This window comes from Camelus ferus, chromosome 12 (assembly GCF_009834535.1).
Source record: "Camelus ferus isolate YT-003-E chromosome 12, BCGSAC_Cfer_1.0, whole genome shotgun sequence".
NCBI classification, from domain to species: domain Eukaryota; kingdom Metazoa; phylum Chordata; class Mammalia; order Artiodactyla; family Camelidae; genus Camelus; species Camelus ferus.
In genome coordinates this window covers 35,278,008-35,511,120 of record NC_045707.1, presented here as the reverse complement: position 1 = coordinate 35,511,120, position 233,113 = coordinate 35,278,008, and the positions used below count along the sequence as shown (strand labels likewise).

At 38.7% G+C, this 233,113-nt stretch overlaps 1 protein-coding gene and 2 long non-coding RNA genes across 8 annotated transcripts; 2 read left to right on the top strand and 1 right to left on the bottom strand.

Annotated features, from left to right (window-relative positions):
• Window positions 1-8,955: 8,955 nt before the first annotated feature.
• Window positions 8,956-200,632, bottom strand: LOC116667670. Of its 5 annotated transcripts, XR_004324633.1 has the most exons (14): window positions 200,500-200,632; window positions 196,537-196,611; window positions 161,733-161,787; window positions 156,441-156,624; window positions 152,783-152,914; window positions 146,597-146,736; window positions 70,935-71,067; window positions 50,500-50,599; window positions 36,620-36,693; window positions 22,291-22,348; window positions 13,996-14,070; window positions 13,760-13,908; window positions 12,221-12,344; window positions 8,956-9,132 (listed from the first exon to the last, which is right to left on the bottom strand). It is a non-coding gene; the product is annotated as an uncharacterized LOC116667670 (long non-coding RNA). The 5 variants fall into 5 exon arrangements; XR_004324631.1 differs by lacking the exon at window positions 156,441-156,624; XR_004324632.1 differs by lacking the exons at window positions 22,291-22,348; window positions 156,441-156,624.
• LOC116667671 lies at window positions 47,386-83,467 on the top strand. Its single transcript, XR_004324636.1, has 3 exons — window positions 47,386-47,576; window positions 48,491-48,562; window positions 83,127-83,467. It is a non-coding gene; the product is annotated as an uncharacterized LOC116667671 (long non-coding RNA).
• A 225-nt stretch (window positions 200,633-200,857) lies between the features above and the next one.
• On the top strand, window positions 200,858-228,633 carry MDM1 (Mdm1 nuclear protein). Of its 2 annotated transcripts, XM_006189685.3 has the most exons (15): window positions 200,858-201,002; window positions 201,989-202,103; window positions 205,427-205,797; window positions 206,861-206,995; window positions 210,845-211,012; window positions 212,266-212,369; window positions 212,451-212,550; window positions 217,006-217,035; window positions 217,361-217,536; window positions 218,593-218,886; window positions 219,674-219,783; window positions 219,878-219,987; window positions 224,578-224,830; window positions 226,401-226,460; window positions 227,779-228,633. In XM_006189685.3, exons 1-15 carry the CDS (start codon window positions 200,985-200,987, stop codon window positions 227,889-227,891), a joined length of 2,157 nt encoding a protein of 718 aa, XP_006189747.1. In that variant the 5' UTR covers window positions 200,858-200,984; the 3' UTR covers window positions 227,892-228,633. The 2 variants fall into 2 exon arrangements, with proteins under 2 accessions (XP_006189747.1, XP_032349253.1); XM_032493362.1 differs by lacking the exon at window positions 217,006-217,035.
• The last annotated feature ends 4,480 nt before the right edge of the window (window positions 228,634-233,113 follow it).

The window sequence follows — 233,113 nt, the reverse complement described above, 5'->3', positions numbered from 1 at the left end:
GCTTCTAGTCCTAGTCACCCTGTATATAAATCACATACATCAATAAGAATGACCAAACTCCAAGAGGTTGTTTTGAATGATCCATTATACAGATGAGAAGACTAAAGCTTAGAAAAGCTGAGTGACCATAAATATGTGGGCAGAGAAATGTATATCTTAGTCTGCTGCCTTCTTTTGGCACCACACTGTCCTATTATTCCTTTATTAATGCTGTTCTTTCAGCTGGAAAATCTCTCCTGTCTCTTGTATTTATCTTAGTCATCGTTCAAGACCTAGTGGTTTCTTGCTTCTCTGAATTTGCCTAATAATTATTGTCTGTACCACTCATTTGGTGCTTATTAGATATTGCTGTACTTAAATTGCTTTTGTCTTCTCTCCATCCTGATATCCTTGAGAACCAAAAGCGTATCTTAAACTTCTTTGCACCTACCATACTGCCTAGCATCTCATAGTATAATAATATGTAGTTTAGGGGAGGTCTTGCTGATCTTAGTTAGATTCTCCAAGCTGATCATAGTGCATTTGTGACCTCTGGCAGTTATTTAACCTTTCCAAGTTTCTTTGTAGTAATCTTTAAAATGTACATAACGGTATCACATGTAGGGTTTTAGTTTTTTTTTTTTTAAATAAGGGACCAGATATAAAAATGGAAGTAATAAGAGTAGCAATTAAATGGATTGGCTCTAGAATCAGACAGTAAGTTCCAACGGAGGCTCCATTCATCTTAGGCCATTTACTTCTGGCGCCTTGGTTTTCTCATTTGTAAAATAAGTACAATAATAGAACCTACATTATGGGATTATTGTGAGGATTGAAAGAGTTAACAACGCAAATAGAAGAGTGCCCACCACGAAGTAAGCAACCCATAAATGTTAGCTACGTCATCATGAAAAGATTCTCAGTAAATGTTGGTTCCTACTATATCGTCTGGCACAATAAAACTTTTTGCAAATATAGTAAGAGTGCAATAAATGCTTGTTAAACTTCCCTTTGCTTATGACAGTCCTCAGTGAAGGGTTGGTGATGTTCTAAAGTTTCTTTGTGTCAGTAGTTTGTAATGGGAAAATAATTATGCAATGGAAACAATGCTATGAAGTTTATAATGTGAGTACCTTAAAATAAAACTTGATTATTAGGAAGGCTGAAAAAAAAAAAAAGCCTGTTTTAATCCATAGATACTAAAAACACAGTTCTGAAAGTACTATTTCAGCTGCTACTAGTCAGCACTTGTAACAATGTTCCCTTAGTTTTCATGGCACATTATTCTATTGGTTTTGTTTTTTTCTCTCTAGCAGTTTCATGTCACTCTCTTTACACTACCCCTTCTTCCTCCTGATCTTTAAGGGTTGGAGTCCCTCAGAGCTTGATCCTGGGCCCTTTTCTCCTTGGATATTTTCTTCTAGGCAATTCTTATCTTTCCCATGGCTTTATAGGCCACCTAAATGCCAGCGGCTCTTAGATCTACAGCTGCAGTTAGACTTCTTTGCCAAGCTCCAGATGCATAGAGCCAGTTGCCTCCTGAAAAGTTTTCCTTGGTTGACCCACAAACCTGCTCGTCCTCCAGGAATCCTCCTCTCAATAAATGGTACCAGCTCCCTAAAACAGAGAAATAACACTTCCCTCTGCCTTACTTCATGTATTAAATTCTTCACTCTGTCCTGTTGATTCTACATTTGACCCTTGAACAATGTGTGGGTTAGGGCCACAGACCCTCCACCCAGTGGAAAATCCAAGTACAGTTTACAGTTGGCCCTCCTTATGCCAGGGTCCTCCAGAGCCTCCGTTCCACCAAGGGGAAGATTCAAACAACTTTGGATAGTGTAGAACTGCAGTATTTACTATTGAAAAAAAATGCTCATGTAAGTGGCTCCGTGAAGTTCAAACCCATGTTGTTCAAGGGTCAGTTGTGCTTCCAAAATCACTAACATATGACCACTTTTCTCCATTTGCATTGTCTGGTTAGTTCATGTACTTTTGTCCTTCCTCCTATTGAGTCCTTAAAAGTGGTCTTAATTTTTTAAAAATATTTTTATTATGGAAAATTTCAATTACACATAGAAGAATTTAGTGAGCCCCCATGTATACATCCCTCACTTTCAACATTTTTCCTAATTTTTGCTACTCTTGTTTCATCTGTCCCCTTCTTTTTAAAAATTTTTCCTGAATTTGATATTTGGAGTAGTTTAAGGAAATAATACAATATGCATTTGCCACAGACAAGAACATTTTAAAAATATAACCACAATGCCATTATCACACCTAACAAAATTTTTAAAAATTCCTTAACAAATATAATATCCTGTCTATATTTACAATTTCCTGATTGTATCAGAATCTCTTTACTATTGTTTTGTTCAGTTTGTTATCCAAACAAGTCCAAACATGACATTTAATTGTCATGCCTCTTAAATCTCTTTCAATCTCTAATATAGTCGCTCCTCCTTTTATTGAGTGGATGAACACTTGTATTTTTCTTTTGTGATATGCCTTTCCTTATCTTTCAGCTTCTGTATCAGTGATGTCACTTTTGCTCGATACTTGTGGCAAAAATCCTATAGCTTTGACATTACACATCTATATCTATAAATGCAAGACTGAGAAGCTAAGGACCTCCCTTTCACGTATTTACATTATGTGAAGAAAATATGGAAAGTTGGATTGAAAACTATTCATCTCAAAATCCAGACAGGAAGCACAGATATTAAGCATATACCATGTACTAGGAACTTATTTGATCCTTTAAAAAAATCCTTTGAGTTGGGTATTTTTATCTATGCCTTTCAGGTTAAGAAATAGACTGAGGGAGGCTAAGTAAAAAGTATGGGCTACAGTGTTGGTCTGAGGCAGGGCTGGAATTGAAGCCCAGGACTCTTTCCAAGGGACCCTCAGTTTCTCCTTCCGGCTGTGCTGCTGTAGTAACAAAAAAAGTAATGGAAGTAATGAAGCATGGTTTAAATAGGAGAAAAACTCCCTGAAGACAATTCTGGTAGATGCTTTACCCAGATAAAAAGGGCAAAAAAAAAAAAAAAAAAAAAGAGTCCTACCTGGGTATATGTCAGAGGGAATAGATTATTCTGGTGTAAGGTGAATATATTTGAGAAAATAATTACTCAGTGGCATTCTGATAAACATTGGTAAAAATCTGATAAAAGTTTAGAAGTGGCAGGAGCAGCCTTCTAAGGGCATTTATCTCTCAGTGACCTGCTCTAGCTGATTCTTTTTTTCTTTTTCAATTACATCTTTTTGCCTTTTTAAGACGGACTTTAATATCACTAATGTGCTTATACATTTCCTTCCTGCTTCTCTGTGGACCTCAGAACCACAACTTCATTTTACTAGGATCCCTCGCCCCTCCTGTCTCTATCTAAATTCTTCAGTGGCTTGTCATGTCCTTAATGCTTAAAAAAACATGTCAAAAGGCCATGCTAACCAAGGCAGAGAAATTACATTTAAAATATATTTGGCCTGAAAAATTCTGTCTACCTGCATGTGTTGCTTTTACCCCAGTGGTGAACTAGTCCAGATCCTCCTACTGTTCTCTATGCTACTAGCTTAAGATGACACAAGAATCTCCCTAGATAACATGTTGATAATTGCTTCATAAAGAGAGACATCCACAAACAAAAACCAAACAAACAAACAAACAAAAAACAAAAAGCAAAGGATAACTGACTGATACAAAGAGAAGAAAAGTATTTAAAATATCTTGATTAATGGGTATATTCCCCAAAGAATTGAAAGCAGGGACTAGAACAGATCATTGTTCACAGCAGCATTACTCAGAATAGCCAAAGGGCAGAAGCAACCCAACTGTCCATTGATGGATAAATGGATAAACAAAATGTGGTACATACATACAGTATGTATTCAGCCTTAAAAAGGAAAGAAATTCCGACACATGTTACTACATGGATGAACCCTGAAGATATTATGCTAAGTGAAATAAACCAGCCACCGAAGGAAAAACATTGCATGATTCCACTTACATGAGGGACCTAGAGTAGTCAAATCATAGAGACAGAAAGTAGAATGGTGGTTGCCAGGGGCTGGGGAGTAATGGGGAGTTAGTATGTAATGGGTACAGGGTTTGAGTCTGGGAAGATAAAAGTATTCTGGAGATGGTGGTGATGGTTGCAGAACAATGTAAATGTACCTAATACCATAAAACCGTACATGGAAAGATGGTTAAGTTGGTAGATTTTAGGTTACATATATTTCACCACAATTAAAAATTTTGGTTAAGAACTTGGGCTATGGGTCAGAAAGCCTGGGTGCAAACTATGGCTCCATCACTTATTAGCTATGAGAATCCACGATATTTCCACATCCTGAGTTTGAGTTTCTTCACTTACAAAATTGGAATAAGAATAATAGGTACCTAAATACACAACAGGGAGAGCAACAGTTGCTAATCAAACCTGTTCCCACCCTAAACAAACAAACAAAAGGACAGTATGGACCTTATAGGCTTGTGAGGATTAAATAAAACAACCCATCTAAAATCCTTTGCATGTTGCCTTGCACATGGTCAGCACTCAATAAATATTAGCCATGATAATTTAATGATCATTTATTTACATTCAACTCACTTTTAAAGATGAGATTGGTAGATTTTCCTACGGGTTTTGGAAATTTACTCCAGATTTAGATCTCTTAATTACGTGGTTTCAGGAGGGGGATTTCAGTATCTAGATCAGCTACAAAGGTAGCTGATTCAGGGATACTGATGAATGGCACAAAGTTCTGATGAGTTTGCAAAGTTTGGTGGAAAAAACAAAGGTATTAGTGTAACTCTAAGAGTATCCCTTTATGTTTGGGAAATGAAATATTTTCAGCTACTTTCAACCCTCCGAAAATGAGTAGCAAGGAAAATAATACTGATTTTTCGAATATTCTGAAACTTGAGATAGTTTCTCAAGTGTTTGGTAACATTTGCTCCATAATCCAAGAGACACTCTCCAAGTTGCAAGCACACGAAAATTTCCTCCTGCCTAGATCACGGCTTTCTAGAAAGCTGGCGCTGAGTATGTATCTGCTGACTTGAATAATTATAGAACCATAATTATGAAATGTCTCAATTTCACACTCAGAGTTATGATCCTCTTGTGAATCATTTTGCATCTGTGTGTCTGTGTGTGTGTGAAGGAGAAACAATGGAAAGACCTGTGGAGTTGCTGCTTTGTGAAAAGGGTAAATCTGAATGTGCTTTTGTGTGCCAGGCTTTTTGCAAACAAATCATCAACCCTTCAACGTTGCACTCTCCTCACTGCATTTTAAAGATGAGAAAATAGGCCTGGAACCTGCCTGTGTGAGCAGGGAACTGGAATTTGAATGTAGGTTGATTTGGCTCCAATACCTGTGCTCTTTCTCTCAAACACACTCCCCAAAGCAGAACTTCTTGCCACTTGTTACTGTTGCTGGAACTAGTGTCCCTTTTGGAGCTGCTCAGGGTCTGAACTCACTTTCTGGAGACTACTCACTCTCCCTGAAGCATTGTGAGAGTGGCTCTTTGCTTGCCAATCCACCCTCTGCTAAGGGGGAGAAGCTGCCGCCCAGAGGAGGTGAATCAGAGGGGCACAATAAAACCCCTATTGCCCAGAAATATTTCTTCTCCTCTTTTCTGATCTGAAATTGGCACTATTAAAGCCACTCAGTTTGGAAAACAAAAGTGCCGTCGTCTTCAGAAAGCCCATGTTATGGTATACCCATGCTACCTGGAATTGAGAAGCGGGGGCACTACATTTCTTCCAGCTCTCTCTCTCTCATTAGCACAGTTTAGTTTATCAGATAAACTAGTTGTCTCCTGTTAAGCCTAGAAAGACTATCTCAGGGAAGACACACTTGACAAGCAAGTGTCACCAGTGCTCCATGAGGGCTCTGTGAGGCCAGCAGGGGCCTGAAACCCACATAGTGATGAGGCAGCCTGTGGACTCTGGGACAGAGTGGGCCTCAATCACGGCTGCCTGTGGTAGTGACGGTCTGTTGGTTCTAAATAGCAGATACCTACTTGAGCTACCTTAAGCAGAAAGAGGATATATTAGAATACAGAGGTATCTCAGGAACCTGTGGAATTATGGGACAGCCAGGTCTCAGGAAGGAAGGAGCCAGGGAAAGTCTTGGGACTGCGGTAGCAGTTGGGAGAGGTCCCAGCCTATAGCAATTCAGTGACTTGACTTGGCTCCCGATTCCAGTATTTCTTAAGCCTCAAGAGAGAGTGAGAACATGATCTGTTCAGCTTAGATGATTATTCACAGTTGGCTTAATCAGCTATGGCTGTGCGTGTGCGTGCGTGCGTGGTGGGCAGGGTGGGAGGAGTGTGGTGGAGCACAGGGGATTGGTGCAGTGAGAAGTTCATACAACAGAAACAGGAACACTCCCTGAGGGCAGATGAGGCCATTTCGAGAGAAGACAGGCTGGCTGACACTGTGTTAGACACCCAGCACATACTCCTACAGAAACAGATTTTATTTTGGGAATCATCCTGGAGGGGATATTGCTTAGAGGCAGTAAAGAGTGGTGGTCAAGAGTGCTGGCTTTGAGGCTAGATTGCCTGAGCTTGAACACCAGCTCTGCCACTTACTAGGCAGCTTACTTAATTATTCTGTGTGTCTGTTTGCTCAGCTCTAGAGGGGTGGTAATAGTAGTACTTACTACATGAGAGCATTAGAACTAAATGAGTTAATACCAGCAAAGAGCTTAAGACAGTGCCTGGCACACAGTAAGCCCTGGATAAATCACTGTTATTATCTGGCTTTTGAGACATCATAATAATACTTATTGAAATTGTCAAACAGGTTCACCTCACTTTAAAAATACCCAGTGGAGCTCTTTTAACATATAATTTTATGAAAGAAAGAGGAACGCAATCAGATAAATACTTTGTTCTGAAGTAACTAGTTGACCTTGGGCACAAATAGAGATGCAACAAATATAAAATATTAAGAAGAGAAGTAAAACAAAGAAAATAAAAACAATAAAAGAAAAAATATGGATGCAGCATCAAAAGCACAGTCCATAAAAGAAAAAAAAATGGATAAATTGGACTTCATCAAAATTAAAAACTTTTGCTCTTTAAAAGGTGCCATTAAAAGAATGAATAGACAAATCAAATATTTCTAGGAAAAAGTATTTCTAAATCATATATCTGATGAAGGACTTGTGTCCAGAAGAAAGGGCACTTACAATTCAATAATAATAAGATAAGCCACCTCATTAAAAAATGAGCAGAAGATGTGAAAGATATTTCACCAAGAAGCTAGCTGAATGGCTTACAATAAATGCATGAAAAGATGCTTGACATCCTTGGTTTGGGAAATGCAGATTAAAAATCACAATGAGATACCACCATAAATTCCTTGGAATGATTGATTCAAAAGACTGATTTCATCGTACAGGAGGTGTGGGGAAACGAATGCACACGCACTATTGATGAGAATGTAAAATGATGCATCTACTTTGGCAAATAGTTTGGCAATGTTTTAAACAGTAAAACATATATTTAGCATATGACCCAGCAATTCCTTCTCTGGGTATATACCCAGGAGAAATAAATAACATATGTTCACAAAAAGACCTGTATAAAAATGTTCATAGAATTATTATTCATTATAACTAAAAAATGTACACAATCCAAATGTCCATTGACTGGTTAAACTGAATATGGTATTATACAATACTATTCAGCAATGAACAGAAACAAATCATTGATCTATGAATAACATATGTGAATCTCAAAAACATCATGCAAAATGAAGGAAGAAAGACACAAAAGATTATATCTTACAGGATCCTATTCATATGAGATAGCTGGAAATGGTAAATCTACAGAGACACAAACAGAACAGTAATGGCCTGGGCTAGGCATGGGAGTGAGGATTAACTACAAACAGGAATGACAGACATTTTGAAGGTGATAGAAATCTTTTAAAACTAGATTGCAGTGATGGTTGTATAACTGAATGAATTTACTAAAATCATTGAAATATATACTTGTTAACAGGTGAACTTTACAGTATGTAAGTTATATCTCAATAAAGCTAACTTTGTTCTATATACAGTCATTTTGACTAGAGTTACCAGTCAAAAACTATAGCCAAAAATAATCAAGAGAGAAGAAATCTATATCTTAGTACAACACTGTTTGCTGAACTCCTTTTTGGTTTCATAATGTTTTGTGCCCAGTCCTGCCCCAGCTTCCCATTGATCCACCTTAGAGTAATGACTTTCTGTTATCAGAGCTGATAAATCGTGTATAGACAATGGAATCTAAGCTTACTCTGCATCAAAACTTTAAGAAGGGAGTCTTTTAAGAACTGTATTTCTATAGCTCTAGCTATGCCCATTCCTCTTCCCTACTGTACAGATTGAAGCATTCTAAGAGTATAAGAAACCATTCTCCAAGGAAAATTCTTCAGTACCATTTTCTACAGCTGCCTGTGAAAACCCAGGAATTTCTTTTCTCTCTCTTCAATGTGTCATACTGCCCTAACAGTGACAGGAAGAAAACAACTTTTAGGTTGAGTGCAACATCAAAAGAGGCTTCTCCTGTTACTAAAAAAAAAAAAAAAAAAAAAAAAAAAAAAAATCATTTGCTTGATAGTTATTTCCTGTGTCAAACTATCAAAGGTTTCCCCTGACTGCAGCCATCTGGGGAGTTTGTTGTTTGTTACATGCCAATATGTTAACATAAAGAATCTGAAGGGAAAAACATTCATTCATGTATCCATCCATCCATCCATCCATCCATCCATCACTAACACATTCAACAATGATTTCTTAAGTACTAGCTATATTCCATACACTGTGCTATTAAGGATGCAAAAATGAGTAAGAAAGGCATGGTGACCATATGGTACCTCTGATAGTGGCAGCAAGGAGCTCCCTGCTACTGGTAATGTTTTATTTATCCATTGGCAATGGTCACTTTGGGAAGACAGACTTTGAAGTAGCCTCCTCTTTAATGGCGAGTGTAAAAGTCTTAGGGGGCCACAAGAGGTTTTGGGTGGTGGCTGTGGCTCTTCGATTGTCAGAGGTGCCTCCAGCACCTCTGCAAATTACATAGAAGTTGAACGCAAGTTATGAATTTTTGAAAATGAAAATGTGCTTCTGTGCTTGCTTGGCAGCATATCAGATCTGAAAGTAGAGATGAGAATTCATTTGTTTCTCAAATATTTCATATTTCTGTGAATATGTAGTCAATCAAGGTTGTGCTACAACTCTTGCAGTATTTTCAGTTCAGTGGTATGTAGTAGCTACACAATGACATTATATAACATTGTTTTCAGAAAGGGGAATTAAAAATGATGTGATTCAACATAGTCTTGGAAGTCCACAGCAATCAGGCAAGAGAGAGAAATAAAAGGGATCCAAATTGGAAAAGAAGAAGTAGAAGTGTCACTATATGCAGATGACATAATACTATATATAGAAAACCCTAAAAATGATGTGGTCGGTTGAGACTCCACAGAGAAAAAAAGCCAATTTATAACTTGGACCAAAAGATAGAGTTCCAACCTTTACTTTTGAACAAAACAATAAGAAAAAATATAAAAATGGAACACTGCTTTAGATAGTACGTTAATTAAAAGAACATCGTGTTTGCTGGATACCATTTCTGGCCTAAACTGACACTGCATATGGTGGAGTCTGAAGCCTCTTGGGTTAAATAATTTGCAGAATGTCATAGAGTCTGATCTACATAAATATATCAGTCACCTGGAACCGCTATGGTGGTTCCTCTTCTCCTGCCTCTTGGAGATGCCTACCATTTAAAGTACTTTCTGTGACATCAGGGATGACAAACACAAGGCAGACACGCCCATGCTGAGAGCACTAACTCTATCACAGGTCTCTTCACTGCTGAGCCCAGGTATGGTCTTAGCATCCCTATGAGCTCAGCATCCCAGGCCCCACTACCAACCAGGTGGAATGAACTCATGAAATGAAACGTACTTATCATCCTTGGATTAGAGAATGAAAACAGTGGCATTAATTTTAAAAGGCTACAGTGGAATGAAAACATGTTTCCTGGCAAGGAAGAGATTGCCTTGACCAAGGATAAGAGCTTCTTTTCCATGAAAGCAATACCTCTGAAGAATCAGGAGGGAAGGTTTGAGTAAGAGGAAGATAAGAATGATAGTGACCATATCTGGCTGCCTGAGGGGTAAGCACGGACAGGGAGGCAGCACAGGGAAGAAGAGTGGGAGATGAGAGAAAAGCCAAAAAGGGCTTATTTCACAATTCCCTGGGGTCAGGATGCTCCAGCTCTGTCTTTTCTTAGCACTGTCCTGAGGAGTTCAGTGGAGAAGACTCAAAACGAGGGCTACTAATAGTGAGTAACCTGCCACTTCCTGCATTACCTGAACTTTTTGGGAAACCTTTCACCAAATACGGTTAGAAAGCCCAGCCTCATCCACCTTGGGACAACTGACAACACTGTGCTTTGAGGCAAGTCTGAGTAAACAGTCGAACATCCCTGTGTTGACTATTCCAATGAAAACAGAAGAAAAAAGCTTTTTTAAAAAACTGAAATATAGTCTGTTTACAATGTGTCAATTTCTGTTGTACAGCATAATGTTTCAGTTATGCATATACATACATATATTCTTTTTCATTATAGGTTACTGTAAGATATTGAATATAGTTCCCTGTGCTATACAGAAGAAACTTGTTATCTATTTTATATATAGTAGTTAATATTTACAAATCTCGAAATCCCAATTTATCCCTGCCCACCCCCTTACCCCCTGGCAACCGTAAGTTTGTTTACTATGTCTGAGTCTGTTTCTGTTGAAAAAAAAAAAAAAGAAAGCTTTTAGTGACCTCAGAAGCTGTGAGGTTTGTGGCTTTACAATGAATGGCCTGAAGTCTTGTGAGCCTAGCCGGCCAAATCTGGGAACTTCCATTTAAAGTTCTCTGATAAAGTAACTTAATGATGGGGATAATTTTATTGGCCCATTTAGTAGAATGATAAAGACCATAAAGCAGTTTTGGAAATTGCTACTTTCTTTTTTACTAAACGTGTGGCCCTGGACAAGTAGTTTTATGTCTTCATTTCCTTATCTATAATGATGATTCCTTTCATAAAAAGAAAAGTGATAGGAAAATGTATTGAATATATACTGTCTGTAGGACACTTAGATTGGTCCTGGGGAGTAATCAAAGATGGGATAAGCATAGATGTGCTCTCAAGGAATTTAAGACTTAACAACGAAAAATAAAGACAAGTAAAACAGTAACAACATAAGACAGACAAGGAGATGGGTCTCAAGAGAAATGCAAGAATTGAAGTGTTGGAGGACAAATCACTGACCACTTCCCCATCATCTGACTTATTCTGGTTGGAAAGGTGTTCAGCAAGAGCTGGTACAGGTGGTTTTTCATGTTTTTGTTTTTGCTGGTGGAGAAATAAATGGCTAATTCTACTTATTTTATTCGCTTAGTTTTTTTTTTTTTATTCTCTTAGGTATTTTTAATGGACAAAAAAAAACAGTGAGCTGGTAAAGCGTTTGAAATTAATATACATGAGGCTGTGATATCTGTTTTAAAATTATAAAGAGCTTAACCACAACACATTAACGCTGGGAAAGAGAAAACTTCCTCCAGGAGTTGGGAGCTAGTTTTGGTGTAGAACAAGGAACAGAACATAGGTCTGATATGTCAAATCAAACTCTCTGCTCATTAGAACCAAGCTGCCAATGTGAAAGACACTTTCACTTTTGTCACTTTAAAAAACATTTATTATTCTGACTCCAAGCTGAAAGAAGCACTGAAGAATTTTTACAGCAATGAGCTAAGAAAACCCCTAATCTCCTATAGTCTTCCTTTCAACAGTAGGATTCTGACCCAGTTAACAAACTGATTTCAATGAAAGTAAAATTGTGATCAGTTTGGTTGGTTTTTCCTTCTCTCTGCAGTTGAATTCCACTGTAACTAGCTTTTTAAAAATATCTAACTTTTACTAACTATATAGCAGAGGGAACTATATTCAATATCTTATTGTAACCTATAATGAAAAAGAATATGAAAAGGAATGTATATATGTAAATGCATGACTGAAACAATATGCTGTACACCAGAAATTGACACAACATTGTAAACTGACTGTAATTCAATGAAAAATAATAAAATTAAAAAAATCTAACTTTAGTCAAGAAAACAAAATTGGGGATGTAAGCTGTGTAATTTGCAAGAACTTTAATTTTGTTCTTAATTAACATACCTCTCCATCCAATGTGCTTCATATTTCCACAGTTTTACACACATTTTTTCCTAGGGCATGAAGAGTAACCCCAAGATAAGAGACCCATTAGCAAGAATTCTCAATTTACATCTCTTCTTTTCACCTGAAACATGGAGATTACCATATTTGAAATAGACAGGTTTAGCCTCAACTCACCTGAAATACACTGAAAACAAAGTCAAACAGAAATGGAAAGAAATCAAGTCATTCAAACAGCTTTTCTAAATTAAGAGCTCCAAATGTACTCTACAGATTAATTGTGGTTGTATTATCATTTCTAACGCATTGAAAGAGTTTAAATAATTAACTGTAAACCATGTAGTGACTTAAATAGGAGAGCTGAAACAGAGCCCAGAACTGATGATTTCTAACAAGAAAGGGTGCCTCTGCCCTGCTACGTAAGATGTCATGTCACCTTGCTTGTCCAATTGTCCACATTCATAAGCCTGCAGACTTCCTTCCCAATTCCCACCAAGAAACGCATTTTATTGCCAATGAAAAGAAACCCTTACTTCCTGATCTCATTTGCTGAACTAGACTGGTTATTTTGTCATCCGTGTTACAGAATATATACCTGAATTTTAATATATGCAATAAATACATGAACAGCATGTTTGTCGCAGTAAGGTGTTTCATTTATTTTTGTTTTTAAAGTATTTGATGGACATCTTTATTTATCTTTTAAATTAATTTTTGAAGTATTTTTCCTATTGTGATTGTACCTTTTTGCCTTAGCTTGAAGCTCTCTCCCTTCCTTCTTTCCTTCCTCCCCACCCTCCCTCCTCTCTCCCTCCTCCCTCCCTCCCCCTTCCTCCCTTCCTTTCTTTTTTCCTTTTTCTTTCTTTCTTTCTTTCTTTCTTTCTTTCTTTCTTTCTTTCTTTCTTTCTTTCTTTCTTTCCTTTCTTCCTTCCTTCCTTCCTTCCTTCCTTCCTTCCTTCCTTCCTTCCTTCCCTCCTTCCTTCCTTCCTTCCCTTTGTGGGATTTGTATCATATGATAAATATCAAATAACAAAAAATTAGAAATCTAATAAGGGTCTCAGCAGATGCCTAAATATTTTCCCCTAAGATGTGACTAACCTTGATTTATATTGTGTTCAAGCTCAAGGGTCAAGTTCAGACTAAATAATTTGGTGTTAAAGACAAAAGCAATAGAGAAAATCTATTTACCAAATGTCAAAAGGACAAATCAGTGGGTGAGATCCCCCCACCGCCGTATGCAGTGCATGTACAGACACAGACACACAAACACACACACACACACACCCAGGTAGCTCACTTGATAAATGGCTCGCAATTTTTGTAGTGAATACTCTAGGGTGTGCTATTTAAAACAGACCTTATTTAAAGCTTCTTTGCTTGAAGTAGGTCATTCTATACTTCCCAATATTCAGATACAATATTCTCCACAAAATCTAGGACTTTAAAAGCTAGAAATTAAATTCACTTCATCAGATAATGCGTTGACCAGTTTCTTATTTTAAATCTCTTTACATATTTATAGGTGTAAAAGAAATGTACCTTTATCAAGTTTCTCTTCTATGTCAGGCATTTTACTCTGAGTCCAGGAGCTGAAGATAGCTTTCCTAGATTGAAATCCGAGCCCTGCCACTCTCCAGCCACATGACTTGAGCAAATTACTTAATCTTGTTGTATCTTAGTTTTGCCATCTGTAAAATGGGGATAATAACAAGTCTCAGTTCATTTGTAGTTGTGAGCACTAATTAGATAATACAATACAATATTTAGCACAGTACCTGGTCCTTAATCAGCATTCATTCTTACCGTTGCAGTTTTCACTTACATTAGCTCTCTCAGTCCTTATTGTTTTCCTGTGAAAGCAAGCATTATTGCATCTATTTAACAGATAAGTAAACTCATAACCAGTGAAGTTTAGTAACTGATCCCCAGTCACAGAGCTTTTTACTGGTATTTTCACTTCACCAATCTAGTTCCAAAGCCTATGAACCTCACTGCACTGAGTTCTCTCTCTCCATACAGATTATGAATCATTATGGGACATTTTCTATATAATTTTTGACTTTTAGGATAAATAAATAAATTTGAATTCATCAGAGATTCCAACAACCAGTTAATTTCAGTAACAAGAATATTTGTAGCCATTAAAATTTTTTATTTTATGAGAAAGAAACAGATGATAAAAAGTCAGTTTATAGGGAAATATTGCTGAAGAAGAAGGAGGAAAAAAGGGAGGAGAAGGAGGAAGAAACACATACATGAATTCCAAGGTGTATTTCAAATTTGGGACAGATTCAAACCAATCTCTTGCCTCTTTTATGTTTTGCAAAGTTATTTTGGGTGTATCACAATGTGGCTTGAAGAACACAGACTTTGGAACCAGGTAGAGTCCAGTTATCTGAATTCCAGCTCTGCTGACTTTGGGAGCCTGAGCCTCTGTTTTATTATATCTAAAATCAGGGAAATAGTATATACTTCATAGGTTTGTTAAGATTATGTGAGACCATGCTTGTGAAATGCCTGATATAGTGCCTAGGATAGATATGATGCCCAGTGAATGTCAGACTAGAATAAGATATGTAGCTTTCATAATAATTTTTGAGGTTGTATATGGTTCTCAAAAGTCTCCCTAATAATGTTAAAGGATGTTCAATATTAGTGTAATCACAACATTGCAGAATTTTAGAGACGGATGGTAACTTAGAGATCTGTATAGTTCAATTACTTCATTTTATGTTTGAGGAGATTGAGACCCAAAGAGACTAAGGGAATTGCCCCCAAATCACATAGCTAATTATAATCAGAGCTGGGACTAGAACCTGGCTTCTTAATTAATGGATCCCCTAATATTTTTAAAGTTCTGAATGAATGATCATACCACCTGAGCAATAAATTATGAAATAAGAGTTATCTGTCAACAGAGCTTAGCATTTCAATCAAATAACACTTATAATAAAGTTAGACATATATTTAATGATAACCATAATTATTATTGTGCTACACAATAACACAGCATAAATGGTAAGTAGTTCATATTAATGTATACTAATTATTTTGTACAACCAAACCAAGAGAAAGAAAAATAAAATGAAGGAGAACAGGAAACTGCACTGAAGGCTTCTTTGAAGGCTCTTGAAACTGCGGCCTTGGGAGCTGTGGTTTTCTGGCACAAGGTAGGGGCTGAGAAGTGGTTTCGAAAGGAGGAGGGACAGGAAGTTCTCTTCAGCACTTCTTCTCTTGGGAGGAGGGACAAAAGCTCTTTTCTTTCCCTACTGATGGAAGAATCAACCAGTGTTCTTCTTTTTCCATCAGCTTCTTGCTGGGATCTAGAAGTTTCAGCAATCAGAAGCCAATCCTGAGTCAACAATGCAGAGTCAACACCCAGTGTGGAATGATGAAACAGCTTAGCTTTAGCGAAACTGTCTGTTTCTATTATCATTGTGTCCTGATTCCCAGCACTTTGCAGTCATCACATTGATACTCTGAGGGTCTCCAAGAGCAGCTGGGGCATGGAGTACCACCACCTCTGCCAACTGGGGAGACTTGGCTGCATAATAACCCCTGTGGCCCTTAGAGAAAACCCTCAGTTTTCCAGTTTCTTTTTCTCTTACTCCCAACAGGAGTGGGTGAGACCTCCCTTTCTCCACCCTCCATCAGGACTCGCTCAAAGATGTGCTTGAGGGAAAGGCCCTCGACTCAAAGCTATTTTCTCCACAGTGCTCACCTGGTTCATTTCTGTTAGACATGCATCTGGAGGGGTCCCTGAAGTAGGACAGCTTTCATTTATACTTGGGATAAATGGGTTTAATCAGAATGCTTTTCTAGTACTTAAATGCAGTGAAAGGGACTTCTGAGGAGGATGGGGAAGCAAGAAGGAAGAAGCAAGAGGTCCATTTTGAGTGGTGGGAGTTTTAGGGGAAAAGAAGCCTTTACTGGGGGCCTTCATGGGGAACTTTGGGCAGTTGGATAGCAAGGATGAAAAAGAAAATGTGCCAAGGGATAGGGAGTGCCGATGTGCAGAGAAGGAGATGAGAGTCCAAAGACCAACTTCATGTGCACCCCAGAATCTTTCTAGGACCTGCCTTCCCCTCCCTCTGTCTCTTTTCCTACTCTAACTCAAAAAAAAAAAAAACACACACACACACACACAAAACCCTGATATTTCAATCTGGTCAAGTCCCTGATGTACCCCATTCCTGAGGGGTGAGACCACACAAATTGCTCACTCAGGGAAGATCTTTGCAGAAACAGACCCCGGATGGCTTTTGGGCAGTGGGTGAGGATATGTCTTACAAAGTGTGTGGGGAGATCCTCTGTCTGGGCCTGGGTTTAGCTGATTCTGTCACTGGTGACACCTCCCTTGCACCTTGCCACTGGGGCTGAACTGGTGCTTAATGCTCATTGATAGGTCTGCCTTCTTGATTCAGGTCACCCAGTCAGCGTGTAGGTATCTAAGTGGGACATGGGGAAGCCTGAGGTGGGCATTCATTATAAGCTCTGCACTCTGGGTCTCCTCTGAGCTGCATTACTTGGGCCTGGTGGCAACTGTAGCTTTCCCACAGCTACTGTTGCTGTCCTGGCCACCTTCTTCTTGTTCTTGTCACTCAGGCTGCCATTTTTACTGTTCCTGCTCTTTCCCCTCTTTCCCGGCACCACTAGCAATGTCACCAGTTGCCCCTGCTCAGCTGACCCTGGAGGTAGAAGAAAGCTTTGCCTCTAGAAGCTGATGGTTCTTCCCATCAACCTGGGCTAGTCTAACTTTTAAGTAGGGGATAGACCTGTGTTTCAATCTTAGTTCTGTGTAATTCTGTGACCTTGAGCAAATTATTCATTATTTGGGACTTTGACTCTTTACTCATAAATTAGAGATAATAATGCCCCTTCCCAGGACTGTTATGAGAAATAGGGTTATTTTATGAAAGATACCTGGATCTCACAGGCACTTAGTTAAATGTGACTGAGATCATTATTTAAATGGGTGCAGTTCTCTTGGCCAACTCTGAGATAGATAGCTCAGAGTTCCTGAGGTGGGCATGGAAACTAGATACTTCTCATGACCTTGTTTTAGTTGATTGGTGATTTTTGGATGATGTCTAGGGTCATCTCTGATCCCAGAAAATGTAGCTAACTTTAAGATCTTATTTCTAAGGCATTCTGGATAATGGGATTCTATGGAAAAAGTTTTTCATCACTAAAAATTAATAAACCATCACACTTGAATTTTTCTCAATGAACCCAGCTTAAGCACAGAAATAGCTGGTCTTTTCAGAGCTGGCCTGATGGCTATAGGGACCAAAGGCAGTGTGACTGTCTCAGGTATAGTTAGATCCTTGCCTGTAGGATAGACTGAGAGAGCTGTAATAGTATTGTATGAATCTATTGCCTGAACCCAAAGACTGGCACTGAGTCTGTGGTCATGGCTGTATGTAGCCATGGAATTGTTGGCTTGGAATCCATGTCTAAGCTATGCCCAAGAAAGATGGTGGGTCCCAGCCTTCATCTTCTTTGAGGCAAGGCAGGAAAGGAGTTCCTCAGAGCAATAGCATCTTAAGGAGGGGCTCCTCACTCTGGTATGCATTTCAGGGTAACATCATATACACTAATACCGATACTGATATCCAAACCAATAACAATGCTGTTACTAATAGTAATATTCTATTACTGCTGATACCAACATCAATTCCAATATTATTAGATGCCAATACTAATACTTCTACCATGTCTGCTACAGAGCATCACGTATATGCCAGACACTATGCCAAGAACTTTGGAGGTAATACCACATTTAATTCTCACAAGACTTTTTTGATGATACAATATATAGTGCTTAGTATATAGCAGTTATTTACGTACTTAATTCTCCTAACAACTCCAAAAGACAGAATTGTTATTCCTGTGGATCAGGAAATTGAGGATCAGAATGGCTAAGAAACTTGCCCAAGCTCTCACAGTCAAATGTGTGGCAGAGCAAAGATTTATACTAGGTTTCTCTGATGTTAAATCTGGTATAATGTGGTACATTTGTGTGTTTAGAATTGCCATGACACATTTATACATCTACTGCTTGATTTTTGCATCTCTTAATGAAATTTCTGATAATAAATTATCTCAACAGAATACATCTTTTCTGCTAAAAAATAATTTTACCCTCAAGTTTTGCTCCACTTAAAAGTATCTTTTAAATTAGAAATATTTTCTCTCGGTTTTAATTTCACTGAACTTATTTAAATTTAGGCTTCAAAAATTACCCTAAGGCTGGGTTATAGTCCATTTTTACAAACAACACTGAGGCTGTCTTTTCAGATGTCCTATGGTCTTGAAAAAATTTCAAACATATTCTCTGTGATGAGCACTTCACTCCATTTTACTTGGGTCTGTCTCTTTAATAGTGGACAAAAACACCAGAACTATTTTCTTCAACTATTTTTGTCAAGCACCATTTTATTGTAGAAATTTCTTTCACTAAATTGGATTTTGGGGAGCTCTTAGAGCTTAATGTTTATGGGGAATCTTCAAAAGACTTCAATTTTTATTGTTTTTCTTAGTTTCATATTTGATTTTAATGTTAAGAAGGATGTCTTAAATAAGGCCTTTGAGACTCAGGTCTTTTATCTGCAGATTGGCAAAACATAATCTGTACAGAGTAAATGCACAGCCATTTTTCCTGGCTCTCAATCTGCCACTAAAGAGGTTCTCAAGGGGCTAGCTGGTAGTTCATTTTTCCTTTAATCCAAGCACTGGCCTATAACTGCAATCTGATGTCATTTGCCATTTGCAGTGGAATTAACATTTTACAACACAGCCCTCTCTAGATGACAGTGACTGGAATCAGACATCCATATATTACAACTTTCATGAGCTTCTTGAACTGTATAAGGTGCTAAAATCCAGGACCAATCCTGTCAGGCATTAATTGCATCACAAACCAGAACTCCTACGTGGTCTCTGATAGAATGCACAAATCACGAGGATTCTTTCATGATTTAAAGTAAGGTTCTTAATCTGGGAGTTATAGACTCCCAAGGCATCTGTGTTTAGAATTGAGGGGTCCATGAACCTATAGGAAAAAAAAAAACCCCATATATTTATTTTCACTAATCTCTAACTGAAATTTAGCATTTCCTTCCCTTATGAAAGTAGGCCATAAAACCACAATAGAATTACCTATTGATAATATCTGTGACTCTGTCTCTAATAGAAATCCTAGGTATTTCCCCTTTATATTACAGTTGTTACCAATGTCACAAAATATCATTTACCCTCCTCTCTACTTTAAAGTCATGGTAGTTATTAGACATTACTGTGACTTCTTAAAATTTAATACTTTAATTAAGAAGCACATATATTACAACATCAAATTCAAAAAATATGTTGGGGAAGGGTGTAGCTCAAGTGGTAGAGCACATGGTTAGCATGCACAAGGTCCTGGGTTCAATCCTTAGTATCTCCCCTTAAAATAAATAAATAAACCTAATTACCTTCCCACCCCACAAAAATTTTTAAAAATGTTGATAACTGTATTTTGATATAACTGGCTTGCAATCCTATTTGTTTAATTTCATAGATTTAAAAACATTTTCTAAAAGGGCTCCACCAGAGAAAAGGGAACCTTTGTATAACATTGGTAAGAATACTAAATTGGTGCAACCACTATGGAAAACAGAATGGAATTTCCTTAAAAAACTAAAAATATAACTACCATATAATCCAGCAATCCCTTTCTTGGGTATATATCCAGAAAAAGTGAAAACTAATTTGAAACATGTACCCCAATGTTCACAGCAGCACTATTTACAATAGCCAAAACATGGAAGCAACCTAAATGCTCATCAATAGATGACTGACTTAAGAAGATGTAGTATATATACACAATGGAATATTATTCAGCCATAAGTAAAGAATGAAATATTGCTATTTGCATCAACATGAATGGGCCTAGAGAATATTATGCTTAGTGAAATAAATCAGCAGAGAAAGACAAATATTATATGACATAATTTATATGTGGAATCTAAAAAAGTAATACAAATAAATCTGTATACAAAAAAAAAAAAGACTCACAGAGATAGAAAACAAATTTATGGTTTCCAAAGGGGAGAGGGAGGGTGGGGAGGAACAAATTAGGAGTATGAGATTAGCAGATATAAACTGCTATACATAAAATAGAAAAGCAACAAAGATTTACTGTATAGCACAAGAAATTATACCTAATTTTCTTGTAATAACCTACAGCGGAAAATAATCTGCATACACACACACACAAAAACCAAATCACTATGCTGTAAACCTGAAACTAACACAATATTGTAAATCAACTATACTTCAATAAAAAAAAAATCATTAAATGTCACAAAAGAAAAAAAGGGCTCCATCAGACTATCAAGAGGTATATGGCACCAATAGGTTAAGAACCTCTAGAGACTTGGTACAAAGCTATGTGGACTGAGGGCACTCTTGTCAAATGTAGCTTCCAAGCCACGCTCTCTGTGTGGTGTTCAGAGCATCTTAAGAAAGAAGAAGAGAGCCTAATTTACATTTTCAGCTTTCAGCAAAAATGACTGATCCTCAGTCTAACAAGTCTGAGTCAGAACTCTTGAACATAGAGAACACTAGCCAGCCCATGGCCAGGGATGTGAGTAGGTCCCAGGGGTCAATAGCTTAGGTGCTTCTATCCACGATACACAAGGTATGAATCCAGGTGGACTGTAGTTTTCTACATAAGTCCTCCTGTACCAAGATTGAGGGGAATACATAATATATATAATATATGGACTCAATTTAAGTCCTTATTCTCAAAGATGCATACAGGAGAATCTAGCTTTTACTCTTCCAAATTTAATTTGACTCTAACAATATATCCAGAGGTTGACTCTGTAACTTGGGACAGCTATTGTCTTGAGATAATCACTCCATTCTCTGATTACTCATTGGTGAAAGCATTTATTTAAAATAACATAACCTTAAAATAGAAATAATTTGGGAAAATTATGTGTATCAGTTAGGATTAAGATCTGCTGCATATAATTGGAAACCTCAAATCACAGTAGCTTGAACAAGATAGATATTTATTTTCTCTCGTGTAGAAACAAAAAGTCCAGAGGTAAGAAGTCTACGAGTAGCACATCTCTGTAAGGTCACTGACCCAGGATCCCCCTGTCTTTTTGCTACTCCATCCTTAACAAGTGACATCTAGTCTTATGATTCAATATGGCTGACTGATTTCTTGCATCACATCTGTACTCAAGTAGCAGGAAGGATTTGAGAAGAAAGATTTTCAGTTGGGGATGTCCTGGATTGAGGTGCCTGAAGACATCCAGGAGAAAGTGCCAGGGAAATTATTGGAAATGCTGGCTGAAATCTCAGTTACTGCCTGATAGGAGGTACAGGACCAGGAGTCGACTGTGTATAAAATGATGGATACAAAAACTAGGGGTGTGTGAGATGGCCCAAACAGAGTGAATACTATTAAAGGAGGGCCAAGGAGAGAATCTTGGAAACATTAACAAAATTTAAGGTTTTTTTTAAGTTGAAATATAAAAGAGTTCTTCCCTTAGCTGACTTAGCTTGTTTTTAGCAGCCTTCCCAGTAAGTAAGCTATTCAACACTTCTGTGTATATTTCATTGATCAGAACTAGTCACACGTCCCCACCTAGGCTGAAGAGAGATTGGGAAATGTAATCTCATAATTAGGTGTCTTGTTGCCCCAAATAAAATGAGGGGTTTATTTCTAGAGAAAAGGGAATGGATATTAGGTGGCAGCTATGGTTCCTGCGACAGTGGGACTTGGGTATGCACATGCTTCAGGGAAGTACTCAAGTAAGAGCATTGGTCTGGCAGATAGATGCTCTGGGTCCTCGTCCTGCATCAACCTTTTATTTACAACACCTAACCAAGTTACTGAGCTTCCTTGAAAGTTTAGTTCCTTCATTTTAATGTGGATGTGATCATTCTTTTCATTTGTGTTTTCCATTTGTCGTGAACTTTAACTGCAGCAACGTATGTGAAAGCACTTGTACAACTAACTCAACTAACTATAAAAGCATTGCATACATACCAGGTATATTGTTTCTTACCTAAAGCTGTAATCAGAGAAGAGTAGGTTCAGCCAATCTCCCAGTGAACCAGTCACACCTGAAATCCGGAGCCAAGAATCAATCCCATCTCTATATTGACCAGTCAACTTCTGATAGTGCATTTTCTAAGTCAAGGTGGAAATTAAACTATTGTGTCATCAGACGGTTAAATGATGCCAGCTACCTGTACTATAATTGTGATGTGGGTAGAGAAAGTAGTTTTCAGTGATAGTACCATGTCTGATAAACAATGCCTTAAATGCAAGACGTGGGCACTGTTGAGAGGACAGAATCAACTCCAACCAACAGAAGCAGGATTTTAAATAGCTCACAGAATCATTGGGGACAGGAAGCTGAAGCAATAGCCCCTAGGCTGAGCTTCCACAGACAACTTCCAAAGCCTCCAAAGAATTTCACAGCTGCTCCTGCCATGATCAAGAAACCATCTATTAAATCAAGTCTTGCCTGAGGTCCTAGCTTCAGCATCACATGGCTGCAGCCTTGATCAGATCCAGCCTTATCCTCACCTAAATGGTGCCCCTTGCCCTTTCTCACCTCACTTAACTCCATTCTAAAACCAGTTCCCACATGGTTGGATCTGATTGATGGACCCTCAATTAATGCAGAACCCTAGCTTCAAGAATCTAGTAAATAGAGCATTTGCCTTTACAACCTATGCTAGAAGGTGTTGGAATATATGCTATATGGGCCAACTGTCAATCCACAGTGTCTGTCAGAATGAATTCTATGTGTATCTGTGAAATGGAAATTGCTATTTGAAGTCCCAAAACACTGACTGCATGTCTTAGAAATGAACTGATCTCAATGCAACATAATAGAATTAAGGCAGAGGAAATTCATTTTACTCAAATATGGATTCAAGGAAGAGGAAAAGTCATAGGAAACATTCATGTATACATATTTTTAGCATGTTATTCTTAAGTTAAAATGTTTGTACCAGCATTAAATGAAAGTTAAGTATGTGGCTGTTTCGTTAAGGATATTATTTGCTCATAAGTATAAATTTGTCTTTGCTTTCATTGATTAGGACCAGAACAACTTACTCATTTTTAATGTATTTACACATATGGAAAAATGACAATAATTAAAGTTCAACATGTGCATGGAGATGATGTAATGAAATGTTATCAGCTAGGAGACTTCCCAATAATTATCTGTCTGCTTGAACAGCTTAGCTAATAAAATGTAAGACATTCAGAAGTAAGAATGGGCTAGAGTCATAGAAAAATAGCCACAGTTCTTAATGATTCTAAAAATACTGTGAAAAAAAATGTACTCATTAGAGTGAGAAGATGGTTTTGTTGTGGCAAGTCAGAGCAGCTTCTGAGAAGGGCAGGTTCTCAATTTGATAATGCAGAACTTCCTCTGTAATAATGCCATGACCTGCCATTGAATGGTGTATTGGAGAAGTAGACAAATGTAGCCAGTGAATGGAAGAATTATATTGACATTTCTAGATTGCTTAGGCAGGGCTTATGAAGAAGGTAGGAGAGAAGAAAAGACTGAAGGGCAATGAGGCAGTGAGAAGATCCTTCTTTCTAAAACCGATTTTGTTTGTCCCTAAGAGAATAGTTCTCAAACTGTTTAGTCTCAAGGACCTTTAAAATTCTTAAAAACTGTTGAAACCTCCAGAGAGCTTTTGTTTATTGGAGCTATATCTATCAATATTTACTATATTCAAAATTAAAACAGAAATTTTTAACCATTTGAAATAACAATAATAAACCTATTACATGTTAACATAAAGTTCAGCTGCAATCTGAATCCATAGCAGTAAGCTTTGTGTACCCTGTTACATTAAAATCCATTGGTTTGCCTTATACTTTGAATGACTCTTTTATATATTTTGATTTTGTAGAATTAGTCTTTGGTCATTTGGAAAATATTAGTTCACTGAGTCATGCAAATATCCCACAGATTGACACAACATATTTTACAACATTAAAGAAAATTATACTTGTTAATGTCACCACTGAAGTCATCAGAAAAGTCTTTAAGCATTGGGAAACTGTCAAGCTTAATGTAGCAGATAAAAATTTTCCATAACTCTAATTTTCACTTTAACCTTGAAATTCTATTACTGGCAACAAATACCATTAGTTATTTTCCTTGAAGTGACAGGTTCACGTCATTCATTTTTTGAGAAAATGTCTCCAGGTACCCAGGTCTGAATCATGATGGTTTTTCTGTTAGTTGTTCTTTTAATAAAAATGGTAGTCCATGAAAAAAGTGGCTTGTGCAGCCTCTCAACTCAAACAACTGTACAAGTGCTTCTTCTAGAGTCAGTCATTGTACTTTGGTATTCTGAAATGCTTTATGTGTATTTCCCATTTCATCACACAAAATGTACCCGAGATTGAATATACGAAATTAATGCTTTTTACCACTTCGCCAAGGTTCTTAAGTGAAAGCAGCACTATTATTATTATTACTTTTTGCTGTGAATGCATGGAGGTGATGAATGCCACGACTCCTATTACAGTTACTGTCACTTCCTTGATTCATACTGAAGTGCCAGCAATTTTGTCTGATGTCATTGCAAATACCAATGAAGTGAAAAAGGCAGATAATGCCTTAGTTTTGCCTTAAAAATAAATTTGATCTCATGAATTTCCTGAAATACTTCTCCAGTAGTATTTGACTTGATGTTTCCTAGGTGGGTCCCATACTGGGATCTTTCTAAGGTAATTGACATTGGCAGGGACATTTGGGTTTGCATCAAGGAAGCCACTCTCTTGTGCTAGCCCCAATGCATGAAATATTGGAGGAATCTTAGATTATTATTTGTATATCATTAATATTAATCATGAATTGTTACCTGAGAAACACTTCCAAACAAAACTCAAGAGCTTGAAAAAAATTTTGTTAGTGATTCTGAGGTTCTCTCATTGGCCCTCTTCTAATGGTATACTTTCTTTCTGGGCCATCTCACCCACACCCCTGGCCTTCATTTTGTACAGTTGACTTCTAGTCAGGTACCTCCCTCCAGGCAGCTCCTCTGAGCTCTGAACTGGCATTTCCAACCATTTCCCTGGCACCTTCCCTTGGGTGTCTTCAGGTGCCTCAAATCCAACGTATCCTGAAGTGAACATCTTTCTTCTCAAATCTACTTCCTCTTCTCTAAATCCTCTCTAAGGTGCCGAAACCAGAAGTAAATCCTAGATTCTCTTTTCTCTCAACTTTGTTACTAACTCATCTTTAGATCTTGTTGATTCTATTTTCTGGCTTCTGAATGGCCCTGCTGACCTGCAGCCCCACTGTGAGTCCCTGGAGAAGTGACTGCCTCTGGTACCCTAACTGATCTCTCTGCTTTGGATTTGCCCTACTACAATTCATCCCTTTTTATAGATACTAATATTTCTTTTTCCTAAAGCCAAAAAGACTATTTGACTCCTCTGCTGAAGATCCTTCAATGGCACTTCAGGACCAAAGGAAAACTCCCCAGCATGGCACAGAGCAACCTTTAGTGTCTACTCTTCTCTCTTTGCAGCCTTATTTTCTTGTATGTCCTCTGTGTTCCCAGCCACAACATTCTTCTTACAGTTCCTTCAAAGTACCATGCTCTTTTCCACCTTGATGATTTTGCTCATGCAGTTCCCTCTGCGTAGAAATTCTTTCCCTTTCATTTGCTTAGCTGTATTACACTTATTTCAGTATTCAGCTTAAGTACTCCTGACCCTTCAATCCATACCCTCCAGTATATTCCCATAACTTCTTAAATTCAAAATTTTTTATTTCTTTTTTTTCCTCCCTTAATGGAGGCACTGGGGATTGAAACCCAGACCCTGTGCATGCCAAGCAAGTGCTCCACTACTGAGCTATATCCCCAACCCCTGTCCCACAACTTCTTGTACAAATCTTTAGTGTATTGCTTGCTACCGTATTTGGTTATCATTGATTTTCTTGCTTGTCTCCTCTAGGACACAATCTTTTAGTACAGAATTTGTCATGTAATTATCTCTTTCCCTAGTGCTTATCATGGTGTTGGGCACATAGAAAAATTTTTTAAAAAATTGAACTAGTTAAATTGGGTAAAATAATTAAAAAAAAGAATTAAAATTTTATGTCTACTTTTTTTAGAAGGTAGGTCTCTGTATTATTCTGTATTAGTATAATCTAAAAATTATGGTGGAATAATGCTACATTTTAATACAATATAATTTCACAGTTCTTTTCTAGATTTGATTGGGTTTTAATTGCTTTCATCTACCTACCTCTTTGCTGTGGAAGCAGCATCATGCAATGGATAATAAAGGGTCCTTGAATTGGATGAGGTCAGCTAGAAAACCTCTTATCTTTACATAAATGTTTCCCTTTCAACAAGGATGGGCCAAAGAACTCTTATGTAGTAGTTTCCAGCTGCTTGAGGTAGTGCAGGGTTTGGGTTGGACAAATCTTATCATTAAGCTTAATTCTAGAGAGAGGAGAATCCAGGATGTGAGGGTCCTTTTCCCTTGCATGTCTGGGAAGGCTTGTTAATAGCGCTCCCCTGGAAATCAAGGTGCTCAGGATTGCTTCAGGTTATTGAAGTGGCTTCAGGTTATTTTCATCCTAGCTGTTCTCAATTACGGCTGAATATTGAGGTGAAGAGGCAGAATTAGGAATTCCGCCAGGGATTGACTGGTGCTGTGGGAGACGTATTTGGGAAAGCTTCTTGGAGATTCATGAAATAAAGTAGCATGTATGTCCTGAAGAAGTGTTATTAGAAGAATCTCATAGTCTTATGTTTTCTCCTGTGAATTCTTGGAAACACACAGAAATTACTTCTGAATGTGAAGAGTCTTCAACACTTCACAGATCGACAGTTAGAATTTATTTTAGCTAGTTTGATTTAGTCACTGCAGACTCCTACTCAAAATGTAAAGGCCTCTCATGTGAAACAGAGGAGACTTTGGTTTCACAAACACTGTTTCTAACTTATCACTTGGAGGGCCCTGATGGGGTTGACTATGGAAATCCTGATATTTCAGAAAACTTCTTATCTCACTCTTTTCTCTGGCCTATTTTTCTTCTCTCTTCAACCTTAAAAAAAAAAAAAAAGTCCTCAGATTGGTCCCTCCTTCTTTATGCTTATGTCAAAAGATGAAACTATGTTTTGCCTATATCATCATTTAGTTGAATATACTATCTTAGGCAAAGCTGCATCTTTTTCACAGTAAACTCTGAATTTTATTCTAGGATTTTTGAAAACAAGGTTTCTCTCATTTTCAACAATGATCAAATTTACTTTTTAACCACTTGGTTTTCTATGCAATAATATATGTTCATTTTTTCTAGGTCTGGATGTGGTTATATGTATATTCTCTTACTCTTCTTTTTGGGAATCTTGAATGAATCTTCATTTTATCAAATATGTTTCTTACAGTATTTTAAAAAATTTTTTGAGAGGGTGGTAATCAGGTTTATTTATTTATTTATTTATCTATTTATTAATGGAGGAACTGGGGATTGAACCCAGGACCTTATGCATGCTAAGCATGCAATCTACCACTAAGCTATACCCTACTCCCACCCCTTCTTATGGTATTTTTGGTTTTGGTCTAATCACTAAATGTGGAATAATTTCTTATCTGCCAGTACCTCTGTTAAATCATGTTTCAGCATTATTTTTGTAATTTTACCAAAATTTTTCTTTAATACCTAAATATAAATGACTCCCCAACACATTTGGTTTTCTATGCTTATGTATCTCAATTTATATAGTTTCTATATATTGTGTGGCTTATGTAACCATTTGAAACATTGTGCTCATAGAATGTCAAACAATGCCATAAGAGGGAAATGCATAGAACTAGAGTCCCCGTGCATTTCATTGTGTTATTGACAGTAATCTCATTAACTGTGCAACTTTCCAAAGTGACCACAAACATTACTTCATATTGCTAAGCAGAGAAACTGTCCTTTGGAAACGAATACAGATAATTTTCAGAAAGGACACAGTCATTGTAAAGTATGTTTTAGCTAGAAGCTAAAGCAAATAAAAGCTGCAAATGAACCAATAAAAGAGAAAAAGAAAAGGATTTGCAAAATAAATCCTCTGATGCACTTAGGGAAGAGCTGTACGACATTTCCTTTTGCTGTAATAACAGTATTCTATTTGGTTGACCAGCTGGCCAGCCAGCCCCTAAAGCCTTCATATCCTGTTTTCCAATTATAGGACTACAAATTAATGCATCTCCAGTGTTGAGTGATGACATTTTGGGTCATTTAACTAGCTCAGTTGTACAGGTTACCTTCCTTTATCAGCACCATAAAAATGAGACTGACGGCAGCATTTATAGTCACTGCAAAGAGTAGCCTAATAAGCTGGTTGAGTCATGAACTCATTCTTTTCTGTTGCCCAGCATTTCCAGCGGAGCTGAAAGGTTGAAGGAAAATGAACCGTACATTTTGTAAACAGACAAAGAAACGTGGTGATAGGTTAACATTGACCATATTAAAGATAGTATGAAAAAGCATTTGTTCACCATATTTTAAAATTAAGGAAACCACTGCATAATAATGAGGCTCAAATTTACAAAATCAGGTAGAATCATGATATGCATCAACGGGCAAATATACTGAAAATCAGCTGGAGTCATAAACATCCGTAGAATTTTTTCATCTTAGAAAAATGCCTCATTGGCAGTTTAAACCATCTTTCTATAGTATTTTAATATTTTAAGAAAGATGATGTTAGGTTATTAAATTTTTTGTGTTCCTACTATTGTCAAGTTTGATAAATGAATAATCTGAATATGCTTGTGCTCTGCCATTGACATGACTGGAATGGTAAAGGCTTCTTTGTTTTCAGGGCTTAAATTGTTGGGTTGGACAGTATGGGAAAAATAACTGCATTCATAATAAATTCTTCTTGATGGGATGATACTTTCAAAGGAACTCAGACTCAAGGTCCCTTTTTCTGAGATTTGAATGGTCAAATTGGAAATCCGAAAATCAAATCTACCTCTTTCTAGAAGAAAGCACATCATCAAATACTACCCCCTGCCTCCCAGGGAATAAGGTCTTATCATGGCTGGTAACAGCCACATTCACAAATGACATTAAATTTGGATTTTTGATGTGTCACCTCCAAATGTGTTCATATGTAGAGTCTCAGTGACAGATGTATTCTACAATTTTAAATGTGTATCTTATCACTGGATTACATCCCCATAAATTACTGTTTTAGAATAAATCTTGCAATTATCTTGTGACTATCACATTGTTTTTTGGGGGGGGGTGAGGTGGGAAGGGTTAAAACTATTACTTTGCCAAATGTTAACATTTATGTAATTTTTATAACCCTGTTCATGTATTTCTTCCTTTTTAATGAGAAAAGAGGGTCCCCACTCCCACCAAAGAAAGAAAGAAAAAAATGAAAAAGAAAAGAAAAAGAAGGTGGCTCGCTCTTGACCTTTGAGAGACTTCAAGAATAAACACATAGAAAAGATTGATGACTTAAACGGTTTTTCCCTAGAAATAATTGTATGTTTTTGTACAAGAGTGAAGTAAGATTCAAGGAAAGGAAATTAGGGAGGAGAAGTTGGAACTAAAAAAATATAGAAAATAAGAGAGAAAAAGAGGGCTAAAGATATCAAAATATAAACATTAGCTAGCCATGATATCAGAAGCATCGTCCACCTTTTGATTATCCAAGCATTGACTAGAACACACCTACACATTTCACTCTCCCCTGTTTAAGCTGGGAATGTCCTCTTTCAGCAAAGCACAAATGTAATTAATGTGTGGACCCTAAATAGTGTTACTATTCTCAAGTTTTTCTCAAGTTTAACACCAGAGAAGCTGTTTTCTTTCTTGTAAACTGCTTCATCAAGCATCCAAATTGTAAATCGATAAGTGGTGATATTTTTCTCACAAGTACCTTCTCCTATTATGCCGTCAGTGTTTCTTGTTCTTTTTCTGATGCTGCTTCTTAGTTTCTTTTATATCTGCCCTGTCTATGATGTTTTGCTACTCAGAGCCCTGTGTATAGCCTGACACGTCCTAGCAGTCCCAGGCTAGTCTCTTATTTTCCCCTGATGAACCCAGCTATGGTATCTCCCCAGATATGTAGAACTGACATAGACGAAGTTCTCAAAGCTGCTTTCTTGACAAAGAGCATCAGCATCACCAGGGGACTTGTTAGAAATGCAAAATTTGGGGCCCTACCCTAAAGAATGAGAAACTCTGGGCATGGGGCCCAGAAATCTGTCTTTTAAGAGACCAAAGCCCTCCAGGTGATTCCAATGCAGGATAAAATGTGAGAATTTATGTTTTAATAGGAGGTAATAGCTTCATCCAAAGAAACGTATTTTTCTCATAGAAGAATTCCACAATTCAGGTTATCAAGGACAAAGGGAAGTTATTCTACCATCTTCAGATTATAGCATTAAATCCACCTGTGCATAAAATGGAGGTGTCCTTTGGATGCAAATGCTAAAATAAATCATTTAACACTGCAACAATTCAGATGGTAGGCAGGTAAGAGTGGATATAGTTGCTTAAAAGGAAAAGGCTTGGTTTTAGTTTGTTGAGGTAGGGAAAAGATTGAAAGGAAATTTGCTACTTTTTTTTTTCTTTTGCAAACATGGGCAAGCTTTGTTCCTTTTTGCTCTTTTTGCTTTTGACCTTGAATGATTACAAGAATGGCTACAAAGTCTCTAAAAATTAAAGCTCATTTTACTCAAAGAATGTTTATGCAGTGGCTTTAATGTTGAACTTGAACTAGATCCCAGACTGCATACTGTTATTAACTTTCTTGGTAGTTTTATGTAAATGAATTAATTTGGTCCCTCAATTTCTCTTTCAACTGTAGATATTTTCAAACTATGGTTATAGGATGAGAATAGAGATGCTAATTAAAATTATCAGAAAATGTTTTTTATAATACTTTGCTCTTTCGAAGACATGATCATCAATGTTAGTGGGCATATTATATTGACGCAACTAAAGCATGTTTTCTCTTTCATATTTTCACACAGATACCACTTGTTAACTGAAGTTAGATTACACAGACAACCCTGAGGGATTTATCTGAATTATATACTAGTCAAACTATCACTGTAGTCAAGAATTTAGGCACTATCTTCAGCCCTGGTTGTGTATTGCAATGATGTGTAAATGAAAAGTACATAAATGCACTGTCTTGTTAATAAGAACAAAATGCAAAAGCAACTCCAAAGGCCTATTGTTTTGTGGGAACCAGTTCCCTCTCCCCTTCTTTTTTTGTGGCAACCTATAGCTGACACACTGTAGTAGGCTTATGAATTGAATACTCGAATACCTTAGTAAAATAAAAGCAAATTAAACAGAAAGGACTTAGCTCATCTTTAGTTAAGAATGTGAGTGACATTAGCTCTGGAAACATATGTTGGGCCTGACAGAAAACAGTGATCACCTAAGTGATCAAGTGTGTGTAGGTCCCTGAGGTTTTCGCATAGACCCTGCAGGATCCAATTGTATAGTTATGTGTTTGCAATTTTTTTTTAACTGGCTTCTGAAATGGTACGGAGAATTAAAGTGCAGTTTGAGGAGCAGGAAAGAATGAGAGGAACACCAAGTTTCCCAGATGCTGGCAAGGTGGTGTCTACAACTGGGACTGCCTTTAATATCTCATAGGGAGATCTAAGCCCGCGGCTTCATGTCAGGGGCTAAAGCTACTGACATGTGGGTGACAGAGCAGTCAAACCGGTCCAGTTTACGTCTGCTCTTATCTTGTGGCATATATATATATTTTAATCTAGCATTTTTCTTCTAATTCTCTCAAAGCACCATACAAATGATTATTGATCTTCCCAACATCTGACAAAGAGGATAGCAAAACGATGCATTCTATAAATTGCTGGTGGGTGGATGCATCTGCTGGAAAGGAATTTACTCATCTCTTGGACTTCATGTCCTCAGGTCTAACTACCCTATGGTGCTACCTATGTGAACACAGAGGCAGTGGGTGACAGGAGAAAGAGTGACTCTTCAGTCAGAGAGATCTGGGTCTGCTTCCCAGATCCACTGCTTAATTAACCTTGTGACATTGGACACGTTACTTTAACTTTCTGAACTTCAGTTTCTTCATTACTAAAACAAGAATAGTAATGCTAGCTTACTATAAATATTAAAAATGCTGTATGTGAAATGCCTGGTGGCCAGCAAGGTCTCAACACTTAGTAAAAGCTATAATAGTCCTTTTATCTTTAATTTTCTCTATTATGTCACATGAAGAGAAAATGCCCACAAATTCTGACCCAAGGCATCTGCCATTTGCTGTTTTCAATAGAATTTCTCAGTTGTGCTAGATCATTGTCCTGAGTCAACTTTTAAACTCCCATAACAAGGCATCATAATGAAAAAAATTCTTATTTTACGTAGAATGTATTTGTTAATCTGTGGTCAAGTTTTAGCCAGATCTTCTGCAAGATTTCCTTTGAAAATCCTCAAAGAAAGAATTCATCTGGTATTTACACTTGACTGCTTACATTTTATGTATTTTAGGAGTAAGCAACATCTGGAATTAACGTACAAATTATTTATTTTTTTAAAGCTGCCAGATGACTCCTGCTGGCACTCTCCTGAGGTGACTTGGTCCAAGCTTGCAGGGTGATATCCGAGGGACCAGCCACTGCCCTCTCACAGCCTCCTCTGGTGCAGCAGACCCAGTTGAACTCTGCTGGGCTCCCTGGGTTGGGCCACTGTCTGGCCTTCGCTTGCTCTCTTGGGCAGTCTGCTCAGGCCAGGGCTGGGTCCACTCCAGCTGCTTCCCATTCATTTCCTGGCTTCGTAGCTTGCAGAGGGCTTGGGAATACTTCCCAAGCTAGGCAGGGATCAGCAATCTTCACAACTGGCAGCTTTCCTGCCAAACGGGAATCTTCCTTCTGCAGCCTCTCCCACCTGTGTGTAGCTGAGGGCTTCTGGGTGCCTGCAAGGCAGGCAGATCTCAGAGCACCTGACACACCCTGAGCAATTCCCGCCCTCGGCTGGGCTGTGGGGGAGGCCACCCAATGCACACTTCATGCCAGACACTGGAAATCCCCCTGCCCTGCCTTCCACCCCCGACCAGAGGGGAAGCACCATCTAAGCAGATTTCCATACGTTCCTGTTCTGCCTTGTTGCCATTTCCCCAAATGGGAGCCCCGAGGAAGGTCGGCGGGGCTTGGAATCTGATAACCAGGGTTAAATCATGGAAAACACCAGAGGTCCGGGCAGGAAATAGGGGCCAAGAGTAATTTCAGATAGCTGACATAAAACAGGATCGGCTAAACAGTCATCCCTGTGGATAAACGGAGCCGGCCACTGCCTGATGCGATCTCTGGGCCTCTGGGGGTGAACTCTGAAGGCTTCACACGATGCCTTAAGTTCTAGTTCCTAGCCCGACTTCCTCTTTCCAGTAAAAGCAGGGTGTGGTGCAGCATTTTCCAGAGTGTTCTGTGGAACAATAATCCCCTGAGATGCTCCTTGAGGGAAGGTTTCCATGGTTGAACAACATTGTGCAACGCTGCGCGCGGTCACTCGCTCAAGGTTTACAGAGCGCATTCCTCCGCTAGAGACTCTTGGAAGTCCTGCTTTACCCGAAGGTTCCGAAAGTTACTGGACCACAGAATGCTCTTCTCAAGTAACACCTAATAACCACCAGTGAAGTTCGTGTTCGATGAACACGCTGTTCCTTAAACCCGCCAAGCACACACCCACCTCAGGGCCTTTGTCCTCACTGTTCCCTCTGCCTGGAATGCTGTTTCTATGGATATTCACATAACTAACTCTCTCACTTTATTTAGGTCTCTGCTCAAGAGATGTCTTCTGTGACTATCCATCTAATAAAGTCTCCTTTTTCACCCCTATCCAGTCACTTTCTATTTATCCTTTTACCCTGCTTTATTTTTTTTTTATAGCACTTATGCCACTCTTGGTATTGCAAGTCACTTAGTTGTCATTATGTAAGAATTAACTTAGTTTTGGTAAGTCTACTGTAATTTAAATGGAAGCTCCAAGAAGGCAGAGACGTCGCTTTGCTCTGATGCAGCTTCAGCTCAGGAATGGAGCTTAGTGCAAAGCTGACATCACGACAAATAGTTGTTGAATGAATCCATGATCTATCTCAAGCAAAAGACCAGGCATTAAACCTTAATTCTGCTTCTTTTTCTCTTGATGTGACCTTGAGCAAATCCCTTCATTGCTTGGACCCTTGACTTCTTTATATAAAAGGAGGAGAAAAAATAACACCCATCCTGCTTATCTTACATGAACAGGAGACGGATCAAATGAGGGCTTGGCTATGATGGTGCTTTGTAAATTGTCAGGGGCTGTCTTAGTCCACTCAGGCTGATGTAACAAAAATACCACCAACTGAGTGGCTTATATAAAGAACCTAATTTCTCACGGTTCTGGAGGCTGAGAATTCCAAGACAGGGTGCCTCATATCTTTCTGGTGAGAGCTTGCTTCCTGGTTCATAAATGGCCATTTTCTTGCTGTGTCTTCACATAGCAGACGTGTGAGGGAGCTTTCTTGGGGTCTCTTTCTTGACAGTACTAATCCCATTCCTGAGGTCCCCACCCTCCTGACCTAATCACCTTCCAAATACAATTGCATTGGGGATTAGGTTTCAACATACGAATTTGGGGGGATGGATACAAACACTCAGATCATCCAGGTTAAGTACATATAGACTATTGCTATCAAAGATAAAATGCAGAAAAGAAAAGGAGGTAACCCCCATGGTGGAGATGAGATTCTCTGGGAGTGTGAGGATAGGTCATTTTGACAGAAGGGAACGACAGAGCAGGAACAACCCAGAAGACATAGTATGATCTAGAGAGGAAAGATGCTTGATATTGTCCTCAATTGCAGGGAGCTGGGAGTACTTTGGGAGTGGGGTTGGGGGAGAAAGATACACAAACAGAGGCAGGGGAATGCTGCTGTGTCTCTGATACTTTGCTTTCAAACACAATTTATGTAATCCATGTGAAAGCCCTGATGGGGTAAGTGTTGTCTAGGTTTTATTTATAAGGCAACTGAGGCAGAGGGGGTTTTCAGGACTACTCAGGGCCATATAGGAAGTGTGAGTCCAGACCTATATGCTAATAGGAAGCTGTGTGACAGTGCAGTCTTGGCTCCCACAGAGCCTAATGGGGTCTGCTCCTCGTCCTTTTTGGAGGTGGCCCTGTAAGAGGAAAGGCAGGGTCCACCAGAGAACATCTGTTAGCCTCTTCCTCAGCTTTTCTAGAAACAGCATCAGAACCACAAATCTACAAACACTGCAGAGACCTAGGACCGCCCACTGGGGTTGCTCTCTGGTGGAGGGAGCAGGGGAAGGAAAGAGGAAGGTAGGAAGTTGTTAAAATGTAGCACTGGTTTCAGCTTTGTTTTTAGCGGAAATGTGCGTACGTTCAGAAAGCTCAGAAAGCGGAAATCGTTGAGGCTGGGGTGCATGGAGATTGCAGCTCACATTTTACTTATATTACTTTCTGTTGCTAGGGCTAATTTCTTCTCTTTCTTTTTTTTAATCCTGTGGGGTTATTATTGTTTGCGTTAACTCGTTATCTGTGTGTCTCCATCTGAGTCAACCTAAAAACCATAAATGACTTCAGTAACAAATCTGGAAATTAAATCCATTGAATGAGATCTAATATTCTTCTCTGTGTTACCAAGGTTTACCTAATCAGGATTTAAATCAACTTTGAAAAACCATAATTTATTTGGGTATTACATTCAGTAAAGGCTTCCGATAAATCCAGCTTTAGACCTGATGTGTGAAACTTGTCCCCACTAAACATGCTGGAAACTTTGCCCATAAAATAGGGGACCATGGTTGGAAGTCAACTCTTGACAATTTTACCATAGGGGATAAAATGAGCATGATCAATGACATTTCTACTTCACGGAGCTCACTTTCCCTATAAAAATTGTCTAAGAGAGAGAGTCTGGAGGGCAGCTTTGATTACATGTGTCAAATGGCAAGTCTAAGCAATGATCAGGGTAATTCAGACCCTCAAACCTTAAATCACTTAAATAAACAAGTAACTGATATTTAAAGGTGAGAATGGGCATAGGGAAATTTTTTCCCTTCACTTTTTGTTTTTTGTTTTTCTTTTCTTTGAATAATGCTTTTAGTTTTCTCAGTTCAAGTGAATGGACATTCTGCACATATGTGTATGTGTGTATGTGAGAGAAAGAGAGAGAGAGGAAGCATTCCAAGCTTTTCAAAATTTTTCTCCTAGCTCTCTAAATTCATGGGCTCCCCAACCCTGGGCAGGTCCCCGCCATTCCTGTTTCTGCATCGTGGTAATGGGTGCTGTAGAGTAGGACTAGGGATGGAAACACTGGCAGCAAACTCACAATCTGAATCAAGGCTTCAGCACTTCCTCCTGGCCTTGGTGCAGCATTTAGCCTCTTGGTCTCAGTCTTCTCATCTGCAAACAGAGATAATAACAGCCCTTATATCTCTGGGTTGTGTTGAAATAAATTACTAGGCCCAAGATGAAGCTGCTCCTGCATGGGGTGCCATGTCAGCAAACAGAAACTGAGCTTACATTTGTGTTCCCATGAATGTTCCACTGGACCAGAAATGCTTGCTATCTAGTCAGCCAACCCCCAAATGCCAAGCCAACTCTGGGCCTTCTCACTCCAAACAAGGGTGACTCTGTGGCCCCAGCCAATCAGATATTTTCTATTTGCTTTTCCTTGTTCTGTATTCTTTTTCCTGTAAAAGCTTCCTGCCTTCTGCCCCACTTTGCAGTTCTTGGAATGGAGACTGTCCATTTTATCAAGTGTTAAATGACGTTTGTTTGCGTCACCTAAATTATCTTCTTTAATCATCTTTTAAATAGTTGTCATGATGATTACATGAGATAATGCAGGTGGGGCACCTGGCACATGGTAAACACTCAGTAAATATTCAAGATTATTCTTATTACTAACACCCTCTCCATTTGCTGTAAGGATATCCCTTTCTTAAGGGAAGGAACTATTTTACTCATTTTGTCACCGTCACCATACCTATATGTGGTAGGTATTTAACAATTGTCTATTTAATGGAATGGAATCCACATTTTAACAAGACAGTGTGTTGCAATTGGCCCTCCAGCTTCTTGAAAATGTGCTGGTTAGAATCTTGCAAAACCTTGCAGGTATTGTCAGGTGTCAGGAGAAGTATTTGAATGCTCCACTGTCCTAAACATCACTTCATAGTATATTTCCCAAAAGCTTTTCCTACACATCTAAGTGTCATTTTATTTTTTGAACATGCATTTAGGTAGATTGGATCCTGTTGTTCTGTGGTCTTCCCTGGGAGCCTGATTTTTATGGAACTGGTAGCAGCCCTGGATGCATGAAGAGATTCACAGTTGTGGAAGTCACACAATTGAACTTCTAAACAGTTTTGTTGAGAAAACAGTCGTTTCTGTTTCTTCTGGGCTACATTCTTGTCACCTGCTTTTCCATGAGATGGACAAACAGCGGCATAGGGAAAACTGATTAGGAGAGTCACTGGTCTTATTACTAGTACCTTTGAAAGGCTTGGAAAATTGGGCATTTGCAAAGGAGGGCTACTATAGAAATGGTACAATCTGTCACTGTCAATCTTGGACAAATAACCCTGTGCTGACAGCAGAAATCATTTAGGTTGTGCAGATCAAGCCTCATGAATAGCATTTCACTGCAGAGAGATAGCAAGAATTGACTGTCTTATTAAGAAGCAATGTGATGGTAAAATGTGATTAAAGTGAGTCAAAGGAAATTACTAAGCTGGGGCCAAGAAAGAAGAGAGGGAGGTTTGACTATGGATATAGAGGCCTAGATAAGTTAATTTTATGGGTGTTTGTTTATATTAAGTATACATAAATATTTGAAGAATAATCACACCCCCAGACTAAGTAAAAATTATACTTCTTTCAGTCACATGAAGCAGTTTACATGCTCATTATCAACTGAGGCAAGAAACATGTAATGATGTGAAAACTAAGATCTGCATGAAATGCTTCCATAAAAATGAGTTTTTCCATTACTTACATTTACTTGTCAATTTGAAAGGAATCAGATTTCATTGTATCATATAAATAAAGTATCCTGAAGACACTAGCTCCTACTGTTTCCGAAAGCTATCCTATATTTACAAATTTTCTGTGGCTTTCAGATAAATATATTTCTTTTAGAAAAGTGATTCTCACAACCTAACCTAAGTGGACTGAATAGAAGCTGTTTCTAATGAAACTAAGGAATTCGTGATGTCATCTTTTGTGTGGCAATCCCTCAATTAAGAGGGGAGGATCAGAAAATGTAAAACCCTATGATTACACTTAAAAGAAATGTATCAAAATCTTATTATGCATGGTCACAGTTGCAGCAAAATACAATTCTATAGCAAGTGAAAAAGTCTGCTCTTTCGTGTAACTTCACTTTGGAACTCAGTGGTGACAAATCTCACAAATCGACAGCCTCCCCTTTGAGCAAATGTAGAAAACCACTTGTTAGTTCCTCCCTTCTAAGCACCTCTCCCTGTGGCTCCACTTTGTTTTTAAACTATTTTTGGTAAAAATCAAGCTTACCAAACTCTAAAATACGAGGAATCTCCTGCTATCCATTCCAACACTGCCAGCGGCCCCAATATGAAAATTGGACCATCACTTGTAACAAGGCAGAGGAATGTTATTTTATTAATAGTTGGCACCAGAATTCCTCCCAGAAAGGGAAATGTATTTACTTTGAAAAATACCTTGATAAGAGCTGGGGGAGTAGAAGAGAGCCCCGGAGGGGCTAGGGTGTGAGCAGATTGTTTCTGAGACAAAGGGAACAATTTGGCAGAAACTTCCCAGCACAGCCGTCAGGAGAGACAGGAGGAGGGGTTGCAGCCACTGAGAGGGCGGAAGGCAGCTTGCATCTGCTCCACGTGACTCTTCCTCTCCTCCCTCCCGCACACATCTCCACTGGAATTACTGAACTGATTAAACATTTGGTACGAGTTTTTGTTTATTCGTTGTTTTTTTGATAGAAACTTGTGTAAGGGATGGGCTTATGTCTAAATCAATCGAGTAAAGTAAGAGATAACTTGTGTAGACCTAAGCATGGAGGCAGAGAAAAGCCTCAGAATAAGTGTTAGAAATTTTTTAGAAATTGGGGGAGGCCTCGACCTCACAGCTCTAGATGGGTTTACTGAACTCTTTGAAGGGATGAGAGAGTCTCTTATGGCATCTTTGTTAAACCAGCTACTTTATGGGCAGAACCACTACTTTGTGATACTGTGGTCATTTGTGAGAAGCTACTGTGTGTCTTAAGCTACTTTGTGGACAGGTATGTGGAAAGGTGATGCAGTAAACACCAAGCATCATAGTTGATTTTGCAGTCTTTGAACTGGCTAGACTTCAAAATAATGTTAATTTAAGAGGCTGGCTGATAGAAAATAATCATGCTTTTAGTAGAATATCAAAGAACTTTAAGATCTCAGCCTTAGCATTTCATAAACATCCAACACCACCAGTTTTTTCCAAATTAATTCAAAATCCTGGAGAATGAGGGATGAATTCAGAACCAGACAAAATGGATATCCAATATTCCCAAGGGATTCTTCATTACTCAGGTTGCTAAGGTGAAGATGGACCAACAAATTGGTCCCTTTGCACATGATCATCATATCTGTTCTAGGATCAAATCTAGAAGACCACAGTGTAAACCAATGGACAAAAATATATTTGACCACGGTTCACAGTGTGTCTTAAGGTTTGGGAGGTACAAAAATAATAATGGTATATCACCCAAAGAAATGATCCAGTGTCCTTAGATATTTCTTCCAACTGGAACGATTGGACCCAAAGTTTCAGAGTGCATCATCTCCTGAGAGATGCCTTCTCTTATCATCCCTTATAGAGTTTTCCCCTGTGCATCATGCTTTGGATTTTCTTCACAACACTTTTTACCACCTGAACTGATCCTGTTCATTTACTTTTTTTTTTAACCTGTTTTTGGTCTGTCTGCCAACCACTGCAATATGAAGATCATGGAAGCAGGGAACTGACGCTCTTTGTTCATTTCTGCTTTTCAAGCTCTAGGATAATGCCTGGCACATAATCAGAGCTCGATAAATATTTGTTGAATCATTTAATGAATTTCACTCAGTGTTTAATATGTAGAGTTTATCAAAATCCTTATAGGCTCTACAAATAAAGTAGGGTTATTATTATAAAGAGAAGACATACTGAAGGACTCAGTGGCCAGTATTTTGATCTAATTCCTTTTGACTATCATCCTAATCTTGGATCATGTAAATGATGATCACATTATACCCATCAGGATACTTTGCAAGAAAAAAATATTCAGAATTATAGCTGCTCTGCACTCAAAGTGAATCTAGAGGTACAATTAAATGATATAACAGTAGAGTTCAGTTTTCACGTAGACAAATGTTTTGATGTTCAATTTTAGCTTTAGGTTAATAGCAGTATTAGATTACATTCTTGGGTCATTAGAAGGATGGGTTCATTTTTTTTTTTAATTTAAAAAAATGTTCAGTCATGGATGCTAGACAGTAATACCTATTTATAAGGCTTAGCAAGATTTAATATTACTTTTGACATAAAATTTATTTGAAAATGTAATTATGAACAGAAAATGTATAAATGTCTTCAAAATGAGAATAACAATAATGTTCTTTAGTTCCATATTGTGGATAATTAAAAGAATGGACAGTGGTCCCTTGGTGTCTGTAGGAGATTGTTTTCAGGACCACCAACCTCTTTGGATACCAAAATCTGCAGAGGCTCGAGTTCTCGAAGTCCTTGGATACAGAGGGCCAACTGTGTTTCAGAATACAAATGCATTGTTTTGAGAGAGTGGAAAAATTTTTTTTTGATGATCTTATTTGTGATATGCTGTCATAGGGGTCTTGTTTTACAACAACTAGACTTGTTAGACAAGAAAGTTATTAATTTATTCTATGTATACTATTTTTTCCATCCTCATATGAGAAGAATAACAGAAGTACTGCTGAATTAAACTGACTGCACAAAAGAAAGTTCCAGGAATTTTTCAAAATTTCCTTTCTGGAATTGGTGAGTACCTATTTATTACTGGTGGAGTAAAGAAAGAACTGTTTTCAGGTGTTTATCTATGTATATATTGTTTTGGTTTTGTCTCCAGAGGAAAGGGGGAAAAGATCATGAGGCAGGGAGAGAAAGTTGGTTTTTTTTTTTTTTGTAAAAAAAAGGAAAATAGAGATTAGCTTTCTCATTCCTTCCCCCTAGCAGAGCCATTTCCACCTTGGAACAAGGCCAGGGACTTGTAGCCTCTTTCTTGGTTTTCTCACTGTGTTTTTCCTGGCTTCTCTGGAGTTCCCTTTAAGGCCTAGTTCCCTTTAAGGCCTGGTTCCCTTTAATGCTTGGTTTTTAGCTTGTTGCTCAGACTGGGTTGGCTAAGGGTTTCTGAAGAGGAGAGTGTAATGATCATTTTATTTAATATCAAACTTGTTCTTCTTAAGGACATGCTATCTTGTTAGATAATATTTTCTTAAAAGTATGAAAAATATATCAGAAAGGAAAAAAACAGGCACAAGCAAATGATTTTCTGAAAGAATTTTGATTCTGAAAAAAATTATTACCATATTTGGCTTTGGTTCCCTTTATGTTTCTTCAGATTAGTGCAGTTCATTTTGGGTTTTTGATTCAGGGTTCATTTTAGTTCAGGTTCCTGATTCAATTTATGTTTCTGTGATTGAACCAAAATTCCAGTTAAAATAGTACTCAGTGGGCTAGATTCCTTAGCCAATACTTTTTTAAAAATTACATAATGTGTGCTTCAATAACGTTTAACTTCTAAATTAAGCATTTTTCATATACTAAAATTTCCAATGAGTAAATTGATAGCTATTTTTTTCATATGTTTTCAGTGTACTTTCTGATGTACAAGTTAACTCACAAAGGTAAATTTAAACAAAGTAGCTCATATAATATGCAACCTTCTTTTTAGACTGTCTCTTGCCCCTCTCTTCCCAAATTGGTTTACTTTTCAAAAAGCTATTTAAATTTAAAAAAAGATTCAAATATGTAATACATTCATAAAATTCAAAATTTATCCCTCTTGGAATTCATTGGGATTCTTGAATTTGTGGTTAGGCTCCTTGACTTGGGAAAATTCTTAGCTACTATCTCTTCAGATATTGTCTCATTCTCACTCTTTTTTTCTTTTGGAATTCTGATTAGAAGCATGTTACTTTCTCAATCTGTTTCCCATGTCTTTTAACCTTTCTTTCATGTGTTACATCTCTTTGCCTCTTTCTGCTTCTTTCTAGACAAGTTATTCTGGTCTATCCTTCACTGAAACAATTCTTTCTTTAGGTATACCTAATATACTGTTAAAACCATCCATTTGGTTTTAATTACAGTTATTACAGTTGTCAGTTTTTGAGGTTCTGTTTGATTGTTTTAAAAAATCTGCTTGGTTGTTCTATATAGTTTCTTGTTATCTGGATTTATTTTCAAGTTTGACTTTTGTTTAATAGAGTAATCATAGTCATTCTGTAGTCTGTGTCTGATAATTCCAGTATCAAATGTTTTGCAGCTCTATTTCTGTTTTCTGTTATTTCTGCTGGTTTTTGCTTTAGTGTTTTGTCTTTTTAATGACTGTGAGCTGCTCATTTTCTTTAGAAAATTAATTGTGAGCATTCTTTGAGGTCCTGGATGATGGTGGCTCTTCCAGTGGGGCTTTATGTTTGCTTTGGCTGTGTGCCTGGGAACACTACCAGTTCTTGACTTTTTCTTGGATCATCCAGGTTGTGTGAATTTGTAAATCCTCATGAGGGCTAGCTTGTCATTATATCAGGGGACTTTCTCTCCTTTATTCTTGCCTTCCATGGGGCAGGAGTTGTGGAATTTACTTTTGATTTATTCTTACACAAAAGATTCATCCTTTTATCTGTCCTCTGGGATATGAGTATCCTTTTTGTTCCCCAAGCAGTATCTGGGCTTTGTCTTCTGTTCTTCCACATCTCCTGAGGCAATGGAAACCAAGGCTGAGTGGTCAGGTTTGGCAAAGGCTCTCAGCATTCTATTCACTTCAGGGTTCCCATATTCACTAAAAGTTAGGCTTAATAATTTATTCTTAACATTCTTTTGATGCTTTAAAGGTTTTACCATTTTTGTGAGAGGGAAGATTGACTATTATAATGATGTCATTTTTCTTCAAATCAATCTACAAATTCAGTGTTTTGTGTGGAACTTGTCAAGCTGATAATAAAATTCATTAGAAAGAATAAAAGCTAAGCAAATTTTGAAGAATAAATTGGGGGACTTGTGCTACCAGACAGCAATGCTTATTATAAACGTAAGGCAATTAAAGTAATGTCATATTTGTGCAAGGATGTACAAGTACAGTCATCCCTCAGTATCCATGGAAGATTGGTTCCAGGACACCACTTCCACCTGCCACCATACCAAAATTCACAGATGCTCAGGTCCCTTATATAAAATGGCATAGTATTTGCATAAAACTTATGCACATCCTCCAGTATACTTTAAATCATCTCTAGATTACTTATAATACCTAATACAATGTAAATGCTATATAAGTAGTTGCTGGTGCATAGCAAATTCAAATTTTGTTTTGGGGAACATTCTGAAAATTTTTTTCCTGAATGTTTTTGATCTGTGGTTGGTTTAATCCCTGAATTTGGAACTCATGGATAGAGGGCCAACTTTACATATATGTAACAGAATACAAAGCCTAGAAAAGATCCATATATGAGAGAGATATAGCACATGACATTACAAACAACTGGGAATAGGGCAAATGATTAAAAATATTATTATGGAACAGATGGCTATCCACACAGAAAAGAAAATTCTCACACTATACACTAAAGTGTTCATTCCAGGGGGATTAAAAACCTAAATATGAAAAGCCTTTAACATTTAAGGAGAAAATGTAAGAGATATTTTTGATCTTGGGATAGGGAAGGATTTGTTGAATAAGACAATCAAAAGCATACACCATAAAGGCAAAGACTGACAAAATAAAAAACCTCAGCTTAACAAAAGACACCATAATCAAAGTTGAAAGAAAAGTTCAGAATGGGAGAAAATACTTATATCACATATTACTAATATAAGATTTGTATTCTAAACATATAAAATACTCCTACAAGTATAAAAGAAAAAGACAAGCAAATCTAATAGAAAAATGGGCAAAGACGTGAACAAGCTATTTAGAGAAGTGGCTAATGTACTGGGTAGTGCAGCTCTCAAGAAAATCTACATGCACAAGAGTTTTCATCATAGCACCGTGTATAGTAGGAAAACATTGAAAATGTCCTAAATGTCTATCGGCAGAAGAATGAATGAAAGTGTAACATATTCATAAATGAGAATACCATACCTCTGTCAAAATAAATAAACTAGAACTACAGGCATCAATAATTATAAATATAAAATTTTTTTGAGTCCAAAAAAAAAAAAAACCATCCCAAGCTGCAGAACAATAATATAGCATTATGCAGTTTATAAACAGGTTGAAAAATACCACATAGTACTGCATGTTATTTGAGTTCTTCATATGTGTTAATATGATAAACATATCCATGGTAATGATAAACCTTTAATTCAGGATAATGGTTATATCTGAATAGGGAGAAAGGGGAATAGAATTTGGGAGAGATATGTAAGGAACTTTGGCTATATTGATGAATTTCCATCCCCCCTCCAATTACATAAATGTAGCAAAATATTCAGATTTGATAAAAATCAATGGTGAATAAATATACAGGTGTTTAATTTATGCTATATTAACTACCAAATATAAGGCATAAGTATAATATAAATTAAATATATGTAATACTTTTTGTATGTTTGACATATTTCATAAGAAATCACTGAATGGAATCCTATAATCAATTAGGATGATTCAACATTGGGAAATATATTATTGTAATTTGCACATTAGTAAACTCAACTGGTAAATTAAAGAAGTGCTTCAGAATTAATGAGCAAGAAATGGGTAAGGTTTATATAAAGGAAAACCACAAAACTTTAACTGAGGACACAAGGCAAGACCAGAATAAATACAGACACTGCCATGAAAAAAAAAGAGACACTGCCATGTCCTAAAGTAGGACAACTCATATTGTAAAATTACCAATCCTCTTCAAGGTGATATGGAAACAACAGAATTCCAATTGGAGTGTCAATGTTATGAGTATTTCAAATTAATGAGTAAAAGGAGGAGTGGGATAATTGGCTATCCATCTGGAAAAGAATGAAGTTTATCTTATCCAACTTATAAATAAATTTCAAAAAGATCAGAAAGCCAAATGTCAAAAAACAGAACTATAAAATCATTGAAAGGATATGTGGAAGAAGACTTAAAATCCTGGAGTGAGAATTATCTTTCTGAGCATGATATTAGAGTCTTTTTCTATAAAGAAAAGATTGACAGATTTAACTATATTAAGATGAAAAACTTTAGTATGCTGTAACACAGGTTAAAACAAAACAAAACAAAACCATACATTAAAGAGCAGAGTGTAAGAAAATAATCAGTGCTGATAAAGGATTCCTCTCCATCCTATTCAATGAGCTCCTATAAACTGCTAACATTTATCAGGTTTTTTTTCTTTGTGCCTGGCACTGATCCAAGTGCTTTTTAAATTTTAAGCCATTTGGAATCCCACAACAGGCCTACAAAGTAGGTTCTAGTATTATTGTCATTTTGTAAGTGAGGAAACAAGTACAGAGAGGTTAATAAACTTCTACAAAGTCATGTATCTACTAAGTGGTAGAGATGGGATTTGAATCCAGCTGGGTTGGCTCCAGCTTCTGTTTCCTTAACTATTCTCCTGCTTATAAAGCAAAAGAAAAACAACAAATAAACAAACAAAAAACAACTCAAATGAAGACTAGACAAAAGGAAGAGTAGAAATTTCACAGAGGAAGAAATACAGTGGTTTACAAATGTGTGAAAATATGCTGAAGCTTATGAGTCATCCAAGAAACGAAAATTAAAAGAACATGAAATATCACCTTTGCCCTCTAGAGGGTTAAAAAAAAAAGAATTAGAAAGAAGCTAATAAATACATAACATTAAAACTAAAAAAATTTTGCAGTATAATAATTGGTAAGGATATGTAGTTACACTTTTATTCTTTGGTAATGGGAAATAGGTGGCTTTGACGTTTTAAGGAGGGCAATTTGGCAGTATTAACCTAAATGAAATTCACTTACCTTTAGATTAGCAATTTACTTTTTGGAATTTAGTTAAATATTCTGTCAGCAATATACACAGATGTAATACAGCTAAACAACAATGTGACTGAACAGTAGAAATAATGCAGTAGATCAGTATGTTCTGATAAGGGAAAATATCAAAGCAGAATAATGGGTATAGTGTGATAAACTTGGGTTAAAAAAAATGTGTCAAGAGCAAGCCCCTCTGTACTCTGGGACTGGTGCTTTTCTCAGAGTCTCTGTGGTGGCTTTCCAGAATGCCCTTGACTTTATGAGTCTAGTTTCCCATCTTAGTCCCTCCATGTGAGGGATCAGTATTGAGAGTTGGCTGGGGCCTCCTATACTTATGTCACCTTTGGGGACAGATTAGTCTGTCCCACGTCTAGCAGACTGTCTTCGGTGTTGCTAGTAAATGCTTGTCCCTTTGCCCTAGTTCCCACTGTTGATGTAGGTTTGCTCACATAGATGTGTTTTTATTTCCTGGGTCGTTTCAATGAAATTATAGGAGAGGGGCAGTTGGGAACACGTGCTGCAGCCACCATATTACCTTTAATGATTTTCATACCTTCTTTCCCCCTCCATTTCCTCTAACTTCTTAGGGATATTTTGGGAGTTCTAGTGCCAAATAATTAAACATTTGGAGGCGTGCATATTTGGGAATCTTGCCAAAACCAATTCAAAAAGCGCAGTTTTGATAGAGGAACTGATAGAGTGTGGTATAAACGAATAAAAACTTGTTTAAGGAACATAGTATTTTGCATAGTTAGAATGGACTTCATCTATGCACTTAAGATTGTGCAAGGATTTTAAGTGAATACAGCTCTTTTACTGTACCTGAGGGGACAGTCTGCACCAGAGGAACAAAAGGATCAGACTGTGATAGCAGTGACTAAAATAGGTCTGTTTCTTACAGAGCATGTGATCTGTGGTGATTATCATAAAGCCAGCAGGAAGCAAGAGATGGAAACGGTCTCAATGAAGACAAGAAAGTGTCCTCACTCATTATTGGGGGACATATCCATCAGCCTCGCAAATAATTAGAGATAATAAAAATCATAACTGAAAGAGCATATGGTGAGCTCCACATTAAAAAAGTAAGTTCATATTTGTATATTTCATCAGAGTATATAATGTGCTTTCACATACATCGTCTCATAAGATCCTTACAACCATCTGGGTAAGGTGAAGAGCGTATTATTATCCCTATTGCATAGATGAAGAAACTGCTAGTCGAGTGGTTAAATGATTTAAGTAAGGTCACACATTTAGTTAGTAGCAATCCTTATGCATAAAAACTTTTAGATCAGATTAGTTTTTTTTAAAATATGAAGCTGTAAGGGCAAATTAATATGTGATGATATTTTTGAACATTACTAAGTTTTTTTTCACATAAAGGACCAAGCTAATGTAATTTGAACTTTCATATTATTTCCATTGAGATTCAATCACAATGGCCAACCCTGATATTGGCCATCAATCCTGAAATTCCTAAAATAGCTGAGACATACCAAACTTCTTTTTCCTTTATCCCTGAGAGAAACTAGTAAAGCGAAAGAGAGAATAGTCTTATATGCTCATTCAAAGTGTGGTGTCTTCTCCTTTGCCTTTTCATTTTCCATTTCACTGATTTTCTTGGGAATCTGTGTTTGTAGTTGAATAGGTGTAAACTGTGTGAATAGGTGTAAGCTGAGGACAGTTAATTAACAAGCATCTATTGGACACCCATTATGTACATAATAAAGAAATGTACATAACATTTAACAAAGCATGTGGCGTGATGAAAGAGAGGAAAAGACATGGTCATGATTCCTGAGAAACATATAATGTAAATAAGTAGAAACAAAGTGAATGAGAACAAACACAAAGTGATATATGAAGAAAAGTGTAAAATAATTTAAGACATACACATCACTAATAGGATAATACAGAGTAAATGATCAAAGCAGAGCTGGGCCAGTCTTAGAAAACTGTTGGTGAATACTGAACTAAAATTTGAAATTGGTTTTAGTCTAGGAATAATGGAGATGAGAGAGATTGATTTCTTTGGTGTGGCAGGAAGCCTGGAGACCACGGAGGAATGGTAAGTACAAAGGGATTGCCAGGAAAGATAAAGATATATCTGTAGTGACTTGGGAAGTGATTTAAAGAAGTGAATCTGGAAGGAGAAATTTAAATACACACTCAAGTGTTTTTTTTTTTTCTTTTAACAAATCCTTTAAACATGTTAGGGAAGGTATTTGTTTTATATTAAACAGTTTGAAACTTATTTTTGGTGTTGATCATAATGGATAGCAGGGCTTAAACAAATGACGAGTAACAAATATATACATAAATATATATAAATAATCATATACTTAACAAATTAGTGCAGAATGCAAATGTGTCACTTCTCTAAGCTGATAAGCAATTGAAATAACATGGATATTTTCTCGACTGTATGTATATTTCAGATGTGCAGATGTACATAAAGGGGGTAGTGGTGATAAGCTCCTGACTTGGAGTCGATGGACTAGATTTCAGATCTCAGCTCTAATACTTAGTATTTCTATAAATTTGGGTAAGTTGCTTAAGTGCATTTAAAGTCAATGTTACAGGTTTCTGTGAGGATTAAATAAGATTCTGTATGTGAAATTACCTGGCATATGGCAGATACTCAATGTGTTTTTCTTTATTGTTTTCCCTAAGAAGTGATGGGTCTTTATAGAGAATGTTGTAAGGCCTGGGTGGGAACATAGATGAATATGGAACATCTTTTAGGTAAAGTGTGAAGCCTATCTTTTACATCTTTTCCATAGAAGCATTCAGAATGCTCCATACCTCTAAACATCACCTGTTTTCTGGAAATGGTCTGGGTGGAAATAGGCCTCCTCAAAGCCAATCACAAGAATTGGCCTTTTACTGCACAGAGCAAAACATTTACAAAAAAATAGCTCCCTCGCTCCAATTGAACTTAGTTAATTGTAGAAATTTTGGAAAACCCAGAATGTGAAGACCATCTGTAATCACACTAGCCAAAGAAAACTATTTTGGTGTATTTTCTTCCAATCTCTTTTATGTAACATATATCTAAACTGGAATTAACTGTACATAACTTTTGTGATCTAATTTTCTTCATCTTGCACTATACAGGAAGCATATTCTTATTTCATTGTACATAAAAATTTTTTGAAAATATAATTTTGAGTGGTTATGTAGTATCCTGTAGCATGGCTCTACCAATAATTCATCTAATTATTTCCGTTTTTGAGGCTGTTTAGAATATTTGCCATAATACATATCACTGCAATCATAATACATATCACTGTAAATCTCTAATTTCTTTACAATAGATTTCAAGAAATGGAGTTAATACTTCAAAAATTAAAATACCTTTAAGCCTCTTAACTCATATTGAAAAATTATCCTATGGAAAGGTTGTACTCCTATTAGCAGTGTATGAAACTCAACATTTCCTAGAACCCTCAGAGTAAAGCATTTCTATGAAGACTTCCTTCACAAATGATTGTCACATCTATTTGTGCTGATTAATTTCTGAAAACCTTTAGTAATGGTCATTTACCAAAAATCACTGCCATTGTATTTAAGGCTTTTTATTTCTTGTTTATCTTCATTATAACTTTTTTTTTCTTTTAAAAACAGCAAACCAGTAAATGGACTAATAAAACTAAAATTGAGATTTAATTTCTTAGATAAAATTGAGACAGTCTGACAAATTCAGACTTGTGGGAAGACTGGATGGATGGTTGCCTGGGAATTATTCTATGAGTCATTGTTTTTAAAAGCTCCAGAGCCAGGAAGAAGGGGCTGATTAGCTGGGAGGATCTATCATTTTCCCATTTCATATATTTCTAGAAATAGCACAGTTTTGTGCATATGTTAAATAGCCCAAAATTAATTAATGATGATAAAACCAGGAGATGAGCTGCTTTAGGCAAATCTGGTTCCCTGACCTAGTCATGAACTTCTGTTAAACAGGATGAACAGTCCTTCACCAGTCTCTCATGAGCTTATATTTACCTGTGTGTATGTCTGTCTCCTTCACAGGCTAGTAGAGTTCCTTGAGACAGAGAATAAGTGTTTTCATCTTTGTTTTACAGGTAGGACTGGAGAACAATATCTGTAACAGAATCATGTAGATGGATGATTACCTGCTAGCTTGCTAGAAAAGGATTTTTTGAGCATAATAGCAATGGAAGAAATCCCAAGGGAAATTATTAAAAGATTTTAATATATAAAAAATTTATATGTCTTTATACCACCCCCTCCTCCATAAACAAAATTAAATGACAAAACAAATAGGGAAAAATAGTTTCAATAAATTTGACAGCAAGAGATTGAATGTCTTTAATATATAAAGAGCTCATAAAAATCAATAAGAAAACTATTGACCCCAATAGTTAAATGGACAAAGGATATGAACATATAATTCACTGAAGAAAAAATAGCAATGACTAATACATTTTAAAAATGTCCAACTTTACTTCTTTTCAAAATTTGTTATTGTGGTAAAATACACGTAACATTTATTATCTTAATCATTTTTAAGTGTATAGTTCAGTGGCCAACTTTAGTTTTAATCAAAGAAATGTGGAACAAAACATACTATTTTTGATCATTAAATGAAAAAATCTCTTTTAAAACAAGTGGTAATAAACCTAGCAAAAGCAGAGTGAATAGGAATGTGTTTTGGTACCTTTCTGGAAAGCAATTTGGAAATATGTATTAAAATTTTTAAAGATGTTTATACTCTTTGACACAAGAGCCCCACTTTTAGAAATTTATTCTAAGGAAACAATCTGAAATATGAGTAAAGATGTTTATATATACAATGCTATTCATCTTAACGAAATATTTAACAGTGAGAGATAATATATTTAAACCAGACATAGCTTGTTTATAATAATTATAAGGGAAATATTTTTTAATAAAATGGCAAAATACTTAGAATTTGAAGTGAAAAGTATTTATAAAGTAGATATTTATATATACTCATATATATGCATAGAAAAATCACTAGAAAGAAATATACCAGTCTATTAGCAAGAACTATTTCCAGATAGTAGAATTACAAATAATTTGTCCTTCATATTCTATGTATTTTTGAGCTTTTAACAGTGATAATGCACTGCAAATATAACTTGAAATTAACAGTAGATATTTATCTGAAAGCAAGGAGTAAGCAAGAGGTGGAAGGGGATATGAGACATTTGAAAGCTATGTGCTGCAGAAAAGAGCTAGTGGAGAGGGAGAGGTTAAAAGCCTGAGAAGAGGCTCTCACTGAAGCTGAGGTGCTAGGGCACAGGGTTTGGGTGAAACCTGAGGGGGCACCTCTTCCACTGAAGTGTGAAGGAGGAAGATACAGATTAGTTAGTCAGTGGGAATAAGGAAATGGACAGATTCTTGATTGATGACTTCTATTTTCCCGAAGGAGAAACAAGTGAGTGTCTCTTCTGGGCATCTTTGGTGAAGCTTGAGAAAGGTGTGAAGCTTTGAAATTGCCACTGAATAGAAAGGAAGGAATGCATGTGTTATTTCTCTCTAAAATCCACTCCTTATCTTATTCCTTTGCTTAATCGTTGGCACCAATGAACCAAGACAAAAATATGAAAATTATCATTCCCATTCCTATTGCTCAACAAAATTCTTATGGCTCAACCTCCTAAATATCTCTCAAGCCATCTTCTCTCCATCTCTTCTCCATCTTCTTGCCAGGGTTGCTGCAATAGATTCCGAACTGGTCTCTCTAGGCTCATTTGTCTCTTCGCATTTCCAATCTGTCCATCATACTTTTGCCAGACCCAGCTTTAAAAAACCCAATAAAGGTTTAATTATTTCACTACATTTTCCTATTACCTGTGCTTTTCAGGTCATTTACATCTATTATAACTGTCTGGTGTATGTAACAGCTTAACATTTATATGGTGCTCATTACTATGTGTCAGGCTTTGCGTATGTTAACTCATTGTATCCCCACTTTACAGTGGAGAATATGAGGCATGGATAGGATGAGAAAATCATCAAAGATCACATAGGTAAGTGGCAGAGTCTAGATATAAACCAAGGCAGCATGGCTTCAGAATGTTTTTTATGCGGTGTTTCTTCTTTCTACCAAATGGAACACTGACTGAGAGATACTTTGCAGTATTGCTCATTATTCTGGTTATTACTTCTGAATTCAGAGGAAACTGATGAGCTAGGGCCCTTTAAAGGCCCAAGCCAACATGCAGTTGGAAACTAATAGCAAAATGCACCATAGAGCAAAAACATTCTTTCCTTTGGAATATCAACTACTGACTATGTTATAAAGGGGAAAAATACTAAACATATCACACTTTAGTGTCTCATGACTGGCATTCATTTTGGACTCAAAAGATTTTTAACTATGCTGCTAAGCTTATATGCTGAGGCCACATGTTCATCCTTGGATATTTATACTATACTTCTTTCACAGAATTGGAGATTTGGCTCATACTTGCTGGATATGTTAAATGATCTTGTAAAGCCATTTTCAAATTAAAGAGTCTTCCCTTGATTTTATTTTTTAAAATCATTGTAGGCACAAGAGTATGTTGGTTGAAAGGACAGACTCTAGCGTTCTATATCTAATTTTCTCGCCCTAAAATTTGCTTCTGTAATAAGGATAATAAAAATAGACACCCACATGGCTGCTATGAGACTAGGAAGTAGCTACACTTCCTAGAACATAGTTAACACTCAGTATATATGAATAATTGATTTATAAAAACTGGTATAGAACAGTGCAATTACATTTTAGAGATATAAATTCTCAGAGCCTCAGTTCATTCAGCATAAAATAAAGTTAATAACACCCATCTCACAGGGTGTTATAGGATTAAATAAGAAAATATATATATGTAAGTGCTTAGCACAGGGGCTGGCATATAGTAAGTTCTTACTAAATGGCAACTTTTATTATTATTCTATTTGAATTTTTTTGTCTATAATTGAGGTCTAGATAATTTCACAGTAGAATTTGGGACCCAGTATAAAACCATTTAATTTTTAATATTTTTCATCTTTTGCTTCTTCATAGGTCACATTCTGTTAGGGGAGTGAGGTAAATATTGGTTTTTACTCTGCAGTGATACTTTTCTGTAGTAATTATGCATTAAAAAATACCTTTTGGAAAGGTATGTTGGTCTTTTTCCAACGGTCCGCTTATAAAGGGCTATTAAGATAGTGCATAAAAGAAATAATGTTCATTCATTATTAATACCTTGTAGTGGTGATTACATAAGCTCAGTCTGCCAATCGATCAGTCCTTAGAGCCCTCACTGCAGCTGGAGCTCAGACAGCAGACAACAGAGGAAGGCAAAGAGCATTTCTCCCGTGTGCTCCAGATCTGTCTCCAGCAGTGAGGCCCTCCTTCTCCTGTACCTTTAGCTCTTCTCCTCCATTGGCCCCTTTCTCTCTGTCCACCAATATGCAGGGGTCTTTTCCACCTTACAAACCAGAGGCAAAACTGTTTTCCCCTCAAACTTGTTCCACTGAGGTACTGTTTTCATTTTCCCTTTTCTTTGACTGCTGAACTTCTGCTAAAAGTGGGCTTCATGTCCCTAACATTTCTTGCTCTTTCCTCCCTTCTTCCACCTCAGGACTTCCCTGAAATTGTTGCCTTGAAAGCATTAAGAACCTCCTAATCATCAAGGATTTGACCTTCTGATCTTTTCTTAGTCTTCATTCTTCTCAACCTGTCTGATTTATGGTACTGTTGATATCCTGACATTCTCTTAGAGTCTAGGACATTGTTCGTCCCCAATTTTTTGACATTTATGTCTTGGTTTGTGCATAGAAAATGGCAATGATGCCAACCAACCCTGCAGAATGCTGTGAGGATAAAATGAGGTGTTATTGTTAGTTTTTGTAGTCATTAAGAAGATTCATTCGGCAATCTCATTTACCCCAAGACTGTAAGTCTCACATTACACAGATGACACCTATATCTGTATTTTTGTTTTGACTGTTCTCTAAGATGTCCATTCTTCTTTTTTTAACATCTGTTGCTACCTGTAATAATAAAGTCGTGATGGATAGAGCTGGAAGAATTCTTAGAAACGCCACTCTCAAATTACCGGAAAGGAATTGGTAGTGTGGAGAGTAAGTTGAGCTGCTAGGTCAGTAAGAAAGCCTTCAGTTTCAAATACCAGAAATCCCAGTGTAACTAGCTGAAATGCATGATCTTCCATGACAACAAGTACAAGTCTGTGGCATGCTAGGGCTGGTTAATGGCGAGTTCAGTGTTGGTCCAGTGTCTTTCTCTCTAGTGGCTTTGCCATCCTTAGCACATTATTCTGTCCACAGGTCAGCCCTGGTGTTAGATAGCTATAGCAGTTCCTAGTGTCCCATTCAGATCGGACAATGTCCATTAAAAGGAGAGAACATCTCTTCTGATGTGGCTCTTCCTAAGAGTGAGTGTTTACTACCCTGAAGCACGCAGCCGACTTTCCTTCATGTCTCATTGGCTAGACTTGTGACATGTCCTGGGAACAGGACACATGATTGGCTGAGACCAATCAGAATTCATGAGGCACATGGCACTACCAAGTAGGGTAGATGTGGAAACTAAATCTGGTTTCTTTTGGATTAGAAGGGAAGAAGGTGCAGTGGAAATGAATGTCAGGCAGGCTCAACAGTTTCTTTCGCTGTCTCACAGTGAGTTAGTAGCAGTGCCACAAACAGAACTCAGGCTTCCTGATCACTACCCAACTCTCATTCAATAATTATTACTGACTTTCAACATTCCACCCAGACTCAACATGTCCACCACCTAACTGATCACCTTTCTACTCAGACTCGTCCCTTATCGTACATATTTTTCTATGTGCTGACCATTCTCTTCTAAAGACGTGCTACCACTTTCTCCACTATTTAGCCATCTTAGACTTCTTTCCATCCCTTGTTCTTCACAATTCACTTCATAAATGTTATTTAATCTCTCTATACAAAATCTCATACATTCATCATTTTCTCTCCATTACTATTGTCTCTAGGTCACATCTTTATTATACATAAATTGGATTATGACAATGGTTCAGTAACTAATTTTCCTGACTCCACTCTCTCCCCAACTCTCACTTACTTTTCAAGTCACTGGTATATTCATCTTCCTAAAACCTTCCTCTTACCTTTGGAAAAACTACTTTAGCGGGGTGCCTAGTGAGACTAAGCTGTAATTGTTTTTTTTTAAAACCAGGATAATCTGTTGTTTCACAGTTGTCAGTAGCTTCTATTTCTAGTGTTAGAATTTACAAATTTCCTTGGGGCAGGTATCCTTTTATCTGAGAAAAAAAAATATACACACACACACACACACACACACACATACATACATAAGGTGCAGGGAACCTTCTAGGAATTAGTGGATAAACTTTTTAAAATTTTTTGAGGAGGAAATATTTGCAAATTATGTAGCCAATGATGCATAAATTCCCAAAATATATAAACAACTCATACAACTCAATATCAAAAAAACAAACAAACAAACAAACAACCCAATCAAAAAACGGGCAGAAGACTTGAATAGACATTTCTCCAAAGAAGACATACATATGGCCAACAGGCACATGAAAAAATGCTCAACATCGCTAATTATTAGAGAAATGCAAATCAAAACCACAATGAGGTATCACCTCACACCAGTCAGAACAGCCATTATCAAAAAATATACAGATAATAAATGCTGGAGAGGGTGTGGAGAAAAAGGAACCTTCCCAGACTGTTGGTGGGAATGTAAATTGGCCCAGCCACTATGGAGTATCCTTAAAAAACTAAAAATAGAACTACCATGTGATCCAGCAGTCCCACTCCTGGATGTATGTCCAGAAAAGATGAAAACTCTAATTTGAAAAGATACATGCACCCCAGTGTTCATAGCAGCAATATGTACAATAGTCAAGACATGAAAGAACCTAAGTGTCCATGGACAGCTGACAGCTGTGTATGTATGTATAAATATATATAATATATATATACACACACACACATACACACACACACAAGAATATTACTTAGCCATAAAAAAGAATGAAATAATGCAATTTGCAGCAACATGGATGGACCTAGATATTATCATACTGAGTGAAGTAAGTCATACAGAGAAAGACCAATATATGATATCACTTGCATGTGGAATCGAAAAATAATGCAAATAAATTTATTTACAAAACAGAAATAAAGTCACAGACAATAGAAAACAAACTTATGGTTACCAAAGGGGAAAGAGGCAGGGATAAATTAGGAGTATGGGATTAACAGATACACATCACTATATATAAAATAGATAAACAACAAGATTTACTGTATAGCACAAGGAACTATATTCAATATCTTATAATAACCTATAATGGAAAAGAATCTGAAAAAAATATGTATAACTGATCACTTTTCTGTATACCTGAAACTAACACAATATTGTAAATATTGTAAATCAGCCATACTTCAATTAAAAAAAAAACCTTTTTGAAGTTAAATATTATTGGAAAGTATCAGATGGGTTAAAATTGATCCAACTGAGGTAATTTGGCAAAGACATCAAATGCTTTTGAGGAGAAACTCACCATAAGAGAAAGGAGAATCTAGAGTGGTGACCAAGGCTGTGTACCTATGGTGATTAGAATGGAATGGAGGAATGGAATGGTTCCTAGATGGGCTATATGTACTTAATAAGGAGGCTTTAAGATAACACTATGTGCACATGTATGTGGAAGCATATATATTCTGGAGACTAAAGTCATGGAAGGGCTAATTTAAGAGTCCAGTCCTGAAGTGATTTGGGGTTTCCACAGCTGCCCTAGTAGTGAAAGAGAGCCATCTCCCCTTGCACTCGAGGAATTCTTGCATGGTGGGCAGCAATGAATCAGGTACCTCACGCTCTTCAGAGGGAGTTTGGAGTCACAATTTTCTTGCAATAAGGCAAGGAAGAAGACATAAAAGGCATCCAGATTGGAAAGAAGGAAGTAAACTGAATTCACAGATAACATGATCATTTATATAGAAAATCATATGCAACACACAAAAGGGCTCCTAGAATTAACAAGTGACTTTGTAGCAAGATTGTAGGATACAAGATCATATACAAAATCAATTGTTTTTGATATACTAGCAACGAACAATCAGACAATGAAATAAAATCCTTTACAATAACATAAAAATATGAAATATTTGAGGATTAATTTGAGAAAAGATGTAAAAGGCCAGTACATGGAAAATTACAAAACATTGCTGACAGAAATTAAAGAGGTATCAAAATAGAATTATGATGTTTACAGATTGGAAGATTTAATATAATTAAGATAGCAGTTTTCCCTAAATTAAAATATAAATTCAACACAATCCCAATAAAAACTTTAGCAGGTTTTTTTGGGTGGAAATTGATAAGCAGATTTTAAAATTTATATAGAAATGCAAGGGACCTGGAATAGCTTAAAAGATTTGAAATAAGAAAGCAAATGCGGAGGACTTAACACTACCTGACTTCAAGGCTTATTATAACCCTATAGCACTCAAGACAGTGTGGTATTGGCATCAAAGTAGACAAATAGATCAATGGAACAGAAAAGACAGTTCAGAAATAGACCTATACATATATGGTCAATTGATCTTTGACAAGGGTATAAAGACAATTCAGTTAAAAAAGGATTATTTTTTCAACGAATGATGCTGAAACAATTAGAAATTCATCTGCAAAATAAAACAAAAACAACTCTAAAAACAAAAACCTTCAATCCATTCCTTGATCTCTCTATAAAAAAAAAAATTAACTCAAAATAGATCATAGACCTAAAAGTAAAACTATGAAACAGGGAGAGGGCATAGGAGAAGATCTTTGTGACCCTGAATTAGGCAAAGATTTCTTAGATCAATATCAAAAGCATAATCCACAAAAAAACTGATATATTAAGCTTCATCAAAATTAAAAACTTCTACTGTTTGAAAGACAAACCAAAGACTTGGAGAAAATATTTGCAAATCATTTATCTGATAAAGGGCTCATGTCCAAAATGTATAAACAATGCTAAAATTTCAACAGTAATAGTAATTGAAAAATGGGCAAAAAATTTGTATGGACACTTCATCAAAGAGGCTGTAAAAGTCATAACTGAAAACATGAAAAGTCGTTAGTTATTGGGAAAATGCAAATTAAAACCACAGTAAGATTATCAGTACACATCTACTGAATGTCTAAAATTAAAAAGCAGTGACCATGCCAAGTGCTCGCAAGGATGTGGAACAACTGGAATTCTCATATGCTGCTGGTGGGAATGTAAACTGGGAAGCCACTTTGGCAAATAGCTTGGCAGTTATTTAAAAAGTGTAACATAATCTACTATACGACCCAGCCCCTTCACAGCTAGGTATTAACCCAAGAGAAATGAAGGCATATGACCATGAATATTCATAGCAGTTATTTATAATAGCCCCAAACTAGAAACAATGCAAATATCCAACAAAAAGGTGAATGAATAAACAAATCGTAGGATAGGCAGATAATGGAATACCATTTATTAGTAATAAGGAACAAACTGTTGATATACCCAACAATATGGATGCATCTCGAAAAACTGTGCTGAGTGAAAGAAGTTAAATAGCATGGTTTCATTTACACAAAATTCTTGAAAGCGCTAATTAATCTATAGTGGCAGAAAGCAGGATGGTATTTGCCTAGGGATGGGGCAGGAGGGAGAGGTTACAAAGGGGCACAAGGAAGTTTTTTGGGATGATTGATATGTTCATTATCTTGATTGTGGTGATGGTTTCATGGGTGTATATGGATGTCAAGACAAATTTTACAATTTAAACATGTGCAGTTAATTGTATGTTAATTATACTTCAGTGAAGCTGTTTAAAAAAGAGATACTGTAAATAGGTAAAAATAAGGAAAGTGTGAAATATTGGATACACCTAGTAAATCTGTATTTCTCCAACTGAATAATCTCTAAACTCTTGGGCCTGGCATTTGTTCTCCATGATCCTATCTTAGGCTAACAGTCCTACTGTATCTCCCACTGACATCTTGAATTCCAAAAGGGACTCTTTGCTGAACAGGTGTTGTCTTTTCTTGAACGTTTCATTAGCCTGGAATGGTCTGCCCACCATCTTCTGGTTTTTTTTTTTTATCAGTTGAAGTATAATTGACAGACAGCATTATATGAGTACAACAAAATGATTCTATATTAGTGTATGTTGCAAAATGATCACCACACTGAATCTAGTCAACACCTGCCATCTGCATCATTACAGAATTTTTTTTCTCATGGTGGGAACTTTTACAGTTTACTCTCTTAGCAACTTTCAGATGTGCACTACAATCATATTAACTGTAGTTGCCTTGCTGTACATTACATCCCATGCCTTACTTATTCTTATAACTAGAATTTTGCATCTTTTGACTCCCTTCACCTGTTTTCCCCACCCCCATTACCTGCCTCTGGCAACCACCAATCTGTTCTCTGTGTCTGTGAGCTTAATTTTGTTTATGTTTTTTTTCTGGCTGTTTATTTTTGTTTTTTTAGATTCCACATGTAAGTGAGATCACAAGGTATTTGTCTTTCTCTGTCTGACTTCTTTCACTTAGCTTAATGCCCTCCAAGTCCATCCATGCTGCTGCAAATGGCACAATTTCGTTTTTTTAAAATGGCTGAGTAGTATTCCATTGTATATTTATATACCACATCTTCTTTACCCATTTATTCAGTGATGAACAACACTTAGGTTGCTTCCGCATCTTGGCTATTGTAAGTAATGTTTCTATGAAGACACAGATGCATGGCCACCATCTTCTGATCCCCTCACATAGAGATGATGCCTCCTTCCTTTGAACTCCCATAACGCTTTGCACTTTTCTTTATGATACTCATCACATAATTCTTTATATTATTGCTGCAAACACATCTATTACCACCTCTACAAGACTGAAAGATTCTTGAAGGTAGTGACTCATGTATTTATTACTTATTCCAGTATCCCAGTGATGTCTTAGAGAATGTCTTATAAGTAGTAACTGTATACATACAGAATAAACACGTTTAACTGAGGATCTTTTTTTTATAACTGAGGATGGTTCAAGGGTTGAAAACATTTCATTGTATTTAAAAAAAAATTATGAAACTTTTCCTAGTTGCAGTATATGCAATCTTCATTCACATAAGATTGGGGAATTATTTCCCTTAACCTGTCATAAATATCCTTTGTTTATGATCTTTAGACACATTTCTCATTATCTAAGTACCAGAAGCTACTGTTTGTAGTAGATTTGTAATTGTTTAATGATCACTTTTATAATGTGTACACTCATACCTTGAGGAAAAATAGCATAAAGATTTAATGATTACATTATAGAGAAAATAACAAAAGCCTGTATTTGGAATATTTCTTCATGCTTTTTGACATCTTTTTGAAATAATGAAACCCAAGCCCTATCTAAGAAATAGGCTGATGATAAAACCTAAGAATAATTTTGTTGCAGAGTTAAAGTGAATTAGAAACTGGGCCAAGAGGAGAGCTTTATTTCAGTTTCAAATATCTGACAAAATTGGGAAATTGGATAAAAGGAGTTTAGGAAATTGTACTGGATGAAAATGTACTGATGTTTTGTATTTGTTCCAGTGAAAAGCATCTATTTCCCTCACAGAGAGATGGAGATGTAATGGTCTCAAATCTAATGGAAGTGCTCATTTCCATGGGTATTGTAGTTGTGAAATGGGTTTGTTTGAGGATTCTGGGTCTAATTTCATATTATTAAACTCTGAAATTACAGAAGCCTTTCCGAAGCAATCCTTGAGCCTCAAATTAGCCTCCCGGTGCACCATGAGCTTGTTGTGTACAAAGTTTGAAGGGCTTGTTTGCAATACAATCCTTTCTGTAACAGCCGGTGCTGTATCTTAGTTCTTGCCTTTCCCATGGGCTGGGTTTCTTCCTCTGTTCAGCATCAGAGCTCAGCCTGGGTGATGGAGTGGCAGCCCCTGAAGGCTTCTAAAGCAGACAATAGGGCAGAGGTGACAAGGTCAGGCTTTGGAGGTAGACCTGGGTTTGAATCCTAATTCCATCACATTGGACCATCAGCTGTCTAGTTTCCCAAGTTTCAATTTCCGCATCTGCCACAAGGGTAGCATGAGTGGCAAGAGCTTAGCGAGGTGCCTGGCACAGAGAGAACACACTCAAAATGTATGCTAGTGTTATTATTAGCAACCAGAAATTATCTTAGTTTTACTTCAAAATAGCCTTAGTTTTGTGTTGAGGATAATTTTTTAAATGATAGTATGAATGTGGACATTTTTCTTACAAACATTTCTGGAGGAAATTTAGTGGTTGTGTATTGAAAAGCCCTGCCCAACCTTGCCCAAAAGATACACAGTATCAGTGCCTCCAAACAGATATACCAATGGTATTATGGAACCCCAGATATTGTCCCCTCAAGTCACTGTGGGCAGGAAGAGGATCTATTTTTAAGAGGAGGGAAGAGGACTATAACTCATTAAAAATAGGATTCTCCTCCATCTTCTCTCTGCCACTTTCCACCCTCCATTTTTCCATCCACCCCCATTTTTCCTGAAGTCCTTTTATCACCTCTGTTCACTTCCCCCTCCTCTTTCTCTGCTTTTGAAATGGTACATATTATGAAAGAGAAAATACTTGACACCATCCCCAGAAAGTCCGCAGTGGGGTAATGCATTTTTAATCCTGAACACCTGGCCTCCTTTTATTTGGCTGCCAGAATGGGAAGGTTTTTTGATTATTCAAAAAAGTCCTCTTGCTGGTGCTCACAAATGACTAAAAGGTTAATAAATTGCAGACTCTGCTTGGTAATCCAGGGAGATAGTACTCCGCAAACACAGACTTTTCTTTTTAAGTTGAATCTGACATTATGAAAAGCTACCCCTCTCTTCCCACACTCAAAGTATTTATCTAGGCTTTAAACACTGGGGAGCAGACATGCGGTGAGGGAGCTAACGTTAATTGTGGGTCTTTGCAGAGGGAATCTCACTCACATGATCTCATTTAGTGTTCACGACAGTACCATGGGGAAGGCATCTCAGTTCCCGTATTTCATAGGTGAGGGCATGAGGGGGCTTCAACATGCCCCATCAGGGAGGGACTCACTCCAGTGCAGTTTCCTTAAACACCGGTGACCCCACTGCAAGATTTACCCATCTTACTGCAGTGCCTCTCTGTCCATAATGCAGTGCCAATTATGGCAAGATGTAGCTCCCAATTCCAACCACCTGCTGTGGTCAACCAACTCTTGGGACCACGGTCAAGTGCAGAATCCATCTTTCCAGGAAAGGGTGTTGGGAAACTGATAATCCCTCCCCCAGCAGTATAACCACAACATTTATCTCCCCAAACCTCTTTCCTTTGCTCTTATTACATAGGGGCAGGTCTGCAAGTTCCTTAATATTGTGGTGGTGGAGGTAATGGAGGGCATGAAAGTGCGAGGAAAGCCCAGTGTTTGGAACTGGTATGTCTCAGTACACCCTGCAGGGCAGTGGCAGGGTACTTGGTTGTTTTGCTCTTCAGTTACAGTTCTGAGACAAGAGCATCATTTACACATAGATCATGAAATTTAATTCTTGTAGCAACTCTATGAGGAAGGTTCTGTTATGATTCCCGTGTAGCGTAGTGGTTATAAACAAACGTGGGCTTGGGTTTGAATCACAGCTCTTTTACTTACGTATTAATGTGAAGTTCAAAGAACTTGTTATCTGTGTGACTTTCACCTTTCTGTACCTCAGTTTCCTCTCTGTGTGATAGGAAGAATAATAGTACTGATCTTACACTGTTTTGAAAAGCAAATGAGACAGTCTACACGGCAGTAGTGCTCTCTACTACTTCCACTTTCCTGATGGGGAGACTAACACTCAGATGGGTTAGATAACTGCCCAAGGTCACATAGCTAAGTAGTCTTTCAAGCCCATGCTCTTAGCCATTCCTCTACGGTGGGGCTTCTTAGCCTTTTGCATATCCTGGCACCCATGGAAAATGATATTACTCACACGGCACTGGGAAGAATGAATGGGACAGCGCAAGGCTTGAGGTGATGAGTCTGCGGGGCTCTAACCACCCAGGCTCCTTCTGGTCAACTGGTACTCTGCGGTACTGGAACAGAGAATTGGAGCTGCCTGTCCAGGCCAAGGATGTCAGTAAGTATTCCTGGAGAAAATGCTGTCTTAACTGGAAAGGTTAGTAAAATCTAGCAGTGAAGGGAGGGGGTGATAATGAGTGAGAGGGACTGCTTAATTTTCTCTTCTGAAATAATGGAGACCACAATAATATCTGTTTCACAGGGGACTTAAAAACTAAATGATAGCATGTACATGGAAAAGCCTTTGTAAAAGGTGATATAATTTTAGCTCAAGAATAAGGAACAAAATATTTGAAATCATAAGAGTGATCTAGTTATAGTTGTTACAGACACAGAACATTTCTACTAGCCATTTACTTGGGGAAAATTACAGTTTAGTAGGACAGACCTTTGTCCCTCCCTCCCACCTTCTCTCTTCCTTTTTTGCTTCCTTTCTTCCTTCCTTCCTTCATCTTAAATCAAATAAAAATGAACATTAGCTTCCTCCAAGTTTTCTTATGAGGCTGAACCTATTTTCATCAAGTAACTAGAGCAAGTAGGAATAAAATCAAGAATCCTAAAATCTCAAGCAGGTATGTTTCTGAAGTTCAGACTAGTTCGGCCTTATCTGAGGAAATGGCATGCCAGGCTCTCTCTGTAACATGGGCATCTTTGGTAAGGAGTTGTTCTGACAGGCAAGGCAGCCAGGCACAAGCTGGACCCAGAAGCAAAGCTTTGGTCACTATAGGGGAGGGATTTGGGACTGTCAGCCAGGTTGTCTCTTCCCAGGGCCTGAGTCCTGTGGAGAGCAGATAGGAAGGTAGTGAGTAACTTGAAAGGGCCACTGCATTGACGGGATTGTCCATCTCTGGGGCTCAAGGATGTGTGCCTTGGTCCTGTCTTTCTAAGAGAGGGTAAAGCCAAGAAGGGAAGAGAGACACTCTTCCCAACTGTGCATTGTGACACCAGCAGCCTTGTCATCCTGACATCAGCTCCATGGCATCACCTATGGCAGGAGATGGCCATGCCTGCTGGACATGGCAAGCAATGAAAGGACAGAGGCAATGAATGGCAACTAGACTTAATCTGTTAGCATACTGAGAGATGTTCGTAGGAAGCATGATTAGAAGCAAAAAGTAGGAAACATGGGTTATACGTAGAAGGTGGCAAAAATAATTAAATCTTGAAATATTTCATCTTTAAGTCTTCATTGCCATTTTGTTTCTGCATCCCTTGAACTATTTTATTTTGAAGTTCAGGATGAGCTCTGTATGACTAATTCATCTTAAAACATTACATATTTTATTTTATTTTTGAATCAAATGAAAAATTTATTTGATTATAATTAACATTCACTATTTGTTTTAGGTGTGTGATAGTGATTCAGTATTTTTATACATTATGAAATGATCACCACTATAAGTTGAGTTACCATTTGTTACCACACAAGTTACTACAATATTATTGACTGTATTCCCTATCTCCATGACTTATTTATTTTATAGCTGAAAGTTTTTATCTATTAAGCCCCTTTAGCTATTTCATCCATCCCCCCAACCCTCTTCCCTCTAGCAACTACTAGTTTGTTCCCTATATCTATGGATCTGTTTCTATTTTGCTTTGTTTGTTTGTTTATATTCCACATATAAGTGAAATCATATAGTATTTATTTTGCTCTGATTTATTTCACCTAGCATAATGACCTCCAGGTCCATCCATGTTGCTGCAAATGGCAAGATTTCACTCTTTTTTATGGCTGAGTAATATTCCATTTATGTGTAAATGCCACATCTTCTTTATTCATTCATCTGTTGATGGACACTTAGGTTGCTAACATATCTTGGCTATTGTAAATAATGCTGCTATGAAGATTGGGGTGCATGTATCTTTTCAAAGTTTTTGTTTTCTTTGGATAAACACCCAGAAGTGGAATTAGTGGATCATATGGTAGTTCTATTTTTAATTTTTTGAGGGATTTCCATACTATTTTTCACAGTGGCTGCACCAGTTTAAATTCCCACCAATAGTGCATGCAGGTTCCCCTTTCTCCACATCCTTGCCCATACTTGTTGTTAATTGTCTTTTTAATGACAGCCATTCTGTTGTGAGGTGTGAGGTGATATCTCATTGTGGTTTTGATTTGCATTTCTCTGATGATTAGTAATGTTGAGCATCTTTTCACTTGCCTCTTGGCTATCTTTATGTCTTCTTTGGGAAAAATGTATATTCAGGTTCTCAGCCCATTTTTAAGTTGGGTTGTTTGTTTCTTTGCTATTGAGTTGTGTGAGTTTTTATATTTTGGATTTTAACCTCTTATTGGATATAGAGTTTGTAATTCTCATTCTTCTCCCATTCAGTACTTTGCCTTTCTGTTTTGTTAGTGGTTTCCTTTGCTGTGCAAAAGTTTTTAGTTTGAGGTAGTCCCTTGTTATTTATGTTGCCCTGGCCCGAGGAAACATCCCCCCAAAATTGCTAAGATGAATGTTAAAGAGCTTACTGCTGATATTTTCTTCTAAGAGTTTTATGATTTCAGGTCTTATATTTAAGTCTTTAATCCATTTTGAGTTTATTTTTATATAGGGTGTAAAAAAATGGTCCAGTTTTACTGTTTTGTATGTATCTGTCCAGTTTTCCCAACCATTTATTGAAGAGATGTCTTTTCCTCATTGTATATTCTTACATTAATTGACCATTTGAGTGTGAGTTTATTTCTGGACTCTCTATTCTGTTCCATTGACCTATTTGTTTTTGTGACAGTACCACATTGTTTTGATTATTATACCTTTTCAGTGTAGTTTGAAATCAGAATGCATGATACCTTCAGCTTTGTTCTTCTTTCTCAAGATTTCTTTGACTATTTGGGTCTTTTGCAGTTTCACACAGATCTTAGGATTATTTGTCCTAGTTCTGCGAAAAGTGCTGTTGGTTTTTTGATAGGGCTTGCACTGGGTCTGTAGATTGCTTTGGGTAGTATGGTCCTTTTAATAATTGATTCTTTGAATCCACGAGCACTGCAATAGCTTTCCATTTATTTGTGTTGTCTTCCATTTCCTTCCTCAATGTCTTATTGTTTTCAGAATACATATCTTTCACCTCCTTAGTTAAATTTATTCCTAGGTATTTCACTCTTTTTTATTGTAATTGTAAATGCAATCAAATGCAAATTGTAGAGGATGTTGCTTTTTCTTCATTTCTTATAGCTCATTATCAGTGTGCAGAAATGCAACAGATTTCTGTATACTAATTTTGTGTAAAATATTACCTATTTTAAGAAGCTTTTTGAAAAAAAGAAGTCATTTAAAATTTGTCCAACTTTGACATTTTCTCTCTTAAATTTACTGTATAGTAACTCAAGTCAAGTAACTTGCACAAGTACATCAATATTTTAAAAGCTACCAATCTCACACAATGGAAATGAAGGCTTACAATCTTCAATGATCTTGAATGTATACATTTGTTATATATGAGTATATATGAGCTTTCAAAGAAGAAACTCATGTTGTCTAGAATCCTAAGTGCTACCCAATGGTGGCTTTGGAACAGTTAAATACAACACCTTTGCTTTGTAAAATCATCACTGAATGTTTTTAGCAGATTAACCCTGAAAGTCATCACAACTTTTTGTCTTTAATAATCTGGGCCAAGTAAAAGGAGAGAATTTTCTTGTGGTCATAGTTTTAACCAGATACCCTCTTGAAATCTGACTCTGATGTTGGAAAGCTCATTAATTCTTGGAGAAGCTGACTCATTCTTTGTGGCTGAGCTCAAATGTCACCTCCTCTGTGAACTAGTCCCCAACAACTTGAGCAGGTTTAATTGTTCCCATGGAACTTGTACATGCCTCTGTTATGGCACCATTACCACACGGTGTCTTAGCTATTCTTGTGTTTGTTTACCCAATAAACTACGCACTCCTTTGGGGTAGGGATGATTCCTGACATACAAGGCACTTAATTGATGACTGTGGAATTAAAGAGTATATCTATCATCATAGATATTATGTTTAAAGTATAGGTCAGTTTGTGCACTTGTACAACAAACTCAGAGAAAAATGTTCAAGAGACTGTTGCCATCCAGATATAGAACAACGGCAACAAAACCTCCCCAAATTTTAGGAAGTTGTCATCTTAAAATCCCATTAACTGAGAGATTCAAGAAAGGTCAGTAATATTTGGAGGTGAATACATGCGTTAATGAATGAGTGAAGATTTTTGTGTCACCTAGTGTGTGTTTTACTTATACTTATATTTAAAGCTAGAAGTCAGAGGCAGGGAAAGAGATGGGTTTGATATTTATGGTTTCTATGGGTTCCATGACATGATTTCACTCTGGGTGCAAACACCCTATTAGTTAGGTTCTATTAACTTCTTTTGTCAAATGGGAAAACTGAGTTTTGGAGATTCAGTAATGTGAACAAAGTGGTTCCATCTAGTAAGTGGTGAAGCCAGAATCTGAACCCAAGTCTGAAAAAGGTTCTTAATGTATGTCTGTATGTGTTATTAAAAGGGGAGCACTCAGCAATTATTAAGATAATTCCGGACAGCCCTCACCTTGTAGCCTACACTTTCCCCCTTAAATATCTAAGGAAGATGATTATGTGGGTTTGGCTTCAAGTGGGCCACACGTGTGGTGCTTCAGCAAGTGGACTTTGAGTCAGAAACCGGGGTAAAGAGCCTGGCTCTGTCACTTTCTAGTGGTATGAACTTAGGCGAATTATTTAACCTCCTTGAGCGTCAGTTTCTCTAACTATAGAATATTAAAAGTAGGTGGATGGGACTAGTCATCATTTGCATCTCACAAAATGTTGTGAGAATGAAATGAGAGAATGCACCCAGCACTTAGCTGAGGAGGGCTTGGCACACATGCATGCTCAATGTGTTCTTATCATAATTACTCAAATGCTGTTTCTTGCCCAAAGTCAACAGATAATTGCTCATCTTCCTACTTTCTTAATGTTTAGTAGCTACAATCTTAAAGTAAGTGGAAGAGAAGTCCACCGAATGACCTTTGCCCCATGACCTGCAACCAGAGTATGGAGTTTGGAATCATTTTAAAGGAGTTTGGTTCCCGGGTCTGCTTTGTGATCTTGATGAGACATATCACTCAGTTTCTCTGGACTCAGTTTTCTTATCTGAAAGTGGCAATCAAAACTACACCTATTTTACAGAGTTCTTGCCAGGCTTACTTGACAAGTGCTAAGATAAGAAACATAAAAGGGCACCTAACCCAGTCTAAGAAGAGTGACTAAGAGTCTCCTTGCAGGGAGTGGAGTCCAAGTGGGTCCAAGTCCAAAAAGAAAGGAGCCTTGTAAACTAGGACACAAACTTATGCCAATAATAATTACGCTATCATTTTAATAACATAAGTATATATAACTGACATTTAAATTTACTTCAGACAACATTTCCTATTCTACTGGTTTCACTTTCTGACATAACCTTTGAATTTTCATTAAGTTCTTAAGGGGAGGAACACTGTGATTTTTTTTTTTTTTTTTTGGTGATGGTGTTGGACTGTAATTATCTCCACAATTTGGTCCACCATTTTCGTGCATGCATTTCTAGTGGAACTTCATTATCCTGCAGTGTCTTCAATTATCAGCTGTGTAATGAGAGAACCCAAATAAATATAGACTGTATAATTCTTTCTGGCTTTCATATTGAATGAGATAAGTGTGTGTGTGCGTGTGTGTGTGTGTGTGTGAGAAAACATACGTATACATCTTGGATTTGATCCTGAGTAATTCCTAGGGTGTAAATAAGACACTGAAAGGCACATTAACTTTTCCAGGTCACTAGGGTTTTCATTAGAATGCTGGACTATAAATAGTTCCTTAGTGGTGGGACAGAAATGATGCACCATTCCTTCTCCCCACCAAGGGGGCTTTGCTACCAGAGAGCAATATTCACTTGCAAGTGTCTGGCTCGTTGTGTGCTGGTATTGTGTACAAGGTCGAATTTTGGATTAACCTTTTGTGATGGAAAAAAAAATCAACAAGCATGTATCCATGAACATTTTGTTTCTTAGGGAAAAACTATTTTTACGTGGAATTTACCTAGTGCACCACATAAAAATTTTAGCATAGAATATCTAGCATAGTGTACAAATTTATTTCCCTTGAGTTGCTTAAATGTCATCACATTTGGTACAAAATAGGAAATTCCTCACTTTGCAAATATTCCTGCCAGAGCTTCTCTGCTATGGTCTCATATATAATGGTGCCCTCTACATAGAAAAGGATAATTGAGTAACCAACTGCTAAATATGAACACAGGGCTAGCCATAAGAGAAAATTCAGAAAGCCTTTACTCTGTTTCATTATCTTTCAAAGCAAGATTACCTGTCCAAAGAAGCTAGAAAATTATCTCTACTGTTTGCAACTGATTTTGTCTGAACTGTTTCTGTGAGATCCACTGAACAGGCCACGCTGGGATGAAGTGTCTCTGTTGGAACAGTAAGATCTGCCACTTGGTTGATTGTATCAAGTTTTTACTAGACTATAAGCTGCTTGATGGCACAGACTGTATTGCACTTACCTTTGAATCTCTCCTGTATTAGGAATGTAGTTGGCATCCTCTAAATAGTTATTGAATTGATTTAAATTCAAATAATAATAATAATAATAATAATAATAATAATAATAAAAATCATTTCTGAGCCTCCTCAAAATCAAACAGTGTTTGAATTTTTTAAAAAATTACATCTGTTTTTAATTTCCCATGGGGATCCATGTATATTGTGGAAGCATGGGTATATATTTGTGATAGAAAATTACGGACTGTGACAAGGAAAGCAGCAGCAAAAAATTGTTTAACATTTGGTAAATATGGGTAAAACGAATGTACCTGTTTGGCCTAACAATTCACACAGATTAAGAGTTTTTGAGAACTACTTTCATGGCTTTGGTATATCACACAGTTTGTCTTATTTTTCTCTTTTGACAGTTTTATTAAGTAAGCCTACAAAGTCAGGTGAGAAGATGCTTGTGTATGTGTGTAAATAAGAGATCAATGAAATTTCACCCCAATAAGATGAGTTCTGCTTAGAATGATGACAGTAGCTATTGAGAGCCTAATATATGTCAGACAATCTTTAAATACAATAACACATTCATTGTGTACAAAAACCCTATGGCTTAACTGTTATTTCCATTTTTTAAGATTAATTAGCCGACATTCAGAGATGTCTAAAAACTTGCTTAAGTACACATTGTAAGTGGCAGAGCTAAGATTCAAACCCCAAACTCTCTGACTAGTAAATTGGTATCCTTCCCACGTATCATGCTCGACGCAAGAGGCACCTACGCGTGGTGATTCTTAACAGTGTCAAAACATCTTTTTCTTTGGGGATGCCACTTGCCTGTAATTATTACCTGTAGAGTCTTCCTTTGAGCCTTAAGGCCAGATGAAGGCTTTGTTTGCGTAGAGCAATAAAATAGTACAATCTCAGCTTCCAGATTGGGCACCATTTCCTGGGAAGTCAGTAACTGGACAGAAGTGAGTCACCTTGAATAAAAAAGGAAAAGAGCGAAACAAATGAGAGGGTGTTTAATGCTTTTTCTTTCTTTCTTTTTTTAAATGCAACTAATGAAGCAGTTTGAATTCTGAGAAGAAAGGAACAAATAAAAATGTTACTTCACTTTGCAAACTGTGTTGAATTAATAACACAAATTTTTATCTTCGGGCAGTAATGAATGAGCACTATGGAAGAGCTGCAGGTGGAAGAGGTTGAGAAGGAGCCTGTGTTTTGATATGGGAGCCAAGGTGGTTGACTGGGGAGAACAGAGGCCATGTAAGAGAAACATTAGTTTCTAGCCACTCCCTTTTCTATGCACACTGGATAATTATAAAGTCAAATGCCAAAACAGAAAAGTCATTTAACTATCTGGCTTTTTGGTTCAAGTGCTGTTATACTCAAACGCAGGCAAAATAGCAAACACCAGGTCTGCTGAGAAGAGCATCTAACATCTACATTTTTTTGTTGTACGATGTGCTAGGTATAGTGGTGAACCAAAGCATCATGGCTCCCACCTTCATGGAGCTTATAGTCTAGATGTAAAAAGACTTAATAATTTCATATGACAGTAGGTGAGGTCTTTTAAAGAGACATCACAGTCGAAGAAAATTCAGCAGCTCAGTGGGAGAAAAATTGCAGGGAGTGTTCACAGGAACTGTGGGAAGACAAGATAATGGAGAGGAAAAATAAGGGCTCCCATCAAAGTTTTCAACTAGTTAAAGGTAATGACATCAGTAGGAGACCACACTGCTCCAACTGGGGCTATTCGTGTTATTAAACAATAAGGAATGCCTGGGCATTAAATGCTCTGACTAGAATGGACACTGCAGGGGTTTAATGCAAACTACCTTTTATTCACTGGTGACTTGAGACTACAGAACTCTAGCAGCCACTCACATCCACTTTCTGAGAGAGACTTTCATTACAATTAAAAAATACTTTATTTATGTATCTTATTGAAGTTAAATTAACATAACATAAAATAAACCATTTTAAAGAGAACATTTCAGTGGCATTTAGTATATACAGAATGTTGTGCAACTACCACCTCTAGTTCCATAATATTCTCATCACTCTAAAAGGGAACCCCAGACATTTTAAGTAATTGTTCTTCATTCTTCCTTCCCACTGCCTCTGGTAACTACCAATCTTTGTCCTGTCTCTAGGATTTATCTGTTCTGGATATTGATTATAAATGGAATCATACAATATATATAATCTTTTGTGTCTGGCTTTTTTTCACTTAGCACAATGTTTTTGAGGTTCATCCATGTTGTAGCATAAATCAATACTTCATTTCTTTTTATGGCTGAGTAATAGTCCATTTAATGTATATGCCGCATATTAATAGATTTATCCATTAATAGACATTTGGGTTATTTCTGCCTTTCAGGTACTATAACAGTGCTTCTATGAACATGGGTCCATTTGGGCTGCTGTAACAAAATACCACAGACTGGGTAGCTTTCAAACAACAGAAATTTATTGCTCTCATTTCTGGAGGCTGGAAGGCTGGGCTCAGGGTGCCAGCATGGTTTGGGTGAGGGCCCCTTCTGGGTCAGAGAAGTAGAAGGGGCCAGGGATCTCTGTGGAATCTCTTTTATAATAATCCTAATCTCATTCATGAGGGTTCCACCCTCATGTCCTAATCACCTCTTAAAAGTCCCACCTTCTAACATCATCACATTGGGTGTGAGGATTCCAACTTGTGATTACAGGAGGACACAAACATTCAGATCATACCGTGTGTGTACCTGTACTTATTTGAATACCTATTTTCAATTCTTTTGAGTATATACCTAGGAGTAGAATTACTGGGTCATTTGATAATTCTATGTTTAACTTTTTGAGGAGCCACCAAACTGTTTTCTATAGTGGCTGAACCATGTTACATTCTCACCAAAAATGTATAAGGGTTCCAGTTTCTTCACTTACTTGCCAATGTTTGTTATTTTTTGTTTTTTTAAAAAAATCTTATAGCCACCCTAATGGATATGAAGTGGTACTTTGTTTTCTATTTTCATTTTCCTAATAATAAGTATCTTTTTGTGTGATTGTTGACCATCTGTATATCTTCTTAGGAGAAATGAGAAATGTCTATTCAAGTTCTTTGCCCACTTTTTAATTGGGTTGTTTTATTGTTGTTGTTGTTGTTGAGTTGGCATACTAATTTTTGAGCCATGTAATTCAGCTGTTCCAGGATGCAAATCCAATACCCACAGCAGTCTTAGAGGTGGAGTGTGGGCAGGGAGAAGAGAAGGCAAAGCACACAGGAGAGGTGGAACTTGGGGTGCAGCTGAAAGGGTGCTAATACACAGCTTTATCTTCCTCAATAACTCAGAGGTCTGATAACTCAGAAGAGGAAGTGACAGCTTTGGGATGGTACTTTGATGGAGATGCATTTCTAGAATGTGTGACCTCAGCTTTATTCTCAATGCCATTGTCTAGCTCAATAATAAAGAGCTACCATTTTTTAGTGTACTTCACACACATTATCTTTTTTTAAATTGAAGTATAGTTGGTTTATAATGTTGTGTTAATTTCTGGTGTACAGCATAGTGATTCAGTTATACATATATATATGTGTGTGTGTGTGTGTGTGTGTGTGTGTGTATTCCTTTTCATATTCTTTTTCATTATAGGCTATTACAAGGTATAGAATATAGTTCCCTGTGCTATGCCGTAGGATCTTGTTGTTTATCTACACACGCATTATCTTACTTAAACTTTGTAGCCATGCTTGGTTGGTTCTATTATCCTAATTTTACAGATCTGAAGAACTGAGGCTTGGGGAGATTGAGTAACTGGTTCAAGATCACAACTTGAAGGAGGCTGAATGAGTAGGGATTCCGTTCTCACAGATTTATGCCCTTTTCCCGCTTCTCCATGGATGGTTTTCACTCGTGTGTCTCATTGCTCTAGTCTCCTAACCTTTCTCCATTTCTTCAGTATTACCTTCCTTAATCAGTCTCCACAATGCTGACATTGAGGGTTTTTCTAAAATGGAAATCTTATGATGTCACATCCTTGCTTAAAGTTTTTTTAATAGCTTGTCATCCTTCAAGATCCGCTGGTTTTCCTTTCAGGTTATCATCTCTTGCTTTCCTTGTCTGTACCCTACCTTAAAATCATGACACATTACCCTCAATTTCTGGAACCTATCAAGCTGTTTTTATAACCATAGAGTTCTTTCTTCCTGGAATGCACTAAAGACTCCCCTCCCCACTAGTACTACCGTATGAACTTTCCCCTAGGCCATAAAATGCACAAACATTGGCAAATGAGGTAATCAGGGGAAGGAAAGAGAGGAAGCTGTCATTATTTACATACCCCACCTTAACTACCTGGAATATCTAAGAGAATCAACTGGAAAACTAACAAGATGGCTTAGTAATCAGATAGAAGATTTAAAAAAAAAATCAATATACCTCGCAATCACCAGCAGTAACCAATTAGAAAATGTTATGACAAAAAGGATCTGATACACAGTAGCACCAAAAATGATAAAACACCTAGAAACAAACTAATAAAAATATGTAAATCCATATTTTAAAAAAGTGCTAAGCTGTTATTGAAGGATAGAAATATTACACCTGAATTCATGAAAATAGACTCCATATTTCTAAACAGAAAGTTTAACTGGGCAGTTCTGAGCCCAGGGTTGAGTGCATGAGTCTGAATGTCATCTCTACCAATTCCTCCCTGGGTCATCTCAGGAAAGTTACTTCATTCCTCTAAGGCTTAGCTTCCTTGTTTGTAAAAGGAGAGTAATATTAGTTAGTTCATGTATCAAGTAGGATAATTAAATAAAACGATCGGACTAAATAAAATGATTTGTTCAGAGCACTCAGTACAGTGCCAGGCACATATTAAATACTTAATAGGTTATCCAGTATACTAAAGATGCCAATTATCCTTAAGATCATCTGTGCATTTAATGCAATTCCAATTTGGCATTTGTTTCTGTGTGTGATTTGTAATTTTATTGAGAGCTCATCTTTAGAGGGCATTTTGGTTGATTTTATATGTCTGGATTCGTGTCTTTTGAGTTGTGGCTATTTCCCAGTACAGGTGTTCTGCTTTTCTTTTTGCCTTTTCCATCCCCATATATGTATGTCTCTCTCTCTCTCCCCCCCAATTTTTTCCTTCTCTCTTTCTTTTGTTCTTTACTTTCTTTTTCTTTCTTCCTTCTTTATTGCCTCAGGTTCACCAAGATATTCTCCTATATGTGAAATCGTAGAGGTTTTATTGTTTTATCTTTCACACTTAGATTTCTAATTCATCTGGAAATAATTTTGGGTTATGATGGGATTTGGGTCAAGTTTTATTTGTTTTTTCCATATAGATGTCCAGTTGACTCAGAACTTTTTCTTGGAAAGACTGTTCTCTCTTCACTGCTCTACATTGCTGTCGATCATATATCCATAAATTTATTTCTGGACTCTCCATTCTGTTCCATTGGTCAATTTGCTATTTTTATGCCAATACTGTATTATCTTAAAGCTAAATCTTGATATCTGATAGATTGTCTTCCCATCTTGTTCTTCTTCAAGACTATTTTGGCTATTTCTGGCCTTTTTCTTTTCCATATAATTTTAGAATTGGCTTGTTAGTTTCCATACAAAAAAGCCTGCTGGGATTTTGGAATGGAATTGCACAGTCTCTAGATTAATGTGAAAAAAACTGACATCTTTACAACATTAAATTTTCTGATCCTTGAACTTGGTACACTCCTCCACTTATTTAGATCTACTTTACATTCCTTCAGCAATGTTTTACAGTTTCCTGTGTGGAGATTTTTATGCTGATTTCTTGCCCTGGGGTTCCTGCACACCTACATTTGGTGCAGGCTTGACATCTCAACTTTACAAGGTGATATTTTTTCTTCCAAGAGTGTCCCTGGGCTGTGGTGAGTTTACTCATGATGGCTCTGGAGTGGTGGACTCTGTGTTTCTAATACTTTTTCATTGGTGACCAATTGACAATTTCAGCTTCTTACAGGAGCTCAGTTCTTGTAGGACTCAGGTCTCACCTCCTGCTCCTGCCTGCATGAAAACCTCAGGCCTCAGATGCTGGGTGTCTACTTCTAACCAAGACTAATACCCCATTCTGGTTTTGCAATTCTTGTGTCTCTCACACCTGTGAGTTTCCTTTCCCTTCCAGCTTATCTATGTATCTGAAACATTATTTGAGAAATTCTACTGTTTCGAGTGGGAGAAGAAGGATTCAATCAGGCTTAGAATGCCATGTTTCTGGAAGGCTCCTGCAGTACTACTTGTAACCTTGAACAAGGGTCCACTAATGTAGTAGTTAAATAAGTGAATGAGGGAGAGCTAACTATAGAAAGTATGGAAAGGTTTCTAAGTCATATTATTAAATGAAAAGGAAAATTTCACAATAATATACACTGTTTAAAGTAATTATAAATATATGCAAAGCAACTCCCCCTTTAAAATATTTACAGCAATAGATTTGGAAATCAACACACAAAACTGTTCAGTGGTTACCTCTAACATGAGACTGGGGGGGTAGATGAAGAACGGAGTCTCTTGTGGAGTTTTCCATCTTCTTATGTTATTATGTGATTTATTTGATTCATTATTTGATTACAAGCAATATAGCTTCTATTGTATAATTTAGCAGTCAATCATTTCCCCTCCCCCAGCTCAGGCCCCAGACCCTTGACAGCCTTCACAGCCTTGCCCTCTGCTCCCCTCTCACCAATCATCTGTGCTCCAGTCCCCTGGCTCTCTGTCCCCTGAGAGTGCCACTCTCCTCACCTGAGGGCCTTTGCATTTCCTGTTCTCTCTGCACTGTTCTTCCCTCACTTCTTTGCCTAGGTCACCATGACTCATCCTTTGGTGGCTCTTAATTTCTACAGCATGTCCTCAGTGCAGCCTTCCCTGAACTTCAGACCAAGTAATGTTTCCTATCATACACTCTTCTAATATCTTATATTTCTCTTTTGCAACATTTACCACCATTTAATTAAATAATTAATTAGGAAAGTCACTGTATTAACGCCAGACAACGTGAGGAGAACATGAGCTTTGTTCTGTCAGGAACTAAGGCTGTCTCCTTTGCTGACTGATTCCCAGCAGAACACCTTGGACGTAACAGGTCCTTGATACACACTCATTAAAGGAATCAATGAGTAAGTGAATGAGATTTTGGGGACTCAAGCATAGTTTCTGATTCCTCTGAGTCTCTTCATGGAAACTTATGGATCTGAGGCTCCCACATTGGGAAGTATTAATTCCTTTTCTGTTGCTGTTTGGGACCGATTTGTGCACTGCAGGCACTGTCGCTCTTCAGTCCTTTACACTCAGAGTGTAAAGGTGCCTCCTCTACAATTTCCAGAGCCTGTAACTCTGTGATGGTCCTCGGCCATGAACAAAGGAGGCACCTAATAGACCTCTAAGGATTTCATTAGGAAAGGTAATTACTTCCTGAGCTGAGTACTGCCTCGGAGACTCTCCCTTTATCCCCAGGAACCACTTTCTCTATGCTTGTCTCCAGGCTCCCACCATCCGACATCTTTTTCAGATACAAGCTGGTCTCTTGCCGTCTCACTGGAGTTTCTCCTTTGGACAATTTCCTGTCCATGAAGCCTCATGAGATTATGCTGAAATTTTATTCCCAGTGTTAGCAGTAGTGAAACTAACTAAATTGAACTCTAGAGAATGTGCTTTAATACATAAGAACACAGCTAAGTAATTGCTATGTTGAGCAGAGGAGGGAATCAGTCACTATAAAACTCACGCTGTAGGACAACTCATTTCCAAGCAAGATCATAATGAGAGTCATCTAAACAGAATTAAACTTTTATGACTTTTTAAAAGGATCCATTCATCCATCAGACTAAGAGAAACATTTTATTTCACTTAACTGAAAGGTCAGAACTTTCTGATGTCCCTGTTATAGGAGCAATATGTTATGCACATGCTCATCAGAACTTAATGGAAGACTTCCGTTATAAAGAAGTTCAGCCATGTTGAAACTCCTGCTGGATGATCCCCAGTGGAAAACTTTTCTTGCTACTCACTCTATAATAGGATATTATGGCTATTCACACAATTCGTTCCAATGATTTCTAAAAAGGAGAGGCCGCTAGTTTGGATGTTCCATTTACTGCCCATCAAAGGGCAATTTTCAAATGAACGTCACCCTCAAGGAAGCAGGACTCTTCCATTCTCACAGAAATGTGATGGTTATTGGACTTTACATATGTTTCCCTTTTTGAGATACAGACCACAGAATTTGCTTATGACTATCTTTAGCACAAACAGGAAACTTACGATGACACTCAAATGGAGGGGAATAGAGTTAAAATGTTATAAAACTCATGGGAAATCTGTTCCAAATGATCTAGGGGCTTTAAAAAGTCCATTTTAAAACATGAGAATGATGCAGCATAGTTGTTTTTTTCAGAAGCAGGGAGGTGCACTGCCAAACACACTTTCTGGCCCTGTGATCAGCTGCTCATTTCTTGTCAGAAAAATAGCTGGGTGGGACCACGGCTACAGTTTCTGGCTGTGGAAAAAATGTTTCTCTGTGAGAACTTACAAGTCTGTCTGTCTTAAAGGTCAAACCAGGAATGCTGGCTCCTTAGCAGCACTCTAACCCTAACCTTAACCTCAATGCTAACTTAGATTTTTAAACAAGACCATTTATATGAGTAATTCAAGGAGACAGTGTTCAAGGGTATTCAGATCACCCCTTAAGAGGGCACCAAACATACTTCACCACTCTTAGTTCCTCTATGGGTCATGTGTGCACCATAGGGTATGCCCATTAGTCAGAATAGTCTAGGTTACACTGAGGCAACAAAAAAGCCTAAAATTAGCTGGCATTGGTTTAGGGATTGCTGCTGGATGGTTTTATGAGGCAGGAAAAATGTTTCTCTTTCTCTCTGACCTGGAGACAGACAATGGCGGATGATGGCTCCATCCATCACCGGGTTCCTGGAGTGAAGAGATGAGCAGCTTGGCTCCAGTAGACGTGCAATGCAGATAAGCTTCTGTGATTACCCACCCCCAAGATTTAGCAGCATAACTGACTAATACCACATGTATCGCAGCTTTACAGATGAACAAATGCATGCTTATGCAGGTTAAATAGATGGCCTGGGACTCTGGTCAAGGGCCAGGGAAACCATGTCTAAGCTCTATTAACATAGCAGGCTGACTCACTTATGTCTGGCAGAGCCATGAAAGACCATTACTTTTTCCATCAACTACTGAGTCTTCAGTCTGATGAGGCCATTCAGATCCCATGTGACCCTGAGAATGAACTTGGTCTTTTGCAAAGAGAGCAATGTAACATTTTTTTGGTTTAGCACTGCAGGTAGGGTGACCAACCATCCCTGTTTGCCCGGGACTGGGAGATTTCCCAGGACATAGGAGTCTCAGTGGTAAAACCAGGAAAGTCCCAGGTAACTGGGATGAGTTGGTCACCCTAATTGCTGAGGTCATATCTCCTAGCAACACTTAAGAATTATGTAGCGTAAACTCCCACTGCACCTTTTAATTCTTTCCACCATAGTATTCATTATGTTGTGTTGTACATGACTCAGACTGTGCAGTGTTTATCTGCCCACCAAACCCTGGGCTCCTGAGACCAAGGACTGTTTCTTTTCCGCTTTATAATCGTAATACCTTCTATGGTGCCTGCCACTTCAAAAGAGTACAATAAATATTTACTGAATGGATGAATGAATGCTGTTTCTCTGTTGTTTTCATTCCAAAAACTGGTGTCGTGCAACTGACTTTTTCTCTTTGGGGATCAATTTTGCCTAGATATTAGTTTAACTACAAAGAAAGGTAGGACTCTTTCCTGACTGTAGCTCTAAGCTTGCATAAAGCTTTCAGTGTGACCTGTAGTGTAAAATTACATAAACCCAGCACTGAGCTTCAGAATAAACTGATTCCTTATTAGACTGACTGAATAATTGAATCTCCTTGTTTGGCATTTGTTTAAAGACAGAAGGTCATGGGACAAATGGTGGGTATTTGAGGCTGTGGAAACAGATGTTATAAATTTGGTTTAGCTGTTTCTGGTAACTGGGCCTATTGTGACTGAAGACCCAAGCTTCCCAAGTCTGCCCTCCACCCTTGGGAATGCAGAGCAACATGCCCTCCAAGCCAGAGGCAGGAGGAAAATCTCTGCGGGAATGCCTCACTGACGGATTGCATTCATGCCCAGTTAAGGACAGCAAACAGTGGACTGAGAAAATCACTGTGGAGAACTAGATCCAGGTCTCATTCAGTTGAATTATTTTCATAACAGGTCCAAGAAGTGTACTGAGAAAGAGTTTGGTAGCTCTTGACTCCACTTATAGACTAAATCCTCAGACATCTTTGTTTTCATTAATCACTGATAGTGAGTCTCTCCTAAGTGACTAAGCTCTTCTGAGAAGTGACAAATTCCAGAAAGAAGCCATGTGGAGTACTGGGAAGATCACTGAACTTGTATTGAGAGGACTTAAAAAAAAACCTCACCCTCAGTTTCCTCATCTGTAAAATGGGTTTAATAACATCTACTTTTTTTACCTTATAAGATAGCTTATGGTGGGTCAAAGGAGATGAAGTCAGTGAAAAAAGTCTAAAGATTATAAAATACAGAATGAATAAAAGATATATATTTTCTACCTCTATGATTCACCTGATCCTTTCCATCCTATAATAAAACTTACTTAAGTTTGCCTTTTGCTTTAAGACTTGCTTTTGTAAGTTAATTAGACTTCAATTAAAAAAATAAGAAAACCTTCCTTTATTTATCCCAATATTTTCCTCATCAGGAAGAAAATACTCTGGCCTTGTATGTGCATTCTCTTCATAACAGAGGCAGACACAGCTACCATGATCTTAATTTTCCATATAAGTACTAGTTCATAGTAGTTCATGTCCAAGATCATGCAGCTAACCTTCAGTTTAAACTCAAGGGTGCCTATCTCTTTGCCCATGAAATTTCCATAACACTGTTCTACTTTCCAAGTTTTAAAGGGTTTCCCTCCATTTAAAAAAATATCTTGGATTTGGTGTACAAGTTCACCTTGGGCTGTATCACAACATTATTTTCTAGATTTTGATCATATTTCCTCATCTTTTGTCACTCCTGAACTGAAATGTCCTCCTCTTTATTGTGTCCTCCTCCTTATCCTCTCCAATTCCTGAATCTTTGTGCTTGCTTTTATTTGGACTTTTCTTGAGATATAATAGCTAAAGCTGCATGTAATATTCCAGGTGCAGGCCCCCCTGAGTTGGGTACCAGGACAGGATAATGTTTCCAGATGTATTGCCCATACTCATGAAACCCAGATTATCATTAGCTGTTTGGGCTGAAGTAGGGCAGTTCCAGTGGAACATCCTCCAGCAATAGCCAGCAACCACATGGCCAGGCGTCAAGGAACACAATGTCTTGAGGTCTCTAAAATCCTTTCATCTATTTATTCAACAAGTTTTTTTTTTTTTAAAAAGCACTGAACCTGTGCCAAATTCTGATCTATTCACTGTGGATAGGATAGAGACTGAAATGCCCCAAGTCTTTGTCTTGATGGACCATATCGAGTAGTGCGGAGAGATGGCTGAAAAATACAAAAATGTATAATACAATAGGTGGTAAGTGCTATGTAGAAAAATGAAGTTGGGTGGGGGGACTAAGGGAAGACTGGGCAGAGGCCATGGCTTTTTACACAGAATGGTCAGTGACATCACTGATAATATGACATCTGAGCAGAAACTTGAAGGCAGTAAAGGTTACCTCAGGGAAGAACATTCCAGCCAGAGAGAACAGCAAGTACAAAGGTCATGGAGAAGCAAAGTGCCATGTTTGAGGTATGTCAGTGTAGTTGGAGCTAAGTGAGAGTGGAAGGCACTGGGGAGATGAGATAAGGTCAGAGCTTCAAGGTCAAGGAAGGGCAGATCATGCATGGTCGGTCTTATAAATTATGCTGAAGGACTTGGGATTTTATTTTGAGAAAAGAACTGGCCTGATTAGACATGTTAAGAAACTCACTCTGTCTACTCTGAGGAGAATAGACTATGGGAAATGAATGGTGGAGGTGAGGAGGCCAGTTAACCAGCTATTGTAATCATCCAGGCAGGGGATGATGATGGCTTGGATCAGGATGATGGTGGATATCATTGAATCCTGGGTAGAAATTGGATATGAAAGAGGAATCAATGATGATTCCAAGGTTTTCAGCTTGAGAAATTGTAAAAACTGCTTGAATGGAGTTGCCTTTTAATGAGATGAGAAATACCATGGGAGGCATGTTTCGTGTGTGTACATGTTTATAGCTGGTGGTAGGGAATGAGGAGTTCTATTTTGTATATTTTAAGTTTGAGATACTTTCAAGTAAAGATTTCAAGGAGCCAGCTAGACATGAGAATGAAGTGTTCAGAGGAGAGGTTGGGGCTTGAGTTAGAAGTTTGAGGCTAACTGAGATCACCTAGATAGATAAATAAATCAATAAGAAAGAGGTCCGAGCACTCAACTTTGAAGGATTTCAACATACCATTTAGAGCTTAGAGAGATAGATGGACTCAGGAGAAGGGAGCAGTCACTTTAAAGCTGTTTTGGTGACTGTGTGGCAGCAGTCACTATAAGCACTGGGTTTATTATATATTGGAGATCTGCTCCCAAAGTGGGAGGCCACCAGGGAATATTTATGCTTGTGCATGTGGCTGCTACACAGGATCATTGTGATAAAGCACACACAAAAAAGACTCTTTTCTTATCATTAAAAAATCTGAGGGACATTGGCCAAAAATTAGGTCGAATTTCTTTAGAAGTAGGGAAGTTTGCTTAACTAAGAGGAATCAAAGAGATCATATATTACTGATAATATAAGCATATACATAATATGACAGAAACAAGGAACTATTGATATGATGGATATACAAACCACTAGCACATGCATTTATAAATTCCCAATACCAGATATACTAGAAGGCATATTAATAGAATCATCTATACACTACATATAAATAAAGTTTGGGCTTTGGAATCCTTTTTTTCTGATTGCAACTGGTGTTCTGTCTTCCAGGTCACCCCATAAAAAGCTTGTTGAACCCATGATGTATCTCAGGTGTGGATCTACTTGTTCAATTTTCAGTTTTCAACCATGTTAAGAGTTTTCTTCAACTGCAATTCTGGACAGTGGCAACTACCTCATCTGATAGATAATCAAAGCCATCTGTGCAAGAGGGGTGAAATATTAATAGATTAAAAAAATTCTGCATTTATCTTGTGGATCTCTGCACCCTTGCCCCCAACCCTGTCACCATCCCATCTCTAATTTGGCCAGCTAGAGGTAGGTCTCGCTCCCTAGGGGAGGTGGAGCCAGAAAACAAAGGTATCCAATTTTTGGTTAAGCTAGAAACGTCTTGATCTTTGTATTCAAATGGAAAGATTTAAAAGAACAATAGTAGAAATAAGGCTTCTTTGGGCAGGGTCATAGAAAGGAGAATGAGAAAAGAAATGGGTGGCTGGGACACTGATGAGATGCTGAGAAGCAGCCCTAACCTGCATCCTACCTCATTATTTCCAAAGATATGAGGGGGGTAAAATGTTGCAACTTCTCCAAACATCACATGTATTTAAGCCCCATCCTCTAAGTCCTAGAAAAAGCCCACTGTTTCCTCTGACTTAGTTTCAGAGGAGGGACTCTGGGACAGGTCTGCCACCAATGGGACCACTAGGGATGTTCAGTGCTAGGTGCTAGGGAGGGGGTGGGGGCCTTAGTGGAAAAAGCACCGAGACTTTGAGCCTTCTCTGTGGAGCAGTGTCTTTAGATGAATGCTCCTCTCACCATGTGGCAGGGGAGAATGCTTCTCTCTCCATGAGGCTGGCCCTGTTTGGGAGAGGTTGCTGCCCTTGGCAGGCCTAGCAAGGCCTCTTTGTGAATGTCTTCATCTTTATCCTTTCATACTTTTTCTTGAAGAGCCTTCTTTGTGCCCACAAATGTAGATTTAATATCCATTTCTTTGTCTTCCAATGCTATCTCTGTTATAGCATTTACCTTACTGCACTATAATTACTTATCTGTCTCCTCTATGAGACTGCAAGCCTTTTGAGAACAAAGACCAAGTTATAATCGTCTTTATATTTCTCAACACCCAGGATGGTGCCTGGGTCATGGTAGGCAATCAATAATGATTTGTTACATTATAAAGGAAACAAATACAGTCACTCTCTATGCCATGAGTATTCTGTTCCCTGGTGTGAGTAACTGCAGTAGGTAGAGGAGAGTGACTTAGCCTAAGAAATAAAACACTTTCTGCTCAGCAGATGTTAAATAACAATAACTGTAACCACCTATAGCATATCTTCTCATCCTTATTTTTTTTTCCTTCAAGTAACAGATTGAGGCCCATTTTCTCTGGAATGCCTTTGCTGATTATCCTTACAATCTGCTAGCCAGTCTCTTCCTCCCTAATACACTTCCGTTATCACTTTGAGTGTAGCCATAAATACATATTCCTAGCTTTTACAGTCAGCCCCCCCTTTTTTGCCACAGTGTATTCTTAGAAATCATGTCTTTCATAAAATGGAACATTTTTCCTCTAAAGACAATGCTGTAGTTAAAGGCTGACCAAGGGCTCAGTATCAAATAAAATACAGTCATGATCAATAACATGTCAAAAAGGCAAAGCTACAACTATACTCCTTAAAATAATTTAACAGAGTAAAATCATGCCCTAAATCCTTTCAATAAATACAGATTGATTATCCAAGGATACATGGATTATGTAAAATCATAAAACTAAACCCACCTCTATCATAAATTTCCCCCTAAACTAATATACACATTAAAATAAATATTTTCAACACATAGAGGAACAACCATTTGTTCTGCTCTTAAATTATAAATGGAATATTGGAGGATTATTTAGATAGTTTTAGATCTCTTTTAATACAAGTCAGCAAGTTAGAAGTTATGCCCCTTTGCACTTCATAGATTGTCCTCTCCAAGGCAGAGCTTTCCAAGCCATTTGATTGATCCTGTAGTTGCACCCAAGGTAGTCGGCTCAAGAAATGTTTCTTGCAGTTTATGCCAATGGTAATGCTTCTTTCCTCCTTGGAAAAGCTGACCCAATAATTCTAATCTTCCTCCTCTCCTTTTCTCTTTCTTTATATAGAGCTAAAGACATAGTTGCTCAGTAGAAGACCCAAACAGAGCCAGGGAGAGATATGGAATGGCCTTAAATCACTTGAGTGCCTCTTCCTTCTGTGAGTGATTCTTCCTTGATTTAATTTTTATTATAAAGGCAATTACAATTGCTGATCATGAGCAAATTTAGAAGAAAAAAAAAAGAGCTTCGAAACATTTATGACATGATTTCTAAGAGGTTTGGTTATCTTCTATCAAAGTTCAATAAACCAATCAACATTTATTAAAGGCCTACTGTGTGCCAGGCCTGATGTAGGGCTCAGGGGGAGGCTGAGATGAAGGCGACACAGCTTGGCCTTCAAGGAATCCAGGTGAAATTGGGTGTTAAGAAAGCAGCACTGAAGCCTAGTCATAGGAACTTCTATTAGATGATAGCAGAGTTGGGGGACGCTCCCTGGGGTATTTTGGTCATGTGACCAATGGGTTGTGATTGATGCTGATCACGTTTGGTAAGAGGAAGAACATTTAGGAACTGTTTAACAAGAAACCTGTGTGTTTTCTAGTGAGATTTGAGGATTGAAATTAGCTTCATGTTTAATTAAGAAAAATCTCATAATCCCACTGAAAACATAAATATGATTAGTATAATGTTTGGCAAAGACTGATATTACAGGCAGTAGGGAATTCAATTAAGAAAATACAAGGGTGAGATAATAATGTTGAGAAAATGATCCCTGTAGCCTTGTAGTATGAAACATATTGAGTAATTGTTCAAAGAGAAACCAAATTGCATGACCTAGCCTGGATTTATGTCGTTTAGCTGTTATTTGTCTCAAAATTTTTATGTCTTTTCAGGAGACAACAAGTGCCACACTTCAATGAAAGTAATATGTCCATGTGCGTGGTAGTGCTTGGGAAAAATGAGTAGCATGAGAGATAAGAGTATTTCCAAATAATCTATCTAAAAACAAGACATGCAAGCAAAATATTAGGCAATGCAATTCAGATGTTGGCAATTATATCTATTTTGTTTGTCTGGAAGGCTGTTGCTATGAGGCAGACTTATCCACCTTTTTTGACTTATAAAATAATTCTTGAGTGACTTTTCATAAGTATGATCCACTTAGGAAAAAAAACCCCAAGGTTTTCTTTTTTCTCAGGGGCTACACAATCCTGTTTTAGGAACCATTACTCTGAACTTCTTTTATATATATTTTGCATAAAATGCATTTCTAAAAATAAAGTATGACCTCAGTGGAAAATTAAGCAAAACCATAAGTTGTCTCCACAAGTATAATGCTCTAGAAGTCAAAATAATAATAAGTACAAACAACCAAGAAGGAGGCCTGAGAGCTAGCACCCCTCATGTCTCCATTGTAATCCCTTCCTCCCTGCTCCACTGTCCTGTATCTCCTCCTTTCATCAGCCTCCATGAGGTCTCCCTGGTTATTTGGACTGGTCAGACCTCTCCCTTACCATACCCCCTTTAGTAGCTCCCTTTTGTACTCAGAAGAAGGCCAAATGCTCTAGCATAGCACAGAGACCTCTATAATCTGGCTTTTGAAATTCATCTTCCACCATTACCCAGCATGTACCCTATGTTCTCACCTCATTGTACTCTCACAGAGCACACTTTACTTCTATCTTCACACTTTGCATATAACATAACTTATACCTGGAAAGCAGTTCAAATATCACCTCTTCTGTGAGATGCTTTCCAATTACTCCAGGAAAAGGAGTGGTTCTTCTCAGTGTAAGGGATTTCTATTATAGCACTTGTCAAAATGCATCATTGTTATTTGTAAAAATGGAACTCTTTTTATGCCTCAATTGCTAACAGTAACCCAAAGTTTGAGTTGGAAAAAGTAGATGCCAAGTACTAGCATATTTCAAAGTGGGATGCTAGACCACATAGGCTGGGCTTGCAAAAAAGATGCTTTAAAGCTGATTTTGTGAACTCATTATCTACTTCAAGATATCAGAGAGTAGCAGAGCCAGAGGGAGAGAGGTGATTTCTTCCAAGAGCATTGACAACGTGTGCTGTGTGGTTTCTCCACCAGCCAACAGGAAGGGAATGGAGGACTCCCTTGCTATGAAAGTCAAACAAGAAGGCTTCAACAGTACCCAGGACATATTTCACAGAACTAGAAAAAATCATAATAAAATTCATATGGAACCATCAAAGACCTAGAATTGCCAAAGCATTACTGAAGAGAAAGAAAGAGGCTGGAGGAATAACTCTCCCAGACTTCAGACAATACTATAGAGCTACAGTCATCAAGACAGCATGGTATTGGTACCAAAACAGACATATAGACCAATGGAACAGAATAGAGAGCCCAGAAATGAACTCACAAACTTTTGGTCAACTCATCTTTGACAAAGGAGGCAAGAATATACATTGGAATAAAGACAGTCTCTTCAGCAAATGGTGTTGGGAAAACTGGACAGCGGCATGTAAAACAATGAAGCTAGAACACTCCCTTACACCATATACAAAAATCAACTCAAAATGGATTAAAGACTTAAACATAAGACAAGATACAATAAACCTCCTAGAGGAAAACATAGGCAAAACATTATCTGACATACATTTAAAAAATTTTCTCCTAGAAGAAATAAAAGCAAGAATAAACAAATGGGACCTAATGAAACTTACAAGCTTCTGCACAGCAAAGGAAACCAGAAATAAAACAAGAAGAAAACCTACGGAATGGGAGAAAATTTTTGCAAGTGAAACCGACAAAGGCTTGATCTCCAGAATATATAAGCAGCTCATACGACTCAATAAGAAAAAAATAAACAACCCAATCCAAAAATGGGCAGAAGACCTAAACAAGCAATTCTCCAAGGAAGACATACAAATGATCAAAAAGCACATGAAAAAATGCTCAATATCACTAATTATCAGATAAATGCAAATCAAAACTACAATGAGGTATCACCTCATACCAGTCAGAATGGACGTCATTCAAAAATCCACAAATGACAAATGCTGGAGAGGCTGTGGAGAAAGGGGAACCCTCCTACACTGCTGGTGGGAATGCAGTTTGGTGCAGCCACTATGGAAAACAGTGTGGAGATTCCTCAAAAGACTAGGAATAGACTTACCATATGACCCAGGAATCCCACTCCTGGGCTTGTATCCAGAAGGAAATCTACTTCAGGATGACACCTGCACCCCAATGTTCATAGCAGCATTATTTACAATAGCCAAAACATGGAAACAGCCTAAATGTCCATCAACAGGTGACTGGATAAAGAAGGTGTGGTATATTTATACAATGGAATACTACTCAGCCATAAAAACCGACAACATAATGCCATTTGCAGCAACATGGATGCTCCTGGAGAATGTCATTCTAAGTGAAGTAAGCCAGAAAGAGAAAGAAAAATACCATATGAGATTGCTCATATGTGGAATCTAAAAAAACAAAAACAAAAACAAAGCGTAAATAAAGGACAGAAATAGACTCACAGACAGAGAATACAGACTTGTGGTTACCAGGGGGGTGGAGGGTGGGAAGGGATAGACTGGGATTTCAAAATTGTAGAATAGACTACACTGTATAGCACAGGGAAATATACACAAAATGTTATGATAACTCACAGAGAAAAAATGTGACAATGAGTGTGTATATGTCCATGAATAACTGAAAAATTGTGCTGAACACTGGAATTTGACACAACATTGTAAAATGATTATAAATCAATAAAAAATGTTAAGAAAAAAAAGAAGGCTTCAACAGAACCGTTCAAGAGAAAAACAGAAATCCCATGGGATTTGAGAGCAAAGGGATAGTCACTGGTTCTGTGCTGAGAATACTGAGGACAAGAGCCTGGGGCTGGAGCTATCTGCCTGCTGTCAGAGCAGCAAGAGACAGGTCTTCATGGGGAATAAGCTATACATTCATCCACGATGACTGGCAAGAGCAGGTGTTTCTCATTGACCAGACATGGGACTCATAGGAGCAAAACAGCCTGGAGCTATTTTTGAATCATGCCTGAGAAGGTGGCCAGATGAGAGCTGGGACTCTGGTAGAGGAGGTGTGACTCTGGATGGTCAGAGGCCAAGGAGAGGAATCAGAGGTCAGAAGAGAGGCATTGCACATGTCTAGGGGATTATTCAGAAGGTTCCAATGGGGGTACCTCTGAGGATCCCACAAAAGCACTCTATCATAGGAACAGTCAACACAGAACCCTCCAAGGCCAGAGAGCACCACCTCAGATGACAGGAGTCCTGAAGTGGTAAGAAACCTCCCACTTGTTTTTCTGCTAGGTTGGGGAAGTGCAGTTGCCCTGCTCCTCTGGATAAAGTTCTGGCTGGGGGACAAAGTGCTTTTATATTGACATTCAACCAAATCTTCTGTTTTCAGGCCCCCTGAACTTCCACTTTCAGACTGGAACCTCTCATTACTAAGTCTTTCTGGGGTTCTATGGCACTGACCAGCTTACTTCTGGGCTTGTCCCAGAGCTTTTTCAGTTTCTTGGATTTGCTAAGTCAATTATCACCAACTTTCCAGCTTCCATTATTTTGTTACTTTTGCATCCTCTTTGTCCTTGTGTATTTATGCCTTAAATAAAAATCGCTTTACCATCACTTGGGCAGAGAGCAGGGGAGACTGGGAGAAATCTACCATAAATATGAATGTTCAATTTGCCATATGTAACTTGAAGTATTTGTAACTTTTATAATAAGAACAAAGAATTGTGATTGTAAAAAAGAATTGTGTTGGAGGTATAAAATGTACATGTCCATATGTTTATACATATAAGGTTAATAATGCAAAGCAACGCATGCTATTTTGCAAAATAAACCATAGAGACAATGTATACTTCAGAGTTTTGATAAAGTAGCAATCACTAGGGGTTGAGGTTATCAGAGAGGGCTTCATGGCAGAGGTGGACATTTTCCTGGACTCTGAATAATGGGTAGAATTTGCATTTCTTAAGGGAGTAGGCCTCAATTTAATTCATTTCTTATTAACAATCATGTGTAAATCAGTATATTATCTACTGTAGTAGCCATTGCTTTGGGCTTCTCAACATGTTTTTTCCTTTTTACCCCTCATTTTGATAAGAGATGGATTTTCACTTAGAGAGAATGAAGCCAGTGCAACAGACAGAAGCAGAGCCTGGAGAGAGAACTGTTGATGAGACTTGAGCCTGATCCAGCTACACCTAAAGCCAAAATGCTCTTGACTTCCAAGTTGCAAGAGCCAATAAATCCCCACCCCCAACCTCGACCCCTGCATCATTTTTTTCTAAGTTAGTTTTAGCTGGGTTTCAGTCACTTGCATCAGAAAGAGTCCCAACTAATACGACAGGCTTAGGAGATGGTATTTAATTGAATTTTAGAAGCACACTATGTGGGTAGAATTAGACCTCAATTTATAGTCTAACATGAGATTATAATTTGCAGGTTGTTTCTCATTAAGCTTATTGGTGGTAAATAATTCTTATCCTTTGGCTCAAGGCAGTACGGAACAGACTGGTGTCTGCATTTTCCCTCTGGAGCTTGTTATTTTCTCATAACAGATGAATTATTTGTAAGCAAAAATTAACGATAAAAATCAATTCCCATCATCTTAAAAAAATGTGATGAGCATGTCCCTAGAGTTATGAGGACTGCAGAGTAATTCATCTATAGAGGCTGCTGGAAAGCAGAGCCTACCAAGCTCCCAGAATTCACTGTTAAGGGAACTGATGATTTTATGCTTGCAGATTAGAAGTTTTGCCACAGTAGCCAGGTCAAAGATAGCAAATCTCTAGGTCACCTGGCAAATTACTTAGCAGCAGCTAACTAAATACCAGCTAGTTAATAAATATGTACACGCTATGGGTCTACTATTGTTTTCTGTGATTTTTATGTATTACCACAAACCTAATTAGGTACTGATATTGTTATCATTCCCATTTTCCAGATAAGAACAATTAAGGCACAAACTGTGTAAGCTAGGAGAGGCAGCCAGGCAATCTGATACCGGTGTAACATGCTCTCAATCACTTTCTACACTGCTCTAGGGTGCTAGTCAACTTACAAAAGAACCTTGTATTGTAGCAGCAAGTCTAAGGTTTCCACAGACAAAGCAACGAAATTGGAATCTGAAGCAAGAGAAAAAGTTACCCAGATAATCAGGAAAAGGGGAAAAAAGTTAATTTCTCCACAAAATGCACTGCTTCATTTGCTTTAGTGGTGGTGGATTTTTCCAGTGAGATTTTATTTTTTTTAATTTTTAAAAATTTTCAATGTTTTATTGAAGTATAGTTGATTTACAATGTTGTGTTAATTTCTGGTATATAGCATAGTGATTCAGTTACGTGTGTGTGTGTGTGTGTATGTGTGTATATATATATATATAATATATATACATATATATATATATATTCCTTTTCATATTCTTTTTTAAAATAGGCTATTGCAAGGTATTGAATACAGTTCCCTGTGCTATACAGTATGACACTGTTGCTTAACTATTTTATATATAGTGGTTAGAATCTGCTAATCCTGAACTCCCAATTTATCCCTCCACCTCTTCCGCTTTCCCTCCTGGTAACCATAAGTTTGTTTTCTATGTCAGTGAATCTGTTTCTGCTTTGTGAATAAGTTAATTTGTGTCATTTTTTTTTAGATTCCATATATAAGTGATATCATATGGTATTTTTCTTTCTTTTTCTGCCTTACTTCACTTAGTACGACAATCTCCAGGTCTGTCCACATTGCTGCAAATGGCATCATTTTATTCTTTTATTCTTTTTTATGGCTGAGTAGTATTCCTATATACTCAGTATTCCTATATATGTGTGTATGTGTGTGTATACATACATACACCACCACAACTTCTTTATCCAATCATCTGTCAATGGACATTTAGGTTGCTTTCACAGCTTGGCTATTATAAATAGTACTGCTATGAATATTAGGGTGCATGTATATTTTCAAATGGCAGAGCTTTCTTCAGATATATGCTCAGGAGTGGGATTGCTGTATCATATGGTAAGTCTATTTTCAGTTTTTAAAGGAATCTCCATACTATTTTCCATAATGGCTGCACCAAACTACATTCCCACCAACAGCATAGGAGGATTCCCTTTTCTCCACAGCCTCTCCAGCATTTATCGTTTGTGGACTTTTTAATGATGGCCATTCTGATTGGTGTGAGGTGATACCTCATTGTAGTTTTGATTTTCATTTCTCTGATAATTAGCGATATTGAGCATTTTTTTCATGTGCCTATTGGCCATTTGTGTGTCTTCATTGAAGAATTGCTTGTTTAGGTCTTTTGCCCATTTTTGGATTGAGTAGTTTGTTTTTCTTTGTTATTGAGTTGTATGAGCTGTTTGTATATTCTGGAAATTAAGCCCTTGTCAGTTGCATCATTTGCATTGGCCTACAAGATCAAGACCCTCCAATACCTCTCTGAGCCTCTCTGAGCCTCTCTCTCACAGCTGTCTCCCTGGTTCACTCTGCTCCACCTGTACTGGCCTCCTTGCTGGTCCATGAATATCCCAGGGCTGTTTGCCTTAGTACTGGCTGTTCCCTCTGTCTCAAATGCTTTCCCCCTACATAGCTCCCTGACTCTTTCAAGACTTAGCTCAAATGTTCCCTTCTCATGAGGCCTTCGTTTAAATATATTACCAGTCTCTCTTCCTCTGCTCTAATTTTTTTAATCCACAGCACTTATTAATTTCTAACATTCTATTTAACTAACTTTTTTATTATGTTTGTTGTCTCTCTGTCCCAGGAATGTATACTTTATGAAGACAGGGGTCTTTATTTTGTTCATTAATGTATCTTATGTGCCTAGAAAAGTACATAACATGTAACAGCCACTAAATAAATATTTGTTGAGTGAGTGAACAAATGAATGAATAAATACAGGGCAATTCTGAGAAATATTTTCCTCCTGATAAGAAAGAAAGTAGAAAGGATCTGCTCCCTCTGCAGCCTGTTTCCTGCCCCTGAGACATGGCGGGTGAGGATCTGATGTTGAGCTGCTGCAGCCCTCTCAGCACTGAGTAAGAGCCTAAGAGAATTATAGCCCTTCCCCAAAGCTCTGCCTGCACTCTACTAAACCTACACTAGCGAAACAAGGTCTCCAGATTTCTTGCTTGTGAAGAAATTAAACTTCTCCTCTTAAAACCACTATTAAGCAAGTTCTTACTTGCAGTCAAAAGCATCCTCAACTGATGCAATAATTTATTAAGTCACTGTAGTAAAAAAGAAAGACATTTGGTTTTTGGTCCCTGCTTCTTGGCACAGAGCTCCTAAAACCCTTGGAATTTCCTAAGTGATAAGGTTGACAGAAGGATCTTTTGTTCTAAGGAGATGACTGAAACCAGGGGTTACAGTGTGAAAGAGTTGTCTCATTTTGTGGATCAGTATCATCAGCTTCCTAAAGAACCTTCACTAAAATGGATTGTGAGAGCAACTAATTTGGGGAAAATACCCTTGGACTGGATTTGAATGCAGCAGAGTGGGAGAGCATGTTTGAGCTTAGACCCTAAAAGAGGAACTACCAGGAAATAAAGAGAAGGATGGGGAGATGAGATTTTAGGCAGAGGCAATGACACAGGCAACTAATTTAAAATAAATATTGAGTGCTTATTGTGCCTGGAATAACACTGATGCTTTAACTGTAGTATTTAAAGTACTATTTGTGATATCCTTTTGAGTAGGTACTAATTATTCCAGTTTACAGATGAGGTAACTGAGGATTGGAGAGGTTAAGTCAGCTGCCTAAAATCAAAGCTTATAATTGGTAGGTCTAAGATTGAAACCAACTTGAGAGCACATTTTAGATGCCAGATACTATCCAAGATGCTGGTTGCAATGAACAAAATACAATTCATGTCCCCCATGGAGCTAGCATTTTTGATGCTCTATTACAGAAATGAATCTGGGGTAGAGATACCTGGCCTATTCAGGGAGCCCATGGCTCTTCCGTCTCCAAAGGAATCTTAGGAACTTGCTGCCATATCAGGTAGAGATTGGTTGGACCATTGGAATGCTGACGTTGGTTCCCTGAGATGGTCTTTGGGCTTTGGGCACATTTGCACCACATGTTTAAAACTAATGAAAATTTATTTTTATTTTAACATTTCATACAAGATTTCATCTATCATGAGAGAAAAACAAGTTTCAAAGGGAAAAATGCACACACAACTATACCCCATGTCTGAAAAAGCAAAGTGAATACTTATCTGCTGCCAATGTGCTTAATAAGGGTAGAAAAGGGAGGAACTATTTGAAATGATGGTTTTGTAAAAAGCCACTGAAGGAAATTAACATGACATTGAGTGGTCAGAGATCTATTCCAGAAATTATTTTTATTACATCTGTTCTATAAGAAGAGGAACTCAAAGAGACAAAAGTGGGAGTTAAGTATTATTATAAAATATTCTATAATTTAACAATGTAGATCTTTAAAATTTGTCATTCTTGCAAAGCAGAGAGGTAAGGTTTTATAATGGTAGACATGAATATTTTTGGTTCTTTAGGAATGTTGTTCAAATTGTCTTCCCTTTTCTAACTGATTAGCTGAAGTAAAAGTATATCAGATTACTGTACTTTTATTTATATAATAACTTATAACTGCTGAGCTGATTATACATGCTAGTTCGTTAAATCCTTCCAGCCCTGTGAGATATAAATTATAATTGATATCAATTTAAGTATGGGAAATTGTGGTTTAGGAATGTTACATGATTTTCCCAAGACCACAAGTGGTGTAGCTAGGATCTGAACTTGGGAATTCTGACTACAGATCTTGACCTGGCTGGGTACAGTGGTTAAGAGAATGGGCTCTAGTGTCAGCTGGACATGAGATTGTCCCCTAACTGTATCATTACGAATTATTTAACCTTTTTAATCCTCAGTTTTCTCTGTAAAATGGGGACAATAATACCTACCTCATAGTTCTATGGTGAGGATTTAATTACTATCACTAACTATGAAGTGCTTACTTGGCACGTAGTATGTGTTCAATGAATGGTTGTTAGTATTATTGATAAAAAATAAAAGATAATTAAAATATTGACAATAATATCTTCTTATTTCAAAGGAAACAATACATTAAAACAATGGTTCTCAACCAGGGGCAATTTTGCTACCCACGGGACATTTGGCAACGTCTGGAGACATTTTAGGTTGTCACAGCTGAAAGGTGCTAGAGATCAATGGGTAGAGTGGGTAGAGACCAAGGATGATGCTAAACATCCTATAATGCATAGGTCACAAACACAACAAAGAATTATATGGTCCAAATGTCAACAGTGCCCAGGTTGAGAAACTCTACATTAAAATGTCAAGGATTCACTGAGTATATACTTTAAAAAAAAAAATTGAAGTATAGTTGATTACAATGTTATAGTAGTTTCAGGTATACAACCTAGTGATTTGCTATTTCTGTAGATTATGCTCCATTTAAAGTTATTATAGATTGAATATATACTTTTAATGAGCTGTGTAAACACCACTTCTCCAAGCTCAGAAGAATTTGAAAATGGGAGGCAATGTATTATCTTGGCAAGTGCAAAACACAAAAAATAAGTGTAGGGAAATGACAAAGCTTTTGTTGGACATAGGAGTAGAAAGATAATCTGGAGTTTCTAATTGGAAAATGTATCAGTTTAAGAAAAGTTCTTTGTGGTTTAGAGGAGACAGTTCTCAAAACTGCCAACTTACAATATAATTATTGAAAAAAATTTTTTCTCATATAGTAAGACAGCTCAAATTCATCAGCAAATGGCCTTAGCTGACTTTTCATCATTCTTCAAATCTTTTTCAACAGCTATGGCTTTAGTAATACCAATAAGACATGATTTAATTTTTTTAAAAAGAAATTTTTACCTAAGTGAAAAAAGAACATAATTTAGATTTATTAGTATAAAGACCAAAATGCAATATTCTATTAGAAACAAGAGACAATAATTTTCATGATGATTTTAGTCTTCTTAATTTGAATATTTAAAAACTAATTATATTATGAAAATTGAATCCTACACACCAATTTGCTTGTATTGATCATGATGGACTAATTTCTCCAGATTTATGACCTGAATAATTTATTATTGTGCAACTCACCCCACATTAGTGGCTTTTTCATAGTAGTGGGAAAAGCAATCTTTTGCCAACTTCTATTCACATTTGAAGAAGAATTTCCTATATGTATGTCAAAATCTGTCACCTTGGAGCCCAAAGATGTCAGGTTATATGATAGAGTGACAAAGAGACAGAAAGCATTTATAGAGGGAGATTATTATTTCATGGAAAATATTAAGGATGCATTGTTGCAATTAGATAGTCTTAGCACCATAACTGTGCCCTGAATGCTGTTCTAGGAAGGCTCTCAGAGGTGTTATCCACACAATGAACCAGGGACTGGGCATATGCTTCTCTGGTCCTACTAGCGCCATCTTGCCACCATGGTTGGAGGCAAGAATTAGGTGTGGCATTGAAAGGAGAAGAGTGGGAATGGGAAAAGGGAGAAGGTGTCATTCATTCATTCCTCTGTTCAGTATGTATTTTTTTTTTCAGCTTTCTTGAGGCATGATTGGAAATTGAAAAGTACATATATTTAACATATATAACTTACTGATTTGATACATGTATACACAAAAAATATTCACCACAATTAAGCTAAATTAACATATCCATCACCTTCCATAATTACCATTTCCTTTTTCTTTTTTTTTTGTTGTGCATTCAGTGTATGTACTTCTTGATCATCTAATATGTGCTGAGCCCTCTGTTCTAGCAACAAAAAGTGAGGAAGGCAGAAGAGAAAGAAAAGAGGACAGCTTGAGAAGGAACCACCTGGTTTTTCCCTGCTCACATAAAGTTTACAGGTTGCTGGGAAAAAACTACTAAACAGATAGTTAGACAAAGTTTTTTACACATGCCATAAATACAACAATAAAAAGTACAGGGTATTATGAGAAAGAATGACTAGAGGAACTAATTTAACCTGAGGGGTCAGGGGTGGTAGCTGGTAGGTGCAATCTTGCTCAGTATAAAAAAGAAACACAAAAGAAAACAAAAAAAGGCATGGTTCATAATTGATACGCAGCACAATTGAGATATAAAATATTCCTATTTAAGTGTGAAGTTCTAGGTCTTTAAAAGACAGAATTCTGCAGATGGTCTCTGATTTGCACTACTAAGCTAATAGAGCAAACCAGAGTCAATAGGTTATTAGAAAGTTCTGGCCTTAGTTAGCTACTGAATGACTTCCGTGAGAGCTGGTTTTAAGGAAGGGTAAGGCTGATGAGTGGGCAAAGTACCAGGAGAGAACACCAGGTCTAGGAGATAAATTCAGAAAGAGCAAAAAGCAAGCAAGAGGTAAACAAATGATGTGACAGGCTAAGGAGCACATGAGCCCAAGGGGAAAATTGGCATGAAGGACAGAGGAAATGGAAAGCGCTCTAAGGCGGCAGGAAGTGGCGCCCTGGGTGGACCTCCAGTGCAGGAATCTGACCTGGACAGGAAGTGAAGGGCATCATCTGAGAAGCAGGAAGGGGAGATTATTTTTTGTGTTGGTCATAATGAGAAAAATAAGTGTCAGTTACATAAACCTTGCTAAAGCTTTTATCCTGTTTGGGGTTTTAAGCAGCTTGGAGCCTCTCTAACAAAACAATCTGGCCTTCTGGGAGGTATCTGTGAGGGACAAGAACAGAGAGGCAGTGAATTGCTCTGGGGCTCTATCTCGCCTCGACTCCCTTTTGGTTAACATAAGATATCTGCCTTGGATCCAAATCAGAAGAAAATAAGGACCTTATACCTCCTGTCTCATGATAGAGTGATCTATATGTGACTCTTGCTTGAGATACATCTATCTGGTATTATAATAAGACCAAGGGTTGAGGAGTGGGAAATAGTTAAGAAGTTGTTTGTTGGATATTATATTGGTAATTCATGCTGTTTAGACTGAAGAAGGAAAATGATAGAAGAAGCCACCCCCTCCCCTGGGGTAAATGGAGGAGGGGAACACATTGAAGTTAAAATGAAGAGAGAATACATGTGAACAGAATCCTTTTTTTTTTTTTTTTTTTTTTTACCAATTGTGGTATGATGGAAGATGGGAAGAGAGATAAAAATAACCAGCATTAAGTTAAAAGGGATAATTACAGGAGACAAAATAAGAGGGGGATGATGCAAAGGATCTAGCTAACTTTAGAGACTAGAAGCTCCTTCAAACATTTCCTTTCAGGTGTCTGTGGGGCTTTAAATCTTTCAGGTTTTTAATAAGATTCGCAGTGTGTATGTCTTACATACAGACACACACATTTTTTTGCTTTTTGCTCTCTCTGAAGGGAGGAGACACTAGGACATGTGTTCTTGGCTGTCATTTGGAGAGTAGCTTCTAGTACATTTTCTTTTAAAAGCTCTGAAGACCAGTTGGCAAATAGAAATTGGTCCACAGAAATAACATGGCTTCCTGGAACTTAGGAGGAAGGAAATGGGTGGTTTCTTTAATTACTGTAGTATGTGTGTGTGTATGTGTTATAACTAAAGATAGCATTCTGGCTAATGTCCGCAGGAGGGAAGGTAAACCTGGAAATTAATGGATTTGGAAATATATACAGCTGTGTTGAACTTTCTAGGTTAAGTAAGACAATAATGCTCTTTGTTTTCTATATCCTGGCTAGATCAGAAAGGGTGGATTAATTTGTTCTCTTGTATTGTATCAGTTTAAAGTCAAGGGCATTATTATTTACATAGGAAGAGCTAATGACTTCATTGTAGGCACCAAAGCTTATTTACAATGAAGATGTGATCGGGGGTGCCAAGAAGAGTGTCAATAGGACCTTAATTAATTTATTTGCTAATTATTCTTTTCTGCTGGGTGTTATAATCCTTTCAGTAAAGAGCGGTAGAAACAAGAATGTTGCCACACCTATTTTAACTCAGTAGTAGCAGCAAAAGCTTCTTGGCCTTTTTAAGATATTTTGGGATCCTTTTTTTTAATCCTCTTTTATGCTGAAATTGTGGACTTTGAAGAACTAAATATATTCCTATATGTACACTTATTTATGAGCTACGTGATTTAGCCCAGGTACGGGCTTAAAGGCATTTAGCAAAGCTGGAAATAAATTAGATGACAGGTTTGAGCTGAAATAAAAATTAAAAATACGTCCCAGAGCAGTGCCATATATTTATTTCTCCTGGCTTCTTAGACACTGAATGGTCATAGATATATTTCTGCTCATTGGTGTAGGAAGTTCAACTTTTCTGTAGGCTTACATTGTTTTACATTTCTCTGAAAGTCATGATATTGAAGATATTAAAAAATTCCCAGGAGAGTCTGTGCAAATGTATAGTCATTTTTACTTCTACATGTTCACCTCGCATAACTCTTTAACGGGAACCCTTCACTTCGTTGCATTTAGTGGGTCCTGCACAGCTCCTTTCCTGGGTGTGCTCACTCCCAACACCAAGCTTTTGCTTAGGCTGTGCCTCCTGCCTAGAATGCTGTCTCTTCCCTTGTGCGCATCCTTTATCCATCTCATTTTGTCCTACATCTTCACTGATTTGAGTCGATTGAGGAGGAGGTGATTGAGGGGGTTGGCTACCATTATTAAGCATATACCATGCTGTAGGCACTGTGTTGGCAATTCACATGCATCAATTAATAACACCCTCATTTTATAGATTGGGGAACAGAAGCTCAGAGAATGTCAGTGGGCTTACGAGTAGCAAGTGGCATAAAGCCAGAAAATGAAGCTAGGTGTTTTGGCGTATGTGTCACTTTTAGACTTAATGTTAGTGTGCCTCAAATGGCTAAGGCCTTATTCCCCTAATAAGATTGTCAGCTGCTAGAAGGCAAGGATCTTACCTGCCAGTCTGCATGGAGTAGGCACTCAATAGTTATAGCCTTTGTTGAGATGAAAAATAAAATGCCAAATGTCAAAAGAATTTATAAAAAGGTTAAATGTGTGAAGAAACAAATCCTAGGACTGGTTTCTCAAAATCACCACACAGGAACATCACAAGACACTGGTTCTGTGTGAGCCAGTGCCGCTTCCATGGTGTCTGCAAATGTGTAGGGGTTTTGTTAGGTTGTCAGGGTACTGGCGGGTTCCTTGTGCTTAGTGGGTAATGGCAGGCTATCACATGTCCTGCCTAATGTGGGACAGTACCACAAAATTGCCAGGCCCCAAAATACCAAGAGTGCCCCTGCTGAGAAGCCTAGTGACAGGAAAATGTGGACCCAGAAGCCAGAAGGAGTTCTGACATAGCCCCACCCCTTTCTAGTTGTGTAACTCCCATCACATTAACTGTTTGCCCTCTCCTCCTGGCACACAGTTAGTGCCCAATAATGTCAGCTCTTACTCACTAGCCTCAGAAGTGTGTCCCTGATGGCAAGGTATGATCTTTGAGGAGTGACAGGGCTTACTATATTAATAGTAACAGTGTAAGAATCAAGGTGCTTCTCAGACTTTACTGTACTTACAAATTTCTTGGAAATCTTGTTAAAATACAGATTCTGATTCAGGAGGTCTGGGGTGGGGCCAGGGAGTCTGCATTTCTGGTAAGCTCATGCTGGTGGTGGCTTCTGTGCACCGTAGGCTGAGTGGTAAGATTCTAAAGTAACCTGCGGGAGAAGCTTACTTAATAAATCAATCAATCAAGCATTTATTGCATGTCTATTAATACCTTAAATTACAGAGATGAAGGTAATGGAGGTGGATAGAAAGAGTATAGAATTTGGTTTCTTCACAGAAGGAACTTCTGTCTGCTTTCCCACTTTAATCTGAGAGAGAGAAGACATTTTTCATGGATAACTAATGGATAACTTTTTTTCCCCCAGAGGAAAAAAGGCAGAGAAATACTTCCTACATATATTTCCTCACTGAGAAAACCAGGCTATTGTGGGTCCCCAAATAATTTTAGATATTGTAACTCAATAAAGGAAAAACTTGGCTGCCATTCTTGGATGCAGGGTGTTAAGCCTTGCATATCTCAGAACTAGTAAGAGTTGTGTGTGTTTGTGTGAGTGTGCGTGCGTGCTGTTGTATGTGTGAGCTGGAAAATTTATGGGGTCTTTGCTAGACAATTGCTTTTTAAAATATTGCTGGAGAAGGGAGATCTAATTACACCCATTCCCCCTACTTTTCTGGGAACATTAAAGCTCTAAGTTAAGGGGCAGGGGTTCCTAAAGCAGCTTTGACTGGGAACTTCACATATTTTAGGCAGTGGAAGTTATTTGAATATAGTCATTGAGAGAAGAGACTACTCATTACCCACTTAAAATACTTCCCGGCTGCAGCATGTGTTGTACGGAAGCCAAAGTAATTGGCTCTGCATTTGGCCAGCTGATTTAGCAAGAAATTTTGCAAATTATGCAGTCCTTACAGATGGTGTTGTTGGGTTTGTTAGAATGTTTTAAAACAGTGACACACTTGACCATGAACTGAATTTCCAGCCTTTAGAACTACCTCTGGCCAATCCTTGACTATTTCCACAGGCAGCTGAACACCAGAAACAGACCCTTCCTGCAACCTTATGATAAATGATTTCCTTTAAAAACCGCTCACATAATAAAATAACTTGGTGGTAAACGTGGCCAAGGGGAACTCCTGGAACTTTTCTGTATCTTTGCTTATCTCTGAGTTGCTTGAGTCACATTTTAAAATGGTTCTTAATTGACTTTCTGGTGCTCTGCCTGAGGTCAAGGGGGAGCCGGTATCTCTAGGAAGATGTGCTCTGCCAGTGTGAAGTGTAATTCCCCGAGAGACTGTGATGAAGGTCTGTGCCTGACTGTGTAGAGTAAAAACAGCTAGACACTCTGGCTTTCTCTGGGAAGAGGTTTCTAAATTTGCCTCTTAGAAGGTATCAGAAAGTTCGAGGTACTGACTGTATCATCTTCATAGGCCCAATTCTTTCTCAGATCTTTGCAACAGGGACTAGCCCTGATCTTTGCCGTTGACTGCTTGCTTGTTTTCTTGATTTCTATTTGAATCGTCACCTTTTTATCCATCTCCCTCAGTGCCCTTTCGGTTCTGCTTATTTGGGCTTTACGTAAGCAGTATCTCTGGATGTATGAAAGAGGCAGATAAAATTCCCCAGGGTTACTGAACTGCCCTTTATCTATTTTTAGCGATGCAAGGAATTTACCATAGCCCACAGCATAACTCAATCACTCTAAGTCAGTGAGCAAATTCTGAGTTTTTTTTTTAAACCTTTCCCTGAGGCATTTGCTATAGGTTAAGCTTAAAGGCACATAATTCAATCATTGATTATTCAAGGTATATCATACTTAGGCTTCTGTAATCATCAGACTGTCACTATCAACCAGATGCTCAGCTCTGTCTCCTAATTTTGTGTTGGAAGCTGCACAAAGCCTATTGTGCCCTGTGTGTGTGTGGCTCTGGCAATGCAGAAACAAGGAAGTATCCAGTGCCCACTAAGGGGTTGATAACAGCCAGTTTGCTCTCTTTCAGTCAAGAGAGCTTTCTTAAGAGAACATCTGGCCTGCAGGCTGAGCTATTTGACACTTGTATATCTGCCATCCCTTCCATCCCTAGGGACCTTCCATAAGGTGAGGACAGTGTATCTTGTTTATCACTCTAGTTTCACATGGGGCCTTAAGTTTTTCTTAACAGATGAGTTAAAAGGAGGCATTCATTCATTTGATCGATTGTGTCATTCATTCATTCATTCAACAAACACTTATTGATGAAAACCTACATTCCAGCTTGGAAACCTGGAATGGGGTATCCTCAAGTTTCAATAGGAATACATGCTTACCACCCAAATTTTGGCTGTAAGAGCTCCCCTATACCTCCTGCACTTCTTGAGAGCATGCCCCTCTAGGGTGGTTAGCTCTGCACTCCTATCTAGATTGGCTCATTTCCTCTGCCTCTGCACTACTTCTGCTAGCAAAGTGACCCCTCCCACTTCTGAATATCACTAGTTTCTGTTACTAATTTCTTTCATTCAGGGTCAAACTGAAGGTTAAGGGGACAGTTGTCCTACAGCATGACTTGTGATATGCTCAATTGGCTAGGCTGAACTCCATCTGCCAGAATTTCCTTTCTAGTATGTTTCTGGCAGTGGTGCGCTACAGGGAGATTCTTTTGCAAAAACTGGAGAATGAAAAGGAGGTGACAGCTATTTCGTAGCACACACACACCTTCTTCCAGTTGTTCAACCAAGCAGCAATCCAGATGCTGCTGTGAAGGGATTTTGCAGATGTAAAGTTACAAATCAGTTGAATTTAAATTAATCAAAAGGGATATTGTTCTAGGTGACAATCAGTGGAAAGCTTTTTTATTTCTAACAGCTTTACTGAGATATAATCGACATACAGCACTGTATAAGTATGGCATAATGACTTGACTTAAATATATTGTAAAAGTTTGCCACATAAGGTTAGTTAACATCCAACATATCATATAGATACCAAATTTAAAACATATTTTTTTCCTTGTGATGAGAATTCTTAGGATCTATTCCTATAAAAACTCTGAAATAACAGTAGTGTTAACTATAGTCAACATGTTATATGTCACACCTCTAGTATTCATTTATCTCTGGAAGTTTGAACCTTTTGACCAGCTTTATCCAATTCCCCCTGCCCTTATTCTCAGGGAAAGCTTTTAAAAAGAGGGTTTAGACCCTTGTTGAGATCAGAGTCCATACAGCAGAGCAGAAGGAAAGCTGTAGAATCTTTTTCCACGTTCTGTGACAATACTCATGTTGTTGCTGATCTGCTGATTTGCCTCACTGGTGTGAAGCAGCAGCTGGGCCTGTAATTGCTTTTCTTTCCAGCTGGTTCTTCCTTTAATGTCACTGACTCTTGGGCCAAGTATGTGCATTCAGTTCCGGGACCAAGAGCCCTGGCTTCCATAGGATACTCTCACCATCAGTTTCATCCTTGTGGGATCCCATCCTGTTCATAATCTCCCTTCCTGACTGCCTGTCTTGTGGGTGTCAGACTTGCTTAGCCAGCTCCTGTAACTGTGTAAGATGATTCCTTATAATATCTAAATGGATATATTAAAAAAAAAAAAACCTCCCACTGGTTCTCCTTCTCTTGTTAAACTCTGATACATGAACTAAAGAAGCCATTGTTTGCTTTACATGTCATGAACTCAGCAGCTGAAACCTAGATAGCCATCAACATTCATTTATTCACGACTGTGCTAGGGTAGGCAATATAGCAATAAGCAAGGCAGACATGGACCCTGCCCTTGGAGAGCAGATCTAGCAGGAAAGCAGATGTTCAAACAATATTTACTAGGATCATAATGAGGTTAGCATGGAGCTGTTAGAAGATGTAACTAGGAGACCCCACCTAGTATGAGGTGTCAGAGAAGGGAAGTAAGGGCCTGGGAAAAAGAGCTAGAGAGCATCACAGCAAATGTAAGGAGTTCAAGCAGCTCTCTAGAGAGTTGTTTATGGTGACAGAAGAGATGCGGCTGGTGAGGTAAGCCATAGAGGGCCCTGCAAGCCAAGATAATGGTGTCTGACTTTATCCTGAGGGACAGACATTTTTATTTTAAAACCTTCATACTTTGGAACCCTATTTTTTATTTTATGATACCACAATATGGTTTCCGAGTCTTTAAAAATCCCATGGTGTTAGTGTATTTGCTCCTGCCACTGCTCTGACTTCTTTTCAGCTTTTTTTTTCTACAGTCCTCTTGTATAATACATAATGCTTTTGTTATAAGACAAGCATCAGTTGCCTATTGTCATACAATTTTTAACCCATTCTCTTGCTTTGGGCTTTTAATTCTCATGACATACCTCCTGAGGGAAAAAGAAAAAAACCTGAACTCTTCACATTAACTTACCCAGCAATTCCCTTTCTCAATGTTTATTTTCTGTTCTTTCAAGACTCACAACAAAGGCTTCAGGAGGGTGGGCAGTTCACCTGGCCTCATCATTCCTGGCCTTCTGTCACCTTCTGTCACCTTCTGTCACCACCTGAGGTGGGGGAGTTCTGCTCTTCCTTGGGCTATTAACCCTTTCTGCCTGCTGACCACCATGATGCTCTAAGGATTTTCTTAATTACATAATTGAGCCACAGGGCATCCTGGAAAAGTGGGGCAGTAAATACCATCAATTCCGTGGACTAGAGAGATAAGACTAAAGTGGAGATGCTAAAAGGTATGTGACAAAACCGGTTACAAATCTGAGTTAGGCTGAGCAGTCTGAGCTTAGATTCAATTTCTGTCTTCCTTTGCTTGCCTTCATTTTTCAAAATCCCCCATTTCAGGTCTTCCCTTCGGGAATGAAGCTAGGTAGAGAATGTGAACCAAATTTTAAAGGCAGACTGACTTAGATTGAAAGTCTAGTCCCACTGTAGCCTACTTTTTAATCTGTAAAATGGGACCTGTCAGATGGCAAGTGCAAAGCAATTAGCTCAGTGCCAGGCACATAGTGGGGCTCAGTATATTTTGGGTATTAAGCAACAAGGTGAGTTTGCTAGAGGTGAAAGGAATGGATTTAACTACATAGATATTTACTCAACAGATTATCTTTACATTTGTACTTGTTTTAATACAAGGAGTAAGAAGCATCATTTGCTTTAAGAGCAGTGCTGGTCTCTCAAAGTCTATCAGGAGACATGACAGACGGTCAGGTTCATGGGTTGTGAGGATACTTGTAGAACTTACCCAGACTTGCTTAAAAGTGAATTGGAGAGAGCTAAACTTATTGTGGTAATCATTTCACAATACATATATATATCAAATCACGTTGTACGCCTTTAATGTAATCTTGTATGTCAATCATATTTCACTAAAACTGGGGAAAAGAAACTATCTTTATCATAAAAAAATAGTGAATTGGAGAGAGAAGGATTTGGAAATGGTGATGGCTGCACAACACTGAATGTAATCAATGCCATTGAATTTTACACTTAAAAATGCTAAAATGGTAAATTTTCTGTTATGTATAGTTTATCACAATAAAAGATTAAAAAAAACCTAAAACGAATTGGAGAGAGGCCTACTGGCTTGTGTCTGACTAACTCTTCCCACTCCCAAACGTAGGCTAGCTTGGTAATTACGTGACCCACTTATGAACCGAACCGTATGGGGACTACGTTGCTAATGATTCCAGAATGTGAGTTAGGAGGGTCCATAACCAAACTTCTCATTTTACAGGTGAGGGGCTGGAGATCCTGACAGCATGACTTGCCAAAGACTACACAGCCTCCCAGTCCCGAGAACCAGACCACTGCCACTGTGCAGTGCCAGGCTGACTCACAGGGGCCTCTAGAGTGATTGAGGCCTCTGGGTGCTCATGTGGGGCCTGTTTCTTCCATCCTTTCTCTAGGTGCCTGGTCCCTGTCTTAAAGAATCCAGTGGCTCAGAGTTCTCAAACTGTACAAGCCCGGACTAGGGCACTGGGTTTCAGTCCTATCATAGTCCTCTCACAGCTGAGTGAGTGTGGACAGTGAGTGGTATCTGATGTCCACAGCTTCTGTCCTGCTGTCTGAACTTCATCACCAGCCTACAAACAGGCCACACTCTTTCTCTTGTTGTGGCCTTTGCATATGCTGGTGCCTCTGCCATGAATACCCTTTTCTACTTTGATAAATCCTATCTATCCTGGTTTCAGGTGAAACATCACTTAACCCAAAAAGCTTTCCTGTCCTACCAGTCTATATTAGTTCAGCCTGTTGAATGATTTCTCAGTAACCACCACTTCTTTTAATGCCCATGTCACTTGCAATTACTTGTATAATGTCTGAGTTCCAGGCATGAGGGCAGGGCCTTGGTCTGTCCTGTCCACCATTGTTTCTCAAGAACTCAACACAGTGTCTGCCACATTTGTGTTTATTTAAAAAAAAACACTAAGAATAAAATAAAATCAACTCTGTCTTCTCATGAGGGGAGGAATGAAGATGATATACCTTTACATGTATTGACAGGCAAGAGAGGCTGGGGGAATTAGGGCAAACATTGCCTTTAATCCATTGTGACTGAGCCAGGCATTAGTTGATTTCCCAAGGAAATGTACCCCTGAGCATTGTGGGTGGACGGAACTTGACTGCCCACATCTACATTGCACGCACATGAGAATGAACAGTAAATCAGCAGCAGAGGGGATATAGGTTTGACACAAGGGAATGCTTTCTGGTATGGTATTAAGGATTGTTAAAAATGGGTTGGATTGTAGAGGAAGACTTCCCTGGAGGCTTCAGGAAACAGGCCAGAGTTCCATTTCAGCTGGCTATTTTGGGCCTACCACCGGCAGCAGGGAAGACTAGACAGGCTCTTAGGGTCCCATGGTTCCATCCCGCTGACTCATAATAAAGCCATACACACTGCTGTTGCCAATAAACATGCAAGCACATACACAAAGGGGAAATGCTTCCAGCCAGTCCTGGGGCTGTATGTGTTTCTAGTTCCTTATCTACTGAACATTCTGAATTCACCTTTCATTTAGAAAATTATCTCAGTCTTTAAGCATGACAAAGCTCTTTCTATAAAGGACCGGTTTTGTATTTGAAAGCAAGAACTGCAGTGCACACCAATTTAACTCTTCTGTTGATATTCACCTAAAAAAAGTGAAGATTAAAAAAATAACCTGCCACTCTAATTCCCAGAGTACAAAGAAGCAATCTGGACACTGCTGTGTACTATCCAGGGAGGAAGGACACATCTTCTATTTCTCTGGTTTTATAGTGAGGGAAGGGAATGGTCCTGAATATGCAAATGAATCTAATTTAATTAACTTTTATGACCACAGCTCCTTTGAGATAACCATGGGAGCCAATTAGATTCCATTAAAATTCAGTTATTTCCCTGAAGCTTCAATGAGACACCCTTGCCTTCTCTAAGAAAAAAACAAAAAAAAAGTAAAGAGATCTAATCAGAAACAACAAAAGAGAGTAAGCTGTCTGCAGTAGCTCTGTGATTTGGTCTTTCCAGAAGCTGCTTACGCAGTCACTTACTCCAGTTCAGTGCCCCAAGCCTGGCACCGCATGTAGCAATGCGAAATCATTCCAGGTCAGTCATGTAACTGCTGACCCTGAGTTTATCATAAACTGAAGCTGTGAAAGGTAAAGGGAATAATATTTCATACTTCAGCGTGAAAACTCAGGCCTTGTGAGGGTGAGGGGAGAATTGCCTTGACCTCAGGCCAGAGATGAAGAGGAACTCAGGCCACTTATTCTTTTGCTGCCCAGCTTTGCAGAATGCTTTTTCTCCCCTCTGGTTACAAATGTAATACGTATTTATAGTGAAAAAAAAAAAGGAAAAATACAGAATGGCTAAAAGATGCTGTACATAACTAGAAAGAGCTTGGAAGGCTCTCTTCTGTAATTTTGTTCCCTTCTTTCCCCCTTAGTAAGCAAATTTTAGAGGACTTAGTGTGTTTGGGGGGAGATTGGAGGGGGTGGGGTAGGGAGGGCATAATGAGTGCTTGGTGTGGGGTATCATATTCCAATTCCTTCCTTTTCCTTTCAATCTATATCCCACACCACTTACCTCTCTCATCTCTAACACTGTAATTACATAGCTGCCAATGCTTTTTGAATCCTGGCCCCTAAACCACTTTTATGGTTAGAAAAATGTATGGTGGGTCCACCAATTGTTTGATCCACCCTGAAGATGCCTTGAGATGGGATGAGCAAAGTGTGTCACTGGGTTTCTGGGAGCTGTGTTGCCTGCTATTTCCAGAAATATTTCATGTCCTATGACTGCAATATTGCAATTAATTTTAGCATGAACACAGGAGATGTTTCTATTCTTCACAGAGGCAAGCTATCTCTAAAACAAATACATGTGAAGAATAGATCACAATGCCCAGCATAATATGATTATATAATTGTGCAGGCTGTTAATTGGGAGGTAGAGTTAAAGTTGCTGTAAGAAGTTTTTTAATCCAGTAGATTTAGGAACTCAAATTGTGTATTTCCTTCAGTTAGTTTTTTAAAAATAATAAAGTACTTAAGTTCTAACAAAGGCATATAATTATAAAATAATTAGAAAGAAAAGAGATGATAATGTGGAAAACAGACAAGACACTCTAGTAGTTCTAAGGGAAAAAAGAAATAAAAGTAATAAAAACAATTAAAACCAAATCTTTTTCTCCCCCCACCAATAGTTTTATCTGTCTTCGATTTCAAGAACTTTAGCTTAACTGGGTCTCAACATGATTCTCTCTGCCATGTCCTAGGGCAGGGTGGAATCATTTTGTGCCTGGACTATTGTAATTTCAATAGCTACTATCTATTGAGCACTTACTACATGCCGGGCACTATATTCAAAAGCATGCAGCAGCTTATTTTAACCCTTTATCAATATTCTGAAGTTGATTGTACCAGTTGGGGCAACTGAATACCTAGTATTCATTATCCCCTTTTCTAGTTTGCTAACAGAACCTAATGTTGCTTGGGATATCAGTGTATCCAACTAAATACTCACTTTACCAGCCTATCTCACTGCTAAGGTGGCTTTGTGATCCAGTTCTAGACAATGAGATGTAAGCAGAAGTCTCCTGGGAGCTTCTAGGAAGCTTTCTCTTTCTTGATGAAGTGGGACACACATAGTTAGAGTAAAGCTCTCAGCCTATGTCCACTTCTTTCTGCCTTAGGTGCAAATGTGATGGCTGGAGCTGCCTTTGGTATAAATGTGATGGAGCTGCAGCAGCCATCTTGGAAACAGAAAGCAGTGAGCCAACATGCAAGAAAGGCAGAGTTAAAAGGTAGGAAAAAAACCTGGGATCCTGATAGTATTGTTAAACAGCCAGACTGTGTCCAGCAACTGCTTACCACTGTACTTCCAGTTATGTAAGAAAAAGAAACAATTTTTAAAATTATTGTTAGGTGGGCACTCAGTTATTTGCAGCTGAAAGCATTCCTAGTCCCACTTTTCAGATAAGGAAACTGAAAGGCTACTACTTGTAAGAAGTAACTTGCCAAATGTATGTAATCATTTGGTGGTGGTATAAGGATTTTAACCCACATATTGACTGTAGAATCTAGAATTTACTCTCTTAGACATGATACTATATCACATCCTCATTGCCTTAGATTGCAAGATCTACTTAGGAGCTTCTCAGGAAACTTGAGCTTGATATTGAGTCTCCCTCTGATTTTTCAGAGATGCCATCATTAAATTTACCTTGCCTGAACAACACATATCCCTCTCTTATCATCAGTTTCTACTGCAATGAAAACCAGATCTAACCATCTCACTTTCTTGCTTAGAGTCCTCAACAATATTTCTTCTCTATAGCAGGGATGTAACTTCCACTGTCTTTAAAGTAATAGAGGTAGCATAATTGGCAGAGGCAAGTTGATTGTAAGAAAATCAATTTGTGTTGCTGTATTAGTTATCTACTGTTGTATAACAAATTGCTCCAAAACTTAGCAGCTTAAAACCATGAACCCTATTTTTCACAGTTTTTGAGAGGAGGGAATCTGGCAGCAGCTCAGCTGAGTGGTTCTAGCTCAGTCTTTCATGAGGTTGCAGTCAAGATGTCCATAGGGAACTCAGTCATCTGAACACTTAACTGGAGCTGGGGTATCCACTTCAAAAAGGCTTATTCACGTGGTTATTGGCTGAAACCTTCACTTCCTCACCTTATGGGCCTCTCCTCACAATATGCCAGCAGATTTCTTGCAGAGCAAATGAGACAAGACAGGCAGAATCTTGGTGTCTTTTATGACTTCGCCTTGGAAGTGACATAACATCACTGCTGTCCTATCCTGTTGGTCACGCATACTGAATCTGACAAAGTGTGGGAGGAGACTACACAGGGTGTGGATACCAGGAAACAAGGATCACTAGGGGATATCTTGCTTGCTGATGACCTCAGGTAGCTTTGGGACAAAATGGTGGTATCTACCATTTAGCTTTAGCTAATTGTCATTACAGTGGAACACAGGTCTTATGTTGTTGGATTTTTCCATTTCTCAAATAAAGGCAGAAATACAGATTTCTAAGTTAAATCTCATGATAGTGAATGTTGGCTTTAGAATTTTAAAATATCCAGTGTGGGATTTAATGTAATCCCTATCAAATTACCCAGGGCATATTTCACAGAACTAGAACAAATCATAATAAAATTCATATGGAACCATCAAAGACCTAGAATTGCCAAAGCATTACTGAAGAGAAAGAAAGAGGCTGGAGGAATAACTCTCCCAGACTTCAGACAATACTATAGAGCTACAGTCATCAAGACGGCATGGTATTGGTACAAAAACAGACATATAGACCAATGGAACAGAATAGAGAGCCCAGAAATGAACCCACAAACTTTTGGTCAACTCATCTTCAACAAAGAAGGCAAGAATATACAATGGAATAAAGACAGTCTCTTCAGCAAATGGTGTTGGGAAAACTGGACAGCGGCATGTAAAACAATGAAGCTAGAACACTCCCTTACACCATACACAAAAATCAACTCAAAATGGATCAAAGACTTAAACATAAGACAAGATACAATAAACCTCCTAGAAGAAAATATAGGCAAAACATTATCTGACATACATCTCAAAAATTTTCTCCTAGAAGAAATAAAAGCAAGAATAAACAAATGGGACCTAATGAAACTTACAAGCTTCTGCACAGCAAAGGAAACCATAAGTAAAACAAAAAGACAACCTACGGAATGGGAAAAAATTTTTGCAAATGAAAACAAGGGCTTGATCTCCAGAATATATAAGCAGCTCATATGACTTAATAAGAAAAAAAATAAACAACCCAATCCAAAAATTGGCAGAAGACCTAAACAAGCAATTCTCCAAGGATCAATAGATACAAATGATCAATAGACACATGAAAAAATGCTCAGTATCACTAATTATCAGAGAAATGCAAATCAAAACTACAATGAGGTATCACCTCATACCAGTCAGAATGGCCATCATTCAAAAATCCACAAATGACAAATGCTGGAGAGGCTGTGGAGAAAAGGGAACCCTCCTTCACTGCTGGTGGGAATGCAGTTTGGTGCAGCCACTGTGGAAAACAGTATGGAGATTCCTCAAAAGACTAGGAATAGACTTACCACATGACCTAGGAATCCTGCTCCTGGGCATATATCCAGAAGGAACCCTACTTCAGGATGACACCTGCACCCCAATGTTCATAGCAGCACTATTTACAATAGCCAAGACATGGAAACAGCCTAAATGTCCATCAACAGCTGACTGGATAAAGAAGGTGTGGTATATTTATACAATGGAATACTACTCAGCCATAAAAACTGACAACATAACACCATTTGCAGCAACATGGATGCTCCTGGAGAATGTCATTCTAAGTGAAGTAAGCCAGAAAGAGAAAGAAAAATACCATATGAGATTGCTCTTATGTGGAATCTAAAAATACCCAAAAAAACCCCCAAAGCATAAATACAAAACAGAAATAGACTCACAGACATAGAATACAAACTTGTGGTTGCCAAGGGGGCGGGGGGTGGGAAGAGATAGACTGGGATTTCAAAATTGTAGAATAGATAAACAAGATTATACTGTATAGCACAGGGAAATATATACAAGATCTTATGGTAGCTCATAGAGAAAAAAATGTGATAATGAATATATATATGTTCATGTATAACTGAAAAATTGTGCTCTACACTGGAATTTGACACAACATTGTAAAATGATTATAAATCAATAAAAAATGTTAAAAAAATAAATAAAATATCCTGTGTGAGCCAAAAAAAAAAAAAAAAGAATAATACAAAGACAATCCGGATATAGTCTGTGAGCTGCCAGTTCACATCTTCTCTGGCCCATGGCAAGGAAGGAATATGTAGTTGGTCCAATTTCAATCCATGCCTAGAGTGATACTCCTAATAGGATTCTGAAGACCAGCACAGGCTTCACCAGGAGTGTGTACCATGATAATTTAGTAATGTCTGCCATGGGTGAAGGTAGGGAAAGTGATGACATGCGCCTCAGACGGACATAAATGACCATGCAATTTAATGCCCAAACCAAGAAACTTTTGAGAGTAAAAGAGGGTGTTTTAATAATTACACTAAAGCAGTAAATTGAATTGTACCATAAATTGGGACTGACTCAGACAAATCAGGATGTATGGTTACTATCCACATAGCCCTTCATGAAAGTGTCATGTCTCACTATTTCCGTGTTCACTGGGGCCACGTCAGAGACTCACTGTCATAGCATATGTGCACTCCTAAACTCCCTTGCCTACACTCCTGCCCTGTTTGTCTGTTTTCTCCTCACCCCCACCCTGTTTCCTCTTAGGCTTCAACTTCTTCAAGTCCTAGCAAAAGTGTCACTTAAAAAAATCTGTTGTTTTAATTTCCTCCCCTCCTTTCCAGACTAATTGCTCTTTCATCAGGGTGTTTGTAGTACTTTATACATATTTTTAATGCAGCATTTATTATGGTAACCCACATACAGGGGCCATATATTACTTAATTAGAACTCATACATAGCTCAGTGTCTAGCACAAAGGAGGTGCTTAATAACCATTTATTGACATTTTATTTTGAATCTCACCTCCACTTTTTTTTTAATACCCTCTGCAGGAGATAGTAGAGAACAGTGAAAATGCCAAGTAGGCAATAAGAGGGAGATAATGTAGGAAAAGAGAAAATCCACAAACTGGATAATTGGTTCATGAATTACTAACCATTAACCTAAGTAGTGCTTGCAATAATTTCAAATTCTTCTGTTCCTTTTCACTTTCAAGTGAACAGAAGCTATTTCATTGAGAATGAGCTTATCTTAACAGTAAGAATGAGGACTATTGGCTATACTGGAGACATGTACTCAATGTATGTGTGTGCTGTATAAAAGCTATCTCCCTCAGAAGTTCATAACTAAGCAGTGAAAATCAACCCCAGGCCAACGTTGGACATGTAGGAGGATTTATCGTTTTGTGTACACATCTAACACTTACTGCTCATGTGCATTGTCTATAAACCTCGGGGGAGAGGGGAAGAGAAGCTGATGGGGAACAATGCTCTCTATAAAATTTCATGAGTGAAATTACACTACAAGATATTAAACAAACAGTCCTGTGGGACTGAGATGTGTTTGTTGGAAGTGGGTAGGGTTAATGGTAAGACACCATTAAATCAACTGAATTGTTATTAATTTTAACCTTAAAGCCTGAGATGAGGTAGAGCAAATGATAATAACCTGGTACATTTTCTTCAGTGGGCTTTCATGTGGTCTCCTTTTGAATTGGAAGATCCAGAAAACTTGGACCTGGTTCTGGCTCTGGTCCTTCTTGGCAGTGTAATTTAAAGTCATAAGTTTTCTCTGGACCGTCTTCCTATTTAAGATGGGGCTACTAACAATAAGTATTTCACAAGGTTTCATGAAATAAGGTATGTTAAAGGACTTTGTAGATTTGGATGAAGCCGACCAATGGTAGTTAGGACTATTTTTAGGCTGATTTGTGGGCAGCAGTGATGGAGAGAGAATGGGAGGGAGTAACAGAACGGAGAACCATCCTTAAGCTGCCTCCAGGTGTCCTGTGACTGAAACCCTGGTTTATCCTATGATAGCAAGGTTAATAATAATACCCACTAAAGCATGAGCACTTGAAAATTAGTCTGGGACAAGGTTGGATTTGCCAGGGAGGGTAGGTCCTGACATCACATGCTTTAAACCTGTGGTTGCCCGTCAGGTTGTTGCTCTATTATTGCCTACTTTGGAAAGGGCGAGTCTAAATTGGAACTCTCTTTCCTCTGAGCCATTTCTGCTGAGTCCCATAGCGTTGATTATAGTTCTTACACTCTTCAATTGGCTGTTTCATTCTTGACTCACCTACAGACTCATAAATATCCCCCAGAAAACACAGAGATTTTAAAAGTTGCCTGTCTATTAACCTTGTACCCTACTGTGTCCTGTGTAATCACCAGGACATAGTATCTTTCCTGCCTTATTGTCTCTAACCTGTGCAGGAGCAAAACCTTGACAGACTTTCTTCAGGTCTTTCAAAAAAGAGGCAGACAAATGTAGGAGAGTTCCTCTGCAGTTGTGTGACCTTCAGTGAGTTCTTCAGCTACAGAAAGAGGGATAATAATAGTGTGGAGGCTGTTGTGAGCATGAGCAATGATGTAAGGAAGAGCACCTGGTATGCGGCAAATACCCAGTAAACATAATTGCTGTTATTATTCATAATAAAACATTAAAGGCATTCAGAACAAAATGACATTTGTGATGAGTCCTAGGAAGATTAATTTATACTTAATAGTCAAAAGGTTATCCATCAATATTCTCCAAGTGCCAATTTATTTATTTATTTTTTTTTGAGGGGAAGATAGTTAGGTTTACTTATTTAATTTGAAGAGGAGGTACTGGGAATTAAACCCAGGACCCTGTGTATCCTAAGCATGAGCTCTACCACTTGAGCTATACTCTCCCACACCATACACCAATTTAGAAAAAAGTCTCTGCCTTAGAGGGAGAGACAAATGTCAGCATACAGAAATCTAAATAACAATACAATAGATGGAGACATTTCAGAACATTGAAAACCTATTAAACAAGATAATCCAAGATGGACTGAGTGTACCTACAGTGATTTTTTTTTAAGTTGAGTAGCTTTTCTGGGTGTACTCTATAATATATTGAAAACAGCATTACTTGATAATATATCATGACCATGGAGTGAGTCAATGAGATTTGCACTGGAAGCAACCAGTGCCCTATGTGCCAGCTGGTTTTTAGACCAGGTGACTTCAAATGTAGGGGCAAGATCTCTAGGGCTGGCCCAATATACACTAACCTCGGCCACTCCCCAGTGTTAGACCTTGTTCTCAGAGTTTCATTTCTTAAAGAACTTTATCCTTATTAAAATGGTAATATCCTTACTGTCATCAATCAGACACATTTGTATGAGTAAGTTTGTGTCCTGTTTGAAGATTAAGCTTTGCTGGAGGAGAAGGCTCTTAGGGAAGATGGGAGGAGAGCTGCTACTGTGGGGAAGGAGAGGGGATGTATGGAGGCTAGGGAGGGGAGGGGTGGCCATTCTAAGACTGTCCTCTCTATGAAAGCCAACTGGGCCATCCTGTATCCACAATGCAGCTTTATCTTCCATGTCCCTTCTCCCGTGTGCAACACTGGTTATACTTATAGAGGTGGAAAACAGATTTTCCCCTTTTTTCTGCTATTTGTTCTAGGAACCAGAAAGAACAGGTGTTAATCTTGTTAGCAAGGAAAGGAGGCCCCACAAGTGGAGAGGAACTGCATTTCTGGCTTATTTGTAAGGCCTGGCATTTTGATGTTGTAAATTGTCTCCAGAGCTTTTAAAATATTGAATAAAGCAATAAAAAAGTAATAAAGAATTTTTAATAGCCTAAGGTGGATAATGTAGTTCCTCTGGTGGGAAAATTATGATGTAATGTTAAATCATTCTTCATGCAGATTTTTTTTTTAATGAAGCAGGAACTAACAAAGACTGAATTGAGAAAAAATGCTCTTGTTGAATAATATATGACATAGAGGTTTCATAGGCTGTTGTGAATGGTTCAGAGAGCTATAGATAGAGTGATATGAAAACTGAAAGTAAGTTTATATTAATTTTTACTAATCACAGCATGAAGTTATTTTGTGTATTTGTTTACTTGTTTACTGTCAGGCTTCCCACTAGGTTAGAACATCATGGGGGAAGGCAAGCGCTGTTTTTCTGTCTTCCACTACACCTCCTGCCACCTAGCACTGTGACTGGCATGCATTTGTGGAATGATGAAATTATAATCCAGCCTCATCCACCGACTCAAAATTACTCATTTCCTAAATTCACTTTATCATAAGCACTAAAATGAAGTCTCTGAAGATTGTTTAAAACACAAAACAAAACAAAACAAAACTCGATCCTGACCTGAAATCATATATGGCAATCACAAAAATATTCTTCAGAAGACAGATTAGTATGGCTCTATATTTTCAACATCTCCCACTTGAAAATAAATTATTCAGCATTATTAGATTACTTATAAATGACATCAATCAATTAGCACTGCAGGGCTGAGACTTGAAGGATTTTTTTTAGAGGCTAGATTAGTAAAGCTTTAACTCTTCATATTCTCCAGAAAGATTAAAGTAATTTGGCCTCTCAACAGGCTCCCTCTCTATTCGGCCCCTATTGAAGATTTAATTAATGTGCACATTGGGCTGCCTGTTCTAACGCTGCTGGACAGAGGCAGAGGTAAGACTCTGAACAAGGACCATGGGACTGAAGCACCTCTGTCCCCCACCATTAGAAGAGTGAAATCAGCACATTTTGATTCATCACAATGAATCAAAGACTACAGAGCTGACTGCTAAAGATTCGCTTTTATATAGAAGTCCCTGCTGGGCCTTTACATATTGAAATGAATCATTGTCACCTGTGTCAGTTTTGCTCTTCATTTGCTTGATGTATTTCATCTGCATTTGGAGGTATTAAGAATCACTGTTTGATCTAGTGTATTTACTGTCACACATCTATACTTTGGGTTTTCTGCACCCCTCTAAAAATATGATGTTTAAAGACATCAAAGGATAATTAGCATCTTGCATTGCCAAGATGTTTGGCTCCACAGACACCTCTTGTAGTTTAGTAAGACAAAAGATTGGCCTTTTTTCAAATTTCTAGATTAGGGTGACCAGCTTGACCTATGTTTGCCAGGGAACTTTCTGATTTTAAAATGGAATGTCCCAAATCCGTAGGACACTTTCAGTCCTGGGCAAACCAGAAGGTTAGTCACCCTATCCTTAATTGTGTTGTTGAGAGGACCTCATCAGGGTTTCTTGAACCCAGGCATGCAATTGACTTGGAGTCTAGCATTGCATTTTAAAGAATAATAAATCTCTACCATCGCAAAGAAATGTAAGTCAATAGGCAGTAAAAGTATACATGTTTTAAGAAATTGCCTTGTGCACAGTTCTTAAAAGCACTGCCCTTTGGAGCCACTCTGGGATGTAAATGCTAGGCCCTAACTCCCTTTTGGTCCCAGGAGCACAGGGTCAAATTATCCATAAGCATTTGAAGTTGTTTAGAGAACTGTGAAGAATTTCACCAGGCTAAACAAATTCTACATGGGTTCCAGATTGACTCCAAAAGGGCTGATGATGATAGTGTCCATATCAAAGGCAGTGGTGATGCCTTTGATAAAGAATCATTGCTGCAAAACAATCAAGTGAGAAACAGCTTTCCCTTCCACACAGTTAGGATTGCTCTCTGCATTGGATAATGCTCCTGTCATTCCTGCTGCTGGGCTAGTAGAGACATGAATGCTGAGGGAGGAAAGTGCTAGAAGCCTTGATTGTCAGGGATGAAGGATGTTGTGTCCATGGTTTGAGCACCCCGCTTCTCTGTACATGCTAATTCCTTGACTCTTTGAACCTGTCATTTTGCTTTTCCAATCCCCTTTTTATGATTGACACCTAGCTGATTTCTGGAGACTGGAGGTAGCATGGCACAGCAGAGAGAGCCAAGGTTTAGAGTCAGATAGATGGGGTTTAAACCCAGCCCTGCCCAGTATTAGCTATTAAATATAGGCAAGTCTCTTGACTTCTTTGAGTCTCAGTTTATCATCTGCAAAATAGGTTTAACAACTCTTCTCCTGATAGTTACGAGGACTAAATAGGTGATATGTGTGAAAGTGCTTTAGTTGGTACTGAAATTATGCTAAAAAGAACAAACCCACATGATGATGTATAGACCATCTTTGGGTACCCATAGGTCAAAGGTATGTCTTTAAAGGGTGCTGGTTTGGTAAATGCTGGGCATGAGATAGAAAGCACTGTAAGAAAAAAGTTAGAGAATATAGGGTCTACCCTGGGCTCTCCCTTAAGGATTCTTGGGCTTTGGTTTCCACTGAGGTCAAATGTGAAAGTTGTGTCAAGGGATTCCTAGAATCCCTCATTCTTTTAAACTTAATTAACTGATGAAGTCTGCAACATGTGAATTTGAGCTGTGTCTGTATTCTTGAGCAACTATTGTAGCATGTATCACATTATATTCCACAGAAGACGCCATCTCACATATTTGAGTTTGGCCTCAGGAAGGGTGGTCTCTTTCAGCCCTACATACCATTCAACATGACCCTGTGCATCCTTTCCCCACTCTCCAGTCATAGCTGTTTGGACCAGGAGTAGAAACCTAACACAGTAGGCCTGTTAGATTCTCTTGCTGGACATTTAGAATTAGAATATGGAAAGTCCAGTTAACTGACAGTGATGGAGGACCTTGACGGTCACCATGAAGGTATTTGGAGGTTGAAGGTAGCATTTTGTGAAACCCATAATGGATCATGTGAAAGCACAGTGAAAGGAGGAAATCTGGGGATAGGTCTCGTGGAGAGGGACTGGGACAGGGACAGAAAGATGGAGAAAGTAAATTTTTTGGTCCTTCTCTGTTCCAATCACCCACAGGCCTTGCTGTTCTTCCTACATTTGAGTTCTGTGAGATTTCCTATTAGTTTTGAATTGCACATTGAGTAGCAAATCTCTTGGTCATCTAGGAAGCCAGTTACTGTCTAAGTTGTTACTGAATTTGTGGAGCACTAGTTGGGGCTGCTTTATATGGTAGGAAAGAACGCTGGATATGTAGAACCTGGTGTGGAAGGTCTTGAGACTGTGGGGAGGAGTTTGGATTTGGCACATAACAGCTAGGGCACAGCTGTTTTTCCTGAGAGAAGGAGAAACAGGGGTAGGAAGTTCGGTGAGGACCCATGAGGGGCTATTGCAATAATTTAGGCGTTAGGTGATGAAGGCCAGGGCCAGGGCTGTGGCTGTGAGTCAAAAATGCGGTGGGAAATCTGAGCGACTTCAAAGGAACGGTCCATTTCTCACCACCTCTACTGCTGCCATCCTGGTCCAGGCCATCATCATCTCTTGCTTGGATTACTGCAGCCCGTTCCTAACCGCTCCCTGCTTCCAGCCTTGCCTCCTGCAGCCTTACCTCAAGACAGTTGCACCTTTGCACACACTCTCCAAAAGCTCCAGCCTCGCTCAGGAGACAAGTTCAACTCCTCACTGGGATCTATGAGGACTGTACCATTGGGCTCCCGTTACCTCTGGCTTCACCCCTACTAGGTGCCTAGTTGTTCTCTCCACTCCACAAAGCTGTCATCCTTGCTGGTCCTCAAACACATCAGACCTGGTCCTACCCCAGGGAACCTGCCTGTGCCTGTTCTTCCCCTAAATACTGCAGAGCTAATTCCCTCACCTCCTTTTGGTCTCTGCTCAAACGTTACCTTATTAGTGACGTCTTCTTGGACCACCCCTCTGAAAACAGTAACCCCTCTTTGTTCATCTTGGCACTTTCCATCTGCCTTACTCTGCTTGGCTTTTCCTTCCCTATCACCATGTGACATGAGTTCCTTATTTGTTCTTTGTTTAATTTCTCCACGAGGATGCTAGCTCTACGAGGGCAGATATCTTTGACTATCTTGCTCATGGATGCATCCACAGGACCTAGAATAGTGCCTGGCATACAGCAGGTGCTCAATAAATACATATAGAATGAGTGCATCAATAAAAAGCCATCAGATTTGTTGTATTAGGCACAGTGGCAGGTGCCCCCTCAGAAGCAGCCTCCTTTACTTCTTGCAAGGACCCTGTCAGAAAGTATTGTCCTTATTGTTTTATAAATGACAACATCATATCGGGCACAAAGATAGGAGGTAGCCAAGAGCACAAAGCTGGTGAGTGATGTAGTTAGGAGTTGTGTCCATTCCTCTGACCTTGGCTCTTGCTGCAGTTCTGTGTGTGGGGAAGATGAGATGTGGGGAAGGGGCATTGGGGGAGGGATGGTTAGCAAGGCACCAAGGCTTCTAGACTCTGAGGAGTGGAAGAGCAGCAGAAACCACCGACAGTAGTGGGAATGCGGGGAAAGAAGGTCCAGAAAGAGAAGGAGTAGAGTGATGAAATGTTGGATCATGTAAATATTCAAGGGAAAATCCTTAGTCTTAAGTAGGGTGACTAAATAATATATTGTCTGAGAACTTCCTGAGTGTCAAAGTGGGCACCAGTAAAAATCAAGCTGGAATGACAGACATAAATTTAGGGACTGTCCCAGCAAAGGGGGACAGTGGTCACCCTGGATTTAGGGAACTGGAGAGTTGGTGAGAGATTCTGTCTAGAGATCTGGGCATTTCCCTTTGAAGGAACACAGGAGAAGCCATGAAGATAAGGTGTCTCATCCTCAGGTTGAGGGAAGAAGGGAATGTTAAGGCCAGCCTTGGGACCCTCCCAAGGACAAGAGTAGGAGGAGAAGGAGTCTGTGAAAGACCCAGAAGAACCAGAAGGGAGATGAGGCACAGAGGTCAGGAGGAGCGGTGGACAGGAAGGAGGGAAGTGGGAGGAGACCAGACTTTGCAGGGCAACTTAAAAGTAGGTCAGCTGGAACTTGGCAACAAAACGAGATTAGAGAATCACTTGCTTTTTGATTTTGTAACAAAATCTTCATCTATCTCCACAAAGTGCTAAAAGGCATTTAATTAAAATAGATCAAAATTAATTTTGATTTGAGGACCTTTTTTTTTCTGCTACTGCCCTCATTATATTTTGAGATGCTTTGGAGTGCTTTCAAGGATTGGATCAGGAATGAGGGTTTGGTGCCCCAGCCTGAAGTTTTCTTGTGCCTCTGCATGACTTGAGTCACTAAGAGATCCTATATTTAGAGTGTCATTGACACAGATAAAATCTGGGTCCCAGGTGGAGGATACAAAAGCAAAAGGGGATACTTCTGCGATTTCTTTGGGGTCAGGAAGATTGAAAATCGAGTTTCTGGGCTAGTATAGGTAGTATTGCCTGAAATCTAGTTTTTCTTGATAAACTAGAAATTTTGATAACTTCATTATCAGTTCAAGCAGATATTTTCCTACCCCAGCCTGTTACTTCAATGAAGGAAGGGTGTGTGTATCTTTGTGTGTGTTGGAGGAGGGGAGGGGGCAGCCAGCAAACAAAACCCTAGTTCAAAACATTGAAACGACAGCTTTGACAAAAATGCTGGTGAAGTAGATCTAACAATGAAGTTGTTCATCAAGTGGTGGTTTGTCATGTAATGGCTAAGAAGTGAGCCAGGTCACCAACCACAACATTTTTGTCTATCCAGCCATGGTTAGTTCACTTGGCTCGAGCCAGAAGGGGTCTTTTCCAGGTAGAGAGTTTGTATGAATAGCACACAGCTTAGAGTTCTCAGTTTCTCAGACAGTAAAGCCACATGACTAGGGCCCTGGAAACTGAATCTCCCCCTTGCATTCTCTGACAGGAAGTCTTAATAGCAGCATCTGGATCTGGTAGCAGCGTCAGGTAGAGGATACACAGTCTTCCCCATAGTTTCCTTTTCACAGCAAAAGTGTGCCCAGGCTGAAATCACAGTGGCACATAACTTATGGAAACCAAAAGGAATAAAATCTCACAGGAATTCAAAAGGAACAAAATCATTAACATTGAGCCAAAGCCCGCTGGCATGCATCACAGAAATCAAATAGATATAAGAGGGCTCCTTTGAGAGGAGAAAATGCACGACTCTAGGCTACCTCTGCACAAGATGCTAATATCAATACCTCGATACTGGTTTCATAGAAGCAGCCCATTGGAAGCTGGTTGTCATGCCCAATCTGATGGATGTTTGCAGCCAATGTCGGCCTTGAGCAGAATGAGGGAACAGGACTTGCTTTGGGCACACCACCCTCCTGGGCCCTTCTCAACCCGTTAAAGATTGAGTCCCCTTAAAGAGCTTCATGGAAGGTTTTACATTCAAAATGATAATTTCTTAGAGGTGTATGGTACGGCATCAATCATGTTCAATACTCTCCTCCTTTTCCCTTTATCACCTTCCTTCCTCCTCCTCTCCTCTTTCCCCATCTGTTTTATTTCCATGGTTTTTCTTTTTCCTTGTCTTTCACCATTCTTTTTCTTTCCTAAGATGTGAAACTGGGAGAAAGAGAGAGAGAGAGAGGAGAGGAGAGGAGAGGAGACAGGAAGGAGGGTTATCTGATATTTGTAGATTGCAAATCTGTAATTTCTTGACCCCAGGGGTTTCCTGTATTGCTGGTGCTTGTTCTCATCTCATAGTGTTACTGAGAGGATTAAATGTGGGGTACTTAGCCCAGTGCCTGTAGTTCAGTAAGGTCCCAATAAACACTAGTTGTTTTTTAAAAGTTTACCATTGGAATAAATATCTTTATATCTAGGGCATTCCATTTGGGTGGAGATATCTTCAATTCTCTTAAACAGTTCCATTTCTGAAATTCTTTCAGGGTAATTGATAGATATGTGCTCATGCATGCGTATGCATACATACACACACACACACACACACACACACAAACACTTTCTTCTCCTCTTTTAAAGAAGGGCCACAATGCAGAGGGAAGCCAGTGCTTCACCTTGGTCTAGAAAAAGACTTTCAAAAATGTTGACTGCCATGACTGTCCCCTACACACACATACATCCACATGAAGGAAAAAACAAATTTTCAATAAGCAATACTTGTCTTCACTTACTGCACTACTATATTCTGCTCTGTCCATTCTTTCATTAATAAAACATAGATTGTCACATACTAAATTAATTTCATGACCCATAATGGGTGTCACCTTCAGTTAGAGAAATCGAGGTCTAGTAGATACATGGGACTTTGCTGGATCCCACCAGCTGTATGTCCTCACCCCAGGCCTACCGCCCTTACTCTGACTCCTCAGACTTGTCAGTCTCAATTCTTCCAGTTCCTCCTTTTTTGTCTTCCAAGTTAAGAAACAGCAAATCAGAAGTGCCTTTTCTATCTTTTTCTATTCTTCCATTCCCATATCTCTCTTTCTTTTTCTCTCCTTCTCACATCTCTTCTACTCCCTAGTGAGAAATGGTCATTCTTTACTGCTGCTTTCTGAATAGCAACAACAACAACAACAACAACAACAACAACAACAACAACAACAACAACAACAACGACAATGCTAGTAGCAGTCATAATAACAATGATGGCTAATACTCAATTCATGCCTGCTTTGTACCAGACACCCACCTAAGTGCTTTACCAATTTTAACTCATTCAAAACTTGTAACCACCCTATGTAGTAGACTACCCTATAATTACTCTGAAGGAAGCATTACCTGCTCTTTTTTCCCAATGTCTAGTCAGAATGAGGAAGACTCGAATATTAGAGAATCTGGGCTAAATACTTAATCAAATAGAAATGATGATAATATTACAGAACAAAAAATTTGTTTTCATAAATCTTAATCTGGGAACAATAGCTAAAGATAATGACCATAAACCTAGAATCAATAATCCTGAGGCTTGGTATGCTGCTATGCTTAGGCTGAAATTCTTCTTGATATATTGCAAACTTGAGAAGGAAAACATGATAAAATTTTAGTCTTATGTAAACATCCACTCAGAGAAAATTCCCGTAGCATTTGTTGTTTGAGTGTTGTTTTAATGCTCTGTTTAGTAATTAATTTTTAAAAATTTAACAAGTAACAATTTTTTCTCTGATTATAAAAGTAATATCATGTTTATGGCTAAGAGCCTGGAACACATAGTCAAATGGAAAAATGAAAATTAAAAATGACCACAAATACCATCACTCAAAGACAGCAGCTGTTCACATTTTGGTGTAGTATGCGTTAGGCCTTCAGACATGTTTTAATTGATCTACACATTGTTTTTAAATGTTTTTCATATAAAAACCTCGATTTCTAGCATCTCTTGATGCTGAAAATATCATCGAGATCCAACAACCCTGGGCCCACATTCCTGCAGGGCAGCAGCTGACGGGAGCTGAGAAGCAGCTGCCTCTGTTGCAGGGCCGGGCCCACATATTTCATCTATCCCAGTCCCCGCCACTCTCATTTTTCTTACACTTGATCAGCTTCATTCACTTGTTATTCTCATACCCTGGGGGGCATGTGTTTTCTTTTAGTTTAAAAATAATGCTTACCCAACATTTCAGGTCCAAAGCTGTCTGTACCCTTTGTCGGGGGGGGGGGGTGGTAATAAAGAATGATGGGTAGGAAGAGTGGCCTCTTGCTGGAGAAGGCGAGCAAGCAGAGGTCTTTCATTTCTGCTTCTGCTCTTTGTCTTCTAGTGTATCAGAAATTCAAAGAAGCTCTACACTTAGAGGACTAATTTCCTTAAAAAGCTCCCAAGTCTGTGCTGTATATTATTTATATAACTTTGGCCATATTCCTACAACTAATAAGAGTGACTCTATTATACTCAGAAACTAGTTCCTCCCTCTTTGCTTTCACACATTGCTTACTAGTGTAGAGAGCTGAGTAAGACCCGACCACTTCTCCTTAAACCCTTGGTGTCCCTTTAGGCCTAGGTCTTGGCATTTGACCCAGACACAATGATATTATAAACATTTCTCCATGTTGTTAAAATTATTTATGAAAATAAATTTTAGTGGCTGAACAATATTCCCCTATACGGATATATCACATTTTCATGAACTTTTTTTCTAATAAGTGAGGTCTCAGTGAGAGGCAGGCGTTCAGTGGGAAGACATGTCCATTAGGGAGAAGGAAGGAGAAAAGAGGCAGTAAGGACAGGGTACAAACTAATAAAGATATTCTAGAATTGGTTACTTTAAGAAGCGCCAAGTCTAAGATGAACAGAGAGTCCAAAAACTAGAGTTCCAAAATCAACAGGGTAGATTGACAAATGGGGCCAAGACACCCTTTCATAAACCTGCAAGGAGGTCAGGGGAACAGATGACCAAGGAGTGAGGTAGCCAGTGGATGGGAAAGTGAACCCACAGTAACCTCTGAGCAGGCGTTCAGTCATAATTTACATCTTTTTATTTTGTTTTGTTTTTCTTTTTTAGTGAGGTCCTCATTCCTTCTAGGTCAATTTAAGAGAGCTGATGCAGGGTGTATAATAATTTATCCACTCCTCTAAAGTTGAACATTTAGGGGTTTCCAATTTTCCACTTTCATAAATAATGTGATAAAAATCTCAGTGCATAAAACTGTGTATTTGGGGTTATCACTTCAGGATAGATTTGTGAAAATGGAAATATTTATTCTTCTTAAGAATATTGGGATATATTGGTAAAATGTTTCCATAAAGGTTGTTTGCATTTATTTTCCCATCAACAGTGTTTTTAAGGTCTGCTCTGGCCCCTTTAAATAAACGTGGTCCACCCACATAAATCTTTGAATGAAAACCTACCACTGGCATCTGTACTCCATATCTGGAATTTCTCTAGGCTGCTGGCTTGCAAATTTTTATGACCATGATCCACAGTGAGAAGTAAATTTTACAAAGTGATTCAATACATGTATTCATATAACTGAAACAAAAGTTCTACAGAACAATTACTTTCCCTTCTTCTATGTGATGTACTGTGGTAAGTTCATTCTCTTCTAATTTAATTTTTAAAATAAGTTCATCATTACCCATTAAATTGATGTAATAACTCTCCAATGGGTCATTACTCTGAGTTTGAAGAACATCATTCTAGGACAAGATTCCTTTAAATTGATGATCTGTTCTGGATTTGCTCAGTTGAACTGGACCATCACCACCCTCTGAAGCATGACTTCCAGACTGTACCCTGTGTCTTGGGTACTCAGTCCAAGATGTGCCTCATCCAGCTCCCTTGCAACTTGTCCTGGGCTGGCATGATCTCTTCATGGTTCCCTCTCAACAGGGAGGGGAAATTGATGGGGAATGAGAGTTCTTGTCACACTGTGCACAGAACTGGGCACCACCGCTGAAAAAGAAAGATCTTGCCTAGACCTCTCTCTCCCTAGATATCCACATGTTGACTCTCTCATTTCCTTCAGTCTCTGCAAATGTCACCTCCCTGGAAAGATCTTCCATGACTATGGCATCTTCCTGGTCACTCTCTATCCCCTCATCTTGCTTTAACTTTTCTTTTTAGTTTTTATTGAGAGTCTGGCTATACCTTGTTTGGAAACATAGAATGTAAAAGCAGGGAGAGATTTAGAGGCCAGATCTGATTCAGTCCCCTAACTTTACAGGGAGAAAAATGCAAGCTCGAAGAGGTAAGTAAATATTCCATGGCAACCTAGCTCATCTGTGGCAAGTTGAACTAGAAACCAGATTCTTGGCTACTTGTCAGTTCCTCACTGGTTTATGGTACTGTCCCAGTCCATGCTGTAGTCTTTATGAAAAGGTTTTTGGGGGTGATTTTTGTCTCATAATAAGCTCTTGGATGCATTTTGTTAGGTTGTATTAGACTCAGAAGTAAATAGTAGTGTGAAAATGTTTCGTTATTTCTCCCTGGAAGCATAAATTACTTAGTCCAAAAGGCTTTATCCTCCTCAACTTTTCAGCACCCACTTCCTTACAAATTGGTCACCTACTCTCCTCACCTCTTTTCAGGTTTCATTTTACATAGAAGGAAAATGAGGCACAGAGAGGTAAGTAACAGACATAACACCCCCATTAAATTAAACTGCAGTACCAAAAGGAAAATATTAAGGTCAAAGATCCAGAGGCTAACTGGGGTTGGTAGCCAGAAATTCCACACAGGCAGACTTGAGTTTCAGGCCCCAACAAGGTACAGGATTTAATGACAAATGGAATTAGGAGAAGATGAAAGCTTGTGTTTCAAGATTTGATCAAAGAGAGAGAGGGGCTACACAGCAGCACAACCAGAACACAACTGTTAGTTCTGGGCAGGACCTCCCAGACTAGGGGGAAAGGTTGGCTGCATGTCCAGTACTCTAATGACAGCGTTTGTACATGAAGCACTGGGTCATCTGGGGAGTTCTTGAAGTTCTTCCATGCAGCCCTTTCCTGTCCCAAACACGTCCTACTTCCCTAAAATGCAAAAGTGCTGGGGATTGGTGGAAATCTTTATTTTTCATTTTTTATTTCACTCAGTCCTATGTCTATTCATCATCTTTAGCAATGACATTAATATTTTCCTTTTGGGGAATGCCTTCTCTCTCACTGGTTGCATTCTGGTGGGACTGTTAACTAAGATGCTCTGATTACCCCCAACCAAGAGGAGGGTGTAAGACCTGAGCGAACCTAAATGGGTACTTCCCCCTGGAACCCAAGTCTTGATCAGTGTGACAAGGAGACTGAAAACAGCTGGAGCTCACTTATTCCAGTGGCAACACTGCCTAGACTTCTGCAATATCCCTGCTACAAAGACTCTGAAGTGGTCTTTTGTCCTCTGCTCGGCATGGTTGTCCAGCCTTCCCTTTGATTTTGTGAACTTCCCCCATATCCTTTTAGTTATTTTTTTTTTTACTTGAGCTAGCCAAAGTATATTTCTGATGTTGACAACCAGGAACTTTGATTAGCACAATGGGCAGTCTGACCTGGAATTCCAACCATCTCTTTCTACCCAAATTATACAAACAGGCACGTCAATAAACATTTATTCATCACCCACAAAGTACCAGATGGCATATCAGGGGCTTTCATCTATGTTATCCTAATTTGATTCTCATAACAATACAACAAGATAGAAGATGTTATGTCATTTTTTTCCCAATTAAAAATTATGCATAATATAAAATTTACTACCATAGCCATTTTAAGTGTACAGTTTAGCAGTAATAAGTTCATTCATATTATGCAACTGTTGCCACCATCCATCTCCAGAATTTATTTTATCTTAAAAAACTGAAACTCTGTACCAAGTTAAACAATAACTCCTCATTCCCCACTTTCCCTCAGCCTCTAGCAACCACCATTTCACTTTTTTTTTTTAAGAATTTTTTTTGTCCAAGTATTTTTTTTGGAGTGGGAGGAGGTAATTACATTTGTTTGTTTGTTTGTTTGTTTGTTTTGATGGTGGTACTGGGGATTGAAACCAGGACCTCGTGTATGCTAAGCATATGCTCTACCACTGAGCTCTACCTTCCTCCACTATTTTACTTTCTGACTCTAAGATCTTGACAACTTTAAGCACCTCATTTAAGAGGAATTATATAGTACTTACCTTTCCATGACTGGTTTATTTAGCATAACCTGGAGTTTCACCCATGTCATAACACATGTCAGAATTTCCTTCTTTTTAAAGGCAGAATACTGTTCCATTGTATGTGCATACCACATTTGCTTATCCATCCAATGATGGACACTTGGGTAGCTTTCATGTTTTAGCTGTTGTGAACAATGCTGCTATAAATAAAGGTGTTCACACACCTCATTGTAACCCTGTTTTCAGTTTGAGTATGTACCCAGAAATGGAATTGCTAGGTCATATGCTAATTCTGTTTTCAATTTTTTGAGGAAATGTCATACTGTTTTCCACAGTGATGTTCCATTTTACATTCCCACCAATAGTGCATAAGAGTTCCAGTTTTTCAATATCCTCCCCAACACTTGTTATTTTCCGCATTTGTGATAATAGCCATTTTAATGGACGTGACATGGTAGCTGTTATTTAATTTTAGATGCAAATACTGAGGGTAAGTAAATTGCCCAAGGTCATACAGCTTGTAAGTAGTAGAGCTGGGATTCAAATCCATGTCCAGTGATCTTTCAATATGTCTGTCTGTCCTTTTCCTTTTCCCCAGCTATAATACTTCTGTTAGAAATCTAAAGGCAGTCAATAGAGCTAAATTTGTTCTTTAGAAAATCTACCAGCTATTAGGAAGATTTAGGAATCAAAAATTATTCTCAGTCAATATCATAGAAAGCATGTACCTGAACTATAGTAGATGCTCAAAAGATTTATGGAGTTATAGTGCCTCATGACCATGGAGATTAATCAATTCAAGTTTCTCATCTTACAGATCAGAAAACAGAGGCCAGTGGATTTCTTTGTTGTCAAATATTACCAAAATTACTATTTGCCAATAATGAGATTTAGAGCCAAATTAATTTAGTTTAGTCATGAGGCAGGTGGGACTGTGTAAATTTATATAGCTCAATTAAAATCAGAGAGCTGAAAGGGACCTCCACGTCTCTTACAAAAATGTACCCATCTGCCTCTATCACAGTGAGTTTAAACAGTATCAGCAGGTTATCTTTTCCTTTACAGCCTACTAAGAAGGCAATCCAATCACTTCCTTTATGAAGCACTAGAGCATATTTCACACCTCTCAATCTCATGACATTTTTACATATAATATGGAACACTTTACATATCTGTTTAAAAACTAATATATTCTCTTTAAAGGTGTTTAAAATTGTTGTTTGAAAATTAGAAGCAGCCTTAAAAGTAAATTGAAGCATTACTAGGCAACTGAAAGGACTGTAATAAGTAACCTTGAGTATATATCACAATTAGAAATAACCTAAGCCCTAGGTTTCAAAAGTAAATAACTAGGGTGAAAGATTGTCTTGGGAAAGGAAAGGTATCTCTAGCCTGGGAAAAGAACAGTTATAGGGGTATGCACAATGTAGCACACACTTGCTGACTCATTTTAGGATGCTCAACAACGAAATGTAGCAAATGTTTACTAAAACCCTCTTACATGTGAGCTACCATGCAAAGAGCTTTGAGAATACAAAGACAACCAGATATAATGCCTGGCTTCAAGGAGCTTACTAACTAGTTAGGGAGATAGCACAGCTACACAAATACCTCTAAAAGATACCAGGTTAAAAATAGTATTAGGTCCACAAATGCACTATAGGTAGAGCAAGGCTACACTTGGTGGGGGAATCAGGGAAAGCTACTGAGCTGCGTTCTGAATGATTTTGACAGGCAGAAATAGGGGAAAGGTTATGCACCCAGAAAGTATGATGTTGATAGAGGCCTAAAGATGAACAATGTTCCACATAAACTTTCTATTTCAAGTCCTACACATACCTTCGGACCTGCACTATCCTCTTTGGAATTTCCCCTTGTCGCCTATCTATAAATCCTAACCACCAAGAACTTATATAAAAATGTTGAAAATGGTTGTATTAAAAGGGTGAGATTATTGGTAAATCTATTCTCTTTCTTTTCTTATTTTTTTAGTTTTGTTTTCCATTGGAAACAGTTTTATTACAGGAAAGTTATTTTTAAAAAAAGATATTATACATACCTTTCAAGGCCAGCTCAAATCTTTGCTCCTCATAACTATTCCTGACTAGCCAATAATGTTAAACTTGAGGTGTTGATATGAACTCCTGATTTAAGGTATGTATGTATGTGTGTGTATAGGTATGGGCTTTGTCCACTGTAAGAGCCAAGAAACAATGATGCCTCAGTAGCAACAAGCACACCTAGTGCACAGATGTTGCACTAAATATCATTTCCACCAAATTGAGCCAAGGCTCTTTGAGAATCTGGGGCAGGGAAACATACCTTAGCCTGAGTGAGACTAGGATATTCCACAGTTCCAGAAAGAAAGGAAATCCTCCATGACTAACGAGGGGTCTATTAAGGAGTCAGTTTGAAGGAGCCCCCACGGGCTAAATTTGGGACAATTTGGCATTAAAAAGAAAAAAATAGATAGAGAGAAAAGGAGGAGGAGGAAGAGAGGAAGAGGAGGAGGAAGGGGAGGAGGGAGAATTGGAGTAGCAGCACGTTATTATTCATTTGGGGGTGACTGACAATTGTAGATAAAGGAAAGGAAGTAAACACTTACCTTGTCTTTTTAGGAGGAACTGTAGGTTCTCCCTGGTTGAGGAGAGAAAGACTTCCTCCCCAAAGAATGTTAGGTAATAAATGTTTTCATTTGAACCCTATGAAATTGTTGATATTCAGCTCTTTTTAACCTACAAAATTTCACCTGGTTCAATCAAATATACAATAAAAGAATTAGAAAAATCAACACTTTGCAATCCCAATGAAATAACTGATTCAATGGATGTGGCAATGATTATGCGAAAATTTGTTGGGGCAAAAAACATTCTAATGGTGCCGAAGGGTCTCTCCTTAGATTACTTGCTTGTTGTAAAGATGAAAACACACCTTTACATCTCAGTGGTGAGATCCAGCTGTCATCACTTTAACCAACTGGTAAAGCTTAGCTTTGCTAATAGTGAGAAAAGATAAAATTTGTTTTCCCTCTTATGATACAATTTGAAATTCACAGTATGACTTATGAACCATTCTAGCCAAAAATGTTTAGGTTGTGTGTTGGCCATTCTCTATTTGCCCTTATAAATCCATTTGGTGCCTTTCTCCATCCTGCTCTGTGCCCCTGGAGATGTCCCTCCACACAATGTGTCACCCAGGCTCCCTCCTGTTTTGGCTTCTAATTAGATTTGACCAGTGGAGGTTCTGGAAGAGATTTGAAGGGTGAAGGAGCGACATTTAGGGTATTTATTCCCTACCACCTCACTCTCCACCTGGGTGTGTTTTGGTGGTGGCTGTGTTCCTTTTACATCTGTGGCCCAGCCATGCTCCAGTAACATCTCTCTGCCAGGCTGCTTCCAGCCCAGGGTTATATTTCCTGAGCCCTTTCCTACCCCTGTGTTCCCTAGTCTGCCCACATGTCTATGAATAGTCCCTTCACTTAACTCCCTTCAGTTAAAACCTTTGAATATACCATCTGCTTCCAGTCAGGACTTTGACTGATTCCGCTTAAATCTAATCAGGCCTTTAACAGGACACCAAAATCAGAAAAAAAAGTTAAACAACAATTTGAGATAACAATCAGACAAATTCAGAGCTTGGGACCATTTACAGGAGAGTTATTCTCATGTCTTCAAGGTCCATATCATTAAAAAAAAAAATGGAGGAAAACTCTTATAGATTAAAATAAGCTAAGGAGACATAATTATCAAACGTAATGTATGAACCTGGTTTGTAAAAACAACTATGATATATTTGGGGAAAATTGGGATAATTTTAATATAATTTCAGATGAGATTGGAGAATTATCGATATTCTTAGATATGAAAAGGTACTGTAGTTTTTAGGCAAATGTCCTAATTTTTAAGAGGAGTATGCTGATGTATTTAGAGTGAATTGCTGTAACTGCAACTTCCTTTAAAAAGTATAGCAAAGTATTTAGGTAGATAGATAACACGGCAGAATATTAAGAGTTGTTAAATCTGACTGACGGGGATGTGGTGTTAGTTGTATGCTTCTTTCGACTTTTCTGTGTGTTTGAAAACTTCATAATAAAATATTATGAAAATATTCATTTAAAAGTATTAATATTAATAAAGAAAACACATTAAAATATAATATATTAATATTAATAAAATATTATAAAGAAAACAAAATTTCTAACCACTCCCTCAGAAATGATTTCTCCTTTTCCCAAATGTCTACAGCTTTTTTTTTTCATAGTGCTCCTATGCTTCTTGTAAGTATCTCCAACCAGACTGTCAGCTCTTTGAAATGAAGGACTGAGTTCTGTACTTCTTTTTATACCCTACAGAGGCCTGTATAAAAGTTTAATATGTCTAAGCCTAATTCTTCATGACAAACATAGGCATATGTGGTCAGAAGGTTTCTATTTCTGTTTTCATTAATGGAAGGGAAAAGGCACAAGAAATTGGATAGGATGCAGAGAAGGGCAATTTAGACACTTTCCTGAAATTATCAGAGTTCTTGAGGCCCCTTCCTGGGGGCAATGAAAGCCACAGTGAAGACAGACAGCATGGAGTCTGACTCTTCACAATATCATTGAAAGTTTTGCAACCTTGGACAAGCCTTTGGAGGGACAGACTCCAAAAAAGAAAGATTAAAGTAAGTTCAAACTTACAGTCTCCTCAAGGTGAAGAGAAAAGCAGTATTAGGTTAAACCTGAATTGAGAAAAGTTAATTTTGAGTGAACTGCTTAACTGAATCTAGTTTTGTTTTTGCGGAACTCAATTTAAATTGCATGCCAACACGTAAACAGGGGAAAAATTTTCTCCCTGGCTATTTACTCCTTTTGGAATGTGAATTTCCTTATAGAAAAAGCATTATTGAGTGGAAACACAGGATAATTTTTGTTCATTTGATAGTGCTCAACAGAAGATAGGTTTTTTTGTACCACTTGGGTAAATTGCAGGCTGAGGACCTAGGAAAAATTGTCCTTCCTGTGATTTCTGTTGTTGTCTTTTACTCTTCTAGTGAGATAGTCTTGCAAATATCTCAGCTTTCATAACCCATATGTCCTGTATACCTGTGGGCAATGGCACGGTGGGCCAGGGCAGAGAGATAAGCTCTCAGTCAGCTGAGTAGATGGTATGTGTGTGTATGTGACAAACCCTGCTGTTTGCTCACCCAAAGGCCATCTCTCACCTTATTTCTAGCTAAGAGAATTCTGATTTTCAGGTATCAGGTGCTCAGTATGCTTCAGAGGAGTCATCATAACCCTACCCATTTGCCAATCTTTGGTTGAAACATGGGCACATGACACAATCAGGCCAAGAAGATGGGAGAGGGGGAATCTTTCTGTAAGGTTTCCAGAAGTTTCTCTGCTCTTCAAAAAAGACATTTTGAGAAACAGACCCTTTCTGTTCTGAGATATTTATGTGTGAGGATGTGATGCAGTGTTAACCTGCTGTTATAACTCACTCTCCAAAAACAAAAAGCCCTGATTTGTGGCATTTGCTTATTTCCATTTCTGTTGTATAAATTATTTCATAATGGACAATTTTAAGTTACCAATAGCTCAACAACTCATTGGAAAATTTAACAATTGGTTCTTGGGATCCCAGGGTTGCTGATTCTAGTCTGCCATTGATTTCTCAGAGCTGTTATGTCCATCTTGCGAAAGAAGTAGGTAACATGGTAGGAATGGCAGAACAGAAAGATGAGAGACTCTAGGACCTTAATGGCACCTTGAGACACGGAATTAGTCAAACCTGGAATCTTCCCATCTCTGGAATTCTTGTTACATAAGTTAATAAATGTGCACTTATTGTATAAAGTGGATTAATTTGGTATTTGTGAGTGGTGAATCTGGGCTTCATCCGGCTGATACAGATGTCTATTAGGTCACATCTAGTGGAGGGAGGGGAGCACAGGAGGGGCAAAACGGAGCCCTGGATCTTGGAAACACTTATTCTGTTGATGGTCAGGGTCAGAAAGAGGGGGTGGTGGAGGATCATGGGGGAGAACTCCCCGGGTTGAAACAGGATGCTGGCCAGTTGCTGAGAGGAACAGGATGGTGGCTGAGGTCCAACTGGGCTGTCATTGCCCTTGCCAAAGAGGCTAAAGTTCAGAGCAATGCTCCAGTGAGAGCAGGCACCGGAACAGGAGTCAGGAAGCTAGGCAGAAGCTCAGCCCTGGAAAGGGCTGCCCTGCCAAGTGCTGCACAGCATTGTGCTTTAAGGTAGCAAGAAAGGGAAGGCCTGGAAGAAGGGGAAATGTAGAGAGAGGCAGCAGTACAACTGCAGAGTTTCAGACTGCTCACTCATCAGTGGGGTGGGAAATGTCCAGCAAAGCAGAGTCAGAATTCACTCAGACGCTGACCAGCTAAGACAGAAGGTTGGGGGTTTTCAGTAACTGCCATGGATCAGGCTGAGAAAGGCAAAGGAACCAGAATCTTCTCCAAAGCTGCCTCAGCACATCTGCTTGGTGACATTAAAGAAATGTTGCTTACATTCCTTCCTAAACCTTGAAAAGGGGTATCACTCCTCCCTCAGATTGCCTCTATTGTCAGTCTCTGGGGTCCTGAAATTCACTGCTGAGACTGGTGTCTGGCCTTCTGAGAAGTGCTCCACCCTCCCTTGTGTGGGGAAATCTGTTTGCCTGCCCGTGGCAGGTGCAATTTCATTCCTCTTATGAAATGCCCCTCACTTACAGTGCACTGTCTCCTGTTACTCATTTACCCTTTTTCTTTATTTTCTTTCCCCATCTATCTGATAACCTATCCACAAGCCCATTCTCCAGCTGAGTCCCATTCATTGAATAACTACTTAGGAAGGACTTTTATAACTGAATTGTGTGGAGGAAGTAGATTCAGAAAGAATGAAAGCTGATGTGTCAACAACATTCTCTGGGGATTTTCAGAACGTTATTTTCCTCCCTGATTTAGCTAGGAAGCCAAAGGGCAGGAAATTTGGCTTCCTTTGTACTGCTACTGCTGAAAGTCATAGTTAAGTTATCTTAATTTTACTCAATGGGGTGAGTTCTGTGAAAATATCATTATTAGAGAGTAATTAAGGATGGAATCAAGCAGGAGAGGAAACTTTTAAGAGTGAAGTTCTCTCAAGTTCATACTCCTTTTCTATCTGTGTGGTAAAGTCTGGTTTATTTAAGGAGCCCCTCCTCCCAATTAAATGACATGCTCCAAAGTGAATAAAAGGAATGCTTTTCTGCAATGCAAAACCCATCATTAGCAAAGTCAAGAGACAATTAGAAAGAGGGGAAACATTTGCAACTCATTTCCTAGACAAGGACTAATTTTCCTTCTATGTAAAAAGCTTCTACAAATCAATAAGAAAAAGACCAACAGCCCAACAAAAAAATGTACAAATAGAAAGTCCATAAAAAAGGGAACACAAATATTTCCTAAATATATTAAAGGATAGCCAGCTTCATAATAAGAGAAATAGAAATTAAATTGACATAACATCCATTTTTCATGTATTAGATTGGTAAGATAAAAAATATTAACAAGTTGTGTTGGTAAGAGTAAGGAGACAGTGCTCTCACACGTGACTGGTGGGAGAATAAAGCTACAACCTTGTGAAGGGTTATATGGAAATATCCTTCAAAATTATGAGTATAAATATGTTTTGATGAGTCAAAGCCAATTCTAGGAATTTATCCTATAGATTTATTCACAGATATAGGTAATGACAAGTTCATAAGGTTATATACTGAAGCATTATTTGTAATAGCAAAAGACTGGAAACAATCCAAATATCTATCAGTAAGAGATTAATTAAATAAAGTATGACAAATCCATATAATGGAACATGAAGCAGCCATGAAAAATGAGGATACTCTTTATGTCCACACACTGAAAGATCTCCAAGTAAGTAAAAGAAAATTAAGGTGCAGAAAATTGGGTAACAAAAATGGAGAGAAAGAATATTTATACTAGATATGTATGTATTTGCTTGTATACACACAAAACACATCCAGGAGGATATTCCAGAAATTGATAATACTCAGTCCCTTGGTGGGGAGGAACTGGGTGCCCAGGGCATAGGATGGGAAAGAGAGGGTTTTTTTTTTCCTTTGTGTCCTTTTTGTTCTTTTTGAGACTGTGTTGCTAATTTAAATTAGTAAATAATGCTTTTTAATAAAGAGGAATGCTCTGACAGAGATTAAATCTGTAATGACCTAAATTCACCCAATCTGTACTACAGCCTCAATTTTTCCATTCAGTCTCTCTTTACATTGGCTTTAGTGGCCATCCATTCTCCATGTATGCATTTTCCCTGCTTCCTTAAGTAACACACATTTTTTGTCTCTGCTTCCGATCTCAGTTTGCTCTTGATTTCTCCCTTAGTTGTCAGGTAACAACCCTTCCAGCTGTATGTTACTCTGTAGACCTCTTTTTCTAGGTGCTAGACCTTGGGCAATCACCTCAATCATTGCTTCAATACTTCCTCCCCTAGAGAATAGAAGATAAAGTCACGGTTGGGAGTAAAAGAGGAAGCAGCATCTTTGCAGGGAACCAGGCAACTGACAGAGCAGGGGTTAGCAAACTACCATGTATGTTGCTAACGGTTGGAGATGCTATTTTAAGAGCTGGAATTGTAAAGATGGATAATTATATACATGAAAGAGCAAGAAGAGTCTACCTTATGGACAGTGCAGTAGTAAGAACTGGAAGTTCAAATTCTAGTTCTGCATTTACTGGTTATGTGACTTAAGGCAAGTTTTCTCAGCCTTATTTATCTCCTCTACAAAATGAGTTCTATGATAGGTAATGTGGCTAAGACTGCCAGTCGTCTACCAAAATCCATTCTTGTTTTCTTTTGTGGTAATAGATGTGCAGCTGGGCACATGGTTACTCACATATTTCCAAGTCTGCCTTGCTGTTAGATGTAGCCAAGGGTCTAATCCCCTGCCAGGGAAATGTGAGAAGTGTTGTGTGACACATCTGGTTCTGGGACATAAGACTCTTCTGTGCTCTTTTGCTCTCCTACAAGCTTGAACCCAACATACCCCAACTTGACCAAGGAGATGAGGATAAAACCATTGGTGAGAAAGCAATGGCTTGGAAAAACCTGGGTCTCTGCATGAACACATGGAACAGAGCTGCTGACCCACCTGGAACACCTGTCCACTTTTATAAGAGAGAGAAATGATCTCTGACTTCTTTAAACTGCTTCATTATTTTTCAGTTTCCTTGTTATGACAGCCTGGCCTTACCCTTACCAACATTGTTAAGACTCTTTATGTTGCAAGTAATAGAATGCCCAGCTCAAACCAGGTAAATTGATCAATGGTATCATTTAACTCCCATACAAGAGAAAATTTAAGAAGTAGGGAAAACTTTAGAGTTGTTTGAATCAGTGTTCAATAACATCATCAAAGAATGGATTTCTTCCTATTGCTTTGCTCCACCTTTTGTGGAGTCAGTTTCACCCTATGGCTGGTTGTTCTGAATGGTTATGGTGATGCTAGTCTTCACAGTAACTCACTATACCTTCCAAGAAAAGAGAAGAAGGAAGAGGAGAGGAGAGACAAGTGAGCTTCTTTCCAATACCCACAGCAAACTTATTGACTCAATTTTGGTCCCATTTTGGTCTTTCCTGAACTGTGACGAGAGGATGGGCTTATATGGATCAGCTTAAGCCCATCCACTTGTTCCACCTCCAGGGCAAGTCAGCTTCTCCAGAACATATGAACCATGTAGAGGAGGTGTGGGCACCCTAATAGAAACTGGAATGGCTACCAAGATAAGAGGGACTGGACATTAGGGAGGTAGTACCTTGTCCACTACAGGGAGGTAGCGGTTGTTTTGAACATTAAATTGAATGAGATAATATATATTAAGGGCCTAGTACAGAGTTTGGCACACAGTAGGTGGTCAATTATCGTCAATTTACTCCTCTTTCCTAGATCTAGTTGACTGTGCTGCAAAGTGGTCTAGAGTTAGAAAAGATCCCCTCTTTGGGTGACTTGGGGCTGTGCATTTTCAGGACCAGTAAAACAGGATTGTGATGTGCACACACACATACACAAAAACCCCTCTCAGTTTCATGATTTCTGTCACAACAGCAGTTATTGGTGGGAATGGCCCATGCCTGCTATCACCATCTGACATTAAGAGAATGAATAAAAGGAGCTTTGGCACCACCCTTTCAAAGGCTCCCATCCACTGTTGGATATAGATGCTCACTGGTCTGTCAATGTATAATCAGGTTTGAGATTCCAGGAGGGGCTGCCTGCCCAGTGTCTTATGTTACCTGTGCTGCTTCAGGCAGGATATTGGTTGACAGGTGTATTTGGGCCCTTCTGTTAGTTTTCTGCCTCTATTCACTTGCTAGAGACTATATAACATAATGAAAAGATTCTGGGCTTGAGTCTGAGACCGACTTTACCATCATTGTGGGATCTAGTGTAAGTAATTTAATTCTTTATGCCTCAGTTTCCTCATCTGTAAAATAGGACCTCAACTCTTGTTCTACTAACCTTTTAGGTTGTGAGGCTCAAAGAAACAATGTATTTGAGAGCAGTCTGAAAATAGAAAAGAAATTTTAAATAAAAAGAGTTAACAAACATAATAATGGAAATATTCTGTGGATGCATAAATTTCTCTATACTGAGGCCAGCCTACCTGAAGGCTTGGGAAACAAAACTGGTTGAGAGAGAACAGGCCAAATGGGATATTTTTGTTCATAGAGAGAGAGGATAGGGCTAGGTTTAATGAACAATTATGTACTGATTGCCTACGTGTGTTTGTTACAGGTACTTTACACGTTGGCTAATTTAATCCTCTTAATAGTCCCATGAGGTTAATATTATTATGCCAGCTTTACAGATGGGGAAACTGAGCCTGAGAGTGGTTAAGTAACAGGACCAATGTCACACATTTAGGGAATTGCAGGCCAGGATTTGAAAGTCAGGTCTGTTTAACCACCAAGGCAGGTGATGCCATCAGCTGATTCAAGCAAGAAAGAAGTGACCACCCAGGATACTGAGCCCAGGTGGACTGGCTTACACAAGGCGACATTCATCCGGGGGCTTATAATAACTTTCATTTGCCTATTATCCATCTAATCCACAAACATTTTCTGAGTGCCTCTCATGTAACAGGAACTGTGCCAGATTTGGATAAAACAATGAATAAAATATAGTTCCTAAAGGGTTCAAGAAACATCAGTGCCACTGAGTAGCTTGTCAGACATCCATTTATCCTCAGTTCAATCCTGTTAGGAAAATTGCTCCTAATACTTGGCCAATGTTAAAGTTTTAAACATTATTGTTCTGTGGAAATGGTCTGCTTACGCTGCTTCCTGCTGGAGAATGGCATAAGTCCATAATAACTGAAGATCATATAACCCAATGATTTCGTTTCAGAGGCAACTGCACAATGGTTTTGAAATGGTAATAACTGCCTATTGCTCAGGGGATTATCTTATTGTCTAGCAATGGTTATGAAGACAGTGAGGTTTTAAGAGGCCATTCAATAAGAGTGACAGAAGGAACTATTTTTATTTTTCCCTGAATGACTCTCAAAGTGAGAATCTAATTCAGAGCCCACAGAGGTCTGAAAGAACTCCTGTGATCAGCTCAAAGTCCTTAACGCTGAAAGGAGACTGAGTTATAGAACAATACAGAAAACTGAAGGTGTGGCTCCTGTATCAGTGGAGTGCTGTTTGCTTTCAGAGATCCTGAATCAAATGGAGACAAGTCGGGTGAGACCTACAATTAAAACAGCCACTGAAGTCACATTTTCTGTCTTAATTTAAAGGAGCTACCATCTTCTTTGCCAGGTATTATGCAAATAAGCATCCCAGTCTGAAAAAATTCTACAATTTTATCTGTTCGTGCCAATGTTATTTGATGATTTCTTTGGGAGTGGGAACCTTACTTTGTTAAGCACCACTAAGAATCAGAGATCTTACGTATTTTGCTCATTTAACAATCGTCACAACTTTGTGAGTTAAGTTGTGTTTTCACCATTTTACAAAGCTCTTTCCCTTACTCAGATTCATTGATTCATCCAACAAATTTTTACTGAGTGCTTACTATTTGCCAGGCATGTTTTAGGTGCTGGGGATATAGCAGTGAACAAAACCTACCTCTGCTTCACAAAGCTTTCATTTTAGTGGATGGAGAAAGAACTAAACAAAGAAACAGATAATATGCAAGGCGTTGGAGCTCAGTGCTGTGGAGAAAGTTCTAGGGGTAAAAGGAATAGGAATACTAGGTGGCAAAGGTAGGAGGATTTTGTGAATTTATATAGGGTGGTCAGTGTATTAGTTATTTATTGCTGAGTAAGAAATAACCCTGAAACTTAATGGCTTAAAATGAAAAAACACCATCTTACAGTTTCTGTGGGTCAGGAACCTGGGTATGGCTTAGTGTCTCTGCTTCAAGGTCTCTCAAGAGATTATATTCAGTGTATTAGCTGGAAGAGTTGGCAGGATTCCATTCATTTCAGGCTGTTGGACTGAGGTTCTCAGTTCCTTGCTGGCTGTTGGCTGGAGGCCTCCCTCAGTCCCTGCCACATGGGCCTGTTTATATGGCAGTTGGCCTCCTGCAGAGTGAGCAGGCAAGTGAGAGATGAGAGAGTGCCCAAGATGCAAGCCATAGTCTTTCTGTAATCTAATCTCGGAAATGACAACCCATCACCACTCTCTAGTGAACAGAATTAGAGGCACGTCACTAAATTTAGCCCACATTCAAGTCTTGGGGATTATGTAACGGTGCGAATGCCAGGAGGTGGGACTCACTCAGGACCATCTAAGAAACTGCCAGCCACAGTTAGGGAGCTTTCCTAAAGAGAGGACATCTGAACAGAAATCTAAAGAAAGTAAGGGAGCAAGCACAGCTATCTGGGAGAAGATGATTTTAGGCAGAGGAATAGCTAGTGCAAAGGCTGAGGGGGAAATGGCACAAGATGAGGTCAGACAGGTAGCACTGGATTTGCTACTATAGTCTTATGTGGGGAATTTGGATTTTACCTTGAAACAAGAAGGCTTTGGAGGGTTTTGAGCAGAGGAGAGACATGACATGACTTGACTTGTGTTTTTAGAGGATCACACTGGTTGGTGGTGGAGAATAGAGCAGAGGAAGCAGGAATTAGTAAAAGCACTGGGACCAGTTGGGAGACTATGGTAATAATCCAGTTAAGTGATGACCATGGCTTAGACCAGGGTGATAGTATTGGAAATGGCATAAAGTGGTTGGATTTTGGATGTATTTCCTAGTAGAGCTGATGGGTTTGCTGATGTTTCGATGTGGAATGTGAAGTAACTGAGGAGTCAATGATGAGTCAGGTTTCTGGACTCAGCAACTGAAAGAAAAAATTTGCCCTTTATTAAGCTGAAAAACACTGCTGAAGGAGCAGGCTTTGAGAGGGGAAGTATAAGGCAGGGGTTTTGGACACATTAACGTGTGCCAATTAGACATCTAAGTGGAGATGCTCAGTTGGCAACTGGACATATAACTCTGCTCAGGAGAGCAGAGTGGACTATAATACAAATTTACAGGTTATTTAAACCAACATACTGGATGAAAATACTAAAGAAGTGAGTGTAGCTTGAGAAGAGGAAAGGTCTGCAGATTGAAACCCTGGGGTTCTCCAAGTTTGGAAATTAGGAAGATAAGGACAGCAAAGGAGACTAAGAAAGAATAAGTAGAAAGGGAGAGAGACGACAAGAGAGAGGAATACCCTTTGAGCCAAGTGGAGGTTGTGCTTCAAGGGAGAGAGAGAGTCCCCAGCTGTGTTAAACACTGCCATTAGGTTAAGCAAAATGGGGATCAGAACTGACCATGGACTTGGGAACATGGAGGTCCTAGTGGCTTGATGAGAGCTGTTTCAGAGGAGTAGGAGAAGGAAAGGAGAGCAAGTAGAGAAGGTGAGAACTGAGGCTCTTAGGAGAAATTGAGGTCTTTTGACAATTGGTTCACTGAACCACCTGCAACAAGCTCTATGGTGCTTATGAAAAACATAGATTTGGGGGCTCTACTCCAGCATCTCAGGGAGTGGGATCCTGTGATCTTCACTTTTAGCAAGTTCCACAGGTGATTCTGAGGCACATTAACATTTGAGAACCAATATCCTGCTCTATACACTATCTTAAATCTAGTAAAGTTGCTATCAGATTTAAGATATTGTAAGTAGGTTTCATTTGTGTAACCCAAATGTTTGTTTGTCCTGAAGGCACTCCTATGGATGGTCATTTGTCCTGGAAGCATTTCTATATTTTGTGGATGGTCATTTGTCTTGGAGGCTTTCCTGTATTTCCCTTTAGTGTTTTTATTCTCCTGAAGTTTTTAAGAAAACCTAAGTAAAGAAATTCTACAACCCCAAAGAATAGCAGTAGGTAAACAAATCTCCCATAATGGTTCCTAGGAAACTCACGAATTTTTAAATTCTCAGAATCAACATGTTAGTTTCTCAAGGGCTCTGGGATCTGAAAGACAAAATTCATGCAGATTGAAGAAGAATTCAATATTTTGTGGATCACTGAAGTACTTAATTTACTGAGCCTCTCCACCAAGAAAGAAAGATGGAGGCACTGTTACTGTTGGGTCTTTTTGGAGGGCTGGGGGCCTCTGGGCTGTCTTTATGACTAGAGCAAAGTCTGCACTGTTTAGCAGTATCTGGAGATTGTTCTTTTCTGCCCTGAGACTTTGGCCCTAGGACCAGACATGTTTCAGAAAGAACCATGCAGTGTGAGAGAAAACAGAGGTAGTAGCAATTTAAACTTAACTTTCCCCACTGTGTACTACACAGAAGAAGGGCTCAAAGGATTGAGGCTTTTGGAAGAGGGTGTTTTGAATTGTTGATCCTTCTCTCCTTAATCTCTCTTTATTTTCTTACAACCCCCTTCCAAGGCCTACAGACTTGTGCCCATGTTCCCTCTCTCTGGAATCTTCACTCTTCTCACAAGAGAAGTTATTACTTCTCTGGTTCCTTGTAAACCCCAGACACTTGGTGCCAATGGAGCTGGCATTTTCGTTCCATAAGAAATGAAATGAGGTGAGGTCTAATCTGTTAACAAAGGCTCCAATTCCAATCTTCCTTTTTGTGAGAGCCGCTACTAATTTCCTATCTAGTTTCCTTAAACAAGAGACTGTTGATAACATTTTCCCTAGAGGTAGACCAACATAGCTAATAAAGGTATATAAAAATTATATTCTAGTTACTTCTATGTACCTTTATATGGCCAAGGCAATTTCATATATGGAAGAGACTAATGCATAACACAGAAAATTCCAGCAAAACCCTGTTAACCCAGCAGCTCCTAGACAAACATTAATAGTTGCCCACCAAGCTAAAATTGTATCTATGAAAAAAGTTGAGGGAGAAGAAGGCTAGAAAGGATGGCAGGTGAACTTGCTGATGTTCCATGAAGACAAGAGTACAAGCACCATCAACATTCCAAGACTAGAAGATATAAGAAGACAGACAAAAACTGGGCTTCCCCAAGAATGTCTTCACAAGAAAAGAAAGTCTCCAGCTGAGCAGAACACCTAACTTCAGCCCCCTGTATAGAAGAACCGGTGGCCCTACCATGCAGGCAATGAATGGTAGCATCTGAAATGGTAGTCACATGTGAATATGTGTGCATCACTCATTAGAAGTACATATTTAGATTGGAATTCTGCATCGTCTGTAATTTTGGGGTGATTCTCTTTTTCCATAACACCTGTGGTTCTCTTGTTGCAGGAACATTTCCAGGAAGACCTGTGATCTTTGAGATCCATCTTATTAGTGTTTGATGGCACAGCTGATAGTGGATAGTTGGCAAAATTACCTGCATTTTTCCTTTACATATTTGTATCAAGTGCCTCTTTAACTCAAAATGCAAATCTGTGCAAAACAATGTGCAAGTTAACCTAACTTTGGTGCTTAAAAATATCAAGCAGGACTAGAACACTGGTTCTAGCCAGTGCAAAACTTTGAAGTCTAGGTGATTTCTTCACCTAATAATCACTTGGGGTCAAGTTGGTTTCTTTTAATAACGTATGTGCTTAAGAAAACACAGAATTCTAACCTTTTCTTTCTTTGGTGAGTAGACTAGTCAAGTGTTTTCCAAATGTACTTCTTTTTCTTAAAAGATGCAGCAGTGACACTAAATAGACAATAATTGTTGCATAATTAATGTGTAGCAGGTGGACCCAGCAATTTCTTTTTGGAATCTCTGTTCCTTAATCCTTAACTGCCTTGCCCTATCATACTCCCACCACATCTCCCATCATGCCCAAAAACCTCCCCCAACACTTGTAAATAGCACAGTGGACGTAATTTAATTTGCCAGCTCTTAAATTAACTGCAAAAGGGGGAGACAGGCACTCTTAGGTAAACATATATGTGTGTATGTGTGCAAACACACACATTTGTTTTCCTCAAACCTCATTCTCAAAGATTTTTACTACCTATTCAGTTCAATACACCTCTAACATTCTGCATCTCCATCTAACACCTGCTTGTTAATTTCATTCAACTTACAGCCAGTTTTTTAGCAAGCGAAGGCAATCCATTCAAGGATTATAAAAGGACTTTTTTTTTTTTTGCCTCTGATCCTTTTACAAACACTAATTTCATACCTACCATATGCTGTCCAAGATACTGGTTCCCACCCTTTTGTTAACTTCTCTTGTGTATCACCCAAGGTCGAGTTTCCTTTGTTCAGTACAGACTATACTACGAACTAAGGGTGGGATGATATGGGATAAATATCTGAAAGCAATACTTCCTGCTGGCTGGGAAGCGTCCCTTCACTTGTACAGAGTGTCATCAGTCATCTCGCTTTTCTCAGGTGTGGCAGGTCTTCTTTTCCTACTACCTTACATCACTGATTGAAGAGCTACCTGAGATTGTCACAATTTTACATAAAAAAATTTTTTTTTCTTTTTTTTAAAAGTGGTGGGAGATAATTAAGTTTATTTAATTTTTTAAATGAAGGTACTAGGGATTGAACTCAGGACCTCATGTACATTAAGCACACACTCTACCACTGAGCTATACCCTGCCTTTTACTTCTTTGTATTTTTCTTCTTTTCTATCTGCTCCTAACAGCTTTTTAAACAATTTAAGTTACAAAGAAGAGATCTGGTTTTGCTCTCCTGGTAACTAGCTGTAAAACCTTGGGCAACATATGTAACTGCTTTGACCCTCAAATTTCTCATCTATTAAAGAAGAGACATTAAACACATTCTAATGTGCCTTTCAGCACTGATACTCTCTGAGTCAAGAGGTGAAATGGCTCAGGGGAAAGCTCTGGGCTGCCTCAGAGCTTGTCTGCACTTAGCAGTAGAATAAAAGGAATGGCTGCTCCAACAGCTGCCACTTCTTGAGCATCTACTTTATGCTGGGCTATCAGATCTTTACACACACAGTGTTTCATATAATCCCCATAGCAACTCCAAGAGGCACACATTATTATTATTACTAAACCTGTTTTATAGGTAAGCATTTTAAGACCCAGAAAGGTTAAGTAGCTCTTTCAAAATCATAAGGTAATTGGCATAACGAGTTTGGCCAGTCAGCACATATTTTTAACCATTCTGCTACCCCATTTCCCAGTTCACTTACTGTTTGGTATTGCTTGCCCATTTCCAAAAGCCAGTTCACAGCTTCTATCTTGGAATGAGGTCTGAGATCCAGTCTTGACTCTATTGTCTGCTAGGTCTTCAGCCAAATTGTATCACTTCATCAAGTCTCAGGTTCCTTACCTGTGAAAGAAGAAAATAATACCTTTCTGCAGTTGCCTAGTTCCTATCCTGCTTCTCTCTACAGAGGCCATCACTTAACCCCTACCTGCAGGCTTGGACCCAGCCCAGGCTCTAGGACCAATCCTTCTTCCATAAGAAGGGCTTTAAAGACTTTTCCTTCAGTGCTGAGGGGGATTCAACATCAACCATGGCCTGAGGTCCTAGTAATCAGTTGTAATAAGTGGGCCTCTATCGTAAACGTAGTAAGGTAGAGTTGTTAGGATGAGTCCTGGGACCATACTGCCTGTGCTTTAATCTCAGCTCTGCCCTTACTAATGAGCTTCGTCAAGTTCCCTCACCTTTCTGTGACTCAATTTTCTCATCCGTAAAATGGGGAGACTAATAGTAGTGATTTCAGAGAGTTGGGAAGATTTAGTAAGTTAAAAACTGCAGAGTACCTATAACAATGCCTGGCAAGGAGTGTTTGCTATTATAGTTACCATTATAGAGCTGATCTGATTTATACTTCATATTCTTATACATAAATGACATCAATTATATACATATATTATTATCAACACTAGTTAGGTCCCTGCTTGGCTGCCTCAGGTCCTTCTTGGATAACTTGCCCAGTCTCTTCAGGGCTGCAGCCCTCACTGCAATCATGTGCTGGGGCAGGACTCTGCCACTGGACCCCTTCTCTGAGCTGGGGCCTTGCAATCTCCAATGATGTTCCTAATGTTGGCTGTCTTCTCAAATCTCTGAATATTGCTTCCTCTGGTGCTCCCCAAGACAGTGCCCTGAGCGTGTCTGTTTCCAGACCACTTGCTGAGACCACTTGTTGCCCCTTTCCCCTGCCATGTTCCCTGGAGCCCATATTCTGCCCTCTGCAGCACCTTTCCCCAGTGCTTGTGCTGCGGGCTTTCTGACTAGGTCCTGAGCCAGTCCAGTGTATGTGTTCAAAAAGTTACTACCTCAGCTTGATGCAACCTCATAAAATAACTTTGTAAAGCATCACACACCTAAAATGGGTATGAATCTCAGGGCACAACTCAGGTGGGCAAAAGATATCATACTTCTCTACTTTTTTTTGGTAACAGCTCTCATGAGATATAACTCCCATACAATTCACCCATTTAAAGTATAAAATTCAACTTTGAGAGTATAGTCACAGAGTTATACAACCATCAATTAGTTTTATAACATTTTCATCACCCCTCTCCAAAAAATTAATCTACTCTTCCGTATTTATCCCTTATATCCCAGCCCCAGGTAACCACTAACCAACCTTCTGTCTATAGACTTGCCTCATCTAGACATATGGCCTTCTACAACTGACTTCTTTCACTTAACACAATGTTTTTAAGGTTCATCCTTGTTGGAGCATGTATCACTACTTCATTCCTCTCTATTGCCAAATAATATTCAAACATCTCTACTTTTAATTCAGTAGTTAACTTTGACTCTCTCCCCACATTCCGAAGGGCTGGAGAAGAATTCAACTCCTCATTCTTGGGGTTTCCCATGGAGGTTGTGTCAAGGTTCCAGGCTCTCAAGTAGAGTTGAGATCTCAGAGTTGAGATACCTCAGATGTCCATCTGGCCACACAGGTTACTGCTGAGATGCCACTGTCTCTCCTTTTGTAGTCCTTTAAGAGCTTCCCCTTTGTGGCCTTTGTGCCACCTTTGGAGCATGGGAATTGTGGGGCCAACTGGTGTCCTTCAAAGTCCAACAACCCTCATTCCTGGGCTCTCAGATGTCTGCCTGCAATTCCTTAACAGATAAAGTACATTCTTTACTGGGAGTGTTTGCCCTAACAAACTAATAGCCCTAGGTAATGCCTAATCTCACAATAGCTCAGGCTGGTTTGTTTCAACACACCTTATCAGAGTCATAAACCCTACCACCCTTCACAGACCCTAAACTTCTTACCTCACCTACAACCAATCAGAGACGTGTGCTCAAGCCAATCAGGCACTTTGTGACCCTACTTTATGAAAGACCCCAACAAGTGACCCTCAGTGCTCACACAGGCACCTGTTACCTGTGTGGCCCACTATTGTCTATGGCAGCATAACCTAATAAACCTTTTCTATTTTCATTCTTTGTCTTTGATAAATTCTTTTACTGCCATGCATCAGCCCACCGTGTCCCCCAACAGAAACCATTTCTGTGGTTGGTGAAGCTAGGCCAAAGTTGTCCCTCTTGGCGCATTGATGGCCAGTCTCTCTGAGGTCCTGCTGTGTCCTTGAGGCACTGGCAGGGAGTAAGGCAGGACATAGGGGACCCTAGACTTTGACTCCTTCCCCAAGCCAGAGAGACCCTCATTTTAGACAGGGGATATTCCTCCCCAGGTTTAACTAGATTCTCTTTAATGTCTTTTGAAACAAAATTTAGAAATTCTAATCTCAAACTTTCCCTGAGGCAAGGGTGCACAGAGCTTGTACTCACATGAACGAAGACCTCAAAAGCAAAAAAACAGAAGGGAAAACACAAATTTATCTTAACAAGTTATCTTGTGCCAGAGTTCATTTCTCATTGTTCAAATCTCTGCACCCAGACAGGTCCATAAAGCAATCAAGCATTTTATCCCCTTATGCTTTTTCTTATCCCTCAGTCCGGTCACTGTTGGCTCTTTCCTGAGCCACCAGCCCCCCTGCCTCTGCTTCCTGACAGCTTTTTATGTCCCACAAGCCACTGGTTACTGTGAGGACATACTAGGTGGCAACCTGGACTCTGCTTTTAGAATTTTTACTTTAACTGTATATTAAAACTATCTTTTTTGTGGCAGAATGAAAATGATATGATATATGCTTTAGAAATGTAGGATTTGCATTTCTGTTATATATTTCTATTATACGTTTTTCTATTTCTATTACATGTTCTATTATATATTTCTAGTACACATTTCTGTTATAACTATCTACTATACCAAGTTTGGTCTTGGGACTCCTTTACACTCTTAAAAATTATTGAGGATCCCAAAGAGCTTTTGTTTTGGTGTGTTATATTTATAAATATTAACTATACTAGAAATCAAAACTGAGACACTTAAAATATTTAATATCAATTCATTTGAAAATAGTAAACCCATTACAGGTAACATAAATAACCTATTTTATAAAATATATATTTATTTCCCAAAACAAGAAAATATTCTATAGCATGGCACTGTTTTATATTTTTTGCAAATCTTTTTAATGTGTGACTTAATATAAGACAAACTGGATTCTTATATTGGCTCCTGCACTCAATCTAGTAGATTTTGTTTTCACTGAAGTATGTGAAGAAAATCTGGTGTCACAGAGGTATGTAGTTGGACAAGGGAGGAATATTTTAGTTGCTTTTTTTTTGACAATTGTAGATATTACTCCAGATCTCAGCAAGAGGTAGTTTCTTAAAAGCTATTTGGCAACAAATATTGCCAGATGTTTTCTTTGAAATAACAGTCTCATTTTGTTCATTTTAAAGAAAACACCTGACAAATTCCTAAATTTGAATAAGTGCTTTTTCAAGTAAAAATGGTGTTTCATCAAAAAAAAAAAAAAAAAAAAGGTTAGTTCAGCTTGTAACTCAAACAATAACACAAACATTTTTCTTGGTGGCACCCATTCTACCTCAGTATGGAGCAAAAGTGCTTCTGTGTACTTCTCAGTTTGTCAAAGTATTACCAAGACCTGCCTTGAAGTGTTGAGATTTAATTAATTGAATGAATGAAAAGAACAACATTCTTAAGTAAAACTGGCTTACTTTCTTTCCTTCTGTCCTGTGAGTTTGTGTTGGTGAAAAATGTGACTATTGGGTAGTTTGGTGCCACTGCTTTGACTTGTACTAAGGTGCTGGCAGTCTGACCCAGTATTAGTTTTGCACCATCAATAAATGCCCATATAGTGAAAAAGGCAAATCTTTCTTTAAACATTATTATGGAAGTAGTTTTGATCTCTTATATCCCCTGAAAGTTTTCCCAGGACTTTACAGACCACAATGTAAGAAGCAGAGGAGATGAAAAGATCCAAGGGAAGGGTGTGTGCCTTGCTTTTTGAGTGTTCCTCATTGCTGCCTAGGGTCTTGTGTTCTGCATGTGTCCTGACCTGTCCCAGCACCTGCAGCTCTCCTCTCCTGTTCTGGACTGGCCATGATGCAACACAACAACGTCTTTGGGAGCTCCAGGCACTAAGCCTTTTAACTTGCTCTGCTACTAACCTCTGTAGTAGTGCCAGGAAGGGTGGTGGTGTAAGACCCTTTCCTTCCAACTCTAAGAATTTACTAATGAAAATACTGGCAAAACCCTAAAAAACCTCCAAATTGCTGAATCTAGAAATAGAACTGACCAGAAATGTATACCCTGCTCCTTGTGCTTTTGAAAGTATTTGTCCTTTAAAGAGGCTGTATTGATTACCTTGAACATTTTCCCTATACACTTTATTTTCACTGGATTGTAACTGAAGAGTTTGGGAAAAAACCCTGGCTTTCTAGGCTGTCCATAGGAATAATCTGAAGGATAGCCTTTCCTCAGTGCTACCACATGTAAGTGGATCTGGAAGCTTTGAACTGTGAGTCTATTGGGCTCCCTTCCAAACTCCTAAGGGCTTGTTTTATATAAAAACATGACACTTGGCAACTTGTATCAGGAATCTAATCCCTTATTATGTTACTATAACTAGGTTAAAGAGTACATGTGGTAAGCAAAAATATTTACCTGTGATAGAGGATAATTAATAGGATTAAACACATCTGGTTATTTCTGAGTCAAATATGCTAGATAAGCTCTTATTTAAATCTAAAATTCTGTTTTGCTATTGGAGATTTTAGACAAGAAAATTATACATCTTCAAACCATTAACTTTGGCAGATTTCTAAGGGTCCAAGACTATGTGTTAGTTTTTTAAAAAATTCATCCATTTATTAAAAACAGTATTTATCAAGGGCCTGCTCTGTGCCAAACATTGTTCTTGACAGGGGAATAGAGCAGTGAGTAAGAGACACAGTCCCTGCACTCATGAAGCTTATGATCTAGAAGGGGAGAAGAAAAATAACAAGTAAACAACTGAATAAGCAAGATAATTTTAGATAATGATGAGCGTATGAAGGAAATAACACAGGGTCTAGGGATAATGAATCACAAGCAAGATGGGGTGGTCAGAGGAGGCCTCCCTAGGGAGGTGACATTTGGGCTGAGACCTGAATGATGAGGAGCCAACCATGGGAAGAGCCAGGTGGAGAAGCATTTGAAGCAGAGGGAACAATAAGCACAGAGGCCCTGAGGTAGGAATACATTTGGTAGTTTTGAGGAAAAAAGTGAAGATGGTACAACTTGAGTGCAGTGAGCAAGGGGGAAAGGGGTACAAGATCATGCAGAGCTCTGTAAGCCATGGGCAGGAATGCAGATAATATTATAAACAAAATAAGAAGCAACTGGTTTTAAAATAGGGAGTGACATAACCTGACATGTGTTTTTGAAAGACCACTCTGGGTGCTCTGTGGTGGATAGATTGTAGTAGGGAGAGTGGGGGGGTGGGGGTGGCTATGATGATGGGTTGGCTGGATGGCAGAAATGGAGAGAAGAAGATAAGCTTGAAGATATAGTTTAAAGGTAGAACCAGGAGGCATCAAGGATGTACCCATATCTTTTCTTTTCTCTTTTCTTTTCTTTTCTTTTCTTTTTTTTTCTCTTCTCTTCTCTTCTCTTCTTCTTTCTTTTTCTTTCTTTCTTTCTTTCTTTCTTTCTTTCTTTCTTTCTTTCTTTCTTTCTTTCTTTCTTTCTTTCTTTCTTTCTTTCTTTTCTTGAGTAACTAGATGGATGGTGAAGGCAGAAATTGAGACATGTATGACTGGGAAAGGAACAGGTCTGAGAGACACATGGCAGGGGTAGGGTAGGTCAGCAGGTGCTCTTTGAATACGGAAATCATAATTTTTGTTTTACGCGTATGTCAAGTAGGATTGTGTTCAGCTGCAAGGAACTCAAAACCTGACAAATCATATCTTAATCAGCAAACTATTTGATCAATCAGTTAATTAATCAGTTGATTAATTTCCCACATAATGAGCACTGCACAGATAGACAGACCTGGCTGGCATGGTAGCTCATAGATGCCACTGAGATCCCAGGTACATCCTTTCTTCTCCTTGCCCTTCTTTACCGTGTCTTTGTGCTATAGCTCCAGGCAACGTCAGCACACTGGATGGGAGAAGGAGGAAGCTAAAAGGAGGAAGAGGATGGTGTCTACTTCAGGAAAGCAAAATTTTTTCCAGAAATCCTCAATAGACCTCTATTTTTATCTCATTGACCAAAATTATGTCATGTGACCACCTCGAGCTGCAAGGGAGGCTGAGGTCTTTAGCTGGACACATTTTTGTTTCACTGGGAAAAAAAATGGGGCATTTTAATAAGGACTAAGGGGTGAAAGGATATTACAGAAGCAGACAATGAGCAGTGTCACCAGGGACATATTATATTTAAAGTCCTTGTTGAACATTCAAATGGGAATGTCAGGTAAGATTGGAAATAGAAGTCTGAATTTCAAGGGAGGGCAGAGCTGATGATAACAGTTTGGGAGTCATTAGTGCGTAGATTGTGTTGAAAGCTTGGAGGGTAGATGGGATCAACTAGGGAGAGAGTGGAGTTGGAAATGTCATTTTTGTATTTATTACTGTGACTTGCTCTAATTAATTTTATTCAACAAAATTTTAATGTACACTTTTTGTGGGTCAACAATTGTTTCAGACTCTCAGGGCACAAAGATGAAGATGTGCCCCCTATTTTCAAAGAGCTTAGATATAGAACAAAATGAAAACAAATCAGTTTTAAGAAATGATTCACTACAACTTACATGAATGATTAATTCATTTATATAGATTTGTAACAGTAATCTGAATTATGAAAGTAGTTCTATGGCAGCTCATGTTTTAAGTGAGAAATTAAGTAATTTTACCTTGAGTGATTTCAGATTCACCTATCTGTGTATGTCTATTTGCATATTTTAATTCAGAAATGCATTTTAAAAAACCCTCAGTTTTTGAATATGACCAAATGCTAATCTTCTTAGTAGTAAATGTGTTGTTAAAATCAATACAACGTATTATGGAATCTTAAATTAACTTTGAATTTAGATGATCAGGGAATTATTTGTCAGATGACCTGTTACATTAGGGCTGAACAATTGTTTGCTGACTTAATTGCTACCTATAATTTCACTTAGAAATTTCATAGGTGTTTCAAACTTATCAAGTCCTAGATTGAGTTCTTTATCTTACCCACCTCTCATTCCTTCCTCTGTATCATGTTTTTCTGTGTTCTTTTTGAAGTGGGTGGCACCATTCTTTTGGCTCAAGCCAGAACTCTAGGTGACAATCTAAATAGCTGTCTCCCTCACTCCACTCTATCAGTAAAACTTACAGGTTTTACCTCCTAAATATATCTTAAATGTGTCCATCTCCTCCACCCTGGGTCATCACCATCTCACTCACACTCTCCAGTCACGGTCCTTTGAAATTCATCTCTGCAGCTAAAGTGATTTTACTAAGCTGAAGTGTCTAATTCATTATTCTGATTAAAACCTGGAAAAATCTCAGCATGCTGTAAAAATGATATCCTGCAGCAAAATCAGTTTTAAAAATTTTAGGTTAACCTGAGATAAAGAGGTCCTTTTATTGCAGGACTTCTCAGAGCCTTCAATATGCTGAGGTATGCATTATGAATCACTAAGCAGGGGACTGAAGGTATTTCTAGACACAAGTCACAGTAAAGCTATTATTTTGAGGAACACCAAAGAACACCTCATGAAATACCTCTATGAACACTAGTAGTTTCTATACCTTGGCTTAGGAAATCTGGTCTACAAAAAGAAATTTAGTTATCTTAATGTGATATGTAAGACCTCCCATGCCTTGGTTCTCACCTTCCTCATGAACCTTATTTTCGACCATTCCCCACCTTGAACTTCCTGTCTAATCACAACAGACCACATCCAGTTCCTGTACACAACATGCTCCTGGCTCAAGCTCTTCCCTCTGGAACACCTTTCTTCATCTGGCTAAATCTACTCATCTTTCAACTCTTAGCTCAGGGACCTTCTTTGAATGCTTGGTTGAAAAGTTCTGAGTTCCACTTACCACAGCACACACAAAAAATAAAAACAATCTGATTATGTGTCTTTTTCCCCAGATGGGGAAATAAAGACTGAGAGAACATGCTGTGATGATGACAGTCATGATGGAGATGACAGCAAAATTTACTGCACTCATGAGGTACCAGGCTCTGTATATGAATTATCTTATTTAATAGTTGTAAAACTTTCATGAGGTAGATATTTCTAGTATCCTCACTTTGCAGTTAAAGAAGTTAGGGCTTAGAAAGACTGAGGAACTTGCCTGAGGCTATGCAGCTAGCAAATGATGACCTTAGGTCTGAATTAAGATAGCCAGAAGCTGCCCCTTTTGCCACTGTATCTACAACACTGGCATGGCATCTGGTCGTGGACACTTGATAAGTGCTTGTTGATCTAAACTCAGTGTGTGTGTTTGTCTCACACATATCTGAAAACTACTAGCACTGAGGATGTTGGACACAATATAGAAAATAGAAGCATTTGCTTTTGAATTTCATTTCTAGTGAAACTGGCAGTGGAAAGGGAGACATGGAAAGGACAATAGCTCCTGTAACAAATTACCATCAGCTTGCTTGTTGTCTTAGGTGTATGTTCCAGGGGTGGCCAACCCTGTTTTACACCTGTGTTAGTCTTTGCAGAATAAAAAATATATTAGTGTTTAATGGGGACTATTAATCTTGTCACCTAATTGAGTAATATCTAAAAAATCTTTTCTTTCAAAACCTAATGGGAATTTCTAGTTAAGAAATGAGTGTGGGGAATATTTGATCTCAAAAATATTTTTATACATGAAAAATATATATGTGTTTATGAGAGATGTTGAATATTCAATGAAATTTTGTGACTGTGAATCAAACAGTTATCTTGGGCCTAAAAGTTGATAGTTCCTTTGGAGAGTTATAAGTTTATGATAGTTTCTGCACTTTAGAATTTTGCTTTGTGGCTTGGGAGTATCTGAAGTAGCTGACAGTCTGTCTTTAAATTGGCACTTTTTTTATAGGGAAACGTTCAAATATATTATTTTGTTGTACTCTATGAGGATCAAGATTCAGCATGATAGGATCATAATTTGAAATATGAGTAAGAAATATGTGGGGTCGTGATCTCTATAAGCCTATTCTTTGCTTCTTAATTAAATTTTGCAGATGATAAAAATATTGAGAATGAACTATTAGCTTATAAATTATAAAAAAGGGTTGGTAACTCCCATAATATGTTTTATAATTTTGTTTAAGAGGTGTCTATTTTGTGTTAGATCAAGTTAGTTATTGTTTAGAATAAAGACCTGCATGACTTTCTATTCCAAATTAAACTATAAATAGGAATACTTCCAAATGCCTGGGCTTTTTTGTTTGTTTGTTTCATATGTGGCATGTCCCTTTGGATAAATTATTTAACTTCCTTAAGTCTGAATTCTTTCATTATAAAGGAAAAGGTTTCTTATTCTCCACTTTTTTTTTTTTTTTTTTTTGAGAATTAACCACTCATTTATTTCATTCTATTCACTGCAAGTTGTAGCCTAGGATTTACTGGGATTCTCACTGTGGCCAAATTCTTTCTTCACATTCAGCTCTCGTCCTTAAGCACTTGTGTTTCCACAAATGTCTGTTAATTTACCTGGGAAAGAGCTCTGGACATCTGAGTCAGTAAATTCAGTGGTCTCATTCTTCAGTCTCAGCTATTGTTGGCATCATGTGCTAATGCTCGTATAAGTGAGGGGTCCAGAAAATCTGCTGTAGTGTGACTTCTTTAGTCTTGTGTGAGACCATAGCATGAGACAATAGACCAGGGGGACTCTGTCCTTGAAGGGAGGAAAGAAAGGAGTTTTGTTTTCTCTCTTTAGCTAAATGTTATAAAACTTTAAAGCTTAAATTCCAATAATTGTTGCAGATAGGTTAGATAAAAATCCACCAACTCACAGTATTTTTCCTGTTTCTATTCACTAGTAAACAACAGAGGCCAAAAAAAAAAAAAAAAAAAAAAAAGAAAGAAAGAAAGGAAAAAAAAAAAAGAATGTTCTATAAAGTAAGATATAAAATTTGGGTTAGGGTTATTAAGGTAATAGTTCCTTTTTGCCCTGCCTCCATATTATTTTTAGTCCTGGGCTCTGAACCCAAGGTAATGTGTGAGGCAGCTTTAACATTTTATCAAAAGTTAGTGGTCTCTCTTCTTTGTCCTATCTTGTTGACAAACGTTCCTGCGGTAATCAATTCTGCTTCCTATATAAACAGTTCATTTAATTCAATATCTAGCTTTCAATCCTATTTGCAAATATATATATGAAAACAATCCCATTCATTAGCTGATGCATTTTTACCTCTGCTAACCATTTTCAGGTAATTTCATTGGTAACTGGCTGAGGGAAGAGAAGAAGCTCTTTGAAACTCCTCCTACTCATTATTTCATGGGTCTGTTACGGAGGGCAGAAGCCTGGCTTGGCTGACCCAATGCCCATTTTCAGATCTCTCCACCCTTGCCTACCCCTACAATAGAGAATGGAGAGGCTTAAAAGTCACTATGCTAACCTTCCCCGAAGCATGGCAGTTCCAGCCAAGGGGGCACAAGTAGAATTCTGTTGAGGAGGGTTTTTGGGAAGGGTCTTTTATCTCCTGATAAAAGGAGCCAGAAGCTGCTGGCACTACTCCATCCACTTTTTTTTTTTTTTGGTCTTAAACATGGTTACAATGTCTGGATTTACAGCAGTCATCTTGCAACTTTGAGACAATTAACAACCTTGGTTGAAGAAGAAACCTTGGTTTTTATCACATCAGGGAGCCCCACATTATAAAGAACTGCTTCCCTATAGACATTACATAGGAAAAATAAATTCCTACGTGGTGGTTTTAAGACATGGCTACAAATTCTTTGACACTCCTCCTATCAAAAGATGTGGTCTAATTCCTCTTCTCTTGAATATAGGCCAGCCTAAATGACTTACTTCCAGTAAACAGAATGCAGTAGGAGTAATAATGCATGACTCCACAAGTCATAAAAGGTGATACAGTTTCTGCCTTATTATCAACCCCTCTCTCATGTGCTACTTGGGAGCCTTGAGTTGACATATCAGAAGTCAGTATACACTGAAGCTGCCGTACTGGAGAATCCCTGTAAGCGACCACACAGAGACAGGGATGCCTGAGGAGCCCCAGCTGTCCCAGACCCCAACTCTCAGTCTTCCTGTCAAAAACTGACAAACATGTGAGTGAACCAGCCTTCAAAGGATTCCAGCCCCCAGTCTTCAAGCTTCCCTAGCTGATGCCAAGAAGAGCAAACAAGCTGCCCATCTCCCCAGCCCTTCCTAAATTGCAGATTCATGAGCAAAATAAATGTTATTTTAAGCCACTAAATTTTGGTTTGTTACACAGCAACTGGAACACTCTATTTTTAGTACTGCTGTTATTTGGATGTTCTGTTACCTGCAGCCAAAAGCATCCCTACCTGAAACACTTAGCAGCACAGAAGATTAAACAAAATTGCTAAAATGATGCTTTTATTACTAGATGTGCTGATCATCTATTCTATTCCTCTGACCCTGGCCATGGTAATCTAATAAACTATAGTACTGATGTCACAATTTTCCATTGAAGTTGATGCTAATTTAGTTATATAAAGGTCTTATTTACAACAGGACTGGGCTAACAGAAATGTAGAAAAGGAAAAATTTCAGTTCAGGTTAGCATATTGCTGTTTTCTGCTCTTTTGGCATTTTGGTAATAAAAACAGTATCGATAGCTACCTCACCAGCAAGTAAAGCTTGTCTGAGTCCCCATCTTCATCAAAATCCCATCAGTGTTTCAGGCTGTTTTCTTAATGAAATGCTCCTAGCATTTGACAGCTTTGTTCTTTCACTGACATTTGCAGCTTTTTTAATAGATGAATATTTAATGTCATATTTAATAGGCCAGATTCTTTGAAGCGAAATCCCATTAGTTAGTTCTCACATTTTAGAATGAACAGTCACTAATTATTGTTAGAATTTATTTAAAAGTTTTAATACATGATTTTTATCATAAACTCATTTACAAATCCAGTATATAGGAACCAGTAGGATTGTTCTAGATTAATATTCATATCCTTACATGGAAGCTGCAGTATAAATTAAAAAATATTTTATCCCAAAGTAACATAATGCTGCTTCTAGTGATGGAAATTCCTAATCAGCTTTGCAATGTAGTTTGGGCAATTTTCTTATCCCATTGCACTGAAAATTTAAAACTAAAGGAACAAAATGTAACTCCTGAAAGCTAGTTGCACAAAAGCCAATTTCATTTTTGTGTGTTTATTTACTCAACATCCACATCCTTAAACTGTTGGCAAATTCACAGCTGGGTGGAGAAGCATATGTGTCATTATGCTGATGCTTATGGGGTGGGACGGGTGTGGAGGCTGGGTTGGGGCAGTGGAGGGGTCCTTGCAAGAGAAGTTACATAAGTGATATCATATGCAGAAGCAGCCTCTGGGGTTAAAAAATAACTGGGCAGGGAGTGTCGGCCTTTCTTGGATCTGACTCCATGACTTACTATCCTGAAGGGTCAGACCTATATTCCTGGGTGGGCTGAGAGTCTGTTTAAGTGCACTCAGTTCCTAATAGCAACCCTACATAATAGCTTAAGGAGCCTGGGAATGTTCTTTGTCTCAAGACAGCAAGGTGCTGCCTGCAAAAGCTGAACCAACATCTCAAAAAGAAGCCAAAACAGGACAGATGTTTCATGCTGTGCTTCAAATGTGGTTGTTTCCAGCATGGTTTCCTTCAATGAGTAGAAACACAGAAAATGAGAGAAGATGACTGCTTTTGCATGGCAGCTCCAAAGAAGATTTTAAAAAGCACTAATTTCCCATCTTGTCCTTCTTTTCCCTACCCATCTTTTTTTAGGAAACTGAATTATTGATGTATGAAATTATGCCTTTGTTCATGTTATCTTACATTTTTCTTTTTGTAACTTGTGAAAAATAAGCTGCCACTGCATATCTACCCTGGTATCAGAAATTCCTCAGGGACGAGGGTCACAATTTAATTGGCACTGAGCCTCCATCTAGCACCTGAGAAAATAAATATACAGGGAACAGTAATGAAAGACCATGGGAACAGTGGGACTAGGGGTGAAATTTTCTAAAGTTCAGAAAACAACATAAATACATATTAGATCTGCCACCTGCCTATGGTTAACCCTGAGGCCCGAACACCCTAGTTTGCCAAGTATCACTTGAGATCCCCATGTCATTAGGGAGAGGCAGGTATTTCTGCTCTCTGGCATCGTGTGCTCTGAATCTCACTAGGTGCTATCATCTGGATTAGAACAGTTACCTCCAGTCCCCAAGCTCCTCCAAGGCCTTCTTCTAGCTAACGCCTTTCTTTGAGTTTCCCAGATGCCTGCAGCTTCTCCCCTGCAACCTCCCCTACTTCTTGGTATTAGCAGATAGAGCCCATCAATTCCTCTCTAATGCTGCTGCCTCTTCCTGTCCTCTTGCCATCAGAAATCAGAAAACAATCTCTCACCCATATAAATGATCACTTTCAGAAGCATGACCTGTTCAAGCTGACTCCTTCCAGAAGCTGAGTTCTTTCATTCACTGAAGCAATATTTCTCAAAGCATTAAGTCATCTGTTAAAATACATATTCCCACTGAATGAGGCTCTTTATGGTGGGTTAGAGAGTCTGCGTATGTAACAAGCTCCTTACTTTATTCCATCTCAAGGTAAAGGTGCAGAAAGCTAATTAATTTCATCCCTGTAAACATCAGGTTTATAATTTCTTCTTAAAGAGGAGAATACCTTTTCACCCTCACAGTTCAGAGAAAACCTCAGGAAAAGCCTGCCAATTTCAACAACTGAGACACCACTCGACCCTTCAACTTGCAGCAGTCCCCAGAGAACTGCAGTTGTGCTCAGTGGGGAAATTTGAGACTGAGAACTCCACCTTCCCTTTCATCCTTGGCTTTGGCCAGCCTTCCCATGAACCTTTGAGGAGTTCTCCCCTTCCCCATCATCTATGTTCTATACTCTGGTCTGGTCTTCTCATTGCTCTGTGCTTCCTCTCCCTAACCACCTCTGTCTTACCACACCACACACTCAGCCCCATTCCCTCTTCCTCTGGATGTCTACTCCATGATAATCCCCTTTCATCAATTCCTGCAGCCCCCTGGCCTCAGCTGAACTCTGGCTCTCCCTAGGGACACTCTTTCCTCCTTAGTCTTCCCAAGGGGTGGCTGCCCTTTTTCCTACTCCCATTATAAGCTGTGGCAGTGAATATGGGATAGAGTTGGGAAGGAATTGGCAAACTTTGTCTGTGAAGAACCAGATAGCAAATATCTTTGTGAGCCATACAGTCTGTTGTAACTACTCAAGTCCACCAGCCATTGTAGCGTAAAAACCACCATAGGCGGTAAGTAACAGAAAATGTGTTTCAATTAAACTTTATTTATGGACATTGAAATGTGAATTTCATACAATTTTAACATGTCATAAAGTAGTATTCTTACTTAGAAAAAAATTTAAACCATTAGAAATGTAAAAACCATTCTTAGCTCATGGACTGTAGAAAAACAGGGGATGGGCTGGGTTTGGCCCATGGGCTGTTGTTTGTTGACTCCTGGTCCAAACCAGTGTTTCTCAATCTTTAATGTGCATACACATCAGTATGGATCTTGTTAAAATGCAGACTGTGATCCAGTAGGTCTGGGGTACGACCTGAGATGTGCATTTCTAACAAATCACTAGGTCAGCACACTACACTTTGAGTAGCAAGATCCTACAGTCATCTGTAGATACTTGTCCTTAATATAATAAAGACATTAAATATAATTTAATGATATAGGAAATGCTTATTCTGTAATTCATATTAGAAAGGCTGTGTGGAAAGTGTGGTAGCTGAGAAAGCAGGCTCTCAAACCAAACAGACTCCCACTTACCAGCTGTGTGAATCTGAACACACTTCTTAATCTCTCTCAGTTTCCATTTCTTCAGCTGTAAAACAAGATAATAATAATCTCTACTTCAGATGGTTGCTTTGGATTTTAACATGATAATATACCTTGCAAGTTCTCAATAAATCTTAGCCATTATTATTTTTAAATTTAAAATGCAAGACATGATTTAGATAACAAAATAATAAGAACTCTAATTTTGAGGGCTCAGGGGATTTCCTTGCTTTGTTTTTTGGAAAACATTTGCAAGGGTTATGTCCACTAATTCATTCAAAAAACATTTACTGAGAGGCTACTTCTCCTGCCAGGCAATGTGCTTTGCTGGATCTGCTAAGATAAGTGAAATGTAAGCTCATTTAAGTGGGGGAGATGGAAACAAAAAGCAATTTCAGCCTAGAATAAGTGCTGGATGAGAGCATATGCAGAGTGCTGGAGGGAAGGTAGAGGAAGGAATATTCACTCTACCATGAGGGGAAGTCAGAGGGATTCCACACAGGAAGTGATGCTTCAGCTGAATTTCAAAGGATGAATACAGGTCTGCCTGATGGAGGGAAGAGGGTATGTAAAGGCAATGGAGAATTCATAGGGAGTTCAGGGACACTGGACCCTGGCGATGTGCGGGGAAGGCCAGGGATAAGGCCCTGATCAATCAGAATGGGTATCAGCCCTGGGTAGGTCATTGCTCCTTTTTGGAAAACATCCTGACAATACCATAATACATGCCAGCAGGGACTCGGAGGAAATTCTTTCCACTTTTGCTGGAGTCACAGAAAGACTGGGGAGCCCTCCAGCTGAGCCAAGGAATCCCAGCCTCTGTGGCTTGTCCCTAAGGAATATAATAGACTGGATGAGAATTCTCTACTACTTGGGGCCCACTCTATTGGGGTCAAAGGAAAATGGCCTTTGTAAATAGTCCCCTGGGAACCTACTTGATTCAGTAATTACCTAAGTGTCTGTTACAGAATAGAATTTGTGTGGTGCTGCTGGAGTTACGACGTCTGGCACCTGTCATGGAGAGCTTAATCTGTGGAAGATGAAATGGCCATATAAGTCACTACACCACAGGGTGAAGGGAGGCAAAGCAGTCTTTTAGATCTTTATAGGAGAAAGAAAAAGATTATAAGGAGTTTGGCTCTGAGGGTGAGAGCTCCAGGTCTTGCTTGTGTAGCAGACATGACTGATGAGGCTGGGGTGCAAGAATGTAAAAAGCCTGTTTGTGAATACCCATGAGATGCCCTTGGATGCTCCCAAATATATGCATGGGGGAAATGACTGGCAAGGTCCCTCCTTATATGGTCAGGAGAACACACTAATAAAATGTGAATTTTATTGATATTGTAACCTCTTTTGTACCCACAGGCTGGTGAGGTGCAGAGAAATGAGTTACATGTGTAAAAGATACATACATGCATGTGAAATTGGTACTGAAAGCACTGTCATTCAATTCAGTCCCAAACACTGTGGCAGCACAGGTCTCTGTGACCAGGTGCCATATCAGGCATGGATGTGAATCAGCAGGCCTGCAATTACTTCTCGAAATTTCCTAAACCATTTTTGTTAATAAGTAGCAGTGGGGCACAGGGCTCTTCCTCCATCAAATGGGGAACACAATTAGTAAGCCATCTGTCTTGCTCCTAGAATGTACAACCAGAACTTTGTCATTTTGTTCAGTTCTGTATCCTCAGTACCTCAAACAGTGCTGGACACACATCATAGGAACTCAATATTTGTGAATGAATGAACGCTTGGGTTTTATGTATGAGATGGAAGCCTTTCTTTCCTTTCTCCTGCCAAATCTACCTTGAGTCTGTTGACTATGGAAAATTCCACCCTCTCAGTGTAGAGACTGTGGGTGGTTCCCAGGGCATTATGGGTCAGCATGTGGGTGTGGATTCTTGAACAGACACAGGCCCTGGGCTTAGCAGATAGTCCCAAAGGCTCAGAGGGACTTTCAGGCAGAATACTATAAAGTTCATCTTCTTTAAAACATCTTATTTTTCCCATTATAAAAATAACACATGCTCATTAAGTAAAAATTGGAAATGGCAGAAAAATACAAAGTGAAAAAATTACCCATAATCCTCCTACCACAATACAAATTCATCCTTCTCTTTCTTCTAGATTATGGAAAAAGCTTTTAAACCTGCCCTCCCCCACCCCCCTTCAATCTAGTTACAGGGCCAGGGAGAGATCTTTCTAAAACACAGACCTTAAAACACTTCAAAGGCTTCCTGTTGCTCTCAATGTCCAAACTACTCAACAGCACTGGCTCTGCTTGTCTCTTCAGCTTCCTATCCTCCAAGCCCTATCATGTTACACTTGTGCCAAATGGAATTTCCTTCAATTCTTTAAATAAGCTGCACCTTCTCTTGCTGCTTCTGGTCTTTTCCACAAGCTTTTCACTCTGCTTCAAACTCTCTCAACCTTCCTTAGTCCTTTTCCTCTGTTCCCTTGCCTGTTTTCATTGCCTCTTCTCTCTCCAATTCAGAATTTAGATATCACTTTCCCTTAAAACGCCTTCCCTGACTGCCCTCCCCGACTTCCCTACTAAATCCAAGTTTGGAGGTCCTCCTGGGCACTTCAAAACCCCACAAAATTTCTCCCAACATATGGCTCATCACACAGTATCTTCTCTGTGGGGGCATGTCTTTATCCTTAGTGCACAGCCCAGGGCCTAGTTCATGTCACACAGCTCAATAAATATTTGTTGAAGTGAATTTAAATTGAATTATTGTTTACACTCTTAGAAATTTCCCCCCTTAACCTTTGCTTTAATTATACTGTGTTTTCCATTTTCCATAATTATGTAAATTTTATGTTAGGGGCCATATCATATAAAGATTTTAATCTTACTTTTTTTTCCTTTTTTTATTGAGTTATAGTCAATTTACAATGTTGTGTCAATTTCTGGTGTACAGCACAATTCTTCAGTCATATATGAATATACATATATTCATTTTCATATTCTTTTTCACCATGAGCTACAAGATACTGAATATATTTCCCTGTGCTATACAGTATAAATTTGTTTATCTGTTTTATGTATACCAGTAATCCTACTTTCTTAACTTAACATTTTATGAAGTATTTTCAACTTCACCCACTCTTCATAAACTTCGTTTTTAATACCTGTATACTATTCCATCAGGTAGATGTACTCCGATTAATTTATCTTCTATTATTGGACATTCAAGATTGTTTTGTCTGTTACAATTTGCTAATAATTTTGCTATAAGTATCTTTGCTTGTTTTTGGATATAAAGCATTTTTCATATTTTGAATTATTTCCGTAAAAACATCCAAAGTAAAACATTAAGGTCATTAAGTACTTAAAGTTCTCAATACATGTTGCTTAATTGCCTTTGCAAAGTGTTATTTTTTAATTTATATTGCCACCAACAATTTATGTGAGCATTCATTTCATTCACCCTCACCAAAGTCACTTCCTTTTCAACCATTAAAAACTTTCAAAGAATATGCACTTCCCAAAGGCAGCACCAAGGACACAAGGACAACATTTGCCCCTCTCCTCACTGTCTTCCAAGGGCAGTGTCTCAGTTCCGTTTTTCGAGGTCAGTCTTTCCCAGTTCTCACCCCACTAGGCTGTACAGTCACTCTGAGCATCTATTTCCTCGTCTTTGGGGAGTGACATCACTTTAAGTTTGCTCCGTTTATTCTATTTCAAGCCCTTTAAATGGACCTGGGCAACAGCTACCCTCATTCCCCACCCTGTCATCAACACACACACACACACACACACACACACACACACACACACTCATGAATAAGCTAATGTCCACCTGAGGGCAATGTCCACTGAGACCACCTTCCACTCACCTTGTTCTTTTCCTGGCTCTCAGATTCCTTTACTTTTCCCTCTAGTTCCTACTCTTTACTTCCCTCCCTCGCTTCCTTTATCCAATTATATAACAAATTTATCAAGCACCTACTACACCAACCATAAGTGCTGGGATACATGGAAAATAAGGCAGCAGTAGTTCTTGCCTTCACAGAGTTTGTATTCTAGTGGAGAAGAGAGATTAAAAACAGCAAGCAAACTCATACATTAAAAGCTACCGAGTGTTGAAGTGGGGAGTAACTCAGTGGTAGAGCACGTGCTTAGCAGGCATGAGGTCATGGGTTCAATCCCCAGTACCTCCATTAAAAAAAAAAAAAGTTACCCAGTGTGATGGGCATTATAAAGGAAGCAGACAAAGGACCAGAGAGAGAATATCAGAAAAGATCTGCAGTTAGGATAATCCCTACCCCCACTTCTGTCCCCCTTAACCCCTAATTGTACTTTCTTTTCTCCACAGCACCTACCATACCTGACAGAGTACGTATAACATTTCCTGGTTTATTTGTTGACTATCTGTCTCCCCCAACTTGAATGTAAGCTCCAGGAGGATAGGGGCTTTGCAGGTCACTGCTGAGCCTGGCCCACTGCAGTTTCTCAGTAAGTATTTGCTGGAGGCCTTCACAAGTGGAAGGCCTTCTTGGGAGGTATGTGTGAAACTGGGGCCTGAGGATGAGAAAGAGCTGTTGGTGATGGCAGGTGGTGTCAGAGGTCCAGGCAGAGGAAACCACAGATGCAGAGGTTCCAAGGCAGGGAAAAGGGACAGAGAACAGCCCAGCCCAGAGTGGCTAAGTCAGCATGAACAAGGGGGACAGTAACACCAAATGATGACATCTGGCTGGCAGGCAAAGCCCCTATCATACCACACCTTGTAGGCTCTGGTCAGGGGTTTGGAATTCACTCCAAGGGCAATGGAAAGTCACTGAAAGCTTTGCTTTGACACGACACTGGGATATGCCTCCCTGCATTGGCAGAGTATAACTAAAATATTTGTGTGTGGTAGGGAGGGGTGGGATGGGGGTAATTCACATGGTGAGTTCTTGCACAGATTTGTCCTCACCCTGTAACCCATATTCTCCTGTTGGGTGTGGAGGACCAGACTCCTTCTGAGCCTGCTGTTTTGGGATCCTATAATCACCAGGCAATAAACATAAAACTATACTCCCCCCATTATTATATTTCCTTATGTTTTGACATCTAGTCTCTCTAGTGGTTGACCCAAAGGAGAAATCTCCCTCCTGAAGTAGGGTCCACAGCTGCCATTTTGAAGATGATACTAAATCTGACACAGACTTGCCAACTTGGGGGAACATCTTTTATATTTTGTGGTCTTAACATGAAAGTGGAATCATGGCTTTCCCTTGAACTTGGCCCTTTGGTCTGATGGAATGGAATTTTGTCCAGCCTGGTTTATTTTTCTCAGGCCTGTTTGGGGTCTAGTTGCATCTTGCTGTGAGGAGTCAGGTCCTGTAAGAGCAGGAGACAAGACTGGGCTCCAGAGAGTGGGCCCCCACCCTGCCTCCCAGCCCTTGTCATCTGGTGGCCTTCTGTGGGGGATACCTTCCTTCTGGCCTCTGACTCCTGTGGCTTTGGTGCTCTCCCTTCAACAATCCCAGCAAATGACCATAGCTTTGGCTTATTCCACTGGCAGCTCTGCTGTCACTGACCATTTCCCTCTCACCACCCACTTGCCTGGATCCCATTTGCCTTGCCCTTCCTACTAGAGAAGCCCCGCCATTCTGATTCTGCACTTATCAGCTCCACTCAGGGAAGCCACTCTGTAAGCCGTCCCTGAAAGACCTATTTCCCTTTGCCCAAACCTAGGAATCCATGGGATCAGGGGAGCTGGAAGCTGTGAGTAGCACAGAGTTAAGACAAAAGGTGCGAGCGGACATGGGGCAGCAAGCAGACTCAGGAGACTATAACATGAGGCATATTAGAGATGCCATTTCCCCTCTTTCTGGAGCAGTGGGGATGGAGATGGAGGGGTCTTTTCTTTCTTTCTCTCTCTTCCTTCCCCTTCCTCCCTCCATCCCTCCCTCCAACTCTCTTTCTTTCTTTCTTTCTTTCTTTCTTTCTTTCTTTCTTTCTTTCTTTCTTTCTTTCTTTCTTTCTTCCTTTCTTTCTTTCCTTCCTTCCTTCCTTCCTTCCTTCCTTCCTTCCTTCCTTCCTTCCTTCTTTCTTTCTTTCTTTCTTTCTTTCTTCTTTCTCTTTTTATTGTGAGCAAAGGGCCCTACATAAATCCGATTACTGTAATTGAGTTAAATTTACAGCCAACAACTTAGTCTGGCACATATTTAATACGATAACTATTGTTACTGGGTTGCATGGCACTTAGGCACACCCTGTAAGCAATTTATTGCTGTATTATTTCTTTTATTCAGTTAAACCACACTTTGTTTTTCTCATCTCACTTTACTTCTTTAACATCTATAATTGGCATTGATGATATTCCACCATAGTGCTATATGAATATCACATGAGTACATCACATTTTATAGCCATTATTATCATGCAGAGGAAATTAGACACAGAGTCCATATACATAATTAACAAGCAGAAGGGGCCAGTACTATGTTCTGATCCTGGCGTTCTGACTTCAGCCCACATTCTTTCTACAATATCAAACACTGTTGCATAATCACTCTCACCCAGTACACTGGAAGGTCTTAGCATATTTGCCAGCAGTGGGGGGAGTGACTTGGGCAGGGTAAGGACATTCTTGCCCTTAATTGAGACAGAGCTTTGGATTCCAGGGGCTGGTGGTCTTAGGGTAGGAAGGTGGAAGGGGTGAAGGAAGATTTAAAGGAGGTGGGGCTGACAACACAACTCAAGTGGTCTACATTTTCTCTCACCCAATCCAACCCTTGTACTTGAAAAATGCAGAACAAATCTACAACCAGGGTCATTCTTGTGATATCAGGAAGAAGAAAGTCCTTGACCAGAGAATGGTCCCCCTCACTTACATATTGCTCAAAAAGATACAGCCTTTTATTCTAAAACTAGAGTGAAAAGGCATAAAGAGGGGAAAATATAAAGCATCTGGCCTCTGGGTATGTGGTTGTGGAGGTTTGGGGGATGCCTTAGGAGGGTGGGGGGCAGGTGGAGCAGTTAATGGGAGGTGTGTGTGGTGGGGAAGGGAGACTGAAGAGATATACTTCTCCACTCACCAATGTTGCCATGGTCCTACACACTGCAAAAAGAGTAGTCTTTTTTGATAGTCTTTTCTATTTTAGAGTGCCATGCCTATTCCTTTGGGAATAGGAGTCTTCTCCACTTACTTTCTATCATGGAACTTCCATTAATTGGCTTGGCAAGGACAGAGGTCACACTGTCTCTGATGGCAATCAGAATGGCTTAGTGGCTGATGAAATAAGCTGCTTACTTCCAACAGATGGAAAAGCAGTGGGAATTTGTACTCCACTTCATGGTAGTCATGTGAACGCTTTATTTTCCTTGGTCACTGAACCTGTGTAGACTACAGAGGTGACAAGAAAGTGTGAAAAGGTACGAAAGCCAGTTGAGCAATCTGTTCTTTGCAGGCTTGGGAGCCCTGAATAAAAAGCTACTTCGGAATAGGTCAAAAGGATATCCAGCCAGTCATGGTTGCTATAGTAACCAACAAACATGTTTGGCTTCTAGGGGCCCTGCCCCTAATGAGGATGCTGGCTTTTGTTATGAAATTTGTGAACTTCACTTCATCTGTTTCTCCACTATTTATTTTTACAGTTATTAACAGTAACAAATTACTCACTACCTGCAGTAAGCCTTTGCTCAGGTTTGGTGCTAACCCTGGCCCCCACCTCGATCTCTGCTGTGGTCAGTGTCTGGTGAATGGTTCTGACCTCTCTCGTAGCCTGCAGAGGTTTATGGGAACCATGGAAAAGCATGAGGAGACCAGAGCTCTGCTGTGTGACTTTAACCACAAGGGCCCTCAGTTCTATATAAAAAAGGAATAAAAATATCTACCCTACCTCACTTACGGGGTTTTGTGAAAATATATAAAACTTCAGATGTAAAAATAGTTTGAAAATGTTTAGTGCATTATATTCACTTAAGAAGGAGAATAATTTAACACCTCAGTCTACAGATAGAATGCTTACTACAGATGACATATATTTCCTCTTAAGTGTCAATTTTGTGTTGAGAAGGATTCTGAGTCTGCACCTAAGCTCAGCTGCCAACAGCAGCAATCAGTTAGTGATGTCTGAATATGTGTGCCACAGGGAGAAGTGGCATCACAAGTGCTGTGTATTTGCTACCTGGATTTAGGACATTCCTCCATTGCTCCTTATACTGCATTTGGAAGTTGAGCATTCATTACTGCTCTGTAGCTTGTTCAGTGCTGGTCTGCCAGAACTGACTCATGGGAGATAAACTACTAACATTTCAGGCTGAAACCTGAAATGATTTTGTTTTTTCAAAGCAACACTTGACAAATAAAAGAGAAGCAGACAGAGAAAATAAAAACAGTCCATAATCTCATCATTCCTTGGTAACTTTCAACATTTTGGTTATGGATTTCTTGCCTTTGATTTCATTTACTATTCTTTTTTAAATGATCACTGCTTGCTGTGTGGAGAGTGGATTGTAGGCAGACAGTGTCGATGCAGAGAGACCCATTGGGAGGCTCTTATAGAAGTCTAGGGAAGAGATGCTGGTGTGGAGATGGTAAAAGGTTGTTGGATTGAGCATAGAGGCAAAGGGACTTGCTGATGGACTGGATGTAAGGAAGGAAGGCATGAAAAGGATGATGTCCAGATTTCTAGTCCCATTTCTGGTGAAAAGATGATCCAATTACAGGGGTGGAGAACAATGGGAGAGAAACGGGTGTGTTGGGGGGAGGCACAGTGGTGGAAATCAAGAGTTCAATTTTGGATATGAGAAGTCTGAAAGAAAATTTCACACCCCGGTAAAGATTTCGTGCTGGCAGTTGGATATATGGTGAAAGCTCCGGGGAAGAGGATTGGACTGAAGATTTTAACCTGAGGATCATCAGCATAGAGAGGATGGAAAAGAGCTAGGACTGGTCTAGAGAAGTTAAATGAAGATGGAGAGGAAGTCTGAGGACTGGGACCTGAGGCCCTCCAAAATGTATCTGTCAGAAAGAGGAGAAGAATGCAGCAAAGGAGACCAGCCAGTCACCAGTAAGAAGTCTAGGAGAGGGTGCAGTGGTGGGTACCAAGGATAGAGGGTAGTTTAAGAGAAAGGAAGTGCTTCCACTCACTTTACACACACACTTTCATACATATAGTACATGTATGTACATATGCATATTTCTCATTGAATATGTATATTTTTTACATAAATATAGGGCTTTTTCATTTATCAAGAGCTTTTCCTCATGCCCTTAAAAAACCTTCTAAAATATTATTTACAGTATTCCATCCCTACAGATGTAACCTTCAAAGGAACATCCGTGTATGAACATCTTGTGTTCCCTTAGGTTAAATTCCCTGAAGTGGAATTACTGGTGGATATAAACATCTTTAAGGCTTTTGATACATGCTGTCAAATTATGTTTCGGAAAGGCTGTACCATGGCTGTTCCCTCCAACCGCAGTCAACTGAAACCAAGTATTTGGCAACCACTGTTACCGTAAGAAAAGAAAAAAGAAAAAAATATATAATGCTATCTATTTTCTTCCCATTTGCAAGACTTGACTCAGAGGTTAAACGTGTCTCAATGTAAGGCTTCTTGTGTGCAGTCTGAGTGGTGAGCAAGTTGATCCCTATACCCAAACCTTCTTAAGTATGAAAAAAATGAATGTAAACATCACCCAGGTCAGCCATTCAGGGCAAGAGAGCTGGGGAGGAGGAGAAAAGCTGGCCCCAGGCCAGTTTCTCTGGTGAGGGGTGGAGTAGATCTTGGTCAGCAGTTTGGGAGATTGTGTGGTTCCCACAACTCGCAACGCCTCCTCTCCTCTCGGCCTGACTTCCTGTGGGCCCAGCCTGGGAAAGGGCGTGGCCACTGAGAGGCAGAAGTAACTCTCATAAGCCTGGCAGTGAGAGCCCAGATGTGATGGGTGGTGGAGCCCGTGTTGCCCTGTGAACAACCGCCCAAATTGCCCAACTAAACAACCAACAAAGGGATGCAAGCAGACTGCCCCACATATTATGACCCTGGCTGATGGGGTGGAGCCATTTCAGTTATAACTGGTCTCTGTGTAGAGATCTTAGGAATCCTCCGCTCAGCCTTTCTGGGCATCTCTCCAGCTGAAGCGGAAAGACCCTCTGTGTTGTAAAACGACAGTCGGGCTCGGCATCTTTCGGTTGGCCGGCATCATTGCACAGGACAATTGCACCACGCTGTTATGTTCTCAGTGTGGAAACTGCAGATACTGAGGTGAGAGGAATCTTGTGAATGTGTGGGACACAAAGATAGGTCAAAAATGGGGATTGTGGCAATCCAGTATATAATACCTCTCATTTCATAACCATGCCAATAAGAACAGGAAATCTTTTAAAAAATGCAACCCAAAGGAAAAAAAGAAAGCATCACAGTCCTTTGCTTTCTGGATGGCACTAACACTTGAAATACTTTCTATAGTAGCCAAGAAAGAATTCCTGAGACAGAACAACCATGTAAGTGAGCACACACATCAAGTCCAAAGGGAACTGTTCTGTGAGAAGTTAAAAATGAAAATGTAAAGTTTTCAAAAGAAGTAACTGGAACTCAGTTTCTTTAGATGTTTCTCTTTTTAAATTATAAAATAATAAATGTCTTATAAACCATTCAACTAATGGAGAAGTGTATAAAGAAAAGCTGGTCTTTCCTCATTCCCTCAAACTTCACTTCTACTCTCCAATAGTTAGATGTGTATTTTCCAGAGATTTGTCCCTGCAATTACAAACATAATTTATATAAGAGTATGTTATATGGCCTATGTATAGTATGTTTATCAAACTGCTAACATACAGCTTTCCACAATATATACCCAAGTACATAACTTTGAAATGAGATTATACTACACAAATTCCGCAACTTGTTTTAAATTTTAAATGCAATTTCTCTTTGCCGCTTGGCAGGTAGTTTAACTTTCATCCATGCTTTATGAAAACAAACAAACAAAAACATTTTGAGCCAAAGACTACCAGATTCATTCATTCAGCTATTATTCAGCTTGTTGCCTGCCAACTATGTATCAGGCCCTGTTCAGGGTGCTAGGAGTAAATGAGATGACAAAAAACCTTGCCTTGTGGAACTGACCTTTTGGTGGAGGAAGGTAGACAATGAACAAGTATAATACATGGCATGTCACAGGTTGCTAGCAGGGCATGTTGGGGCTTTGTAAGGCTAGGACAGGCCTCAAAAAAAAAGTGACATGAGCTGAGATCTGAGGCAGGTGGGGTAATGCCAGGTGGATGTCTGGAGGAAGGGTATCCTAGGTAGAAGGAAGCGAAGGTTCAAGAATTATGAGGAAGAAGGTGCCTGGCTTGTTCAGACAGGAAAGAGGCAAGTGTGGCTGGGGAATGGTGAGGACAGGGAGAATGCAGGAGGTGGTCAGAAAGGATTGTGAGAGACTTGTAGGCCATCTGGAGGGCTTGGGGCTTTTACTCTGAGTGGGACAAGATGTCACCGGGGATTTTGGGCAGAGTAGTCTCATGATCTGATGTAGGTTAAAATGTGATCCCTCCAGCTGCTGTTGAGAGTAGACTCCAGTGGGCAAGGGCAGAAGCGGGGAGACCAGTGAGGAAGCTACTGCAACAATGCAGGGGAGTGAAGATGAGCTTTAGGTCAAGGCGTTGGCAGTGGAGGTGGTGGCACTGTTGGATTCTGGGTACATCTCCAAGGCAGAGTCAACAGGATTTGCCAGTGGATCAGATGTGGGATGCGAGACAAAGAACAAAATCAAAGATGACCTATCAGGACAAAGCAACACATGGAGTGTTCCTAATGAGAGATTTACTAGTCAGTACAAGAAATAAAAACAACATGAGAGCACGGATGACAAGAGAGACTGGAACATGGAGAACCTGGAGGAGCATTACGGATCCCTTCTCCTTCATCTTTTGCCTCCATAATTTCACGTGCTATGCCACATCCGTGTCCTGTCTGTACTAGCCCTTCTCAAATTACCCTGAGACCCCGAAAGGCAGAGGAGAATAACCAATTATTCCCAGCTGCCCAGAGCCCAAAGCTTGTGGTACCTCCCACTACAAGCAAGGCATTGTGTTAATGCCTTATATTTTTTTAAAATAATGTCAATATTGGATTCTACTCCAAAATACCTGTTTCTTTTAACATATTCATTCTTACAGTCCAGTAATATTGCTGGTCTTGTATGATGGCTCCCTGACAGACACCAAGAATCCCTAAGGAGACATACAAGGTTTTGTGATGCTTGGGCCCATGCCATTCCAAGTGCATGCCCAGGGGGACCGCTTCCCCAAAAGTGCTCACTTATTCATTAACGGCTGGTCCGAGAAGCACCTACACACTCTCGGGACCATGCTGTATACCTGTGCTGAGAAGAGCAGGTGACAGGGTTGGGTGCGCTACCAGTGTTCTTCTCACCAGCTCTGGCTTTTCCATATCTACACCACAGTACTGGCCCTACCTTCAGATGGAAATATACCTTTCTTCCCTCCTTACAACATTCTACCCATCCTTGACTTTTAACTCCTTTACAGCCTTCCTCAAATTTCACACCCTATTCACGATGTCTTATGCTACCATCAAAGTGATAACTCAATCCAGTGAATTCTTAGAGTGTTTATTTTCTATAGGGAGGTATTATACACACTGAGAAGAGCAAAGTTTTGGAGTCAGAAGGTTTGAAATCAGATTTACTAAAGTTTTAATGTGGGTGCTGCCATTATCTATCTGTGTATTAGGCAACTTTCTTCATCTCTAAGCCTGTAAAATGGAGTTAAAAGCAGGGCTGGCAGGATGATTAAGTGAAAAGCGTATGAGAAACACCTAACACAATGTACAGCCACGTGATAAATGTTAGCTCCCTTTCACCCTTCACCTCTTAGTCACTTTAAATACACTACCATTTGTGATTCTACCTTTTGAATTGTTATATGTTCTATCTCTTGAACTAGACAATAAACTCCTATAGGTTAGAAACCACATCTTACATTTCTTGGCATCCCTAAAAGCATCCATCACAGTGCCTTAAATGTGGGAGATGACTAATATATGTTTGCAGACAGATTGATTGACAGATTCTTGGCAAGGTTAAAGCTGAAGGACATCCTGCTCTCTGGAGTCAAGCACATAGCAATGAGCTTCAAAGAAGAAAATGAGCCTCTGCATTTATGGAAGAAGGTCATTGCTTAGTGCCTCTGGGAGACATGCTGCTGATGGATGAGGAGGATGCTGGACGGCTCTGCTGTGTGGGCTGCAAATCCTGCTGGCTGCTATGGAATGGTTACCCACCCACACGGGGAGATCCTGAGCACCCGGCCATGACTAAAGTCATTTAGCAAAGCATTTCATCAGGCTGTTACTGTAGCACATGGATTGACTGATTGCACAGCTGTTATTGTGTGCTTACAAGGGAAATTAGAGTAATTAATGGGCTGGGGATCAATAGCACTACTATATTGCAGTGAACGATTTAATTTTCCTTCTGCATTAAGAGGGAAGTGCAAAGATCTCACACAGTTAGAATAGATGGATCAGAGTCATAGATATGAGCTACTAAATCTCGTGGCTTAAAAGTTTTAATTATTGGTTTCTATTTACTTTTTGAAAAGGTAATGAATGCAAGCACATGGTTAGTCAATACAAAATGATATAAAATGGCTGCTCCCCAGAAGCAACTACTATTGCTAGTGTCTTGAGTGTTCTTTCAGAAATGATGCCGTGTGTGTGTGTGTGTGTGTGTGTGTGTGTGTGTGTGTCCGTCAGCTAGAAGCAGTTTAAGAATCCAAGAACTTCCTGCAGGTCTGCTATGTCTATCTGAGTCAACTCTATACCTCTGAGGGCTAGCACAGAGGCCAGCCCATACAGTCCAAGATTCATGGTCAATAATAATCCGTTGATTGACTGACTAGATCTATTTTCACCTATAACTGACTAGATCTATTTTAATCAATGACTGACTAGATCTATTTTAGCAGTTTTTAAAATGATTTGCATTAGCTTGGTACATCTTTACTGTGAATTAACAAAAGACATACAATTTGATATGTCTACAGAATAGAGCATCTTAATTCTAATGTATTGGTACAATAATTTAAAACCACTGATGCAGAAACTGCCTGTTTGAATATTCCCCACTGACTGAAGGAGCTCTTTGGGAAGAATGTGCCACCTGAGTTTAAATAAGAATTGGCTAATAAGCAAAAAAAGATGAAAAAAAATTAGAAACACATGCAAATTAGTGTGGTTATCGAAAGTTGCTACTTTGGGAGACTGTGTACTTTTTTAATTGCTCTGAGTTCATAAACCACATATTACTGTGGCTGCTGCTGTATCTAATATTGCTATTGCCACTACAACCAAAAATTACTATTCATTTAGTAAATGGTATGTACCAGCACCATGGAAATAGTTTACATATATTGTCTCATTAAATCACATGGCAACATTATCCGGTAGGTACTATTAACATCTGCATTTTATAGATGAGGAAACAGAGGCACAGAATAGTTTCATAACTTGCTTGTATTCACAAAGCTAATAAAATAGTGAAATGGGAATTGGGGTCCATCTTGATATCAGAACACATACCTCTAATCAATACTTCAAAATCACAGCTCATTTTTGACCAGAAAGGGAGCATTCTCATTGATCAACCTTCCTATATGCCAGATTTAGCTTCAAATGATGTTTGGTTCTATCAACAAATGAAATCCATCTTCAGAACGAATGATGTTTCATTAGAACTGTGGCTTTTCAAAAGATATGTGTCAGTTGCTAAAATGTATTAAAAAAGAGGAACTCCCAAAACAGTTTGCATCTTTAAAATGAGTGATCAGCTTCCTAAATTTCCTACTTTGAAATGAGTAGTACCCATTTATGTGTATATACACGTGTGTTTGTTTTTTTTTTTTAAAAATCTGTCCTTACATTTATTGTCACAACTCATATATTTATTTACATGACAGGGAATTTGGAGGGGGGAAATTTCCTGTTGGAGTTTTATAATTGGAAAATACCAAAACTGCTTATATTTCTTCACATTTCATCTCCGGGGCTTTATAATCCAGACAGTCCTAGGCAAATCTGCAAATTATGCAAACTGTGTCTTGCCACTTCCCTTTCTTTCAGCACTTCCCTTTAATTATTTCTCCATCTAGTCTCTCCTCTTCTCATTCAAAAATGCCAACACTTCAGTGAGCCTCCGCAGCTACATGTAGAGCCCTCAAGTTCAAGGTCCCACCCTGTCCTGAGTGTTCCTTTCATGTGCTGCAAAATTATCCTACTTTTTAGCTTTCTGACAAAAATCCTGTTCTTATAGAATAACCAACAGCATGTAACTTTTAGAAGAACAGAGAGCAGAGAAAACTAATCCATGGCAAGGTGTGAATGACTGATAGCACTGGCTAAATATAGAGGTCCTGACAGTAGCACTGATTTTCAGAAAGAGAAGCTTGTTAGGCCAAAAGGAGTATATTCTTGTCCTTCCTCAACTATAACAGATCTTACATGGGGACCTTTCTTGAACTCCTTCAAGGAATGCTAATCTTACAGCTATGGTTAGACATCAGTCTATGATGAAACCAGAGACCTGTTTCCACTTTTTGAGTATTGTGGGGCATTTATTTATTTTGGTTGGTAGAGGATGGGGTTGTTGGTTATAGTCACTGACAGGGATGAGGGAGTGTCGGAGCAGGGAAGTCTTCCAAGGAGACCCTCAGATGTGTCCATGAGAAATATTTTTTATTTATTATTCTGGAGAGGATTGTTTGTTGTGGTGGTAGTGATAATTTTTATTTGTTTTTAACAGGGAGAAACTGAAAACCTTAAATGGTCTTTATTTTGTTGCCTCTAACAATGCTCTTGACTTATAGGGTGTCTGTGGTTCCCTGACACACCAACTTTTCTGCCAGTTTCAAAGTGAAATAGTATTTGGGGCATGCCACCTAGTGGCGATAGCTTTTGGTTTATTGCTTATTGGAAGAAAGTAAACCAAACCCTTGTAAATCACACAGAGGCCATCTGGGTCATCCTTTAGGTTTTATGTAAGCAGGCGAGTACATCACCTTTTCTCTGGACTTGAGGCAGAAAACACAGGCAGTTCAAAGCTGACTGGGCTCAGAAGCCCACTGACCCCCAATTCCCTGGTGAAATTTGAACTTCAGCAGGTGGCCTGCCTGGCTGGGGACACAATCTTGTATCCCCACAGGCTTTCTGGCAGTCCAAGCAACAAATGCTTAGAAGATGATAAGGCTCTTTTTGAGTCTTAGCCTCAACTTACTGCGTGTCCTCTCTCTGACCTCTTTTCTTCCCTCTCCCTTCCACACTGCCTTGGCTGCTGCCGGCTCACTCCACATTCCCTGCTGCGTTTACTGCTTTTCTTCCGTGGTCATGCTTTATGTCCCTTAGAATCACCATATAATACTTCTAAAAACTTGCCAAAATTTCCTTTTTAAATTTCATTTTTACTTTTTCTCCCTAAAAGGAAAAGGATTCGTTCCTAATGCAGAATGTTTAGAAAACAGAAAATCACATACAAACACAGACACACACACCACACCACCATCACCTGGAAATAATCATTGTTAACATTTTGGCAAGAATCCTTATAGCCCCCTTTTCCTTATTTTTGTGTGTGTACGTGCATAGTTTTCAAAAAACAAAAACAAAAATGACATAAAATACTTCTCATTTAGTGATAGATCATGAGCATTTTCTCATGTCAATAAATAATTGTCTGCTACATGATTTTAGTACCCGCATCATAGGATATACCAGAATTTACTCAATTACTGTTAAACTCCGAGGAAAGTGAGAATGGTCGGGGATTCACAGTCACATTCAGTTCACACTTGATTGCACATCTGCTGTGTGCTGTGCTCCTGCACGTGGCAATGTTCATATCCATAATGACACTTAATCTTCACAAGATCCATATGATTACCTGTGAAGCATTGTGATGCCACTTTGCAGAAGAGGAAAGTGAAGGTCTGAGGAAGTAGCTTGCCCAAGATCATACAATCTGTGAGGGGGACACACAGCAAGAAAATTTTGGTCTCTAAATCTAGTCCCTCAGCCACTTCCTGAGGTCCTGAGCATGAACATAACTCTCCTGAGCATTCTCTTTGTTCTCATGATGTGAATAGAGAGAAACCCCCACAAGGAGGCAAGTGTCAAAAGGCCTGAGAGCTGAGGTGGGGACTGTGAAATAGGATATGAGAAAGTGGAAGGAGAGATGCCGAGGGAGTGACTCCTGGGTTTCCACAGCCTCAAGAATAACTGCTAAGTGTGCCATATACACGCTCCACTTTTATTCTCATAAGACCCCTGAGAAGTATATACTAGTATAATATTATTTTAAGGTTAGAATAGTAGTTGGTCTGAGGCTACCCTGCTGGTAGGTGGCAGAGGTAGAATTAGAACCCAGTTTGTCTGACTCCAGAGCCTTCTCAATTTCTATACCAACCTCCTCTCTATGTTAACTAGTTCTATGAGTGTCCTGGTGATATGGTCACAAGTCTTATGCCTGTTTTCAAGGTGTGTTTGAAGGGAGTTATGGGACAGATGAATGAAGAGGGAGATAGTGAGACAGAATAGAAGACTAAAGTGAAACAAAGCCCAGAAAAACTATAAAAAGCCTAAAAGAATGTCCATTGCGATAAAAGTATCCTGTGGGGAAGATGGACTTGTAATCTTTGATGAAAAAAGTTTAGAAGGCAATGCAGACTTATCGAATAGGTTAAAATTTTGGCTTTCCTTGTTTCATAAGCAAAGGAGAAATGCACGTATAGTTGTTAGACATGGTATTTCCTCCAGACAATGCAAGTACAGTTTCCAAAAATGATTAGCTCAGAATACTCATATTACTTGTCACAAACCAATGAAACAGTCTTTCATATTGATTATTTCACAAGTTTATACTGTAGGGTGAAAGATGAGCAGCAATAGTACTTTTCAAGCATTGTGTCCATTTAGACTGCTCCTGTCTTGGCTTTCTAATCTCTGGAAATAAAAGGGATAATACTCTCTACTTCACAGGCGTTGTGAGAATTAATGAATAAATACTAAGAGCTTGGGGAGGGATTAAAGAGGTATGTTAGTGTATGCTATTATTGTATCCTCATTCCTATTCTGAAGTCATAATGCTCTGATGGTGACACTGTTAGTCATCACCATGGAAACCAATGATCTATGCTATCTTTTTCTCCGGGGCCTCTCTCCATCCTCCAGGCAGTTGCAGAGACTGCCATAAAAATAAGATGAACTCCCTCTTCTTACCATCTTTAAGTTCTTTCACTGGTTTACAAATGCCTTCCCTACAAAACTTTTCCCTGAGTGCATCCCTATCCCTCCACCTACATCTTTCATTTCTTGATTATCCCCCAGTCATTTCCACAGGCATGATTCTGGGCAGCACGTTTGTCTGTTCCTTTGTTCTCTTCTCCCTTGGTCTTCCTTTCCCCCTTGTAGGTGGGAATAATCTTTGTTGCTTCAACAAGTTGTTCCTTATCCCTATTCAAGTCTGCATGGAGAAGCCAAGCCAACTTAAAGTTATCAACTTTGTTATTTTGGCCAATTACTGAAATTTCAATGTCTGTGTGGTGTTTTGCCTCAGTTATTAAGAAATCACCATAAAGAGACAGCTTTAACTGCAATTCTTGAAGATGAGTGAAATCAAATCAATAATATTAGTTATCTGCCTACAGGGTATCAGATGGATGTTATACCAGGCTGTCTCTATTAACATTTTGTAAGTTCAATTAGATTTTCAAAAATCTGATATTCTTTGTTTTTGAGAGAGATGTGGCACATGAAGGTATCCTTATTATAATACTTCATCTGGAGCAATGAAGCATAGGAATTCCCTGGCGAATATTTTAAATGTTTTTCCATGTTACCAAGTAGCTTTCAGTTATCAAACTAATACAGCAAGACCTGATCCTACAGTAACAGAAAACAGTATCCTGCTTTGAAAAGAACACTCAGAACCACCTTTCTTGCAACTTTCTGCCAGTAGTCGTTTTTTCAGTGATAAATTGTCCACCTTTTTCCCTCCCCTCCTTTTGAGTCACTTAAGATGAAAAACGGGAAAAAAAAAGTTAGCTGATTTAGTAGTTTTCCCATCCTCCATATAATCCCCTTTAAAACATTCTCTTTCACTTCACTTTCTCTTTCCCAGCAGGATGCTAGCATCTAAGCCTCTGACATCTTGCACAGAGTGGCTGTGAGTATGTGAAAAGCACTGCAAAACTAGTGCTGGCTGGCTAAGCCTCTCTGACAGGAAGGAGGAACTGGGAGCTTGGCTGTGAAGTGGATGCCCTGAGGACAAGTTTCCCTGTCTTTAAAATCTCTGTACCTGGCCCTGTTCTGACTCAAGTTCAGGCTCCAGTAAAAGTGGGCCAGGATAGCTCATGAAGTTCTGGATGGCCCCAGCTCAGAGAGTTGGTGGGGTTGTTGGTGCCATGGGGTTGTTGAAGGAGTTGAGGTGCCATCCTGCCTTAGCGTGCCATTCTGGGGCTGCGAGTGAAAGCCTTGAGTTGACTTCAGTGTCTGGCTTACCTCCTGTGCCCAGATGCACCTTCACTCTCTCCCTGCCAAGTGATCTCCTCCTGACTGCTGGCTCTCATCTCAAGTGCCAAGCTGAAGGCAGAACAAGTAATTGCGCTGCTCTGCTGTACCCTAGCATTTGCAGGGGGCAGGTGACCAGAAACCAGGCTGCTGAAGCCTCATTTAGTTCTTACGTTTTTGCAGGTACAAAGAAACTAGAATTGAATCTAAAGTTAAACTAAACCAGAGGACAGTAAGCCATTTGCTTGGTGGCCTCTATAATAAGCTGCCCTTTTAGAATAAGGGACAAGTGAGTGGCAGTGGCCCTCATGGCTCACAGAGGCCCTGGGTCCCTCAGCATTTCCTACATTTCCCTTCTATCTCCCTCATTGGAATGAACCTAGCAACATTCCAAAACAGGCACTGTATTAAGTGCTTTACATATATCCCTTAACTGTACGATAACACTATTGTTATGTGTTGTTATTATTTCATTTTTACAGATGATGAAACAGAGTTTCCCTAATCATTTTGTAGCTCAGGGCCTGATACAAATTGAGGGCTCAATGATGTTTGTTATTAAACTGAAATTTGACCAGTTCTAAGGAGTTAGCCTCATCATGGTGGAAACCCTGGCCTGGGATGAAGGCAAGTGTTTTCCTTAAGAGTATGAACATACTGACTCATCACTGGTTTCTAGGAGCTCTCTAGGGGCTACTTTTCCTTGACCCTCTTAGAGTCCCTGGCTGGCTCTGAAAATTAAACTGACAAAGACAAACTAATATATTAAAAAAAATACACATTTACTGAATGTAAGTTTTATGTTATATGGGATCCTTCATAAGAAAATGAAGATCTGAACAGTTAGACCTGTATTTTTATGCTGGATTTGATAAAGAGTGGTCAATGTAGAAATATGATAGGTTAGGGATTATGAAGCATGTATAGCAACCTCGGGAAAACTTAGGAAGGTGTGTGTTAGGATCCTTTAAGGGTCCATTTGTCTTTGGAGACAAGGATGCTCCTTTCCTCCGGATATACAGAAGGTATCTCTCACATGAGGGTTTTATGACTTTTCCTGGGAGAAGGCTGTGGAGGGAGAAGATCAGGGTGACCTTCTTGTTTCTGCTGTTTTCTCAGACTCCCTCAGCTGAAAATATTCAATATTCCAAAGTGCCCTATTTTGGGGTAGTGTGTCTTGAACCCCATCAGTGTCAGCTGCTACTTGATACTAGAGTGGCTGGGAAAATCCCTTCCAATTACTCTGTAATGCTCAGATTTGTCAGGTTCTATTTCAGCACATCCCAACGTGCTGATAGGTGCAGCTTGTAAAGAAGTCTGTGTGGCCCAATAATAGTGGCTTCAATCAGGGAAGGTGGTCTCTTCACTGCATGGCATCCTCTCACCTTTAATATGCTAATGTGCACTGGGAATTTCCTAAAGGGGGACAAATATTTCACCCACTCTCAGCAGCACTTTCCTTCCACATTTTGTCACCTCTGAAGGTAGAATGCATCTTCCAGTGGCTGTTAGTGGAGTAGCAGTTGTGCAGTGGTGGTCATCGCATGGGCACAGGTGAACTTGGTCACAGCCGTTCCTGTTGTCGTCATGTTGGTTGAGTTGGGAACAGTCTTAGAACAACATATGTGATGTTTAATTGCTCTTTAAAGATCTTTGTAAATATCACAGCATGATATGGCACTATAATCAAAAGTTACTATATATGTCAAAAGGTATGGAAACAAAGCAGTGGGGGTGTATGTATGATGTTACAGCAGCAAAAATTCATCATTGCAGGGTTAACAGCAATTCCATATTTTTTTTTGCAAAATAATAACCGAGTGCTTGGTAGAAATTAAGATAGGAAGATGCCCAGTGGATGAGGCTGTATTTTGTTACTGAGGTAGGTGTGAAAGGATTGCCTACCACATAACAGAGACCAATGCAACAAAACTCAGAACTGCTAAACCCGTGGAAGAGCATCATGTCCTAGTTTAACTGGCATTGCTTTTTCTTTCTTAATGGTACATAACTGATAGTTTATAGGTTTGATGACTTATGTTAGTGTGAAGCATTTCCAGTCTTATTTGACCACAGACTCTTTTTCCTCAGGAACATCTCTTGAAACTAGTGTTCTGTGGAATATATTTGTGATAATATCTACCATTTATGATCTGCCAGTCACTATTTAAATACTTCTCCTATACTAACTAAATGAATCCTCACTACCATCTCATCAGTAGGCACTAGTATTATCTCAATGCTGCAAATAAGGAAACTGAGGCATGTGGAGATTGAGAAGCTTGCCTAAAGTCACACAGCTAGTGTGGTAGAGCCAGGATTCAAACCCAGGCAGGTGGCACCAGAGCATGTGTGCTCTACTACTACAGCACATAGTTGGGGAAACCCTGTTCTAGCCACAGACTGGGGGAGAAGAGTCTCGCCCATCTGACCCAACGATAAAAAATGAGTAAGTCCCACAACTCCCACTGACTCTTAAAATATTCAGCAGGAATCTGCAAAAGGGGAAAAAAAGATTTCCCTGCTCTCTTTTGATATGGTGAATACATTATTACCTTTTGTATAAATCTAGACAATCTGCACTCCCTCTAGGTTATGAAGATTAAGAAAGAAAGTTACTGTCAGTGGAAGACTGAAGCATTACAAATTTAACCTGAATAAAATACCAGGAACAAGCCGAATTAACTATCGGGCCCAATTTAGGCCATATCTAAATGCCCTGAAAGGATGCGTTACCTTACAGGTTGTTGCTCCCGTGAAGGGTAAGCTAGTGATATTTTTCACAAAGTTGGGGGGGTGAGGATTTACAGAAATTAGACCACTTTGTGCCACCCTACCCATCCTCTGAGTAGCTACTATTTGTGAGAGAAATTTCAGTGAACCAGATGGACTTGCTGATAGGTGTGACAATCTCCTGTTAGCTCAGCCCCTAGGGAAGAGGCAGGTGACAGAAGGATTCAGGCAATGAAATGAAACAGAACAAAAGGTGGTGTCACTGCTTGGAGCCGCAATGCCGTTCAGGTCCCCTCAGCTCAAGTTTCCCAGGCAGGTGATGGTGAGGATGATCCTGCACAGTCCATCTCCCTGAGAGGTATGGAACTCTGCAATGGGCTTTCTCCACATGTGGGTTGCTTCCTGAGATTAGTTTGGCCTTCCTGAGAAGTGTCTGGCCTTATAAAAGCTGCAAGTGACTACAACAACCAGTACCTTATGGTAATTTCAGGAAATTATACTCTTCAGGGGACAAAATGCTGTTCAGTTGCTATTTATCTGTGCCAGTTGGGTAAGAAAGGAAGATGACTCACAGCCCAGTCCAGTGGGACCAGTGAAAGGCTTGATTACACCTTGGTTCCAGGCTGTCTTGTGGAGCAAATACCTTGGCATTTTTGGGTCCAGAAGGACTGTAATGATTACACAGAGTCCAAGATTTAACTTGGGATTGGCTTTTATGAGAGAGAACACACAGGTGTTAGACTAGTTGTGAACAGTATTGTTTTCTGTTCATCACCCAAGGAGGATGAAAGGTATGGATTCCACCTGACTTTGTGAATTGCAGCTCCAAATGGAACCAGGTAAATGGCAGCTATCTAAATAAACACAAAGAAGACATTACAATTTCCAATTAAGAGAAAACTAATAAATGGAGAGTCTGGGTGCATTACAGTAAGTCATCCTTGTGTCTAATAGCTGCTCCATACATATATTATGGTACAAACCAACAGGTAATAAAATTTTGACAGGGTTCATTACACTAAGTTTATAAATCAAGCTTCTGGGCTTAAGCACCAGGGACAGTCTTTGTTCTGGAAAGCTGCAAACTAGAAGGAATTGATAAGAAAGTACTAGAAAGAGTCCAGCTGTTAGCTATTATCACATTTCTTTTGAAGATACTATACAAGGCATGTATAGTTACAGTGAGAGTATCTGAGGAGATTAAAAACCATGGTTACATTAACGCACACCTGTCCCAGGGGAACTGTGTTCACTTTTCTCTCACAATGTATGCTTCCTGCAGCTTCTGTGCTTTGTCTGGCAGTCTGCCTTTGGAATCTGCAGTGCCTCCCTCACTTTCAGCAGAGTCAGAGGATGGAAGCCATTAGGCTGAATTGATGCTAGAGGCAAGACAACTAGTAATCCACCTGAGTGCCAGTCAAGGATGTGCCTGGCAGCTCAAACAGCCTCACACACAAATATTTTTCTGGAGGTAGAATGACTATAGAGAACTGCTAGTTTCACAGTGCTGTTAATTGTCTTTAATAAAATTAAATCTGAGGTTTCCTACTCATATGATAATCATCTGAGCTTAGAGAAAACATTTGAATACCAATGAGTAGGTATGAAATAGTAATTATATTACAAGGTTTCTTAATTCCCATTTCATTTGTTTACTTACTACTGTAAGCAAAGATAACTATTTCAAGAACTTTTTAACCCAGTCTGCAAAACCTGTATGGCAACCAGGCCATATTCTCTGAAGGGCCAGCCTCTCACTGAGCAGAGTTTTCTGAGGTAACAGACCACTGCTTTTCTCTCCTCTAACAAAAAGCCAAGAGTTACAAATTCCTACTTAGGCCTCATGAAAAAGACTGATATGTTCAACCCTTCAACTCACCACCTCAGTTGTGTGCTGGAGACAAGCTACAGTCTTTCGTTCACACACAAGAGGTGATGAATGTTGCGGGGAGGAGTCAGCCCAGCTTTTGCACTTTCAGTGTTAAGAGTGCAGGCTGTTCAGCCAGCTCTACTACACTCTCTTCTGAAGAGTGAAGACCTGGAGTTCAGGTAGGTGTGGAGTTGTCGTTTGTAGAGAATATATAACTGATTTTCAAACAGACGTAAGTTAATATAGCACTTCATTATTTGTGCATTATTCTGTTCCTTGTGGCCTGGTAAAGAAGAGAGCACATGACTTTCAGAGCATACCACAGAACACATGTTTCCTTCTAGGGCAAGGCAGTTGTCAATTTACAGGGATGCTTATTTCATAATGACTGATGGTTGCGGTTGGGTGAGCCCTCAAAGCAATCCTAGTGACCCTGCTTATAAAATGAAAGTGGGGAGGTAGAAGATGGGACTAGATGTTTTTCAGGTATCTTCTGTGATTCATTTAGAATCAAAGAAATAAAGAGAAGACAAATTTGTATCCTTTTTTTTTTTTTTAAAAAGTGATCCCTATTTCTTCCTTTCCCTTCACAGCCCAGAAATACAGTTATTTTGTATAACTGAAGTGAGGATAAATCCTAGGATTTCTTTTCCTTGGGTATTCAATGTATTTTCTACAATACAGTCTTCCTAGATTATATTTTGCATTCCTTCACACATGTCTGCATGTAAAGATTACTCTGCATCAGTCATCAGTCATGGGCATGCTACTTAACCTCTGTGTGCCTCAGTTTCCTCACTTGTAAAGTGGAGATAATAACATTTCTACTTTATAGAGTTATTGTGAGGATTAAACAAATTAATACATGTAAAGCTCCTTAGATGAGTACTTGGCATATAGTATAATGTGTATTATTACTCTTATTATTATTTTATATTATCATCAAAGTTTTCTGAGTCTTTGCCATTTACTTATGATTTTCCTTGGTGTAAGGTAGGAAAGAGGTACAGCAGGAACCCTGAAGTTTAGGAAACATTACAACCTTCCAGGATCTTTAATCCGATATACACAAAAATGGCATACACTTGAAACTACATGGAGTAATATGCTACAGTATGTATTCAGAATCAAAAGCTGATTTCAGGTGCTGTGGTAACAGAAAGAATGAGATTAATGGGTTTATGCTCCTCAGGGAGAAAGCTGAGTTTGAGCCAGGAAGAACAGGTGGATTGAGCTGGATGGAGAAAAGTGAAGAGGGCATTCCACCTGAGACCAACATGCAAGCAAACAGAGAGGCCACAAAGAGTGTGAGATGGTCTTTGGGAAGTGGGAAACAGAGCTGGCAAGGCAGGTGAGTGGAAGGAAATAAAATTACACAGAATGGAGCTTCATTATGGAACTTCTAGAAAGTTTCCTCTACTTAGAGGATTCTTCACCTAATGGGCAGAGGAGAATAGTAAGTTTCTGAGTAAAGGACAGAATAGACAGAGACTTTGAGATTTCTGTGATTTAGGGTATGGAGGCTGAGCCCAGGAGACTAATGAGGAGCTGGTTAGTGTGAGGAAACGGGGCCCAGTCTTGGGCATAGCAGAGGGATGAAGAGGAAAGGAAAATTCGGGAAATAAGCAAGGCTTATCTGTCAATTGACTGGGTAAAGGAAATGGAGTAGAAGGTAAGTCAAAGATTATTGCAAATGTTCAAATCTGTGGGTTTGAGAATTACAGATACCATAGAAAATCTGGAGGTGAACTGATTAAAGTGAGAGAGAAGCAAATGAGTAGTCTAAATATAGACTGTATTGTATAAACACAGCTGGCAATGACAGTGTGACCTCCAATAAAGATAATACTTATTATTTACTGAGTGCCAGGCATTATACATTTTACACATATAAACCCATTTAATGCTTGTGGAAACTATTTGAGATCGGTACTACTATTATTCTCATTTTTTGAAGGACAAGAGAGTAAACAGTTAATAGTTTATACAGTTAAACTGGGATTTAAACCCAAGCCATCTGATTCCAGTGCTTGTGCTACACTACCACTGTGCTTAGTACTCGCAGGAAGTCCAAACTCTGACAGGAAGTGAAGACTGAAAACAACAGTTGGGAGTCATCAGCACAGAGGCGTTAACTGCGGTTATGGGAATGGATTAGCTTTCCAAAGGAGAAAGCAGGCAGACAGGAGAGCAGATGGCCAAGAATGAATCCTGGGGGAGGCCTGCACTGAGAAGTCAACCACAGGAAATGTGCAGAGCCCCAAGTGAGGGCGAACAGATCAGAAAATAGGCTACAGGCTTGGGCTTGAAAGGACTGGTTTGGGGAGGGGTCTGAGGAGGGAAGTCAGGTTTAAGGAAAGAAAGTTTCATTGGAAACTGAGGCAGTGGGGTAGTGGGGCCGGGGAGGAGGATGGGGTGGGGGTGGAAATGACCCCTTTTTTCAGGGAAATGAAGAAAGAACAGGATGGCCAAATGAAGGGTTTGCTTTTCTTTTCTTTTCCTTTTCCTTTTTTTTCCTCAAATAAGAGAGACCTATACCTCAAAAAGCTAGAGGCAACAGTGAAAGGAAAAGAATACATATAGGGAAGAAAAGATCCTGTAGGAGTTTTAAAAGGAGAGAACCAATAGCTTTTACTGTAGCTGTGAGGAGAGGATTATTGGATTGTAAACCTCAGGGTTGAAAATGGCCCTTAAAAATCTGGTCATTTGTCTGGCCCTTGAGATAGATGCATTGTATTGAGGAGGATAAAGTTGAATATGCAATTTCCCCCCTAACTATTTACTCAGCAAAGAAATACATGTGACATATCCACTTGCATCTCTTTTAGGCATCTTAATATTAATAAATCCAAAATGACCCCTAATTTTCACCCTTGCATCTGGTCCTTGCATGTGCACCTTGTATCTACAAGTTCCCCCTCCATCCTTTTAGTTGTTTAGGCTAAAAACCTTGGTTTAATCCTTAGCTATTCTGTTTCTCTCCCATATGGCATCCAATTCATCAACAAGTCTTGTCTGATAGGTATTTAAGGTTTATCAATAATCAGATCATTTCTCACTCTCTCCACTGATACTATCCTACCGTTTAAGCCACCGATCATGTTTGTCTGGACTAGTAAGATTTCCCAGCTCTACCCTTGACCCTTTATAGTCTATTTTCCTCACAGAAGCAAGGGTAGTTCTTTAACAATGTCAATTACATCATCACATTCTGATGTCCAGAACCCCGCAATGGATTTTCATTTGTCTTAGAATCAAATTCAAAGTCCCTGCCCTGCCTACAAGGCCATACCTACCATTTGCCCCCAAGTTTCCTCTGCTCCAGCTACACGGGCATTCCTGAACAAGCCAAGGATGTTCTCAACTCAGGGCCTTTGCATATGCTGTTCTGATGCCTTGATTCAATCATTCAATAAATGTTTCTTGAGTACCTATTATGTGCCAGGCACTACTCTAGGTAGTTGGGGGCCATCGTAAACAAGGTGGCTAAACAAGCTTGCCCTCACGGTGCTTACACTTCTGGCATGTCTGCATCTCTCACTCCCTAAGCTCAACTGTCACCTTATCAGAGAGCCTTCACTGACCACCCAATCTAAAATAACAATCCCTTCCCACCACCTCACTGTTCCATATTCCTCTGTCTGGTTTGTTTTCCTTAATAGCACCTATCACCTTCTGACATACCATGCTATTACTTCTTTGTTTATTACCTGTCTCCTCCCAGTAGGATGTAAGCCCCTTGGCAGGGACTTTGCTTTTAGTCTTTGCTGTAGTTCTAGAACACAGCTTATCACATAAGATGCTTTCAAATGTGTGCTGAATAATTAATGCATATGCTTGGTGGGCACTTTTAATTTGTAAGTTCATATTTCAATTCTGAAAATATTTCTTGTATTTTTTTTTTTGTAATTCATTTCCCTTCATGTTTTCCCATTTTCTCTTCTTCAAATTCCTATATAATGTCAGATTTTGGACCTCTTCGATGACTACTGATTTTCACTGTCTTTTATTTATTTTCATGGATTTTTTTCTTTTTGATATAACTTTCAGGAGGTGTCCTCAATTTTATTTTCTAACTCTCATATGGCATTTTAAGATTCTGCTATAATGTCTTTAGTTTCTCAGAATTCCTTTGTGTTCTCCTATTGTTCCTATTATATTGGCATAATCATTTTACTTACAAGCTGGACTGAATAGAATAAAGCAGAAATCAAATTTATTCTTTCCCTTCTCTCCCTATTAAATCCTGTTCCTGGATCTCAGCTAGGTCCCAAACTTTTTCAGTCACTCTTAGGGGAAAAAAAAAATCCCTTGGTTGTTTTTAGTCATAAAACAGCCTCCTATTAGTGAGTTTTAAAGTTCTCACGTAGTAGAAAATTCTGATCCACTTCCCTTTCCCTTCCTTCTCCCTCGCCTCCCCCCAAACTTGTGCCTGACTGGGGAGAGATGCATAACTGACTTCTCTCCTTCTATGTTCTACCCTGTCCTTCTCCTCCTCCCTCTTTTCTAGATGCTATTTCTCACCTTTCCAGGGCCGAGCTCAAAAGGAGAGGGGATTAATGAAAAAAGACCTTTTGTAGCATGTGCAGTTTGTAAGCTGATGATTTCCTCTGAGGCGGCAGGTGCCCAATTGCTAGCTCCTTCCCTCTAGGGATGTTTTGGAGGTTTGCCCACTGAGGACCTCTGACCGCAGCTCCCTTGCTGTGGGTGGGGCTGCACAGCAGTAGCCACCGTGATACCACCCTCAGCACCTGGCCTCCTGGCAACCCACTGCTGGGTCACATTTCCCCATGAGGTCAGAGTCTTAGGTAGGAATGAACATGACCTTCATTTGGCTCCTTCCCATCTGTCCAACTTGGCCCACAGGGAAACTCAGACAGTCTTGCCCTACTGTGGGCAAAAGTGGAGTTTGTTCCTAATGCACCCACCTCTCGTCATTCTGCCATTAAAGCAGCAACCCTAGCTGTAATCTCTCACTGTTGTGTGCCCCCAGGCAGGAATTAGGTTCTAGTCACAAAGTCTAAGGAGCAAGCATCAAGCTCACCGAATGTTTCCTTGAAGCTCTTCTCACTCAGCCTGAGGAAACAAAAAGCACTGTCTCTCTCCAAAAGGAGAGTTCAAGTTAGTATTGTTTAGGGCACAGTAAGTGGAGAAAACTGGAGAACTGAGGAGCACAGATATTAATTTTTCTCCAACCAGAAGAAAAGAGACTTTCTGACAGTGTAGACAGTTCACTTGATACCGCAGGCAGCAGAAATGTCCCAGCCTGGCCCCAAAGGATACATGCATCCCTGACACATCACGTTAGTTCTGAGATCTGTATCTCTTACCCACAATGTTCTAGAATAGGCAAAACATATGCCTCTGGTACTCACAGAGACAGAAAATAATATTAGAGGAAATACTATGACAGATAATCAGTCTTTATATAGATTTTGAAGGGCCATTAGAGAATAGTTGTCAAAAGTATGATCATGGGCATCAGACAGACTTGGGTTTGAGTTTTAACTCCACCACCTATTAGCGTGTGACCTTAGGCAAATTGCTGAACATCTCAGAACTTTGCCTCCCAATGTTAGCAGTAACATGTACCTCCTAGATATTAGAGTTGTCTGTATGCTGCATTGTCTGTTGGTAAGTTGGCATTGCCACCATCACTCCTGTCTAAGGCTGAGAACTTCCCTTCCCAGAATCCCCTTTTCTATGTGGTTCTGAGTTAGAGTTTATGAATGAGACTCTGAGTTTGCAACTTGTACAGGACCTGGAAGGCAGGAGCAAAGGGAGACCACTGTTTCTGGGTCTCGGTTGCCGAGGCTCCTCAGGGCTTAACCAGACATGGGGGCTTACAGCCCTCTCCGTGAGCTCTCACTCTGTGGTTATGGCAGGATTCTCGGAGCTCACCATGAGCTGAGTTTCTCCACTCACACTCCAGGGCTTCAGGCTGAAGAGATCAGTGGCTCTCCACTCTTACGGCTGCCTCCTTCTAGACCTTTACGTCCCCAGCTCCACTCCATCCATGTAAGCTGTCATTTCTATATGAATCCCCTTATACCTGTACCACTTACCTGACAGAACCATTCTGATACAGTATATACAGTCCCAAGACATGTAGCAAGCACTCAGTAAGTATTAGACAATAATAACACTAATCAGAAAAGGTATTGTTTATAATAAATTTGAGACTAACAGATTAATAAGGTTAGAAATGGGTGAAGGGGGTCAAAAAGTACAAACTTCCAGTTATAAAGTGAGTAAATCATGAGGATGTAATGTATAGCATGGCAACAATAATCAATAATACTACATTGCAATTTGAAAGCTTATAAAAAAGTAGATCTTAAAAGTCCTCATCATAAGAAAAAAATTTTTGTAACTATGTATGGGGAATGATGTTAACTTATTGTGGTGATTGTTTTGCAGTAAATACAAATATCAGATCATTATGTTGTACACCTGAAACTAATATAATGTTATACATCAATTATATCTCCATAACAAAAAAGAAAAGAAAAAAAGATTTTAAACCATGTCAGTTCCACTGTTTAGGAACAGTAAAAATGAGGAGTCATACAAAAGGAGACCATTCTTAATACCTAATAACAAGAAATGCTCACACTTCTGTAACACTTTTCAGTTCACAACGTGTTTGCATATACCTTACTGCATTTGGCTAAGATGGAGTGTATATTGGAAATGAACACTTACTTTCTTAACAATAAAAGCCCATGATCAAGAGAACAGCACAATTAAAAATAACAAAGTGGCTTGTGTTGTAAAAAGAACATTTATTTGAAACATGGATTTTTTCCAGTTTTCTCTCATCAGAAGAGAATGGAGTTGTCCTCTGGCTCATGTGTTCTTTAGTGCCATGACGTGAGCCTTGGATTACAAGGAAGAAGTAACAAACCCTAATGGCTCCATATAATTGCAGAGTTTAGCTTTCCAATTAATTATGGAGCACACACTTTATGACATGTACATTTGCTACTGTGCTGCATGGTAATCAGGCATAAATGGTAGTAGCCAGTTTATACATGGCTTTAATAGGAATTAATTTTAGGAGCCAATATTGTTTCTCTTTTGGCTCACTGATATTGACAATTTTCCTTAATGTTGTATTTTACACACCTATAGGTAGAAAGATGAGTCCTAGGACCAGATCCTCAGGTCCAGTTTCTGTTTTCCTTGCTCCCTTCTACAGTCAGTAGGGGTTCCTGTGCTCCCTCTCAGCTCCAATTCCCATCCATTCTTTTATTTGTGGAATTCATCAGCAAAATGTCCTGCTGGCCTCTGGATCTGGCTTTCCTAATTGCTTGCCTGGCACCAACACTACCAGAATTTCTGGAAGAACAAGGCTGTGGATGGTCTACTGTGGCTGCCAAGTGTAACACTGTGCCACATGGTAAGGCAGAGGAGACCAGCATAAGGAAGGAAAGAAAAGGGCACAGCAAAATTCAGGCCTAGTGCCTGCACAAAGGGTACCAGTGCTGACAGGTACCCTTCTTCACTCCTGAAGGTTTGGGAACTAAGACTCCAATGGCTGCATTGAGACTATTCTCAGTGGGAACAGAGGTTTTTTGTCTATAGCTTCAAATATATGCTGCTTGTTAGAAACACTGACTGCTTAGTAGGAAGATGCTTAAATGATGCACTGTCCACATCCTGTTCAAGGAAGAAGTGCTGCTGCTACTAGCTGTGCTCTCTGTTGTCACCCCCCTTAGGGACTCTTCACTGTAGAAAGCCACCTGGCCCAAGGCCATGCCTTCCTAGGGAAGCCCTGTATGGCCCAACACAGGACACTCTGATAGGCCATGTTAGTTCTGGACTCCCCATGGGGTTGGCTGAGGCGATTGTCAGGCCTGCCTTGCAACTTGACTTCTACTCACTCCTACTCCCTTGCCCTCCCTCCACAGGTGTGGACCATCTAGGGCCCTCACTAATAAACATTCAGGACATGCAACTTCATCTCAGAGTCCACTTCCCAGAGAACCCAGTCCACCACAGACTGCTCACCATATAACCAGAATTTGTTATCTCTATTTTGCAGTGGTTACCTCTACTGTTCTCTTTGACCTTACCAGTTTGTACCTGTTTTCCTCATTCACTGTAATTTTTTAGAGTTTTAAGAGGGAAAGGAGATAAATGAAAGTGTCTAACCCACTGTTGTATTAGGGTTAAATTGCAGAGAATATAATTTTCTCTAGCTATTCAAAATAGAAAGGGTATTTTCAGGGTATTTAGTGTTGAAGTAGATTTACTGCAATAATAGCCCCAATTTTTCATTCTTCCTTTACAATGTGACTTTGTAATGCTTCTCATCAAGGGATTGAGTCTATTTCCTTACCCCCTGAATCTTTGCTGGCCTTGTGACTTGCTTTGGCCTACTGGAATAAGGTAGAAAATCTAATCCTCAAAAGGTCTTGCACACCTTGCTCTTCCTCTTGAAATGCCATGAGAACAATCCAGGCTAGCTTGCTGGAAGATGAGGGCCAACATGAAGTAGGGATGTATTGTCCTAGCCAAGGCCATCTGAGGCCAGTCTGCCTCTAGCTAACCTATCAGCTGATCACAAATTTATGAGCAGGCTCAGTAAGGTCAGCCAAGTTCAACTTGGACCAGTGGAACTGGCCAGCTGACCAACTGATTCATGCAATAATAAATGGTTATTGTTTTAAGCTGCTCCACTTGGGGATGTTTGTTACACAGCATTATTATAGCAATAGGTGATTGATACAAGTAGTTTACAGAATCACTGTTAAGGCTGAAGAAGTAGATTCTGAGGCCACATCACATAACAGACTCACTAAAGTTAGGAAGTTATAGAACCAGGAAAACTCCCTACTAAGTTGACAAGCCACTGCTATAAACCCTGGCTCCAGAATCTGACACTTCTGCCATGATAGGAAGCTGCTAACTCAGAACCATGCTGTTGCTGTTACTGCCATGATTTGTTCCATCATGGTAGATGTGTGTGCTTTATCTTTTTTCCATCTAATTCAGTTTATGTAAGTGCTTCTCATCAGCAGAATGTAAGTTACACCCTGGACTTTGGCTGTAACAACATCTACAGTCAAAGGAATTTTTATCTTTCTAGCCTCTGCAGGACATAAGGAGGTTGAAACAGATTTGGAATGAGTCAGCCTCAGTATCTGCCACAGCTATGATTAACTAAAAATGCATGATTCCTACAACTTATTCCACAGTAGTGCTCAATGATACTGAAACAATTTCTTTAAATTCATATATGCAGTATACTTCACAATTGGGCATATCGCTCTCCACACTGTCCAACATCATTAATTCAATCAATAGAAGTTACGAGCGAAGGATGAACAACATAATTACTAAGATTTTATGAACTCATTGCTTCTGCAAAGTTAAAATTAAAGTTCCTTAAGGGAACTAACAAGTCACTAAGAAGAGGAAACTGATTTATGTTCTGAAAAATTCTTAGTCCCTTACTGATACTTGATATAAAATGTTAATAGAAAGAATAGTGATTTCAGAAGGAATCATGAGTATTTAGTCTTGACCTGCAGTTATTAAGATGTATATACATAACTATGTGATAAAAGAACACTTCAAAATTTATTTTGGCATAGAGATTTACAAGGTTCTTAGGAAGGAAGGTGGGTATCATCCTCAGATCTGACCTTAAGACATGACATCTGGTTTTAAGTGGTCAGAGAATTAATGCTTCAAAATCTGTGAAGTTAGCAATTCTAGAACACTCTGTGGGTGCTTTTGTAGGGATAGTGATTTAAGATGACGACTAATCAGTGAAGAAAAAGGAAGGTAATTCTTAGATAACAGAATCTTCAATAATGAAGGCATTAAAATGAAAAGAATTTTGTGTCCCCCGCCCCCATCTTGTCCCCTGTGCCTTGCTCAGTAGAGGCACAACATATTTTTGTCATATATGAGGTCTGCAGTGGTTTATGCCTCACTGTGAATTACTTTACTCCACCATAGCTTGTATGGCAAGGAGTCCTTCAGGCACACGCGCGCGCGCGCACACACACACACACACACACACACACACACACACACACAAGTCCGTGCTGTCAGGAGAACCTGGAGTCCCTCCAAAAGTTGCCCCACTGATTCAAAAGGTAGACACTTCTTCGTCAACAAAGGCACCTAGGGCTAAAAGTCTGGAGGGCAAATTGCACTTGGCTCACTGGTAAGTCTTAATCACAGACCCTGTTTATTTGATTCTTACTGACATTAATGTGATGTATCAGCAATTTTTCTTCTGAGACAGAATCTATGGACTTAATTTTGTCATTATTTTTTCAGTTATGCAATCAGAAATTCATTTACATGAGGAAAAAGCAGTTAATACCTATGGAAAAACGCCAAAGAAAGCAGTTGTCAGACTGACTGCTTTTTGGCAAAGGCTGAGCTCAAGATTTACCAAGGAAAGCCCATGTAAGTGTGACCTGGGAGGAAGTTACAAGCGCCAGAGCATTGTTGAGCCTGGAAACTGGAATTTCAGTTACCTTGTAAGGCATTTCAGAGAAAATTATACAAATGCAAACTAAGAATGATGTATCACTGTGTTGATAAAATGGCAGTTTCAAAAACAGCTTTACTCTGTTAAGTTTACTTACTTTCTGAAGCAATGAGGGAAAAAATAGAGAGACAACATGTATCAAGTAATTTACCTTGTGCGGGGGAGGAATGAATCTTGAGCAAATGTTAGTCAAAATCTTCCTGATCTCTGGCCTGGATTCAGCTACCTGGGGGCATAACAAAAGAGAAAGTGAAAGGTCCTCGTGATCAAATGTTTCCCAGGATGTAATTTAAAAGCAGCTCCCTTATCCTGTCTGCTCTTTAGTCCCCATTCTTAGATCCAACTTTCTGGCCCCAGATTTAAAAGCATCTTCAGAATACCAGAGTGCTCACATTTAGCCCCTTCCTTGCTTCCTCCTTTCTACCGTTTCCTGTGTTCTTTGTGTAAGCGGCTGTCCCCTCATTTGATTGTAATCACAGTTGAAGGCAAGGGCTGTACTCATCGTTGTATCTTCTTTCTTCAACTTTTATTGTTTGTAGAAGTGTTTATAGATAATATATTTTTGTTTGTTAAACAAAAATAAATATAGTTAGAGGCAAATGCAAATTCTCTTCAATTGCTACCAAGTAAATGATGGTAATGATTGTATCATGATTGTTAGATTTGTGAAGTCATCGACTTCCTGTTTTTAATAGAATGAGTGGTACATATATATACATATATATATATATATATATATATAGTTCAAGTACAAATAAAAATTGCTTTAAAGGATTTTGATACAGTTTTGTTTCTAAAAGGAGGAACAGCCCTATTGTGATTTATATAAATCAAAGTGACTCTAGAAAAGGTCAATGGAAGGACTTATTTTAAGGAGGAGGCTAGCCCTAATGATAACTATCAAAACCATAAAGTTTCCATATATTTGTAAGTTGAATAAAATGTTCATCTTCATAACTACTGCTAATGGAGTCAGACTCAAGAGGGAAAAACTCTGTGAATGATGCCATCATGTGACATTATTTTTTCTTTCCTTTCTTTGTCTTTCTTTGATTCCAACTAATGGTAGACTACACACACTCTTCTACACCTTGCCTTTCTTTCTTTCTTTCTTTTTTTAAGATCATTCCATGTTAGTTCATTAAAAAATGCTTCTTTCTTTTTAAGGGCTGTATGGGGGTGTGCAAGTTGATAAGCTATTGTCTCAGTTCTCGTCTCTCACCCTTTGGAATCTGCAGACCCTTTGGACACTGCTAGCTCCCTGTTAGGTCTGCTAAGAGAGGACTCTAGAGACTGGAATGCCCTCTTTTGCTAGCTTTTCCTCTCAGCAGCCCCTGAACAATGATCTTTACCTCCATGGTGACAGTTGGTTTCAATCTCCTCAATTCCCATTCCCTTCTCCCTTCTCTTCCCTCCTTTTTTTTTTTTTTTTTTTTGGCAGCCTCATTTAGTCCCCTCAGAGGCTTCAGAATCAGCTGGGCAGTGACCCCTCAGAGGTCTGACCAACTCCCGTGAGGTCTCTCCACCCAGCCCTGCGTTCCAGTAACCTCAACATTTTCCCTGTTCTTCCAGCCTCAGGGTGTGACCTGCTTCCTGGAATTGCTATCTTCTCTTTCGCCTTTTAGCTTTTTAAAGTTCTCCAATAACTAACTAACCAGTAACTTATATTAAATTTTCTCTGTTGAAATGCTTCTGGTACTTTCTATTTTCCCAGCCAGATCCTGATGGATATGGTACACCCTTGATATCTGAGGGGTCCAAGATCCCTCCTGGATCTGCTGGGTCAAAAAACCCAAAGGAGCAGAGCAGCCTGAACTGTCATCTGGACCTGCTGAACTGCCTGTTCTTGCTCTGTGCCCTGGAGGAACCATTATGTATTTAACTAATACCCTGCAGATAGACATTTAATTTGTTTTCACCTTTTGTTACTGTAAATAATGCAGTAACAACATTAAATGAATTTTTTTTCACATATGGGCAAGGATATCTGTAAGATAACTTATAAAAGTGAAACTGCTGGGTAAAAGCAATGCAAAATTGCCCTTCATAGATGTTGTACCAATTTAGTCTTTCATAGGCAATAAACGGAAATCTACATACATGAGAAAAGGAAATCAAAAAAGGGAAGAGGGAGCCAGGTGTGACACCCTCATCTAAGTTAGAGTGCCTTAGCTGGAAGAGAGAAGCTCATCTAAGCACAGAATTCAGTACATCACTTGAGGAATTACTTTCTGTCTTAGACTCCATGGACTTCACTTTGAGTCCTTTGGGGAGAAGGAAGGCTAACATACAAAATGGAAAAGTTCTCTAAGACACTTTATTACTCACTTAACAGAGGGTAACACAAAAAGTGTAGTGAGGTGCTTTGCCACAGATCCCCAACAGGGCTGAGCTGCCCAAGGAGGCTCCATGCTGTGCCCAGTGGTGACTCAGTCCCCAGTAAATGTTGGTGGCCAGGGGGAAAAGTGACACCTACAGATGTGTGGCTATTGGAAGAAGTAGCAGTGCTGCTGGGCAAACTATAAATGGGAGCTGCAAGCACAAGTGAGACACTTCCTAGGGGCTCCCCAGGACACCTGAGTGGAACTTAGTAGGGTACTGGTCTGTTTCCTGCAGTATTCGGGAGTGTTAAGAGCTAGTAAAACCAGGCTACAAAACTCTCATTTACTAAGGTTGCCTCTTTTTTTTTTTCATTTCTACATCTTTGGCTCATAAACTGAGGTAGGCATTTATGAAAAATAACAAAGTAAAATATTCTTCTTCCTTGATTCCTTATAACACATCTCAGCATACTTAGGTTGTGACTAAGTCATTTTTTACCATCTGCTGTTTGGTTTTCTTGTCATTTGTTCCCTGCTCAGTAGAGCTTGACAGCAGTTATCACTGTCCTCGTTCGGCAGACAGGCTGCATTCTACATACTTGGCTTTTACTGATTTCACCTTAGTATTATGTGGAAGCTGTGTGCACAACCAGAGCTGTGCCTTTCCTACCCTGTAAGATCTGGACTATCTTCCTGCAGAGGATTTTTGTTTTATGGTCCATTCTATCTGTTTTTTGCCATTCTTAATTTACACAACAGAAATGCTGTCATCACCAATTAACATTTATCAAGGGCCCCCTGGTTGCATGGCTGCAAAGGGACGAATTTAATATTCTCTTTGTATCAGATATCAGGTGGCTGCTTCAAATGAATTTTTAAGTATTGGTGATGACAGAGAAGAAAAGAGACATCAGTTAGGATTAGAAGACAAGTCTTTGCAGAAAATGCTTCAAGGAGAGCATTAAGGATTGGCATTAATATTTGAAAGTTTAAAAGAGGGGATCCTTTTCTTCCGTCACCAAATGACAAAAGTAAAAGGCACTGCATTCATTGTTGCTGGAAGAAGCCTGGCAGCATTCCATTCAGACATCTGCCCTTTGATTGTCCCATTTTCCTCTTATTTCAGCCCTTCGAATCTTCAAGGCTGAGTCTGAATATTTCTTCCTGAGGCTTTTCTAATCACTTCTGCCCTCAGGGACGACTTTCTCATCCAATTCCTATAGCCCTTATCATTGATACCTCTCATTTGTAAATTTAGCACATGATACAATACACCATTACTGACTATGTATGTTCATTCACGCAAATATATAAGGGAACTATCTGGACAATTTTGGGTTCTTTCCCATCGTCAGGGTCAGCAGTGTTCAGTCAATGGTAGAATCTCAAGGAATATTATTGATAATGATGTGTAAAAGACTGTTAAAATCAGGTGGAATTTTATTTTTTAAAAAGGGTGAGAGGAGAGACAAGGCCGAAGCTTTGTAATTTGAAACTCACAGCACAAGTAACGAATGTTTTCTAAGAGCTACGTATTTTTTTTTTTTGAGGGGGTGTGTGGGAGGGAAGAACAAAACTGGAAGTGAACAGTCTGTCTTTCAAGATTGATTAAAACAATTTTTTTGGCCTGACTAAGCTGTATTTATTTTCCGGCCTATTCCTTTTGCTGCGACAGTCAACAGTGTAGCATATTTGTCGGCTGTAGGAACTGACTTTAAGAACAGCCCTGGACATTTTCATGTCATAAAAAGAAACATTCCGTTCTGTCACACAACCTGGAATTAAGAACACACCTTCACGTTTTCTGACAAGAACCTGGGCGCAGCGAGGCGGCGACTCACGAATCCCAGGAGCTCGAAAACCCATTGTTGCGCAGGAGCCGGCACTCGGGCGACAACCAACTCTCCTCAGGACGAAGCTCCCGCGGGGCCCCGCCCACCCCAGTTCCGGGAGCCTCATTGGCCCGCCTTCCGCCCGCCATCTCTATCCGCCCACGGGGTTAGGCTCGGGAAGGGGACGTCCCCCCTTTCCGGCATTGATTGGTCGAATCTTCACGACGGCGAGGGGTTCCCGAGTGTCTATTGGTTCTTAGGCTTCAAAATGGGCGGGGAAAGGCAGAGCGACAGGGCTCAAGGAAGGCAGCGCGGAGTGCGCCGGCGCGTAGTCGGGGACGCCAGGCCGAGATATTTGCTAGGGAACCTAGTGTTGTCGCCCCGCCCCCTCGGGGCTTTTTGTCCCGTTAACTGTCGGAGTGGCGGGGGCTCCAGCGCCGGGCGACATGCCGGTGCGCTTCAAGGTGAGCCGGGGTTCCCAGGCCCGAAGGCGGATGAGGGGAGCTGTGGCAGAGCAGGCGAGGAACGCGGGGGCCTCGGCCCTGCAGAGCCTGCCAGCTCCCGAGCCTGTCTGTCACGATCCTGGAGGATGCTTGTTTCCTCTTACCCAGCACCCTCTCAGCTCACACTCACTTCCGAGTTGCCGAGTGGAAGTATTAGATGGTTTGAGATAGATTTATTTTAGGATGGCTCAAAGGCGTGGAGATGGAGGGATGGCAATTTATAGTGGAAACTAAGGCGGCTTCAGATTGGGACACCTGTGGACGACATCACAATTTAGCATTTAACATCCCTCCCTTTTAAATCTTTAAAGTGCCTGTGTCTTTTAAGAGCTTGCGAAATGGGATCTTGACAAGATTGAGAGAGTATAAGAAATACACATTATTTATAGTTTTGCATTTGTTTAAGGTTTGTTCAAAGTTGCAGGTCGCTGGTAGCTGTAATGGTCAAGCATTCTTCAGCATAACAGTTGACCACAGTGTTCCACAAGCCCTGTCTTCTTTTATCTTAAGGGTTTGTATTTAGAATGGGAGAGGAGTTTGTCCCCCTTTTTTTGGTTGACTTTATAAAACTTAAAAAGGGACTACACTTAATATATAATATTGTGTCCTCGGTGAGGATTTATGGTGATGAGGACTTAGATTGTCACCAGTTATCAGACAAGAGCTCAGGCTTTGGAATCAGACAACCAGAAAAGGGCTGCTCTGAACCTTGCATTCCTTGTAGCATCTGCTTCAAGTGGTTGTGAGGATTAAAGGATATAAAACAATGAAGTGCTTAGCTGAGGGCTGGGTAAATAGTAGCTATTATTAAGAAGCTCTTCTGTGTTTAATTATCAATCTTAAGTCTTTCATTTCTTTTTAGAGATTTTGAAATTATTTTTACTGGTGTCTACTTTAAAACAACTTTCATTCATTGTACTATACTCAAATTTTACTTTGCGTTACAGGGGCTGAGCGAATACCAGAGAAACTTTCTGTGGAAAAAGTCGTATTTGTCAGAGTCCTGTAATTCCTCAGTGGGGCGAAGGTACCCATGGGCTGGACTTCGATCAGATCAATTAGGTAAGTTGAACAACTAATAGTCATTATAACTTCAATAAATCTTGGGGTTAAGTTTGCAAAATGATTTATTGAAAAGTTCTGAAGCATTGTTCATTTGGCCTGGTTGACTTACTCATTTGTTTAACAAATATTTATTGAGGGTTTACTGTAGGCCAGGACTATTCTCAGCTTTTAGGAATATAGCCTTTAATCAAAGACCTCTAACCGTGGGGGAAAAACAGTAAACAAGTAACTCAATAAATAAACCAGGGAATTTCAAGTTGATACATAAAATTGTAGGCTAGCGTGATAGATAATTTAGAGGGGGGGTGGGTTGGAGTGAATATAGTTTAGATTCAATGGCCAGGAAAAACTTTTTTTGAGGTGATACTTGATCTGAGACATTAAAGCTGAGAGTGGACAAGCCAGGGGGAGGAGTCCTCCCAAGGTCTTGAGGAGTGGAAACTTAGTTAGACTAAGTAGTTTGTCCAGGGGTCATAGCTAGTAAGTGATAGAACCATGATTTGAAATCAGGATGTGTTGTTCACAGCCCATAGGTTCAGAGGCCACATTCTTGTCATCACACATGCTTCCTCCCTGTATCCCAGAGCATGGTAGAGGGGAAAAGAGACTGACTCTGTTCAACCTGCTTACTTAACTCTCCCTCACTAGAATATAAGATCTCTGAGAGCAGGGCTCTGTCTTTGCCACCTTGTTCCTGCCCAGTACAACACAGGGCCTTGGCACACTGTAGAATTTATTAAAATTCATTTTGGAATGAATGACTAAACCTGAGGCTGAATCCACATTCGCTGTGCGACTTTAGGCAAATTGGGCCTGTTTCACCAAGTGGGACTTGGGAAGCCCATTGTATCGAATTGCTGGGAGAGATGAAGTGAGATGTTCCTATTAGGGACTAAGTGCATATATACAGATGAGTGCTTGGTGCCCCACCTGTGACACATGTGAGAGTGCTAGATGTGTGCTATATATGTTCTTCAAGTCTTAAGTATTTGAAGCCGGGAAAAGAAAAATTTATGAGTGGGGTGCCAAGCCTAGGAAATCTGTAAGACGAGAGTGTTTCCAGGATTTGGTTTGGAGAACAAAGGGAAGGGTGGACAAGAATAGGTGGTTCTGTTAGGATTCCTTTGAAGTGTCAGGATCCTTTGCCCAGAGCCTGACTTCAAAGACTGGATATCCCTGCATCTTGGGTTGGATGGTGCTCATAATCCTCTCCAAATGACCAGAAATTCCACAAATTTGAGGCTCCATTAGATTAAGAATCCCAAAATAAATCTCTCAAAGTGTAGCTATCCCACTGAGGGCTTAGAGGGACACTATGACACTAAGGAATTGGTTAACCACATAGTTGCTCCTGTAACATTTTAGCTGAGATCAGCTACGTTTGAGGGTAAGGGTGATGAATGAGACTGTGGGAGCCAGGCCACTTTGGGTTATGGTACCTTATGAAGGAAGGAATGGTCTCGGGGAGGCATGTTAACTGGGAATATTGGGTCAGGGGGAGGGGCAGAGTGAGAACTCCAGGTTGTTCAGAAAGGCAGGGGGAGGCTAGCAAGGAACAGCAGCAGTGTTACCTAGGACTGGCTGGACGCTCTGTGTGTATTTTCCCGCATAGTGCATTTTTGATGGTGCTGGAAACAAGGGTGGACCACTTGAGAGTCTTCCCCTTTCATTTTGCTTTTCTTCCACCAGCCACGCTCTGTTAAAGCAGAGAGAAGTCTAGGGCAGTAGTCTTCAGACTCTTGCTTTCATGCCCACTAAAAGAATTTAGAAAGTCTTTATATCTCTTCACATTTTTAAGTTGATATTTAATTTTTTTATCATAAGTGTAATGAATAGTTTTGAAGGATGTGATTTCTAGCATATTGAATATTGTGTATATTTTACACATATCTTGTTAAAACTTCAGAGCTGCTAATTTAGCTCAATTTATGGTAAATGTTCATAATTTAATTGGTAAAGTCAGTCCTCATTGGCAAACTAATCAGGTGAATTAGAATTATTTTCTATGAGAAAAAAAGTCTTTATTTTTCAGTTCAAATAAATATGTGAATATGCTTATTCACATTTCACATGACAATCCTCTTACACCTGAATTTTAATTCTGAGATAGATAGATGGAACAGGTGTGGAGCTGTATGAAATAAGGCACTGTTCTTTTGTTATTTGTAATCTCTACTGCCTTTGCTCTGCTGTCAAATATTCTCCCTCAGGACTTACGTTTTCTTGACTTGTCCCTTTGTCCTTTCCACCTATTTTTTTTTCTTATTCTGTAGGATGGTTGAGAGGTGTGTCTTTCTTTTGTGAAGTGGGAAAAGGGTGATTATGAAAGGGGCCGTGAGAAAGGAAACTAGAGATGGCAGATGCCTCCCTGAGGCAGGTCAGTGTCAGGAAGTAGCACATGTGGAAGCTAGGATCCGGAAAGTGATTCCCTTAAGCTGCCCATTTCTGCTTCCCCCTCAGAATGTCTTCATATGCCTCCAGACATTTATGCACCCAGTCTGAAGACCGTGGTCTGGGGAGCCTTGTAAGGGTAGGGACCAAAAGGTGGGGGCCAAAACATCCATGATAGAGGCTAAAGAACTCTTGTTTTACCTCATGACAGGTTGTCTGTCCACCTTCCCTCTCATCCCTTCTAGTCTTGAATCTTTCTTCTCCACCCTGCACAGTCTTCTTTTTGTTTAAAGAATGGCTCCAAACTAGGGCAGTGTCTCAGTGGCTGTGATTCCACAGAGCTCCTCTTACCTGGGTAGAAGGTTAAGTTTTTTGGACATTTGCTTGGCAGACAGAAATATAGAGGAATAGTATCTTAGCTCTTGTTAAAAGGGTTCATTCTCTTTACTTCTCAGGAACTCAAGGCAAAGGTAGAACCAAGATCCAGCATAATAACATCTCATCCCTTCTCATCTTGGTCTGCTTTGCATAAGAGAAGCTTTGTGAAAAGTTCCAAATTTTGACAGTACCAGGGCCCATTGTTCTGTTAAGTAGCACAGGAAAGTAATTAGAAACGGAGGTGACACATAGGGACTGGCTTGCCAGGCCCATCACGTTTCAATTCCAGTGACCAGTGTTAGGATAACTTGAACGTTGTGACCCTGATTTTTAAAAAAATTTTTTACAGTTAAACTTTTAATATTTCTTTAAATCAAAATTAAAGGTTTTATGTTGAAAAATTGTACTTTTTTTTTGTCCTGTAACTTGAAGGATATTGTGTGTGTATCAACTGAATTTTAAATTCCATTTCTCCTCTTATACATTGTTGTATGTTGGCTTTGTAACTTTATGTTTTGGTAGCTGCTAGTTTTATATATTACTTTTTGTAGGAATCACGAAAGAGCCAAGTTTTATTTCAAAAAGAAGAGTTCCTTACTATGACCCACAGATTTCAAAATCTCTTGAGTGGAAGGGAACTACCTCAGAGAACGATGTGGTTGTATCACCAGAACCCGAAGCCCCCAAAACACCAGAATCACAAGAGGCAGAACAAAAAGATGTTAACCAAGAAAGAGTTCTTGCACTGGAAGCCCCCAGGGTGCCCAAGAGAACCAGATCTCACTCTGCAGACTCCAGAGCTGAAGGGGCTTCAGATATTGTGGAAAATAAGGAGGATGTAGTAGCAAACCACGTACCAGTTAATGAAAATGTGGAATTGGAGCATTCTACCAAGCTTCTTTCAGAAAATGTAGATGATGGGGTAGGTATATTCACTGATTTCTTTTCAAAAGCATTGAAAAGCATAGAATTCTTTGTAAATTTCATCATCATTTCAGTAGTTACATTTTGTGATTACATTTTTTCCATTGTTGTTTTCTTATCTAATGCATGTAGAATAGTTGATAAGAGGCTGTTGACTTTAGATGTTATAAATTAGTTCTATTCTTAATAGTTGCCATTTTGTTCTAGTTATACTAAGACATCCCTTCATTGGGTAGACAGTATGCCTCTGGATTTTATTTATCATATATCAGCACCAGAGTCCTAAGGGAGGGATTGAGTTGAGGCAGAGAAGGGGAGTAGGCCATTACCTCTGGCAGGGGTGATGAGCTGACTTATACCTAGACCCTTTTTAATTTCTTATTGTGTACTATCAGAAAAAACAGTCTCAATTGACAAAATGCAAAAGAAGGAGAGGTCTGGCTGGATCTCAAAGATCTTGCAGTTCTGCTCTCCTGTGTCACAGCTGGCCTGTAGACGGTCCTGGCGAGCACATAAGCAGAGGCTGCAGGCACCTGTGCAGACACCTCACTGCCTTGCACATTTTTCTCGACTCCACTGCTTCTTCCCCATTTCTTGTCCACCACTGACTGGAACCACAGAGAGGCATTTAGAAGTGTTGGAAAACCAGGGTGCCCAGGGGAATCAGGGAAGGTGATGTGTAAGTCTGGTGGGCAGGGGAAGGGTTCTCCAAAAGCAAGGTATGGATAAGGTAACGTGCTGTTGTTTCTTAGTGATAGATTCAATTATGAACAATTGGTAGGAAGGGACTGAGAAATGTTGTCTTTTGCTGGGATGCACAATAATTCTCTGATAGTATTAAGACAGGAATTTTAAGGAGTTCAATTTAAGAGGAAGATTATCAATTGAAAAAAATTTGCTGTATGACAATGTGCATTAAGTTAACAATACTGTCCTATACGTTTAAAAATTTGTTAAGAGAGTATATTTATGTTCTGTGTTTTTTCCACAGTGTAAAATGAAAGAAAAAGTTTGTATAGAGATTTTTAATGATCTTGAGTGGAGTTTTTTTTTTCTAACAGTTAGATAGACTTCTGCGAAAGAAAGCCGGATTGACTGTTGTTCCTTCACATAATGTCTTGAGAAGTTCTGAATATCAAAGGCAGTTTGTTTGGAAGACTCCTAAGGAAACTGCTCCAACTTTTTCAGCCAATCAGGTAGTTTAATGGATGCAATACATTTGTGAGTATTGTCATCTAATTTAGTGTTGCAGATTGACATAGAACTAAGAGCTGAAAGAAATTAGACTCTTAAGTAGGCCTGCAGGTAGGTTCTAGAAAAGTAAAAATGAGAGTTTTGCTAAAATCATCCTATTTCTTCTGATTTATAGTAGTAATATTATACTGTCCTAGGCTACTGATGATCATTGTTGCCAGATCCATCACATATACTAAATATGAGACAGGGTAATGAAAACTTGAGGACTGGTAAGTTTTTTGCATGCTGTGAAATTTTTTTTATTTATTAAATTATTAAATTGATTTTATTCTGAAATGTTTCACTGACTAATATGTTGCATGTTTTCTGTCTTCTAAGAAGGCATAACTGCTTTGGATATTTAATAAGTACAGAATAGGTTGAAAGTGACACAAGATATGTAATTTTGTCATTATATCAAATCAGCAGTGATAGGAATTGTCAGTTTAACTGTATTTATAAAATTCAAAAGCTATAACGGTAACAAAATGTGATACTAGGTTTCATTGTATCCTTTTACAATTTTAGTATTGGACTACCATTACTAATACATACTCTGTTGTTTTACTACTGTCATTCTCTAGACAGTTCTTAGGCTCTTAACTCTCATTTATGTTCCTAACCATAGTCCTAGACTTAGGTAGGAAGTACTTCCATTTAGAATATCCCCAGAGGCTCATGACAGCTTAGTCTTTTCTTTTTCACTCACCTGTATACTTTATATACCCCTAAGGACTGAGAGGGTAATTAGAGTCAGCCAGACAATAACATATCATCTTACATAAAGATAATAATACCAGTGTTATCCTATAAATTGTAGTAGCTTTGAGATTACTTACTGGTTATTCAATTTTTTAAAAATTGTGGAATTTATATAACATCTTAGGAACACATAAAATAACGTAAAGCAATACGTACCCTTTATAAACCTAGTAAGTAGAATCAGTACTTTTGCTGGCTCACAAGTCTTCTTAGATAGAAAGTGTGCCTACAAAATTACTTATGGCCTGAGAACTGTGATCATTCAGCTTCTTTATATTATACTTCTGTATATGGAAGTATAATAAAAATAAATCACTAGCAATACCTTCACTACTAGCTTTATTTCTTTCATTAGTGAGGTTTTCAAAGAAATTTTCTTGGAAGCAATTGCTCTTTGTTAGCTGCAAGCATATCAGCTTCAGGGTCTGTGGGTTGAAGAGCTCTGTGACAGAAATTTTCAATGCCTGTTAATGGGGAATGTCTCAAGGAGCTGTTCAGTTTTATTTTATCAGACACCTGTTTTCTGAAAGGGTGTCTTAATACGTAAAAGAGTCAGCAATTTTTGGCAAAAAAAATTCCTTGAGGTTATACTGTGCTTAAAAAAAGATACACTGTTTGGTTGTGATCTGTATGAAGATGTATTATTCAGCATTATGAAGCAGTAGTATACCTTATTTGCACTCCCATATCTTTTCCCTTTGTTTTCTTTGTAAGAGTGGTAATATACAATAAAATAGGAACCATACTATGAAATTTACTAAGGATAAAAGCAAACATTCAAGAATCAAAATGGTAATTACCTGAATTTTTTCCTCACCTTAAAGCTAAAAATAAGCAAGGAAGAAAAACCTGAACAAATGCGTATATCAGATATTCAGAATGTTAAGAATTTTTTATTGTTGCAGGAAGAAAAGAAAATCACGTCAAGGAGGAAAAAAACCTGTAGAGCTAACAACAGAGCTGCCTTGTAAAGCTAATGTGTATTTTCAAATTTTAAGAATCTGCTTATTTAATTTATCCCATTACCAAACTAGTAGGGGAAGGGAACTTTGGGGAGAAAAGATATAGTTTATTATTCCTTTTGGCTTAAGCATTATTTTGAGTATAATAACTGTTATTCAAAACATAGTAATGAGTATAGAAAGTTGACCTTTGAATTTTTTTCCAGCTTTATTGTGGTATAGTTGACAAAAATTATTTATAGTGTACAATGTGAAGTTTCGATACATGTATACATTGTAGAATGATTACTACAATCAAGCTAATTAACACATCACCTCACAGTTACCTTTTTGTTGTGTGTGGTAAGAACACTTACGATCTATCCTCTTAGCAAATTTTAAGTATACAATACAGTATTGTTAACTACAGTCACCATGCTGTACTTTAGATCTCCCAAACTTATTTATCCTGTATAATTGATTTTGACTAATATCTCCCCATTTCCCCCACCTCCTAGTCCCTGGAAATCACCATTTTACTCTCTGCTTTATATGAGTTCTTTTAGATTTCACATATAAGTGGGAGCATATCATGCAGTATTTGTCTTTCTATGCCTGGCTTATTTCAGTTAGCTTGTGTTCTCCAGTTTCATCCATGTTGCAAATGACAGGATTTTCTTTTTAAGGAATAATATTCCATTGTGTGTGTGTATGGAATATTTATGGAATATATATATGTATATACCAGTCACATTTTCTTTATCCATTCATCTGTCCATGGACACTTAGGTTGATTCCGTATTTTGGAAATTGTGAATAATGCTGTAATGAATATGGAAGTGCAGATCTCTCTTGAGATACTGATTTCATTTCCCTTGGATATATACCCAGAAGTGGAATTGCTGAATCATTTAGTAGTTCTATTTTAAATTTTTTGAGGACCCTCTATACTGCTTTCCTTAATGGCTATGTCAGTTTACATTCCCACCAATGTAAGGGAACCCCTTTTCTCCACATCCTCGCCACCACTTGTTATCTTTTGTATTTTTGGTAAGAGCCATTGTAACGTGTAAGGTGAAATCTCACTGTGATGTTGATTTATTCCCTGATGTTAAGTGATGTTGAGACCTGTTCATCTATCTATTGGCCATTTGTATGTCTTCTTTGGAAAAAAGTTCCTTTTCCCATTAACCAGGTTGTTTTTGTTGTTGTTGTTGTTGAGTTGTATGAGTCCTTTATCATTTTGAATTTTAATTCCTTATCAGATATATAATATACAAATATTTTTTCCCATTCCATAGGTTGCCTTTTTTCATTTTGCTGATGGTTTTCTTTGCTGTACAAAAGTGTCTTAGTTTGATGTAGTTCCACTTGTTTATTTTTGCTTTTATTGCCTTTGTACTTGGTGTCAAATCCAAAAAATCATCAAAACTCATGTCAAGGAGCTTAGCCTATGTTTTCTTCTAGGAGTTTCATGGTTTCAGGTCTTACATTTAAGTCTTTAATCCATTTTGAGTTAATTTTTATGTATGGTGTAAGACAGTGGTCCCCTTTCATTCTTTTGCATGTAGCTGTCTGGTTTTCCCAACACCATTTATTGAAGAGACTCTTCCCTATCGTATATTCTTGGCTCATTAGTCCTAAATTAATTGACCATATATGAGTGGGTTTATTTCTGGACTCCATGTTCTGTTCCACTGACCTATGTGTCTGTTTTAACACCTCTTTGCCCATTTTTAAATCAGGTTGTTCTCTTGCTATTGAGTTGTTTGAGTTCCTTAAATATTTTTGAATTATTGACCCCTTAGGATATGTAGTTTGCAGATATTTTCTTCCACTCAATATTTGTCTCTTCACTCTGCTAATTGTTTTTTTGCTATGCAGAACCTTTTTAGCTTGATGCAATCCCATTTGTCTGTTTTTGCTTTTGTTGCAGTGGATGTTAATTAGACATGTGAAATGAAATTACTAACAGTTGTATATAATTTTCCCTTTATTGTATCCTATGATTCAACTTTATACATGAATTTTTTAAAGCAATTGAAGAGCTAAGTTCTTTATATTTAACCAACAAAAAAGCTAAACTAAAATAATTTTTGTTTTAAGGTTTTCCACAATAAAAGCAAATTTATTCCACAATTCAAAGGTAACTCAGTCATCCATGAAACTGAATACAAAAGAAATTTCAAGGGTTTATCTCCAGTGAAAGAACCAAAATTAAGAAATGATTTGAAGGAGAATGGAAATTTTGAAACAATGTCTCCTGAAAAGAAGGTATTTGTTAATTCTTTAAACAAAATAAAATCTTCATGATTTGAACTCTGCACATTTTCTTTTACTTACCACCATTTGGAACTTTACACATTTTCTTTTACTTATCACCACTTGAGATTCTTTTTAGCTAGTTCATTTATTCATTTGTTTGTTCACTAAATGTTGAATGTTCCTTGAGTACTTGGTAGAAGCCAGGCCCTGGGTAGTTACTGAGAATACAATGATACACACTAAGCTCTAAGCAGCTCTTGGGCCAATAGGAGACAGAGATGTAAATAATTAAGTATAATACAATGTGATGAATGCCTGGCTTAGCAATACAGCAGTTAAGTCTGCTGTGTCTAATATCAAATGATTGGCCTTACAGTAATGTGAACTCCAGGGGTTACAGTGGTTATAGAAGCACATACTTTAAGTTAAATAATGGAAATCAAACAGAAACACACATACATGTGTATTTTAAACCAAAGCTTTAGTATGCCAAATTATAGCCAGTATAATTCACACGATTTACCTCAGGATATACCAGCACCTACTTCTGTGTGAAATTAGAGCTGTTTGAGTTGCAGCATCAGGTTAAAATTATTATAAATTATAGGTAAATGGAGTAAAAGTCCTATTTTTGAATCTCCAATGTCACAACTGATATTCTGTGGGTTCTAAGAACAAAAATTATATGATTAAAAGCAAAATGACTTATATATATAAATATACATATATAAAAATTATATATATGTTATGTATAAATCATATGTATTATATCTGATGTATAATTGTATATATATATATTTTTTTTGGTACCTATGATGAAGAGAAAAAAAGAGTTAAGTTATTCAGTAAAGCAATGTGCTAACTCACTCATCTGGACCTTATATTTAATTATCATAACAATTAAATGTAGATTTAGAATATCAAAGGAAAATGTAAAACTAGTGTCCAATAGGTAGTAACATCAGGTTTCTTTATTTGTTTATTTGTTAATTAAAATTTTTTCCTAGCCAGAAATCTAAAATTTTTATTGTTAGAAAATGAAACCACATCCTGAGCTATAATGCTTCAAGAAAGTAGATATACTAGTTTCAGAACTTGCTCGTTGATTTCTTATGACTTCTGTGTTATCCTTAGTTTTAAAAAGCTTACTTCTAAAAACAGAATTGTAATTCAATATCAAAGTATATTTTATAACATCTGTGTTTTCACTTTAATATGTAACATATATTGAGCATAAAAGGGTTAAATTATTTTCGTTTTAGTGTAATAAAACAGATGATCCTTTAAAATTGGAAGCAGAGATGGAGTCAAAAGACTCAACCCAGCCTAAAAAGAAGCCTACTCCTTGGAGACATCAAAGGCTTGGGTATGTATTTTTTAAGAAAAATATCAAGGTATTTAGATGATCAACATGGCAAAATATTTACTCTCATTTCATTTCTGTTAGGAAGGTGAATTCTGAATATAGAGCAAAATTTCTGAGCCCAGCCCAGTATTTATATAAAGGTGGGGCTTGGACACGTGTGAAGGAGAACATACCAAATCAGGTGAGTATATAAGCTCAGTACACCCACATTTTCTTTGATACTATATCAGTTTAATTTCACAATGAATTTCACCTAGTAACTTAAAGTAATTTAAATTTCACCTAGACTACAATTTAAAGATTTGTATGATGCAGTAATAGCACTAAAAATATCAGGAACTTAAAGTTGTATGTATTAGGATATAATTTATCAGTGTGTTCACCAACTAGCTCCTTAGAGATACAGCATTTATTATTATAAGGTCTTTAAGTTAAAAATATTTTTAAATCAAATATTTATGTTAATAAAGTCAGTTTATAGAATTATAGCATTGTAGATTTGATTATTTTTATAACATTCAGATCTCCACTCTCTCCTGAAGATTGATTAATCTTCAAGATTAGTTTGTCTTACTGGCACCCACTGTCAGTGTGTACTGTTGCAGTCTGTAAGCACAAGGAAGGTGTGGCCTGTGCTGACAGAGGTTTGAGTTATACTGTTGGGATACACTGACAAATGGGAGAAATTCTGAGCATCCTAAAGAAAGGTTGGAGGAAAAGGGTAACCCTAGAATTGGGAAGTGCTAGCTTAGTACCAGCTTCTTGTTGCCAAAAGATAAATGGTGGAGCTTTTTTGGTTATTGTATAGTTAGCATCTTTTAAAGTACATCTTGGTGATTTCTGCCCTTTCTGTGTGAATAAGCTAAATGAGAACATTTTAGATTAGACTTTAGTAAAAACTCCCTCCTCCCATCATTATAAAGAGAGGGATAATTTGGATGGGGAATGAATCTTTTTTGGTAGGGTGGGGCAGATAATTGGAGTTATTTATTTATTTTAATGGAGGTACTAGGGATTGAACCCAGGACCTCGTTCATGCTAAGCCCACACTCTACCACTGAGCTATATATAGCCTCCCCTAGAGGAGCGAATCTTTCATTTAGCTCTATAATTTAAACTGTAGCTAACAATTACATGTATTCAGCCTCTGGGGCACGTTGAGCTACTGGCTCTTGGCCCTGGCAGTTCCCAGAGCAATGTCCCAGTGACTCCTGTGCCCTGCATGTTGTTTTGGAAGGTTACTTGATTCCTTCCACTACGGCTGCTCTTGGTGCTCTCTCCTTCCCTACTTGAGCATGGCTCAGAGGAAGAAAAGGTAGAGTAAAAGGCCAAGCTTAAAGCTTTCTCAGATACTGTTAGGAACAAAATTTGTATATTTTCCCTGGTGAAATCGAGTTAAAAATAATGAGCATTGAAAGTAGCCATGACATAACAAAGGAATTGAGTCAGCTCAACTCTTCAGCAGTTTTTGACCATGCCAGACCTGGGCAAGGAGCTCTATGTGTGAGGAGTCTGATGGAGAATGGGAAAGCAAAGGCAGGACACAGTGTGCGGCCACGGAGGGCTAGTGTGGCCGGTTGATAGGTGTGAGCACTGGCCTGTTGTGTTTGGGTGTTTCACTAGGTTGGACCTCTTGTTTTGCAAAGATTATCTCTTAGTCTCTGAGACTTCTTTAAACTAAGATGAGTTGGTATTTAGGCCTCAGATCTAAATATTTAATGGACTAGGAGGATTGTTATGTCTGAAATCTTGGTATAGGTGACAGTCCTGCCCTCCTAGAACAGGTCATTTTTGTTGTTGCCTTGTTGTTAAGGCCTGTCTTTTCAATGTTTCCTATTACGATATCTTGGTAATGTGACTTTTCTTCAGAATTTGTTTTATTAATTGCCGTTGGTGGTTGAAAATATTTAAATTAGTGGAATAGTTTGCCTTAACCTCCATGGTCAAAAGTATTCAAAAGGCATCTTGGAGTTAGGAAACAGTTTTAGTTGACCAGGTCATAGACATTTAATATGGGCCATATATTACGTTAAGTCTTCCATTTTTTTCGCCGGAAGACACTGTGTAGCTGATGATGAGGTACCTCCATATAAGGTATTCCCTCATTTTCCTACTCCTGACATTTCATGGAATATTATTCACACTCTTCAGATGCATTTGGACATCAGTGACTTTTTTATCATTAGAATATTAATTCACTTTTTGAGTCATGTTCCAGTTTTCTAGTTCATATATTATCTTCATTTCCCTTTTTGTTGTTTGAGATATTGTACTTTTTATCTATTTATAGTCTAGTCACTGGATATTTTATCCTAAGTCCCAAGTTCCTATTCACATAGCATTAGGGAAAAGGAATCTAGAAAGGAAAACATTCTACTTATAGTGTTTATATCATATAATATGGCAATATTCCTTGACCTGTTGCTTTAATTGAGTTTGGAATGATTTATTCACATCCTTCTTAGTGGGTCTGATTTTTGGCTGTAAGGATTGTTTTTAGTTCACACCATCAATTTTTTTTGTTTCTAGTGGAACACCATACTTTGGAAATATCAACCTATAATTTTTTCACCTTAGTTTAGGATTATAGAAGTTTAAAATTATGTATTTGTAAAACATTGTAACGTTAGGACTAAGATTATTAACAAAGATTGCTGATAACATCAATCTAAAACATTGAGTTTTGAAAGTCAGTAACAAATAGAACTGAATAAAGTTTTACAGAGTTTCTGTATCTCCTTTCCTCTTTTTTTTTTTTTTAAACCTGATATCAAATAAAACTGGGTCCCTGTGTACATGGAGGGGATGTTTGTCCATCCTCTCATTCATCAGTGAGGTCCTCCCACATGGATAGAATGCAGCCTTCTCTGTGGCTCCTTCCCACTTCACCCTACACACAGTGCAGGACTATTAGGACCCCCTTTTGAACCACTCCTTCAGTTTGTATCTTATTTGTTTATTATGGCATAGATCATACCAATACTATGATAATGATTTATCATTTAGGAGGAGGTCGGCCTCCACTACCAGACTGTGACACATTGAGTGCAGGAACTTTCTTGCTTATCTTTGGCTACCAGCCATCTAGCTCAGGCCTAGCCCTTAGTCTACACTCAGGACAGGTTGTGGAATCAGTATTGAAATGCTACATTCTCCCTCACCTCAAGGAGTTCATAGGTTAATGGGGGAGAAAGACATGAACCATTAATTCCAGAAGAATGAAATAAGTACTAATGGGGATATACACAAAGGGCTTTTCGAACATAGAGGAGGAAGTGATGCTAAGGCATGAAGATTTCATCATGTAGGTGATGGAATGGCTGTGACACATTTGAAACATGTAGGGACTTATAAGAAATAGAATCTGGATTATGTCAAGGCACTTTATTACACGGTTCCTGTGGATTCAGAATACCCTGGTTAAGAGTTCAACAGACTCAACCCACGCATCTCAGTTCTACCTGTTAAATGCAAAAACCATTACCAGTAATTTTCTTTATAAGAGTTGACAAAAGATAAATGAAGATGGCTCAATTTTTTTTTGACAGTGAAGAAAACATTTGAAGAAAACAACATTTGAATTATCCTTTAGGATATCCTTTAGGAATGTTTCAGGTTTGGTTCATTGGAACAATAGGACTCTGCTGGGATCCTGTGGTTTCTTTTGCCTTGGCAGGTGCTGTCCTTTGCTTTGGCTGACTCCCTGGAGACAAAGAACTTGGCATCCCTTTGCATCAATAGTGTCTCCTGATGGAGCTGAGGATATATGCCCCTCCAATTGCTTTTACAACACCTAGTTTCATTATTTGCTTTTTTGCCTTTATGTAAAAGACAAGCAATTTTAGCAGACAGTATCTGGATATCTTTTTTAAGGCTAATATTCTGTCTTTATGATAGAAAAAATTATACAGTTTTTTGAGAATTATTTAAACAGATTATTTAGAACAATTTAAGCCGCAACTTAGTTTTTTTACATTGTGAAATTGTATTTAGGGACGCCAGCAGGTGGCAGTGTGATGTATAAAATCAAAGGGTTTCAAAGAGTATAAAACATTCCTTTTCATATGAAAATATGTTATTTGCATATTAGGGAACTCAAATCACCATATAGTTCATCAGAACTTTTTGGTTTTTTTGGTAACTTGTCACTTTGTTCGATATATTACAGTTATTATTTTGTGGGATAGTTTAAATTATATCTTTAATATATATATTTTTTTAAGTTGAGGTTTTGCTGATTACAAGGGAATGTTGAGGAATTTGGGGAGGGAATCCTCATGGCTCTCTCAGTGTAGCTTCTCTAGTAGTAGCAGCTATGTATAAGCTGAGAAATAAAGACTGGGGCTGTGGGTTTCTGGCACATCAGTACTCTTCCAGAGGTGGGGAAATAGAGTGGTTAGGTTACCTTGTCATAGACAGCGTTCCACCCATTCAAGAATGTAGTTGGTTTTCAAGGCAGTGTTACAATATCTTGGTTACTGAATTAAATGTTACTAAAAATACTAAAAAAAAATATTGATTGACAACTTTGGTATATATTCAGAAGGAAGAATACTAACATATTTCAGTGATTCCCATTAATATTCAGTTATGGCATTAACCTGTCATTAAGTATGTTTCTGTATTTCTCCCCTAGGGTTCTCTAAATGCCATGTGGTATGCGGAGGTTGGTCGCTTTTGAGTTTTCAAAAACTGTAATAATGCATAGAGTACTTGTGTAATTTCAGTTGTCGTAAGCAGTAGGTGTCATTATTTTTCTGAGCTGCTGCAAATTTCTCCCTGCTTGCTGGCTTGAAATAAAATAATGCATTAAGCTTCAGCTTGACTGTTTTAATTTCTGCTTATAAATGCACATAGTCTGATGAATGTATGTGGCCTTTCTTTCTCCTTGGTCTCTGGCTGCGTTTATACAGTGTCTTCGATATGCTACTTGGTGATATTTGCAAAGGAGCATTTACAATAACACATGATATCTTAACTCTCCTTCATAGGTTAAAGAACTCCGAGAGAAGGCTGAGTTTTATAGGAAACGAGTTCAGGGAACACATTTTTCTCGGGACCATCTGAATCAGATTCTGTCTGACAACAACTGCTATTGGGATGTCTCCTCGACCACAAGCTCAGAGGGAACCATTAGCAGCAACATTAGAGCACTAGATCTTGCTAGGTGAGATGTTCTTTGTGGGTGGTGGAAAAGTATGTTGCAGATTATGTAGATAATAGAATTATGTAGGAAAATGATATGAAGATTCAAAATTTGTCTAGTCAAATGGAAATATACCAGCCACTTATTACATTTCATTATTTTTAGTTTATTCTCTAAAAAGTAAAGCTATACATACATACTTGCTTTATACACTTGTGTAGAATACATAATTTAAATCTGGAAGATTGGATTCTATAATATTCCTTATTAACAGTTAAGATAGAAATAGGGATGATTATATAGTAGATGTAAAGAACTTTAAAAAGTAAACAACAAAAAGCAGCAGTAATAAAAACTTAGAAAATATTAGCTATTAGTTCATATCCACTGTAATTCATTAGTGGATTTTGTAGTTAATTTGTAACTTTGGCTATGATTCTGTGGGAGAATTATCAGCTATTTTAGATTATAAGGGAACACAAACTATAAGGAGAGTAGCACATTGATTTGTAGCAAATAAAATAGTTTTTGGGTTTTATAGTGTACTAGTATAATCATACATACCAATTTGAACTATAAATTCTAGTTATGTGGCATCTGATTTTCAAAGTTCATCACAAAATCTGTTCTTTAACAATGACTTGAAAAGATTATCTGAACTATAAAATTTGAGTCAGCTGACTAGATTCACAAGTCCACCTGAGTTTGTGTCAAACTCAACTGAGTAACTGAACAAGTTAGACCATATGGGTGGGGGTCCTAGTTTAAGTATGTGAATGCTGGTTGAGGGATACATATGAGTTTTGCCAGCAGTGATGCAGGCATATATGTGTGATGGTAGGAGTAAAAAGAGATAAATATATTTTATTTTGGAATATTTTAATTGATTGTAACTTTAGCTGTACTGTAAAATGAACTCTTAATTAGATTTTTTTTCTTCAATATCTGAGCAAGGCAATATCAGTGGGAAACACATAGTTGTGAACAGTGGAAGGGAATGATGGACTTTTTAAAATAAGTATAAACTAGAAAGGTCAAGCTCCTCACATTTAAAATAAAACTTATTTTGTTATGCAGAGATCCTACAAACCATAAGTCTTTGCAGAAATGTCCTTCTACAAAACTAGAAGAAAAAAGACCTATCTTGGAAGAACAGCCCCAGGAAACTATCACAGAGAAACTAGGCGTGTCAGATGCTCCCACCGTACCTGTTAGAAGGCGTCTCGCCTGGGATGCAGAGAACACCCCTGAAGATGTTCAGAAAAAGCCGACAGAGGAGGAGGAAGGGGAAAGGGACAAGCAGGGTCATGTGGGAGAGCTAGAGACGGTGGAAATACAGGAAAAATCTAAAGCAGACAAGATAAAAGAAGGGTGAGTTTTAAATTAATCAATATATGGAAGTATTATTGTTCACAGTTAGTATGTATTTTGTTTTATCAGTAATTAACCACAAAAAGTGGTTTACACTTTCGGTTTTATGACTAATAAATAGCAGATTTTACTTTAATGTCATGAAATAGGCATTTCTATATGGTTTATATAATTTATTCACTCATATATTTGAGTCACCACTAATTGGTAATTGAACATTTAAACACCGAGCTACTTGGGGAGGAAGTAGTTAGGGTTATTTTCATTTATATCCTGCTAATTATGGCTTGCTAGATTTGTAAATGTCTCTGGAAGAATGACTTTCTTTATGATTTAAGGAAAATAGTTGATATTCTTTACTATCAGATGGTTATACCAAAAAAGAAAAGGTAATGTTTTACAATATTAAAATAAGTTATTTCTGCAAATAGCTAATTCCTGTTGATTTATATGTAAATTGCTTTGGGGAGTGGTTCTCTACCATTGATTATGGTGTTTTTTTGTCTGTAGTCCAACTCCCCTGTCATTTATTCATGAGTTTTGCAGCTAATATGGGACTTAGGCTCTGATTTAATGGAAGAATTCTCCGGTATGTTGCTGACTTGCAGTGATCTCCCCTCTTTTCCAGTATTCAGTTACTCTTAACTGTCTATGAATTTGTTATTTTTCAGAAACAAAATGGCCTTCTCTTGTAGGTTTATACTTTACTATTGCATAAGGATGGCAGAATATTTTTTATCATATTTTCTGGAGGACATGCTTCATAATAGATTGTTTTTATTTGTAGGTCAGAGTCTTCTGTGTCCTCAGGAAAAGGAGGCAGGCTTCCTACTCCAAAGTTAAGAGAACTTGGTGGAATCCAGAGAACGCACCACGATCTTACCACTCCAGCTGTTGGTAATAGGCAAACACTGTGCAGTTCTATTTTACCTGTTTTTTCTACATGATAATTTAGTTTAATTGAAATCTGGCATCTTCTGTATTTTTCCAGGCGGTGCTGTTTTAGTGTCTCCATCTAAAGTGAAGCCTCTAGTCCCAGAACAGAGGAAAAGAATGTCACCTCAGGATGGCTTAGAAACTTTGAAGAATGATTTTAGGAAGGTAAATATTTCTATTTCAGAGAAAAGCATCTGTTCAGGAAGTGATTATTTTAGTCACATGCAATAAATGAATGAGAGATTCAGATTTTAGAAAATTCTATCATTCATGGAGATAATGCTAATAACCTGCTTTCAGAAGGCAAAGGCATTTAGTTGTTTTTTTGCGGGTAGTGACATTGTATTTCTACTGATATACTTTCACATCTTGTCAGTAGAGGCCCAACAAGAAGAGACAAAAGAAAAACAGTATTATTTATTGAGCATCTACTCTGTGGTAGTTTTGTTCCAACTGTGTTCCAGGCACTGATTTAACACTGGAGATACAGCAGTGAAAGAAACAGGCAGCAATCCTGGCCTTCACTGAACTTATATTCCAGTGGAGGAGAGAGACAATAAACAGGATTACTAGGTAAAACTCATAGTATTTTAGATAGTGTTAAGAACTAAATAGAAAAATAAATCTGGGGAAGTAAATAGTAAGTGGCCAGGGAAGTTCTCACTGAGAGGAGGGCATTTGAGCAGAATCTGAAGCAGGTGAGGGATTGGCCTGTATGCACATCTAGGAAGGCATTCCAGGCAAAAAGAACAGCAAGTGCAAAGTCCTCGAGGTGAGAAGTTACCTGATTCATTGAGGAAAAGTCAGGAAGTCAGTCTGGCTGGAGCTGAGAGCAAGAAGGGGGAGAGTAGGATGGGGACTAAATTGTGTAGGGCCTTATAGATCATGGCAAAGACTGAATTTTATTCTGAATGAAATGGAAAGCTTTTGGAGGGGCAGAGGAGTCATATGACTTGACTTAGGTTTTTCCAAGATCACTCTGGCTACTGTGTTGGGAATAGACAGCAAGGTTGCAAGAGGAAGGGCTTGAAAGTAGTTAGGAGTCAATTACAATATCCAGTCAAGTGGTGATGGTCATTTGGATCATGGTGGTAGCTGTGGAGGTCGTATGATGAGGTCTGATTCTGGATATACATTGAAGGTGTACTGACAGGATTTGTTGATAGATAAAATGTGAGATGGGAGAAAGAACAATCAAGGATGACCCCAGATTTTTGTCCTGAGCAATAAGGATGGAGTTGCCATTTAACTGAAATGGGGAAGATAGTGTGAGGAAAAGATTTGTCATTGACGATCAAAGAGTTCTGGTTGGACACATTAAATTTGAGAAGCTTGTTAGACACACAAGTAGACATGTTAAGTAGGGAGTTAACTCTGAGTTTGGAGTACAGAGGGGAGGTTGGGCTGTGGATATAGATTTGAGGCTCTTCTTTATCATATAGGTGGTATGGGTGTGTAAGTTCCTAAGACTGAGGGAGATCATCAACGGAGTGGACATAGATAGAGAGAGTAGGTGTAGACTGGTCTGAGCCCCATGTTTTTGCTGGGAAGTTGAGGAGTAACCAGCAAAGAGACTTTTGAGGATCAGCCAGCGAAGTGGTGGGAAACAAGAGACTGTGGTCAAAGAGGAGGGAGTGTCAGTGCTACTGATGGGTCAATAAGGTATGAGAATTGCTTATTGGATTTAGCAACATGGAGGTCACTGGTGACCTGACAAAGGGCAGTTTTGGAGGTGGGACAGGGAGGGACAAAATGCAAGTGAGATCAAGAGGAATGAGAGGAGAGGAATTGGAGACAGCCATCACAGACAATTCTTTCAAGAGTTTTTTCCGTGAAGGGGAACAGAGTAATGGAGTGGTAGTTGGAAGAAGTGAGATCAAGATGGAGGAGAAAACAGCACATTTGTATGTTGATGAGAACAGTTTTAAAGAGGGAGAAAAGATGATGCAGGAGTAAGAGGAAGATTGTTGGAGAGATGTTCTAGAGTAGAAGGAGGGGCATAGGAAGGACCTGGTGGAGATGTGGGAAGGTTGGCCTTAGGCCCTGTGGCAGTTCCTTCATTGTTGCAAGAGAGAAGGCAGAGTGCATGGGCTCTTCCAGTGAAACATAGGAAGATGTGATGGGGGCTTTTGAAAGGTCTTCTGACTGCTTCTTGGTGGCATATGAAGAGAACAGGCTGAGGAAGAAAATGTTGGAAGTTCTAGAGAAGAAGGCATGAAATAGTCTTGTCAGAGGGTGGGAGAGTGAGTGGGTGGGCCAAGGGAATGTGAGGTACTGCAGGGCAATATTAAGGGCCCATTTCAGGGTAGTGGCCCCAAATCTGATGTAAGACCAGTCAGGATTGAGAAGTGTATTTTCCCAGACTGTGACTTCTAGGTTTCTGGCTTGCCCAGCAGGACTGATGTGGGGGTGCCGTGCACTGAGTAAGAGAACTCTGCCCAAGAAGGGACTATCAGGAGTTTCATTTTCATTCACTCAATTCAGTATTTACTGTGCTCTTTCTGTGTCCCAAGCACTGTTCTAGGATCTGGGGATTCATTGGTAATAAAGACAAAGTCCCTGCCCTCGTGAATCTTACATTTTCATTGGAAGAAATAGACAATTTTTAAAGAGATAATTTCAGCAGGGCGGGTATATCTCAGTGGCAGAGTGTGTGCATAGCGTGCACAAGGTCCTGAGTTCAATCCCCAGTACCTCCATTTAAATAAATGAATAAATTAATAAATCCTAATTACCCCCCAAAAAAAGATAATTTCAAGTAGTAGTAAGTGCTATGAGTTAAATGAAACTGCAGATGACCTCCAAGGGGTGGGTGAAACTCCTTTAGTTTGGGTCGTCAGGATAGGGACCTCTGAGGAGGTGACATTTCAACTAAGCCCTGGCTAAGGAGGGAGGTGCCCATGGCAGAGATCTGGGCTGGAGATTGTTCTCCAGGTAGAAAGAGCAGCAAGTGCAGAGGTACAATAGTCAGAGTTTCAAAGAGTAGGGGAAAGGCCTGTGTGACTGGAGCTAGAGAGGGCAGAGGAGAGGGGAGGGGGTGAGGTTGGAAAGGGAAGCTGGGTACAGAGTGGGGGTGTTAATCTAATGGCACCAGGAAGCCCTTGGAGAATTTCAAGCAACAAAGCAAATATAAATCTCTGATGTCCTTGATAAATAAAATCACTCTGGCTGCTCAGTGGAGAGTGGGCTGTACTGGGGGAGAGTAGAAGCAGTGAGGCCGATGAGAGGCTTTTAGGTTCAAGAACAGATCATGAAGTCAGTAAAATTAGACCTGGGAACCACATGTATTACAAATATTCTACAGATTTAATTCAGGTCTTTTTAACAGTAATAAAACTAACTTGGCAGAAATTCCAAATTCTGCATATGTATGTAGAAAAAAAGTCAAAAGAATAATTTTCATGAGAGATCCTTGTAGTTGAAAAGGGAAGCAAGTGGAAGATCTGTGAATTTTTTCCTTAGATCTCGATTTAAAAATATTGGTGTTTTGGATAAGACCCCAGGCTATCTCCACTATGAAGCGGTGAGCCCTCGAATCGCAGTAATGATACAGGTCAGAAAGCAGTGTTTTGAATATTGCACTGACAAACTCAAAGTTAATAACTAAAAGGAATAGTTACAAGGAATAATCAGAAAAGTTTGGAGATATATTTGATTTTACTGGTTTGCATTCTCCTAAAAAATACAATTATACAGGGACTTTTATGATCGTGATGCATTATTATTGTGGAAAAATAGAAAATATTGGCCAAACTAGAAAAGAAAATTAACAGTGTCACACCCACTGTTCAGAAACATCCATTGTTGAATTTTTGAGTTATTTAGATATATAGCATGTTTGTTTATTATATTGTGGATAAGTTTTCATAATATATTTTTTTCTCACCTAGCAATATATTGTGACCATACTTCTAGTATCATTAATATGGTTTGTAATCTAATTTTTAATGATGACATGATATACGATCTGTAGTTATACTTTAGGTTTTTTAACCAGATGTTATTATTGAAACATATTTTTTAAAACTAGATGCCTATTGTTATTTCTTAATTTTCCTATTTTGAAAAAATGCTGTAAAGAAGCCCATCCTTTAGCTACATTTTTGTTCATAATGTTATGTAAATACTCCCCAAGTATTAATTGTGTGGTGAAAGAGTTAAGGCTTGTGCTGTGTTTTGCCAGCTCTGCCAGAAGGTTGTGTTGCTGGCATCACTGTAATGAGAGTGCAGTTTTTCTGCATCCTTCTCAGCTCAGGACATTATAGTTTTTTTTTTTTAATTAATCTTTGTAATTTGGTAAGTGGAAAATTAGTACCTCAGTGCTTTTATTTTGATATTATTTGATTATTAGTGAGGTGTAGAGTATGTTTGCTATTTGTAATTTGTGTGTATATGAAGTGCTGATATATATCCTTTTTCTAACTTTAAATTAGGTTTATCTTATTACTTTTAAAGAAATATTTATGTAATAATGATAGTAATTCATTGTCAATGTAGTAAGTTGTATATTTTCCCCAAGTTTGTCATTTTAAAAATATTTATCTATTTTTTGTTTTTATATACTTAAATATGTTTATCTGTATTGGTTGTTAGGCTTATAAAACCTTCCCCACATGGAGGCTACATAAATGTTCCTCATATTTTCTCCTACTGCTTTTATGGTTACATAAATTTTTGTGTTTAAATGTTTGTTTTATTTATATGTGTACATATGCATATATTTTTATATATATATATATTTTTTTTATCATTTAGAAAGAAAGTCATGCTATATCCCTCCTGACTTCTCCAGCTGCTGGTATAAAGACAGTTGATCCCCTGCCTTTGAGGGAAGATTCTGAACCCAATATCCTCAGATTTGCTGAGGCAACTCTTCCAGTTTCAAAAATTCCAGAATATACAACAAACACACCTGGGCAGCCCCCTTCTCCACCCCGTGCCTCATCCTTCTGGCATCCCTCTCGTCGGATTCAGGGCTCCCTGAGAGATCCAGAATTTCAGCATAATGGTAACTATTTAGATTTTATTTTTTTGTTTACACAATTGAAAGTGTTACACTGATAGGTCCAAAGGCTCTTAAGTATGTACTATATATTAATAAATTATTATTTAGTTTTTTAATTAATGTAATAGATTTCTTTAAATAGAAAAAAATCTCATCTTTGGAACACTCAGTTGTGCCGTACCCAGTTTTCATGTTGGCGTGAGGTGTCTCTCATGCTCTTTCCCATAAAGTACAGGCCACCCACTAGCTGCCAGTAGCTCCTCTTCCCCAGATGTAACAACCAAAAATGTCTTCAGACATTACCAAATGTTATCTGGATGTAAATTCAAGGTCATACGTTATTTCCCTCTAGTTTTATTAGATATTGCTCTGCTCTTTTCTAACATCCACCATTACTGTTGAGAAGTCTGATGTTTTTATTTTTGATCTTTGATATGTGGCTTTCTTTTTTTCCTAGAAGCACTTGGCATCTTCTCTTTATACCCAGTGCTTTGAAGTTTTATAGCGGGACCCTTTTCATTAATTTTGCTAGTGCTCAGTAGATCTTTTCAATCTGAAAACTCATGTTTCTCAGTTCTGGGAAATTTTCTTAAATTATTTAGTAATTTCTTCCCCTCCATTTTCCTGTTCCTCCTTCTGTCACTCCTATTTTTCAGATGTTGAACATGTTGAACACAATATTTTCTTACCTTACCTCACCTATTTTCCATCTCTGTCTTTTTATTTTAATTTGAAAAGTTTACTAATTTTATCTTCTTCTACTTGAGTTTTTAAAAAAATATTTTGCTATATTTTAAATTTCTAAGATTTTCGAAAACACTATATACTCCTTTTATACAGCATCCTGTTCTTATTTCATGGATGGCATGTTTTATCTGTTTGATAAATGGTATTTTAAATATGGTATCCTTGCCCCCAGTTGAAACTGGTATCCTTCAAAGTAGCTCTGATAAACCTTTTAGAGATGAGACCTCCATTCCTCTTTTGAGAGAGGGGAAGTTACCCTGCTGTGTAAATTTAAAAAAGGACCTGGCAGACTATTTTGTAGAAAGACTTTCAACTGGATTCCTGATTCAGGCCTACCTTCTCTCCAACTTTCAGTGCTACTCCCTGGGGAGCGAATTGGTTGCTTCTTGGTTTCCCTCCTCTGCTGCCTTAGGGTTCATCTCCCTTAGGATTCAACTCCCTTGTCTATGATAACCACACACTCACTGCCCTTCCATTTGTTTGCCACTTTCCAGAATTTTGCTGCTGTTTTCTTTGTCCTGTGGGTTTATGTCATTTGTGTAGATGTGTGCAGTCAATCTACCATCTTTAAAGAGACGCCTACTATGTATTTCTTTAAAGTTAGAATAGATCAATATTATTGAAAAGAATCCCAGGAGGTTATCCATTGTTTACATATTTGCTAAGCACATTACGAATTAATGAGTTGCCCTTTTGTGATAAATTCTATTAAAGATATAAAACTAATAAACTTTCTGAAAGCCTGCTTTCACTTAGAGTTGCCTACAAATAAGATATACTGTTGGGTGGCTTTGAAGGATAATTTCTTCTGGCTTTTTTTTTTAAGTGGGAAAATCAAGGATGAACAATTTCCAGTTACCTCAGCATGAAGCCTTTAATGATGAAGGTATTTCAATAGTCAAATAACTATTGTAGATACGGTAGTTTATAATAGTATAAAGATCTTACACTTGATAAGCATTTTATAGTTTACAAAGTACTTCCACAGATGTCATTTCATTAGATCTTGAAACACTGTGAAGAAGATGAAATTATCCCAATATTATACATGAGTAAACTGGGAACTAAATTAGGAGATAATTGGGTTTGTTTGTTTATTTGTTTTTTAAATGGAGGTACTGGAGATTGAACCGAAATGTTAAGCACACATTCTATCACTGAGCTATACTATACCCTCCCTTAAGCCTTGAATCTTTTTTAAATCATAAGAGATTGTGCCTAGCATCACACCTGAGGTCAGTACTCTCTGTGTTCCATCTTGGCTAGCTGGTGACTCAGGAATTTAGCCAGCATTATATCCACCATTTTCTTCAAATATCTGTATCGTCTCAAAAAATATGTGATTAGGGAAAATGAATTTTTTTCTTATATAGTTTTCTGACAAATTCATTTGCTTTTACTAGTGGCAGGAGGAATTTTGAATCCTTGATGTTGAACAATCGAAATTACTATTTTAATTCACCCTAAGAAGTACAAAATCACTAAATTTATAAATTTTGAATTTGAAAGTAAATTTGAAGTAATTGTTTATATATTATAGTTCACATACATTAGAGGTTTTCTCTCAGCAAGTTTGAGACTGTTTTCAGAATTCAGTGAGCTAGAAATCATGTTGTTATGTTTTGAAATGCCAATATCTGGACATTTTGAATCTAGTTCTATTTTCTTTTTAATGGAACAGTGTTTACCAATAACTTGATAATAGGTTTTCTTATGAGGAAACTTCAGTAATAATGAAGGGTAGCATATTAAAGTCAAACATTATTTCTACATTAAGTGAAATTATTTTAGAAATGTGATGAGTACCATGTTAAGGTATGGCAATTTGTTTTTAAAACATTAAAAAAGCTTTTTGCTCAGAACAGCTGTGCTTCTTAAAGTAGGACAAGACAGTATGATGATGAATTTTTTCCAAGTAATACTGAAATCACGGGTCATGTGTTTAGGTAATGACATTGTGGGATTTCAGGAAGGAAACAATACTCATTTAACATTAAAATGTTTGATTTCTCAATATGATAAACTTGGGAAATTACTGTTAACTATCCTAAAAAATGTTAATATCTTACATTTTAATAAATTACTTGTTTCTGACAGTCAATATTGACAGTACAAAACTTGATGCTCTTAATTTTGTTAATATTTTAAAAGGTGGTATTTTCATAAGAGATTTTTTTGCACTGAATATAATTCTTTCATTGCAGATGAAGACAGATTATCTGAGATTTCTGCTCGCTCTGCAGCTTCCAGTCTCCGGGCTTTTCAAACTCTGGCACGAGCTCAGAAAAGGAAGGAGAATTTCTGGGGCAAAACGTAATTAGACACCTAGTTGAGTTGCTTTTATCTAGGGGAACCATTGGCATAATTTTTCTGTATTGCTTTGCACTGTTAAGACTTTTTTCAAATGTCTGGATTTTTTTCTAACATTTCCTACTTAAAAAAAAAAAGAATTGTTTGATTTTTTAATAGCCAATTCATTTACTTGGAAAATTTTAACACAGAATCACATAAATTTAACTTTTGAAGAATTCTTTTTGCATCTATCCCAAAGTACAGAGACATAGTTTATATAGCTCTTCACATGTTCTAACTTGTATTAGGTTGTCAGGGATAGCTGATAGAATTGTGAATTTTACCTATCTGGAGAATATTCTGAAAACGAATAAAGTGAAGTAAAAATTAAGATCTAAGTGTAAAGTATACATTCCCCCAAGATTGGCTTTATGTATCTTTATAACTGTAGATGTCATAAAATGAATTTGTTGTTCCTTTAACTTTTGCCGTGGTATTTATTTTTATTTTGGTACCTTCTGTATGTGGTTACAATGTTAAGATAATTGTATTTTAGATTGAAAATACCAGTTTGTATATACTTTTCTTATTTATGTAACAGAGTTTGCTGAGAGAGTATGTATATTTTTGATCTTTGTGTGTATTCTGTTTGTATAAGGACTTTGGCTTACATTTAAATAATGTCTGAATTTTGAAAAATTATTTGTATAATGCAGAATTAAAACTTTGTAGACATTTTGAAATAAAAATTGATCAAGTGTTTGAAATTCTGTTTCAAGTGTTTCAAGCATTTCAAGCTTCTCTAGAAAGTTATTACTTGGAACAAATAATTATCTTTTAAAAACATTCTACTCATAACAGGTTAGTCACATGTTACACTTCTTCTTCAGCTTTCCAAATGCAACAAAACTGAGTCCACAGTATTTTTGCTCAAATGTAGGAAAAACGTGTAATTTCCAAGGCAGACTCATTTTTAAAAAGTTAATGCAAATTTTTGACTATTCTTCTTTACTCATAGGACATGCTCTATGGTCTTACTGTTTATCTTGCAAATCATGATAAATTTAGTTTTCTAAAAAATACGGATTTTGTAAAATATAATACATGAAATATTTACAATAATACATAGAAGGTACGAAAGGTAAAATACACAGAATATTCATGCCTATAGTTAGAAAACAAGTGAAAAGTCTGTTCTAAAGTGCTTAATTTGGTCGAGTGCTTTTGCAAATCATTGATTCACAGTAAGTTTGTTAAAGGTCTTACATTATCACTAGATTATAAAGAACTGTGGGCATACAAAGTATTTGCTTACATTCCACTGACCTTTTAACATAGTTCATCAATTTAAAAACTTACTTAGGCACTAAAGATGGAAATAAAAAATTAGAAATTAGTGTATAATTGGATTTTAGAACACAAATCATCTTGGTGTCTATATAAATATGTACTGAGGCATATTAGCTGTGAAATAAATTTGAAACATTGTTTCTCTGGAAGCTTACAGGTGCCCTTGTCTTCTTTCTCAAAAGTTGGCTGATTTAGTTGATTTAGGATAGTTTTCAGTGGCTGACCACTGCTCTACAGTAAAGAGAGGAATTATAGCTAGCTTTCAGGAATTCTATATAACACAGTCTATAGCCACAGACTAGAATCTGGCTACACCCACTGGATAAGTCACATCACATGAATTTGGTCTATCAGGTTTTAAGGTGGATTAGGGTACGGTTTTTATGGGGCTGAGGTCGTTACTCCAGCCTCTGCATGACAATTAACTTTGAAGTATAGTTCTGACTGCCTCTTAAAAGTGGCCTAAGGAAGAGAATAGTGCTGAAGGATCAGTACAATCCCATCATTCTTACTAAAAAAGCAACTCAAAGGATATGCTTTTGAGTTGGTGTGTAGTTTTAATTACATGAGAAATACTCCGTGAGATTTGCTGGCATCTAGTAGGAGTTGGGATTATTAATAAAATTGATTTAAAAATTGAATTAAGGCATAATTTTATGTACAATAAACTACAATCATTATGAATTTTACAGCTTAATGAGTTTGGAAAGAATGTATACATCTGTGAAACCAATACCACAACCAAGGTACATTTCATTTCCATCATCAAAAAAGTTTCCTCACTTCCTTTTGCAGTTCAATCCATCCCTTCACCTCTGGTCCCCAAGGCAATCACCAATCTTTCTGTCAATATAAATTATTGGTAAGAATTTTATATAAATGGAACCACCTTTTATGTCTGGCTTTCATGCAACATGTTTTTGAGAGTCATTTATGTGTTTGGCATGTATGATCCCTTTTAACCCAGTCACAGTGGGCTTTTTGGATTATTTGCAGTTTGGGGCTATAATGAATAAAGTTGCCATTAATATCTGTGTGCAAATCTTTGTGTAGATATATGCTTTCATTTCTCTGGAAATTCCTAGGTAATTCAATTTTTATTTCTCTCTAATATAACTTCTACTTTAAGTATACAGTACACTTTCAAATCACTACTATAAACTGATGGTTTGGCCTTTTTGTTGAAATTGGTATCTCACAAACTAGACAGGGGAGCAAACATCAGAATCACGATAAATGTTCTTCCCAAAATTTGCACACCTCTGTCCTTCCTTGCCCCCATCTTCACCCCAAATGCTGAGATTCACATGTGTCCCTGGTTGAAAGCCCAGATAAAAATGCACAAGCACACATATATTGGGGGGCTTTGTTTAATTTCATACACATATATGGGAATGCATGTTCATGTCTGATCTCATCTTGATCTCTATGGGAGTCAACTCAACATTAAGAACGCTTAAGGGATGATTCAGAGGATTAGGATAAAGAACATCATAACCATGCTTAGCACATGGTAGGAAACGTTACCATGAGATTTAAGCATAAATATCCTCATTTTACAGGTGGGAAAATCCTCTTAGATTAAATGACTGGACCCAGATCAGATAGCTGGTGAAATTAAATCTGGGTCTTCTTACTCGAAAACTACCCACACTGCCTACTCTGGAGTGTTTATACTAAAATTGTGAGTCCTATTGTGATTCAATTTTCTCTGGTTGATTCATTTGGGAGTTAATTTTTTAACTTTGTTGTCTTCAAAGATAAATGAAATGTCTATCTTTCTAGTCAGGGAAAAGAGTATATGGACGTTAATTAACATCTCTAACACAACAAAAAAAAAGAGGAACAAAAAACAACCAAAATATTTTTTTTAAGAAAAGAGTATATGGGTATTGAATTCTTGTACAAATGTATTCAACCAGAATGAAAGTGAATTAATATTCAAAGTTAATTTGTCCTCATACAAGTCATGTTGCAGCTGGCTACCCAGGGAGCTCAAAGATAGATTATGTCACTTTGCTGCAGTTGTAGACACCTCAACAATGTTTATCCCAACTTCTGCAAGTTTACCACAGGAACAAATAATCTAAAATGGCAAGTGATCCCAGAATCATTTATGTCTGGTTTTGGAATATGTTTTTGGTGCTTTTACATGCGGTGGCATGAGTCACGGTAGCGTGCTCCAGTCTTTGCCAAACTGCCATCATCACTGTTTCCCAAGATGAGTCAGCAGCACAAGGGCTACTCCAGCCAAAAGAACAATCTCTCATTAGATGAGCTTGGGTCGTGCCTACCGGGCCTGGTCATGTAGGGGCTCTGAGAAGCCAGCCTGCCCCTCTAGCCTAACTCATGGGTTAAAAGCAAGCCGGTGCTATGTTCAGCCTATGCTGGCAAACTCGACGCTAATGTTGGGCCTGCACTCTGGCTTGACCTTATGCATCTTTCTCCTGTGGTGAGTGGAGGCACAGAAAGACCTAGCCCTTTTCGTTTCTTTCAGGTTTAGAACCAACCTTTCTTAACCCCTGTTCCATGTTTCATTCCCACCTGGCCCTGTGAGGGCTGCTAAGGTTAGCAGCCTCTCTCAAGCAGAGGGCAGTTCCCCTGCAGAACTACCTGCTATAAGGCAAGTGAGGAAAGAGTAGTCATTCTAAAGATGACATCCACTTCTCTTCTGCAAAATGCTCCATCCACTAGTTCCATCCGTAACTCTATTATTCCCCAGACCCTTATCAGAGAATGTCCTTGGAAACTGAGAGAGAGATGAAGACTGGGCCACTGAGCCCCCTTTGGAAGTCAGAGCAGGATATTTGGGGGCTTCACAACCTATTTGAACCATATAATGGACAATTTAGGTAATGTTGGGAATTGTTCAGTTCCCCCTATGTATTTTATGCCCAGTAGGATACTGAAGCTGGTTTTGGGTCCAATTGTTAAATATTCAGAAATTATGTGAGCATGTTGTTAAAGCATTGGTAGTTTGAAATTGACCATTTGAACATGGTGGAAGGATTCACACCACAGAAATTGGCAAATGCTATATAAACTAGGGTTTTTCCTCACTTACCCCCAGAGGCAGTTTACAAGCTCACCATGGCAGCTACTACACCAGCCTCTGGTTTTTCTTTCCACATCATTTGCCTGATCGAGAACCAATCCATTTCAGAAAGGAGAAAAGAGCAGCCCAAGATAAGGTTCTATAAAATTAAACCATTCGCATCTTCCTTGGCTTTATAAAAAATATATAGTTCTTTGGTTTAGTTTCCTGTCTTGACTGAAGGCTACCTAGCAATTAAAAATAAGCCACAAATAGCAGATAATAGACAATGGAAGGGCCCTAGCCATGATCCACCCACAGAACTCCCCAGAGATAGGACCTGGGAATCTGCATGTGTCATCTTCAGGTAGTCTGGGAACCATGGGCTTCGGGGTTGTAGTAAGCTATGGTTGAATCCCAACTTGACCTTGAGCAAGTTGGTTAAACTCCTTTGAGTCTGTGTTTCTCATCTGCAAGACTTGTAATTAAATGGCTTAAGGTCTGTAAAGATGTTTCATGTATGTTACCCAAAGATCATTCCACTGAAAATGCTAGTTTTATTGTGTTGAAGGCAAATATCCATTAAAACAAGGGGGACAGGGAGTTATGTTTTAGAGAGGCTGAGTTTAAATCAAAAGGCAGGAGGCAGTGTATCTTGAAATTGTGGCACCTCGCTTCACAGCCCTGTCTGCAATGACCTACATTCAGCTCACACAGAGGCAGTCTGGGGCAGGGGTGCTGAAATGATTTGTCTGTTTCCGTTATGTGGTAAAGCAAAGAAGCCTGTGACTGCAGTATTGTGACTCAGGGATTCTGGAAGGTGGAATCAATTACCTGACATATGCAAACTGTATTAGAGTAAC

Excerpts from the sequence above, each read along its gene's own strand:
- MDM1 (XM_006189685.3), top strand. Across the intron at positions 211,013-212,265 it reads CAATGTCTCCTGAAAAGAAG|TGTAATAAAACAGATGATCC; the intron begins GTATTTGTTAAT and ends TTTTCGTTTTAG. Across the intron at positions 226,461-227,778 it reads TGAAGCCTTTAATGATGAAG|ATGAAGACAGATTATCTGAG; the intron begins GTATTTCAATAG and ends CTTTCATTGCAG.